Genomic DNA, 288,358 nt, shown 5'->3' with positions numbered 1-288,358 from the left:
AAAACGAAAGTCTCCAAACACCCCACATTTTATAAGACTCAGTTTTACACAATATCAATCCACTCCATTTTGTGTACATTTCTAACACATTTTGCTATAGCGATTTTTTGCTTTGTGATTGCCAGGGGGCAGGGGAAGAGGTGAAGAAGGGGTTGGGGGGATAAATGGCGATGGGTGGAGATGTGACTTGGGGTGTAATTGAACCTCCCGGTATTCTGTAACAGAGCAGAGCCGGTACCTGATTGCAGTGGAAAGATCATTAATTTTAGAGTCAGATTTATTCAAGTTAATTCAAGTAATAATCGAGGGCATACCATAGGTTAGGGGCTATGCTTTGTGTTGGGGATACAGAACTGAGGGAGAAATAGAGGCGCCTCTCCTCACAGAGCACAAGGTCTGTGGTGGCAAATGCCTGGGGTCCTGCCCTGGTTTTGTGTGTGTGTGTTTGAGAATTTTTATTGATTTATTGGAGTGATATTAGTTAATAAAATTATACAGGTTTTAAGTTTACAATTCTATAATGTGTCCTCTGTATATTGTATTGTGTGTTCAGCACCCAAAGTCACCATTTATTCCCCCTATACCCTCTTCTACCTCCCCCCATCCTCCATTCCCTCTAGTAATCACTGCACTGCTGTCTGTGTCTGTGAGATTTTTTCTTTTTCTTTTTTTAAAATCATGCTTATTCTATTACAATTGTCTCAGTTTTTCCCCTTTTGCCCTCTTCCATCCATCCCACCCCTCCCACCATCAATTCCCACTCTGTTGTCCATGTCCATGGGTCATTCGTACATGTTCTTTGTTTAGTCCCTTCCCTTTCCATCATTGTCCTCCTCCCCCATCCCATCCGGTAACTTTCAGTCTCCTCCATGTTTCCATGCCTGTGGTTTATTTTGTTTGTTAGTTTATTTTGTTTAATAGAGTCCACTTATAAGTAAGATCATATGGTATTTATTTTTCACTGACTGGCTTATTTCACTTAGCAGAATATTCCATCCATGTTGTTGCAAAAGGTAGAAGATCTTTCTCTCTTTTTTTCTTTCTTTTCAATGGAGATAGATTTTATTTATTTATTTATTTAATGTCAAAATCCATTATAAAATACTAAAAAATTTAAATCCATTATAAAATCTCAGCAATTAGAACAACATGACACCAGCACAGAAATAATCAAGTAGATCAATGAAATAAAATGGGATTCTAGAAACAAACATATATATCTGTCTAACAATGAAATATGTGATTAAATTGATATTTCAAATCAATGGGGAAAATAAGGTTTATTCAACAAATAAGGTGCATGGACCACCATTACTTGAAATAAAATGAATATAGAGCCCTATTTCACACATTATACAAAAAATATTCAGGTGAGTTAAAAATCAACATGTAAAATCTAAGGAATTTTAGGAGAAAATACAAACTATTATTTTTCTTACCCTGAAGTAAAATATTCAAACCCAGATGCTATAAAGTAAAATATTGACAATATGACTATATTAAACCGTTAAGACTCTACAGTAATATACATATAAAAAAGTTAAAGGACAAGTAATAGAAAAAGAAAGTATTTGCAACATATCTATAAAAGAGTTAATAGGGTTTTTTTAGAGAAAATATTCTACAAACATTTAATCAAAAATTGGATAAAGAATACCAAAAAGTCATTTAAAGTTTCTTAAAAATAATAAAGATAGGCAAGAAATATACAAAAACAGGTTTAGTTTCAACAAATAATAAAGTAACAATGAAAATAACACATCATTGTCACAATCAGATTAAGTATTAAAAATATTGGTAATATCAAGTATTGGTGACTGTGAAAGGAAGTGGGTATTCATAGACTCTTTTTCTTCATCTTCTTAAAGCAGTCCCTTTAGCATATTTTGCAATGCTGGTTTGGTGGAGGTATATTCTTTTAGCCTTCTTTTGTCTGGGAAACTCCTTATTTCACCTTCCCTTTTAATGGAGAATCTTGCTGGGTAAAGCAGTCTTGGTTGCAGGCCTTTGCTTTTCACTACTTGGAATATTTCTTGCCATTGTCTTCTGGCTTGTAGTGTTTCTGTTGACAAGTCAGCTTCTAGCTGTACCGGAGCTCCCATGTATGATACTACCTCTTTCTCCCTTGCTTCCTTTAGGATTCTCTGTTTGTCTTTGATATTTGCCAATTTAGTTATGATGTGTCTTGGAGTTGGCCTTATTGGGTCCCTCTGTGCTTCCTGGACTTGTGTGACTTTTTCTCTCCTCAAATTAGGGAAGCTTTCTGTCATTACTTTTTCAAACAGGTTCTCTATCCCTTGTTCCTCTTCTTTTCCTTCTGGTATCCCTATTTTATGGCTATTACTACGTTTCAGGTTGTCCTGCATTTCCCTCAATGCCTCTGCACTCTTTTTGAGTCTTTTTTCATTTCTTGCTCTTTCTGGGAACTTTTTTCTACCTTATCCTCCAGCTGGCTGATTTGATCCTCTGCTTCATCTAGCCTCCTTTGGTTCCTCCTACTGTGTTCTTCGATTCAGAAATTGTATTCTTCATTTCCTCTTGTCTCTTATTGATAGTTTCTATGTCCTTTTTCATGCTGATATAGTTTGCAGTAAGTTCCTCATAGTTTCCCTGTAGCTTTTGGTAATTCTCTCTGAGCTCACTGAGCTCATTGAGCTTCCTTAAAACCATAGTTTTGAACTCAATATCTGATAGTTTCCTTGCCTCTATTTCATGTAGTTCTCTTTCTGGGGATTCCTCCTTTCACTTTGATTGGGGGTGGAGGGTGTTTCTTTGTCTTCCCATTATTTGTCAGGCTCTTCTTTTTTTGTTTATGCTTCTTAAATTGATCTGTCTTGATTTCCTGACTTTGTGGTATGAACTTCTGTGGTAGGAGGCTGCTGCTTTTTCTTTCTGGATCTGCCTCTGTGATGTCAGATGTTGACCCTGTCTGAGCTTAGGCAGCCTGTTTAAGACTTCCAGGCATCTACTGTCTGTGGCTGTCTCCTTCAGCTGTTAATCTTGTCACTCTGCACTCAGCAGTCAGGCTTAGACACCATAGGGCAGGGCAGTGTCCCTCCTGGGGGTGGGGTTATTGTGTCTTCTCACGCTGCTGCTGCTCAGGGGAGTCATCTGCCTGAGCAAGATGGCTGTTGCTGTCTGGGGATGAGTCAGCACTGGGATCCCTGCCAGCTACTCTCTCAGTTCTCTCCCCAAAACCTCTTTCCCCAGTCTCCTCAGGTGTCTCTAGCCCACTCTGCCCCCACCCTTGCTGGAGACTAGGGTAAGTGGCTGCAAATAAAAATTTATGCATTGGCCCTTTAAACAGCTCTTTGTGTCTCCAGCTGCCTGTCTCTGGCAGAGAGCAACCTTGACACTTTTCACAGTTGGTTGTTATCTGTGTGCTTTTTGGGCTCTGGTGCTGTAGGTTGGAGATCCCCACTTAATGGTTTAGACCCCACTCTTCTCAGGGGGATCCAACTGGCCGTTTCAATGTCCTTCTGGCGCAGCTGCCTGTGGGTGCCAGGCCCACCTTCTCGAGTCTCTACCTCACTCCTTCCCAGTCAGGTTGTGCTAAAACTGATTGTTCTGCCTGTCCAAGGTTATAAAGCTCTTCTCACTATTGTTTAGTTGTTTGATCCAGGTGACTTCTCCACAATTTAGTTGTAATTCCAGATTGGTCCTGGGAGCAGGTTAGTATGACTTCCATTCACTCCTCCACCATCTTGATTTCTCTGCCCTGGCTTTTCCATGCTCTCCCAGATTAGCATTCTTGAGGTTTCAGTGGCCTCACTTGGGAAGCAGCAAAAGTAACTTCTGCATCACAGGAGAGTGAGTGAGAATGGAACAAGGGTAGCAGTGAGGTGCTTTATTAATTCAAAAACCTAACAACCTCATAGCTGTCATCATCTCTATTTGTAGGTGAAGAAATGCAATCCAAGAAAGATTTAAAGTCTTAAGCAAATTATTGATAAAACTGGCACCTGAATCCAGTTTTCCTGATTTCAAGTCTTGTTTTCCTATCATCAAGCAACACTTTCTTGGACTCTGATGGGTTTCCAAGAAAGAGACCTTATTTCCAAGACTGTTTGCTCTCTAATTATCAACAAATATTTATGTTTCCATGACAGGGGGAAGGGGGAGGAGGGGAATAGTGGAAAGAAAGGGAAGGGCTTAGTCAAGGAATATGTGTGACTGCCCCATGGACCTGGACAATGCTGTGGGGACTGACTGTGGGAGCAGGTGGTGGCTGGGAGGAGGAGGGCAAAGGGGGAAAAAATGGGGCAGCTATAATAGAATAAACAAGAATAAAAAATAGATATTATTCAGTGGTTTTCAATTCTTCAAGTCCCCATTCAGCTTACCCTGGGACATATGAAGTAATTTAACTGGGAGGGGGTGGTAAAGACTGTGGGGTCCCATGTTCTCAATATGATATGAATGTGCCAAAGCCTAAATTAAAATTTATTTTTATAACAAGAAAAACACAAAACAAATATTTATGAAGCACCTACTGTATACACATCTTTGTGGTTCGTAGGGATACAAAATGCATTTAGATGGCGTCCTGGCCTTGGTTCTGCAACACCACCTCATCTGCATTGTGGAAGAGGTGCTTCCTGTTTACTCTGCTTCTCCAGCATCTCTTCTCTGTGATCTTTTCTTCTTCTCACCTTCCAGAAAAATGCCTGCCCTTGAATGGGAGTCAGGGGTCGGGGCTGGTACAGTTCCTTCTTCCACATTTCAATCCTTTCTCTTAATCCTGCTTGAGACTCTAACTGGACAAGGAGGAGACTCCAGGAATTTGGAGACTGTTACTAAGTGTCCCCTTCCCAGCTGGCATGCTACTTAATGTGTCTTTGGGCTCTTTACTGCCTTCTCCAATAAAGGGATGAGTAAAGCTTAAATTCTCTAACAGCCATGGGAAGAAGCATTTAGGGAAGGTAGAAGGAGCCCCATACTCTTTTCCTGCCCCTGCTGTTTGTCCAGAGTATGGGCCCCCGGGGATGGAGAAGAAGCCCTTTCTGTTCCCAGCTAGACAACCCTCAGAGGAACTCATCCAAGGGAAAGACCATATCTCGAGAGACAAGGAAGCTAGATCTTTCCTAATTTAGGAGTGAGTTACATGAAGAGGACACAGGAAGGGGTTGGTGAGCGGGCTGGCTGCATACCCCACGGGGATGCCCCGGGCTGCCCTCACAGGGAAGACGCAGAGTGTCGGCCTAAGGCAACAGGAGGCTTAGTTCCTCATCCTCTAGACTTGCTGTGGGTAGTGGGCCTTGGTCCCAGGGTCATTCTCACCTTGGCGGTCTATGAGCTTACTGGGCCATTCAGGACAAGAACCTGAAGGTGGATTACCTGGATGCCCTGACCAGACTTTCAACAAGCATCCTGAGTAGCCAGCAGCTTATGGCCTTTGAATCCAAGTTTGCCCATAAACTAGCAGTTGTAACCTTCATGGTGGTAAGTGTCTCTCAGGAGGATGGAGGTGGGAATACAGAGAGGAGGGAGGATGGGTCCTTGTGGGAATCACTGGGAGCACTTCTAGGCTAGACCTGAAGGTAGGAGTCCATATTTTCCAGTGTCCTTTTCCTGCCTTAGTATTCCCTTTCCCATCCTAAAGGCAAGGGTGAATGCTGTGCAGAAGGTGTGGTTGGGAGTAGGAGAGGGTGCTGTCCTCAGGGTCTTTGGAAGTTTGTTAAAAAGTATCTCCTTCCCAGCTGGCATGCTATGTAATGTGTCTTTGGGATCTTCATTGCCTCTTCTGATGAAGGGATGAGTAAAGCTTAAATCCCCTAATAGTTATAGGAAGAAGCATTCAGGGAAGGTAGAAGGAGCCCATACTCTTTTCCTGCCTTTGTTTTTTGTCCATAGTGTGGGTCCCCAGGGATGGAGAAGAAGCCCTTTCTGTCCTTCAATTCTAAATGATAGCTTTGCTAGGTACAGTAATCCACTCCTTGTGCTCCTTTCTCCTTCCAGTGCCCCGTGATGTGAGTATTTCTATGCTTGAAGTTGTCCCAGAGTTCCCTTCAACTATCTTCAGTTTTTTGGATTCTGCTTTCTTTTTGCTGTTCTGATTGTGTGTTTTCTGCTATCTTATCTTCCAAATCAGTGATCCAATCCTCTGACAGAAACCATATCTTTAACAAGCTCTGCAGGCAGGGTTGGAGACAGAGAGACTGCTTCCAGCCCTGGATCACACAGATAGGGGAACCAGGGGAGCTGTGGTTTAGGTGCCAAATAGACAACAATGACATCATCCTTGAAGACAAAGTCTAAATCCTCAGGAGTTTAATGGAGATCCTGGAATCTTGAGGTCTGGACCTCTGGACTTGTGGGATTTGTCCCTACTTTTTCCTAGGAAGGACAGAACCGTGGACCTTTCCCAGACCAAGGTTCTCCCCCTTCCCAGCACTCCTGCTAATATTCATACCCCTGGTGGGAAAATAAGGTGTGGGCAAGCTAAGTGCTGGAGGTTTGCCAGGAGGGTGGTGGAAAGTGGTTGAGAAATTCATGGCAAAGTACAGAAGTGGTCAGGCTCAGTGCCTGGTGGTCTGTCATTACCCGGTGCCCACTGAAGAGTCACACTGGGCTGGGGTCAGGAGATCTGAACCCCTAACACTAACATCTAGAAAATGCTGGGTGATACTCAAGGAAAGGTCAAGTTAGGACCAAATTATTCCAAAGACATGAAATTGTGTTCTGTGAATTGTTTTCTAAGAGGAGGGTATACTTTTAAAGATCTCCATCAAAAGTATTCACGTAAAATGTTTCAGAACTTAAAGGCCATAAGAATATCCACTGCAGGAAGATGTAGGTACATAGGGCAACCCATGTCCAAACCAAGATGAAAAAATAATCTCAAGCCATCTCCCCTTTCTGTGCTGCACATGTGCTTAGCTATGTCCTGGCCACGCTCAATTCTCAGTTGTAAGCTCTGAGAGATCAGGGTCCTAGCTTCTATTTTGTTTCTCTCTCAGTGCCTAGCCCAGTGCTGAGCACATATGAGTTGAATGAATGAATGAGTGAATGAATGAACATATCTTAATTCTGAGGCCTTTCTCTAACTTTTGTTTCTAGGCTCATTGTTTTTCATTGGTCTGGAGAAAGATTAGGAAGCAGTTGTTGTTTTTTTTCCCCCTAACAAGGAACCCTTGTAAACAGGCACTGCAGCCCCACAGTCCTCAGTAACACTCATTCTTTAGCCTCCTTATCACTTCCGGCACTACCATAAGGAAAACTAGTTCTCCCCTACAGTCAATCACACTCCAGGCTCACCCTACAAATACAAGTTCCTGGAAAAAAATGCAGATGCTGATTCTCTCAACAGTGCTTCCTGATTCCTCCAAGACCTGGACCTTGTGGGCCCAGCTCCTGAGGGGTTCTCATTCCTCAGCCACTCACCAACTGGACTGATTCAAAGTCCAATCCCTACTTTAGCTCTGCTTCCTGGCTGCATGCTTAGATGCTTGTGTCCAGAACAGGCAAACAGCTGCAGACCCACGGGCAGGCAGAAAGAAGAAAGTGTCCTGCACTGACTATTTTAATCAGCTTAGCTGAGGAGAGCTCTGCCTGAGCAGGCTTCTGTGCAGGGATTCATCCAATCTGCCCCATCTCATGGCTTCCTTCAATAGCATTGATTCTTGTCCCAAGAGAGATGGGAGAGGGAGAGAGGACATGTGTACTAAGGATACAGGGATGAGGGTCTTGTTTAAAATCCTTGAACACCTGTGAGCCATCCATTCAAAATGCAAACTGACTCTCAGGCACTTCCCCTGTTCTCTGTTCATATTTCTGCCAATAGCACTGCTGAATTCAAGCAGAGAATTAGACGTGTAAGAAATGGTCTACCCGAGACCAGCCAGCTCAGTCCTCCATCACCCGACATGCCCACCTTGCTGTCACTCCACATGGATGAGAACTCGCCTTTTTTTAAAGACCTTTGCAGGAAGAGCTTCAGCCTCCCTTATTCCCAAACACCCTGACTCCTAGCAAGAAGTGCTGATGTGTGTCTAATCTAAACCATCCCCACCAAAGCTGAAACTCTCTTCAAATTCCTTGGCTCCCAATAAAGCAAGTAAACGTTGGGCCCTTAGCTCCAGGGGACCATAGAATAGGAGCAGCTTAGTCACCATAAGGGAACATGGGTGCACAGGCCTGTTGGGAAATACCTGCTTGACTCTGATTATAAAGAAGGGCATGAAGGGCAAGGCCCATACCCTAGCTGCTGGTCTCATCTTCACTTTCATCAGTTAGCAGAGCTGTCATGCTGGGACTAAAGTACCAGTTCTAACCAGGGCTAAGTTACAAGCCTGGCAAGCAGACGCTGTATCCCAGAAGCCCAGCCTTGGGGAAGAGCTGGGGAAGACCAGGACCCAATAAAAGAGCCATACCACCAGCAGGGCCAAAACCTACACAGGGTACATGAAGGCTTAGAGTCAGGGACCAAGTGCACGGGTCAGTTTGGAGGCAAAGGTCAAAAGCCAAAGCCAGCCAGATCTAAGGACAGGAAGCTCCAGGTGGGAGGAGGAGGACCCCGTGTTGCTGGAGGGTGACTTCTGACAGAATGGAGGCCTCTTTCTCCTGTCTACCCCTCTCCTGTCTTAAAGATGCACCTCTGGAGTCCAAGGTGTGCCAGCTGTTGCCGAGCAGCCTTTTATAGTCTGAGTCTGTGGTGCAGTGCAGAGGGGAGGTGTGAAAGGGAGGCTCTGGGTTCCCAGAGAGGGCCCAGCGGTGACACCTTGCTGAATGGACGGCTGTGTGTGTGGGCTTACGTGCTGGTGGAGAGAATGCTGCCACAGTTAAGAATCTCAATCACTTTGGCCAAAATCACCCTTTCTCTCTTCACTACCAAGCCCCACTCCCCCTCTTAAAGCTGACATGCTTGTCTCACTTCCATCCCAACATCTTGTCCTTGCAGTTCTTTGCCTTGTGTGACCTTGAGGCCTTATCCAATATCAAGAATTTAGCCTTTCCATTTCCTCCCAAGGCTCCCAATGAGTCCCCTCTTGTCATCATTCCCAGCACAGGCAGGGAGAGTGAAAGAAAAAGACTGTCAACACCGACAGCATCTCTCTCAAGTTTGTTCCCTGCCCCAAACCAGGCCCAGAAAGTTCAGATGGAGAAGAGCATCTACTCACACCAGGCCTGCTCTCAGCCATCATCTGCCCCTTCCATAGCCCTCTGGGATCTAATGCAGAGGGACCCAGATTCTTCCTGACCTTCTCTCCTCCCTCCCTGATTCTAACAAAGTCTTCCCCAGACCCTTCTTATGACATAACACCAACATGTTGTCCTCCTCTTGGGCCTTCCTCAGAAGGCACAGGATATATTTCCATATGCACCTGATGAAGAGAGTAGTACCTGGGAGGCAGAGTACAAGAAAAACATCCCTGTCCTAGGGAGAGGAGTTTCCCAGCCTTAGTGTAGAAAACCTTATTGATTAGGGGCCAGGAGGCCTGGGTTCAGATCCTAGCTTTGCCTCCAGAGAGTCTGGACAACCCAGAGAAAGTTACTGAGTTTATCTTCTTTTCAACTTCCTCAACTGCTAAGTAGGACTATAGTTCTTAATGTGACCACCTCACAAAGCTGCTGGGAAAATAAAGGTCAATAAGGGATGTTAGCACAGCACAACAAAGGCAAGGTAGTGACACATCTACATGGGCACACTCCCTTCCAAGGGCCTGTAAGGGAACAAGGAGCTGTGCTGTCTGAAGCTCTGCTCACTGTTCTGAAGTGAGAACATTTGCCCTGGTTAGATCAGCAGACACATATCCAACTTCTGTGTCTGTGTCCTCTAAGCTTGCTGTGTAGCCCAGCCCATAAGCCTTGTCATTTTTAACCTAATGCCCAGAAGGCCAGCTGACTTCTCCCAACCCCTCTCTGGATGCAATTCCAACTGGTAAAGAAAGGGCAGGTACTGTCATTTGCCTGGCGACGTAATTTTTTTTTTTACACTTTATGATTGGGAGAGGGGGTACAGGAGCCAACCAGGATGGAGACTGTATGGTAATCCTCTGCCTGATCCGACTACACTATTACCTCCCAAACCTCTAATCAAATTCAAAACCTAAGGATCCCCCAAGAAAAGCACTCTTCACTTCTCTTTTGCCCCTACCCACTGCTCTTGAATGGGGGCTTTCTATTTAGCCTTCTCTCTCCATCTTTGTTCTCAATAAAGATGCAGCAAGTAGCACATTCTGTCTAGTACTGTGGACCTTTTTTCATTTATCCACATTAGTTCACAAATGTGTTCCTTATTTTTTTTTTTATGGTTTCACACATTGTGTGCATGTATTGTAGTTTATTCAACCAGTCTCCTATAGATGGACACTGTACTGTTTTCAATCATTTTGTTGCTAGTTTTATTCTTTCAAATTTTAAAGGATTGCAGAGTCACAGGGAGTTGCAACAAAAGTATAATACATAGAGCCCCTTGAATAGTAGACTCTCAAAACCAGGGAATTGACATTGGCACACGATTGTCAGACTACAGCCTTTATTCAGTTTCCACCAATGTTACATGCACTCATTTGTGTGTGTCCTATGCAATTTGATCTTTTTTTAGAACTGTGTAAATGCCACCACCACCATTATAATTTGGATGTTCCCTCACCAAGAGAAATTCATTTGTGATGTCCCTTTATAGTCACTTCTCCTTCCCCACTTTGTCTCTATTCCCTGGAAGCCACCAACCTGTTCTCTGTCTCTATAATTGTGTCATTTTGAGGATGTTATATGCATGAAACCATCTAGCATGTAACCTTTTATGAGATTCACTTCTTTCACTAAGCTTAATGATCACAAGTCCTTTTACACCTTCTAAGATGGCAGAGGAGTGAAAGGAAGTCATACTGACCTCATCCCAGGACAAAGCTGGAATTACAAATAAACTGTAGAGAAATCACCTAGAACAAAAAACTGAACAATAGCGAGAAAGAAGCCTTATAACCTCAGACAGACAGAAGAATCAGCTTTAGCACAACCTGACTGTTCTGGCAGCACCTACACAAAAACACACAAGATATGATATACAGAATGACCCTCAGTCAACCAGCTGGAGGGAATGACCAACCAAACAACAAACAAAACCCAATTTACTTCCACAGAGCCAACATAAACAGCATAAAGGGCATCCAAGATCAGGGAGACAACACCACTGAATCTCACAGTTCTCTTACCATAGAAGTTCACACCACAAAGTCAGGAAGTCAAGACAGTTCGATTTAAGAAGCAGAAGCAGAAAGAAGACTCTCACAAGTAATGGGAAGACAAAGAAATAACTGCCAATTGAAAGCCAGAAAGAAAACTAAATGAAATCAAGGCAAGTAAACTATCAGACATTGAGTTCAAAACAATGGTTATAAGGAAGCTCAATGAGCTCTGTGAGTTCAGGGAGAAATCTTGGAGGACTTTGAGAAAGATATAGACAGCATCATACTGCTAGTAGGTGATTTTAACACCCCACTGTCAACAATGGATAGATATTCCAAATAAAACATCAACAAGGATTTTTTGGAACTGAACACTGCATTAGATCAAATGTACTTAACCGACATATATAGAACCTTTCATCCCAAAGAAGCAAAATACACATTGTTTTCAAATGCACATGGAACAGTTTCAAACATAGACCACATGATAGAACACAAAACAAGCCTCAACAAATTCAAGAAAATTGAAATCATAACAAGCATTTTCTCAGACCACAACAGCTTGAAACTAGGAACCAACCTCAAGGGACAAACTCAAAAACATTCAAACTCATAGAGACTGAATAGCATGCTATTAAACAATGAATGGGTCAATAAGGAGATCAAAGGAGAAATCAAAAAGTTTCTGGAAACAAATAAAATGAACACACAACAGTCTGAAACCTATGAGACACAGTGAAGGCAGTCCTGAGAGGGAAGTTCATAGCAATACAGGCCTACCTCAAAAAAATGGAAACATTTCAAATAAACAGCCTAACCCTCCAGCTTCAAGAACAGGAGAAACAACAACAAACAAAGCTCAGAGCAAGTAGAAGGAAGGAAATCATCAATATCCTTGCAGAACTGAATGACATAGAGACTAAAAGAACAATTCAAAGGATCAACCAATCCAGGAGCTGGTTCTTTTAAAAGATAAACAAAATCAACAAGCCTTTAAGCAGACACAAGAGAAAAAGGGAGAGGACTGAAAAAAATATCAAAAATGAAAGAGGAGAAATTACAACTGATGTCAAAGAAATACAAAGGATTGTAAGAAATTACTATGAACAATTATATGCCAAAAAATTTGAGAACCTCGATGAAATGGACAAATTTCTAGAAAAATATAACCTTCCAACACTGAATAAAGAAGCAGAAATCCTGAACAGACCCATAACAGCTGGGGAAATTGAAGCAGTAATCAAGAAACTTCCAACACACAAAAGCCCTGGACCAGAGAGTTTCACAGGAGAATTTTACAAAACATTTAAGGAAGAGCTAACCCTTGCCCCCTCAGACTATTCCAAAAAATTTAAGAATAGGGAAGACCCCCAAGCTCTTTTTATGAGGCCAGAATCATCCTAATCCCAAAACCAGATAAAAGACACAACAAAGAAAATTACAGGCTAACATTGCTGATGAACATAGACACTAAAATCCTGAACAAAATATTGTCAGGTATTGTGATCCCTCCTACTTTGTTCTCTTTATCAAAATTGCTGCAGCTATTTGGGGTCATTTCTCCAAAATATATAAAGAACTCAAACAACTCCACTCCAGGAAGACAAACAATCCAATAAAAAATGGGCAAAGGACCTGAACAGACACTTCTCCAAGGAGGACATACACAAGGCCCAGAAACGTATGAGAAGATATTTAGCATCACTAGCTATCAGAGAGATGCAAACTAAAACCACAATGAGATACCATGTCACACCGGTCACAATGGCCATCATAAACAAATCAACAACCAACAAGTGCTGGCAAGGTTGTGGAGAAAAGGGAACCCTAGGACATTGTTGGTGGGAATGCAGACTGTGGTGCAGCCACTGTGGAAAACAGTTTGGAATTTCCTCAAAAAGCTAAAGATGGAACTGCCTTTGACCCAGCAATTCCACTGAGTCCCAAAACACCAATACCCTGAGTCCCAAAACATCAATTCAAAAGAACCTATGCACCCCAATGTTCATAGCAGCACAACTTACAATAGCCGAGTATTGGAAGCAACCTAAGTGCCCATCAATAAATGAATGGATCAACAAACTATGTAGTCCATTTCACAATGGACTACTACTCAGCAGAAAGAAAGAAAGAATTACTACCCTTTGCAACAGCATGGATGGAACTGAAGAACATTATGCTAAGCAAAATAAGCCGGGCAGTGAAAGACAAATACCACATGATCTCACCTATAAATGGAACCTAATCAACAAAACAAACAAGCAAAAAAAATATAACCAGCAACATGGAAAGAGAAAACAACCCAACAGTAATCAGAGGGGGAGGGAGGAGGGTAATGGGGAGAAGAAGGGGAAGGGTCAAATCAAGAAACATGTATAAAGGACCCATGGACAAAGCCAAAGTGGAGAAGGATTGAGGGTGGGAGCTGGGGGTGGGTGGGGCAGGGGAAAGTGGTGATGGGAAAATGGAGACAACTGTATTGGAACAATAATATAATAAATTTTTTTTAAAAAGGAAGACACTGAGCAGATCTCCAGAATTCAGGAAAATAAAATAAAGATAATCAAAATTTAAGTAGGAGAATCACCAGCTTCCAGATGAACTTTAATAAGAAGAGGGGATACTGGTATAAACCAAAATTAAATTTTAAAACTTCTAAAAAATTCTAAAACAAAGTGAATCAAATGAACCTAAGTCAATGGCATAACCACACACAGAGGAACTATTTCAAGAGATTCTAAAACACATTAGTTGACTTTACATCCTAAACAGGATAAATCCTAAAGACAAAATAACTACAAAAATATTTTAAATTGTGTTTACCCAGTTACAATGTTTGCATTGTTGGTTTTATTATTCTTAGGCTGTTTTGTCTGTATAGTGGGAAAAATAAATGAATGTTTATGTTTAAAAAGAAGCAAGTCCTTTTACAGATCTATAATTTGCAAATGTTTTCATTCAGCCTGTAGTTTGTCTTTTTGTTCAAACTATAAAAGAAAGTTTACTTAGAAAATGACAGAGGTGGAAGTGAGCTGTGGAAGTATTAATTTTATTGGTCTTTTAAAAGAACCAAGCTTTTGTTTGCTTTCTATGTTTATTCTCTTAATATTTTTCTCTATGTTTTTGTTTTCAACTTCTATTAATTTTCTATTACTTGTAGTATTTTCTTCCTTCTGATTTCTTTGGACTTACTTTATTTTTTCTAGTTTTTCTTAAGTGGAAATTTAGATTATTGACTTGAGACCTTTCTCCTTTTCTAATATAAATATTTAGTGCTAGAAATTTCCCTTTAGGCATTACATTAGCTGATGCCATACATATTGATATGTTGCATTTTCATTATTCAGTTCAAAACATATTATAATTTCTCTTCAATTTTCTCTTTGGCCAATAAATTATTCAGAAGTGTGTAGTTTAATTTCTAGAAGTTTGAAGAATTTTCTTCCACTTATCTTTTAGTTTTTGGTTTCTAGTCTGATTCCACTATGGTCAGTTTTCCTTCACCTGAGAGTACCTTTATCTCACCTTTTTATGATTTCGATTTTTAAAATTTGGTAAGGTTTTATGAGGCAAGATAGGACACATTTGCTTTTGTTGGATGGATGGTACTAAAATACCAATTGATGGTGTTGTTCAGTTCTCTAGTCTCTGCTGATTTTCTACTTACTAATTATATTGATCACTGAAAGAGGAATGTTGAGATCTCCAACTGTACTGAGAAGTTACCTATTTTTCCTTTCAGTTCTGTCATCTTTGCTTCATATATTTTGAAGATTTGTTAAGTGCATACATGTCAGGATTTTTGTATCTTATGGTAAACTGTTCATTTTATCATTTTGAAATATCCTCTTTATCTCTAGTAATTTTCATTGCTATGAAGTCTTCCTTCTCTTCATAATCAGTTATTAATATACTCACCATAGCTTTTTAAAACTTAGTGTTTGTATGATATTTCTCTATTCATCCTTTTACTTTTAACATACCAATATTGGGATATTTGAAGTCACTTTCTTGCAGATAACATACAGATGGTCATTTTAGAAATCTATTTGGTAGGCTCATATTAAAAAATGCCTTCTGATGAGTTGTCTTTTAATTGGTGTGTTTAGGTCATTTACATTTTTAAAATAACCATTGATTTTATTTAGAAAGCATTAAAGCTTCAGCAAGAAGTACCCAAGGCTAAGTCTCATCGTGTACAGAGCTACAGAACATTAAAACAAAAAAAGGGGGATGACAAAAGGGAGAAAGAGAATTTGCTTATGTTGTACAAATTGAAAAAGTCAAACTGAAATGGACAGAGGCTTAATGAGCTGAAAAAAATTCCAAAAGCATAAATAATTATTAGGAGCTGCTGCCAGGAACCTTTGTATTAAGCAGTTTGCACAGTATTGCAGTTAGAGCACCGAGAGACATGGGATGGAAGTAATGTTTTGTTGGTCTTCTATGTAAAGTGTAGATTGGATGGATGTGTGTATTAGGTGTTTGAAATTCTCTGAAAATCCAGAGTAAAGAAACCAGGTGTGGGGAGGGCTCACTAGCTGTCTGAGGAGGGCTTTTAGCGGACCAAGAGCGCTTGACCTGGATCATCATTTCCACAGTGTTTTCAAAGGAGAGTTTAAGCACTGCTTATTGTGGAATCGTTATTAGCTGGTGGGTGCTCCTGTAACTAGCTGAACAAATGGATTATCTTTTGGATTTGGGGACAGGAATCAAAGTAGAACACATCAATGAATTCCTCTTTCTCCTGTTGCATCTTTTAGAACCAAAATACTCAGTAGTTGAACTCTTCCTGAGTCAGTTGCAACATGTCTATATTTTTGGATGCCTCTACTTTTTTCTCGAATGCTTGTTTTGTGGGTGTCACTCCATATTTCGTCTCACACCAGTGATTGAGATTAGTAGGTGGCTCACTAACATATTTTCATTAGATCATTGACATTTAATGCAATTATTGATATAGTTGAGGATTACCATTTTATTACTTGTATACTATCTGTTCACTCTAGTTTTTGTGTCTCAGTTTCCTTTTTTTTACCTCCTTTGGTTTATTTTCACATTTTAAAATTATGTTTTAGTTTATGTATTGTGGTTTTGAAAATACCTCTGTATAGTTTTTACAGCAATTCCTCTATGGATTACAATATACATACTCTTCACAACCCATTCTACTTACAAGCAATATTTTACCACTCTGGGTGGAATGTAGACACTTTATCATCACATGGACCTCTTTATTCTCCACCCATTTTATGTTATAGTTGTCTTCATATTATATTTACATATATTAAAAACCCCATGGGACAGTTTTATATTTGCTTTGAGACATCCAACATCTTTTTCAGATCTCAATAGAAGAATAGTCTGTTGCCCTGGCCAGTGTAGCTCACTTGGTCAGAGTGTCATCCCATAAACTGAAAGGTCACGGGTTCAATTCTGGTCATGGAACATGCCCAGGCTGGGGTTCGGTCCCTGGTCAGGGTGTGAACCAGAGATCTCCGGTGTGGGGTGCGTATGAAAGGCTATTGATTTATATTGCTCTCCCTCTCTCTCCCTCCTTGCCCCTGTCTCTAAAATCAATAAGCTTGTCCTTGGGTGATGATTAAAAAAAAAGAATAGTTTGCTATATTTACTGAGATATTTACCATTTATGTTCAATCCTTACATTCCAAGTTTCATTTTGTTATCATTTCTTTTCCCTTCATTCTTTCAAAGCAAATTTGTTGGCAATGGATTCTCTTAGTTTTGTTTCACTTGACAGTGTCTTTATCTCACCTTTATGGCTGAAGATATTTTTCCCCTCACTGGACACAAATCCTGGGTAATATTTTAATTTCATCACTTTAAAAATTTCATGTCACTACTTTCTTTCTGATAAGAAATATGCATATATTCAAATCATTGTTTTCCTATAGATATCACTTCATTTCTTCTGGTTTCTTTCAAGATTTTTGTTCTCTGTTTTTAGTTTTCAGAAATTTCAGTATGATGTGTCTGCATGTGGATTTCTTGGGATTTCTCTGTTTGGAATTCACGAAGCTTCTTGAATCTCTGAAGTTATATCTTTTAGCAAATTTAGGAAATTTTCAACCATCGTCTATTCAAATTTTTTTCAGTATAGCACTTTCTGATTTCCCTCTGGGGTGCCAATGACATGAATATTGGACATTCTGGTATTGTCCCACAGGTCCCTGAGGTTCTGTTCAATTATTGATTTCTATTGTATGTTTTTCCATTACCATTTAGTCCCTTTATACACCCCTCCCCTCTGCAACCATGACACTGTTGTCCATGCCCATGAGTCCTTTTTCCTTTTTGCTCAATCCCTCCACCCCCTACCCTCCCCACCTTTGCTTTCATCCTGCTTTCCATCTGTGAGTCTGTCTCTATTTTGCTTGTTAGTTCAGTTTGTTCATTAGATTCCACATATGAATGAAATCATATGGTATTTTCCTTTCTCTGCTTGGCTTATTTTACTTAGCATAATGTTCTCCAAGCCCATCTATACTGTCACAAAAGGTAAATGTGTGATATACATTAGCACATCAGATCTTATCCTTACCACCACCTGTTGGCAGAACACTAAGTTAACACTGTGGAAGGAATAAAAAGCGAATTCCTTCTGTCCTTGAGCAGTCCAGAGGGCTGAGGACCTACAGGACAGGCAAGTCATTAACCTTAAAAAAAGCAATGTGTCAGAAAGAAAAAAATCCTCAGCCTCAGGTTAGAAGGTCATAGAGATTAGGGATAAAATGGTGCCTGTCTTTGTACCCAGTGAGCACAAATGGGAAAGCCTGGGCCCTCCGCCTTATCCATCTTCCTTGGGTCATGGTGTTTTCCCTGGGCTGCTGGGCAGAGCAGGAAGTTAATTTTGGGAGCGTGATCCTGCCCTTGGGCTGAGGTGAGTAAGGACACAGCTGGGCCACTCCGCTTGACCTTTGCAGTCGTGGTTTGATTGCAGCCTCAGGTCTTTGCTTGCTCTAGGCCCACACATTTGATGTGCTCTCCCAGGTGGAGCACAGTTACTATTGCTAAACTCAGAACCTTAGTAATTCTAGTTCATTAACAGTAACACATCAGTTAAGTGTGTTTGAAGCAGTGCACCAGGCTCTGTGACTCGAGGATAGTAAGGGTTGGAAAATATATTTCATGCAAATAAAAAAGAAAAAAAGCTTGGGTAGAAGTACTTGTATTGGACAAAATAGACTTTATAACCAAGGCTATAGTAAGAGACAAACAGGGACACTACATAATGATAAAGGGAACAATCCAATGAGAGGATATAACCCTAGTAAACATTTACACACCCAACATAGGTGTACCTAGACATGTAAAGGAAATCTTGATGGACATAAAAGGAGAGATCTATAGAAACAGAGTCATAGTTGGGGATTTTAACACCCCATTGACTTCAATGGATAGATCTTCCAGGCAGAAAATCAAACAGGAGACAGCAGCCTTAAATGGCACACTAGACCAAATGGATTTAAGTGATATCTTTAGAGCATTTCACCCTAAAGCAACAGCATATTCATACTTTTCAAGTGCACATGGAACAATTTTCTAGGATAGACCACATGTTAGGACATAAAACAAGTCTCAATAAATTTTAGAAGATTGAAATCATATCAAGCATCTTCTCTGACCACAACGCTATAAAATTAGAAATCAATCACAAGAACACTGAAAAACACACAAAGACATGAAAGCTAAATAACATGTTATTAAACATTGAATGGGTCAACAGTGAGATCAAGGAAGAAATCAAAAAATACCTTGGAACAAATGAAAATGAGGACACAACAATCCAAAATCTGTGGGACACTGGGAAAGCAATTCTAAAAAATTCATAGCATTACAGGTCAGTCTCAAAAAAACAAGAAAAAGCTGAAATAAACAATCTAACCTCACATCCTCACACTTAAAGGAACTTTAAAAAGAACAACAAAGCCCAAAGTGAATAGAAGGAAGGAAAAGATAAAGGTCAGAGCAGAAATAAATGAAATAGAGTCTAAAAAAGTGATACAAAAGATCAATGAATCCAAGAGCTGGTTCTTTGAAAAGATAAACAAGATGGACAAACCTTTAACCACACTCATCAAGAAAAAAGAGAAAGGACCCGAATAAATAAAATCAGAAGTGAAAAAAAGAGAAATAACAACTGACACCAAAGAAATACAAAGGATGGTAAGGAAATATTATGACTAATTATAGGCCAACAAACTGGATAAGCTGGACAAAATGGATAAATTCCTAAATTTATTTCCAAAAATAAATCAGGAAGAATCAGAGAATCTGCATAGACAGATTACACTTAATCAAATCGAAGCAGTAATCAAAAAACTCCCAACAAACAAAAGCCCTGGACCAAATGGCTTCACAGGTGACATTTACCCAACATTCTGAGAACTTACACCTCTCCTTCTCAAACTATTTCATAAAACTGAAGAGCAGGAAAGGCTCCCAAACTCATTTTATGAGGCCAGCATTATTCCAATTCCAAAACCAGATAAAGACACTACAAAGAAAGAAGATTATAGGCCAATATCCCTGATGAACAAAGATGTTAAAATCCTCAACAAAATATTAACAAACAAAATACAGCAATGCATCAAAAAGATCGTACATCATGATCAATTGGGATTTATTCTGGGAATGCAAGGTTGGTACATTTGCAAATCAATAAATGTGATTCACCACATAAACAAAATGAAGGATAAGGACAACATGATCATATCAATAGATACAAAAAAGCTTTTGTTAAAATCCAGCACCAATTTATGATTAAAATTCTCAGCAAAAGGAAAATAGAAGGAACATACCTGAACAGAATAAAAGCTATACATGACAAACCCACCTCCAGCATCATACTCAATAGGCAAAATCTACAAGTGTTCTCCTTATGATTAGGAACAAGATAGGGATGTCTGCTTCCACCTCTCTTGTTCGACATAGTACTGGAAGTCCAAGGCACAGCAATCAGAAAAGAAGAAATAAAAGGCATCCAAATTGGAAAGGAGGAAGTAAAACTGTCTTTATTTGCAGATGACATGATACTATACATATAGACTCTTAAAGATTCCACCAAGAAACTACTAGAACTGATAAATGAATTCAGCAAAATAGCAGGATACAAAATCAATATCCAGAAATCAATTGCATTTTTATATGCTAATAATGAACTAACAGAAAGAGAAATTAAGAAAACAATCCCATTCACAACTGCTTCAAAAAGAAAAAAAAAATACCTAAGAATAAACCCAACCAAGGATGTAAAAGATCTGTACTTGGAAAATTATAAGACACTGAAGAAAGAAATTAAAGAAGTTACAAATAAGTGGAAGCACATACCATGTTCTTGGATAGAAAGAATTAACATCATTAAAATGTTCATACTACTCAAAGCAATCTATAGATTCAATGCAATTCCTATCAAGATTCCAGTGACGTATTTCACAGAACTAGAACAAATATTTCAAAAATTTCTATGGAGTCACAAAAGGCCCTGCATAGCAGCAGCAATCCTGAGAAAGAAGAACAAAGTTGGAGGAATCATGTTACCTGATCTCAAACTATACTACAAGGCCATAGTAATCAAAACAGCATAGTACTGGCATAAAAACAGACACAGATCAATGGGACAGAATAGAGAGCCCAGAAATTAACCCACACATTTATAGTCAATTATTTGACAGAGGAAGCAATCACAAACAATGGGCTTAAGATAGTTTGTTCAATAAATGGTGTTGGAAAAATGGGACAGATATGTGCAGAAAAATGAAACTAGACCACCTTCTTATACCATACACAATAAATTCAAAATGGATCAAATACTTGAATGTTAGAACTGAAACCATAAAAATCCTAGAAGAAAACATAGGTAGCAAAATCTTGGACATTGTCTGTAAAAATTTTTTATCAGATATATCTCCCCAGGCAAGGGAAACAAAAGAAAAAATAAACAAATGGGATTACATCAAACTAAAAAGGTTTTGCACAGCAAAGGAAATCATCAACAAAATAAAAAACTCACAGAATGGAAGAACATATTCACCAGAACATCTGATAAGGGGTTAATATCCAAAATATATAAAGTACTTACAAAACTCAACACCAAAAAAAACCCAATTAAAAAATGGGCAAAGGACTTGAACAGACATTTCTCTAAAGAGGACATATAGATGGCCAATAGTCATATGAAAAGATGCTCAATGTCACTAATCATCAGAGAAATGTAAATTAAAACCACAATGAGATATCATCTCACACCTGTCAGAACGGCTATCATCAGTAAGTCAACAAATAACAAGTGCTGGCCAGGATGTGGAGAAAGGGGAACACTTTTGCACTGTTGGTGGAAGTGCAGACTGGTGCAGCCACTGTGGAAAGCAGTGTGGAGATAGCTCAAAATATTAAAAATGGATTTGCCTTTTGACCCAGCAATCCCACTTCTGGGAATATATCCAAAGGAACCCAAAACACTGATCCAAAAGAACATAAGCACCTCAGTAGATGAGTGGATAAAACAACTATGGGACATTTACACAATGGAATTCTACTTGGCTGTAAAAAAGAACAAAATTTTACCTGTTGCAGCAGTATGGATGGATCTGGAGAACATTATGGTAAGTGAAGTAAATCAGAGAAAGACAAATATGATTTCACTCATACGGGGAATCTAATGAATAAACTGAACTAAGAGGCAAAACAGAGACAGACCCCTAGATAGAGAGCAGATGACAGCTAGTGGTGGGGGTGGAGGGACGGGTTAGTGGGTGAAGGGACTGAACAAAAAGGAAAAAGGATTCATGGACATGAACAACAGTGTGGTGATTGCTGGGGGAGGGGAGTGTTAGGGGACTAAATGGTAATGGAAAAAATACAGTAAAGATTAAATATTTAAAAAAATATATTTCTTCAGTTGTCATTAAAAAACAAAATCATTTGGAGAAGGTAGTGGGTTATGAAAGCATCTTTGGAAATCCAGCCATATCATTCTGTTAAACAATCTTCTTCTAACTGACATTTCTTATGAAGTTTATGATTTCACATGTCTTGCCCTGGTCCCACACAAAACTGTATATAAAGCCTGACCTCCTTTCCTTTCCTTTTCCACTTCCCACTCTTCCTGGTCGTAGGGAAAACAGTGCTGGACAGAAATTGGGTATGGTCCTGCTGATGCCATTGACTTTCTGACACCTGGCCTCTTTCTGGCTGCCTTATGAAAAAGAGTGGTATCTACTTCACAGGTGTGTGCTGAGGAGTACACAGATGAGGGAGCCCTGGGCCTACTACAGGGCAGCGTGTGGTCCTCCTTGGATCTAGGTTTCTTTCCCCTGCCTTCCCGACCCAGCAAGGCGGCCACTTGACTGAGTCAGGCCACCAACTTTTCTTGGGCACACAGATTTTTTTTTCTTTTTAAAAAACTTAGTTGTCAATATTTAAAAATAAATAGGTTTCACACTGTTTTGAAAATTAGATTTCAGCTTCATTTGAACAACTGGGGATCTGGCAACACTGTCTGGAAATAATCCTCTGAAGGAAGCAAGGAGGGTCCATCAGTCCCTTTTGTTACAGGATAATTTTGAAACGAAGGTAACAAATCACAATTCTCATATGGATACAAAGTGAACATGTGTTAAAGATTGTATTTAATTCATTAATGAGGAAAGTGGTGAGGTTCAAGAGAGCATCCAACCTTCATGAACATTGAAATAAATGTCACTGGAGGTAAAACTTGGGGAGGAAGTTCAGCTTCATGGACAGAATGTAGGTGTCTATGAACAAAATTATTTTGCATTACAGGGTTGTAAAATAGCTTGCATAAAATCAGAATCAGAGAGCCGAGAATTGTGTTCTGAGTCTAGGCTCTAGGCAACACAGAGTTTTCCACCGAAATATAAATTTCCCCTACACTTCTATTTCCTATTGTACAATTTATGGACTGCCTGGACTCAGAAGTGTTTGTCCACCCAGATCCTAGAGCTGTCATTTCTCTAGTTTTTATTCGGTTTCTTCAATGACAACATGCAGAGACTGGACTAAGTAATCTATAAATTCCCTTACAATTCCTTAATTAGAATTTCCTAGGGCTGCTTCCATCCAACATGCCCCTCCTTTCCATACACACACCACCTCCATAAACTATTTATGCCTTGCAGGCCCTTTTTAGTGAGGCTGGCTACTTTAATTTGTACTGAGGTGTTAATGGGTGATGTTTTATTAATATGATACTTTATCCTCTGCAACATCTACTTTAACAGCTTCAGTTATCATCCCAAATCATCCCTCACTTCCATGAAAGCACTCCACAAAACCCAGCTTTAAATATGTGGCCAAGAAGGGCCAAACACGTCAGGGAAGACCCTCACTCTCTCCTGAAGACTGTGCCCTTTTCCCCAATCCCGTCACATGTGGCTGAGTTCCAGAAACAAGACAACTTCTGCTGGTAAACTGGGGATGAAGACAAGTGGGGGCTGCGGAAAGCAACCAATCCCTCAGTTTTCCTGAATCCCTGCTGGAGTGCAGAGATTTATGTTACCAGTTAGGATTGTAATTAGTACACGAGACTGGATACCATAATGACCAAACTGAACCTATTATAACAAGTGTTTATTACAAAATTGAAACTGTTGTTACCTAAACAAGACCAAAACAGTTCGGACTCAATGGGAATTTTCACCTAAGAGTAAGAAATCTCCCCATCCCATCCATCCATCCATCCATCCATCCATCCATCCATCCATCCATCCATCCAATTATTTATCAAGTGCCAAGTAGGTACCTAGCCCTCTTTTAGGTGAATTATAGCAGTGAATATGACAAATAAACAATCCTCCTTTCATATGGCTTACATTCTAGTACAGAGATATTAAATAGAAGTTGAGAGACAAAAATTGAAGTTGCACTTTCAATACATAGCAAATAAGTTTTAATATATTAACAAATGTATATAATAATAGTAAATAATACATATAGTAATAGTAATATGTCATACTGATATCATATTACTATCAACCCACACTATCCTGGTGTTTGAGGCTCATCCTCCATCTGTGCTCTGAATTCTGTTCTTTCCGCCGTCCTTCCAGGCCTAGGCAGCACAAATTAGGCCAGTATCACTGCAGTGCACATCAAGTTTCTTAAACCTTTGCATCTGCTGACCAAGAGAGCCTGACGATTCCAACAGCCGAACTCAACTTTAGACAGGCTTCTTCCTGACTTTAGGCCCCTGACCTCCCTAAGAGCATTTTCTTTAGAAACCTGTAATTTTCTGCTGCTTACAGATGGATATAAATCTTTTATAAAGTCTCTTGCAAATTTTACAACCCAGGAATGTCTTTCTTAAGGACTTGAGAGCCATTCCTTTGAAATGTAATTATCAGGGAGGTGGCACTACCCCACCGCCTCCACCCTCCCACTGTCTTCCTCTTCTGCAGGAGGCAGGAACCTAATTTCAGCGGGCACCTGCTCCAATCTACAGAACTACTGCCTGTCATACAGGTAAGGGCAGTTCACTCTTCCTTTGGATAAAGCCAACTAGCAAATATAAATGGCCTGTAACCTCCCTGCATCTCAGCCCTACAGAATCCAGAGTGCTAAAGTCCTCCACCACTTTCCCAACAGCTCATTCCAGACCCTGAGAAGCCCCCACCATTGATCAGCAGTTGAGCTCAGACTTTGTTGAGGTCTGTCTTTGATTTAATATCCCTTTCCCTTCCTTACCATAATCTTTTCAGATAAAGGTCTCTCCTTACTAAGTCTGAGGGTGTTTTGTTTTGCTTTTGACATCCCTCAACCTTCAGTCTTGCCCTTGCCCTCATTCTCTCAGGTCTTCCCTTCACCAGAAAGGTTTCTTCAAATACGCCTTCCCTTCCCATTCACTCCATTGCCTTCTACAACGTAAATCTGATCATGTATATCTTTCTCCTGAGCACCCTGAAATCCCTGGAACGAGGCATGGTTTGGAGCCAGATAGACCCAGGTCCAAAAAGCAGCTCAGCAATGTACTACTGGGGCAGTTTACCTTCTAGAAGCTCATTTCCATCATTTAAAAAATAGGGATCAGCCCCACCTCAAAACACCCAGCTATTACTTAGTAAGTCAGGAAACAAATATATGGAATTGGACAGTTATGGTGTTTCCTACTTAAATGATAACATCTACTCAGTGCCTACTATATGCTGGGCTCAGCATTTCAGATGCATTATCTCATTTAATTCCTCACTGTAATCCTATGATGTAGGTACCTGTGGGTATTATCATCATCTCTATTTTACAGACAAGGAAATTGAAGCTGAGGAGAGGTTAGGTGATTCTGTCCAAATCTGAGTTAAGTGGTGGCGTTCATAACTGAACCCAAGTCTGTACAGAGCTTAGCAGCTAAACCACTCTGTATTACCCCCAAGATAAAGGTTAAACTCCTCAGTCTATCATCTAACACACTGCCTCCCACTGATCAACATCTACTCTCTCTCTCATGCTGTTCTCTTCACACCAACTGCTGCTTTCTCATTCACACACATGTGCGCGCCACACACACACACACACACACACACACACACACTCACAACATACTCATGCATTTTACCTGGCTATCCTCAAGACAGCTTTACAAATCCATTTTTTATGGAGTTTTCCCTAACCCTTCAGAGATAGCCTCTTCTTCACATGCTCAGTGCTCATGACAGATATCTCCCTATGAGCTTCCATTAGATAACTTAAGTTTATCATTAGGATAAAGCTGGAGGTGACTGTACAGCCAAGAAAAGCTGACAGATATACAAGGAGGGCCAGGGAAGAAAAGAACTTAGAAATTAGAGTAGGATCAGGAGGTAAATAGATTTGTTGAATTATAGAGTTGTAGTGATAAATGTAGATAAATTATAAATGACAATGTTATGATAAACAGGGAGGGTTTAGTCTTGCAGGCTGATACCAGCTTTGATGATCAGGCAAAGTGCAACTTGAATCCAGAGGGCAGGGCTACAAATGTGCCTCCTGCAGGGCAGGATTTGAAGTTCCTACAGGAAAAGACACTACAAATGGGCACTCAGCTCATCCCTTTTTACCATAACAAGGATCACCCAGGATATGGGTGCCCAGATCTTGTACCCAGGGTAAAGTTCCTGGTCACATGCAATCTCCACACACTAAGAAGAGAATTCAAAGAGTTTGGGATCATGCAATGTTTCCTTAGTTGTTGGTAAACGTCTTAAACCTCTGGAAGACTTAAAATTAAATAAACAAAATGAAGTCATTCAATCCTGAATATTTTATGTTAAATTTGTGCATAGTTGGTACTAAGTAATTCCTTAAAAGACATAACACATGAAGATCTGAAAGGAAGAAGATAATGAAGGAGAAAAAGGCAACTTGACTTCATTCAGAAGGATAAAGAAAAGTGCCACCTGATTCAGGATTTATTTGGTGGAGGCCCAGGGAACATTTCCTCCATGGTCAGTGGCATTTTGATTTGGAGCTTAAGCGTAATGTCAGATAACTCAGATTAAACAAAACAGGATTCCTCAGTAGCCAAAGAAAGCAAAAGAGAAACCTTTGGCACACGTCTACGGAAGAAGTAAGGAAGGACAAAGAAGGACAGCAGGGCATAGAGAGCTCAAGTAGCTCAGATCTGAGCAGAGGACTATGGAATTACTGCATGTAGTTTGAGAATCTGTCTACAATGTTTTTATGTATGTACTGTTTTAAAAATATATGTAGATGTCATTAAGATAAATTTTAAAAAATAAATTCAGCTTAGCTATGGAACATTATTATGTTTTCTCAATTAATGAATAGTAAAGACAATTACATATCACTTGTGATTGTCACACTATTTTGACATTAAAGAGGCCCTTGTTATAGAAGTAGTATGACACAGGGAAATTCAAATCCTTCAGCATTTCAGGGGATAAATGATATATATGTCATTATTAAATATATATTTTAAACAAAAATTATGATCAAATTCTAATTGGCTAAATTTATCACTTTATAAATCAAGAAAGAAAATGTTATTGCAGAATATAACTTCACATGTTTTAATAGAGAAATCTTATTCCCTATTTACAGGATTCTCTGATCAAAGTGGGCTGGTCACTAGCCAGGGGACCCAAATGACACCAAAACCAAGGGCAACACAGGGGCCACTAAATGTTCACAGTCTTGGCTGGCTTCACATCTTCAACTTCAGAAGCAAGCCAGCGGTAAGTGCGATGACGCCGTAGCACCTCGATGGCCTTCACTTCCAGTGGTGTGGCCTGAATGCCAAGGTCTTCTAAGCCAGGCAGGTGAGGCAATGTCATGTCGGTGATGTGAACCTATGATTAAACAAAGAACCACAGGGAGCGCTGAAAATTGACCAAGAACACCAAGGGCTATCCTAGCAAGCACTTAACACTCAAGCTGACCTGTGTCCCATAACTGAGACTTCACTGTTTTCAAAGGATATGGGGCAGTATTTGATTCCTGAAACTCACTAAAAGTAGACCACAGGAAAAGGGTTTAAGGGAAAAAAGGGAAGTTCGCCAAATATCAGCTCAAAGTCCCCAGCATATCCATAAGCAAAGCACACAGGCTCTCGGTGAGTCATTCTACAGATTTAAATAGAAATAAATCTAAATTGAGAGGCACAAGTCATCAAAATTTGTCAGGAGTGGCTTTACAGGAGGGATTAAGAATAAAACAGGAGTAAAGGCCCACATATCTTGTGTCTGTGCTCTGAGCACAGGCTTTCTGCCTCAGTTTTAACTGTTAAATTAAAGAAATAATTAGCATTTGTCCTTGCTATTAAGAGATAATCCATTAACCTTTGTGCTCCAGCTATACCTAACCTGGTTGACTAATGTTTAGTATAGATCTAAAAATCCAAACCCTCTTGTCTGTAGGAAAGGAGAATGAACTATAAGTCTTCCAAAGATGGTCATCCATCCTCCCACCTGACAAAGTCTGCAATTCTTTTACCAGTGCCGTAAAGCAACCTCCAAACCAAATCTAAAACCCATCTAGCCTACTGTAACACCACTTTTTCAATTACAAATGTAAGAGGTACATTAGTGTAAGGTACAATGAAGTGTTCTGACAATCAGTTCTCTTGCCCAATCTTTCATGAATATAGACATGAAAATGGTATTAGCTTTCTAGCCTGTCAGAAGGGAGGATAATGAGTGCCCATTCACATGTGTTCCTTAAGGACAATTTTTCACCTTTTCTACATTTTAGCTTTTAGGTTACATTCAGAGGACAATTTGGCTGTTTTCTTTTTGATAAGGTCAATAGGTCTTCAAAGGTAGACAGTGTACATGATTATTTTATTTTGAGTCCTCCCTCGAAACGCTTTTACAGCAGTGGGCAAACGATCAATGGGTCAGACTAGAATGGGAGACAGCAACATGGTCAGAGCCAGAGCTATTGAGTTCAACACACTGTGGAGAGGCAAGAGAAGCAGCAGGAGACTAGTCAAGAGAATAAGAAAGGAAGAAGTTACCCATTTGGATTAAAGTGGGTGGAGTAGAGACAATTATTTTCTTCATCTTTCTGTAGGTTGAAAAATTTCAATACTAGAGGAGAATCAAGATGGCAGAGGAGTGAGTGGGAGTCACGCTGACCTCCTCCCAGGACCAATCTGGAATTACAACTAAGTTGTATGGAAGTCATCTGGAACAAACAACTGAACAATAGTGAGAGAGGAGCCTTATAACCTCGAACAGACAGAACAATCAGCTTTAGCACAACCTGACTGGGAAGGAGTGCAGTTAGAGACTCCTTGAGGCAGGCAGGGCGCCCACGGGTGGCAGCTCAAGAAGGATATCAAAACAGCCTGTTGGATCCCCCTGAGAAGAGCAGCATCTAAATCATAAGCAGGGATCTCCAACCTGCAGCACCAGAGCCCAAAAAGTACACAGATAACAGCCAACTGTGAAAAGCAGCAGGGCTGCTCTCTGCCACACAGGCAGTCGGAGACACAAAGAGCCTTTTAAAGCACCAAGACATAAATTTTTATTTGCAGCCACTTATCCTGGACTCTGGCAAAGACGGGGCAGAGTGGGCTGAAGATGCCTGAGGAGAGGCTGGGGAAGGAAGCTTTGGGGAGAGAACTGAGAGAATAGCTGGTGGGATCCTGGTGCTCACTCATTCTCCATATGGCAGCAGCCATCTTGCTCTGGCAGACCACTCCTCTGAGCTGCAACAGCATGAGAGGACATAATAGCCCCGCCCCCAGAAGGGACTCTGCCCTGGCCTGGTGGTGCTAAAGCCTGCCAGCTGAGTGCAGAGTGATTGGATTAACAGCTGAAGGAGACAGCCACAAACAGTAGATTACTGGAAGTCTTGAACAGACTGCCTAAAGTCAGACAGGATCAACATCTGATATCATCAGAGGCAGATCCAGAAAGAAAAAAAAACAGCAGTATCCTACCACACAAGTTCACACCATAAAGTCAGGAAATCAAGACAGATCAATTTAAGAAGCAGAAGCAAAAGAAGTCTCACAAATAATGGGAAGACAAGGAAACACCCCCGCAATCGAAAGGAAAGGAGGAATCCCCAGAAAGAGAACTACATGAAATAGAGGCAAGGAAACTATCAGATACTGAGTTCAAAACAATGGTTCTAAGGAAGCTCAATGAGCTCAGTGAGCTCAGAGAGAATTACAAAAAACTACAGGGAAACTACGAGGAACTTACTCCAAACTATATCAGTATGAAAAAGAACATAGAAACTATCAATAAGAGACAAGAGGAAATGAAGAATACAATTTCTGAGTTGAAGAACACAGTAGAAGAAATCAAAAGCAGGCTAGATATTTTATAATGGATTCTGACATTTAAAATAAATAATAAGTAAGTAAATAAATAAATAAAATCTGCATTAAAAAAAAAAAAAAGAACTCCTACCTTTTGTGACAACATGGATGGAACTGGATAATACTGTACTAAGTGAAATAAGCCAGTAAGTGAAAGTCATATACCATATGATCTCACCTATAAGTGGAATCTATTCAACAAAATAAACTAACAAACAAAATAAATACATGCACGGAAACATGGAGCAGACTGAAAGTGACCAGAGGGGATGGGGATAGAGGCCAATGCTGGAAAGAAGGAGAAAGGACTAGACAAAGAACATGTAGGAATGACCCATGGACATGGATGTGGGAATTGACTGTGGGAGCGGGGGTTGAGGGTAGGATGGGTGGAAGAGGAAAACTTGAGACAACTGTAATAGAATAAACATGATTTAAAATAAAATAAAGTTTCAATACTATTACAAAAATTTTATAATAAAAAGCTGAATAAAAAGGTAGAAAGTGGTAGAAGTTGTAAGATCTGGCATATATTTTAAGAGTTGCCAGAACCATACTTGCTGATGGTTTAGAGCTGTGTGTCCGATACAGTATCCACTAGCCAGATTTAAGTTTAAATTAATTAAAATTATATATAATTCAAATCTTATTTGCAGTGCCACACAAGCCACATTTCAACTGTTCAAAAGTGACATGTTGCTAGTGGTTACATCTTAGACATTATACATTATAAAACATTTCCATCACTGAAGGAAGTACTATTGGAGAGCCCTCACTTAAATCTAGACTGGATAGGAAAGGAAGAAATCAAGGGGGATTCCTACCCTTTTGACAGAGGTAATAGTGACATTGTTAATTGTGATGAGAGAGGCAGTATTGCAATTCTATTTATGAGCATGTTATATTTCAGATATCTGTAATATCTAAATTGATAAGAGTCTCCAGTTGGGTTAGGGGACAATTCAGGGCTGGAGATAAAACTGTAGCTATAAGTTACAAACAGCAGCTGGAGCATGGGACTAGGTGAGGTTCATTTAGAGAATAAGATAGCAAAAGGCTGAGGAGAGAGCCTGTGGATCCCTCAACCTTTACAGATTGGGAAGAGGGTGAACCAGGAAGGCAGACTGAAAAGCATGGCCTAATGAGTAGTGAAAGCAAATGAAATAAATACCTCCCACCGCATCACAATTACAAGTGAACTACAGAACCACCATCATTCAGAAGCACCTGAAATCTGGCAGAATGGAAGTCCTACAACTAGGGAATTCAAGACAAAGCCACATTAAGACTGGTAGGAGAGGTGGAAATGAGGATCAGGTTGGTCCCACACTAACATGTGGCATATAAAAATCAGGAGAGAGATCTCTGCTGTCGAAGTCTCCCAGAAAGAGCAACAGATCCCAGCCTCCCACCAGTCCACCTACCCCTACTCAGGGTTCCAGTGCCAGGAAGAGTAGCCTCACAACTTCTGGCTGTGAAAACCAGCAGGGACCAAGGTTGAGGGAGATGAAGGGCTTCTGGAGTCCTAGGCAGTTTCTCTTAAAAGGCCTGTGCACAGGCTTAATCAGACTCATTCCCTCTGAGCTCCTGTACTGGGGCAGCAGCTTGAAAGGCACCAGACACATACAAGGAGGAATTGAATTGTCCAACATCAGGATGTGAGCTTGGAGAGGGCAGCTTTCTCCCAGACAGAAGTGCTGGCAGAGGCCATTGTTCCTTCTCTAAGCCCTCCCCAAACCGAGCTACAGAGCTGGTAGGTAGGCACCATATCTGAGACATCATCAACCTGGCTCACACTGTTTGCATCACCCTGGTGATTCCCTGAGGCCCTGTCCCACTCAACTTTCAGGCCTACCCAAGATATTTCCATTGGTCCTTACTGCAAATGCCCTGTCTTGGCTCATGTCTCACACTTTTCTAAAATCTCTCAAACAAGCAGCATCTGGCCTCACTGTGCTAAATGGCTCCAAGCCCAGGACTAGGAGCAGCAGTCAGCCTTGGTTTGCAGCTTGGCCTCACCTGGGCACCTCCAAGCCCAGAACAAGTAGAAGCCATCTGCAGATCAATTTTTTCCTCATGCCGGTAGCCCCAGACAGAATACAGGCAGTGGCTGACCTTGGCCTGCACTTCATGGGAGACCCCTGAGCCAGAACACCCAGTGGACAGCTTCAGACCACATCAAAGCATCACAACCCAAACATTTTCACAAGCGACACACTCAAGGGGTAGAGTCAGCAGGCACCAGAGCCCCACTGATGTAAATCCTGTTCTGTGGGGTGGGCCCCTGCACAGCTGATCCTCCACGGTGGTTAAAGGTCAGTGGTCACAGCCAGTCCTTGCAGTTGATTGGCCTGGGGTAAATGCCTCCCATTGATGTGCCAACAGTAATCAAAACTCACTTACAAACGGAGGATATACACAGCCCAAACAGAGGGTGCACCCTGAGTGCCCAGCTTGGGTGATCAGAGAGGCTGTGCCACCGAACCCTACAGAACGTTCACCTAATATATTAGGCCACTATAACAAGCCTGGGAGACATAGCAGACCTACCTGCTAGAAGCAAAACCAAGGACGCTGCAAAAATGAGGAGACAAAAAAACATGTCCCAAATGAAAGAACAGAACAAAACTTCAGAAAAAGAACTAAACAAAGTGGAGACAAGCAATCTACTAGATGCAGAGTTCAAAACAGTGGTTATAAGGATGCTCAATGACTTAGAAACTCAACAGTATAAAAAAGGACCAGTCAGAAATAAAGGATACACTAACTGAAATAAAGAATAATTTACAGAGAATCAACTGAAGAGTAGATGAGAAATCACTGATTTGGAATATAAGGAAGCAAAAAATGCCCAATCAGAACAGCAAAAAGAAAAAAAGAGTTGAAAAAATGAGGATAGTGTAAGGAGCCTCCACAAAAACTTAAAGAAGACCAACATTCACATAATGGGAGTGTTGGAAGGAAAAGAGAAAGAACAAGAAATTAAAAACCTATTTAAAAAAATGATGGAAAACTTACCCAGCCTCATGAAGGAAAAAGGCACACAAGTCCAGAGAGCACCGACAGTCTCAAACAAAATGAACCCAAAGAGGCCCACACAAAAACACATCACAATGAAAATGCAAAAGGTTAAAGACACAGAATCTTAAAAGCAGCAGAGAAAAGCAGTAAGTTACCTACAAGGGAGCTTCCATAAAACTGTCAGCTGATTTCTGAACAGAAACTTTGCAAAAGGACTGACAAGAAATACTCAACGTGATGAAAAGCAAGGACCTACACAATGAAGGTAACTATACCCAACAAAACTATCATTTAGAACCAAAGGATAAAGAACTTCCCACACAAGAAGCTAAAGGAGTTCATTATCACCAAGTATTGTATGAACTGTTAAACTTATTTAAGAAGAAAAAGGAAAAAAAAATCAGAGATATCAAAAATTAAATGGCAATAAATAAATATCTATCAACAACAGAATCTAAAAAACAAAAAAATGAACAAGAACAGAAGGAGATACAGAGAACATTCTGAAGGTTGCCATATGGGAGGGGGTTGGGGGGGTAGGTATAAAAGGTGAGGGGAAAAGAAGTATAAACTGAATGTTAAAGAATAATCATGGGGATGTAAAGTACAACACAGGAAATAGAGTTAATATTCTAGTTTCTATGCATGGCATCAGATCGGTGTGAGATTTATCAGAAAGATCAGTAAGTTAACGTAGTGTCTAATCATTGGGTGTACATCAGAAACTAATAATGTATATCAACTGTGATAGAAAAATAAAAATGATTTTTATTTTTTTATTTTTCAAAGATTTTATTTATTTATTTTTAGAGAGGGGAAGGGAGGAAGAAAGAGAGGGAAACATCAATGTATGGTCACTAATAGGGACCTGGCCCTCAACCCAGGCATGTGCCCTGACTGGGAATCAAACCGGCAACCCTTTGATTCGCAGGCCGGTGCTCAATCTACTGAGCCAAACCAGCCAGGGCCAAAAAATAAAAATAAAAATGATTTTTAAATTAAAAAAAAAGTGAAGCTCTTATGGCATGTTTGTGTGCTAATGGAAATAATCCAACAGAGAAAGAAAAATTTATAATGTCATCAAAAGTAATGGAGGAACCACACCATGGAGCAAGCCGAGAGTGGTTGAATTTGAGTGCACAAATAGAGGGGCTGACCTTACACAGAAGGATAAAAGACAGACAAGAGCATGACCATAACCCCAGCAAGCAAGCAAACAAAAATCAATTTTAACTTTAGGTGTCTCTATACTCTGGTTTTTCTTCAAATCATATAAATGTTTTGCCTTTTACTAACCTCCATTTCTGCAGCTCTCTGCCCAGCATCTGCCCATGCAGATGTTTACCATACTTATACTCACCCGTTCCACTTTATCCCTTGTTGTCCATGGCTCAAAGGGACTGATTTCAAAGAGTCGTGCTATCAATCTAGACAAATAAGTAAATACAGCACATTTAATAAGGGTCTCTATGCCCAATATTCAAGCCAGCCTGTAAGAACCACAGGAAGAGAGACTGGTGTAGAGGCAGGAATTCACTGATTTTTTTTTTTTTAAAAGAAAATAACCAACATCCTGTCACCACTATCTATGAGGTACCTTTTCTTTCAAGTTAATCCAGTCTGACCACTGCAACGGCTGACAATCCTTTTCTCTATCAAAGAGACACGAATCTTAAAAACTAAAATAAAGCTACCACCACCACCAAAACAAAGACCTAACATTCAGAAGTCTGAAATCATTCAAGTTTAAGCTTCAGATATGCAAATATGCTTCCATTAAGGATGCAGGGTAAGCCAAGGAGCATGCAAATATTAACAGTGCCTACTGTGTGTCAGGCATTTTTCTAGGTGCCAGAGATACAGATATGAACAAATAGCAATGCTCCCCTTCTGAAAATAGTCATTCCCACCTTAAAACACTCTTTCCAAAACCAATGCAAATATTGCATGTAAATTGTAATTGAAATTTTTTTTTAAAAAAGACAAAAACATAACACTACCTTTCCTTTGATACCTAGGCTTCCAAACTCTTCATTTTTCATTTAAACACTCAATTACTCTTTTTTAGCCTCCTTGATAAATTTCTCTTACTCTGCTGGTCCTTTAAATGTAGGTATTCCCCAGGCTCTGTCCTAGTCTCTTTCTTTCACTCACACTATACACTCACTCTTCCCTACCTACTTCAGAGTCACTATGAATATTAAATGAGGAGAAAGTAGAGACAGCCTGCAAACAGAGCATTCTCAATAAATGTTACCATCACGCTGCATTCTAACTATTTTTCTGATATGTCTGTTAGAGAGCTTACTGTAACATCTCGAGTCCCTAGTGCATTGCCTATGACACAGCAGACACAGAGTAAAATTTGTTGAATGAATGAATGAATGAATGAATGAACGAACGACCGAATGAAGGCGTGAACTGCCCTGTCGGTTTATAAATCAGTCTCTGGGAAACTGGATGTTAATGTAACCCTGATCAGGCAACTAGTGTGTGACATGATTCTGAGATTCTAAACCTACAAAGGAAGTGAAACAAGAAGTAGGGAAAGAAAATAAGGGAATCATAGGCCAAGACTGAATCCACCTGGCTCCTTCTTCCACCTGCATGATCTAACTGATTTAATAAAGAGCAGGCCTTTTGTCTCTTCCAGGTGAGATGAAACAGCGAAACCCAATTTTTCCTTTTTCCAGCCTGCCAAGTGAGATACTTCTCCAAATTAAAACTCAGTAATTTTTAACTGGAGAATATGAAGGGCTGCAGATTTAACTTCTCAACACCCAGTTTTTCTCATACAAACTGATCTATATTTCCCTTCCTTAGACATCTCTGTTTCTTTTCTAGACATACATCAAGGTATCAAGAGAACATTCTAGTTAGAGATTCCAAGGCTTCACTGTAAGGGACATACTCCCTTATAACCCTTAGAGAGAACATTACAAACAAATGTATCTAGTTAGCGCTATTTTAGAAGGCAAAAAAGAAGCACTTTACTTACTGATAGGCAAAATGTGGCAGAGGGTATGGGAGGAAGGGTCTGTGAGCCACACCAAAGACATACTGCACCAGGTCAAAAAGAAGGTATCGATTGGGCCTACAAAGAAAAAATTTATAGTTACTCAAATTATTTGCACCTACAAATTCACTTTTTTAATTTACAAAAATAACATTTTTCTTATAACAAAGGAATACATATGTACTGTAGTAAATACAGATTAGCACAAAGAAAAATTAGCATAATCCCACCAGAGACAAAGTTAATGTATTGGGTTGGCCAAAAAGCTCCTTTGTTTTTTTCCTGTAAAATGGCTCTACTAGCGCTTAGTTGTCTTTAACTTTGTTTGAAACAATTTTGTTAGATTGTATTGTGACAACTGTCACATCAGTGTGCACTTGAAAAAAACATCAAAATTGGTGAATTTCTTTGCAATCATTTAATACTGAAGATGGACTAAAATACACAACATTTTTGGGAAATTATGCTTTATATTCCAAGGAAGGCAAAAACACAACTAAAATGCAAAGATTTGTACAGTATATGGAGAAGGTGCTGTGACTGATGAAATGTGTCAAAAGTGGTTTGCAAAGTTTAACGCTGGAGATTGTCACTTGGATGATGCCCCACAGTCAGTGGACCAGTTGAAATGTACGGCAATCAAATTGAGACATTAACTGAGAAAAATCAACGTTATACAATGTGAGAGATAGCTGACATACTCAAAATATCCAAATCAATAAAGTCATTGGTGAAAATGAAAAATGTGTTTTTTATTTTTACAGAAAAAAAATATGGACTTTTTGGCCAACCCAACATTTAATATGATATCTTTCTCATCCCTTTACATACACATTTTTGTGTTGGTATTTACTTAAGATTATATATTTCATCCTATCCTGTGATGTCTTTTTCACTTAATATTAAACCACACTCATTTTTCAATGTAATTAAATATTCTAGTACATCGTCAATGCATGTAATCATAACCTATTTTTACCAATTCCCAGTTTTTGGATATTTAAACTATTAAAAATATTTTTTTATAAAATGCTTTAATAAACATTCTTATAGTAAATATGTGTACTTATTCATAATCATGTGTTTATAATACATTCTAGAATTGAAACTGGCTCAAAGTATACTTTGAGATTTTAAGGCTTTTATTGACTACTTCCAAACTACCTTCTGAAAAGGTTATATAAATTTACAAAGAATGTTAGTAGCCCACTCACCAAAAATGAGTTTAGGCATAAAAAATAAACAAGATTTTACCAATCTTTCAGGTAAAAAAGGTACCTCTGTATTAATTAGCATTATTTTAATACTAAAGATTAATTTTTTATTTATATATTTTTGGTCATTTACACTTCCTTTCTTTTCCTCCTGGAGTTCCTATCTATAAGAATGATTTGTAGAATTCTTTATATTATGATAACATAGTTGAAAATACCTTTTATTGTTTATAGTTTACTTTTCAATGTTTAGGTGTTTTGTGGCATATAAAAGTATACAATTTCACTTATTCATAACTACTGATTTTACTTTATACTTAGAAAATCCCTCTCCAGTCAGCAGTATCATAAGTTTCCACACATTTTTACTAATGCTTTTACGCTGTTTTTCTTAATCCATAAGTTCTTTCAGCAACATATTTTTGTGTTGTTATAAGGTAAAGGTACAATACCATTTACTGAATAATTACCCTTTTCCCATACTTTGAAACGTCACCTTTATCACATAGTATATTCTTACATAGATTTGAGACTGTTTCTTGACTTCATATTCTATTCCAAGGATCTGAGTAGTTTCGTATCAGTATAACCTAGCTTTAATAATTATTATTGCTTATAATACTACATTTTAATCTCTTCATACACTTTCCTAATCCCTTTTGCCTCAGAAAACTTGTGATAGCTGAGAGCTAAATGAAAGTAATTTAATGAGAACCTCATCATTCTGGTATTTTTCATCCAAAAACAAAAGAAAAGAAAAAAGAAAATGTCAACTAGGGGAAAGAGGAGACAAAGCCATCAAATAGCTTCCTTCAAGTTCCAGAAGGATGTATAAAGATCACTGCAGGGCATATAATATACGCTATGCCAAAGTACAACTTATAATCCTTATGAAACAAGCAATATTGGAATCATGGGCAAACTAATTACATGTAATATACTTGCTCTTCAGCTGCTCTCAAGCACCTTGTGTTCCATTAAAAGTGACTCAAAGACTGGTTGAAGTGCCCTGCCCTACTCAGACCACATGGTACAGTGAAGCCTGTGTCCTTCTTAGCTAAGATTTCATGGTTATTCCATTGCAAATATTCTCAGCAAAACCTTGTGCCCCAGCCTCCCCTCCACTATACTAGCAGAGCAAAACCTCTACTCTGGTTAACCCAACTATCTGCCTGCTCTGTCTCCTCCATGCCTGATCCCACCAGCAACACAGAGTTGCAGAGAAAAGTACAACTGGGCTAACTGGCTTCTCCTTTGATTTCTGAACACTGCCTTCAAATCCAAGACTCAACTCCACTTTGCAATTCTATTCCCTCCTAGGAGTGCCTTTTCCTGTACTCCCAGGGAATTCTACCTATCTTCTTCTCTGTCCTCAGACTTTCCATATACCACTCTGATCCACCCCATCCTGCCAGTTGGTGGATAATCTCCTTACTCTCTTTTTATTATTTTCTTAACGATGCCTTTGAAGTACAAAAGTTTTAATGAAGTGTAGTTTATCTTTTTTCTTTTATGGAGTATGCTTTTGTTGTATCTAAAAAAATCTTAGCCTAACTCAAGGTCTAAAAGATTTTTTATTTTTCTTCCAAAAGTTTTAGCCCTTACATTTATGTCTCTGATATATTTTGAATTAATTTTTTAAGTATATTTTATTGATTATGCTATTACAGTTGTCCCAATTTTCCCCCTTTGCCTTCCTCTCCCCAGTACCCTGCTCCTCTCCAGCAATATCCCTTTTAGCTCATATCCATGAGTTGTGCATGTTCTTTGGCTTCTCCATTTCCTATATTTTTCTTAACATCTCCCTGTCTATTTTGTACCTACCAATTATGCTTCTAATCTCTATACCTTTTCCCCGATTCTCCCCCTTCCCCCTCCCAGCAGCTAACCCTCCAAATGGAATCCATATCTATGATTCTGTTCTTGTTCTAGTCATTTACTTAGTTTGTTTTTGGTTTTGATTTTTAGATTCAGTTGTTGATAGCTGTGAATTTGTCATCATTTTAATATTCACAGATTTTATTGTTTTCTTAAACGAGTCCCTTTAACATTTCATATAATAAGGGCTTGGTGATGATGAACTCCTTTAGCTTTACCTTGTCTGGGAAGCGCTTTATCTGCCCCTCAATTCTAAATGATAGCTTTGCTAGATAGACTAATCTAAGTTGTAGGTCCTTGCTTTTCATCACTATGAATATTCCTTGTCAGTCCCTTCTTGCCTGCAAAGTTTCTTTTGAGAAATCAGCCGATACTCTTCCGCGAACTCCTTTGTAGGCAATTCTCTGCTGCTTTTGCTAAGATTCTCTCCTTATCTAACCTTTGTCATTTTAATGATGATGTCTTGGCATGGTCCTGTTTGGGTCCAATTTGTTGGGGTCTCTCTTCTTACTGGATTTGTATGTTTATTTCCTTTGCCAAATTAGGCAAGTTTTTTTTTTCCATTATTTGTTCAAATAAATTTTCAGTTTCTTACTCTTCCTCTTCTCCTTCTGTCATCCCTATGAATCGGAGGTTGGCGCTTTTGGATTTGTCCCAGAGTCTTCTTATTCCCTCCTCGTTTTTTTGAATTCTTGTTTTTTCATTCTGTTCTGATTATTTATTTCTTCCTTATGTTCCAAATCATTGATTTGAACTCTGGCTTTCTTCCCTTCACTGTTGATTCCCCGAGGATTTTTCTTTATTTCACTTAGCATTGCCTTCATTTTTTCCTTTATGCTTCTGTCATACTCAATGAGTTCTCTGAGCATCCTTCTCACCAGTGTTTTGAACTCTGCATAGGATCAGTTGGCTATCTTCATTTCGCTTAGTTCTTTGTCTGAGCTTTTGTTCTGTTCATTTGGGCCATATTTATTTGTCTCCTCGATTTGTCAGCCTCCCTGTTTGTTCCTGTGTATTAGGTAGAGTTGCTTTGACTCCCTGTCTTAGCACACCTGTTAAGTTTTATGGGGCAGAGCCTTATGAATTCGCCAGGGTGGGGCAACCCACTTCACCACTTTGTGGCTCTGTATGGGGGGGAAGGGTTGAGAGGGGACAATGCCACTGAAGCTTGCTTGGAACTCGCCCCATTTCCAGTCACTTCACCTCCTTCCCGTATGCAACTGGTGCCCCCAGCTGCTGCCCCAGTGGTGGTTCCCGGAGTGGGTGGGTCTGCATTCATTCTAGGACCACGAGGGCCTTTTCAACGACCCTTCCCAAGAGACCAGCAGTTTCTTCTGCCACCCCAACTCCCACTGGTTTTTACAGCCAGAAGTTATGAGGCTTTATTTTCCTGGGGCTGGAACCCTGGGCTGCACCCGGGGTCTGTCCTGGGGCTGAGATCGCTCACTCCCAAGGTATCCCTCCTGATTTTATCCACATGTGAATGTGGGACTGCCCATTCCTCCAGCTGCCTTGCTGCCACCACACTGTGTCTTCTCTGCCCCAGCTCCCTGTCTCCACCCCTCTTACCAGTCTGGATGACTATGGCTTCTTTAAATCCTTGGTTATCAGGCTTCCATACAGTTTGATTTTCTGGCAGTTCTATGTGTTTTTTGCTTTGAGGTTTGTTGTGATCTTTCTTATTCTCGTACAAAGAAGTGAAGCGTGTTGACCTATCCCTCCATCTTGACTAGGAAGTCCCCTAATTTCTTCATGTATGGTGTGAAGTAAGGGTTGGTGTTCATCTTTTTACATGTGGATACCCCAGTACCATTTGTCAAAAACACTATCTTTTCTTTTTTGAAGTGTTATGACACTTTAGCAAAAAATCAACTGTCCAAAAAGTTTCATTTCTGGACTATCAAGTCTCTTCATTGACCTATATGTCTACTTTTCTTTGACAGGACTACACTTGATAATTGTAGCTTTATAGTAAGTTTTGAAATTGGGAAACTTAAATGCTACAACCTTATTCTTCTCTGTCAAAATGGTTTCAGCTATTGTGCTTCTTTTGCATTTCCACAGAGATTTAGAATCAATTCATCAATTTCTGCAAAAAAAACAAAACAAAACAAAACAAAAAAAACACCCTGCGGGAATTTTAAAAGAATTTAGTTGAAAATATAGATCAATTTGGGGAAAATTGCTTTTTAACAATATTGACTCTTCCAATCCATGAACATGAGATGTCTTTCCATTTACTTAGGTGTCCCTTAATTTCACTTTGTAATGTTTTGTAATTTTCAGTGTACAAGTCTTTACTTCTCTTGTTAAATTTCTACCTAAGTATTTTATCTTCTGAGCTATTCTAAATAAAACTACTTTCTTAAATTTTATTTTAGGTTGTTCACTTGCTAATGTATGGAAATTGATTTTTACATGTTGATCTTGTACCTTATGATTTCACTGAACTTGTTCATTAGTTCTCATAGTTCTGTGTAGGGGTGTGTGTGTGTATGAATAGGTATTTAATAAATGAATGATAAAAAGAATGGACCCAAGTCACATAATTAGTAACTATGAAAAAACCAGAAGCAAATTTAAGGTCTTATGCCTCTGCCTCAGCCCCAAAGTGTCAAGGAAACAAGCAAAGTTTTCCCCTGGAGCTAAAGAGGCAAAAAGAGAAGTGTAGATGCATTTTTACAGTTTCACAAGGAAAACTGCCTACACTGCTATGTCTATCATTACTTGACCCATCACTGTACCAAACAAGTATGACTTACTTGGAGCCTAGTAAAAAGAGTGAAGCAACTGGAAAGGAAATCGCTAACTCATCCCATAGCCAATCTCACTGAGTAGTAAGCAAGCAAAATTTGTAAAGCCATTTCTGTTCATCTATTTCTTAGAATCCTGGTAAGTACCTCTTGATTAAAGCCTGATGTTATTTGAGTCTTGTGCTCTATGGAACCTGTTCTAAACACATTTTTTTTGGTGAATGATTTTCCTAGGGTATAACTGATTGTATGCTAATGTATCAAATTGGGAACTCAAAGAAAGATACACATCTTGCAGCAGTTAGTTGACATGGAAACTTAATAGCCTTTTTATACCAAAAAAAATCTTTTTTACTAAATTTATAATAATAGTGAAGCATAACAATGTATGAATTCATTATCCTGGAAAATACTATATATCTGGTTTAGAGAAAAACATGTCTTTTTTTGTAGAAGCAAATATTTCTTAGGAACTAAGTTATCGCTTAGTTATTGAAACAGATCCCCACATTTCCCAAAACATCAGGTATCACAAATTTCCTGTAGAGAATGATGGGGTTCTGAGCCAATTATTATGTAGATTTGGTACTCTTGTGCTTCGTAGGTTGAGTCTCAGTTTTTTAGTCTTAGTTAATTCAGTAAAAAGATGCTGTGACATAATTTAACAATTTCAGGTTAAGTCACATAGTTTAACTGTGTCCCATTTTTCCAGAGAGCAAATTTCAACAGACAGTATACAATAAAAGATCTGTCTTGCACAGCATGAGCAACTGCACCCTAAACTAGCCATTTCCTACTTTCCAGGCTTTCAGATACTTTACCAAAATTAATTTCATTTTGCAACTCTACTTACTCCCTAAAAGTGTTTGTGTTTTAGAATTTATAGTTATATTCTTTTACATGGTAAAAACTTCACTGGAGTAGTACAAAACCATCCGTGGGCGGTTACTGGCCTAAGTATATATAATTATTTAAGTATATATAATCGTCTTTGGTGACAAAAAAACAATTTATTAAAGCAGATTCCCAGGTTCCTTCAAATTCTGATTTAATGTAAGCATTCCAGAGATTCTGATAATGGTGGCCTTTGGACAGATCTTTAAAACACAATGGCCTAAAGGCTAAAGGAGTAATGTTTCTGGGATTAATACAGTTGAAGAAAGACACTATAAAAATCCAACAAATAAATCTGTTAGTGAGTGACATGTTTAGAAATTATTGTTATTAAGTTATTATGATCTTTCATTTTAAGAGGTAATACAATTTTTAAGCCAAGCCATAACCACCTACCCAACAAAGGCAAAAGTTTTCCCTCTGGCATCTGGCTCCTTAATTGCATTAACAATTCCTTTGGATACATCTACCACCTATAAGAAATTATTACATGTGTTTAAGTGATTGTTGAAAGAGAGAAGGGGGAAGGGAGGGAAAAAGGAAGAAAAGCAGACCACAGCAGTCAGTCTCTCTCTCTCTTTCTCTCTCTCACACACATACACACACACACAACCATGATAAAATTAAAACAATGACATTTCTGTTTTCAAAAAGCTTCTTAAAGAACACCCTTCTCAAGAACTCTAATAATCTCCATACTGGAAGTTTTTAAATATTTATCTAGTCAGAACATGTTTATCCTCATATGGCTATCAAGGTCTTTCTGATTCCCCATTGCCCATTTTTGCTCCAATTTCCTCTGCTACTAAGCTAACTAAAACTATTAGGCTGAGCCACATGGGCTTGCCTATATTCTACCACTTTTACATTCAAAAATAATAATTACATATGGTTACAGACCCCATGGTTTTCAACTGGGGGTGATTTTGGCACCCAGGGTACATTTGGCAAATACCCAGAGACATTTTTAGTTGTCACGACAGGGGGGCAGGGAGAATGCCACTGCCATCTTGTGGCTAGAAGGCAGAAATACTGCTAAACATTCTACAATAGCCCCTACAACAAAGGCTTATCCAACCTAAAATGTCAATACTGCCACATTTGTTAAATCCTAATTCAACATAATACGGAATCCAACATGCTCTCTCACCTCTGGGTTCCTGTACATACTGTTCCCCCTGCATAGCATACTCTTCCCCAACCTCTTCATTCGATTTACTGTTGGTCATTTTTAAAGTCTTACCTCAGATGCCATTTCCTCTGGGAGGCCTTCCCTTATCCTCAAGTCTGGATTAGGTGTCCCTCTGACATAATTCTGTAAACTCCTCTCCCCAGCACAGCATGTAACACATTGCATGGTAACTGCTTTGCTGACATGCCTCTGGCTGAGACCAACTTAAGGATACCAATTTGTGTCTATACAGTTAATATCTCTAAATCTCCAGGGACACATACAGTGTGACTGACACACTGAGGGTTCGACACATTTTCCTCAAATGAATGAGCAAGTGAAAACACAGAGAATGCACGTAACTCTTAGGTAAACTGAGAGATAACCAGATGAAGCAAATTGACAAAGAAGAAAAAGACAGTTACAGAATTAGGACAAAACAAGAAAACTGATCACTTGAATCTGAATTCAAAGCCCCTTCATCCACAGTACTTACATATACTGGTTGTTTCTCTGTCTTCTTGCCCAAGGATATAAGAGGTACACCTCCAAACCAGCGAATATCTGGCAGAAAAAAGAGAATTAGTCTTAGAAGGCTAAAGCTGCTATGAGGTCCACCAACTTCCAGGTACTCCAGGTTAGCATAATCACTTTGCATAACAGAAATAATGAAATAAATGTACCTGACTCTGAGGAAACTAATGAGCAGCGTTTTTTTTAGACAACAAATAAAAGGGCCAAATACAGAGTGGGGCAAAAGTAAGTTTACAGTTTTGAGTATGCAAACACAGAGTTTATGCTTGTATTATTATTTATTAATTACTGTATTGTTTTCCATATGAACAACTGTAAACTTACTTTTGCTCCACCTTGTATTTAAGTACACCAAGAGGAAGAGAAAGGTCAAATGGCTTGGCTACTTCTCTTCTACTCTATAATGCTAAAGGTATGGCCACTCCCAAGACTGGACTCAAAAAGAAATTACCCATCATTTTAAGAACAATAGCAATCAACAGATCAGTGATATAACATCACGACCCAGAAAAAGATGCCGTTAAGAATGGGAATTTAGTATATGATAAATGCAATACCACAAATATGTGGAAAATGAAAATGATATTTAATGTATAGGCCAAGACAATCATTCTACTATTTGGAAAAGAAAAAGAAATGGTTCACATCTCACCATAAACCAAGACAAATCAAATCCCATCTGGATTAAATGTAATGGTAAAAAAAGCTTCTCAAAAAATTTTTCTTTAATTTTTTTCAAAAAGATTGTATTTATTTTTAGAGGGGAAGGGAGGGAGAGAGGGAGAGAAACATCAATGTGTGGTTGCCTCTCATGCACCCCCTACTGGGAACCTGGCACGCAACTCAGGAAGTGCCCTGACTGGGAATCAAATCAGCGACCCCTTGCTTCACATGCCAGCGCTTAATCCATTGAGCAACAGCAGCCAGGGTCAAAAAATTTTTTAAAGTAGAAATTATTCATGAAAGCATTAAAAAAATATATATATTTAGGAACAAACTTAACCGTGTTGGCTAAAGACCTGCACACTGAAAACTATAAAACACTGCCAAAAGAAATTTGAAGACACAAATGAATGGACAGACATCCTGTATTCATGGATTGGAAGACAATACTGCTAAAATGTCAATAGTACCAAAAGCAACCTACAGATTTAATGCAATCGTTATCAAAATCTCAATGGTGTTTTTGCAAAAATATAGAAAATTCCATCCTAAAATTCATACGGAATCTTAAAGAATCGTGAATAGCCAAAACTATCTTGAAAAAGAAAAAACAAAGTTGGGGGTCTCACATTTCCGGATTTTAAAACTTACTACAAAGCTCCAGTAATCAAACAGTGTACAGTGATCAACACTGTGACATAAAGACATACATAAACAACCAATGGAACAGAGAGAAATAGCCCTTGTATATATCTGGTCAAATAATTTCTGACAGGGTGCCAAGACCATTCAAAGGGAAAGTGACAGTCTCTTCAACAAATGGTGCTGGGAAAACTGGATATCCACATACAAAATAATCTGAAAAAAACAGTAGTTGCCAGGGGCTGGAGGGAAGAGGAAATAAAAAGTTGTTTAATGCATACAGTCATAAGTATACATAACAGTACTGAACCATACACTTAGAAATCATTGAGATGGTGTCTTAGTCTGCCATGACAGAATACCACAGACTGAAAGTTAAACAAATTTATTTTCTCCCAGTTTAGAGGTTGGAAAGTCCAAGATCAAAATGTCAGCTGTTACGGTTTAAGGTGAGAGCTCTCCTAGCGTGCAGTCAACTGTGTTCTCATGTGGCCCTTCCTCAGTACAGACAGGCAGGCAAGTGAGAGAGATCTCCCTCTTCTTCTTCTTCTTAGAATGCCACCAATCCTGTCAAGTTAGGACCACACTCACATGAGCTCATTTAACCTTAATTACCTCCTAAAGGCTTTATCTCCAAATACAATCACATTGGGAGCCAAGGCCTCAGGAAAAGAATTGGTGGGGGACACAATTCAGTCCATAGCAGTTGATAAATTTAATATTATGTATTGTATTTTTAGGGTAGTTTTTTTAAAAAGTGGAATTCAAAAAGTAAAAGAACACAAGCAAAGTAGGGGGAGGAGACACATGATAAAAACACCTAAATTAGATAAATGACTGCGGTACATCCATACCATGAAGTATTATTCAGTTATAAAAAGAAATGAGCTATCAAGGTATGAAAAGACATGGAGTAAACATAAATGCATATTGCTCAGTGAAAGAAACCAATCTGAAAAGGTTGCAAACTGTATGATTCCCTACTATATGACATTCTAGAAAAGGCAAAATTATGAAGACAGTTAAAAGAACAGTGTTTGCCAGGTGTTAGGGTGGGGATAAAAGGTAGACAGGCATGGAGGGAGGGATAAATAGGTGGACCACAGGGGATTTTCAGGGCATTGAAATTACTCTGTAAGATATTCTAATGGTAAGTATGTATCATTGTACATTTGTCAAAATCCACAGAATATACAGTATAAAGAATGAGCCCTCTGATGATTGATGACATTGAACATTTTTCTTATGTCTATTAGCCATTTGTATTTGTATGTTCTTTTTGGAGAAATGTACTGTCAGGTCCCTGGCCCATTTTTTAATTGGATTGTTTGTCCTTCTGGTGTTGAGGTATGTAAATTCTTTACATATTTTGAAGTTAACCCCTTATGAAATATATCATTGGCAAGTATGTTCTCCCATACAGTGGGTTCCCTTTTCATTCTGTTGATAGTATCTTTTGTCGTGCAGAAACTGTTTAGTTTGATACAATAATATTTTTTTTTCCTTTGCTTCCCTTACCCTAGGAGATATACCGGCAAAAATATTGCTACTCAAGACATCCAAGATTTTACTGCCCGTGTTTTCTTTTAAGATTTTTTTGGTTTTGCAACTTACATTTAAGTCTTGTATGCATTTGAGTTCATTCTTGCGTGTGCTGTTAAGTTGGTGGTCTAGTTTCATCTTTTTGCATGTACCTATCCAATTTTCCAAACATCATTTATTAAAGAGACTGTTCTTACACCACTGTATGTTCTCGCCTCCTTTGAAAAAACGCTCAACATCACGAATCATCAGAGAGATGCAAATTAAAACTACAATGGAGGTACCACCTCACACCCGTCGGAATAGCTATCATCTATAATCAACAAACAACAAGTGCTGGTAAGGATGTGGAGAAAAGGGAACCCTCATGCACTGCTAGTGGGAATGTAGCCTGGTATAGCCACTGTGGAAAACAGTATGTAGGTTTCTCAAATATTTGAAAATGGAACTGCTACTTGACCCAGTGATCCTACTTCTGGGAATATATCCTATGAATCCCAAAACACCAATCAGAAAGATTATATGTACCCTTATATTCATAGCAACATTATTTACAATAGCTAAGGTCTGGAAACAGCCCTAGTGCCCATCAGTAAATGAGAAGAACCACAAAAGAAGTTGTGGTACATTTACACAATGGAATACTATGCAGTTGCATAAAAGAAGGAGCTCTTACCCTTTGTTGACAGCAGGGATAGATCTGGAGATCATTATGCTAAGTGAAGTAGGACAGTCAGAAAAAGACAATGTTCATAGCAGCACAATTTACAATAGCCAAGTGCTGGATACAACCGAAGTGCCCGTCAATAAATGAGTGGATCAAAAAACTATGGTATATTTACACAATGGAACACAAGACAACAGAAAGAGCTACTACCCTTCACGTCTGCATGGATGGAACTGGAGAGCATTAGCTAAGCAAAATAAACCAAGGGGTTAAAGACAAATACCATATGATCTTAACTATTAAGTGGAACCTAATAAAAAAAACAAAGAAGCAAGAAAAATATAACCAGCAACAATGAAAGGAAAAAAACAAACCAACAGTAATGACAGGGAAGGAGGGAGGGGGTAATGGGGAAAAGAAGAGGAAGGGTCAAATCAAGGAACATGTATAGAGGACCCATGGACAAAGCCAAAGTGGGGAAGGATTGAGGGTGGGAGGTGGGGGTGGGTGGGGTGGGGGGAAGTGGTGGCAGGAAAATGGAGATGTTAATAGGGGAAACTGTTATGGGGGGAGCATGAGGGGTTAAAGAATACACAGGAACTGTTTTCCATTCAATTTTTCTACAAACCTATAACTGCTCTAAATAATAAAGTCTAAAATACAAAAATTTAAGTATTAATAATAAGCCAATAAAAAGTTGCAGCAAATATAAGAAAATACACATATCCTTAACAGATAAAAAGCTTAAATAAATAAGAAAACATATTAAAAAAAAACCTACATGGGCAAAAGACATACACAGAAATAATACAAACATTCACAAGGAGAAACAGGAAGCTTCTGATTAAAAAAAAAAGAAAGAAAGAAAGAAAGGTAACTCACTAACCTGCTTACTTCCTATGGGGAAGGTCTGAATCCTCTCCCAATAGATAAGTGAATAAATGGAGAGATAACTGGTAATTCAGTAAAACCAGAAACTATAGGTAGGTTCTTATCACAGACTTAAAAATAAATATATTCTCCTCTTCCACTCCCAAAGAAGTACAGGGAAATAATTTTTTCACCCCTAATGTCTCAAAATCTCATCACTTAGTAAAGAATACTGATTTGCTCTGCCAAGACAAGTCTAATTAGCAAAGAAATAAATAAAATCACTCAGAGTAAACATAAAATATCTCCCAGCCTATGAAAGCAGTTTACATATCAACTATTTCTAGTTTATTAATGGCCAAATTAGTATTTATTGATCTAATCCTGTCCCACAGAAATTTCTATTAACAAGGAAGAACTATTAAATGTGGCTGACAAAGAATGATACTACCTCTTTGTTTTTGAAAATCAACACCCAAGAGACTTGGCAATCAGACTAAAAGAGAGAAAGCAGTAAGAAGCGGGCTTCATATGAAAAGTATAAATGGAAGCAGCATTTAAGCATTAACTATGTGCCAGCTGATGTAACGCAGGCTACTTCATCCAATTAACACACCCTCTTAAGGTAGACATTATTATCTCCACTTTAATAGATGAGGAAGCTGCCACTCAGAGACGTGCCAAAATCACAGAGCTAGTTAGTCCCACAGCCAAAATTTAAACTCAGTTCTCTGACTTCTAAATACATGCTCTTTCCATGAATCTAAGATATTTCTATTGATAACAGTAATGAAGATCCTGAGAAGGACCATGTTGACTAGGCAAACATGACCTTGGGGGAAAAATAGCAACTGGGAGAGAAAAAGTATAACCTCAGTCAGTCAAGTCAGAGAACACTGTTAGCTTGTGCTCAACTTTAACATGGTTAAGAAAGAATACGCACTTGCAAAATAATTGAGGAATCTATCCTCTCGTCCAAAGATGTCTGACGGCTTTATGATAATGGCTTCTGGAAATGCATCTCTCACTTCTTTCTCTCCAACAGCCTAAACAAACAACCAAATAAAAGAAAGTTCTGAGGTGAGGAAAAAAAATCATCCATTCTTTTCAGTATGGGGCACTACTTGTATTTTAAAGGTCATATGTTCCTCCAGATGAAGGTAACTGTACTATTCATAAATCTCAATTACACAGAATTTTTCTTTTAAATTACACATAAGTTTTACCCTGCCTCTTACAGCTCTTGTTGGGTTCTCATATTTGTTCCCAGGATGCTTACACCGGAAGATAAAAATCGGAGGAGAATCTTTCTAGCCTCCATTTTTCCTTCTAATTACAGGTTCCCTGGTTTGTGTCAACAACCTACCCGACTGCGAGAGAAAGGAGAGCGTGTAGTGGGCTCCCATGACGGGCACACCTGCCTGGAGGAGGCCCAGGCACGGCTCTTAATCTTGCCGTCCTCACTTGTTACCATCTACGCACGTCCTAGACAAGGCCTCTTGTTCAATGCAGATACCAACATTCCTTTCCACCCCAACTTCCCTTGCAGCTACACTACCACTGTGGGTGACATCAATTTCCAAATAGATTTGGATCTCTCAGTTTTTTGAGCTTCTCCACTCCAATAACCACCTCTCTTCAGTCCACTTCTGCACTCTGCCAGGACACAGACCTTATCAACAAGTGAAAGTGCCCTTCTTCTGAAACACTAAATGAAGACACCCTCCTCTCAGATAACAATCTCCTGTACTCCCAACCTGCCTGTTCTCTGCTTATCCGTTCCTAGGATAGCATTCCAACCTTCTCAGGAACCCTAGTCCACCGTTTCTGCTTTCCTCTCTCTATCAAGCCCTCCAAACTTCCATTGTCACAGATTAGATTCCGTGGTCCAACTTCTCAATCACTCTCTTACCAATAATGTAAATCACCCTGTCCTTTTGCCCTTTATTTCACCCACCAGGCAAAATCTCAATCCTGGAAGAACCCCATTACCCTCCTTCTTTGAGCCATGTACTCCTGCTGCCTTCAGAGATGGAGGAAATTTAGTAAATATCACAGATTGGTACCACTATGCAGTCATGCATACATAATATTTTGGTCAACAAAAAAATATATAGACCATATATACTACAGTGGGCCCATAAGATTATGATGGCGCTGAAAAATTCCTATAGCCTAGTGATGTGGCAGCCCTCCAAACATCATAGTGCAATGCATTACCCACGTTTGTGATGCTGGTGTAAACAAACCTGTGCTGCCAATTATATCAAAGAACAGTGCATACAATCATGTACAGTCCAGAATACTTGATGATAATCAACAACTATGTTACTTGTTTATACATTTACTATACTATACTTTCTATTGTTATTTTAGTGTGTACTCTTTCTACTTATATTTTTGTCTGTTCTTGATTAAATCTTGTGTTATACGGTAACATGCTGTACAGACTTGCAGCCAGGCTTGTACCATGCAGCCTAGGTGTGTAGAAGACTCTAACATCTAGGTTTGTGTAAGTGCCTCTATGATGTTCATATGACAAAATGGTATCATGATGCATTTCTTAGAATGTAACCCCTAAATGGCCCATAACTGTAAATTCATGTCACCATTTTAACTGGGCCCTTAACATTTCCCACAGATAGTGTTTTCTTGTAATTACTTTACTCTCCCATATGACAATTTCAAACATTTTCTATTCTATTCTATTCTATTCTATTCTAATTTCTCCCTTATTTTCCTCTTCCTTCCAGTAAATGACATCACCAGTTAATGCAAAAAGAAGATATGGCAGCAGAAAAAAAATAATCTCAAGTTCTCACCACTAAATCTACAAATGCAGGTGCATGAACCAACATTTTTTCCTCCTTTCTTACCACTACAGAGGAGCAATGCCACCTCCAGTGCTTTGGAGCTCACCTCCTTCAACTTTCTCTGGAACCTGCCCCATTTACTCCCTCCTGTATCTTCAGTCTCACTTTTTATGAACAACTTCTCACCAACATTTAAACAATGTCTTTTAAACAAAGACCTTCTACATTAAAAGCAAAATAATTCTCCAACTTCACCTGACTCTCCAGCTTCCTGCCCATCCATTCCCAACTCCATCCTCTTACCAAATCACCAAAAATTGCTGCCTCAGTTTCTGCTCACTTCTCACTCTCCTGAACTCTAGATGCTGCCCCAACACTTGCACTCAAATGATTCTAGGTTAAGATCACCAATGACCTCCATGTCAGTAGATCCAAGGTGATTGCAGAGTTCTCACTTACGTGGCCTCTCAATGGCATTCGTAACTACTCCTTCCTTGCAACACTGTCTTCCCTTGGCTTTCATAACCTCATACTCTCCAGGTTTCTCTTCTACCTGATCATGTTCACTCTCGGTCTTTTCATTTGGTTCGGTAGCCCTTGTCTACCAAACCACTGATCACTGGTATTCCTCTGGGCCCAGTCTAAAGCTCTCTTCTCAATCCATGCTTCCATACTAGGCCATCTTATCCCCTCTCATTGCTTCAACTAATAACAAATACTGGTGGCTCCCTAATTTACATTTCCAACCCAGACCTCTCTTCTAAGCTGCAGGATCATAAAGCCCATTCATTCCCATTAACTGGATGACTGACACACATCTAAAATGCAGCCCAAGTCCAAAACTGAATCATCTTCTTCCATTCTCCATAAATTGTATCTTTCAATATTTGTTGCACAATGAAATTACCTAGGAAGAGTTAGAAAATACTGATGCCCAAGTTCTATTCCTAGAGGGTCTGTGTGAATTGTATCTCACTGCAGCTTGGGCATCAGGATTTTTCAAAGCTCCCTCAGTGATTCTAATGTGCAGCTAAAGCCAAGAACCACTACTCTAAAGCATAGTCATTCTTAAGTGTTTCTCATTTTATTCAAAAGGACCACTGACCACCCAGTGGTTTAATTAAGTCAAAGGGCTAGACATCTTTGACTCTTCCCTCTTTCTCACCACTGACTCCCCCGCCCCATCCCTTCCACACCGTCATGAATTCAGATGATTCTGTAATGCTAGGGCAGGGACAGGGACAGGGACAAGGACAGCGACGGCATGTAATCTTTCTCTCCAATGTAGTATGAAAATGTGAGTGAGGACTACGTGTGCTATGAGGCAGTTTTGTGAATGTGAAAACAAAGCTTACGCAAAAAAAAAAAAAAAAAAAAAATCACAGAGAAACAAAGCTGAGGCCCTGATGAACCTGGGCACCAATGTGGCTAAGGTTCCCAACTGTGAGATTTTTCAGATACATGGGCCTATAAATTCCCTTTCATTTAAAGTCAGTTTACTCTGCATTTTCTGATGTTAGTAATTAAATGCTCCTAACTAATAAATGTCCTCTGTCCCCCATTACAGGCTCCTACAGCAGTTTGCTATTTTGTAATACCTGGTACCTCGGGAATTATTTTCCTTAATGGACTGCAAACTAGATATGGGCTAAGACCATGTCTGTTTTATTCTTTCCTATATCCCTAGCGCCTAATGCAACGTAGCACACAGTAGGTGCTTCACAAACAATTTGTTCAATAAAAAAAATGCAGTGGGTCAAAAAGTTGAAGCCACTGTCAAGGAACTCTGTGGTCACTCTCAGCCTTCACATCAGACCTTTAAAAGAGGCATGAGTCCATAATTATATAAGGGATTTGAGAAAAAAGACAGTCCTTTAACACTGGTAGGTAACAAAGGTATGACTCTTTTGGGCAGAAATCATACTCTACCATTTATGATGTTTACTATGTAATTCTATTATGCCCCAAGAAAATGCATTTGAAAGAAGGTAATAATATGGTCTATCCATCACTGAAGCCCCTTAGTACAGTTCCCTGCAAAGAGAAGGCATTCAACCAAAATGTCAGAACACAACGCACACACTCCTCTCACACACACAAATCTGTTAGGGAGAATTAAAAACCCCTTTTAATCCTGGATTTGTCGATGAAAAACCCTTCTCACTTAACTCATGCTTCCAAGGAGCCAGGAAACTCCAACTTTGTAAATTACTCTCCAAATCAACCTGTTACTTACCTTATTTCTCAGATACCTAGAAGAGCTTTTAATATCAGCATTCAGATGTGAAATGTGAATAAATCTTTCAACTCCAGCTTCCTTAGACACCTGAGCAATTGCTTGGGGAATCTTCACAAAAACATCTTCAAAATCAAAGTTTCTGGAAGGAAAAAAGGGGTAACAGTTAAGAACACCTGACTCAGGATTTCAATGCTTTCTGTGCTATGCTGATTTTCATACTACTGCCAGAATTCATAATAGCTAAACTGTAAAACAGCAATGATTTAACCCAAAATCAAAATTAGTTAGTTTTATTTTACTGCTCAGTGTTATTACTCTATATAATTCAAGGCTTACTAAAGTTATAAATCAGCATGTGCAATATTCTGTGTCCTCAAAGAATTCTAAGGCTGAGGCCCTTGAAAAATCTCTGGCTGCACTGCTTGGCTTGTGATGAGGAAAGTGTTGGGACCGGAAAGCACTTCTTATCCTAGGACTTTGTTTCTCTCAGAGGGTAAAAAGAATCTAAAAAGTCAGTCACTAGTTTAATCCAATAACATTAACTAAATGCTCACTCTGTATTACACTGTGTCAGTCACTGTGGTGGATATAAAATTGACTAAGACTCTCCAAGTCATCAAAGAACTTAAGAACATTGGATGAGACAGACATATACAAATAAATCTAAGTCAAACTTTAATAAATGCTACAAAAACAGGTGTGGACAAAGTGTTGTGGAACTATAGGTTTTAAACATTTGTTGATAAACAACTTGCACAATAACTAAAAAGAACTGTTCAAACCAGTACTCATGCTTTCTTCAATAAACAAATGTGAAGAACAGACCTAGAGCATTGTCACACTAAAAAAACCAATGTTCATCTTGTTGACAGTGGAACAGGCAAAATTCTACCTAACCCCATCCCAGTTGGACCGATCCAAGCATAGGACCAATACCAGTCATCCTGTCCAGTTGATGGCACCAACCACACTGTCACTACACATACAAGACTTTTTATGGGGAACATATCATACTGTTTGCTTATACCAAACTTATGCAACTAAATCCCCTAAGGGTGAGGGGGTTGCTGGGTACGCAAATGGTTGGTATGTAAATACTTATTGACAGCCTAATTTAAAATGTTATCACTATAATACCTAACATAGAGACAGTGCCCAATAAATGCCTACTGAATCTTAAGATAGTGTACGCAAAGAAGAAATGAGTCAAAGACTTACTTGGTTTCCCAGTCTCGCCCTACAAGATTGATGACCACATTGCTGTGCTCCACTGCTCTCCGGATAGAATCTTTGTTTCTCCCATTCCATTCCTATAACAGCAATAGTCAATCAGATGAAAGCCTAAAGCATGGACCCTAGCACTTAACATTTCTATAGGGCCCCACCCTTACTCCCACCTCACCCCCTAGCAAATTTCAAAATGGGCCATCTGTTGTAGTCACAATACAGTGCCATTTCATACAGGCTCCACTTATTAAAACAGAAATGACTCTGAGGTCTCAAATCCCCTGCTGATTCTGACTCTTGGAGACAAATAGTTGAAAGTCTACTTTCTTTATTCAGGTAATCAAGTGGTAGAACTAGTAAAAGAATAGTATTTATTTTTAATAGTGCACATCAATTTCTGTCACCCAACTGCCACAAGTCTCTAAAGAAATCCAGTAATCAAGTCCCCCTTCCTGAAATATACCCAAATAAACAAAGATCATCTGGGAGGTAAACTGATTTTTTCTTTTTAGCAGCAACCAGTTACAGAGTGAAGATAAGGAGGGTCTCTTAAAGGCTAACAATAAATTGGGAGCATTCATAACAATCAATATTTCTTTGAAACTCTTTTCTCTTTACAATCTCAGATCTAATCATTCTACTTTAAAGACACGAAAACAACACTCAAAGAGAAGTGACCTGCCTAAAACTCTGGAGTAAGACAATGGCAGATTTTGGTGTAGGACTATACTTCTGAGCATCATGGAGGACTTTAGTAAAACTGATGATTCTTATCCAAAATAGTGACTGGGAATTAAATAATCCCAGGCAAAGGTACAATGTTTTCAATGTTAAAATGAAATGATTTTTTAAGCATTTCGATGAAAGATAATAAAAATTTCATAGGGTCAAATATTATGTGTGTATGTATGAATGAATGGAGTGGGAGGGAGGGTGAGAGGGAAAGAAAAAAGAGAAAGTAAGAAGGGAAGGAGGGAGAGAGGAAGAGAGAGAGAGCACACAAACAAGTGAGCATATGAGCAGGCACACTCAAATGCCTGTGTAATTTAGAAAAGAATAAAAGGGCTATAGAAATCAGATTCAAAAAAAGATGAGGTCTTCCGCAGGAAAAACTACTTAGAAAAAATAGTTAGGGTGGAGAGCAGGGTGCAAGAGACAATATGGAATAACAGCTTTGGAGTCAGGAATGCAAACTCCAGTTTGTTATTTACTAACTGTGTACAAATGATCTCTTGTGCCTCCATATAAAATCTGAAAATACAGCCTAAGTCATGGGGTTGTCATGAAGATGACATAAAATATACATAAAATCTGCAGCACAGTGACATACTCATTAAAAAAAAAAGAGAGAGAGAAAGCAGCAGAGAGAAGGGAGAAGATGGAGGCGAAGTAGGTGGGAGCTAAGCCCATTTGCTCTTGCACCCAACTTAGACACTTAGCTGATCTTCCGAAAAACAAAGTGAACAGTCAACAGAATATTAACTGATAGGAAGTTTGGAAGCCAGGGAGTACAAAGGATGCCCTAAAGCAGACAGTAAGGAGGTTTTATAGGTGGACTGGGCAAGTCCCCGGGCGTGGCACCATCAACTGTGGTTGCCTCATTGCCAGCATCTGTGGGAAGCCTGGTCAGGGAGAGCAGCCTAGCGGCTCCCTCCCCTCCTAGGGCATGGAATCCCCAGACCCGGCTGGGAGCAACTTGGATACACAAAGTCATCAGGGAGAAGCAGGCTACACACACACACACACACACACGCACGCACGCATGCACACACAGAGCTAGTGGCACATTCTAGGCTGAGGCCAACTGGGATAGTGCCAGAGAGTGAAAAAGATACTGTCTGCACCTGGACCTGGGGGAAAAAGAGGGCCACGACTGGCCATGACTGAGACAGACTCTTGACTTACTGGAGAGGTAGAGTGTGTGGAAAGCTGGGCACTGAATTGGGAGCAACCAGAGAGACTTTTTTTAAAAGGAGGAGCTGAGGTGTGCTGAGCAGGGACCCCACATGCGCAGCTGTCCTGCAACAAGGAGGGAGGATTGAGGGAAGATCTGCAAAGCTGGCTGGGCAGGCTTAACAACCTGCAGAGGGCATTTCCACAGGAGTGAGAAGGCCCACTTTGAACTCCCCACAGGAGGACAAAGTACACTGGGTCCTGGGGCCCTATTTCATTTCACTGAGGCCATCAAAGCAGGAAGTTCAGAAAGTGTGCAGCAAGGCAGACTCAGGGTCCAACCCAGCCTTGGCTTCCACACAGAGCTGCAGACTACACCAAGCAGGAGAGAGCTGACACTCTTTTAAACAGATTGCCCCCACCACCGTGAAACAGACAGCTATTTAATCAGAAACTATACACTACTGGAAATAAACTGGGACAGAGTAAGAAGGGAGATGTAGGGGCAGGGGGAATGTACCCACAATTTTCCTGGAAGACTGAACCGTGCCTCCCAGGGGTGATGCAGAGGTCTCACCTTCTCCACTACAACAGAAACTCCCTCTAGAGGCAGGGGAAGGAAATACAGGCAGTACTGCCATTAATTGGATGATCTACCCCAGGACCTTGAGCTGATAAAAAAACCAGATGGATCCAGAAAGAAATCAGAAGGTGAACACCAACAGCTGAGATGAATTTCACCTCACTTTCCCTCAAAATTTGCATAGTTTTTCTTTCCTCTTTTTTTCTTTCATATAGCCTTCTAATATTTCTTCTCTCACTTCAATCATATTCCAACTAACTCACTATTCTTAGTCTTTTATTTTTTATTCAGATTATTTTTTTTATGTTGTTATTTCAAACCCTACACAGTACCCTTCTCTGATCTTAGTCCATTTTGCCATCTTCCTGGCCTTTCTCACTGTTGTTGTAAACTGTATTTTCTCTCATGCCACGCCATGTTCATATTCCTTACTCTTACTATTTCTCCTCCATGTATCCTCACAAAAGCATTCTTTCTTCCTTAAGTCAGCTCACATTCTTTTCCCCACTCTTATAATAGTCATCCTTTCCACCTTCATAAATTGTGGCTAGTTGGGTGAGGATAACACCATTACTGCTGTTCTATTCCAACAGAACTCCTTTGTTCACTATTTGTTTGTACTTTAAATCCCATAGGATACTCTCCCTGTCTTACTCCATTTTGCCTTCCCCTACCCTTGATCACTTAAACAAGGAATTTTATTTTAATTTTTTTCTCCCTTTCTTAGCTTGGGATCTACTCCTTACCCTTATTATGTTTTCCTCCCCGATCCTCTCAAAACCATTTTTCTTTACTGTAGACATCTCAGACTCATTTTTCTCTTTTGTCCAATATTCCTATTCCCTTTCCACCTTTTATTAATGTTTATTCAGCTGTCACTGATATTGACATTGCTGTAGTTTTTCTGCAATTTTGTTCCCATTGATTCAACACATTTTTACTTTTATTTCAAACCTCTTCCTTTTCCTTACTCCATTTTTGCCATCACCCTTCCACATTTTACGTATTTTTTAAATTTTGTTCTCTCCCTTTCTTTGCCTCATTTCTGTTCCTACTCTTATTATTTCTCCTCCCTCTTCCCACTCAAAATCATTTTTCCCTCTTTTAGTAATCGTATATTCCCGTTTTCCTATTTTATAATATTCTTACTCTCCAACTTTATTAATCTTTGCTCAATTGCCGTTGGTATTCCTGATGTGGAAGGTTTTTTTTATTTTCTGGCTAAGGTTTGGATTCCTGGTAATATTGCTTTATTAACCAACACCTGTAAAACAGCATACAAGGCATGGCAGGGGACTACCAATAAGCCAGATGAAGGGGAGAACACACTAACAAATGAGCCACCAACCAGCAAAACCGAAGTACAACAAGAGAGCTCACACACACTGAATAAAGGGCAACCCTAGGGCATCCAGATCAGGAGATCAAAGAGGCTGGACCCGAGTCCAACAGAACTCCTAACACAGAAGTCCACCCCATGAAGAGAGTCAGGTAAAGCAGAGCATCCTTAAACACAGAAACAAACAAAAAGAGTCACTTAAAATGGGGAGACAAAGAAAGAACCTCCAGTCGAAAAGAATGGAGGAATCCTGAGAAAAAGAGCTAAGTGAAGTTGAGGCAAGCAATCTGTCAGATGCAGAATTTAAAAAAATGGTTATAAGGATGCTCACGAAACTCAGTGATGTTGACAAGAAACAACGTGGGAACTACAACAGCATGAAAGGGGAAACAGAAACTATAAATAAGTACCAGGGAGAAATAAAGAATAAAATAACTGAAATAAAAAATACACTAAAAGGAATTACAAGCATCATGGATAAAGCAGAGGACCCAATAAGCAAGCAGGAAGACAAGGTAGAAAGAAATACCAAGGTAGAGCAACAAAACAAAAAAAGACTCAAAAAATATGAGAATAGTTTAAGGAAACTTCCAGACAACATGAAATGTAACAATATTTACATCATAGGAATACCAGGAGAAAAAAAGGAGCAAGGGATAGAAAACTTGTTTGAAAAAATAACAGAAAACTTCCCTAGCTTGGTGAGGGGAAAAAGTCATGCAAGTTCAGGAAGCACAGAGGATCCCAATCAATATGAACCCAGAGAGGCCCATTCCAAGACACATCATAATTACAATGCTAAATGTTAAAGACAAAGAGAGAACCTTCAAGACAGCAAGGGAGAAACAGATAGTAACGTAAAAGGGAGGTCCAGCTGACCTGTCAACAGAAACACTACAAGCCAGAAAGAAATTGCAAGATATATTCCAAGTAATTAAAAGCAAAGGCCTGTAGCCAAGACTACTCTACCAGCAAGGCTGTAATTTAAAATGGAGGGCGAACTAGGAATTTCCCAGACCAAAGAAGGCTAAAAGAATACACCTCCACCAAGCCAGCATTGCAAGATAAGCTAAAGGGACTGCTTTAAGAACATGAAGAATGAAAGAGAGAGGAAAGCAGCTACAAGGGGGAAAAAATGGCAATGAATAAGTATTTATCAATAATAATCTTAAATGTAAATGGATTAAATGCTCTGATCAAAAGGCACAGGGGTAGCTGAATAAATAAAAAAACATGACCCACATATATGCTGTCTACAAGACATCCACCTCAGGAAAAAAGACCTATACAGACTCAAAGTGAAGGGTTGGAAAAAAATATTCCAAGCAAACTGACAAGAATAAAATGCCAGGTTAGCAATACTAAGATCAGACAAAATAGAAATCAAAACAAAAGACAGAGAAGGACATTTCATAATACTTATGTAAAGAATCCATTAAGAAAATATAAACATTGTAAACAAATGCACCCAATATATGAGCACCTAAATATATAAAGAAAATCTTGGAGGACTTCAAGAAAGATATCGACAGCAACATAACCATCATAAGGATTTTAACACCTCACTGTCAACAATGGACCGCTCATCTACACAAAGAATCAACAAGGATATTGTGGCACTGAACATACTCTAAATCAAAAAGGTTTAATTGACGTTTACAGAACCTTTCACCCCAAAATAAGCAAAATATACATTCTCTTAAAATACAAATGGAACATTTTCAAAGATAGACCACATGACAGAACACAAAAAAAGCCTCAACAAATTCAAGAAAAATGAAATCATATCAAGCATTTTCTCAGCTCATAATGGCATGAAAATAGAAACCAACCTCAAGGAAAAAACCCCAAAACACTCAAATCCATGAAGACTGAAAAACATGTTATTAAACAATGAATGAATGAACAAGATCAAGGAATAAATCAAAAAATTTCTGGAAACAAATGAAAACAAGCACACAACAGCCCAGAACCTATGGGACAGAGCAAAGGCTGTCCTGAGAGGGAAGTGCTTCGCTGGCCTACCTAAAACAGATAGAAACATTTCAAATAAACAACCTAACCCTACATCTATAAGCACTGGAAGAACACCAGCAAACAAAGCCCAGAGTAAGTAGAAGGAAGGAAATAATCAAGATCAGAGCAGAATTAAATGATATAGAGACTAAAAGAACAATTCAAAGGATCAATAAATCCAGGAGCTGATTCTTTGAAAATATAAACAAAATCGACAAGCCTTTAAGCAGACTCATCAAAACAAAAAAGAGGACACAAATAAAATCAGAAACAAAAGAGAAATTAAAACCGATACCACAGAAATATAAAGGTCTGTAAGAAATTACTACGAACAATTACATGCCAAGAAATTTGAAAACGTGGGTAAAGTGGACAAATTTCTAGAAATATAAACCTCCAAAACTGATTCAAGAAGAAGCAAAAACTCTGGACATACCAATAACAGCTAATGAAAATGAAGCAGTAATCAAAAAACTCCTGGCACACAAAAGCCCTGGACTGGACAGCTCTACAGAACATTTTTACCAAACATTTAGCGAAGAGCTAACCAATTTACATCTCAAACTATTTCAAAAAAGCCAAGAAGAGGGAAGACTCCCAAACTCTTTTGATGAGGCCAGCATTATCCTAATTCCTAAAGGAGATAAAGACACAACAAAGAAAGAAAACTATAGGCCAATACACTGATAAACATAGATGCTAAAATCCTCAACGAAATATTGCCAAACCAGATCAAGCAATACATTAAAAAGATCATTCACCAGGATCAAATGGGATTCATCCCCAGCCTGCAAGGATGGTACAATATACGTAAATCTATAAAATACATTGTAGAAACAAAAGCAAAGACAAAAACCACATGATTATGTTAATAGTGGCGGAAAAAGCATTTGATAAAGTGCAGCCCCCATTACTGATAAAACACTCAAAACTTCCAGCCAAGATGGAGGCATAGGAAGATACACTTTCCTTCCTCACACAACCAAAGGACAACAAATTTTAAAACAAAACAAAAAACCTCAGAACTGCCAGAAAATCAAATTGTATGTAAGTGCAACAACCACGAAATTGAAGAAACATTCATCCAGACTGTTAGGAGGGGCAGAAATGAGCAGCCAGGACAGAGAGACACCAGCAAGGCAGTAGACCAGGTGTGCAAGGCTGGGGCTGGCAGACCAGGAAGTTCCACATTCCTGTGCGGATAAGCCAGAAGGAACAACCAGGGAACAAGACATACCATAGAGCCCAGGGCTCCAGCGCAGGAAACTACACCCTCAATGCCCCTGGCTATAAAAACCTGTGGGGTTGCAGTGACAGGAGAAACTCTCAGCCTCATAGGAGAATTCGTTGGAGAAACCCATAAGGTCCTAGAATGTACACAAACCTACCCACTCGGGAATCAGCACCAAAAAGGCCCAATTTGCTTGTGGGTAGCAGCAGACATGACTGAAAGCGCGGAAGAGATCCAAGCAAACAGCACTGTTCCCTCTCTGACCCCTCCTCCTTATACAGCACCACGATGCAGTGAAGTGGGTTGCCCAGCCAAGGCAAATACCTAAGGGTCTGCTTCTTAAAATTTAACAGATGCACCAAGACAAAGAAATATGGCCCAAATGAAAGAATAGAATCAAAACTCCAGAAAAAGAACAAAGTGACAAGGAGGTAACCAACCTCTCAGGTGCAGAGTTCAAAACACTGGTTGTCATGATGCTCACAGAAATGATCAGGTACAGATGCAAAATAGAGGAAAAAGTGAAGGCAATGCAAAGAGAAATAAAGCAAAATATACAGGGAACCAACAGTGAAGGAAAGGAAAGTGGGGCTCAAATCAACAATTTGGAACAAAAGGAAGAAATAAACGTCCAACCAGAACAGAATGAAGAAACAAATTCAAAGAATGAGGAGGGGCTTAGGAACCTCTGGGACAACATTAAATGTTCCAACATCCTAATCATAAGGGTGCCAGAAGAAGAGGAAGAGCAAGAAATTAAAAACTTACTTGAAAAAATAAGTTTTCCAATCTAGTGAAGGAACTAGACATGCAAGTTCAGAAAACACAGAGGTTCCCAAATGAAGTTGAACCCAAGGAGGAACACACCAAGACACACCACAATTAAGTTACCCAAGATTAAAGATAAAGAGAGACTCTTAAAAGCAGCAAGAGTAAAGGATACAGTTATCTACAAAGGAGTTCCCATAAGACTATCAGCTGATTTCTCAAAAGAAACCTTTCAGGCAAAAAGGGGCTGGAAATAACTTCAAAGTCATGAAAGGCAAAGACCTACACCCAAGATTACTCTATCCAGCAAAGTTATCATTGAGAACGGAAGGGCAGATAAAGAGCTTCCCAGAGAAGGCAAAGTTAAAGGAGTTCATCATCACCAAGCCCTTACTATAGGAAATGTTAAAGGGACTTATCTAAGAAAAAGAAGATCAAAACTATGAACAGTAAATTGACAAACTCACAAATATCAACAACTGAACCTAAAAAAACAAAAACTAAGCAAATTAGAACAGGAACAGAATCACAAAAACAGAGATCATATGGAGGGTTATCAGCAGGGACTGGGTTGGGGAAGAATGAGGGGAAGGGTACAGGGAACAAAAAGCATAAACGGTAGGCAGAAAATAGACTGGAGGAGGTGAATAACAGTATAGGAAATGAAGATGCCAAAGAACTTATATATACGACCCATGGACATGAACTCAGGGAGAGGGGGGATGCTGATAGGAAGGGGGTTGCAGGGTAGAGAGGGATAAAGGGGAGAAAAAAATGGGACAACTTTAATAGCATAATCAATTTTATGCTAGTAAAAAAATATATACTTAAAAAGAAGGAAAAAAAATAAAACACACAGCAAAGTTGGGACCTATAGCCAACATCATACTCAACAGGTAAAAACTAAAACTTTTCCATTATGATTAGGAACAACACAAAGGCATCTGCTTTCACCACTTTTATTCAACATAGTCTTGGAAGTTCTACCCAAAGTGATCAGACAAAAAAAATAAAAGGCATCCAAATTGGAAAGGAGGAAGTAAAACTGTCATTGTTTGCAAATGACATGATAGCCGACACAGAAAACTTTAGAGACTCCACCAAAAAACTACTCTATCTAATAAGAGAATTTGGCAAAATACCAGGACACGAAGTCAATATTCAGAAATCAAAGGCATTTTTGTACAACAACAATGAAATAGCAGACAAAGAAATTAGGGGAAAATTCCCATTTACTATAGCAAGAAGAACAATAAAATACCTAGGAATAAACCTAACCAAGGAGGTAAAAGGCCCGTACTCAGAAAACTACACAACACTGAAGGAAGGAAGGAAGGAAGGAAGGAGGGGAGGGGAGGGGAGGGGAGGAGAGGGAGGGAGGGAGGGAGGGAGGGAGGGAGGGAGGGAGGGAAGGAAGGACGGACAGATGGAGGGAAGGAAGGAAGGAAGAAATGGAAGCATATACATGTTCATGGATTGGGAGAAATAACATCATTAAAATGTCCACACTACCCAAAGCAATCTATAGATTCAACACAATCCCTATCAAAATACAAATGACATATTTCCTGAACATAGAACAAATATTTCAAAAATTTATATGGAATCATAAACAACCTCAAATAGCCTCAGCAATTTTGAGAAAGAAGAACAATGTAGGAGGGATCACAACATTTGATACAAACTGTATTACAAGGTCACTGTAATCAAAACAGCTTTATACTGGCATAAGAACAGACACATGGATCAATGGAACAGAATAAAGAGCCCAGAAATAAACTCATGTGTCTGCAGTCAATTAATATTTGACAAAGAGGACAGAAGCATAAAATGGAGTAAAAATAGCCTCTTCAATAAATGGTGTTGGGAGAGCTGGACAGCTACATGCAAAAAAATGAAATTAGACCACCAACTTACACCATATATCAAAATAAACTCAAAATAGGTAAAAGACTTAAATATAAGCTGTGATACCATAGAAGTCCTAGAGGACAACATAGAAAGGAAAATTTCAGATATCCCACGCAGCAATATTTTCACTGATATGTCCCCTAGAGCAAGGGATATAAAGGAAAGAATCAAAAAACAGGACTACATCAAATTAAAAAGCTTCTGCACAGCTAAAGAAAACATCAGCAAAATGAAAAGGGAACCAACCATACAGGAAAATACATTTGCCAATGATACCTCAGACAAAAGTTTGATCTCCAGAATATATAAAGAAGTCACACAACTCCATACCAGCCAGAAGGAAATTGCAAGATATATTGGAAGACAAACAATCCAATTAAAAAATAGGCAAAGGACCTGAACAGACACTTTTCCAAGGAGGACACAGGTGGCCCACAAACACATGAAAAAATGCTCAATATCACTAGTTATCAGAGAGATGCAATTTAAAACCATAATGAGATACCACTTCACACCAGTTAGAATGGCCATCGTTAACACATCAACAAAGAAGTGCTGGCAAGGTTGTGGAGAAAAGGGAACCCTAGTGCACTGTTGGTGGGAATGCAGACTGGTGCAGCTACTGTAGAAAACAGTATGGAATTTTCTCAAAAAACTAAAAAGGGAGCTGCCTTTTCAGCCAGTGGTCCCACTGTTTAGGATTATACCCTAAGAATCCTCAAACACCAATTCAAAACACCTCTACACCCCAATGTTCATAACAGCATTATTTACAATAACCAAGTGCTGGAAACAGCCTAAGTGTCCATCAGTCAATGAGCAGATCAAAAAACTGTGGTACATTTACACAGTGGCATACTATGCAGCAGAAAGAAAGAAGGAACTCCTACCCTTCACGACAGCATGGATGTAACTGGAGAGTATTATGCTACATCAAATAAGCCAGGCTGTGAAAGACAAATACTGTATGATCTCACCTATTAAGTGGAACCTAAAAGAAAAAACAAAGAAATGAGCAAAAAAGAACCAGAGACATGGAAATAAGGAACAGACTGACAGTGACCAGAGGAGAGGAGGGGGAGGGATAACGGGAAAAAGGGGGAGGGGCAAGTCAAGGAATATGTGTAGAGGACACATGGGCACAGACAATGGGGTGGTGACTGACTGGGAGCGGAGGCGGGGTTCAGGAGGGTAGAGGAGAGCAATGGGAAAAAGGTGGGACAACTATTATTGAACAACAATAAGGAAAAAAAACAATAACCATTTACCCTTGGAAAAATGAGTAAGTAATTAAGTAAATAAAAGTATAATTTTTTTTAAAAGCAGCTCTACACATAAAAAGCTAAAAAATGATTTTTCAGCAAAGATGGAAAGGGTGGGACAGAAAGAATCTTAAAAAAAAAAACACAAAAATAAACAACAACTCAAGAATGGAAGAGTTTGAGGCATTAATCGCATAAATGGCCCTAAAAGGAGGCCTGGAGAGAAGGAAGCGAAAGGAAACCAGATTCCCAAATCTAAGGCCCAAGAGCCTCAGTCAGATCAAGTGGCCATTCAGAGAGCAGTTTCAAATAGGGACTGAAGCATAGAAATCAGAACCCCATAGCCAATATGGTCCTTGCTTCTCAAAAATAAACAATAATATAGTGAAGTCCCCTCCCTCAATTTTACTCTCCCTGGACTTCCCCTTTCATAAACATCCTATTCAAAATCATGTGTTTATTGTCTGTACTCCCTTGGACTGTGAGGTCCCTCTGGACTGTCCATCAATATATTCTCAGAGCTGAACTTAATGCCAGGCACATGGCAGACACTCATTAAGTATCTGTGGAAAAGAGGTCAGATAGCTCAATTCTAATGAATCGACATTTGCAAGCCAGTAAGAGCCCATAACTTCTGGCTGCAAAAACCAGCAGAGACTGACTTGGTAGAAGAAATTACTAGAGTCCAAGCAACTCCTCTTGAAGAAACCACACACAGACTTACTCAGACTCACTCCCTCTAAGCTCCAGCACCAGGGTAGCAGTTTGAAAGGCACCAGCGGCATACAGGGAGAAACTGAAGTGTCTGGTATCAAGGCAAGAGCTGGGGACAAGCTTTTTCTCAGACAGAAAGGCAGGAAGAGACCACTTGTCCCTTTTCAGAGTCCTCCCCACATACAGCCAGAAGGCAGGTGTCATAGCTGACATTCCATCAACCTGGCTAACACTGTTTGCCCTGCCCTGGAGATGCCCTGAGGTTCTGTCCCACTCAACGGAGGGGCCCACTCAAGCTGTTACAGTGGCTTTTCTGTACAAATGGCTGGTCTTGGCTCATGCTGCCCAAATCCTATCAACCATGCAATACCAGGCCTCAGTGAGGTCCCAGACTTCATACCCCTAGCTAAGTCACCCCAGGCCCAGCATTAGCAGCAGCTAATGTACGTTCACAAACTGGCTTCGCTTAGGAACCTCCAAGCCCAGCACAAGTAGCAGCCATCACAGATTACTTTACAAATCAGGCAGTGTGGCCCCAGGCAGAACACAAATCAGGGCTGACCTTGACCTGCACCAGCCAGAAAACTCCAGAGCCTGAGCACCCAATGGCCAGGTACAGACCACATCAGAGAACCACCACCCTGCCCCTGAATAGCTGATTCTCCAGAGGGCAGAGGTTGGTAGTCAGTGGTCACAGCCAGTCCTTGCAGCTGACTGGCCCGGGTAATTCCCTCCCATTGATCTGCCCACGGCATACAAGGCTCAACTACAAGAGGAGGGTTTACTCAGTCCACATGAAGGGTGCACCTCAAGTACCGAACTTGGACAATAGGGGAAGCTGTGCCACTAGACCCTATAGGACCTACTACATTATGCCACACTACAAAGACCAGGAGTCACAGTAGTTCTACATAATACATAGAAACAAACACAGGGAGGCAGCCAAAATGAGGAGCTAAGGAAACAAGGCCAAAATGAAAGAACAGACCAAAATTCCAGAAAAAGAACTAAAGAAAATGGAGATAAGCAATCTATCAGATGCAGAGTTCAAAACACTGGTTATAAGAATGCTCAAAGAACTTAGTGAGGACTTCAACAGCATAAAAAAGATCCAATCAAAAACAAAGGATATGCTAATTGAAATAAAGAACAATTTACGGGGAAACAACAGTAGAGTGGATGAAGCTGAGAATCATATCTATAATTTGGAGCATAAGGAGAGGAAAAAACAATCAATCAGAACAAGAAGAAAAAGAAAGATTCCAAAAACACAAGAATAGTATAAGCAGCATCTGGGACAACTTTAAGAGGTCCAACATTTGCATCATAAGGGTACCAGAAAGAGAAGAGAAGGCACAAGAAATTGGAAACCAATTTGAAAATATAATGAAAGAAACTTCCGCAGGTTGGTGAAGGAAGTGGACATGCAAGTCCTGGAAGCACAGAAAGTCCCAAACAAAATGGGTGCAAAGAGGCTCACTCCAAGATACATGATTAAATGCCAAAGGTTAAAGATTTAAAAGCAGCAAGAGAAAAGATGTTAGTTAACTAGAGGGGAGTTCCCATAGGACTGTCAGCTGTTTTCTCAAAAGAAACTTTGCAAGCTAGAATGGATTGGCAAGGAACAGTCAAAGTCATGAAAAGCAGGAGCTACAGCAAAGACTGCTCTACCCAGTCACGCTAGCATTTAGAATCAAAGGGCAGATAAAGAGCTTCCCCAACAAGAAAAATCTAAAGGAGTTCATCATCACATAACCATTGTTATGTGAAATGTTAAAGTGACTTATTCAAGAAAAAGGTTGCCAGGTGTGAGGGAGCTGCAGGGGAATGGGTGAAGAGGTGTGCGGATTAAGAAGTACATATAAGTAGTTACACAGTAGCCATGGGGATGTGAAGTACAGTATATGAAATGGAAGAGCCAAAGAACTTATATGCATGACCCATGCATAACCCATGACACGAATAATGGTGTGGGGACTGCCTGAGGGAGTGGGGGTTGCTGTGTAGAGGGGGGCAAAGAGGGATCAATTCGGACAACTGTTAATAAAATAATCAAAAAAATATATTTTTAAAAAACAGAGTGTTTCTTAGTAGGAAACCTGCAGGCATTTGGGGCAGCATAATCCTTTGTGGAAACAGACTGTGCAGTAAACTCTAAGACATTTAGCATCTCTTCCCCCTATCTAATAAACCAGTAAGGTCTCCAGTCACTGTGATAACCAAAAGGGCCCACATATTCTTAATCACTCCCTTGGAGGATCAGCCCCACCCCATTCCCCCTGCCCTGCCCCTTTGGCAACTAGCCAATGGCATAAAGGGAGAACCTGCAGATTTAAGAATAACAACATAGAATGTTCAGGAAGAATTGTTGTAGTTTAAGTCTCCACCAGCAAACTGTTATAAAATACCTTATTTGTGAGTTTTCCATCTACAAAAGTACTTGTCTAATAGAAATATAACATGAGGCACATATGTAATTCTAAATTTTCTATTAGCCACATTTAAGAGAATTAAAAAAAAAGGTGAAATTCACTTAAATAATATACTCTATTTAACCCAATGCAGCCAAACTATAATTTCAATATGTCATTAATATTAACAAATATTAATGACATATTGAGTATTATTTTCTTCATACTAAGTCTTTGAAATCTGGTATGTATTTTACATTTAACAGTGCATCTCAATTCAGACTGGCCATATTTCAAGTGCTCAACAGTCACATGTGGCTAGTGATTAGCATATCGGACAGCAAAAGTCTACAGCAGGGGCTGGCAAACTATGACCCACAGACAAAGCTAGTCTACAGTCTAACTTTGTCAATAAAGTTTTATTAGAGCACAGCCACTCCCATTCCTTTACATATTGTCTATGGCTGCTTTTGAACTACAAGGGCAGAGCTGAGTAATCATGGCAAAGACCCTATAATATTACAACAAAGCCTAAAATATTTACTATCTGGACCTTTACAGAAAAAGTCTGCCAACTGCCAGATTAGTCTTCAAAAATGCCCTGTGAATAGAGGATGCCTTTGGTCCACTGTGGAATGAAACTGCTGCTTTATTATACTGCCTCTCTTTGCTAAAAATGATCTTAGTAATTTACATTTGTCAACTCCAATAATCAGTAATACAGGCTCTTACCAGAAAGATAATCTGGCCCAGGTCACCCATAGGACGAAGGTGCATAGTGTCATATGTATCACACCGATAGGGTATGATCACTTGCGACCCCATACGTCCTAAAAGAGAATGGATTGAGAAAAGGATCAATGTTAATATAATATGAATACGTTATATGACAGTGATTTGGTATTTTGCTGTGTCAGAGATGCCATAACTTTTCAGAGTCCCCTATTCCGTTTTAACATCCTACATAAGAAGTACGAGGAAGTATGGATGTTCTCACAATGCTTACAGTAGACCAGAATTACATAAATCTAAGACAGGAGTTATTTGGAACACTGTTAAAATGAAAAGAAACATGGCTTCTCAATAAATAACCCTAATAAATGGCACTGGAGTGTACTAAAGTCCAGGAACTTTACTTACCAAGATGGTTAACGACATATCGGCCCAGGAATCCTGTTGCTCCAAACACAGTGGCCACGACCCCACTGACTGAGGAACGCCCACCCTTCCCATGAGGCATGACGGCATGATGAAGTAGGCGCTGGGGTGGGCCAGGAAACACAGATGTGGCTAATGTAGCAATAGAAGAACCTTGAACAAAAGCCCAGAATATACAAAAATGGAAAATGTTAATATAAAAGTGACTATGAATACAAATAGCTTCTTTTCCTAGAAACCTATAATATTAATTATTAGCATTTTCATTTACTTATGTTAAAGTTTAAATTTAACTTTTAAATTAAAAGTTATAATTTAAGTGCCAACAACAGTAATAAACACAAACTATTACAATAAAGACTCTATAGAACATAAGGAAATACATAGGAAGTAAAAAGTAAACTCCCTGCCCTATAGGATATGAATTGCCTAGGAAGATGAATCACATTAAAACAAAACATTACAGTTACAAATTAAGACAGTATAAACCTCTATAGTGAAAGGAACTAAGAGAATTCAAAGTAATAAGTTAAAGAATCATGAGGAAGGATTCCAGGATAAAGTGTTTTGAGAAAGGTTTTAAAGAATAATAACAGAAAGAATAAATTTCCATGAGAAACAGCTAACACATATAACAATAGGAATGAATAAGCCCAGTACAGGGTATAGCAAAAGACCTGGAACAGACTTGGAAATTAATGATGAATGAAAAATAAAATTGATGATGTGGGCTGCAGGCAGAGGACTATTAGTAGAGAGCATTTCTTTTTTCAAAGAGTGCAATTCAGACTTAATGTAAAACTATTGAAAATCATCAAAAGTAGGTAAGTAAGTATGAAAGAAAGTGTGTGTTTTCTAGGAATGACGTTCGAATGACACTTTTGCCAGGAACCATTGTTTGTTTTTTTCCCTAATCAAAAGTATGGAAATGGAGAAAAAGCCTAGTTTACTAAAACCACAAAGATTAAAAACAGACATTGCAGATTAGGCACACCTTAACAACATAACTAATAGCCAAATTTACAAAGCTCTTACCAGGTGCATGGTATTGTTCTAAATGCTTAATGACTGTTATCTTGATGTTATCTTTACTGGCACTTCATAGATGAGAAACTAAGGCTCGGAATGGTTGAGTGAGTGACTAGCCCAAAGAGCCAACAAAGAAGACAGAAAAGCAGCCCCGTGAGGTAAAATTCAAAAGAAAATGGTATACTAGATGGTGTACTTTTTTTCATCTAGCTTACTAGACGAATAGAAGCCAGATGAAAAAAAGAGATCGATGGAGAGAATACAGTAGCCCCCCCTCACACTCAGGGGATATGTTTCAAGGCCTGCGGTGAATGCCTGAAAGCATAGATGGTACCAAACCCTAGATGTACTATGTTTTGTTTTTTCCTGTATACCCATACCTTTTCATTTCCTGGAGGCACTTTATGGCTGCTCTTTGGCATATCCTAATCACCAGCATTACTACTTTTGCTCTATGGGGCCAGTATTAAGTAAAATAAGGGTTACTTTGAACATAAGCACTGCACTACTTTGACATTCAATCTGATAACTGAGACAGCTACCAAGTGACTATTGAGTAGTTGGCTATACAAGCATGAATATGCTGAACAAAAGGATGATTCACATCATGGCAGGACAGAGTAGGGTGGCACAAGATCTCATCTGCTACTCAAAATCATGTGCAATTTAAAGCTTATGAATTGTTTACTTCTGGAATTTTCCACTTACTATTTTCAGACTTCAGTTAACCAGGGTAAGCAGCACTGTGGAAAGCAAAACCGTGGCTAAGGAGGGAGGTTCTACTGGAGTTAAGTATATCAAACGATGCTGAAGAGAGTGAAGTAGCATGAGGACAGAGGACCGTAGAGTCTGGAAAATATTGGTTGTAAATGACCTTAACAAGAGCAATTTCATTGAAATAGTGGGAATTAAGCCTGGATGGGGCAGGCAAAAGACAGATGTGAAGCAAGGAAGTGGTTGGAGAAGCACTGATAATCTCTTGAAGATATGCTATAAAGGGACAAAGATAAAGAGGATTAAGGTAATATGAAGACAAGCAAGAATTTTTTTAACAAATATGATATTATAACATTAATATGCTGAAGGAAATGACCCAGTAGAGGAGAAAAATTAATGATTCGGTAGAGGGAATGAATAGATGAGAGAGGAGGAGATCAGATGCAAAGCAAAGGAACTGGACTTAGATCACAGCAGAAGGAGCTCATCTGGAGGGAATTATCACAGGCGAGCTATTAGACTTTTATGGTGGGAAAAAGAGACTTTTCTCATCTGATTTCTTTGATTTCTCTGTAAAGTAGTGAATGAGACAGAAGACATGTTAAAAGTTTTAGGAGACTGGCAATGTTAAGTAATTGTTATGGAAAAAAGGATGGCAAGTTTCCTAAGGAAATGGCACTGTTGAAAATCTACTGTGTTTTCTATTGAAAATCTACTTTGATATTTGTATTCATGAATTTAAAATAAGGCTAGGAGGTTTGCTATTTTTCCCTAGCTCAGTTCTCCAATGCTCAGGGACAGGCGGGAAATACATGGAATGTTTGGTTTATCCAGTGTTGACTTTTTAATGGCAAAGGGAGATGGGCTTGAAAGTTGAAAATGTATGAAAAGGAATGATTAAAATGATAAGGAAGGAAATGAGGGCATAGGATAAAGGACACAGTCAATACGGTGGGAACAATTACTGGAGTCAAAGAATTAGTAACACAAAGGATTGTTATGAGGATTAGAGTAAATGTACATAAAAGCATTTAGCACATTACCTAGCACAATTTAGCACTGCATGGATAATAGTTGTTTTCATTTATTACTATGTACTTCAAAATTCCTCAGAGGGTAATGTTACATTAACCTCACATGGTTGTTTTTTTCAACAATTATGGGAAAAGAATTATTCTAGAAATTGTGTTTAGCACAATAAAAAAGACAAAGACCCTGGCCATATGGAGCTAACATTTTAGAGGGTTGATATGAGCATTAGCAATATATTGGTTAAGTGCCTTGCTCATAGTAGATGCTCAATAAATATGTTATTACCCTCTTTGGCTACAGCCTTTCCATTTTCTCCCATTTACTATGAACATCATTAGGAAAGTAACATTATTTATTCTTCGTATTTCTCTGCTCAAAAACATACATTGGTTTCCTACTGTAATACCTAAAGCAATTGTTTCCAAATATACTTGCTTGCATACTGTAGTATTTTTAAGCACTTATAAAAGTACAAACATGTTCTGTATACTACCAACGTTATACACAGTACAATTAAAACAATGTACATAGTTTGAATGACATAGTGTTAGCGATTGTTATTACTACAGAAAATGTTTTTTAAAGTTCTAATACTGTATTTTAATATTTCATTATTTCTTCTTGCAAAACTCACTTTGGAGACCACTGGTCTAAAACTCTGCTTAGCTTTCAAAGGCTCTATTATTTAAGCCCATGTAACCTATTCAACTTCCTATCCTACTATTCCAGATCTACAGGTAGTCATTTCTCCGCCTCCTAAGTACTTCATGATTCCATTCTCACCCCCTTGTCCCTTCAGTGACAGGAAAATGTGCAGCCTCTCTGACTTTCCAGATTGTAACAACCCTTACAAAATCAGTGAAAGAACTGCAATTCTTCACTGGTCTTCCAATCTTCCCCCACAGCTTCGAATGATACCAATCATTCCCTTTTCTGATTTCCTATGGTACGTAATAGTCTCTCCACATTTCACTATATATCCTTATTTTATACAATTCTGTTGTGTAGTGTTTTCATTATGTTACATACTAGACTTGCCTCTCCAGAGTGAAGCAGCATAATTAAGAGCATGAGATACGATGCCAGTTAATAAAAAACAGTAAGTTAAAGTAAAAACAATTATAAAAATATCTAGAACTATGATCAGCAGATAGCAGGTACTACGAAAAAAAAATACAACTTTTGGAGGTTGATGGGTGTTGGTGAAAAGCGGGAAGGTGAAATATGGACGATGAAGCGTGACGGGGTTCAATCTCCTTGCTTTTCTAGCCTCTCTTACTGAGTGGAAGAGCAAATGTATGTTTTCAACCTGAGGATCATTATAGCAGATCTAGCAAGAATAGAAGGTTAAATGAACAACGCTCAGACAAATCCTTTCATATCCTTTACTCCTCTCCCCCTTCCTTTCCATCAAGCTCCAGATCCTTCTCCCGCAAAGCATCCCTTGCTCCCCTAGACCACGACACCTCGACCTAATACACACTACATCTACGGAGATGCTTCTGATTTAGAGAGTGCTTTTATAAATACTACTTCATTTAACCTTTTCAGAAATTCCCTGACGTTATGGTATTATCATTTCCAATGTGACACGAAAAAATCTTAAATTGAGACCGATTAAGGGTTTGCACAAGGTCATGAAGTCAATCTATGACGAACCCTCTCCCCACTATCCTCTTTCATCTCTCTCAGATTCTTCTCCTCGACTCCCCGCTCCCCCCTGCAAACAAATATTTCTCAGAACCCCAAACCCTTACAACCCTATGGGAAAGCTAATCCTCTTGATCTTTTACAGGTCCCCCACTTTCTCCTCTTCTCTCCCCGCTGCTCACGTTCTCTCAGTGCAGCCCCTTCCCAAATGCACAATGCACAAATTAATATGTGAGCCAGGAAAGCGTTAAGAAAAGGAGAAAACTGCACCGAGGCAGGTCCAGCCCTAGTGAAACCAAGGTGTCCAGAGTGTCAGCATGACCGCTGCAGCACGACGCCACTCTTTCTGTCTCCGACTTGGAATCCCAACCTGGAACCAGTACACCCAGTGACACTTACGTGACATTGGCAGGGCCCAGAGAAGCCGCGGGTGAACGGCGGCCGCCATCTTCTCCCACAATCCCCCACCCCCGGCCTTCCAACCGACTACGGCTACAAGGCAGGGTCAAAAGTAATCCTCCATTTGGGTCTGCGCAGGCGCTAAGCAGGAAGAAAGGGGCGGGTGAGAGACTGCCGCGTGACTGAGAAGAGGGCTGAGAAAGAGTGCGAAACGGAGCTGCGGGGACGTGAAAGAAAGGGGGAGTAAAGATAAAAGAATTCTCAGATTACAGGAAAGACCGTAAAGATCATCTCGTTACCGAGAAAGCATAAGTTCAGAGGCAACCAGTAACTGACTCAAGGGTATACAAAATGGTAGAACCTGAGCTCACCTTTTCTGACTCTCAGTTTATAGTTTCGTGAAAATGTCAGAGAAGGAAGCCCTGGTAAGACTGGGATAAGGTGGAGGCGTGGCCCCTGAACTCCGGAAGTTCTTCAAGGACATAACCAGGGTCCAGAAAGGTTGCACAGGGAAGGAATGGGGCGGGAATGCGGAGACAAAGGAAGAGAAATAGAAATGAGGATATGCACGTAGAATTCACCAGAGCACATTCTCTATTCTCTCCTCGAAGCACCTGCTTCTTACTGTTCTCTTTCCTGGCGTGCCGACTCAGATATATACACCAGCTCAGGTCTGTTCTTTAGTGACCTCCTAAGAGATTTATCCAAAGTGATCATCATTCCAACTGTCCTTTATTATTACTTATTTGTCATAACACTTATCACCACCTCACATTTAAGCCCAGGAATTCTTAACCTGTAATGTGATTCATGAGTGGACTTAAGGAAGTCTATGAAATTCCTGAAATATGTAAAACTCAGTGGACATTATAGCATCCGCACATCTTTCTAGGAAGAAACTCAAGACGGCCGTCTCTAGGTTTTTTGGTTTGGTTGGTTTGTTTGAACTGTGGACTCCTTTAACAACCTGCGTTGTTGTAGAACCTGAGGAAATTCCAGAAAGATTAGACAAAACACTTGCAGTTTTAAATTGGTTATTCTGCTCAACTTTTTAAAAATAAGCAACCTGTCCTGAGACATCTACCTCAGGCTTATCAAAAGAACGAGTTTAAGAGATCTTTCAAGACTTGGTAATTCTTTCATGCTTGTTGTTTCAGGTAGAAAGGGGTGTGCATGCTGGGATGGACAAAAGTAGTGAGTAGATTGCCTATTAAGCTTGTAAAATTGATTGTCTCCATCCCACCCCGCCCCCACTATTTACTGAAGTGTCACCTTCCAAACTAAATTAAGAGAAAACTCTTGAAGAAATTTTATCAGAGAATTTAATGCTGTGCTGTCTCCTATTTCTTGGACTAATCCTATTTCTGTGAACACTTAAGATTTGATAATATTTGATTCTGGGGTCAATATAGATATGAACATACTTTCCTGGTTTTGATAAATTGACAGACCCCTATTGCCAGCAACCTCCTTACACCTGTGTAACATTACCAGTTATTTTATATCTCCAAGTCAAACACTGCCCTGTGTAATAAATACTAGTTTCAAGGTGACATGATATAGTTAAAAGAGCATTGACTTAAAATTTAGAATATTAGATCCCAGCTTTAGTTCTGCCAGTTATTAGTTGTGGCCTGAGCAAAATTCTACACATAACAGGGAAATTAATACATGCCCTGTTACCTCAAAATGTTAATAAGAGAATCAGATAACAATGGATATGTAAGTGCTTTGTCAACCGCAAAATGCTGTATGTGTATATTCAAGTTTTATTCAAGTACCTCTGAAGTATCAAAATCACAGAATGTTAGAGCTGAAAGAGATTGTAGGAGATCAAGATGCCCAACTTCTTTATCTTAAAGATGAAGAAAATGAGACTGAACATAAAAGATCATCAAATAATCTGTTAAAGAATGCCTGTAATAAATCAGTCAGTCACTTTTGAATTTGTTAACAATTTTAATCCTTATTTTGTGCCCTTGATCAGAGATTCTTTTTGCTTCATGGAACTATGGATCAGCCCTATATTTCATTACTAATTAAGAGTGCTGAAGGTAACATTTCCAAAGAGAATGTACTATCAATATAGTCCTCCTCAAGCCTAAAGATTGCCTACCCAATGCCTATTCATCTGATTTATCCCGCTACAGCTGGAGGTGGAGACATTGCAGAGGATGCATTAGTGATACTGTATTTCTGACTACCTAAGATGAATTATAAAGCAGAGATGGTCCCTTTAGGCAAAACATCTCAAAACTTATTTTTTATAAGGGGCAAGATGTTTATAATGTAGAAGAGTCCTCAAAATGAAATGATTCCATGGGTTGTGCAATAAAAAGTAGACCCCCTAATCCTTTTCATTCTTATGTTAATACATCATACTTCCTGAGTATTATTTTAAATGGAATCCTTTGGCAAAATTTTCCCCCCCACCCCATATTTCCTACATAAATTAGACACTTAAAGAAGAAAATCAATCAGGAGAAAGTTAACCCAGTTCTTCCAAACTAAGCATCAGAGTTGTATTATCCTTCTCCCTCCTCCTGTCCTTTGATGACACAATTTCTGGTAGCCTCACCACTGTTGCTGTAGAGACAGTGATCTCACCAGTTGTGATTCTGACGTCACTCACCAGTCCTAAGAAGGGGGAGGTACATGGAAGGCTGGAGGAGGAAACAAGATCTTGAGCTGAGCAAGAACATCCCAGCATCTTCGTTGACTTTAAAAGTATATTCTGGAGTCTTCTGTCGTCACTACTCCAGTACTACAACGGTAGGATATCCCAATGGACTGATAAAATAGCTCATTTTCTGATCCCCTATACTTACAAGGGAGAATTCAGAGACAAGTGATAGGTCTCTTTGCCCACCCCATTTTAATTTTACATGAATCTGCTGAAAATACATGAACCTCCCACTTGGCAACATTGCAGCTAAACCTCTATCTTTGCTGCTGAAGTTTGTATTTTGTTACAGACTGACCAGACCTCTTTACCCATCCTTTTGGGAATATGTCTGGTTCCTACTCCCTGTCTCTTAGTTTTACAGTGAGACTGGAAACTTGACTCCCTGCTGACTTTTCTTCGTGTGGCTGTTCCAAAGGTTCTTTTCTTTCCAGTGCCCTGATAGCAAAACCAAACTGGTATAGCTGTGAGGCCCAATTCTCACCCAGTTTCATCTTCTCACTATTATTTCTGAAGCCCTGACTAAATGGCAGAGAACTGGGAAAAGGCGATATGTATAAATAACCATGTTGAATGTGTGTCTCTTCTAATAGGGCACTAGAGGAAGAAGCTATTACTAAGGAAAGTGAAAATAGAGGAGATCCATAGACAAGCTTAACAGTGAATAGTATGAGAGAGAGACACACACACTTCCAATCTGTATTTAAACAAAATCAATTGAAACTGATTTCAACAACCAAATTTGTTGGGTGTCTAACCACATGCCAAACACTTATGGAATAAGAGAGAAAAAGAGAATTTATATAATAGAATGCATCCTTTCTTTGATAAAACCTGGTTAAACTCCAAAACTTGGTATGTTTCAACTTTGCAAAACCTTCATGTATATGCCACCTGTAATTTGAGCTTTTCTGTGAATTTAGGAATCTTGAGTAAACAAGAACCTCGTGCTTATGCTGAACACAGTAAAAAATGTCTTGAGATAGAGCTAAGGTCAAGGGCACTGCAACTATAACCACACCCCTGTGTTGTTTATGCCCTTCCTGGCTGACACTCAATCATTTGCATTCCTCCTCAATTATTTTTCAAGTAATAATCGCACTGGTGTTTTTAATGAACATTAAGGTCAGTAAGTAATTGGCTGGAGGATCCTCTATTGGCCATGGCTTCCAGGCCAATAGAAAAATTTCATGGCTTCCAGGATGTTAAGGTGCAGAACTGTAATATTAAAGGAATATATCCACTGGTTTTAATATTCCCTCTCTGGGTCTCTGTTTCCTAAATGAGGGAGTTAGAATAAATTGTTTCTAAGGTCAGTTTATCTTTACACTGTATATAGGTAGCTTCCTTTCCTCATCAAATTTAATAGATAACACAAAAGCAACCTTTTTTTATTTTCCACCCTAACTCAAGGGCATTATTCACCAACTTTGAAGTTAAGAAATATAGTTATCCATTCATTGGCTAAATGAAACTCTTCAGATTCCCCTTGCTTCCCCTCTTCTCCATTTCCTTATGGGAAATGTATACAACTTAGAAGTTTGAAAACCATTATCATCAAAATCTATTTAAATACCTCTTTAACACACACACACACACACACACACACACACGCACGCACTATTGTCCAGGATATTTAGGGAGCTTAAAGTTTAAAACAAGCTTTGTAGATGCAGGTAAATATGCAGAATACATAAGAAAATAGAATAAAAGTGTTTGGACATATGTAAGTGAAAGTGTTTGTTGGCTACATATGACTAGTAGATGTACTTTCTGTTTGTGAAAGAACTACAGGAGCACTTCTGCGATGTTGATTTACTAGTATTATTGGAATAGGAAGGTGTATTAATAAATCATTGGGTAAGTATTTACATCTTAGGTAAGTCTCCAGGGCGAAATTATCGCCAAAAGGAGTCAAGCTTCAAGAAAGCCTAATTGTATGGCTTACCACCATAGAAAACTCACAAACCATTTGTTTTGGTTCTCAGATTCTCCAATTTAAGAAAGAAAAACTGAGCTATCTGGAATTAGAAATAGGCAGTATTTGTATGCATTCTTTCAGCAGATAATTACTAAGTACCATCTTCAATCTGCTAGCTGCTATGAGTGATACCAAGATGGGTAAGAAAATGCATCTGGCCTTGTGGAGCCAGCCATGTAATAAAGGAGATGGAATATATATGAACAATTAAAATGCTAAAGAGAATACAAAAATTAAAACAATATATGATGGAAACTTGGTAATGGAACAGTCACATTCAATTAGGTATTTAGAAACTATTTCATGGATGGGTAAGATTTGACTTGGACTATGAAGCAAGGTGGGATTTAGAGGGGTTTTTTAGGGGGTTGGGTGCATATTCCAAGATGGAAGTACAATATTAATGCCTTCTATTTAAATGTCTTAGTAGAGGTAATATATGGAAGACAATTGATATGGAAGCTGATTTTGACTTTCACAGTTCATTCCCTTTTATAGCATGAGGATGTATATTTCTCTCACGTCCTTAAAGGAATACTTACAAAGTGTTTTGAGATCCATGGATTCAGAGCACTTATTCTCCATTCTAGCTACTTAACCTTCTGATTTCCTTTTCAAGCAAGTTTGAAATTAGGCTAAAAACTTTCAGATTCCTCATTGTTAAATAATCCTGTATATCAATGATTTGAAAGTGGAAAATAATCATTTCAGAAATATTGGCCAGAAAATGAAAGCCTTTTTTCATCTGGAAACCATCCAACTGCACCAGGAATAAGATCTGGACTTTAAATTTGAATGTCATCTTGTGCTTATTGCTTGTGTACTGCATGTGAAAAATAATAAGTCATTATTATTACCAAAAATCATTATTTGGTAATAACATCAATAGGGTTCATATGTAAAATTAGTCATTTTTGTGTTTTTCCATTGCAGATTCCTTATATTACATGGCAGGAGGAGTGGGTAAACTTAGAGATAGCAAAGACAACAACAAATTAATTAAGAGCTTTCTTCATATCTCAGAATCTATCCTCAGTAAGAGTAAGTGATCACATAACTTCCTTTTTGTTTTTAATTTTCATTCTTTTTCATGGCGATATATAACTCTGAAAAGTCAGTAAGGTCCTATTGATTTAGTCATTTTCTATTAGAAGTCACTCATTAAGATAAAATATAAATGTTAGTTAAGTGACTTACATGTTAACACTCCAGGACAGTCCATTTCCAAATCTCCTCATTCTTTGGCCCAGTTACTTTATGGTAGTGATTCAGGCATAAGAATATTTGTATATAATAATGAGCTTCTAAGAGATAGTATGGGGTTTAACTTTGTAGGCATTAATAGCTGCTTCTTTGGGATTAAAATGACATTAAAATAAGATAACAAAAAAGGTTATAAATCTCAGAAAAAAAAAGTTTTAAAGAAAAGAATGAATAATTATCTTTCAGGACCTAGCCATCTGTCTCAGAGAGGATCTCCTCCGTAAGCCCAAATCCAGGGATTCTCAATTCTAGAGGTGTGTTAGAATCACCCACTGAGCTTTTAAGAAATTCAATGCCTAAGTTTCCATACCCTAAAACAATCAAAATAAGATTCTCTATGGGGTGGTATCTCAGATTCAGTAATTTTAAAACAGCTTTCCTGGTGATTCTAATCTGGGTGGAAAAAGCATTGCTTACCCAAGGAATCATATTACAATGTCAGGAATAGTAAAGGAAACTGTTTCCCTAGCTCAGTGATCTGAGTCAGTGACTAAGGTGTTAAAATGGGTACAAATCCTGTGGGAATAATGAACAAAATTCAATTTCAGTATGAAAAATAGGATAAGCTCTTGGACTTTATTTTAACAGAATTTTAAATCAGTATATTTTATTAGAATCAAAATATGAATAAATTTGCATGTTTCACAAAGATGTTTGGGGATGTTGGGGAAGGAAATATTGGCCATTTTATTCTATCTTGCTTATTGAGAAATATAGATCTAAGCGACATTTATAATGAAGGGAGTTATATCAGTGTGGAAGCCTAGTGATGGAAGTTTGGCATGGAAAAGGGGAAAAGGAGAGGCTTCTCATACCTGTAGATTATCAGTGGGAAAATATGATAATTAGTCATGTTCCCAAGGACCAGCAAATAAGATGCTGTGAAAAGTGGATGAGAATAAGGCCAAGGAGTATTTGGAATAGGGGCTGTGATGCTCAGTTTTGAAGCAAGAGGATAAAAGCAGCAAGGATAAGCAATTATTTCAAGACAAATGGCTACAAATCAGAGAGATAAAGAGGGAGCAGCAAGGGGGAGGCTTGGGGTGGAAGAAGACAATAAAATGAACGTCAACCTTCTGGCTTAGAACACCAGGTTGTTGTTGGTGTCATTCCAGAAATTAGAGAATAGAGGAAAGTGTTGGGAGGGTTATGAAAGAATCAGCATCAGCAAGGGTATTGCTGCCTCCATGGACAAAGGCCCACTGGGTGGCACATATGACATCTCTCTTCTGCCATTCAGAAGTTTGGCTGAACCAGTGAGACAGAATTTCTTCAGGATCCTTGGCTAATTGGAGGAGAGATTGATCTAAGGAACAGCTACTAGACTTACTGCTAATAAAAGTAAGTGGTCTAGAAATAAATTAAAAACAAACTGTGTATTACTTTAGAAAATAGTTGATGGGGCAAGAACAGGCAGGGAGAAGTAAATTAATTCTATTTTGATCATGTATTTTGAGTGTCTGCTTAAAATCCAAGACGTGGAAGGGCCGTTAAGCAAGGACACAAGGAGAAGGACATGGCTGCCTAGGTTCTTTCATGAACAAATCTATAATTAAGCACCTCTTAATAGCCTTGGCACTGGCTTTAGCAAAAGAGATATACATGTTTAAGAAATCTTTCTGCAGTTGAGAGCTGAGGATGAAGATATCCAGAGTTAGATGAGTTTGAAGTAGCTCTTGGAACAGGTTTCTATTGAAAGCACAGCTCCTATTTTTCAAACCTCGACTATTCACCTTTTTCTCCTTACTTTTATAGAACTTTCCCTTCTGATGACCATTTATTATTTTTTTTCTACTTCCAGATGTCAGATAGGGTTAACTGGTTACAAAGCCAAAATGGGGTATGCAAAGTGGATGTCTATTCACCCGGAGACAGCCAACCTCAAGACTGGAAAATGGTAAGTTGTCAACTTCCTTGCAAATACTGGATCAGGAATATGTGGAGTGCCATAAATAGTAACCTCATTTTCTCCATCCCCACCAACCACCTATTTTTGAAGACCCACCTATTTTGCTTGGGGAAAATAAAATGAATTCCTTTAGGACAAAAAATTCCATCTGTAATATTTGGAGGACATTCCTATGATATGGTATTTAGGAGGAGAAATATGCTATAATTAATTGAAAAAACTATATATTACAGCTGTAAAAGTTTGCTCATAAAAAGCATTTCTGAAATGTAAGCTATCTCAAAACTGTCAGAAATACAAACTCTCATCCAAGTAATATTGTCATTCTGCCTCCATTGTTCAACATATATTTATTAAATACTAATATCAGGCACTATAAGTCAGCATCCAGTCAAGATGGAAACCACACCAGTACTTTAATGTTAAAAAATGTTTATTAAAAGTGGCTACCCAAGTTAACTATGAAAAGCTGTAAAGAGGACTCTCAGAGTTCTAGAAGTAGCAAATACAAAAGCAGTTACTACCCCTAGGCTGAGAGAGAGTTAATGAGGAAGAAACTGAGAATCTATAAAAGTCCTCTCTTTCTCAACCAAGGCTGCTTAAAATCTCTGTGGAGATAGTGTGGTTGCCAGAGGAACACACAGCCTGCTGGTCCCAAAGACACTTGCCTAGAGGGTATAGGTGGGCCAGAAGGGAAACCTTTTCCTCCTGCTGTAGCCAGAGAGTATCCCCCCCAATGCCTTCTATTAACAAAGTCAGCTGCCAAAAGAGAAATGTTTAATAGATCCAGTTCCAGTGTCACAAAGCAAGACAAAGAAGGATTAACTTGAAGTTGAGAGACAATAATGGATAAACTGGTACTGAATCTTAAAGTCAGATATATAAGACTAGATAGAATTCTCTTCCTTTAAGGATTTCATAATCTAGTCGAATCACTATGTAATTCTTATCCTTAGTATCAAACACTTATTTGCATGTAATGTTACATGACCCATCTCCTGCTTGTCCAAAATATATTTGGTCTATCTTTATATAGCCTAAGAGATAAAACATTTATATATCCAAGACATTAAGACATACACATAATAAATATCCAGTTACTATACAGTAAGTGCCAACCAAATATGCTTCTACTAGATCTTTTTTTCTTTTTTTCCGGCTGGGTACAGTGAACTTTATTGATGATGCATGGCAAGGCAAGGCTTCTTAATCCCCTCCTCTCTTCATGGGGTCTAGGATGGAAACTAGAGGTCAGGAGACTATCAGTGTGTTGGGGGATCGATTTGGGACAAGGACTCCCCAGGAGTTGAGGAGCTCTCTTCCTGTCGCTGGGCTGGTGGGCCAGGGGGCTCTTACTCCTTGGAGGCCATGTGGACCATAAGGTCCACCACCTTGTTGCTGTAGCCAAATTCATTGTCATACCAGTAAATGAGCTTGACAACGTAGTCATTGAGGGCTATGCCAGCCCCAGCATCAAAGGTGGAGGAGTGGGTGTCACTGTTAAAGTCGCAGGAGACAACCTGGTCCTCAGTATAATGCAGGATGCCCTTGAGAGCACCCTCTGATGCCTGCTTCACTACCTTCTTGATGTCATCGTATTTGGCAGCTTTCTCTAGGCAGCAAGTCAGATCCACAACTTACACATTGGTGGTGGGGACACGGAAGGCCATGCCAGTGAGCTTCCAATTCAGTTCAGGGATGACCTTGCCCACAGCCTTGGCAGCACCAGTAGAAGCAGGGATGATGTTCTGGGCAGCCCTTTGGCCATCACGCCACAGCTTCCCAGAGAGACTATCCACGGTCTTCTGGGTGGCAGTGATGGCAGGAACTGTGGTCATGAGTCCCTCCATGATGCCGAAGTTGTCATGGATGACATTGGCCAGGTAGGGAAAGCAGTTTGTGGTGCAAGGAGGCATTGCTGACAGTCTTCATGGAGTTGTCATGCTTGTCATGATTCACACCCATCACAAACATGGTGGGGCACCTCCAGAAGGGGCAGAGCTGATGACCCTCTTGGCTCCACCCTTCAAGTGAGCCCAGCTTCTCCATGGTAGTAGAGATACCAGTGACTCCACAACATATTCAACACCAGCATCACCCATTTGATGTTGGTGGGATCTCGCTCCTGGAAGATGGCAATGGACTTTCCAATGATGACAAGCTTCCTGTTCTCAGCCCTGACTGTGCCTTTGAACTTGCCATGAGTAGAATCATACTGGAACATGTAGACCATGTAATTGAGGTCAGTGAAAGGATCATTGATGGCGGCAGCATCCACTATGCAAGAGTAAAAAGCAGCCCTGGTGACCAGGTGCCCAATACAGCCAAATCCGTTCACTCAGACCTTCAGCATCATGTCTCAGGGTTGTGGCTGGCACTGCGCAGGAAGACACGGCTGTCTGTCGAATGGGAGGAGCAGAGAATGCTTCTACTAGATCTTTTATTCTGCTTTTATTTAGAAAAACAAAATACAGATGAGTTTCAATTAACAGAAATTTCTTTAGTTTTTACTAAGTGAGAAGCCCTCTGGGGAATGAAAAAAAAGAACAAAACAATTTCTGTGCTCATAGACTTTACCATTAATTTGAGAAAATAAAAGTATACATGAAAATGTAATTTAAAAGCTCTGAGAAACTGGCAGACACTAATTATAAGAAATCTATGATAATTCACCAAAAGTATTTCCTGGATAATAATTGTGATAGGTGTTTAAAGAACAGATCATTTCAAAGTGGGAGATAGGGAAAATTTTATAAGTATGTTTAATTGAGCTAGAAGTGAAAATTAGGATAGAATATATATGCAGGGGGGGCCAAAAGTAGATTTACAGTTGTGAGTATACAAAACACAGTTTATTATTGTATTATTATTTATTAATTATTGTATTATTTTCCATAAGAACAACTGTAAACCTACTTTTGCCCCATCCCGTATGTTGATTTGAATTAAGTTACCGAAACAAAAGATGACTGAGGAGAAAACATTAAACTCCTTAACCCTTTTCATATTCTTTGTCAAGACATGAAAATTTTCCCTGGCCTTAATTAAGAAAGACTCAGAAATAATTTGATATCCACTTTCCCAAGTTCTCAGGTTATTACTGCATAAGAAGAGAGGTAAAGACTGCAAGATGTGTAAGGGGTTGGAAGATATGGATGTTTGATTGTACACTACATTGATAGAAAAATGAATGTGGTTAATCTTTCCATCAGTCACTATAGCTTCATCAACCATCTTTGCAAAATTCTTCTGGATCAAGTGGAATAATGGACATAGGGTACATACCCTTTAAGTTTAAGAAACATAAACAATAAAAACCTACAAACACAGCAAGCTAACACAACTTTTTATAGCACATCAAAAAACTCTATGCTATAATGTGGGTTTGTAGTTTTTTTTAATATTCTGTGAAAGAATTGAAAAAATAAAAGAATAAATCCACATTTGCATTAATAAGATTTACCTGTACTGCTTAGTTCAACTATGGAAACATGCCTATTTGCAGATAGTGTGCTTTTCTGTAAATAAGTAGTTACTATTAAGGAATAATTTTAAAAAAAAAGGGTAAAACAAAGATTTCCAATCAAATATGAAAATGAATGCATGTTAAAGATTTTACTTAACTCATTGATGAGGAAATTGATGAGGTGTTAAAACCAGTTCAAAGGAGAATTAAATAGATATATTTATAGGCCAGGAATATTGAAATAAGTGCAAAAATAGAGGCAAAACTGGCCTCTTCACAGTAGGGAAAGGAAGTCAGCTGAACTTCCACTGGGTAGAATTTACATATTTATAAACATATATAATTGTTTTGCATTGCTATCATTATCTATAGCTTACAGAGATGTAAAATAGCTTCCACAGAATCAGAAATAGATTATGTAGAAAGCTGTAGCAGGGGTGTCCAACCTTTTGGCGTCTCTGGGCCACACTAAAAGAAGAGTTGTCTTGGGTCACACATTAAATACACAAACATTAACAAAATTGATGAGCAAAAAAAAGATTTTAAGTAAATTTACAATTTTGTGTTGGGCCACATTCATAGCCACTCTGGGCCACAGGCAGGCCATGGGCCACAGGTTGGACACCCTGCTCAGAATGCCAAGTCTATAAACTAGGGACTGTAGACAATTTCTACAGCCACACACATATCTCATAGTTACTTTCAGAATTTTTTCCTATATAGTTGCCTTCATTTTAATAAAAATTCTCAAAGACAGATTTTGATTACAAAAATAACAATATAATCAGATTTAGTGTGATTATTTAAATAAGTACAATCACTGGCTAGGCCTTCTTAAGTTTGCTTTGCTATAAGATTTCATAAGGAATCTCAGATTGGACTTTTAAAGCCCTTTATTATTTGCAATCCTGAGACTAGGAATTCAAGAGTAAAACCCTCTCTCCACCAGGTTTTACCTGCAGTTCCTAGAACAAGCATGTACGCCATTGTATTTCTCTGACATCATGCTCCTAACTATAGTCTCAATCACTTACATTAATCATAACTTTTTATCAAAGTATTTTCTATTTTTTCTATTTCAAAAAGAAAACTAAATAGGAAGGGGTATGTAATCGTGAACTACTACACACCAGTAAAGTACAGACTAGCAGAACTCATTAACACACATAAGATAATTTCTACAGCCACGTACATCTCTTATACAACCTAAGTGACAAAGATGAACACATTCATTAACAGACCCAAAGATATAGCCTTTTATATAATAATAAAAAATAAGAATCAAAAGCATATAAACTATGCTTATTTATCAGTGTTTCAGTATTCTATTTTACTTAGAAATGATCTAAGTATCCCATGTAATAGTCATTAATTAACTAATATAATACCAGTCCCCTGTTTTAAGTCATATAAAGATGCTGGAAATTTATCATCAAGCTGGCATATTTACTATAAAACATAACTTGAAATAACATTTGTCAGAATAATTATTCAATTTGATTAAACACAACTTATATTTTTCATGATCTTAAACATTAAGTAGAAGTAATACTAGCTTATTAGATCTGATAAAATGTATACATTTATGAAAAGCATGTCAGTGTAAAATAAAAATGTACACTTGTATTTTACTTAACATTGATAAATCAGGAAAGACACATCTAATTTTTATATTAGGTTGGATAAAAAGTCCATGTGGTTTTTTCAGTAGAAGACATATTATTCATTTTCACCAATAACTGTATTGATTTGGATATTTTGAGCATGTTGGTTATCTCCCACATGATATAACGTTGGTTGTTCTCAGCTAATGTCTCAATTTGATTGCTACTAGCTTCAACTGGGCTACTCAACCACAGACCTTTGTTCAGAGAGAAATATCTGTCATGAAACTTTGCAAACCACTTAACACATTCGATCAGTCATAGTACGTACCCTGTACATGGCACAAATCTTTTTGTGCATTTTTACCTCTCTTGAAATAACAAAGTATAATGCTGAAAGTGTTGCTTATTTTCTTCCATCTTCAGTATTAAAATGGCTGCACAAAAATTCACCAATCTTGATGTGTTTTTTTAAATAGATGCTGATATGACAGTTATCACCATACAATCTAACAAAATTGCTTCGATTGAAGTTAAGGACAACTAAGCATTACTAGAGCCATCTTATGGAAATAACCAAAGAAACTTTTTGGCCAACCCAATACAAATTAACTTTTATTTCACATTTGAAAAAGTTAAAACACTTCCTTTGAGCTAAGACTAAGGAAAATATATTTTTGATGATCTCTTATTTTTTAACTTTAAATGTTTTTTAAATCACAGTTGACATACAATATTATATTGTTTCAGGTGTACAACTCAGTGGGTAGACATTATATAACTTACTAAGTGGTCATCCTCATAAATTTACTATTCATTTGATGCCATACATAGTTATTAGAATACTATTTTGTTTGTAAAATTTATTCTTTTCTCTTTTTAAATTTGTTATTTTTAAATCATGTTTATTCTATTACAGTTGTCTCAATTTCCTCCTCCACCCATCCCACCCCGCCCCCCTTTCCTGCAGTCAATTCCCACACTGTTGTTGATGTCCATGAATCATTCATACATGTTCTTTGTCCAGTCCCTTCCCCTTCTTTCCACCGTTGTCCTCTTTCCCCATCCCCTCTGGTCACTTTCAATGTGCTCCATGTTTCCCTGCTTATGGTTTATTTTGTTCATTAGTTTATTTTGTTGAATAGATTCTACTTACAGGTGAGAGTGTATGGTATTTGTCTTTCACTGGCTGGCTTATGTCACTGAGCATAATATTCTCCAGTTCCATCCATGTTGTCGCAAAAAGTAAGAGCTCCTTCTTTCTTTTTCTTTTTTAATACAGATTTTATTTATTTATTTATTTATTTATTTTTAATGTCAAAATCCATTATATATATTAAAAAACTTAAATTCATTATAAAGTCTCAGTGTTTAAAACAACATGATACTAGCACATAAATAATCAAGTATCAATGAAATAAATTCAGCAGTTTAGAAACAAATGCATATATCTAACAATGTAATATATGATTAAATTGGTATTTCAAATCAATGGGGAAAATAAGGCTTACCCAACAAATAAAGTGCATGGACCACCCTTACTTGAAATAAAACAAACATAGAGCCCTATTTCACACATTATACAAAAAAATATTCAGGTGAGTTAAAAACCAATATGTAAAATCTAAGGAGTTTTAGGAGAAAATACAAACTAATATTTTTCTTACCCCGAAGTAAAATCTTCAAACCCAGAAGCTATAAAGTAAAATATTGACAATATGACTATATTAAACAATTAAGACTATATAATATACATATAAAGAAAGTTAAAGGACAAGTAATAGAATTGGAAGGTATTTTCCACACATCTAAAAAAAGGTTAATTTTTTTTAGGGAAAAATTATACAAATATTAAATCAAAAAATGGATAAACAATACCAAAAAGTCATTTAAAGCTTTTTAAAAATAATAGAAATAGGCAAGAAATATACAAAAGCAGGTTTAGTTTAAACAAATAATAAAGTAACAATGAAAATAACACATCGTTGTCACAATCAGATTAATAAGTATTAAAAATACTGGTAATATCAAGTATTGGTGACTGTGAAAGGAAATGGGTATTCATAGACTCTTTATCTTCTTAAAGCAGTCCCTTTAGCATATTTTGCAATGCTGGTTTGGTGGAGATGTATTCTTTTAGCCTTCTTTTGACTGGGAAATTCCTTATTTCGCCTTCCATTTTAATGGAGAACCTTGCTGGGTAGAGCAGTCTTGGTTGCAGGCCTTTGCTTTTCATTCCTTGGAATATTTCTTGCCATTGCCTTCTGGCATGTAACATTTTTGTTGAGAAGTCAGGTGCAAGCTGTACCAGGGCTCCCTTGTATGTTACTATCTCTCTTCCTTGCTGCCTTTAGGATTCTCTGTTTGTCTTTGATATTTGCCATTTTAATTGTGATGTGTCTTGGAGTGGGCCTCTTTGCATTCCTCTTGATTGGGACCATCTGTGCTTCCTGGACTTGTGTGACTTTTACTCTCTTCAAATTAGGGAAGTTTTCCATCATTACTTTTTCAAACAGGTTCTCTATCCCTTCCTCATCTTCTTCTCCTTCTGGTATTCCTATTAAATGAATACTATTACATTTCAGGTTATCCTGCCTTTCCCTCAATGCCTCTTCATTCTTTTGAGTCTTTTGTCATTTTCTTCCTCTTTCTGGGAGCTTTATTCTACCTTGTCCTCCAGCTTGCTTTTTCTTTCCTCTGCTTTAATCAGCCTGCTTTTGATTCCTTCTACTGTATTCTTCAATTCAGAAATTGTATTCTTCATTTCCTCTTGTCTCTTATTGATAGTTTCTATATCTTTTTTCATGCTGATATAGTTTGCAGTAAGATTCTTGTAGTTTCCCTGTAGATTTTTGTAATTCTCTCTGAGTTGACTGAGCTCATTGAGCCTCCTTAGAACCATTGTTTTGAACTCAATATCTGATAGTTTACTTGCCTCTATTTCATTTAGTTCTCTTTCTGGGGATTCCTCCTTTCCCTTTGACTGGGGGTGTTTCTTTGTCTTCCCATTATTTATGAGACTCTTCTTTTTTGCTTCTGCTTCTTAAATTTTTCTGTCTTGATTTCCTGACTTTGTGGTGTGTAGGAGACAGCTGGGGTTTTTTTTTTCTTTCTGGATCTGCCTCTGATGATGTCAGATGTTGACTCTGTCTGACCTTAGGAGTCTTTAAGAGACTTCCAGGCATCTACTGTCTGTGGCTGTCTCCATGCTGCCACAGCTGTTAATCTAGTCACTCTGCAGTCAGCAGGCTAGCTCAGAAACACCACAGGATGGGGCAGAGTCTCTCCTGAGGGCGAGGTTATGGTATCCTCTCCTACTGCTGCTGCTCAGGGGAGTGGTCTGCCTTAGCCAGATGGCTGCTGCCATGTGGAGGTGGAGTCAGCATCAGGATTCCACCAGCTACTCTCTCAGTTCTCTCCCCAAATCGCCCTTCCCCAGTCTCTCTGCAGGTGTCTCTTGTCCACTCTTCCCTCACCTTTGCCAGAGACCAGGGTAAGTGGCTGCAAATAAAAATTTTTGCATTGGCCCTTTAAAAAGACTCTTCGTGTTTCCAGCTGCCTGTCTCGGGCAGAGAGCAACCCTGCCACTTTTTGCTGCTGGCTGTTATTGTGTACTTTTTGGGCTCTGGTGCTGTAGGCTGGAGATCCCCGCTTATGGTTTAGACCCCATTCTTCTCAGGGAGATCAAACAGGCCATTTCAATATCCCTCTGGCACTGCTGCCCATGAGCACCCTGCCCGCCTTCTCGAGTCTCTACTGCACTCCTTACCAGTTAGGTTGTGCTAAAGCTGATTGTTCTGTCTGTCTGAGGTTATAAGGCTCCTCTCTTGCTATTAAGTTTTTTGTTCCAGGTGGTTTCTCCACAATTTAGTTGTAATTCCAGATTGGTCTTGGGAGGAAGTCAGTGTGACGTCCACTCACTCCTCTGCCATCTTGATTCTCAGAATATTATTTATCGACTGTATTCCCTATGCTGTACTTTACATCCCCATGACTATTGTGTAACTATGAATTTGTACTTTTTTAATTCCTTCATTTTTTTTACCCAGTCTCCCAACTCTCCCTCACATCTGGTATGTGTCAAAGTGTTTCTGTATCTAAGAGTCTGTTTCTGTTCTGCTTTTTCATTTATTTTATTAACTACTCTTGTTTGCTATGTTTAAGTTATGTTAAACTTAACATAACTCATCTAACTTAATAAAGATTTACCTAACTTATGTAAACTCAGATTCCTAAAATATTTCTGAATTAGGCTCTGTAAGAATACTTTTTCCAATCAGAATAGAGATTTTTTTTAGTTTAAGAGACTTTATATTCTAAGTTATTAATACCATGTGGAGGTATAAAAACATAATTATTTAATGCTTTTCTGAATGACAGACACATACTGATCTATAAACCTAGTAGCTTATAGCTTCAGTCAGCCATTAGATTCAAATATCCAGTTTTCAACAAAAAGTCACAAGATATACAAAGAAACAGGAAAGTATGGCCTATTTGAAGAAAAAAAATCAAAATATGTAAAGTTACTAACAAAACTAAAGGGAGAAATGACAAAAACACAGTCATAGTTGGGAATCTTAATATTTCTAGGACAGCTCTAGATTGATCATCCACACAGAAGGAAAAAAAAAAGAAATATCAGCATTAAATGACACATTATATCAAATGGATATAATTGATCTTTACAGAGCTTTTCATCCCAGAATATCAGATTATGCACTCCTTTCCAGTGCTCAAAGAACATTCTCAAGGATAGACCATATTTTGGATCACAAAACTAGCTTCAACAAATTCAGAAGATTGAAATTATACCAAGCACATTCTCTGGCCACAATGCTTTGAAATTAGAAATCAACTGCAGCCCTTGCCAATGTGGCCCAGTTGGTTGAGCGTTGTCCCACAAACCAACAGGTCATGAGTTTAATTCCCAGTCAGGGCACATACCTAGGTTATGGGTTCAGTCCCTGGCTGGGGCACATACAAAGGGCAACAGATTGATGTTTCTCTCTCACATCAATATTTCTCTCCTTCTTTTTATCTCTCCCTTTCCCTCTCTCTAAAAAAAGAAAGAAATCAACTTCAAAAAGGAAGTAAAGAAACCCACAAATACGTGGGTAATAAACATACACTACTAAAAAATGACTGGGTCAAAGAAAAAATAAAAATGTGAGATCAAAAGATATTTACAGACAAATGAGAATGACAATACAACATATCAAATTTTATTGGGATGCCCATAAAGCAGTAATAAGAGGGAAGTTTGTGTCATGACAGGCCTATTACAAAAAACAAGAAAAATCCCAGGGAAACAACCTAACACTACTTCCTAAAGAAGAACAAAAGCAACCCAAAGTCAATAGGATAAAGGAAAAAATAAAAATTAGAGCAAAACTGGAAGAAATAGAGAACAAAAAGACTACAAAAAATACAACAAAAAGCTGGTTCTTTGAACAGATTTAATAAAGTCGACAAATGTCTGGCTACACTCACTAAGGAAAAAAGAGAAAAGACTCATATAAACAAAATCAGAAATGAAAGAGAAGTTACCACAAACATCACAGATATACAAAAGATTGTACTAAAATACTATGAAAGACTCTATGCCACCAAATTCAATCCTGAAATAATGGATATGTTCCTAGAAATATATAACCTTCCTAGACTGAATCATGAAGAAATGGAAAAATCAAAGTAGACTCATAAACAGTGAGGAAACCTCCCCCAAAATAAAAACCCAGGAACAGATGACTTCACTAGTGAATTCTACCAAACATTCAAGGAAGATTTGATACCTATCTTTCTCAAACTCTTCCAAAACATTCAAGAAAAGAAAATACTTTGTAACACATTTTATGAGGCCAACATAACCCTGATACAAAAACTTGGCAAAGATAACATTAAGAAAGAAAACTACAGACCGTTATCTCTGATAAATAAGGATGCAAAAATCCTAAACAAAATAGTAGGAAATTGAATACAACAATACATTAAAAAAATAATAAATCATGATCAAGTGGGAGTCAATCCAGGGGCAAAAGCATGGTTCAACATATGCAAATCAATCAATGTAATACACAACATTAACAAAACAAAGGGTAAAAGTGCACAAACTTATTAATAGATTCAGAAAAAGTATTTGATAAGATACAACATCCATTTATGATCAAAACACTCCATAAAATGGATACAGAAGGAAAGTACCTCAACATAATAAAGGCCTTATATGACAAACCCTTGGCCAAAATAATACTCAATGGTGAAAAACTGAAAGCTTTCTTCCTAAAATCAGGAAGAAGACAAGGATGCCCACTCTCACCACTCTTACTCAACATAGTTCTGAAAGTCCTAGCCAGAGCAATCAGGCAAGAGGAAGAAATAAAAGGCATCCACACAGGGAATGAAGAAGTAAAAGTGTCAGTTTTTGCAGATGATGTGATTGTTTATATTGAAAACCCTAAGACTCCACCAAAAAAAATTAGAAACAATAAACAAATACAGTCAGGTTGAAGGATATAAAATTAATGTACAAAAATCCATTGCTTTCCTTTATACCGATAATGAAACTTTATTAAAAAATGAAAAAAAATTCCTTTTGCAACTGCAACCAAAAGAATAAAATATCTAGGAATAAACTTAACAAAGGATGTGAAGGACCTATATGCTGAAAACTACAAAGCATTATTAAAAGAAATTGGAAAGATACTCTGTGTTCATGGATTGGAAGAATCAACATAGTTAAAATGGCCACATTATCCAAAACAATATACAGATTTAATGTAATCCCCATCAAAATCCCAATGTCATTTTTAAGTACATTTTATTGATTATGCTATTACAGTTGTCCCATTTTTTCTCCCCTTTATCCCCCACTGCCCCGCAACCCCTTTGCATCAGCATCTTCTTCCCCTTAGTTCATGTCCATGGGTTGTACATGTAAGTTCTTCAGCTTTTCATTTCCTATACTATTCTTAACCACTACCACCCACCGCCCCCCACCACGTATTTTGTACCTACTATTTATGCTTCTTATTCCCTGTACCTTTTTCCCCCTACCTGCCCCCCCACACTGATAACCCTCCATGTGATCTCCATTTCTGTGATTCAGTTCCTGTTTTAGTTGTTTCCTTAGTTTTTATTTTTTAGGTTCAGTTGTTGATAGTTGTGAGATTCTTGTCATTTTACTGTTCATAATTTTGACCTTCTTGTTTTCTTAGATAAATCCCTTTAACATTTCCTATAATAAGGGCTTGGTGATGATGAACTCCTTTAACTTTACCTTCTCTGGGAAGCTCTTTATCTGCCCTTCCGTTCTCAATGATAACTTTGCTGGATAGAGTAATCTTGGGTGTAAGTCTTTGCCTTTCATGACTTTGAAGTTATTTCCAGCCCCTTTTTGCCTGAAAGGTTTCTTTTGAGAAATCAGCTGATAGTCTTATGGGAACTCCTTTGTAGGTAACTGTATCCTTTACTCTTGCTGCTTTTAAGATTCTCTCTTTATCTTTAATCTTGGGTAACTTAATTGTGGTGTGTCTTGGTGTGTTCCTCCTTGGGTTCAACTTCATTTGGGAACCTCTGTGTTTTCTGAACTTGCATGTCTAGTTCCTTCACTAGATTGGAAAAATTATTTTTTCAATTAAGTTTTCAATTTCTTACTCTTCCTCTTTTCCTTCTGGCACCCCTATGATTTGGATGTTAGAACATTTAATGTTATCCCAGAGGTTCCTCAGCTTCTCTTTATTTTTTAAAATTCTTGTTTCTTCATTCTGTCCTGGTTGAGTGTTTATTTCTTTCTTTTGTTCCAAATCATTGATTTGAGTCCCAGATTCCTCCCCTTTACTGTTGGTTCCCTGTATGTTTCCCTTTATTTCACGTTGAATAGCCTTCATTTATTCCTTTATTTTGCATCCATACTGGATAATTTCTGTGAGCATCCTGATTGCCAGTGTTTTGAACTCTGCATCTTAGAGAATGGCTATCACGTCATCGTTTAGATCTTTTTCTGGAGTTTTGACCTGTTCTTTCATTTGGGCTGTATTTCTTTGTCTCAGCACACCTATTATATTGTAAGGGAAAGAGCCTTAGGTATTCACCAGGGCAAGGCAACCCTCTTCACTGTGTTGTGGTGCTGTCTGTGGGGGAGGGGTCAGAGAGGGAGCAATGCATCTCACTCTGCTCTCACCCCACTTTCTGTCAATTCCCTTGCTTCCCACAAGTGGATTGTGCCTTTCAGGTGCTGATTCCTGAGGAGGAGGGCTTGTGTACATCCTAGGGCCCTGTGACTCTCCAACAGACTCTCCTTTGAGACTGGGAGTTTCTCCCTCTCCCGCAACCTCCACAGGTTTTTACAGCCAGAGATTTTAAGGCTTTATTTCCCCATGCTGGAACACTGGGCTGCATGGTTTCTCTTGCTCCCCAGTTGTTCCTCTCCACTTATCCACATGTGAATGTGGGACTTCCCAGTCCACCAGCTGCCACCTCAGCCACCTGCATCCACCAGCGGCCACCTTGTCACATGTCCTCTTCCCCTCAGCTGCTCATCTCCATCCCTCCTGCCAGTCTGGATGAATGTTTCTTCTTTAACACCTTGGTTGTTGGACTTCTATACAGTTTGATTTCCTGGCAGTTCTGATTGTTTTTTGTTTTTAAATTGGTGATTATCCTTCTTTTGGTTGTGCAAGGATGCAAAATGTATCTACCTATGCCTCCATCTTGGCTGGATCACCCAATGCCATTTTTTAAAGAAACAGAACAAAAAAATCATCACATTTATATGGAACCACAAAGACGCTGAATAGCCAAAACAATCCCGAGAAAAAAGAATGAAGCCAGAGGTATCTCACTACCTGACTTCAAATTATACTACAGAGATATGATACTGGGAGAAATACAGACACAGAGACCAATGGCCCAGAATAGAGAGCCCAGAAATAAAACCACAGGTACATGGGCAAATAATTTTTGACAAAGGAGCTAAAAACACACAACAGAGAAAAGAAATCTTCTTCAATAAATGGTGCTGCAACAATTGAGAGGCCACATGCAAAAGAATGAAACTAAGTTACAGCTTGTTCCTATGTAAAAAAAATAATTCAAAATAGATCAAAGACCTAAATATAAGATATGAGGCAATAAATTACATAGAATTTGACCCCAAAGATAAGGAAAGTAAAGGCAAACCTAAATAAATGAGACTATATCACACTAAAAAGTTTCTTCATGGCAAAAGAAACCAAAAACAAAACAAAAAGGCAACCAGCTGAATGGGAGATGATATTTGCAAATAACAGCTCCAACAAAGGGTTATTATCCAAAATATATAAAGCACTCATAAAACTCAATACCAAACAAACAATCCAATTTAAAAATAGGCCAACATTCCCTTTTCTCCATATCCTCACTTATACTTGTTTGTTGATTTATTATTGATGGTGGCCATTCTGACAGGTGTAAGATGGTATCTTATTGAGGTTTTTGTTTGCATTTCTCTGATGACTAGTGATGTTGAACATTTTTTTCATATGTCTGTAGGCCATGTGTATGTCCTCTTTGGAGAAGTGTCTATTCAGGTCTTTTTCCTATTTCTTAATTTGATTGTTTGTCTTCCTGGTGATGAGTCGTATTAGTTCTTTGTATATTTTAAGAGAGATTGAACCCTTATCAGATGTATCATTGGTGAAAATGTTCTCTCATATAGTGGGTTCCCTATTCGTCTTGCTGATGGTTTCTTTAGCTATGTAGAAGCTTTTTAATTTGATGGAGTCTCATTTGTTTATTTTCTCCTTTGCTTCCAGTGCCTTAAGAGATACATTGGCAAAAATATTGCTGTGTGGGATGTCTGAGATTTTACTGCCTATGTTAGATTGACTTAGGGAGGGGAGAGGAAGGGGCTAGGTGAATGTGGGGATGGGCGAAAAGTGGGAACTGTAGTAGCATAAACAATGAAAATAAATAAATTTTTAAGAAAAGAAAAAATGGGCAGAAGACTTGGACACCTCTCCCAAGAAGACATACAAATGACCATCACATATATGATGTTAAACTTATGTGATGATGATATAGTGAAGTTCAACTTCACTAGCTATTAGAGAAATGCACCCCAAAAGTATAATGAGATACCACCTCACACCTGTTAGAATGGCTGTTATCAACAAGACAGGTAATAACAAGTGTTGGAGAGGTTGTGGAGAAAAAGGGACCCTCATTCACTGACGGTGAGAATGTAAATCGGTACTGCCACTATTAAAAACAGTATGGAGGTTCCTCAAAAAAACTAAGAGTAGAGTTACCATATGACCCAGCAATCCCTCTTCTGGGTATCTACCAGAAAAACTCAAAAACATTTATTCACAAAGATATATGCATCCTTATGTTCATTGCAATATTATTCATGGTGGCCAAGAAATGGAGACAACCAAAGTGTTCATTGATAGAGGACTAGATGAAGAATATATGGTATATACACATACTATGGAATACTAGTAAGCCATAAGATGAAATACTGCCATTTGCAACAACATAGATGGACCTTAAGAATATTATGCTAGGAGAAATGTCAGTCATAAAAAGCTAGGAACCATATAATTTCACTCATATGCAAGATATAAAACTAAAACTCACAGACACAGACAACAGTATGGTGGAAAGGGAGTGAGAGGATAGTAAATGGTAAGTAGGGCCAAATATATGGTGATGGAAGGGGATTTGACTTTGGATGTGGGCACACAATGCAATATATGGATTATGCATCATAGAATTGTACACTTGAAACATATATGACCCTGTTACCCAATATTACCCACTAAAATTTAATAAAATAAATAAATAAGTGGTGTCTCTTGTAGACAACATATAAAAATAAAATGAAGACTAATGGCTCACAGAAAATGGTTTAGAATGTGAGATATATAGTATCTTTGCAGTCAGCTCTGCTTTGTTCTGATGTGTCTTTCCTGCTAAACCTCTGCTTTCCTATACATACTCAAGAAATGTAACCATGCAGAAACTTTATTTTCTGTAATCTGGCCTTTTATTTAGACTTTTTTCCTTTAGAAAATAAAAAGTAAAAAATAAATCAACAGACTCTGTATCTGAAAAAACCATGATAACCATTGTATTAAAGATGCTAAGAACTAAAGGAAAGATGTGGAAAAGTAAAGAAAACATGGTCTGAACAAAAAGAAAATATCAATAAAGAGACAAAACCTACAGATAATCAAAAAGAAATAATGGAAATGAAAAAATGCACTAGTGGGATTTAAAGGCAAATATGAGCAGGCAGAAGAAAGAGTCATCAAACTTTAAGATAGGAAAGTGGAAGTTATTAAGTCTGAGGAAGAGAAAGGAAAAATATTGAAGAAGAGTGAATATAGAGCCAAAGGGACCTATATTCCATCAAGCAAACAAATATATACACTGTGGGAGTCCCAGTTAGAGAAGAGAAAGAGAAAGGGGCACAGAGAATATTTGAAGAAATAATGGCTGATAATTTCCCAAAGCTGATGAAACATAAATATAAATATTCACAAAGTTTAATGAACTTAAATTAAGATGAACTCAAAGTGACTAACACTGAAACATGTTATAATTAAACTTTCAAAATACAAAGAAAAGTGGAATATGGGTAGAATTGATGTTTGTCACCTCCAGGCCTGGATCACAAAGCCTTCCTATCCAGTCCATCATAGTCTCTGTCATTCCCCATACACTGGCTTGAAAAAAAGATTCTGAGACTCAGAAGAGAGTGAAACCTTGCAAAAGCAGAGCCTGGGTCCCTGAGTCATTGCAGTGAAGGCTGCTCATTGAATGCACTCTCGAAACAAAGTGATCAAGTCTCTATTTTGTTACACTGATAGTTCAGGGGCTATCTGATTTAAAACTAGTATTACCTCAAATAATAGATTTTGCTTGTGCCATTTTGTTGCCAAGAATGCCCATCCTGTTAAAATGCTAAAAAGTCCATCTGAAATGTCACTTTCTCTAGTTATCAGTCAAAAAATGCCATCCCTCTTCTAACATTAAATATATCTATTTTTATTGTAGCATTGATCTCATAGCATTTAATAATATTTATGTTCATGTTTTGTCTCTGCAATAGATTGTATGCTTCCGGAAAGCAAAAATATTTCTTTTACCTTTATATATTTTGTATTGTGTGTTCTACTGTGCATTGTACTCTGTGTTGTACGCAGGCACTATTTATGTATTGCATTATACAGCATTTTGTTTTAAACATCATTTGTCTTCCCTAAATCACCTCTGCAGTGGCAGGCCATCAGGTTGGTCTTCCTGGTGGATAGCATTTACACTGGAGCCTAACTTTCCATCTCTTGAATGCTATCTTTGCTCTGACTCTACCACCTTTTTTGTCACTTTCTCAACCATGCATAAGGGCAGCTTTTTTTTCTCTCTCTCTCTCTCTCAAACTTCCTCTTAAAGCTAAATATTGTTCATTAGGAAGTTTTTGCTTGTTGATCTTTGGGTCCAAAGAACAACTTTTTAAAATATTCATTACAGAAACTCAGTAGTTTCCGCACACCTCCTACCCAGTCTGATAGAAGTGAATCACAGTACACGTCTCTAGCCATACACTTTTCTACAACTTCTCTTTTCACCTGGAGTACTACTTCCCCATACATATAGTAGATCAGGTTTTATTTTTTAGTACTTCTGTAGCTGGTTAATTATGTCTTACTGCATTACTCTAAAAATTAAGTTTTTTGGCTTTTCTTTTCTCCTGGCTCTTTTGAAGTCTAATCTTTATTTGAAAGTTTAAGTAGTATTATCTATCTTATATAACCATGTTAAGTATACAAGTTATTTTGTATATATTATCTTATTTAATCTTGTTTAATTTTAATCACAATCATATGAAGAAATTATTTAAAATAACAAATTACCATATGAACAGTAATTCCACTTGTGTTTCTGAAGGAAACAAAATTACTGTCTTGAAGCAATATCTGCATCCCTATGTTTGGTACAGCATTATTTACAGTAGCCAACATATGGAAGCAACTTAAGTGTTCATCTCTAGATGAAAAGATAAAGAAAATGTGCTATAATTGAATATTATTCAGCCATAAAAAAGAAGGAAATTTTGCCATTTGCAACAACATGGGTGAACTTTGAGGGTTTTATGATAAGTTAAATAACAGAGAGAGAAGAAAACAAATACCATATAATCTTGCTTATATGTAGAATCTTCAGGGGGGAAAAAAAAGAAGTCATAGATTCAGGAAACTGGTAGTTGCCAGAGGTGAAGGATGAGCAAAATGGGTGAAAAATGATTAAAAGGTACAAATTTCCAGTTTTAAAATAATTAAGTCCTGGGGATAGAATGTACAGCATGATGACTATAGTTAGTAACAATCTATTTTATGTTTGAAACTACTTAAAAGAGTAGATCTTAAAAGTTCTCATCACAAGAAAAAATAATTTGAACTATGTGTGTCAATATATGTTAACTAGATTTATTAGTGGTCATTTTGCAATATATACAAATATTGAATCATTATGTTGTACACCTGAATATATCAATTAAAAAATAATAAACTTTAGCCCATGCATCAAAAGTCAAAACAGAAACACAAAGCTCACCTGTCCCGAGGTTGAAAGGGTCTTCTCATTCCAAATGGGCATAAAATTCTTAGTTGAATTGAACTTAAGACAGGCAATAAATACTATCAAAACAGATTTTCTGTTGTGTCTCATCCAACAGGGAATAGAGCTCTATAAACCATGATTCTTTAAAGAATCACCAAATGGTGAGGAAATAAAACAAAATTCTCAGTCACTTCTGCCACTAACAGATTATTGGCTGTAAAGGAACCAAAGTGAAAATGAAAAGCAAAATTAGTTGAGAGCAAAACTGAAATTAGGAAAACAGAACACATGCATAGTTCCATTTCCACTTTGGGTTCACCTCTGGGGGCTAAGGCGCACCTGGAACACTACCGTCATGATGGCATTTACATCTGTTAGGTGAATCTGTTGGACATCTTGTGAAGACTTCCAAAACTATTTAAAATATCATTTTCAGAGAAGGGTGAAATGACTGTCATACATCTATAAAAATAAACTTATATTAAAGGTATTACTTACCTCAGTAACAAGTAACTGGTGTCATTCAATGGAGAATCTAAGAAAAATAAACATTCATATATAGATCAGGAATATTGAAGCAAATGTGCAAATGGAAGCACCTTTTCTATGGTGTATCTTTCCTGGGTCAGAATTAATGTGTACATAGATAAAAATTATATTGTATTGCTATCAGTTATCTATGCTTTACAGAATTGTAAAATAGCTCCAAGAGAATTATAATCAGAAAGTGTGAAAGCGTATGCTATAAATTATGTATAGTTTTCCACTGAAGCCCAAAATTTCCCATTGTTCATATTAGAATCAATTAGGAAGACTTTGAACCAAGCACTAGGGCCACCAAGCAGCTTAAACCAGCTCTCTAGAGGACTGGCACAACTGCTTTTCTCTTCTTTCCAAGTCTTCAAAACACAGCAGTGGAGAGAGAGCACCAATTTTAGAGTAAGAACTGGATTTGGATACTAACACCCATCATACAGTAGCTATGAAATGCTAGTGAATTTATTTAACTTCTCTATGCCTCAATTTTTCTATCTGTGAAACTGGAAGAGTAATACCTTCCTTACAGGGTATATATGAAGATTAAATTAAATAATGTGTGTAAAGCATTTAGCACAATGCCTGGCAAACATAAGTATTTAACAAATAGTAGCTAGTAACTATATGTCACTTGGTAATTAAAATATGAAATTAATCTCTAAAGATGGGCAATGCTTGGCATTTCCAGAAGACATAACTCCAATAATTACAATGATTCTTTACATTTGATAGTAAATAGAACAATTTTACAAAAATTATTATTTTTACCTGTGTTCAAGTGAAGATTATAGATAACAAAATGTAAACATATAAGTTTGTGCATGTGTTTATCACAACTAGTGTCCACCAAAGAATCTGTATTCACTTAACAAATAAGTTGTCCACAGATACTAACTCCTCAATCATAAATCAGATTGTTAAGTTATAGTAATTTGTCCATTGGAAGCCATTTAGCATGTCCAGATTGTGCTTGTGTAGTCTGGCAAAGTGATTAATTATGATTAATTATGCACAATTGTCCTTGAATTGAATAATTTTTTGAAAAATTTATTTTGTAATAAGAGACCTAAATAAAAACAGATCATAGAAAATATCAATTAATATTAATACAAGAAAATCTGATTTAGTTCAAATGCTAACTCAGCTGTGTAGCTGATGACTGTCAGATCTTAAGGATATATGTGTTAGATGCAATACAGTGCAGTGGTCAAGAACATGGGTTCTGGATCCAGACTGCCTGTGCTGGAATTCCTGCTCCATCAATGATTAGCTCTATAACCTTGGATAAGTAACTAAATCTCTCAGTTCTTCAATTTTCTCCTCTGTAAAGTGTGGATAATAAAAGAGTTAACATTTAGGTGTACTGTGAAATTAATATTAAATGAGATAATAGTTAAAATACTTGGAACAGTTCCTGATACATAGTAAACACTCAATAAATGTTGGTTATTTTTTTTGTGATGATGAAGTCGTTCAGGCTTGAGCAAGGTAACATTTTTGTAACTGATCTTTGAGTTGTCCTGAATATCCCATATATTTACTTTGTTATAGTCGGATGAATCCTTGTCTGTTTTTAAGGAAGCCTCAACGGATCCTGTCAGAGTGCTCAGCTGGCTCCGCAGAGACCTGGAAAAAAGTACAGCAGAATTCCAAGATGTTAGGTTCAAGCCCGAAGAATCATCATTTGGTGGAGAAATGACCAACTCAGGAGACCCAGGCAAGGGTTTCTTCGTGGACTACTACAACACCTCCAACAAGGGCAGTCCAGGGAGATTTCATTTTGAGGTGACTCACAGAGAGAACCCTCTCCAGGGCCCCAGTGCCCAAGCTGGTAATGAAAGAGCAGTAGATGAAGTTTCCTTTTATGCTAACCGCCTCACAAATTTAGTCATTGCCATGGCCCGGAAGGAGATCAATGAAAGAATTGATGGCTCTGAAAACAAATGTGTCCATCAGTCATTGTATATGGGGGATGAGCCCCCACTCAGCAAAAGCCTGAGTAAAGTGGCATCAGAGCTGGTGAATGAGACTGTTGCTGAATGTTCCAAGAATGCTACCTCAGATAAGGTTCCCGACCCTGGTGACAGAGTCTTTGGATCTTTACAGAGTCCCTCAAGTTTCAAATACAAGACCACTTTGAAGATCAAGGAAAGAAAGGATCCAGATGACAAGCCTGCTTCTAAGAAATCTTTCTTCTATAAAGAAGTATTTGAATCTCGTAATGCAGGTGATGCCAAAGGGTGTAGATGGTCCTTACCTGGGGAGAGGAAGTTATTCAGAGGGCAAGAAAGGCCTGATGACTTTACAGCTTCTATTAGTCAAAAGATCATGACCTATGCTAACAGTGTGGTATCTGATATGATGGTCTCCATCATGAAGACACTGAGAATCCAAGTGAAAGACACAACCATTGCCACCGTCCTGCTGAAGAGGGTACTGATCAAGCATGCAAAAGAGGTGGTCTCAGATCTCATTGACTCCTTCATGAAGAACCTCCACAATGTCACAGGGACACTCATGACTGATACAGACTTTGTCTCAGCTGTGAAAAGAAGCTGCTTCTCTCATGGAAGCCAAAAGGCCACAGATATCATGGATGCTATGCTGAATAAGCTATACACTGTAGTGTTTGCCAAGAAACCTGAGAATATCAGGAAAACCAAGGACATGTCAGAGAGTTATTCCCTTGTCTCCATGAAAGGGATGGGTGACCCTAAAAACCGAAATGTAAATTTTGCTTCAATGAAATCTGAAGGTAAATTGAGGGAAAAAATGTACTGTCCTCCATGTGAACTAGAGAAGACTTGTGCCGAAACTTTGGGTGAACACCTTATCAAAGAAGGACTGAACTTGTGGCATAAAAGTCAGAATAAAGAAGGAAAATCTCCAGGTTCCCAGCATGTAACATTTGCAACTCCCAATGACCAGTATAACCCTACACCAGAATATCCCCTGGGATATCCTCTGGATACTGGCAACCTCAGCCCCACTGTGAATCACCTAGAGAAACCTGAGAATTTTATGTGTGATTCAGACTCCTGGGTCAAGGACCTGCTTGTATCTGCCTTACTTCTAATTCAGTACCACCTGGCCCAGGGAGGAAGCATGGATGCACAGAGCTTCCTTGAAGCTGCTAGTAGCACCAACTTTCCCACCAATAAGTCCCCTGTAGTTTCTAATGAGACCAACCTTAAGTCTCCTCATGGGGGAGGCAACCAAGAAGAAGCAGAAAAGAAGGATCTTATGAGCGTTTTTTTCAACTTTATCCGGAATTTACTTAGTGAGACCATTTTCAAGAATGACAGTAGCTCTGAACCCAAGGTGCCAGAACAACCAATGAAGGAAGACTTCTTCAAAAGACCTGTATCCCCTTCTCCCAACAAACTAAGTGAAGGTGATGAGGCTGGTGGTACCTTTGTTGGGTTGAGCAAGATGGTTGCCAACCATCTAGATGGCCACATGAAAGGAAAGATGATGGAACATCTGATGGACTCAGTGATGAAGCTGTGTCTCATTATTGCCAAGTCCTGTGACTCTCCCTTTGCAAAACTGGATGATGATAAGTCTGGTGATGCTAGCAGGACAACTTCAGCCTTTGCTGATAGTTTATGTGAGTGTTTACCAGTCAAGAGCACAGGGACAGCAGAGGCTGTCTTGCAAAATACCTATCAAGCTATCCATAATGAATTGAGAGGTATATCAGGACAGCTCCCTGAAGGGTGTGCAGCACCCAAAGTGATTGTCAGCAATCATAATATAATTGATACCACTCAGAACAAGCAACTCCAAGCTGTACTTCAATGGGTAGCTGCCTCTGAGCTCAATGTCCCTATTTTGTATTTTGCTGGTGATGACGAAGGAATCCAAGAAAAGGTAAGGAAGATAATGATTCATTGGAGTTTTAAGTTGTCTTCTTTCTGAATGGGAAGATAGCTACAAGAATAATAGAATGGGGACACTAAGAATTTGAAGATCATGACTCTTGGCAGAAATAATGGAAAAAGTAAAATTATATTTTTCCAATAATAGTCACATCAAAGGGGGAAATGTGGGAGTATATGATAAATCAAAACTTTTTTTTCTGCACATATTTGTCGGATTGCATAGATGCGAAATCTCCAAGAGACTTGGTAAAAGAATCAGATTAAAGCATGGGCTTCAAGTCTGAATTTTGTGAAGGTGATGAGGCTGGTGGTACCTTTGTTGGGTACCTTCACTTAGTTTGATTAGTCTTAATTTTGGATAGAACAGCAGTGCCCAAAGAATGAGAAGGGGCTATGGGGAAGCATCCTGAGATGTGTTAAGAAGGGTTAGGGAGAGGGCATGAATGCTCTAGATGGACGAGCTTTTCAAAACTATCATTATTCTTTTATTTGGTTGTCTAGGAGGTATTGGGGATTTGAAAGGATTTGATAAATAACATGCCTTTTCCACCCGTACCCTAAGGTCTGAATCAATTGAAAAGACTAAAGGGTAAGGCAAATGAGAAATCAACTTATCATGGTTATTACTAATTAAGTGTGCCTTCCAACTCCATGCTCCTCCCAATGTAGGCCTTGGAACTGCTCACGGAAGGGAGATTTTGAGTCTGGAAAGCATGAACACGTATGTGAGTTGCTGCTTCATGCTACTGTAGAGGAATTAGGAAATAGAGACCATCCCTACCCCCCGCACACACACATACCACCCCCGCCTTTAGGACTTTTGATTATTGTCTCAACTAATAAAAAAAAACAATGGTAGTTACCAATTAAGTAGTAAGAGGTGGCATGGGAGGCAGGTGTTATTTATAAAAATGATAGATCATTATAGAAACCAGAGAATGTTGAGGAAGAGACTTTATCTGTTAAATAAGTGTCGTTAGTAAACCCTGCAACTGGGCTACTGATGACTGGGAAGACATGGAATTTTATAACATCCAGGTTAGGCTACACAAAACCTAAACAAGAAACTATATGATATGTGTACTGCTACTCAAAATGTGGTCTCTGAATGACATTGATTTCAGCCAGAAGCTTGTTAGAAGTTTAGGATCTTAGGTTCTACTTCTGGCCTACTGAATCAGAATTTTTTTAATTAATTAATTTATTTTTTCAAATACATTTATCTCTGCCTCCCCCCTACCACTTTCCCTTGTCCCATCCCTCTTTCCCTCCCTCCCTCAACTCTTCCCCTTTGGTTTTGTCCATGAGTCCTTGCTATATGTTCCTTGACTTTCCCCTTCCCTTCCTTTTCCCCTGCTCCCCCTCCCTCCTTCCCTCTTGTCTCTGTTGGTTTCTTTTCCTTTCAGTGTTGCTGGTCTTATTTTCCTTGTGTCTTTGTATTGTTGGTTAGGTTCCACTTATAGGTGAGATTATATAGTATTTGTCTTTCACCCCCTGGCTTATTTCGCTTAGCATAATGCTCTCGAGTTCCATCCATGCTGTGGCGAAGTTTAGTAGTTCTTTTTTTCTTTCTGCTGCATAGTATTCCATTGTGTAAATGTACCATAGTTTTTTGATCCAGTCATCTAATCTTCATTTTAGCAATTTAGCAAAATCACCAGGTGGTCTGTGTGTACATCCAAGTTTGGGCTAGAGAACAGAATGTGGAGTTCCAATCCTACAAATGTCCCTAAGAGTAAATTGCAAATTGTAAAGAGTCTCAGTCACTACCAGTCTGTAAAACGGATAACTATCTTGGTACATAGCAGTTTACAGAGGGGGCTATATGAAAGCTTTAGACTGATGAAAAAATCTTAAAAGAAGCATAGCTTTCCTGGGTACAATGTGTGAAAAAGGCTTTTGTTCCATAGCCATCTTTTAAGTCAAGCCCATCACATGTAAAATACATAATACATAATACATTCTAGTTTTAGATTATTTTGAATTAAAATTGCCTGCAATATATTTATCTAAAGTAGGGACAGTAGACTTGCAGTCCTTCTAAACACACAGACACACAACCATACATCTTTGCCCACTGTAAAGATAAAGATGATCATCTATTTTATTAAAGGAAAATAATGGAATGGATGGGCAGCAGAACATCCAAACTTCAACCAATGAGTCAATGCTCCTTGAATATCAGTTTATTTTTAAGAGCAGCTGGATGAAATATATACATCAAAGAAACTTCCCAAAAATGATTTTAGATTTTTTTGAAAGAGATTTAATTAATGTGTACAAATACTCTCACGCTGACACAAGTGATTGAACCCAATAACACTGGGATACCCATGAGCCCAGTTCCTTTAAATGAATTTGTATGCATTTTTGAATAGGTAATATGTGCATAGTTCAAAATCCAAAGGCACAAAAGGGTGTACGGTGAAAATTAAGGTTTGTTTCCATCTTTATCTCCTATCCTATTGCTCTCCCTGGAGAAAACCATGTGATCAATTTCTTGCTTATCCTTTTAGAAATACATTTGCATACCCAAGTAAGTACTTATATGTATATATCTCATTTTAAGTCTCAAATTATAGTATAATATATATATTCTGCTCTGTAACATATGGAGCTGACACGTTCTTTTTAATGGCTGTGTATTACTTTATTGTATGAAGGTGCTGTATTTAACCACTTTTCCATGTATGGACATCTCAGTTGCCTGTATTTTGCTACTAAGTGTAATGCTATGTGCATAGAGTCATAATGTATCTGTACATGCTAAATACTTAGAAAAGGAATTTCAAGATGACCGCTAATGTCTGTTTTTATATTTGATGTATATCCCCAAATTGCCTTCCATAGAGCTTGCACCCATTTGCACATCTACTAAAACAATATTAAAGTGCCTATTTCCCATACTTTAATCAACAACAAGTGACAAACATGATATGTGGCTTATTAGGAATGAGGGTGACTATCTTTTTGTAAGTTTAGGAGTCATTTGAATTTTCTTTTTCATGGATGAATTGTTTGTTTATACCCCCTACCCATTTTTCTATTGGGTTGTTATTCTTTTTCTTATTGATCTGTAAGAGTTGTATATACAAGGAAATTAGCCTTTGTGATATCAAATACATTTTTTAATCATTTGTCTTTTCGTATTTTGATTTTGCCATATAGAATTTTTTTAAATGTTTTGGTAGTCAAATCTTAAGACATTTTTTCTTTTATTTTTCCTGGATTTTGTGTCATATTTTGGAAGACATTCTTTACTCCAAGATATTAACAAAACCTTCCCATATTTTCTTTTCCTGCTTATGTTTTTTAAATATTTTACTGTTATTCTTTTACAGTTGTCCTAATTTTTCCCCCTTCACCCTCCTCTGCCCAGCCTACCCCAGCTCCCACAGTCATTCCCCACCTTGTCGTCCATGTCCATGGCTCATTCATAAATGTTCTTTGACTAGTCCCTTCCCCTTCTTTCTTTCCTTATCTCCCTCCCTCTCCCCTCTGGTTGCTGTCAGTTTGTTCCTTGTTTCTATGCCTCTGGTTCTATTTTGCTTGTTAGTTTATTTTGTTCATTAGGTTCCTCTTGTAAGTGAGATCATATGGTGTTTGTCTTTCACTGGATAGCTTATTTCACTTAACATAATATTCTCCAATTCCATCCATGCTGTTATGAAAGGTAAGAGTTGCTTCTTTCTTTCTGCTGCATAGTTTTCCATTGTGTAATTGTACCACAGTTTTTTGATCCACTCATTTGCTTATGGGCATTTGGACCCACCAACTTACACCATACACCAGAATAAACTCAAAATGGATAAAAGACTTAAATATAAGTCATGACACCATAAAAGTCCTAGAGGATAACATAGGCAGTAAAATTTCAGATATCCCATGCAGCAATATTTTTGCCAATATACATTCTAGGGCAAATTTAAAAGGTTCTGCATGACTAGAGAAGCTATCATCAAAATGAAAAGGGAACTGACTGTATGGGAGAACATATTTGCCAATGATACCTCAGACAAGGGTTTGATCTTCAAACTATATAAAGAACTCACATGACCCCACACCAGGAAGTCAAACAATCCAATTAAAAAATGGGCAAAAGACCTGAATAAACACCTCTCCAAGGAGGACATATGAGGGCCCGTAGACATACAAAAGGATGCTCAGCATCACTAGCCATCAGAGATGTAGATTAAAACCACAGTGAGATACCACCTCACACCAGTCAGAATGGCCATCATAAGCAAATGAACAAACAATAAGTGCTAGTGAGGATGTGGAAAAAAGGGAACCGTAATACACTGTTGGTGGGAATGCAGACTGGTGCAGCCACTGTGGAACACAGTATAGAATTTACTCAAAAAACTAAAAATGGAACTGCCTTTTGACCCAGTGATTCCACTGCTGGGAGTATACCCTAAGAATCCTGAAACTCTGGTTAAAAGAACTTATGCACCCCAATGTTCATAGCAGTGCTATATACAATAGCCAAGCGCTGGAAATAGCCTAAGTGCCCATGAATATGTATGCTTTCTAAAAAAAATTTAAGACTTTGGTCCATTTTTAATTCATTTTTATACAATATATGAGGTAGAGATGCAATATCTTTTTTTTTTCCCAGATGGCTAACAACCTTTGGTTCTTTTTGAAAACTTTCTGTTCTGTTTCACTGAATTGTTTGACTATATATACTATTTTCATACTATTTAAATTAGCATATCATTTTAATTACTGATAATCTATAATATGTTTTAATATCTGATATGACTAGAGACTGTATTTCTCTATCTCAGAATTTTCTAGGATATGTTTCTTAAGTTGCACTCCTAGCCTCAGACAACCATTTACCTGATTTCTATCACAGATTTACCTTGCCATCATTTTACAGAATGGAGCCATAAAATACATAGCCTTACATCTGGCCATTCACACTTAGCATAATTTTTTTGAGGTTTATCTATGATGGAGTATGTACCAGTAGTTCATTCCTTTTTATTGCTGAATAGTGTTTCATTATGTTGGATATACTACATTTTGTTTATTCATTCACCAATTAAAGGACATTTGGATTGTTTTTACTTTTTTGCTGTCATGAATAATGCTACTATGAACATTCACATACAAATCTTTGTGGGCACATACATTTTCATTTCTCTTGGACAACAAGGAGTTAAATTGGTGAACCTTATGGTAAGCATATCTTTAAAAACTGCCAAACTGTTTTCAAAAAATAGTTGTACCATTTTACATTCCCACCAACAGTTTATGTAGGCTTCAGTCTCTCCACATCCTCATCAACATTTATTATAGCTATTATGGTAGTATCTGGTGGTGGATTTAATTTGACATACACACATTAAAATTGTCTAAGGATTTGAACATCTTCTTATGTGCTAATTAGACATTGGTGTATGTTTTTTTGGTGAATTGTCTATGGAAATATTTTGACCGTGTTTTGACTAGGTTGTTTTCTTCTTGTTATAAAGTTACAAGTATTCTTTATATATATTCTGGATATAGGTTCTTTATCTTATATTATTTGCAAATATTTTGTCTCAGTATGTGGCTTCTTTTTTTACTTAATGAAATCTTTTGAAGAGCATCGCACTGCCCTGCCGGCTATAGGGGACTTGCCACCCTGGGGGAGCGCGGCAGAGAGTGCAGCGCTCCCTGAAACCTGAGGGAGGGAAACCGTCTGGGTCCAGCTGAGGTGGGAGCAGGGCTCTGAAACCCACAGAGCCTGTCCTGGGGTCGGCCGTGGCACATCCCCCTAATGGGAAAGGCCCCGTTGCCCCTTCTTCCAAGGCTTTTACTGAAAATCTTACCAGTGAGGTATAACAGGAAATCATGTGGATACTCATTACATTCTCAAGATAGGTTTCACAGAGAATAGATACCTTTAGGAAAACAAGTGACAGGAAATAAGTGATTTACATGGGTCTGAGAGGGAACAAGAATCAACAATAGAGACTATCGATAAGGGGGAAGTAGACTTAAAGGTGTCTTAAAGATATAGGGTAAAAGGTGTAAATAAAGCAAATGTCTTGACGAGGAAAGGGATGTAAATAATATGAATGCCCTTCGCAACATGAGCTGACCAGAGATTTGAGGGAGGAACAGAGCACACTCTATAGAATTTATTTTCAGGCCTGATTACCCGGGATCCGCCAGATCTGATTTAGGGCCGTTCCCCCGCCCCCCCCCCGCCCCCCGCATTGTTTCAAGCCTGAGCCAGGCGCAGGAAGGAACCACCAAGAGATAAGGAGACTGCTTCTCGGCTGCACTGAGGACTCTGGCCATGTCCAAGCCAAGCCGAGGGGTGTGGGGGCGTTTTCGTCCCTTCTCCATGTCCCCCAATTTCTCATCTGCTGCCAAAATCGGGCCAACGCCTGTCTTAGGTTGAAAATCTCAGCGCGAGGTCCCTCACCCATCATGGGCTAATTGACCAGCCATGGCAAAGCAGAGAGGCAGGGGCTATGCCCCTGCCAGGGGGGACAGGCCAAGTCTCCTCAGGAACCTCTTTCTCCAAGACCTCCTGATTATCTCCAGCCTTGGGTCCCTCCAGCGTGTCGGCAAGGTTACAGCTTCTGAAACCAGGCCGCGCATTTCCCAACGGAAGAGCAAAAGTTCTAATGATGAGATTTAATTTATTACTCTTTGCTTTTGTTGCTTGTGTTTTTGATGTTATATATTTGTATAACTCCATGGTTCTCAACAGTAGGCAGTTTTGCCCCCAAGAAGCATTTGGTACTGTCTGGAGATATATATTGCTGTCAAAACTAGGAGGAAGGGGGGTTGCTACTGGAGTGAACCGGGTAGAGGCCGAGGATGCTGCTGAACTCTACAATGGACAGGACAATCCCATAACAAAGAATAATCTGGTCCATAAGATCAGTATTGTCAGATTGAGAAACACTGACCTACCATGAAGTTATGAAAAAATTTTTTTATTTCAAAATATTTGATTCTTTCAGTTCTTATATTTAGGTCTGTGACTCATTTTGAGTTCATATTTATGTATGATATGAGGTAGGGGTCTCATTCTTTTGCAGCTGTCTCAACATATTTTGCTAGAAATATAAATAGATAACTGGCCCTTTTGAATTATTTTTTCTTTTATAAAATCCCTTTATAAAAAACTCAATTGACCGTGAATGTTGAGGTTCAAGCTTTCTTTTGACTGGTGTTTTTTCATGGTACATCTTTATAATTTTACTTTTAACCTACCCATATCATTTGAAGTGAGGTTTCTTTCTTTGTAGGCAAAGTATAATTGGGTCATATATTTTATTCATTCTGACAATTGGTGTGTTTAGACCATTTACATTTAGTAAAATCATTGATATGTTTGAATTTAGGTCTACTATTTTAACATTAGTGCTATTTATTCTCTCTTTTTTCTCCTTCCTATTTTTCTCTTTATTGCCTCCTTTCAGATTGTTGAAACATTTTTTTTAGTATTCCATTTTTATCTATTGTATTTTTTACTATATCTCTTTGTGTAGTTTTTTTAGTGGTTTTTCTAGGAGTTACAATATACATATTTAACTTTTCAGAGTCTATGTAGGATAAATAGTTAACACTTAAACTGGAATGTAGACATCATTCAGGCCCCTTTATGTTCCCTTCTATATTGTGGTTTTCATGTATTAATCTACATACATTAGAAAACTTTTAGACAATGTTATATTTGCTTTCAATCATAAAACACATTTGAAAGAACTGAGAATAGTTTATTTTTATACTGAGATTTTTACTATTTCTGTTTTTCCTCCATCCTTTTGTCTTAAGAACTAGAACACATTTTTTGACAATGAATTCTTAGTTTTCTTTAATCTGAAATTTTCTATATTTAGCCTTTATTTCTGCAGTATATTTTTGCTGAATATAGAATTCTTGTTTGACAGTTCTTTTCATTTAGTGCCATATCCTTCTGGCTTCTGTGATTTCTCATGCAAAATCTGTTGTCACTCAAATTATAATTTAATTCCCATATAATGTGCCATTTCTCTATGGTTGCTTTTCATTTTTTCAAGCAATTTGATTATAACAAGTCTTCAAGTGAATTTCTTTTGGTTTATCTTATTTTAGGTCCACTGAGCTTCTTGAGTTTGTTATGTCTTGTGGCAAATTAGGGAAGCTCTCATCCATTGTTTCTTCAAGCATTTTTTTCTGTAGCACCCTTTTCCCTGTCACCTTCTAAGGTTCTAATGGCATAAATGTAAAACATTTTAATATTGTCATACAGACTCCCAAAGTCTGTTTAATTTTTTAATCATTTTTTGAAATAAATTTAATCAATCCTATATTGTTCAATGTGGCTAATTTCTTTTGTTTCTATCCTCAAGTTTACTGACTCTCCTCTCTCTTTATATGCCCATCTAATAAGTTTTCATCTTGGATATTTTTTTTTTAGTTCTAAAATTTCCCTTTGGTTCTTCTGTATATCTTCTTTTTGCCAAGATTTTCTGCATTTCCATTTGTGTCAACAGTATTTGTATGTCCATCAGTTTCTCACATGGAAATTTTCTCTTCTGAAAGAACTCCTGATATTTGGCTCATGTATTTGTTCTTTGACTTTTTTTTAATCTTAGAATCAGGTGCATGATGCACAAAATAAAAGTTGGGTTACCTTCGTTTGTTGCTGCTGTGATTCCAGATGAATGGCAATCCACTATGTTCGTATTAGAATGGTTGCTTTGCATAAGTGGTCTCATTTTATATTTGGGAAGAAAAAACTAAACATCAGGTTCAGAGACATGGGTATGAATTTTACCTCTGCTAATTTCTAGCACTGTATTACAAGTCTCTTCACCTCTTCAGGGAACGTTTTCAAGGGGGTTGAATGGATCTTTGAACTGGATTGCTGCTCCCTGACCTGTGGAGCTTGGGACAGCATCCACCTTTGTCCTTTGACATATTTCTCTGCTGCCCTTGTTGATCTTGGCACAGTGATGGGGGCTGTCTGATGATATCACAGTGAATTTAAGAACACTAGAATTCTTAGAAAGCAAGAACACCATTGACCAAACAGCCACTGGAAACAGGAAGGTTTTACTTAGTGGGAAATCATATTTTCCATATCGTGGAAAGATGGATTTTAACAACTCTTCTTTAAATCAAGGGTGATATAACCAAATTTCTTCTACCAAACAGGCCAGCAGACTTTACAATTAAGGAAGTTTTTTCGACATTTAATTAGAGTCTGTTTTGCTGAAGTTTCTTAAGTTCTAGCCTTAGCAGGACCTTACAGGACCCTTCACTACTGCTTTCTTTCCTTCCCACAGCTACTTCAGCTCTCAGCTGCCGCTGTGGAAAAAGGACGCAGCGTAGGTGAGGTTCTGCAATCAGTGCTGCGCTATGAGAAGGAGCGACAGCTGGATGAGGCAGTGGGGAATGTTACACGGCTGCAGCTGCTGGACTGGTTGATGGTGAACTTGTGATCGGCACCTACACACTGCTTTCCCCTCTTCCAGCAGTGGGCCCAGCCCTTTTCCCTTCCCTCCTTTCTCACTTCCACAGCTCCTCTCTCTATATCCTCACAGAGCCCTAACATTATCTTCATCCCACTCACATCAAAGACATGTCATCTTATGCTAGTCACTGGATTTTGCAGATTTTCCTGTCCATGCGAGCAAGGACATACAATAAAAAAATTACAATTCAAGGGCTCCTGGTCTATGGTTTCCTTGGGATCTCAGGAATGCAAAATAATCAGATTGATAGCAGAAGAAAAATTATGCTGGACTGAGAGCTCCTGCCAAAGGTCATTCAACCTGTGTGTCACAACCTGTGGCTCCCCTGCTTTAAAGTGTTCCCTAAAAATAAGAAGCCATAATTCATCAACTCATTTCAGCCTTTTATAACCATGCAAATAGGGAAATATTTTCTAATATTCAACCTAAATCATTCTAATTATGGCATCAAGGATTTGGCTTCAAGGACAAAACAACTGTCCACCCCAACTTTATCCATGGTTGAAGACAGTTGATGTCAAGAGGTCCAGAAGACCTGAATTTTATTTCCAGCTCTGTACCTTTCTGGTTACAGGACATGGGACAAATTACCTGTTAAAATATTGCTCTGACTTAATGTCAGTATCACCCCATTTAAGAAGCATTTTCAGTTCTTATTCTGACCTTTCTGTAGAATTTTATATTCTTGATCCTTCCTTCTAGAAACTTTCTTTTCTGGTTTCTAATTTTCCTATTTTTCTCTTTCTCTTTGGGACTCTACTCAACTTTGTCAACAGGTACATAGGCCTTTCTCTTTACCCTCTACTATTCTGACTCTGTATTATCTTCCCTGGGTGATTTCATCCAAACTCATAGCTTCAGTTATCTGATGTTTTTCTTTATAGAATATTACAACATGTTTAAAATGATGTTATAATCTTAAGTTTCTTATAAAATTTTATTTGTACGGTAGTTACAACCACATAGAGATTATGTATTCATTAGATAAGGACTAGAAAGGCAAAATAAATGAACTTAATTAGACTTTGGGAGTGGTGGATGAACAAGCATCTCCTGCTATTTTGGCCCTAAAGAAGCATCAGACAGGGTGCTCCACCGCCACCACCTTCTCAGTGTGGCCTTGTGATGCAGCCTGGCCAATCAGAGGATCCCAATATCTCAGTCCAATCATTTCTAAGGCTTTCCTGCCTGCAAGGAAAACTTCATATTTTGATTGGACGATAGTGGTCATCTTAATTTCTGAGCACAGCTTGTCTTCAGAAAGAAGTTAACCATAAAAAGAAGCAAGGCTGAGATGGAGAGGGAGTCTGAGCCCTATGACCTCATTTGAATCCCTAGATCCTGCTGTGTCTGAAACTGCACTTACCCTTTCTGGTCCCTTAATTACATAAACCAATAAATGTCCCTTGTTGTTCAAACTATTTTGGATTTATTTTATGTCATTTTCGAAAAAGAATCCTGCCTTGGGCAAAAAAAAATAATTTAGAATTCTATTAGTGATGACACAACTGAGAATTTAACTCCCCCCCCCCCCACAATATATACACCCATTGTTTTATCTGGTTTAGGACATCAGGAGGGAATAGATGCAAGTATCTCCTCTCCCATCCATATCAGAAACTATGCCAACTGGGCACGTGAATAGAGTTGTAGGGTTTTTTTGTTGTTGTTTTTAAACAAACCATTATGCATTAAAAACAGCAATCTGAAGTGTTATTGTACAATATAAGAGTGGTCTCTAATACAAATCATTGGTGAAAAAGAACAGGACACACCCTCAGCAGAGGTCATACAATAGGTGGTAAGATGCTTGTGTTCTTGGGTGAGGAGTTTTTGCTTTGTTGTTCTGCGGAGGTCTTGGACTCCTCTGGCCTGGCAACTGCCTCTGGTTTACTGGACGCTCCTGCTATATGAGGCAGTTGAACAACCTCAGTTGCATGCTGGAGAGAGCCCTGCTGATCACCTGAATTCTGAGCCGGGTTAGTGGGCCCATCTTTTATTTTGTCTCTAGTCTCTTCTTTGATGATCACATCTGCTGAAGGAGAGAGAAAACAAAGGAACAAGTTTTAAAATGTGAATGATATTCTGTTCATTAACTATCCATTAGCAGGGAAATCCTGGTTGTAATGATATAAAAGCAATTCACTTATAAAGCACATTCTATATGCCAGGCATTATTCTATGCACTTCATATTTACTAATTCATTTGATCCTTTCTCCACAACCATAGAAAATAGGCATTATTCTCACTCTCATAAACAGAGAAACTGAGATACAAAGAGGTAAGTAAATTGCCCAAGGGCCTATACCTGGTAAATAATAAGGCCTGAATTTAATTCCAGGCAACCTGACTCTAGTGACCATGTACATAACGAGTAGGCTATTTGCATATAAAAGATATTTGACTAATGCCATAATATTATACAAATTCAAAAGGTGATTATAAGGCTGCAGAAAAGGACACAAAGAGAAGGAAAACAGGAGAAAGGGAATTGAAAATAAGACAAAAATGGAAAATCCTAATAATGAGGGGCAAAAAACAAAACAAGCTAGCACCAAGTTTTCTGAAAGGAAAATCCAAAAAGTAAGAAATGGTAGGCCAGTAGCAATGTAGCCAGAATAATTATCTATCCAAGTTTGAATTCAGAGAAAATGACATGCAATCCTCCACAGATGCCTGGCCCCAGGGCTATGGGAAGAGAGCTGGCTATTTAAGGGGCTGTACCTTTTTTATCCAAGTGGTGATGCCCTTGAACGTTGTCCTTTGTTGCCTCAGAGGGGAAATAGGGATTGAGCTTCCTCAGGGTCTGGGGCCGGGGCCGTGGTTTGAGGTTCTGAGCCTCATAAATCCAAGCGTGCTTGAGGGCCTGGTCAGGAGTCATGCGAAGAGAAGGTTCCCATCTACACAACAACAAAACTCAGCATGGATCATTGTTTCATTTTTTAATACTGAAACATTTTTAAAGACTCCAATAAAAAACCTAAGTAAGATATAATATAAACGGTTAATTTTTAAAGAATCCATTTAAGCTATGTTATAACTCAAAGATATTATAGAACAGAGATTATAGCATATAATTTTAAAGTACCTGGAAATGACTATTGGAAATAATTTTTTTAGTAAATTTTTATGACAAGGCAAGGAATATAATAGATCCCAAGTCTTCTAGAGTTCTAGAAATGTCCTTATAAAAAACATTATAGAAAATCTTAACCAACGGGATTTTGGATTTGTAAACTAAGAAGATCAAGACAAAGAGATGCTTAATTTCAATTCCCAAGCCTCAGAATTTGGGTCTATAAATATATCAGAAAGAATATTATAGAATGCTAGAATATTAAGTCTATAAGGGGACTTGGATATAATACAGCCAAACCTCTAATGTAGTAACAAAGTACATTTGACAGAAACCCTACTATAGAATCATCCTGTTGTTCTTGCATAATTTTAGTGGCAAGGCACTAACTCACAGACCCACACTTTTTAAAAATGCCAATTCTTTAAAAGTTTTTCATTTTAATTTAGCCAAAATTCACTTCCTAGGAACTTGAAACCTAGTAACTTTGATTCAGGTTTTATTAGCATTATATATTATGCTACCCAACAGCATGATACAGATTGAGACAGCTGATCCATCTTTTATGTTATAATCCTGGAAGTATCTAAAAACATTTGCACTACTGCTAACTATGATCATATGATGTGGTTGCCATCTTCCTAGATGGGAAATTTCAGCTTTTGTCTAGCTGGTAACATCATGTTTAGAATAGCTTCTAACTGCAGCTAGGTGGCATTATATGCTAGACTCACCAAGGTCTTAAACAACGCAAGTTCCCATTTCTTTGTCAAATGAACTGTTGTTAAGCTACATCTTGCCTTTTCCTGAATTTCTAGAATTAGTCTATAAAACCTAGGCTAGGACTTTACATTCACCCTTGTTAAATGTGACTTGAAACTTCTAGTCTCTCATTCTAAAATTTGCTAATTAGCAGACTGTGAAATGATAAAGCCAGAGGCCCCAGTATCTTGACTGCTTCCTGCAGGCTGTGAACATCCAGCCCTTTACACTTAAAAAGAAAATAATGTCTTTCTTGGTTCTGAGCTGTGTTCTGAATGGTTGGGATTTCTGGGATAACTCACCAGTCTCAGTAATGAGTTTCTGTCACCCGTTAAAACACATTCATTCAATAGCCTCAGCTAGAGGCTGAAGGGTGCGGTTAATGGGGGTCCAGGATCCATCCCTATCTCCATTTCTCAGATGAGTAGCTTGACCTCCCAGATAAGAAAACTTTCAGTAGTACCTGATGTTTATCTTTTGAGCTAGAACCTAAATTCCAGAAGAGTGTTTTGCTAAAACTACTACACCCCCGGAAGAATGGCAGAACATAAAGATACAGTCTTCTACTAATACTGAACAATGATAGGACTGACATCACTGGAAGGCACCTTAGGAATGCCCCATTTTATACAAAAGGAAACAGGCCCAGAGAGAGACACCGACTTGCCAAATATCACACAGCTCAAGTGTTCACCACTTGGTGCAGAGACTGGCGAAACCTCTTTTTAAAATGACAATAGCTTGCATTTTCCAAACTCCTCCTAATTAGACACTGTACATGGTGGGTGTTTTAAGTGCTGTTTTTTTCTTCTATGATTTGGCTGAAGTAGAGAACCTAATTTCTAAGATTCCAAATATGCATGTAGATTCTAAAAGGCTGTACACAACAAATGGTTTATAGCTCATCTATTCCCTTCCCTAAAGGATTTAGGCTTTAAACTCTAGCAGCATGGGGAGAGGCCCAGAAACTGTACACTTGATGTGTGTGCAGTTACAACTGGCATGTGGAAAAGTCTGGCTTTGGTTTGCCAAGTAGAAGACATTTAGGACTTGCCTAACAACCTTGCTGCCAGGCAGTTGGAGGCCAAGAAGGCGGCAAACTCTACACACACTGTAATCCAGGGTGGTCACTTAATCTCTTTGAGCCTCAGCCTTCATATCTCAAAACAGCAAGTCATCTGCTCTGACAATCACATAGGAGGCGAGGAGAGCACTCTGATCAGGCAACAGGTGGGGAAGCATTTTGTAGACTCTAAAGTTCTGTGGTCAGCGTTTATTATTGTTCTTATAACTCTTTCCCAGCCCCAGACATTCACCAGCAAACACATGGGAAAGTACAGTATTTAGAAAGAAAAGCAGAGCCTTGGCTGGTGTGGCTCAGACATTTGAGCATTGGCTTGTGAACCGAAAGGCCACCCGTTCAAAGACGAGTTGGTGCATGTTCTTGGGTTGCAGGACCTGTCTCCAGTAGGGGGCCTGCAAGAAGCAACTGATTGATTCGATGTTTCTCTCCTCCCACCCTTTCCCTCCCTCTAAAAATAAAGAAATAAAATATTTTTAAAGTACTTTAAAAAATAAAAAGAAAATCAGAGACAAAGACACCCCAACAAACTCACACCAAACACCTTCTGAGAAAGTCCAGGAAGCTGGAGTCGTAGGTTTTCAGCACCATCGTGAGATCCTTGGAATCCGGGTATCTCTTTTTCCCCCTGTTGTTGGTTATATTTTTAGGAGAACCTTTGGAATCTTTAGAGATACAACATTCTGTGTTTAGTTCCAGGTGTAAATATTCATTGGTCGCATTACAGCTGTTCACTCATCTGTGCTGCATCTTGGGGTGGTCCTCACAGCTCTCTTACTTGTGGTACTACACCGCCCCCTCCACACAAACACACCCACAGTCTCAGGCAGTTTGAAATAACCATGTGTAGATAGTCCAATGAATACAATTACCTTTAACAAACAATTTTCCCTACTATTCAGTATGTTCTGAGCCTCCTTCCTACCACTTCCTCCTCAAATCAGTCAAATGGTTTAAATGGTTTAACATTCAGGTAAAACAATAATGATAATGATTAGCAATAATAACTCTGAAACAGTAAAAGCATTCAACTCTGAACAAAAAGAATATTGTCCATTCTCGGAGTACTGATGCCCTTCTCTTTCCCCACTAATCCAATAAAGTGACAATTTGGGTCATCACGAGGCATAACAACTAAGTCATTGTAAGAGAATGATTTGCTTACCCAGTCCATTTACAGGCCACACAAGCAAATTATTCTCATTACTTCTTTATAGTCACATCAAAGTTTTGTCCATAATTGGAGATCAAACTTGATTGGCCCTGAAGACACAGCTTGAAATGACTTTCTTTAGCTATTTTCATCAGTTACAGCCCTCAACAATGTATGATTTGTCATGCTTGATAAGAAGCCCTAAAGACAGCTCCAAATGTTTCCCAAGGATGCTGTGCGCAGAGCTGTGAAGCTAAGACCACTCATTGGGACACCTGGATTCTAGTGTGTATATTCAGAAAAGTTGACCACTTATGCTCACACCTTAGATATCTGAAAGTAAATGGGTGGCTATGTAAACACACACAATTTACACATTAAACTGAATTCTCACAAAAACTCAGTGAGGTTCATGTAACAGACCTTCTGGGAGGTGCAGAAGTGCTTCCATTACTTTTGATATCAATGCCATTTTCAGAGCCTTCAAAAAAATACCTGCTCTTACTGAATTCCTGGCAGAGACTGTGAAGGTGCGTATGTGTATGTGTGTATATAGACATGTGTATCTATATCTGTGTGTTTATATGGATAAGAGTTAGAGGCATGGCATAGGGTATAGGTTCTGTGAGCTCATACAAATTCCCATTTCCCTTTTCGACTGTGGCATCAGTGGCCCTGTCCCGACCTTATGCTATATATTGATCTTTTTACAAATGACCAAATAAGAACCAGGCTTACAGGCTCATAAAGGACATAGCTCCTAAAATCATTGATTTGCTTTTAAATCTTCTCACCCCTCAGATGTTCCCCAACTATCCCCTCCATCTCCTTCTTGCTTCCTGGAGCACCTAAGTATCTTACTACTTACTACTTTTAGGGCGACAGCACTTTACTGCTAATTTCTCATAGTGGTATTTACGAGGAGTGGCTGGGAGTTGAGGAGCTATTGGCCACCCAAACCTGAGGGAGCCAATAACTGAAGTGGACACAGTGCGTCCCAAACTCACTTTATCATAAGAAGCACAGAGAGTTGTTAAAAACATAGATTGCTGAGTCCCATCACAAACCCACTGTATCATAGGTTATACAGGAGGATTGTGGGAATTAACATATTGCCAAGTACCCAAATGATTCTTAAAATCAGATAAAGTTTGGGAAACACTGAAGAGGATGCAGGTGCTAGTAGTATTCTTTCTTATGTAGGAAGCGAAGATATGTAGATGTTGCTACCAAAACAACATCACCATTCTAAAGCCTAATGCTGATGGTAAAAATCGGATACCATATCAAAGGGCCATGCTTATGTGTTGGTACCCTCTCATGAAGGTGCTCTATATTCCCTTCCTTTCTGTATCCACCCACATACTGTCTCCTGAGTTTAGTGTTATAAGCTCAAAATGTGGTTCTTCCCACAATGTCTTTGTCTAGCAGGAGGGAACACCAATATCTCTACTTTTCTTTCCCTAATTCTTTGAAACCTAAAAGACAAGTTTGGGGTCAAAAGACCAGTTCCATTGCTCTATGTGTAAGTTACAACAGCCAGTCAGCCAGATCCCCTGCTGCCATCAGAGTGCTCTGGAAGAAGAGTTAGTTAACGTGTGGGCACCATGTTAAGACTACCAGGACATTGACGCCACTCAGAGGCAAGGCCTTCAAAGCTCCAGTGATGACTACAAGGTGATATTCAAAAGATATAACCATGGGAATGGCATGGGGCTGACCGGTCAGGGTGCATGACAGCCTTGCCAGTGAAGCAGGAGCATGGAGGACCTCTACTTGCCAGGCCTTAAACTTTCAGTTTCTAAATCACGGGGAGTCCAAGAAGTCCTAGCAGTGGGGTCAGGCAGCCTATGGCTGTGGCAGGGGCTGGAGGCTGTGGCATTTTGTTAAAGGTACATAAATAGTCTACATTTTAACCCTCATGTGGCTGAACCGGTACATATTGAATGACCACAAACATGACTGAAACTCTTTGACCAGGAGGATCCCCAATGTTTTTGACTCTCCTATTAATGGGACAAGTTGTGGAGAGAAATTATGCAACTTGCCTTACATTTTGAGGCCACTCTGGGATTAAAAAAAAAATAGGAGGTGAGAGAGTCAGAAATTACTTGAATTCCACAGCCAGCAAGAGCCTGTGAACTAATCGAACAACAATGACTGGTCAGAAATGTCATTCAGATATCATGGAGTCCCTGTCGGTGGAGTCCCCATCTGTAGAGTCCCCTTTCCCTCATGTCTGGCTTTGTTTCACTTGCCTGACCTTTGGGCCACTATGAATTTTTTTCTATCTTAGCTTCTTGTGACTTTTCAAAGGAATTTTAGATATGGGACTGACTTCATCTTTCTGGTGCATAGTGCACTGGAAGTTCTGCCTAAGTTGGACCTCATTGATCCAGCTGTTCATCTTGTACAGCACCACTTACCTAGAGAAATAGAGCATCATAAAATCCAGAGCCTACAGACTGTGATGAGGGGCAGCATGGGACTGTGGATGAGGCTTATCCCCAGTAATTAGGCAGATGTCCCATGCATAATTGGCAAGCCACAACACACCCACAGCAACTCTTCTGCCAGCCCTTGCTTACCCATCTTATTCTAAAGTTTCAGTGAACCCAGGATAGTAAGATTCTGGAGGAATAAAAAAAATTCAACAGGAAAGAATGATGCTCCATTAATGGCAGGCTATAGCAACGAAACCTTCCACTGTTCTTGAAAAGAAGTTTCTGTTCTTTGATTTCCCAGCGCAATACATACTGTGAAGGGGCCGCCTGCTTGGAGAGGCAAGGAGATCTATAGGAGAGGGCATAGTTATAATACTTAAGGTTTCAAGACCTGCTGACTGATCTCGTAAGCAGAAACCTGGTCATTTTCATGTTCCTGCATATTTTCACTGCCGAGATCTCATGCCCAATGTGATGCCCCCAACCCATTTCTATCACGCCACCTGGTACCACGTCTCAGCATTGTTTTACTTTTCTAAAAGAAACCCTTAGTTATAGCTTATCCTTATGGATGGGGACAGGGGAAGAGTACTAAACAGGATTTGGGGAATGGGAGATGCCTTCAAAGCCTGCGACACCTCATCAGCCACAATGGGATAAAGAGAGTTAGACCTGGGGACTTACCAAAGAATGTCTGTCTCCTGGAGGCTGTCTGAATGAAGTGGGTCGGTGGCAGGCCCAGCACCTTCAACAAATAAAATGCAGCTGCTTCACTCTTGTGGAGTCCCATGTTCAAAGACCATTAGAGCTGACTGGGACTTTGGTCAGACTTTGCCTTCTGCAGATAAGGACCCAGGGATATTGTGATACCAAGTCAGTGGCAGAGCAGGCCCAGCACGAGGGCCTTTTGACTTCTAATCCAGGGTTGTTTCAGGATGCTGAGCATCAACACCAGTCATGTAACTGGCATTGGCACCAACTAGAGGTGGGCACTCTTAATGGTAGCCAGATCTCATTGCCAGAGTGAATAAAGCAGAATACATGCTGACAACATTGAACTGAAAAATACCATATTCTGGCTGGGGGCAATGGGAAGCAGAAGAAGGAAGAGGAGATGGAAATTACCAGATGGGCATCAGACCACTCTATGCCAAACACCTATTGAAAAGAAAAGTGTGGCACCTTCTTGTTTACCTGTCCCCCTGAAACCTACAGGCGGCACAGAGATAGATTAATTACAGGCATCAGTCACCCTGAGCTCTGGGACCCCTGCACTTGTAGTTGGGTTCCCAGCCACCATGCAGACCCTGCCCTTCTGTTCCTCAACTCCACTGACAGTGAGTTCAGAAAGAAGCTGAATCTGGAGCAGTAAGAACCTCCACCAGATCCCATACTCGTCATCCTCCTTGGTATTGGAAGCAGGAAGAGGTCAGGGTGCTTTATTAAATCATCCACCATCAACCTTGGAAGCCATCTATGCTGATTTCTTCATTTTCTAGAAGTCCAGAGCAGGACAGTAAGTTGCCAAAGAGAAAGATCTGGATGAGGCTCCAGATTTACTGATTCTCACACCAGTGTTCATTTCAATATAACTGTCTTTTATAGCTACCATCCTTACTTAACACTGTATTATTAGTTTCAACTATGAAATGAAACTACATTTAATAATTGTCAAGGGCATATGTGTGTTTCTCTGACCATCTGTAATGTTGAGACAATCTAGAAAATAGAGATTTTGGTATACTTAGGTAGAAAGATTGATAGATGATAGATGATTGATGAGGATAGATAGATAGATAGATAATAGATAGATAATGATTCAACTTTCTTCACAGTCAAAATATCTTTGTTTACTGGAAAATTTCTGAAATGTAAAATTTTCTATTTCTCAGGGTTATTTTTCTTCTGTTTTATCTAATTTAGCTCCATAACAAAAAGCCTTGCCCTGACCAGTGTGGCTCAGTTGGTTGAGCATCATCCTGCAAAACAAAAGGTCACTGGTTCAATTCCCAGTCAGGGCACATGCTTGGGTTGTGGTTTCAGTACCTAGTTAGGGTGCATATGAGAGGCAACTACTCGATGTTTCTCTCTCACATCAATGTTTCTCTCCCTCTCCTTCTCCCACCTTCCCCTCTCGCTACAAAATAAATTTTTAAAAATCTTTTTAAAAAGAGGCCTTTAAATGAAAGAATAATAAGTATAATAAATAATCATATGATATGTGCTTTTATTGGGAGATAGTCTTCCCAGCAAGCTAAGGTGATAAGTTACTAATGTCTGAACAACACATAAATTTTGATGGGTGTCATGTCACTCTGATTTTAGATTCTTTGAATATATTTGAAAGACTGGTAGAACAGTTTTATTTTTAAATGTCGCTTCATAATATACTGAAAATTATATATTTATAATAAATAAAAATGTTAGATTTCAACTTAAAAGTGTAAAAGGGGATATATAATTTCAAGAATACTTTTAGGGAACATTTTCAAAACAAAACATGTGTAGGTCACTGCCCTACAGCGAGTCCAATGGAACCCAACTTCTGAGAGCGGAAGCTAGCTGTCCTGGGCTCCAGAGCGGAGCAGCCAGGCCTTCCCTCACCTCCATGATGCAGGCCAGCTGCTCCATTTCATTTTCCCCAGGGAACAGAGGGTAGCCCGTGTACAGCTCTGCCAGGATGCAACCCAGACTCCACATGTCGATGGCCGTATTGTAGGGATGGCCCAGAATCACCTCTGGGGATCGGTAGAAGCGACTTTGGATGTATGTGTACACTGTGCAGAAAAGAAAGAGAAAACTCACAGAGGAAAACCTTCTCCCCAGAGCCTCCTCCTCTAGGATACCTTCTCAGGTGAGGGTGAACCATAATTACGACTTCCTATACCTTCTCATTCTATGAGCTTTGAAGGCAGCCAAAGTATAACTGAGCAGCACTCGGGAGTCACATCCCATGTCTAATTTCATCAAATCCTTACAGCAAACCAACTATTTAAAGAATTTTTTCTTGTATTTTTTCCATTACCATTTCACCCCCTTATATCCTCCTCCCTGCAATCACCACACTGTTGTCCATGTCCACGAGTTCTTTCTCCTTTGTGCTCAATCCCTCCACCCACTAACCTCTCCCCCAACCACTAGCTGTCATCCTGCTCCCTATCTATGAGTCTGTCTTTATTTACAGCAAATCAATTATTATAGAGGTGTTATTATTCTCACTTCAGCAATGAAGAACTCTAAAGTAGGCATTGTTCTAGGGAAATAAATTTTAGTGAGCTAAACTTTAAAAAAGGAAACATAAGACTAATATAAAGCTGATTTCTAAACTGTCAGATTAATTTGAGGTAGACATCTTCTGAAAATATTGTGATTTGGCAAGGGAGGAGGCATGTGAGAACTAGAAAAGAAGAATGCAAAAAACATAATTTAAAAATGAACACTCAAGATATTATGTGCGTGTGTTGTATAATGTAAATTGTGGAAAAGGAAATAAATCTCAATGGAATCTCAGCAGAGAGGCTGTGTAGAAAATGACAGTAGGGAGCCTAGACTTTACAGGTGAGGAGACTGGGGTCAGAGAAATGGGACAGTTTAGCTGTTTCCACATGCTGGATGGCCAGGGCGGGGATTCTGTAATCTCTGTTGTTTGACTTGGTTCTAGTAAGGATGTAATACATTTTTGATTAAAAACAAAATAAAGATCTAATAAAAATTACTTTTATGTCCTGCTTGCTTCCAAAATGGATTTGAAGCATTTTGCAATTAAGCTAAAGGTATGCAAGGTAGTTTTAAAAACTGAATTTAACAGATACTTACATAATGCTTAATATGTGCCAGCCACTACTCCAAGTGTTTTATACAGATGTACTCTTTAATCCTTACAACAACCCTATGAAGCAGGCACTATTATTGTCCCCATTTTAAAATCAGAGAACTGAGGCATACACAGATTAAATAAATTATCAAGGTCACTCAGCCATAAGCAGCAGAGCTGGGATTTGAACGCAGGCAGTTCATGTCTAGCATCTAACTCTATACTGTCTCACAGTTAAACAAAATGTGAAGAGAAACATATAAAGGGGGAAATGACTATCAGACACCAAGGAGAAAATAATTATAAATTTGGTTTTGAGCATCCTGCCAGCCACAATAAAAGGTAACTGAGAGGTTACACAGTTTTCCTATCTAAGAAGGGTAAGCATATGGGTTCTTTGTGAGAGGCATATTGTTTTCTAGCTAGAATTTCCCATGGGATCCACACATAAAAGATAAAGGGCATATATCTTCAAAAGTGGTGCTATATAATATTTGAAAAGATCCATCCAATAATCATGTTATGTTTTTATCTTTCTGTGTCTTCCATCAAACTGTTTGTAACCTGAGGACAGGGAATGTTAAATTTTTTCTTCCTGGTACCCAGGACAGTGACTGACACATACCTGACAGTCAATAAATGTTTGTGGAATGGTATATATTCTCAACAGCAAACTTGATATAAGAAAGTATAAAGCTTAGAGAGCTTAAGTCAGTGAATCCCAAACTTTAGAATGGCTACACATAGACTCTTGGGTACGCCCTCAGAAAATTAGATTTGGTGCATTGGGGGTGAGCCCCTGGAAGTTATAATTTTCCAGAGGCCATAAGTGATTTTGATGCACATCTCGTTAGTTTTGGGACCAAATCCTCTTGGGTAATTACAAATTCGCAGAATATGAGATCTGCAAAGGCCTTTGAGGTATTTGAGTCCAACCTTCTCATTTCATAGAGGAGGAAACTTAAACTCAGACAAGTGAAGCACCTTACGCAAAATCATACATGCAACTATTACAGCTGAGCCCAGACTTGAACTCAAGTGACCTCATGTATGAAGTACTTGTTTTAGTAAGGGAAAGAAATCTCAATAGGAAAATTCAGACAAAGAGACCAGTATGGGGCTTACTTTTCTCGTGTTCGTAACAGCTTGATCCAAAATCAATAACTTTAACAGAGACTTGGCCCTTCTGGTATAATACTATATTTTCCTAAAGAGAAGAAGAAGGACATATGTCACATTTTAATAATGTTTCCCTAGGCCCTCTATTGTTCTAAATGTCTGCCATCCTCTAGGACCCAGTCCCAAATTCCACTACCTCATGGTGGACTCTTCCCATACCTTCTTACAAATCTCATTTTTTAATCTTCCTTTGACTTCCCATTTGATTTGTGGCCTGTACCTCTTATTGGGATCCAGTATTTGCTGCTTTACAGTATTTCTTTTGCCTATATTTTGTCCCTTTCCCATATAGATTATGGGTTTATTTTTATCTCCTTGGCACCTGGTCCTATGCCTTGCTTACCTAAAACCTTAGAAACATCACTGACACAATTTGATACATCCACTAAGTGCCCAATCAACATCTAGCTATGACAGAAGAAGAGGGGGAAAAAAGGCAATGATTTGATTGGAATTTGTCATTCCTGTGCTGAATTTGCGGGGAGTGTGAGACCAGGAGTTCCAGTAGTATCATGGATAAAGAGGCAGAGCTGCTGGGCTCTCCTCCCTGAGCATGAGGGCTCGCCACGTAAGGCTGGAAGATTAAAGTGCAAATTGTGTTTTCAAGGACCTGAATATCAGGTGAGTTGGTTATTATGAATATCAGGTGAACTGATTGTTTACTGAGTCCCTTAACATCCTAAATATGGCATAGCAGACCTGGTCCAAAATCTCTGGCGCCATGAACTAAGAAAGCATAAATTTGGTCCCCGGTACCTTTACTAAAGAACATATCAGCAAGTCTTAGAAGACTGAATTTCTAGTGTGTCTCTAGCCTAATGGAAAGTCCTTCCAGGCTCATTGGCAGAATTCCCTCCAGAGTGGGCATGGATGCATCAGGCATCACAGCTCATCGATACTGACCATTAAGTTCATAAAAACAGCTCTGATCCTTGAGCCCACATTCATCAAACCCACTCCTGGCTATATGCCTACTTCCCTACTAGGGAAGCGTACATTCCAATCTACTTGACCTCTTTCTCAAGGAAATCTATTACCTCTCATTTTGGCTACCAGGTGTCTTGTGAATTTTCCTGATAAGAGTCAGTCCCCTAGGCCCAAAGACCATGGTTACTGTGACCCTTTGGAGCTGCAAAGCTAAGGATTTCCAGGAACTCAGATGTGGAGAATAAATCAATGTGCCACAAGCTACCATTTCCTTGTGAGGCTCCTCCTCAGCCCAGACAGAGCATCTCTACCTAGATAATCTTTAATTGTCAAAATATCCCGAATTTACCCAATGAGTTACACTTTTTTTAAAAAATTAACAAATTTTGGAGTGTGAGGGGAAAGGAATGAGGAAAAGTTAAGGGATATTTAAATATCCGTGAGAGGTTGATTTGGAATCAGCTCCTGTCCCTATTTGTTTATACTTCTATACCTTTTCTTTAGGTGTCTCTCTGTATTGCTCACATTTGTAAATATTAACTCATCTAACAAGCTTTTACCTACCCATTGCCTACAATTGCTATTATCAGGTACCATATTAGGTCCTGTAAATAAAATGGTGAGAAGGCATGGTTCCTGGCCTTGAGGGAGCTTGCAGTTCGGTGGGGGTCACAAATAAACAAGTAATCAGTGGAGTAACAGAACTAAGTATAGAATACTAGCAGGACATGAGGGAAGGGCACATCCATTTGGAGTAGAAGAAGTAGTCAGAAATTTGTTGTACCCTAGGACCAATTCAGAGCAGAGTGGATAGAGTGAGCATTTAACACAGAAGAGATCCAGCCTCCTGAGTGACACATCGCTGCACACCCTTACCCTTACACCTTCCACAGGGAAGCCCCAGACCTTCCTATTCTTTGCCTCAATGACCCCATATCTTTCTTCATTGTCCTCAAACCATCCCTTACTCTTCACTGCATTTTACTTGATTTACACAGCCTGACTGCTTGTTTCCAAGCTAGGGCCCTGGCCGTGACACTGTCTAGTTACCACAGGGGAATGGAATGCGGCAAACAGTTTATGAGGGTGGGAGCCAGCTCCCATGGCTAGACAGAGGTTGTACTCACAGGCTTGAGGTCACAGTGAATGATTTTCTCTACATAAAGCATTTGTAAACACTTCAAAACAGAGAGGGTGAAGCGCCGAACTACTGACAGACTGAAGCCTTGAAAGCTATTATTCTTCATTAACTCATACAAGTTGATTCTGGGAAAGAAAGAAGGTGATGTGTATCAGTGTAAAAAAAGTATAATGCTGAGTTTAAACCTGCAAACAACCCCAAGGATCACCTGGTTTCCTTCTGAGAGTAGGCAAGCATCATACAAGGAGGCAGGGCTATGGTGTCCTATAAACTCAATGTTCCCATTGATCCACAGTGGCTTTGGGGTAACTTTCACCTGGGCTGGCCTCTTAGATGTCCCCTCAATTGTTATGTGACTAGGTCATTTAATCACTTTGTTATGCTGTGGGTTTTAAGAGGTTGGACCGAACTACTAAAATATTCATAGTTCTTCAGGCCTTTGGGAGGGATCCAGGAAGTCCATCAGTTATTTAACCCAGCAGCCACTTCTGCCCAGGCCTAAACAGGCTGCCTAAAGATGTCAGGTTCCTGACAGGTAAGGGAACAAGCATGTGGACAGATGGGGCTGAGGGAAAACAGAGACACCTTACCCTCTCCATACAAGCCTGACGGCTTCATCCCATCCGTCGCCTTGCACAAATGGGCCTCACACTCTTGCCAGATTTTCCTAAATTTTCTATTTCAGGCAGAAGCTTGAAATATTATATAAAAACCTGCCATGTTATATGAAATCTGACTTATAAATATTAGAAATGAATGCAAAACATTTTAACAAGAAAAACCTATTTGTAGGCTACCAGCTTATGACCTCTGTATGCACTATAAGATGAGGAGAGGAGGGATAGGACACAGCCCAGAAATGACTCTGCATCGGCCTCTTTCTGGTTTCTCCTAATTCTTCTATCTCTAAACTTTATTTAACTCTGTTTGTATTTAGGAAGACATTCATTCTTGACAAGCACAGTGGAGATTTAAGACTTGGCTCTGGCTCCATCCTGGCCAGCTATGTGGCCCTGAGCAACTCTCCAACCTCCATGGGCTTTGGCTTTTCCCTCTGCACACCCACTCCTCCTGACTTCTCTGAGCACTAAGTACAATGACATGCTAGCTGTGCACTTGATTCATGGCCAAAAAAGGCAGCCTGGGTTGTCCATGTTGTCACAAGGAAGATAACTTTCCTCTGGAAAGTGGACATTTTGTGATCATCAGGGACGGTGAAGAGTGTCAACTACACTCCTTATTCAAATTTATCCAGCTCCTGGAATTTCACCATCAGCAACAGTGTCATAGGAACACCAAGTTATGAGCTCAATGAAGCCTGTAACACTGGGCTTCTGAGAACTCACTCTAATTATTCTCCTTTTCTAAATGCATTCTGGGTTTCTGGTTTTGTTTATATTTCATCAGAGAGAAAAGTAATCAAATTAGCATGCCCTTCCCATTAGCACACCTTCTCAGCTCCAATATTCAACCAGGTGATGCCAAGCTATTTTAGTCAGGTTCTGCTCTCTTACCAAAACATGTGGTCCTGTCCTTATTTGCACAGAATCAAAGCTTTTTCCCCATTCTGAGCAGCCAGCTGCCTGCTTCCCTGGATTCAAAACTCTGCACCACAGGGTGGTAAAGCCAGTGAATGGGGAAATAGTAGCCAAAAAAAAAAAAAAAAAAAAAATACTTTCCAACATATTTCAGTTTTGATCCTGAGGTCAGAGGCCTTAATTTGGTTATGTCATCCAGTCCAGCACTCAGCACCGGGTGACACATCCTGTGTGTGCTCACAAGTGACAGACATGAAGAAGGGACGGGGTGAGATGGGCAGCTTTTGGCCCAGTCTCCTTGTTCCGGTGCTTTCTCCATAACTGAGTGGCCATTGTGTCCATTCTAGTCACTAAATGTTTACATCCAGGAAAATCTAGTGTTCTGGCCTTAAAGTTTCTCTTCTATCACCTTAAGCCACTTTTCAAAGGAAAATGAGTTAAAAAGAAAAAGCAGCTGACCCCAGGAGTTCAAAGGTGATGCAGAGGTGATTGCGGAAGTAGAAAAAGTCCTTCATGTGTACCACATTGCAGCTGTTGCCTCTGTCTTTCCTTTTGAGAGCTTCCAGGATCTTCAGCTCCACCAGGGCCTGGCGGTGAAATCTGAAGTGATTGGGGAGTGGCAGGGAGGGTGAGGAATGGGGACACAAGACATGGTGTCATATCACGTAGCAGCAGTAGCTCATTTCCTCAGCCCCTCCCATTGACCCTAGCAAGGCAGAAAGCACTAAAGACTCCATACCGTTGCCCCTCCCTTCACCCCACTGTGGAATCCGATAGGTAGAGAAAGAGGAAAAGATCAGAGGAAGAGGTGGAGTTGGGAAGGGTTGGCATAATGAAAGGGCCAGTCATGCAGTCCCTCCTCTTTAACCTATGCTACTATCCACCACACCTCTTCTTGTTCCTGATGATTTTCAAGGCCACCAACTCATTGTTTTTGTGATCCAAGCACTTGGCCACCTGTCCAAAGGACCCTTTCCCAATCATCTCCAGAACCTCGTAGCGGTAGGCAATGTGGTCATGCAGGACCTGCAGGAGCCAGGCAGAAGCTAAGGGGCACAGCCATAGGCTCTGAGGCTCCCCTGATACTGGGGTCCCTGGATACCCATTCCCAGCTCATGGCTGACTCCTTGGGGGAACTTTCTGACCTGCATTAGGCACTAGTGCTATTCCCTTCTCTTCTTATTGCTCTGCCATGGTTAGGTTGTTGCTGGGGTCCCACGTTACCCATGTGGTATCAGGGAAAATCCCACAGGCTCTATCTGTGTCAGGCAATGCAAAGACCATTGGATGGTCTTTGGGAAGAACAATAGTTTCAGTGTGGGGTAAGTTCTGTTTCTGACCCCTTAGGTGTCTCCATCAGTCAGAGAAGTCTTTGTGTCCGCTCTGTCTCTTTCAAATCAATGTGGTTCTCCTCTTGACTTTTCCAGATTTAATTCGGTCTTGGAGTTAGCAATACAGAACTTGGACCTTTCTCAACTAAAAAGAGAAATATTTTCCAAGAGCCAGAATTATGCATGTCCCTCCATGTACTGGAAACTAGGGAGCAACTCTTTAGTCAAAGCAACAGGAAATTACCAATTAGAAATGCTTTTCTGGGTGGCTTCTGACAAGCCACTTACACACTCTGAGCTGTGGTGCCTTCATCTGAAACTTAAGGTTCTAGGTAAGATGATCTCTAAGGTCTTCCAGCTATGAGAATCTGTGATTCCTAGTGTCACACTCATAAATTTTGGAGAGTTGAAGGAGAAATATTTGTGTACCAGTCCTCAGAATGTACTTGTGATTCTGTGGTGGGGATCTGTCCTTATAGAAGGACTCAAGCCATCAACGTGCACAACTTTACATGTATGGGGAAAAGGCAAGGTCTATGTCCTGCACATGTTGGGTAAAGGTACATGTGCTTCCCTGGCATTTGTACATATCTTCTACATGCTACCAGTTTAGAGGTATCATAATTATTCACTCACACCTCAACTTGGACATTGATTGAGGCCAAGGATCAGGTCGTACTCATTTTTGATAGTTTCCTTAATATTTCCAGAGTCTAACAGATGCCCAAGCATATGATAGGTTCTCAATAAACAGCTATTCATTTGCTGGCAGAATAAATGTGAGAATGCAGTTGTGTTGCTTGTTTGGGAATTTGCTATGTGCATTGTATATTTGTATGCATTGGAATGCAATAAGGAAAGAAATTCCAAGCATGCAGAAAGCACATGTATCTCTCTCCTCCCTACCAAAACATAGCTCTCTCAGACTTGAGATTGAGTAACTGAGTACCAGTGAATTCTTAAAGGTAGTGCTGACATCCCTGGGGAATTTCTCAGAGCCTCTAGGCCAAGGTAAGGGGGAGAGGGGGAAAAGGGGGAGGGAAAATTTGAGGATGTCTGCCTGAACAGGGGTAAAATTTTTAATAAAAATTCTGTGCTAAGGACCCATTGAAAATTCCCCCACCCTATTGAAATTTGTGTCTGTGCAGGGTGCCTTTTCTAAGATGAGGATTTATAGCTTTTATCAGATTCCCCAAGGGATCCTTGACCTAAAAATGTTGAGAACTAGGGCTCTAGATAAAGGATGTGTGCCAGAAACTCTAAATCCTTGCTTCTCAAAGTGTGGCCTGAAGACCAGAAGCATGGTCACAACCTGGAAGCTTTTTAGAAAGGCAAAAATCTCAGGACACACCCCAGACCTGCTGGATAAGGATTCAAATTCATAATAAGATCCCCAGATGATTTGGGTGCATAGTGAAGCTCAAGAAACACAGCTGTAAATGCTATTAAGACAATCTACCTCTTCTGTGAAGGCATCAAAGGCCAATCCTGTCTCCCAAACCTAACCAAATTATGAGGAAATCTCCTGAGGAGGACAGTCCCACTAGCCCACAACCTAGTAGGCCAAGCATCACTTATCTGGACACCCTCAGGGGTGGAAATTGCTTCCTGAAGCAAAAGGGATGCTTCCACTGCCCAGATTTCACCTTCAGGCTGGGAAGAGGCCCTGTCCTGGGAAGCCCCAGAGACATAGACTGAAGAAGGGAAGAAATAGTCACTGGGATCAATCTTTGGAAAACTGAAGGAAGTTAAGCACAAGGTACTCTAGTGGCAAAAGCATTTTTTGTTGTTATTTTTTTATTTTTGTCTGTGTGGGAAATGACATTTATTATAAAATAGAAAAAATGTCCATGTGTGGGCTTGTGTGGAAGAGACCAAAAAGAGGAATGTTGTGGGGACTGCATTTTACTCCATAGTCTCTTTTTCCAATAGGTCCAGGACTGTGCAGAAGAGCCTGTAGGAGTTCTCCCAAGATACTTGTTACCCCAAATACTCTTGGAGAAAATCATATTCTGTTAGCAGAATAGTTTGTATATTAATTGCATGTTTTCTCATTTATAAACATGGCATTTTTTTGGTTTAGCACCTACTAGAATCCTTCAGGGTGCCTAGTCCCAGATTCATTAGCATCAAATGCTATAAAATACCCCACATTTTTTTCCTTTCCAGACCTTCTTGTTCCCAAGCCCCCAAATCCTACAATTTCCATGACCTACTCTCCCATCACCTTCATATAGGAGCCATGCTCATCATCAAAATTTGTCTTGCTGAGTTTCTCAGGAGCCATGTGGAGCTTCTTGGCTTCAAGCCCCAGGAACCACAGCTGTGCATAGCCCAGGATTTCACTTTGCTCATAAGAAGACAGCTGGTTCCTAAAACACTTTAGGGCCTCTGTGTGAAAAATACTGGTTGTTAGTTAAGTTGAGGCAGCACAGGATCTGCCCAGGGTGGAGATGATGGCAGCCCTTCCAGTTCATGAGCCAGTCAACCCTGTCCTCAACTAGGGAGCTTACTAAGAACTATGCATCCTGAGTCTCACAGGGTGGAACCATAACAAAGATAAATGTCAAGGTGTTGTATTGATTTGAACAACAGGAAGTGAGAGGGAGAATTCAGTCCCCAAAGAGCTGGCATTGCAGCAACATGGGTGAAAAATTCAGGGGTAAACTTATTGTCAACAATAGTATATAGTTAAAGCAGCAGTTGCCCAAATTAATGTGGGATTGGGCTACACAAATAGCTAATCCTGAGAGGTCCTGAAAACTATAATATCTTCAGGGGCCAAGCAGGTAACATAAGTGTGACTTTCAAGGCCCAGGAGGTATTTCCAGCTGAACCACTGAGTCCCTCAGACAACAAAGAAGGAAGTATGTTAGCTCTTCTCTACTCCACCCTGGCCTGATCACATCACATGTCTGGTGTTTGCTCTGGGAGTGGGTGGGGTGGGACTCAAACTTTAAGACAGATTTAGATAAACTAGAGAGTGCTGAGAAGAGGAAAACCAGGATTGGGGAGAACCAGGGGAACCATGTTATTTGACAAACTGCTAAAGAGTTGGAGGAGGAATTGCCAGAGGGAAATAAAAAGACTTATGGGGGACAAGACCTGTGTGTGTCTCCATATATACAAAGGGCAGTCATGTGTAAGTTGAATAAAGCATGTTCTTTGCTCAGAAGAACCAAGGCCTAAAAGAGCAGTGAGACAGATATCAGCCAGATCTTTAAAGGCAGAACTAGCTGAGAACTAAAGTATCTTCTAGTGGCCAGTTCCTGTGACTAAGAGAGGAAAGACAACCAATTTAAAAAATACGGGAGAACAGCTCTGAGCATCAGATAGTGTTGGGACATGGTAGATGCTCAGTGGATTTGAGTTTTCTTCTTGTGGACCCTAATAGGTTATGAATCTCTAAACCTTGTGAGGAGTCATCTTCTGGCCAAAAGCCTACATGTGACCTTCCAGGTCTGACCATAGGCCATTACAAAGGCTTTACCTGGCAGGCATCACAGGGGAAGCTGCCATCCCCACACCAGCCTTGGTGCACAGCCAATGCACTGAAGTCTGAAGACTTGCGGTCAAGGACTCAGCTTCCCTAGGCTGGCCATGCTCCTATACATAACTACCCCAGGAGCCTCCATTCAGAGGCCTCCACCAAGATCTCTTAATCAAGAGGAGGGGGGAAACTTCAAGATGTTTCTCCCACTCTGACTCTGTGCTGTTTTTCCACTCCTAGCCCTTCCCCTGTCACCGCCCCTCCCTCCCGCCCCCATAAAAGGACAGGAACATGGTCAGGCTTTCTAGGCAGTGAGCTAGTCCCTCTGATGGCGCTGATACCTTTGACCCTGGCCTGGTGCCAGTTCATGTCAGGGGCAGGAGGGTGGGAAAGGAACAGTGGGGTGTCAGTGTTTTCTTCTATTTAGCCCTCTGCTTACACTGTCACAGGAAGTAATGAAAGAATTGACTATTGCTTTCATTTTAGCTTGTTGCCTTGATTTACTCCAATGCCTGGCAGCTTAGCTCTCTCCAGCTCAGCTCAGCTCTTAACACCTGACCATCTATAACTACCCTCACCATATCCTGCTGCTGCATCAAAGGCATACCTGCCGCTGTCAGAGGCACCTTGTGCTTCCTCTGTGGTTTCTCCTTGGACTTGGGATCTTGGGTGTTAACACTCGAAAGGAAAGGCATTCCAGAAGCTTTGTCCTCAGAGGCCAACTTCTGACTGTGAATTTGATTTTCCTGTCCGGGGAAAGAATTTGCAATAAAGGACTCCTTAGGCTTCTCCTGGGTGTCCTAAACCATTTACCTAATCAAGAACACCCACATCCAGCCAGACTCTACTCCTTCCTCTACAGGAAGAAATGATAATAATGAGAGTGTAGTTTTCAGCCTTTTTCCCAAAGAACATATTTAATTCATTCTCTGTGAGACGCATATACTTTACAGGATGCAGTATTTTGAGGAAAAGTACTTTATTGCTGCTCTTGAGAAGGCCAATTCCTAACTAGATAAGATGACTTGTTCAAAGTTAAACACTTGAACTTAGGTGTGTTTAACACCTCTATAACTTGGCACTTTCTCACATTATCTCATTCGGTCCTTACTCAGAAAAAAAGTAGGGAACATTGGAGGAAAAAAAAAAAAACCCAAAAAACCCATTTTGTATGCTTCCACTATTTACACCAGATACTTCATTTTTCTTTTCTTCAATGAATCCTCATGACAAGTCTATAGAGAGCCAATTTTTGTAGATAAAAGAAAGTCAGTGACTTATTGCTGAAGTTTACATTCATTGTGAAGAGTGAGAACAGGACTAAAACTGAAGGTGTCCAATATCAACTGTCTTCAGGAGACATTGTGCTTTTCCCACCATCTTGAGCTGAAATCAGACCTTTCATCTGCCTGCTCAGGGTCATGTCCACTACCCAGCACTCACCTTACACAGCAGAGGTGGCTTTAGCAGGATTTTGTGGCTGATGCACGAGAAGTTAAGCATGTTTTTCTTCCCCTTGGTATCCACAAAAGGGAGTGAAGTAATGTTGGTGTTGGCATTCTATAGAAGGAGGAGGTGGAAAAGTTACAGGAGCCTCTGGCAAGAAAATGTCTCAGGGAGTCATTTCTCCCAGCATCTTCTCCACAGCAAAGATGGGCCTGAACCAAATCCAGACCTGAATTTATTTTTAAAGCTCTTGGAGAGAAAAGCAGAGTGGTCAAGCAGATGGCCTCTGGGGTTGAATCCCTGCTGCACTTACTAGCTGCAGGCTTTACACAGATTACATTCGTTATCTAAGCTTCAGTATCTCATCACCGCCCTGGGGACAACTGTGAACCTACCTCATACATTTTGTGAGGCAAATGAGGCAATCTATGTAGAATATTCCATAAGCATTAATCATTATTATCACCATTCCAACCAATATCTTACAACCGTAACACGGCAAAATTCTTCCTGCAAATTTGCCTTTATGCAACATAAACTCCAACTTTCCTTACATTATTCACCTGACCCAGTCGCTTGGATTCCTCGCTGACCCTGCACTGATTAATTGATTGATTGATTGATTGATTGATTAGGAAAGAGGTAGTCTGACTATCAATAGGCAGCAACGGTTAATATCGTGTAGAGACAGGGCATGGTGGTATGGATAGAATGTGCTCCTCATGTTATGCTGAGTTGACCAAAAATGCCTGTCACAAGCTACCCTAGCCACCTACCTTCCCTCATCCTCTCCTAGAGAAGACACTAAGCATCACTTGCCATCTTATGCAATAATTGGGTCATTCTGAGGTTCTTGGTCTTAGAAGGTGGCTCCTCAGCTTGAACCTCAGGTTTCCCAACCTGGATCAGGTGGGAGAGAATTGGAATAGTGTTTGGTATGATTTCACCTCAAGCCACCCAGATATTTATTTTGCTTCATTACAATAAACAAGATACACTTGAAGCCAGCTATCCTGGTCTCAAAGCTAGGACATGCTAAGAGAGACTCAAAGAAGTTCTGGATGAACATGTGAATGACTGGCTGAGTGAATACCCAAACAAATGACCTTTCTGGTCATGTTTATTCTAGATTAACTTATCCTATGGTTTTCAAACTTATTTTAAAAATCCATATAAGTAAGCCTTTCTTCAAATAAAATCTTAGCTAGAAGCCCTGAACTTAGGAAAAGATCAAAGCTGAGCTGCCCCTGCTAAAGAGAAGAAAATGCTCATAGTCTTGCAAGGGAATGCTTTTACCCTCTTAGGGGCTTTGAAGGTCCCTTTGTGGAACCCACTAGAATATAGGCACCCAGCCTGAACACCAGTGACCTGATAAGAAGAGACTTCACATCTGGAAAGAGGTAAAGAGGAGAGTTGAAAACAGCAGAGCAGTGTGTCTTAAAGGTGGTATGCACTCAATGAAGGTATGTGGCATAATTGTGTATAGCACACAGATAACAGTTATCTAAATAGTTATGCATTTATTTTAATGTCCATTTGAAAAACTATAACTAGCACACTAAACCTGTAATTTTGTGGTTGTTATTACATAGAATGAAAATTTAAGTTAAAAAAAACAATGTGAGTACAATGTTGATATGGCAAAAATCATGAAGGTAGCTCTGAAATGACTAATGTTTAGCAAAAACAGGTTGCAGCTTGAATCTAGGTTCTGCTCTTTGAAGCCGAACCCAGGGCCCTCTTTGTTCCAGCCCTCCCTTGGGGAACTGAATGACATTTATCCAAAGCAAGACACAGCTGGTGCCAGACCAACCCCTGTAACACTTGGTACACTGACCGCATTGATATAGGGACAAGGTACAATACTTCAACATAATAATCACCTAGTACAGATAAGCCCTCCACAGAGCTGTGATGATGTGGACTATTTACAACAGTCCAACCCAACCTTCTAGAATAGAGATATGATCTGACGGAGAGGGGACTGCATAGAACATGGGCCGTGGCCTCAGACCAAATCAATTAGATTCGCTAATGTGTACTGTATACAGGATTTGGTTGTCCGTTAGATGGACAATGATGATATCTGAGCAAAGACTGCAATGGCAAATCTCAGTGATCCTACTTTCTCATCAAATAAATTAGTGGGGATTAAAATTTAGAAGCGTCAACAATGACAAGCTGGCTCTGAGGATGATTTGGGGATACTGGACAAAAAAATGAAAAGTGCATTAACAAAACACAACCCAGAATAAATACCATGGAGAATGAGTGTCAACAAAAAAGGAGGTCACTGTGAATGCAGTCTGCCCAAGAGAATATGGGGAGGCTTTTTGGAATGGGTGTGGCTTGGTCTGGGCTGTATTTGGGAGGAAGGGTAGAAAGCATGTTTATTAGGTGAAACAACAGTATCTGCCATACTCCAGGAGTCTTCACTGCTCATCCTGGTTAAACTGGAGGACAGTGTACACTGGGCTGTGGAAGGCACTCAATGCTAAGTTAAGATACATGGTCTTTATCTTATGGGCAATAATGAACCGCTGCCAGTTTACAAGGTTGGGAGTTACATACACAAAGCAGTATTTCATAAAGATCCCTCTAGCAGCAATGTGGCATAAAATAACGCTCATCGATATGGACTCTGAAGTAGACTTGGGTTTTGAATCCCAGCTCATTTTCCTTATATGTAAAAGGGAGAGAGAGAGATCTTTGCTCCTTTCTTGTGAAATAGGAAAACTGTGGATTCAATTGAATCCACACAAGATGATGCACAAGATGTTGTGGAGCCTAAAAATTATTAAAGGAACTGAGAATGTTTAATCTGAGAAAGAATAAAACAACATTTCTGAGAAGTTAACAATTCTGATATTGTCAGACATGCATACTGGAATCAAACAATTAATAAATGGATGGCAGATAGTAGAAACCAGGTTTCTCACCATTAGTGTGAAAATTTATAGATAATCAAGGTCACTATCAACATTACCATGAAATAATGAATTAGTGTTGGAGACCTCAGCAAGAACTTGTGTTTAACTTAATGTAGATGGCTACATACAGAAATAGTTATAGATAAATAAAGTTGAGCGCTCAAGCGCGGGTGAGCATACATACACACTTCTTTGCTTTGTCCACTGAAAGGTCATAATGGAAGTAATGCCCTAGTAGGAAGCAGCATACCTTGCACTCAGATCTTGGTTTCTAATTCCATTCTCCATTGACAGGAATGAAGGCTCCTTGGAAAAACCATTGAACCTAGGACTAGGGCAGGGAATGTACCAAATGAGTCTGGAGCATCTTTTAGTGAGAGTAAGTAAAGAAGTGCTCAAAAAAACCTCCCACAAAATGCCAAATCCGACATTGATGAGAGTGTATCAAAAAAGCACATGAGCCAACTGAAAGAGCTCCCAATGGCCAAAGCTGGAACAATTTTAGCAATAAAATAAGGTAATATTGGACTATAACTCAAAGTATAAAATAAATGTTCATGAGTCCATACTTATGTAAATAAATGACTTAATAAAGACATACACAGGCGAGAAAAGACACATCTCCCATGCAGAAGACATTCTAATACATTGCGTAGGTACTCTTCCCTGGAGGAGGAGGAGCACATCTCCCTGTCCCTAAGCACCCGGTGTGCATAGCAACTGGTTTCCAACAAGCACCGCCCAGAAAGGGAGGAACCACACAAACACGGCCTCGTCCAAGTGATCCAGGTCAACATCAATAGTCATAAATCATGTTCACAATATGTACCATTGATAAAATTTGATGAAAACAGTATTTTACCTCAGTGGTCTTCTTCCCAAAACCTAGAATCCTAATCTTATCAAGAGAAAAACATTCCCCACTCCTTCAAAAAAAGCATCCTACAATATACCGGACCAGGGTTCCTCAAAACTGTCAAGGTCATCAAAAAAAGGGAGAGAGTCTGAGACACTATCAGAGCCAAGAGAAAGGAACTTAAGGAGCCATAGAACAAAATGTAATATGGTATCTTGGATGAAACCCTGAAACAGACAGAGGATGGTAGGGTAAAAGTAAGAAAATTTGCCTAAAGTATGGAGTCTCTTGATATTAATGTGTCAATATTTGCTCATTAATTATAACTAACGCACCAGATAAATGTAAGATATTAAGAATAGGGGAAACTGATGCGGGCATCAAGTGGTATATTGGGATTCTGTACTATGTGATTATGACACATGACAAACTTGTTCTATGTGGTCCTAAGAACAGAATCAGGTCAAAGTGTGGAATTTATAAAAAGGTGGCTTCTGGTTCGATTAAAAAAAAAAAATTCTTAACTTGAGAGCTGTCCAAGGATGAAATGCAAGTCCTTGTGTGGTAGTGAGCTCTCCATCACTGGAAGAGTCAGAGTCTGCCTAATAAGCACCTGTGAGAAACGTGCACAGAATCGAGGACTGAGCAAGATGTAATCTCCAAAATCAATCTGTCTATAAGAGTCATTCAAGTGACCCTGGGAGTGCGTCTTGAACGCAATCTTCACCCTCTTGCGGAACCAAGGTTGAGAACCATTGTAAGGAACAGTGCTCCCCAACCTTTGTCACATCATGTCACACATATTATAAAAAATTATAGTTGCATGACAAGCTGGGGTGAAGAGAGAAAGCTCACAGCCAGGTGCTACCAGCCCAGGGTTCCAGCTGCCGGGATTGACCAGGCCATCTCGAGAGCTGGTAGTCTCTACATCTCTGCACTTCCACACCCCATGCACAGATTATTTAGTCCATGCAACTGTTTAGTTGTTTATTTTCTTAAGTATCTTCCTCAAGAAACACACAATGCCCCCTAACAAGGCTTCATTCTATGGTAGCATCCCCAGGAGGCGGAAAGCTCCTGCGTTCACGGCGGCAAACAGAATTTTTCATTTAAGACAGTGCGTTTCACGATATTGTCCTGTGATTCCCTCACTGACCTCTGAGCCAATAGAGTAGGAATCTCTTTCATAGTCTTGAGCTCTGTATCCGAGTTTAGACTCCTCAGTGTAAAAAGGAGTCTATTCCTGGGGTACCTGGCACAGGAGGTGACTCCTGAGTTGCCTAAGACCTGAGGCTGAACAGTGGCCAGAGGGAGCATCTGGAGGGAGTGGGAACTGAAAAGGCAGCGCACCAGAGGGGTCACCGGAGCCTTTAGGATGCCTTTTGTGTTCATCACAGTTCACAGAGGCCCCCTCAACAGCCAGGAGTCAACTGAGAAGCTCCTTTATTTTCCACACTTTCTATAAGAACATGTACTGCTTATAATTTTAAAATACCATTATTTAAAAACAAAAAATATTGCATCGGAGAACTCCAAACGGTTGCCTGCTGTGGGTGTGGTGGGGGCGGGGTGGGGCGCGAGTTGTCGGGGAGACAGCAATAACAGCAGGGAGCACACTGCCCCTGAGAGCCTGGATTAGATTTGAGAAGAGGCTGTCAAGGGACCTGGACTCAGAGCCTCAGATCAGGACACCACACTTGGGGGATCAAAAGAGGCAGACCCCTGAGTTCACAAGCAAGCTCTGGTTGCTCATATTCTCCCACACTTAGGCCCACATTCAAATATTGGGATTCTCCTGGGGTCTCTGGCTCTGCTTCTCATGCAGAGGCTCTGGGCACTGCATCAAAGTGCACCAGGTGGGCTGATCAGAGGCCTCTGGCTCCATGTCTGGATCCTGGGCCCCTCCTCCTCCTATCTTGTGCTTCTCACATTTCTTTTGTTTTAGGTGGGGTGGGGGAAGAGTGAGAGAGACAAATTCCATCTCACTGTGTGCAAAAGCCAGCTCACCCTTCTCAAGTGGAAGCTGAGTTCAGCTTAAAAGCTGATTCAGAGGAATATGAGAAAGCTGAAGCCCAGCTCCTCCCCACCCCCGCACCCCCCGCCACACACACATACCTGCATCCCTAGCATTCATGCAAAACAGCTGCAAAGTTGCCAAACTATTTCAGCTACTGGTTCGTATGACTGAAGGATTCTTTCAGGAACACCTCCTTCCTGCCCCTCAGCCAGGAGTGTACATGGAGCTGGGACGGACGTTGGAGCTGCATTCCTTCTTACCCACATTTACTGAGCACATCGACGTGCCAGCAGGCAGTGTGCTAAGCATGGGCACATGGTCCAGCGGTTTTCATATTTGCCTGGAGAGCTTTTATAATACAAAATCTCAGACCTGACACTAGACTCTTTAGTGGTGGAGTGCAGAAACCTCTATTTTTTAAAAAAGTTCCCCAAGTGAGCTCTGTGCAGCCAAATTTGGGTGCCACAATCTAATGCAGTTCCCTTTTGGAATTAATCTCTCCCACCCCTGAACTTGCTTTTCGTTGATGCCATTGACGTTGATGTGTTCATTCTAATTTTTTATGAATTCTTATCTCCCCACAATGAGATTCTATGGCAACAATTATCAGGCCCTCCACAGCATGCCAGCCCTCCAGAGCGGTCCCTCTGGCTGGTTCATCTAGGGGTCCCCACAGGGCCTAGCCTGTGTCAGTGTTCTTGCCTTCATCACAAGAGCCTAGACTGAGCTGGAGCCATCTCTAGATCCACTCCTGGATTTGCCGATATCTCAGGATGGGGATGCATCTTCATACAGTATTGTGTTTTTTGCTGGGTAGCAGGAGAAGCTGCAGGCTGCTTCTAAAGAAGGCTGCCTCTTTGTATGATGTCACAGGGAAGTGTCTTTACTGCTGACCTAGGTTAATCCACACCTGCTGACTGCAGGACCTCTCACTTGCAGTGGTGGGAGTGAGAGGGTTTTTACAAACTTGCAAATTGTCCATTATCATTAGTATAATTGCATGACAAAGAAGCTATCCCTTCAAGACTCTGCCCTCAGTATCCCTAGTTCAGGCACCTATTGCAATGGTCTTCTAAGTAATTTCCTTGCCCTTCTCCCATTCCCTCTTCTAGTGCCTAAACTGACCTCAGAAACCAACACGAACACCTGATCTTGTTGCTTGACTCTCCTCAGTAATGTCCCTGGGCCATAGAAGTCCTGGCCTAAAAAAAACCCTCCCAGCGTCACCCTCTGTCATGGCCCTGGCCCTGCCCTTTTAGTCCCAGCAGTTACGAGTGACTTGCAGTTTTCAAACACCTTACTATTTCACATCTCAACACGTCTGCTCCTGCTCTGTTTCTTGGAATGTCCTTCTATCATCCACCCCATCCCTATTTCCTCCACTCCAAGCCCCTGTCATCCACCCGGTGAAGTTGCCCACAGTCCAGCCCCAGCCTCTGGCACCATCTCTCTTACATTTGTAATCCTCTGTTACACCATGGCTTGTATTAGCTCTAATCACTCCACCTGCAAATGTTGGTTGAGCAAGGTGTTTTACATCTGCCTTTCTCTTCCTGACTATAAGACTCTAATAAAAGACCCGAGTCTCATCTCAGAATCCCAAAGCTTAACGTGGTATCTCACACGTAGTAGGCACTTAAATATTTGCCAAAGGAAGGAAGGTAAGAAGAGAGAGGCTGAGGGAGCAGGAAGCCCTAGTACTTGTCCTCAGAGATTTGAGATGAGCTTTGATGTCAGCATCCGCTCGGTTGGTAGCCCACCCTTTGTCAGTGTGGCCACATTCCCACTCCATGTGGCTTCCACTCCCACCAGGGACCAATGCTCTCCTGCTCCTCAGCACTTCCTTTTGGAAGGAAAGCTTTCTACTCACCCAATTCACACAGGAGAATCCTCATCCATACCCTGCTGACAAAGACAACTGCATTTTCAAAGAGAATTCTCAGAAAAGGAAGTGCTTTGCTCCAAATAAATAAATCTTTACTCAAATAAGACTTTCCAGCACTGGGGAGCTAGATGAAAGAGGTGGTTCATTTTAGGAAAGGATATCTCCACAAACCCTATTGCGCAGGGGTCCATTCCCATGAGTCTCACTGACATGTCACGTCTATGTCAGAATGGAGGCACATAGAAAAGTGAAATCTCCAGTCCCATGTCCTACCTCACTGTCCTCTCCCTGGCGCCACTCTACCTCCCCTGCCCTATTTTTCACTCTCATCATGCCAAACCCCCACCCCCAACACATGCAGTTTATCCACAGGTCAAGGGGAGTATATTTCCTGCTAGGAGCTAAAGAATAACATGCCTGGTCCCTATGCAGAGCTAGCTAGAGACACACAGCCTCATCTTAATACCCTGGATGGAACCCTGGATGTTGTCATTTATAAGGTTCAGGGGACAAAGCAACTGGGCTCTCAGCAGGCATCAGAGCCACTTGGTCCCCTGCACCTGGCCACCCAGCCTTTTCAGAAAGGCACACCTCCATCAGACTACCCTGCCTCAATCTTACTTTATAGGCTATTTTTTAATTTTTCTCAGCTGGCTCCTCCTTATCGCTTCCTCTTTCCCGTTTAAAAAAAGAAAATCCCCAAGTGCCTGGGTCAAGGTTGGATGGGCAGATAAAGCTCAACTTCTGTGATAATCAAAACACAGTTTTTTTGTTTTTTGTTTTTTTGCTTGCTCCATAATCCCTTCTCAGAGGCCAGAACAACAGAGGTTTAGAAAAATGCATTAATGCAGGGAGAGGCTGTGAAAAAGAGAAATCCTTGGGGATTCTCTAAAGAACACAACACACCCACAACTGGGTCAAGCAGCACACCACAGAGAGCTAGGATAAAGAGAGGTTGCCCAGGCTCCACACATCCCTAAGCTACTATGGCTGCTCAAAACTTAGGCAAATCACAGCTTCCCTCCCACTGCCTCTTCTAGCTAAGATTCTGCCCTTAAAGCCCCTTTACTGCATGTGAGAGAGCCCAGGATGCCTAGCCAGAGGGGAGTGTCCTCCTGATTACACCCAAAGCCGAGGCTGGCCCCGGGAACCCAGTAGTAAAGTGAATGAGACCAGCCACTTTGGACGACCAAGTTTTCATCTTGCTGATGCATGTCCTCCCTGGGGGCCTGCCCACCAGGCTAGGCCTCTGGTGGTGGTGGAGGAAGAAGACTCTGGCCATGCTTGGGCTTGAGGGAAGGGCAAGAGCATAAACCTGTAAGCCCAGCCGCTTGGAGTTGCTTTCTAATGGATTCAGTGAGAGGCCTTGGGGGAGATACTGCCCCTTCTGGACCTCTGGGCATGAAAATCATGGTCCTGGAAGCCACCTTAGGGAATCTGCAGTCAAATGCCCACATTTTGCAAGATGGAGAAAGAAAAGCTAAGAGGATATCCAAGTGACTTGTCCAAGAGAATGCAACAGTAGTGAACCTGAGACTAGAATCTATGCCCCTTAGTGCCATTCTACTGCACCATGCTGCCATCAGATGACTTCCTGTGACCTCTTTTACTGCCCTAAAAAACTAGTTGTGAAGGGATTATAAAGTGCTTCCCCTCTAAAAGTCTCTAATTAAAAATAAGATAATGCTTTTATTTGATATTGACAATAGATAAAACACTCAGAAAGCAAGTGTTTATTCTAAGTTGTTTACATAAGTTAGACACTAAATTCCCTACAATATTAAGTGGATTCATGCATCATGTAGGAGGATTAGAGTAGATGATCTCTAAAGCTGTATTCCCATTGATTTAGGTTTATTCTATGCATTTGTTTATGTTGTCCTGTCTGCCTGAAATGCCCTTTGCCCAGCTTACCATGCAGCATCCTGCTTAACTCCAGCAGGTATTGTTCACTTTGAGAAAATGTGAATTATGAGCCCTATAATTAATTATGCCACTTGATGGGACAATAGCCAAGCATCACATCACTGAAACATGAAGGTCTTAGGAATTAGCCTATGGCTTAAGAAATTTTCCCTAGGCTCCCAGAGAACTTTTCCTCTATTTCAGGAAGCCCACTTGCATTATTGTCACATGTATATTTGCATGTTTCTATTCCCCACCAGACTGTATACTAAACAAGGAGATGTATATTGCTTATTTCTGCATCCCAGCACCAAAGACAATGCTCCGTTCAAAGTTGGCTCTCAATAAGCACTTGTAATTTATGAAAGGAATCATCAGTCAAGGGTCTTCAAGGTTTCAAAGAATAGAAAAAAGTATGTGGAGTTCAGAGTCAGACAGATGTTGACTAGAATTCTTGCTCTGCTATTTGCTAGTAGTGTGACCCTGTCAAGCTATTTATCCTCTCTCAGGCTGAGGTTTCTTTTCTGAAAAAAAAGCTAGTGACCTTTTTTCAGTAAAACAAAAAGTTACAAAATACACAAGGAAACAAGGTAAGAATTAGCAGAAACTATAAACACCAGAATTAGGTTCCTTCCCCTCAAAAAATCCAAATATTGGAATTATCAAGTAAAAATTGCAAAATCATGATGTATAATATGCTTAAAGAAATGGAACTAAAAATATAAGTAAAGCATAAGATACTATGCAAATGACCAGATTTTAAAATAAATTAAAACTTTGAACAAAATAAAAAATATATAAAAATTGATACTTATAAGTCAATGAATGGGCTTAACAAAAAAAAAAATTACACACAGTCAGCCCTAGCTGGTGTGACTCAGTGGTTTGAGTGCTGGCCTATGAACCAAAGGGTCATTGGTTTGAGTCCCAGTGTAGAGTATATGCCTGGGTTGTAGGCCAGGTCCCCAAGCAGGAGGCGCATGAAATACAACCACACATTAATGTTTCTCTCCCTCTCTTCCTCTCTCTAAAAATAAACAAATTTTAAAAAAGTTTTTTAAAATTATGTATAGTCAAAGAAAGAATTAGTGAACTGGAGAGAGAGGCTTGAAGAAATTATCCAGCAAGCAGCAAAGAGAGGTAAAGATAAAGAGATAAAAAAATATGTTCAAATATTAGAAACATGAACCAGAGTGAGGTCTAACAGATATCTAATTAGTTTCAGAAGGAGAGAAAGAATATGGCAGACATAAAGGCAAAATGGCTCAGAGAATTTTTCAAAACTGATGAGAGAAAAAATTACACCACTTTTAGAAGACATATCAGTCAACTCATGCACCGCTTAATGACAGGGATATGCTTGAGAAATGTGTTGTTAGGCAATCTCTTTGTGTGAACATCATGGAGTGCCCTTATACAAACCTAGATGTTATAGCCTCCTACACACCTAGGCTATAAGGTATAGCCTATTGCTCCCAGGCTGCAAGCCTGTACAGTATGTTACTGTACAAAACATCACTACATTCAATCGAGCATAAGAGAGAATGATGCAATTCAAGAGATATGCTAAATACAAGATGTACAAGGCTATTCTGGTGTAACATGGCATACTGTTGTACAGCAAATTTTTTTATAAGTAGAAACAGTACACTCTAAAATAAAAATAAAAAGTATAGTAAACTTATAAACCTGTAGTCATTTATTATCATTATCAAGTATTATGTGTTGTACATAATTGTATATGGTATACTTTTATGCAACTGTCAGCAGAGTATAGTTGTTTACACCAGCATCATCACAAACATGTGAGTAATGTGTACTGCTATAATATTTTGATGGCTATGACATCACTAAATAATAGGAATTATTTGGCTTCATTATGACCTTATGGCACCACCATTATATATGAAGTCTATGGTTGACCAAAATGTTGTTTTGTGGTCAATGACTGTATCTTTAAGGTTTTGTAATAGGGAATGATTTCTTAAGCAAGGCAAAAATGTCCATATCATAAATTTACCTACTTTAATTGAGTAATTCTGTTAGCCTAAAGTCATTATACAGCCACGATTATAAAAGGTTGCCTGATACAAGATTAATATACAGTCAATTGCTTTCCTGTATACCAGCTATGAACAACTGAAATATGAAATTAAAGAGACACCATTTACAGTAGCATCCCCAAGAAATCTGAGCAATCTTGAGTTTGGTGAGGAAAAGCGCAATCCTGAGAGAAAAAATTGATAAGTTGATTTTCACTAAACTTAAAACTTCTCTGAAAAAGACACTGTTAAGAGAATTAAAAAACAAGCCACAGACTGGGAGAAACATACAAAACACATATTTAATAAAAGAATTATATCAAAAATATACAAAGAATTCTTAAAATTCATCAACTAAAAAAAGAATCCAACCTAACAAAATATATAAAAGATCCATGTGAAGAAAACTCTAAAGTTCTAATAAATTAAATCAAGACTAAATTATTGGAGAGATATTCAATGTTGATGGAAACCTCAATATTGTCAAGATGTCTGTCCTTCCCATCTTGATCTATAGATTCAATGCAATCTCTATCAAATTCCTAGCAAGATAATTTGTAGATATTGCTAGACTGATTCTAAAGTTCACAGGGAGAGACAAGCTCCCAGAATAGCTGGCACAATATTAAATGAGAACAAAGTTGGAGAACTGGCAGTATCTTGCTTTAAGACTTACCATAAAGGGGAGTGGGCGGGGCAGGGGAGAGCTACAGGGGAAAATTGGGACAACTGTTATAGAACAGCAATAAAAAAGAAAGAAAAGGAAAAAGACCATAAAACTACAGTAATCAAGACAGTGTGGTATTTGTGAAAGAATAGACAGATTAATAAAACAGAAGAGAGTCCACAAATAGACCCACATAAATGTAGTTTCCTGCTCTTTAATAAAGGTGCAAAGGCAATATAATGAACCAAAGATAATCTCTTCAACAAATGGGGCTAGAACAACTGGACATCCATATGCAAACAATGAATCTAGACACAGGCCTTACATACTTCAGAAAAACTCAAAATAGATATAAATATAAAATAGATCTAAATATAAACTAGATCTAAATATAAAATGCAAAACTATAAAATCCTAGAAGATAACATAGGAGAAAGACTAGATGACCTTGAGTATGGTGATGACTTTTTAGATGGAACACCAAAGCACGATCCATGAAAGAAATGTTGATAAACTGGACTTCATTGAAATGAAAATTTTCTTCTCTGTGAAAGACAGTCTTAAGAGAATAAAGCAAGCCACAGATTGGGAGGAAATATTTGCAAAAGACAAATCTGATAAAAGACTGTTATCCAAAGTATACAAAGAACTCTTAAAACTCATCAATAAAAAAACCAAACAAGCTGATTAAAAAATGGGCCAAAGACCTTAACAGACACCTCCCCAAAGAAGGTATACAGATGCAAGTAAGCATATGAATAGATGCTCCATGTCCTATGTCATCAGGGAAATGAAAATTAAAACAACAATGAGATACCACTACACACCTAGTAGAATGACCACAATCTGGAACACTGACAACACCAAATGCTGGTGAGGACTTGGAGCAACAGGAACTCTCATTCACTGCTGGTAGGAATGCAAAATTGTACAGCCACTTTGGGAGACCGATCGACAGTTTCTTACAAAACGAAATATACTTTTCCCACACAATCTAGCAATCAGGCTTCTTGGTATTTACCCAAAGAAGTTGATAACCCATGTCCACAAAACTTTGCATATGAATATATATGTGTGTGTGTGTGTGTGTGTGTGTGTGTGTATATATATATATATAGCATTTTTATTCATAACTGTCAAACTTGGAAGCAACCAAGATGTCTTTGAGGTGGTAAATGGATATATAAACTGGCATACCCAGAAAATGGAATATTATTCAGCACTATGAAGAAATGAGCTATCAAGCCATGAAAACAAATGGAGGAAGCTTAAGTGAATATTCCTAAGTGAAAGTGGTCAGTCTGAAAAAGCTACATACTATATGATTCCAACTATGATATTCTGGAAAACTTAAAGAGACAGTAAAAAGAATAGGGATTCAGAGAATGGGGATTCAGGAAGAGGGATGACTAGGTGACGCACAAGGCATTTTTAGGTCAGTAAAACTATTCTGTATGATACTGTAATGGTGAATATACTACGCATTTGTCAAAACCAAAGAACTGTTCAACATAAAGCATGAACACTAATATAAACTATGGACCTTAGTTGCTAAAGTATCTCTAATGATTTACCAATTATAACAGCTATAAGCTAATATAGGATTCCACTAATAGGAAAAACTGTGGAGGGTGAAGGAGTACAAGTAGAAGGTATTTGCGGCACATACAACTTGCAAAGGGTTGGTAAATTCTTTGAAAAGTTTGTATTTATTTATAAATAAATGTATGCATATAGTTATATTTATTTACGTTATTTGTTTATATATTGTTTATATTTATTTCCTATATTTTTTCTATATATTTCTTTGTAGAATTATTTTGTAGAATCATTCTTTGTAGAATATATTAGTAAGAAAAAGACAACACAACAAAAAATAATTTAAGCAAAAGAAGGCATAATCAGGCACTGCATAGAAGAGGAAACACAAATGACCAACTAACATATGAAAAGAGCTTCAGTTTCATTAACAGCCATTTCAAATGCATATTAAAATACATTACGATATTGTCACCCATCTACTAAACTGGTAAAATGAAAAGAGCCACACTGTATCAAGTGATAAAAAAGATGTGGAGCAACTGGAACTCATACATACCACTGGTGGGTAAGTACACTGAGACCAATGATTCAGAAAACTGTTTGGCATTATCTGGTAAAGTTAAGCATTGACATATCCTAGTACTCAGCAATTGCCCCCCTAAGTGTATACTTTAGAAACCCCAGATATATGCAGTAGGAGATACCCACAACATTCACAGCAGCACCACTTTTAATAGCAAAAACACAAGAAATAAGCCACATGCCCATCAACTGTTAAACTGATAAGAAGTGTGATATACTCATACAATTCAGTATGACAGTGAAATTGATTTATAAACAGGTCCCCAAGAACACAGATGATAGTCATAGTATCTAAAGTGTACAGGCACTGATCAGACAGAAGAGGGGCCTGGCCAAACCAAGGGAAAGCTGTGCCCTATATGCTAAGTACTAAGCATGAATGAAAAGCAAGTTGCAGCAGAAAAGTGAGCAGTAAAATTCCATACGTAATAAAACAAAAACATGCAAAATTAAATAATACATACTTTAGGAGATTTAGAAACATATAAAGAAAAGCAATGGAATAATGGATGTAAAACTTGGACTTGCCATCAAGATGGCAGTGTAGGCAGACATGGCTCACCTCTTCGCACAACCACATCAGAATTAGATGTAAAGCTCAAGACAGCCATTATCTCAGAGGGGTGAGTGAACAGGGTGAAATAGAATAGAATGGACACCCAGAGCACTTCTTTCATAAACTCTGTTTTGGATACACACTAGGATGTTATTATTCTTTATACCTTACATATATACTTAATATCCTTTAATATATACTCAATATTTAATAATGGCAAACAATTTTTAAAAAGCATTAATGAATTACAGAATAAAATCAGAACCCTGATTTCAGCTTTTATCAGCAGAATGAGGTAACTTGCCCAGTCTCTAAGGGTCTCAATGTCCTCCTCTGTAAAACAGGGGTGATGACCACCTTAAAATTGTTGAACGAAGCAAATGTAAAAAGCTGAACACATATGGGGGTAGGGATTGTATTTCTAACAACTCCTCATCCCCACTTCCAATGTCAAACGACAGATTCTATTTGTACCGCATGAGGAAGCTTTCAAGAGAAGTTATCTCTTCTCTTTGATTAGTTCTGGGACTCAGAGTTGCTCCTCAGTGCCAGCTTCCTTCACACCCCAGCCACAGCAATTGAAGGTAAACTCAAGTCTTTGTTCTCCTCTCTCTCCAAACTGAGAGCACCAATGGAAAAGCAAAACAAATGAACCACTATTTACTATGTAGATCTCAGAGGGAAGAGTGGGGTCCTAGGAGAAAATGGGGAAAAGTATCTAAGTGGTCTCTCTCAGAACCCCAACTGCACCCCAAAAATAGATATATTGCATATTATACAGGGTGCAGCAAAAGTAGATTTATAGTTTTAAGTAGGCAGAACAGTTTATTCTAGTATTATTAATTATTGTATTATTTTCAGTATGAACAACTGTAAACCTACTTTGCCCCACCCCATTGCCCATTTTGCACTGAGCCACCAATTCTAGATTGACTGCTTGTGGTTAGAGTTTAAATGTTTTAATTCTTAGTTCTGTGACCATTGTAAGTTCTTTTAGACTGAGCCTTCGATTTGCATTTAAAAGATGAATTCATTATTATAACTAACAGCGTACCACACTAAAAACCTAGAAAAAACTAGCAATTGGATTCTCTGTTTTTGTTTTCTCTTCAGTTATAATTGACTATGAATTCGGTTCCTTTGCCATACCAAATGGACAGACTGCTCTGTGTGTGTGTGTGTGTGTGTGTGTGTGTGTGTGTGTGTGTGTGTGTGTGTGTGTGTATGCGTGCGCACGCGCGTTTCCCATGGAGTAATGATGAGATACAAAAATAAGAGTGAATGAATGGCTCTCAGATACTCTTGTCTACTGTGGGAGGCTTATTAATAAGCCTGTCATCTATAGGAAACCCCTTTCTGTTAAAGCGGGAGAAGCTGGGAAGGTAAAAGCAGCCGCTCTGTATTGGGCGTTCTCGTATCTGCCAGGCAGCAAGCCCATGTTCTCTTATTTCATTTAATCAGAAGATGTAGGAATCACTATTCCAGGTTCACAACCAGCAAATAGAAAGACTTAAAACCTAACCAGGATCTCATAGCTGATGTTTAAGTAGACATCTGTCCCCATGTGATAGAACCTTTTTTCAAAAAGTCCATGATCCCCTAGAAAGTCTGATTTCAGTGGCCTTTAAAACCTCCCCCAGGTGACTGTAAATATATAATATACGACCAAGGCTGGGGCCACTGGTTAAATTAAATCTCAACTCTTGACCACTGAGGAATATGAGGACTGGTCATTACTATTCTTGGCATGTGAATGCACCAGATGGTCTTCCTAAAAGAATCCCAATTTTAAGCTGTATGAAAGGTTTTGATTTGGGTTTTTCGTGGGGTTTTCTTAGTTCTGTTTGCCTCTTCCCTCTATCCTCAGCACCCAGAACAATGCCTGAAATGAGTGGACACTCAATATCCGTGCTGTTATGGAGTTTCCATTTGAGAGCAACTGTCTATAAAAATATACTGTGAGCTACACGTGTAATATAAATTTTTCTAGTAGCCACATTAATAAACTAAAAAAGAACACAGATGAAATTAATTTTAGTATTATATTATATTTAACACACTATATTCAGAATACTATATTAACATGTAACCAATATAAATGATTTTTAAAATACTGGGGTATTAACATTCTATGAATTTCACCAAGTTATAAAAAATTAACAATAAAATATTTTACATTCATTTTTTTCATGCCAAATCTTTGAAATGTGTTTTTTTTTAATTTTGTTTTTATTTCTTGATTTGAGAGAGAGAGGAAGGGAGAGAGAAGAACATCAACCCCCTGTTATACTCTGCTGTGCATCCACTGGTCAGCTCCTACATGTGCCTGGACCAAGGAGCAAACCCACAACCTTGGCGTAGCAATAGGATACTCTAACCAATCAAGCTACCCAGGCAGGGCAAGATGTGGTGCATATTTTTCACTTACAGCACACCTTTGTCCCTCCATTTGAGCTAGCCTTACGTCAGCAGCTTCACAGCCTCATGTGGCCAGTAGCTGCAATATTGAATGAACAGTTCAGTTCTTGAGGGTGAAGACGATAAACACGTAAACAAACAAATAATATAATTAGAAAGTATGGCAAGAGAAGGCCTACCTAAGGAGATGATATTCAGCAACTGAATGACTTAAAGGATAGAAGAGAAATAACACAAGTACCTAATCTTTCAGTGCTGAAAATAGAAGATGTCTTATTTATTTATATTTTTTAGAAAATGTGTCTTAAGCACAGTTTCAGATCTACTGTGTAGCACTTACTCATTGATTGTCAGGGAAATTGTAAAGTACCATCTCAAGTTAACAGAGCTTTCTCCCCCAGGCCTCTCCCAGGTTCTTCTCCTGGGATGGCCACACCTGAGACCCTGCAGTTCTGCTAGCTCCTCCGGTCCCAGAGACTGGCTGACTCTGAGGCGACAGCTTTCTTTGAGTAGCGTTGCAAAAAAGCCAAAAATCCTCCCATTTATTAGCTGAGATAACTGAGCTTCAGAAGACGAGAAGAGGGTGTATTCCTTAAACTATAACATGAGAGCACTTTCCTGAAGGGCAGAGAGGTCCTGCGTAATTGAGGGTCTCTGTGAGGGCCTTGCGATCCTTGACAGCTAGGCAGGGATGGGGACTCTCCATGGACATGAAACACAAAGGACTCTGTGGTCAGTGGGTCTTTAATATTTTACAATAGCAAGTAGATGGGACCTTTTTTAAAAGAATAGTATATTATTATATGCTATATATTATTATATTAATATAGTTGTGTTACTATTACAAATATTAGTAATCATATTATTACTTAATATATTACAACCTGGTATAGTTTAATACTATATTAAAGCCAGGTGAAATCAATTAATAAACATCACATTTTCAAAAGTCCCTTAGCTGAACTACCAAGAATCATATAGAAAATACTTAAATATTTAATTATTACTACAAATATATTTATAACATATTAAATATCATGAAATAAATTATTATTAAGTTATTTAAATATCTAAAATAATATTTTCAACACCTGCATGGGGCAGCTGATATGCCAAGATCCATAGATCTCTCATCTTCAATGTTTTTTAGGTCAAGGAATTAAAATTCATTATTTTCATCCTCCAGTTACTATAACTACCCACTGAAACTCAAGCTGTTATGTTGTGAGGACAGTTACTGACTTGTTCGCATTTCCTCACTTAAAAGCCTCGTCATTTCATTGGATGAGAAGTCCATCGGGGAAAACAAACGGATGGTGAAAAGACATTTATTTAGGGCCCATCAGAATAATTACCAATGCAAAGACAATAGTTATAAGTTTAAATGGTATTTTTAATGATATTGTCAATTTGCCAGCAGTTATAAAATACAACATAAATGTATTTATCTTCAGTGTAACTTTGAAGTTTATTTTTGACAATTCCTGTCACTGTAACTGCAGCAGAATTTGCTTTTCTCAATATTAATATAAATATACTAAGGAATTGTATATGACAACATTTAACAGAATTGACATTACTCAGCAAAGATGCATGGAATAGAGTGGTTAAGAATACCGGTTTGCCTCGTACACTGTTAGTGGGAATGTGAATGGTGCAGCCACTATGGAAAACAGTATGGAAGCTCCTCAAAAAATTAGAAATAGAGCTACCACATGATCTAGCAATACCTCCTCTGAGTATTTACCTGAAAAATGTGAAAACACTTATTTGTAAAAATACATACACCCCTATGTTCATTGCAGCATTATTTACAATTGCCAAGAGATGGAAAACATTCTAAGTGTCCATGGACTAATGATTGGATAAACGTGTGGTACACATATACAATGGAATATTACTCAGCCATAAAAAGATGAGATATTGCCATTTGCAACAGCATACATAAATCTTGAGATTATCATGCTAAGTGAAATAAGTTAGACAGTAACAGACAAGAACAATATGATTTTGCTCATATATGGAATATAAAACAAAATGTAACAAATGAACTAGCAGAACAAACAAGAATAAACTCATAGATACAGACAACAGAATAGGGATTACCAGAGGACAAAGCGGGTAGAGGAAGAGCAAAGTGGGTAAAGGGGGTCAAACATATAATAACGGAAGGAAAATAGACTTCAGATCATGAGCACGCTATAGAGTACACAGATATCAAATTATAACACCTGAAAATTATATAATGTTATTAACCAATGTTACTCCAAAATAATTTAATATACAGCTAACAAAACATAACTAAAGAAAAAAGATGGTGCATTGGATTCTGTCCTCCATTCACTGGTTTATGGTCATAACTAAATATCATGAAATAAATTTATGATTAATAACTTATTAGTATCAATTGAATCTCAGTTCCCCCATCTGTAAAATGCTTGGGGTACAACAATCACCACTGGGTCCTGGGTCTCCAAGTCTTCATGATGATACCATTATCTGTCCAAATGAAATTCCAGGACCCTTACCTTCATAAAAGTGAGATTTTGTTTCTTTTTTGTTTTCAGAATCGGGAAGGACGTGACGCTGCATTTCTTTGGCTTTTTAGCATCCATTTTAGTCCTACAGGAGGTAGAGTATGAAATAAATTGGAAATAGGAGCAAAATATAAGTAATGGCCCCACACCCAGGGATGCAGAGAACACAGGGCAGCTTGGAGGGAAAAGGTGGTTGGCCTAAAAGCAGTGGCCAAATCTCTGCCGTTCCTCTTATTTCCCTTCTGAGGGCATCTTGGCATTAGTCCTCAGGTGCTCAGGGAACAAAGAGACAGGAGCCAAGGAAGGAAGATGACCTAATGAGGTGGTGAGCAATTTAGGACACCAAACAAAAAGGCCCGTTTCCCCTAGCTAACTGCAAAGAAAACCATTCTCTTGCCACAGACACTTTTGCCCTAAAATATAGATATATTGGTTATTACTTGGTAGCTTAATGCCTATAGAAAAAGAACAGGGAAACAATTGGTAGAAACACTGTCCTTGATCTCATTTGGCCATTTTTGCACCTTCTTAATTCAGAGCACAGCTCTACAAATAAATAGCTCACTGTAAGACAAAAAAATAACTCGCCTACGTGTGTGGGATCTAGATAAAATGATGACTTACATATGAGGAAGGCAGAGTCTTAGAGGGCTCTCACACCACTGGTGTACTCCTGCTACACTAGCAGGTCACTGCTGAAACTCCACTCCCGTGGAAGTCTCTTTTCAGCCCAGGACACTAGAAAGAACCAAGGGAATTAAGAACACACGAAATAGGGACAGAACAGGAACCAGTGCAAACGCTATCACAGCTTCTGCAAATCATCCCATTGGTAGGTTCTTGCAGACACTATAATAAACAATCACAGCATCACAATTTTGCAGCTGTTCGGAGGACAGAAGGCAAGTCACAACAACATTGCAGCAGAACTATGAAAAATCAAAAATCACTTGTCTATATAGGAGAAATTTTAAAATATGGCATGTATGTATTATGGAATATGATGCAGTCATTTTTTAAAAATGAGGTAAAACTTTACGTATGTCCATAATATATTAAGCACAAAGAGGAAAATATGTATAATATGATTCAATATTTACTTAAGAAAAAACAAGATGTTTGCATGTCTTTATCAGGCATATTGAAGGATCTAAAACAAAATAAACTGTAAAAAGTTAAGTGAGGAGTAGGGAACATTAATTTTAACACAGACACACACACAATAATATGAAAAATTCTACCCAAAGGCAAGCAAAAGTAATAGCTGCTTCTCTGCAAATCATCTGTTTTCACTGCTGCCCTCCCTGCCTTTCTACAAACACTTGCTGAGAAATTCCTCCAATAAACCTGACATGGCCTCTGCCCTTAAGGAGAGCTCATTATCTAGGAGGGGAGACGCATGGAGACAGGTCACCAGAGGGCGCGTGATCAATGCAGTAGCAGAGGTCTGGGCAAAGAGCTAACAGAGTGCACCTCAGAGTGGTGACTAGCTCTGCTGGGAGAACTGAGGAAGCCTTCACACTTGAGCAGAGTAGAGCTGTCCTCGAAGAATAAACAAGACAGGCATGGAGTCAAGGGCAGACAGATGAGACTGTACAAAGCACCAAAGTATAAAAGAACACTGCCTTCTCCAGGAATTTTGAGTATAGTCGGACATTGCTGATGGAGGGCCAGAGACAGGGTTGCATTGTAAAGAGTCACATAGTCCATATATGGAATTGGGGCCTATGTGGCTATTCTAAGGGTGACAAGATCAAATTTGTAGCAAAAAAAAAATTTTTTTATCCTCACCCGAGGACATTTTTTCATTGCTTCTGGGGGAGAAAGGAGAGAGAGAGAGAGAGAGAGAGAGAGAAACACATTGATTCCTTGCCCTTTTGTAGGTGCCCAAATGGGGGACTGAACCTGCAACCTGGACACATGTCCTGACCAGGAACCAAGCCTGCATTTGTTCTATGAGACAATGTTCCAGCCAATTGAGCCACAGTGGCCGGGGCCCAGATTTTTATTTTAGGACCATGTCTTTGGCAATACCATGAACGTGGTTTCGAGGAGCTCAGGTAGGAAGCTCAGGCAGGAGATGATGAGGGCCTCCAGCAGGGCAATGGCGTGAGGACAGAGCGGAACAATGAACCTGGGAGTCATTCTGTAGACAGAAATGGGTAGAGTTTTGGCTATCAATTCAGCGTGAGATGTGTAAAGTCTAAACACTGGGAAAGGATAGATATAATTTTTCCTGCCAAGGCTCTGTGTCAAATGCTTCCTCCATGGCCTTCACAGGAAACTAGGAGAAAATAAATGCCAATGTGCATTTTTCCAAGCCAGTGGAGCTCTTTCTTCTGTTGCGTTTTGGTTGCTCTGTAGGTGAAGAGAGCCTGACACTGGAAGGAAGTGCTGAGGAATCTTGGAGTCTGTCTCAGTGCTGCCCCAGACAGATTTTGAGCCAAGCCCTTTATCTTCTCCATACTCAGTGTCCCCATCTGTAAAACGATGAGGCTGGACTATATGACCTCTAATTTTCTGTCCAGTTCTAAGTGTCTTTGATTCTAACTCTATTAAATACAGCCAGGCGGGGCAGAGTTCTGTTGTGATTTATTCCTTGGGTTCCCTCCTTTGACTAACCCTGAGGTTATCAAAGAGTTTTGTGCCTTTCTTACTGCATTGAATATGGCTTCCACTTAAATTCAGCTCAGAGGCTTTGGGAACCGAAACTAAAAATGTAAAAATTCCTCCTATTATTTTGCATCAAGATCAGTTTCCCTACCAATCTGTACTGGTCTATACCAATCTCCTTCCTCTGGATTTCAACACTTTTATCTGTGGGGACCATTTTGGCACTTGGTCAACAGCTTTAGTATTAATTATCTTAGGTGTATGTATTTTCATCTCATCTTGTGCATATCTTGGGAGCAGGGATAATGAGCTTGTATTTTATTTTTTATATTTCTCAAAAGTTGAAGACAATGTCTTATTTATTGAAAGCTCTTGGTACAAATTTGATGAAAGGAGAGAAATCTAAGATAGTTTAGATCAATTCGTCAAAAAGTTTCAGACCACCAAATATATGCCAGATGCTGTGCTAAGCATGGGAGATTCAAAGACAAATAAAACAGAATGCTTGGTCTCAGGAGTCCAAAGCCTAGTGGGCTAAGCACACCCATAAACAGTGGTGCCAGTGTTACAATGGGTGCAGTATTTTATACATAATAAGTTATCTATGTTCACCAAATGTCAATGCCCAGAAAGGAAGTATCTTTTTCGAGATTTACCTACTATGATTTCAGGATTTCTACTGCAGTTGTCAGTAGCTTGAGTTTTATGTTCAGAGTGGACGACCTTTGGGGTAGAATTTGTGGCAGCTAAAAGGTGCAGGGATTCCCCTTGCCTTTCTGTGAACAGATTATGTACTTAATGTATTTAAGTTATTTTCTCTTGCACCAAAGAGAACTCTTTGCCCCTCTGCAATTCTCCTGAAAACTCTTCATGGTCCACAGACTCACAGACTTATGAGCCAGAAAGGTTTTAGAGGCCATCTCATCCATTTTCCCACACGTGGCAGGAATCCTCTTTAGAGGACCCATGGCAAGCAGTCAATCTCTCTTTGAATATTTCTGGGACAGGCACAGCTCACTGTCTTTCCAGGCATCCCATTTCACATGCAGTTGTTAATTTATATTATGGCTGGTGCTCAATAAATGTTGGTTGGAAGAAGTGACATTGAGCATTTCTGTCCCCTACTTGTTATACTCTGCAGAGCAACAAAGAACACATCTATGCACTCTCTTACTCAAGAGTTCTTGAATATTCAAAATTGGCTCTTTGTCTCCCCACGTACTTACTCATCTCCAGGTTTTATTTCAAACCCCTCCTCATATGATCAAGTATCCAAGCATAACAGAGAGAACCTGAACTGTGATTGTCCCTCTCTGTTTTCTAACTTTTTAGCACCTGCCTCTCTTAAAGTGGCCAGTTTTCTAGTTTAGATTGTGTTCTAATCAATGCTAAGTCAGGCAATGAGACTTCTACATCTCTCATCTGGTTACTCTATTTCCATTAATGTATCCTAGACCAGTATTTGCTCTCTTTAGTGGTCACAACACAATCACGTTGGGTTGGTGGTCAGCTAAAACCACTGACTTCCAGCACCTGGGCCTCCCAAGTTTGAGAAGCACATATTCTAGCCAAGTTGCAGACAATATGGAGGTGAGAGGGGAATGTCAGGGAAGAGTGGCTGGCACATTGCTAGAGACTCCCTTCAGGTTGTCATTACTCTTTTGACAAGGACTAAAAGAAAGAGAAGCAGGACTTCTGGCCAAGATGGAGGCATAGGTAGATACACTTTGTTTCCTTGCATAACCAAAATAAGGACAACAACGAATTTAAAAACAAAAAATAACCAGAACTCCAAGAAAATCCAACTGTATGGAAGTCCAACAACCAAGGCGCTAATAACGACACATTCATCCAGGCTGGTAGGAGGGGCAGAGATGGACAGCCAGGGTGGAGAGGACACAGAGCAAGGCAGCGGCTGGAGGACTGGGTGGGCAGGAAAGGCAGCAGCTGGCAGACCTGGCAGTCCCACATTTGTGAGCAGATAAACTGGAAGAACAGCTGGGGAGTGAGACAGACTGGGCAACCCAGGGTTCCAGCGTGGGAAAAGAAAGCCTCAAAACCTTTGACTGTAAAAAACTGTGGGGGTTGCAGCAGCAGGAGAAACTCCCAGGCTCACAGAAGAGTTCATTGGAGAGAACCACAGGATCCTAGAATGTACACAAACCCACCCACCTGGGGATCAGCACCAGAAGGGCCCATTTTGCTTGTGGGTAGCGGGGGAAGTGACTTAAAGCAGGGGAGAGCCAAGCAAGCAGCACTGTTTCCTCTCTGACCTCTCCTCCAAATACAGCATCACAACACAGCTACCAGGGTTGCCTCGCCCTGGCGTATACCTAAGACTCCGCCCCCTTCTAATGATTTCCAAGGCACCTGAGACAAAGAAATATGGCCCAAATGAAAGAACAGATCAAAGGTCCAAAAATAGAACTAAACCATGAACAGATAGCCAACTTATCAGATGCACAGTTCAAAACACTGGTAATCAGGATGCTCACAGAAATGGTTGAGTATGGTTGCAAAATGGAAGGAAAAGTGAAGGCTATGCAAAGTGAAATAAAAAAAAAAGTTACAGGGAACCAAGAGTAAAAGGAAGGAAACTGGGACTCAAATCAATGATCTGGAGCAGAAGGAAGAGATAAACATTCAACTGGACAGAATGAAGAAAGAAGACTTCAAAAAAATGAGGAGAGGCTTAGGAACCTCTGGGACAACTTTAAACGATCCAACATCCAAATCATAGGGGTGCCAGAAAGAGAAGAGAAAGAGCAAGAAATTGAAAACTTATTTGAAAAAATAGTGAAGTAGAACTTCCCCAATGTGGCCAAGAAAATAGACTTCCAGGAGATCCAGGAAGCCCTTAAAGTACCAAAGAGGTTGAACCCAAGGAAGCACACACCAAGGCACATCATAATTAAGTTACCCAAGATTAAAGATAAGGAGAGGATCTTAAAAGCAGCAAGAGAAAAGGAGACAAAGGAGTTCCCATAAGACTATCAGCTGATTTCTCAAAAGAAATCTTGTAGGCAAGAAGGGGCTGGAAAGAAGTGTTCAAAGTCATGAAAGGCAAGGACCTACATCCAAGATTACTCTATCCAGCAAAGCTATTATGTAGAATAGAAGGGCAGATAAAGTGCTTCCCGGATAAGGTAAAGTTAAAGGAGTTAAAGGAGTTCATCATCACCAAGCCCTTATTATATAAAATGTTAAAGGGACTTATCTAAGAAAAAGAAGATCAGAAACTATGAACAGTAAAACAGAGGGGAGGAGGAGGGGGAAGAATGGGGAAAAGGTACAGGCAATAAGCAGCATAAATAGTAGGTACAAAATAGGTGGTGGTGGGGTGTGTGGCGGGTGGTGGTGGTTAAGAAGAGCATAGGAAATGGAGAAGCCAAAGAACTTATATGTATAACCCATGGACATGAACTAAGAGAGGGGGGAATGCTGGGGTGGTATAGGGTGGAGGGGAATAAAGGGAAGAAAAAATGGGACAACTGTAACAGCATAATCAATACATTAAAAAATAAAAATAAATAAAAATTTAAAAAGAGGACTAAAACAAGGAAGAGAAATAACAGTCTCAAGTCACAGGACCAATGTATCTACCACATGTAGGTGATTAAATCCCTCAAGCAAGGTTGATCACAAGGGACACTTCTGAACTTTTCATTTAAATGGCCTCACACTTTTGCCAATCTCCATTTAGGTCTGAACAGTGAAGTGTGAATTAAGATTGTTGACAGCCAGTCATTTAAAATATGTCTGAGGGGTGACAAGTTACTTAAGCCCTGAACTGGCTGATGGACATTTCAAACATAGCAAATACCACAAATTAACTACACTTTTTTTAAAAAACCCAAATTTTATATCATCCGTCCCCTTTTTAAGGAAAAAAAATTGCTAATATTGGGAATTACCCCAGAGCGGCAGGTAGCACCTGAGAGGAAGGTGTTGCTCTGGATGAATACACCTTAAAGGGCTCTTGTGTCAAGGATGGGGCTCTGCTTGGAGGCACAAGGCTATGGGATGGGTGGGAACAGTTTAGTATCAACCAGGCCATCCGCGAAAGGTCAGGGACTCACTTGGGACCAAAAGGACGGGACAGGCAGTGAACATAAACAAAGGAGGTAAGAAAGTCTTGGGCCCCAGGTTGTTGGGGTCAGGGCTGTTAGTTTCAGGATAGGCCTTAGGAGTTCCCTAAAATCCCTCCCTCCCCACCCAAACTCAGCGGATATCAGTGATGCAACGTTCCATGAACAGAAAGGTTACCAAGGTGGGGTTGTGAGTATGCAGCTGCTCAAACAAGATCTAAAATTGTATTTGCCTTTCCGCACTTAACATCCGCCCCGCTCTCCTCCGACCCTCACGCCCCCTTCTACTTTTTTGCATTCAGTACGCCTTTCATTCTCTCCGCTTACCCCACCTCCTTTCCCCATTGCCTCAAATGCTTCTTCCCCTTGAAGGGCAGGGTCGCTGGGAGCTAGCTGGCTGGCCCCCGGCGTGATCACGAGCCCCCCCCCCACCGAAGCCTCTCGCCCTTACTTTGTTAGGAGGGGGCCCGAGGTGGGAAGAGCTGCACGAAGCTGCAGCAGAACCGCAACGTGGAGGGCCTCTGGGAGGCCACACCCTCCTCCCGTCGCTATAGAAATTGCGTCCGCCCTTTTTATGACTTCGGAGCTGAAAGAACTTAAGGGCCTGGTCCAGTCCCTACCACCTTTCACATCAACCTGAAAAACACATTTCTCTATCTGCTCCCATTTTCTTGCCCCAGTTTTTTCAATTCGGAACAAGAATTGAAGGATTTCCCCAGAAAGAAAGATTAGAGTTGTCAGGACAGACCAGACTCATGAAATTATCCTCATCCTCTTCCCCTTCAATGTGTGGTTACCAGAAGCTCATAGCTAAAGTTTTGGATAGAAAGTGTTCATCAGATGTACACTTTCTGAGCACTTGCTCCGCACCAAGTTTTAAAAGAAGAAAACTAAGGAAAGTTATAGTTGAATGACAGTAGCATGGCCTGAAGGAATACCCAGTTTCTTCCACAGAAGAACCAAGACATCCAAATAATTTTTGAAAAGCTGACTTGAATTTGAGTCTTCAAGGACAAGCGGGAATTAGCATGCAGAGAAAGCAAATAAGAGCCAGTCTGAAGGCCCAGGGAAGGCCACAGGACCACACCGTACCCATGAGTATCAGTGGGAGTCGGACTGATTCGAAGTTTCTTGTGAGCTAAACAGGTTAAGGTGTATGTGTGTGGATTTTAAGCAGAATGGTGTTCATGCTCAGATGCTCAGCCTTTATTTTAGAAAACTCTCTCTGGCAAATATGGCACAGAGGGTAGGCCAGAGTAGGGTAAGAATCAACCCAAGGGTGCCTGTTAAAAGCATTTAAGTGATGCTGTTTGGAGTAAGGGACAAGTAGGAGAGAACGGTTTTGAGCAGCTGAGGAAATGAAATAAAGCTTGGTGATTGACTATGAAGGGTGACAGTATCTTAGGCACCTGAGTTTGTGGTGGTGCCACTTACTAACAGAAAATGCAGGAGAGAAGACTTTGGAGCAGGGGGAGATGTTATGTAGTGATGACTTAATACATGAAATTTTCAATGGGCCAGCCAACAGGTCTGTGCAGAGCAAGATAGGGACTAAAGATTCTGACTTGGCAGTCACTGTCACATAGGCAATCACTGGAGCTTAAAATCACCTAAGTTTTTTTGTATTTCCTTTTTTTAAAGGGGCAGAAGACAAAGAATAAAATCACAGAATATGACACTTATGGTGGGAGGAATGGGTGATGACATAAAAGATTAGAAGCTGCAAAATAATGAAGAGTGAGCAGGGAGGTGGGGTGAAAATTATGGAAGAATATCGTTATGTGAGCCCAGGAAATAAAATGTATTATGCAGAGCATGATGAATAGGGTGTACAAGATTAGATGAGAAAAAATGTGCACTGTATTTGTCAATAGGAAGCTTGTTAATTTTTGGAAATTTTGAATAGAAACTATGAATAACATGGACAAAACAGGTTCATCAAGCTGGTTCCAGATGATTAATCAATGAGTTCAGTGCCGAATACAGGGTGAACTCTTAATACTTGTTTACTGTTGAACTGTATCTCAATACTGTATAACTGGAAAATATGTTTTTAAAAAGGAGTGAAGGGATAGGTGAGGTGATACGTGACAGTATAAAAATTTACATTAAATAAAATATTGACAATAGCAATAAGAAAATGCTCACTTTAATCATAATTCTAAATTATTTTCATATTAACATAGATGTTTCCATAATCCAAGAACTGAGCTATGTATTTATTATATTTTTAATGGTTAATGTGACTTCAAGAATTTTTATTAAAAAGTGATCAGAAGTTGGTTGAAATTCTCACCATAAATATAAAATATCTATTACTACTTTTATTCAGAACAAATTCAGATCTAAGTTTCCTGAGAAGCTAAATGATCTAATATCATAACAGGGATGACTAGGTAGGACCTTGACAGCCACTCTCTAATACACTGACTTAACAAAAAGTGATTACCGGCCCCCACCCCTTATATATACAAAATGCTAATGTTTTTTGCTAAGCATTCAATTTCTTATGAAATGCAGACAGAGACGGATGGATACAATGGTATAAAGGAAAAGAGCATATCAAAACTTTTTCATGTTTATTAAAGGCTTTGAAAATGAGGGCTTCATAAAATGTCATGAATTCTATCTGCTATACAATAACCATCTATATCTAAGTAGGAGACATATGCCATATTGTTTTGGCATATGTTTTAGTGTGTAAAATCATTCTGAATTCTTACTATAAAAATATTTGGCTCAAATAGTAAACATCTTGGCAATAAAACTGACAATAGAGTTTAACATATTTTAGAAATGTCTCCTAGAAAAAATGGGAATGTTTTCTTTTGCCGGATAAACTCTGAACAAAGTTAAGGAGCCATAACTAGTCAAAGCTAGAAAGAAACCTCATGTTATCAGAAAAAAACAGCATGTAATGTGGACTTCCTCCATTTCAAAGAGACAACCACTTAATGACAATGACTTACTACACATAAGAATACAGAATATGCTCTTCAGAAGGAAATGACCTTACAAGATAATTCTTATAAATAAACTTCTTATTGAAGTATTGAATAGCTTGTCAGAGAACATAATAAAAAAATGGGTAGAGAATTTATGTTAAAGGATTTAACACTCTTTATATTACAATACCCTCTTCAAATATAAATACAAATCAAATATATACACACTTGTCAAACTGTGATTCTTTTAATCAAACATTTCACCACCACACTCAGCTACTAGTGACATTTGGGTGCAGAGGTTTAACTCGTGCTAATCTGGACAAGCCAAGGCGAAGACTCTGATTTGGAGACTTAACAGCCACCGCTGCCAGTGGACTCCTGCTGGTGCTGCTACTTCCGGTTACCGCTGAAAGAAAACATACCGCCGATGCTGATAATGTTAGAAATCTCTTAATAAAAATGAATCTATAAAATAAAGGAAGCAATAAATGTAGTCAAGCATTATTCTGCTATATAGGTTTTATCAAGTTATAAACAAGATCAAAGTAATGGGAAGTATTAAAGAGCAAAAAGAATATAGTATCACCTATTTTCAAACATCCCCAGAAGGCAAGGTCATGATACCAAAATTTTAAGCATGAGGGCTGAAACAGAAAAACTGGGAGAAATAACATGGGTTGTAATGGGGAAAAAGTGAATGCAGTCATCATTTCGAAAATAGTAGAAAAATCTATTGCATTTTTTTTTTAATCCTGCAATTTTTACAATTACTCCTTTGAAAGAATCTATTTTTTCAAATACTCTATTACTTTAAACAGGACAAATACTACTTTTTTTTTATTTACACTGGCTTCATTTATGCTATCACTCTAACATAGCAATTATTTCCATCAAGTATTAAATATCAAAATTTATCCACAAAAATGTTCATAGTTGACGATGACTGTAGTCATAAGAAGTAAAACTGTGTGTACTTCATTCAAGTAAAGATTTATAAACACTTTCATGTTTCCAATCACCTGATTTATCATTCTTAATTGCATGTATATGCCATATTTCAAATTTCTTTGAAAAACTTTCGGACTGTTGCATTTGTCACCATTTTTATATAAACTTAGACAAATCTGACCACTTATTACTTTTCTCTTCTTTTGAATTCTTTTTAAGGAATAAATTCCTTAAAGGACAGGTTTATTTTTATGACTCCTGTCAAGCTGTCCTATAAAGGAATGATAAATTTATAGTAAATAATTATATCTGCTACCCTAAGACCCAGGGTGCCCTTGATTATACTGCTTTATTATTTTCTATTTTGAAAGATATAAAATAGTATTTTATTATTTTAACTTATATTTCTTTAATTACTAGTGAGACTAAAATTCTTTTCATATTTATTTCTAGTTGTATTTCTTAGGAGCATCAGTATATTCATGTCCTTGGTTGGTTTTCCCACTGGGATCTTGGTGGTCTTCTCATATATAAGTAAAACAGTAACTAACTGGCAACTTGAGGTTAAAATCTAGCTCTCAGGTATATTGTTTGGTCCACACGATGTTAAAAAAACAGTCAAATTTTAAAAACTAGGAGATTTCACATTAAAAAAATTCTAGACTCCTAGCTTCTCTTGAAGAAAAAATCAGACCTGGAAATAACAAGCCAATAATCCTGCATGTAAACAATTACGTGGAACTGAGCAACAGCTGATTCCTTTCAAAGGGCATGAGATCGCAAGTCAAACAACCCCCAGTTACTCAAGTTTATGACCTGGGCCCAATTCCCTCCCATTACTGACCCTACTCTTCCATACAATGACTCTGTGAATACTTTGTGTTTTATGATATTAACTCTTTATCCATCCATTCCATATCATTCCTTTATTTCCTTTTTATCTTTTTGATTATGCTACCTTTAAGTTTTCAGTCATTATATCATTTCTTTTAAATTCTTTTTGTTGGGGAATCACTAATTATTCTCAGAAATACACTAAGGACTTAAATGACGTGGCATCATTAATTCAGTAACAACCTCCTTTCCTTCTCCAAAATACTTTTAAGTCCCCATTAAAATCTTAGACTTTTTAAACCAGAAAAGACTTTAAAGACTATACAGTACCTAATATTTCAGCTGAAATAAAGGCACAGAAATTAAATAATCATGTCTCGGGCCTAAATCTGTCTATTACTACTAGTGACGCCTACAGGAGTGACCTCTGTGGACCAATCAAGAAATGTGACTGAAAAGAAGTAAAGTAAACCTGAGCAGACTTGGCAACTCAGAGGAGAGGGGACACATGAAGAAAGGCATACTAGAAAAACGGAACTGTATGCAGAGAGGCTCTGTGTTTAAGGAGCAATTAATGACTGGACAAGGCAAAGTGGACACAGAATTAGTTAGGAAGCAAGTCACCAATAGTTTGAGTATAAAATGAACAGGGCTGGATTAGGGTTTTCGTAACGTCAAGTAGTGTGAAGATCCAAGAATTTTTGAAGCATCAGTGAGAACTGGCTGTGGAACAAAAGGGAAAAAAGAAGAGTTTGTATGAGCTGGAGGCTGAGTTTGCTAGGGCATTTGTCAAATGCTGGCATTTCCATGCGTAGGCCCTGATGCTCCAGGTGGACTATGGAGGTAAGAAGGTTTTGAGCAAACAGATTTGTTGCCAAAAACATTTATCAGGAATCTTAAATGCTGATACTCTTTGACTCTGTAATTCTCCTACCAGGAATTTATCTTAAGAAAATAATCAGGATGTGACCATAGACTTCTAAAATAAGGTTGTTTGTGCTTATTGCAACCTCATTTATAACATTAAAAAACTAATAATCTGAATGCTCAATATGAGGGAGTGATTAAAAAAATGCAAAACCTTGGTTTTGAAGAAAATGTAATAATATGTATAACATTTACAACTAGGAAAACAATCTACCAGCAATAATTTTCCAAGCCCCTGCCCTTGATCAATAAATATACCATACCTGGTGGGACCCACTTAGGTCTCTTGATTTCAGCTGAAGGACTGCATATTTGCAATGGTTTCCTAGAAGCCTCTGAAGAACGAGAAACCTTTTTTGGTGAAGACTGAGGTTTTGATATGACAGCAGCTGGAGCAGAGTCTACTGAAGTCACTTATTTGAAAAATACACATAAAAGAGTTTGTCTTAGATGAAGATTAAACCTAGCATGTATGTGTAAAAGTTATAGTTACATAATCTTATAAATATTAAAGAGGCAATATCATTTTGAAAAACTCTTATTAAAATCAATAAACATTTATTGAGAGCCTAAGCACAGCCATCTTTTATGAGCATTTATATGATAGGCAGTGTAGTAAGAATATTGTATCTTTAGCCCTTAGAGCAACTCTGATAAAGATATTACAATCTTCACTGTCAGAGAAGGAAACAGAGAGGTTAAGCAAACTGCCTGTAGTTTGATCTCTAGTAAATGTTGTAACCAGGATTAGGAACCATGTCTAACTCCAAAGTTTATCCTTCTAAACATTATACAATGGTGTCTCATCAGTATATGTCCGTGGACAACATATTAGGTTCTAGGGTTACAAAGAGCATAACTCATGGATCCTGCTCCCACAGAATTTCTATGTTCCAGTCACTGGACTACAGTGAAAGGGCGTCAAATAAAGAGATGTGTTTAATGCAGAGTGATGAGAGAGATATGACTCTCATGATGAGAATCATGATGAGAGAGAGAGACTCTGGAGGTACGCACAGTCGGAAGGAACCCTCTACTCTGTGTATATATCTGCAAAGGTTTAGAAGTCACGGGGAGGCGGGTGAGATTAATTTGAAACAAATCAAGGCTGGAAGCTAAAGGTGAGCTAGAGGAAGTTTTCCAGGCAGAGGGAGTAAGAGCAAAGCTAGAGGATGCAGCAAGTTCCAGGACCAGCTACTGGTTCAGTATGGCTGTAGCCAGAATGGCAAGGATTGGAAAGGTGAGAGATATAGACACAATGCAAATCATTGATGGAGAGCTTGCATGCCAATGAAGGAGTCATGCAATAATTTCTCTCAGGAATACTTGCATTTTGAAAACATCTTTCTGATGGTAGTGTATGGCAACTAGACCTCTCTGAGAAAGCTCTTATGGTAGTCCAGGTGAGAGAGGTGATAAGGGCCTGAACTAAGGGGGAGAAGGAGGGAAAAAACAGCAGATTAGACATGTTTTAGTAATTAGATGGGGGGAGGTGGTGATGGAGATGAAATAATCATGACTTGAAAGTTCCTGTCAGGGGTACACTGCTTGATGGTGCATGAACCCAGAGAACAAACACAAGAATGGGAATCAGCTTGGGTTTTTTGTTGTTCTTTTTTATCGGGGGGGGGGGGGGAGGGGGGTGGAAAATAAAGGGAGGAAGAGAGGTGGAATATAAATTTACTTTCATATTATGCTTGTTTTGAGTTACCTAAGGGATATCTAAATGCATATGAATGTGAAAATTTTAACTATACAGTCTTCTTAATGTTAACACATATTCCCTAGATCAGCACTGTTCAACAGAAGCTTTTCTGCAATGATGGAAATGTATATTTTGTGCTGTCCAATGTGATAGGCACTAGCCACATATTGTTATTGAGCACTTGAAATGTGGCTAGCAAAACCAAAGAATTGACCTTTAAATTTACTTAACTTTAATTAACTTAAATGTAATATAGCTACAAGTGACTAGTGGCTACCACATTAAACAGCACAAGTCTTAAACATTTTCTCCACCAAGGAAAAAATTATAACATGTGCCAGATGGGAAACTCTCAAAGGCTACTCAGTACATTATTAGTAGAACTAGAAATATAATCCATCTTTTCTATTTCTTTATCCCATTACTTAGGAGTTAAATTATACTTCTAATATTATATATTAAAATTCCTTGTGAAGCAGCTTATTCCAAAGTATATCGAAGACTTTATAGAGTAAATTACAACTTGGGAACTAACATTTTATTTTTAATGTCTTGGGGGACATTAGTGTCTTTAGTGTCTTGGGGAGGAAGCACAAACATCTAAAAAAACATAAAATGCAGTCATACTGTTAATGACTTTCTCATGTTAGCTGGTTGTGGTAGGCAGAAAAATGGCCTTCAAAAATGTCTATATCCTAATTCCCAGAACATGTGCATGTGTTACCTTACACAGCCAAGGGACTTAGCAGGTGCCTTTAAGTTAAGCATCTGGAGGTGGGGAGATGTCCTTGGATTATCTGTGTGGGGCCAATGTTCTCACAAGGGTCCGTATAAGTGAAAGTGAGAAGCAGGGCATGAGAGTGAGAGCAGTGGGATGTGAACAAGTCCCTGCCATTGCCAGCTCCGGCTGGAAGTGGGCATCTAGTCAAGGCGCGCAGGCAGCCTCTAGAAGCTGGAAAAGGCAGGAAAATGGATTTCCCCTAAAGCCTCCACGAAGGAACACAGCCTACTGATAAGCTGATTTTACCCCAGGGAGAACCAATTTTAACTTGTGATCTGCAGAACTGTAAAACAATACATTGTGGTGTTTTAAGCCACTAAGTCTGTGGTAATTTTTTACAGCAGCAATTGGAAACTAATACACAACTTTATCTCTAAAAACTCCTACATTTGAAATGTATTTTCTGGAAAACAAACCAATCTATCAATTGAAAAAACAATAATTAAAACCTCATCAATTCAGAATACAGTGGAGAGAAGACTATGACTTAATCAGTACACAATTCTTATTTCTTAGCAAGTACTCAACATCATGCTATTTAAGATAAGAGCAATTTCCACCATTAATAAATGGAGTCTGAATAATGGAAATTTTAGTTTTAAAAAGCATGTATATTAAGCAAATAAGACATAAATATATATATATTTATCAGTAAATGAAACTATTCAAGTTAATGAAAGTTACATGGTATAATGATCTATCATATATTATGAGTTAAAAATATCCTAACTTCTTTTACAGAATAAACAGGTATTCTATGTTCAAACTGTCACAAATTGCTAAAGTTTTATTATAAAAATGGTTTTTAATGGACTTTGTTTTGAAAAAAACAAAAAGGTTCTAAACATGTGGCAAAACGGTTCTCAAATCAAAGATTAATCAAGCATGAAAACAAGAAATGAGAATCATGCCAAGTTGCCTGTTTAACTGTCTGGAGAAAATGTGGTCCAGTGGGTAGAGTTTGGCCCTGAATGGACAAACCTGGGTGCAAATCCCAGTCTCTCTCTTATTAGTTTGAAGAATTCCAACAAATTATTTAACCTCCCCGAGTCTCAGTTTTTTCACTGTGAAATGCAGGTGATAACAGCTATCTCAGAGGGCGGCTGTCAGTGCTAAAGGGAGGTATATATAGAAAGTGCTAGATTTGTAGTGGAGCTTAGTAGTCTTGTTTGCTGTTCTCCCTTCCCCACCCCCGCCCTGTTTACTTTTATGTATTTTAACTAGAAATGAACACAGGCAAACTTTTAAGGAGAACAAAGGCAAAGATAAGAAAAACCCATTAAATAAACCAAATACATTTTCTTTACAAAGTTAAGTGTTTTTGAAATAAGCTTACCTAATGCATTACATTTGGATTTTGGTTTCTTCACTTTCTTTGCAACTGGGGATTTAACCTTCACCTCTTTCTTTTTTATTTCTTTACTTTTTTTTACAGTGAAGTCTTCATCATTATCTTCCCCCTCACTAAAATCGGAATCATCCTCAGAGTCTTCACCTAAAACAAAAGATTATACACTTTATCTTTGCAATAAAAAGTTAGGCTTTTATGGCCTTGACTTTATCTACAGGTCTTGCACCAGCTTCTCTTTATTCTTGTATTTTTATTAATTATTGTATTCTTTTTTGAAATTATATTTTATTGATTATGCTATTAGTTGTCCTGACTTTTCCCCCTTTTCCCCCTCCATCCAGCACCCCACACTCTTGCAGGCAACCCCCCACCATTGTTCATGTCCATGGGTTATACATGTAGTTCTTGGGCTACTCCATTTCCTATACTGTACTTTTTATCCCCATGGCTATTCTGTAACTACCTATTTGTACTTCTTAATCCTCTCACCTCTTCACACATTCCCCCACACCCCCACTTCAAGCTGGCAACCATCGAAACCCTCTCCGTATCCATGAACCGTCTCTGTTCTTGTTTGCTTAGTTTGTTTTTTAGATTCTATCATTGATAGGTATGTATTTTTGCCACTTTATTGTTCATAGTTTTGACATTCTTTTTTTTCTTAAATAAGTCCCTTTAACATTTCATATAATAATGGTTTGGTGATGATGTACTCCTTTAGTTTTTTCTTGTCTAGGGAGCTCTTTATCTGCCCTTCGATTCTAAATGATAGCTTTGCTGGGTAGAGCAATCTTGGCTGTAGGTCCCTGTTTTTCATGACTTTGAATATTTCTTGCCAACCCCTCCCAGCCTGCAAAGTTTCTTCTGGGAAATCAGCTGACAGTCTTTTGGGAATGCCCCTGTAGGAACTGACTTCTTTTCCTTTCTCTTGCCACTTTTAAGATTCCCTCTTTATTTTTAACTTTTGGCATTTTAATTATGATGTGTGTTGGAGTGGGCTTCTTTGCATCCACCTTATTTGGGACTCTCTGTGCTTCCTCGACTTGCATGTTTATCTCCTTTACCCAATTAGGGAAGTTTTCTTTCATTATTTTTCCAAATAGGTTTCCAATTTCTTACTCCTGCTCTTCTCCTTTTGGAATCCGTATGATGCGAATGTTGAAATGCTTGAAGTTGTTCCAAAGGCTGCTTATGTTATCCTCATTTGGGGGGATTCTTTTTCCTTCTTGTTGTTCTGATTGGTTTTTTGCTTCCTTATGTTCTAAATCATTGATTTGATTCTTGGCTTCATCCACTCTACTGCTTTTTCCCTGTAAATTGTTCTTTATTTCACTCAGTTTATCTTTTGTTTCTGAGTGTTTTGCACTCTGCATGTGATAGATTGCTTATCTGCATTTTGTTTAGTTCTTTTTCTGGAGTTTGAGTCTGTTCTTTCATTTGGGCCATGTTTCTTTGCCTCTTTGTTTTGGGAGCCTCCCTGTGTTTGTTTCTAGGTATTATGTAGAGCTGTTTTGACTCTGTGTCTTGGTAGCATGACCTAATGTAGGAGGTGTCCCATAGGGTCCAGTGGCACAGCCTCCCCTATTATCAAAGCTGGGTACTCGAGGTACACCCTCCTCCTGTAGTTGAGCCTTGTATGCTGTTGGCAGGACAATGGGCAGGATTTACCCAAGCCAGTCAGCTGCAAGAACTGGCTGTAACCACTGACCACCAACCTTTGCCCTCCTTGGAGGATCAGATGTTCAGGGGCAGGGTGGTGGTGTTCCAGTGTGGTTTGTAGCTGTCTACTGGGTTTGCAGGCCCCGGAGTTTCCCTGGGTGGTACAGGCCACCCAAGTCAACCCCCAACTGTGTTTTGCCTGGGACCACCCTGCCTAACCTATAAAGCAATCTGAGATGGCTGCTACTTTGCTGGGCTTGGAGATTCCTAGGCAAAGCCAAACTCTGAATCTAGGCTGGCCGCTGTAGTGCCATGCCTAGGGCTCACTGAGGCCAGCTGTTGCTTGTTTGAGAGGATTTAGGAAGTTGTGAACCATAAGCCAAGACCAGCCATTCATATGGAAAAGCAGCTTGGGTGGGGTAAGTCTCTGGGCCTCTCCAAGGCAGGTCAAACAGTGTTAGCCAGGTTGATGGAGTCTCCATTGTGGTACCAGCTTGCTGGCTTGGTGGCTCTGTGCAGGGGAGGATTTAGAAAAGGGACAATGTCCTCTATTCACCTTGAGCCAGGCACTTCAGTTTCGTCCAGTATGCCACTGGTGCCTTTCAAGCTGCTGACCTGATGCTGGAGCTCTGAAAGTCTGAAGGAGTGAGTTTGAGTAGTTGGTCTGTGTGTTGATTCTTTAAGAGGAACTGCTTGGGGCTCCAGAAGTTTCTTCCACCAACTCAATATCCACTGTATTTTTCAGCCAAAAGTTGTGGGGAATTATCTTCCTGGCACTGGAACCCTGGGCTGGGGGGCCTGTTGTCAGGTTGAGACTCCTCTCTCCCAAGATATACCTCCTGAATTTTTATCCACCACACTTGAGTGTGGGACAAGCCCTTTCTATGTCTGTGCCCCTACCACCAGTCTGGATAGATGTGGTTTATTTAATTCCATAGTTGTCAGACTTCCGTTCAACTCCATTTCTGACAGTTCTGAGTGATGGTTGTTCAAAATTACAATTTTAGCTGTAATTTTGATGTGGTTGTATGAAGAGGCGAGCCATTTCTGCCTACACTGCCATCTTGACCAAAAGTCTCACACCAACCAAGATTCTTGTTTATCATTGTGCTTAGCCATTTCCCATTTGAAACAATGCAGTTATGGAGAGCATGGTGCCTGAGTTTGAATCCTAGCCCCTCCATCTACATATTGTGCGACCTCTGACAGGTTGCTTGCTCACTGTACTGTGTCTCAGTTTCCTATGTATAAAGTGGGGATAATCGTAAAACCTACATCACAGGGCTGTTGTGTGGATTAAATGAGTTAATATAGGTAAAGCATGTGGAATAACACCTGTCATACAGCAAGCAAAATAGAATTCTTTTCTCTTACTATTATCGTTATGATTTCCCACTAGTAATCTTTACTTCTGATTTTACCAGTTTAACTCAGTAACTTTTAAGAAGAATGTTAGGATATAACATTAGCTACCTTTTTACAATGACAACCTTGATGGTATTAATAACAGTACATCTTCCCTTAATCACATAAACTTCAACATTCTAGAACAGAAATACATTGGGAATTGAGTAGAGATTAACCATACCACAACAATCTTAACAGATAATGCTTTATGATTTCATTTGCGACACACTTCTGATTCCCCACAAACTTTTCTCTGCTGCATGGGATGATTTAAGCCAGAGATATAAGGTTAAGTAGGCACAGCTGTTCTGGAAAAAGTATGGAGAACACTTGATAGTTAAGCAAAAAGAAGGTCCATGCCCTGATCTCACCACTCAGAGATAACCACTGTTATGCCCATCGTATATAACATCTGCCTACCTATCTGTGTGAAATATATTTTACAGAAGAAGACAAAAATATATGAAAAATCTCAAACATACATAACAGTAGGTAATAAACTATCCAACAATCCTCAATATTTTGATGTATTTATCTACCTCCCTTTTCTTCTTTTCTCCTCCCTTCCCTTCTCGGAGTACATTAAACCTGAGGCATCACGTTACTACATTCCTATATACTTCAGAATGCATCTCTAAAAATCATGGACTTTTAAAGAAAGCAAAACAATGGCCCTGGCTGGTGTGGCTCAGTGGATTGAGCGCCAGCCTGCCAACCAAAGAGTAGTGTGTTCAATTCCCAGTCAGGGCACATGCCTGGGTTGCAGGCCAGATCCCTCATAGGGGACGTGTGAGAGGGGACCACACATTGATATTTCTCTCCCTCCTTCTCCGTCCTTTCCCCTTTGTCTGAAAATAAATAAAAATCTTTAAAAAAAAAAAATGAGTGTGATAAAAAATTACTTAAAAAAGAAAAAGCAAAACAATGTCATTATCATATCTAACAATGTTAATAATAGTTTCTTGGCATCATCTTCTATCCAGTTCATATTAATCACTTTTACTATAAAACAAAAATCCTCTCCCTGTCACCCCATGTTTTTGACTTGTTGAAATAATTAAGTCAGTTGTCCTATAAAATGTCCCACATTCTGTATTTGTCTATTTTCTTCCTCATGGTGTCATTTAATTTATTCCTGCATTTTCTATGAGCTGGAATATTCTCAGGACTCAATAAGAATCAGGCTCACCTTATTTTTATTATTTTTTTGTAAGAATACACTTCATAGGTGCTACTCTGTATATCGTATTATATTATATCAGAAAGCATACTGTATGTGGTTGTCCCGCTCTTTGTTGGTTCAGTTTAGGCCAGCCTGAATTCTCCACTGTAAAGATCCTCATCAGCCTTCCATTGATGATCTTTGCCTAAATTAACAATGGTCATTATGATCTTCAAAGTACAATTTCCTTATTCTATCATTCTTTCCACAAAACATAATTTTTTAAAAATATAAGAGTAATCAACTCACATATTCGCACAACGGTTACTGAGTTATATAGAATTAACCATATAAGGTCAGCAGATGGCTTAAAGGCCATTATAAATAGTACCTTGCAAAATCAAGCAATTATTGCTGGAGTCCCTAGAGTATCTAGGTTCAGGGGGATGGCAAGTAGGGGAGAAGTTTCTCCAAAAGTTTAGAATGTAAAATATAGGAGGACAAAACTTTCTGGGTATCCAACAGTTCTGGTACTGCATGTGTTCTTTTCTTGGCTGGAGAGAATAAAGAGTAGGAGCTGGGTATAACTCTACTGAGCAAGCTTATCTAAAGATGGGATCCAACTGATCTTCATCAGTCAACTGAGAAAGCAGTTAAATAATTTGGAGGTGGGAAGATGTAGATCCCAGAATCCCAAGTAATAAGCATATCAGATTAGAAAATATGGAAGGCCCAGCACTTTGGTTATAGATTCTGGAAATCATTAGATGTCGTCAAGAAAAGTCTTATGTTCGCTCCAATTTTCACTTTCATCTAGGGTGAGCCAATGCAAGAGGAAATAATCTGACCTGTCACCTAAAGAAAAGAATGCTCCTTCAAAAAAGAACCCAAAAAACAAAAGAAAAAAACCCTTCTGGTTATCTGAATGATACCAGTTGCACATTCAAGTATAATAAAAATCAATTCTGAGGAGTTTGGAGAGTTGTTGGTCATTCTAGACTTAGGGTGAATGAAAATAAACTGATTGTATTGCAACTTAAAGTACACTAAATAAACAAGGAGGACTATGTATTTCAACTTAAGGTAAAACAGGCTTGGCTAGAGTAGATTAAGGTCTACAAGATAGTGTAAGGCTCCTGTATTCTTGAGCTGGGGGACAAAAAAGGAGTCAGAAAGTTAAGAGAGGCAATGAAAAAAACTTGCTTAAAGCTTAGGTTGTATATCCACAACACAGCTTAGATGGCAGTTATCACCCCCTCAGCTAGTAAGCTAGCTTCCTGTGAGGGTTGAAGGCCTGCTTGTCAGGGCTGGATCACAGGTGTTTTAAAAAGGAAAAAGAGCTGCAATTGTAGTTTGGTGGAAGCCATAAAATGAAATAGGGAACCCCCCCCAAAATCAGCTTATAAAGCTCTTGAGAAGAAGCAGTCATTTTAGTCTACAAGTGATGCAAGAAGATCAGAATTTTTGCATCTGGCAAAACAGAACCCAAGAATTTTTAAGTGTCTATTACTACAAAAACCACTAGCATCATTTTCTCCCAAAGTCTTAACCAGTCTAACATCCAATAACTCAAACATTCCATTAACTGACAAATAATTTTTATCATATTGGCTTCCCATTGTGAGTATTGTCCTAGTTATAGTTATAACAACACTTACTATCAGTGTTCGCAGTAAAATCACCATTTGACAACCACATTTTCCCCAAACAACTACAGGTCTTGAATTTAAGGAAGAATAATTTTCAGTTATAAATATTATTTGCAGTCCTCATATCCAGCATAACTTCAGAAGCACTCATATTTCAACAAATATTTTCTTTTCTATTTTGCGTGTTTTCTACGTCCTAACTCACTGTTCAACAGTACAGAACTCAAAACTATGATTCTTATTTCATTGAAAAAATATTTGCTTATGCAGATTTGAGAAAGAAAACAACCTGGAACCAGGCTTTTTACTTTTTTAAGTGATTATTTCCTTTAAAAATTTTTTAAAATTGTGGTAAAAAACTGGAACATAAAATGTACTATCTTAACCATTTTTAAGTGTACAGATCAGTAGTGCTAACTATGTATATTCACATCTTGTGCAACAGTCCTCCAGCACTTTTATATCTTGCAAAACAGAGATTCAGTACCTAGTAAACAACTCCCCATTTCTTCTCCCCAGTCACTGCTAGTCACCATTCTACTTCCTGTTTCTATGAATTGGACATTTAGATACCTCATGTAAGTGGAATCACAGTATTTGTCTTTAGTGACTGGCTTATTTCATTTACATAAAGTCTTCAGGGTTCATCCAAGGTGTAGCATGTAACAGGATTTCCTTCCTTTTTAAGGCTGAATAATATTCCATTGTGCGTACATACATTTTGTTGGTGCGTTCATCATCAATGGTTATTTGGGTTGCTTGCACATCTAGGCTACTGTTAATAAGCCTGCTATGGGTGTGCAAATATTTGAGACCCTGCTTTCAATTCTTTTAGATATATACCCAGATGTGGAAATGCTAGATTATACAAAAGTTCTATTTATTTTTTGAGTAACCCCATACTGTTTTGCATAGCAGTTGTGTCACTTTACATCCCCACCAACAGCGCACAAGGATTCTAATTTCTCCACATCCTCACCAACACTTGCTATTTTCTGTTTTTTAACATCCTAATGACTGTGAAGTGAAAGCTCACTGTGGTTTTGATTTGTATTTCTCTACTGATTAGTGATATTGAGCGTATTTTCATATGCTTTTTGGTCATTTGTGTATTGCCGTTGCAGAAATGTCAATTGAAGTCCTTAACTATTTACTTTTAAGAGCAGAGGGATGCCCTGGCCGGGTGGCTCAGTTGATTGGAGAATCATCCCATATACCAAGTTCGCAGGTTTGATTCCCAGTCAGGGCACATACCAGGTTGCAGGTTCAATCTCCGGATGGATGTTTTCTCTCCCACATTAATGTTTCTCTCTCTCTCTCTCTCAAATCAATAAATATATCCTCAGGTGAAGATGAAAAATATATATATTAAAATATATAGATTTTAACATGCTATTGACAAATAATAACAGACTGGTTCATTAACATTTATTCCACAAATATTTGAGTACCTATTATATGCACTATATTTTAGACAGTAGGGATACAGTCGTGAATAAAACAGAGATCCCTTAAGGAGCTTAAATTTGAGGGGACATGGACAATAATCAAATATGGTAAGTTCTCCCTTAAAGCAAAATGATGTACAAAAAAATGTACAATTTTATCATAGACTAACTGATACAAGTAAGAGTTAAGTTTATATATATATATTTAAGAGTAGAGGGACAAATTTAAAGTCGCTATCCAAATCATGATTTTCATAACTGAAGTTGGAATGCAAATAACATAATGGTACTCTTTTTAAATATCTTCCTCTGGAAACATAACCCACAAATTCCATAAATCCAACAAGCAAAGCAAGTGATTTCACTTCCATATACATAGCAAACATTTTGATCCTTTATTAATTTCATTAGTGTGCTAAGTAGTCTTGTAATTTATGTCAGAATTGTTTACTGATTTTCCTGACAGGCATTCATCAAATAATGATAATAACATTCTAGTGTGTTATAATTATTACCCTTGAAAAAGACACTGAAACTGCCAAGGAGTTATTTTGATTAAATTGGGTTTTTGGGTTTTTTTTTCGGTATTAAGTAACCTTAAGTCGGCAAGCATTTAGCCCACGCTCTGCTATGCTTCTTGAGGGTATTATCTTTCACTGGCTTCTACTTTTTGGTGAGCCACTTATATTAGTGCTTCTCAAAGTAAGATCCATGGACGATAGGTACGCCCCTCTTCCTTTTATGCCTTGGGATCACCTGTCATGTGGAGGGGCAGGAATTGGTTAAAAAGGAAGACTTCTGGGCTCTTCTCGGCTTTCCTCTTCCTCATAGCTCTTCCATGATGACACTTGACATATTTTATACAGCAGGTCCTCAAATAACAGAATTTTACTTGTGTGCAACGTCATTTTGTTATAATGTGAGATGCTGTAGAAACTTAACTCTCATTTGTATCAGTTAGTCTATGGTAAAATTGGGTTTTTTTTGTACATCATCTTGCTTTAAGGGAGAACTTACCATATTTGATTCTTGTCCAAGTCCCCTCACTCAAATTTAAGCTCCTTAGGGGATCTCTGTTTTATTCACTGCTGTATCCCTAATGTTTAGAATATAGTACACATAATTGGTTCTCAAATATTTGTGGAATAAATGTTGATGAACAAATCTGTTATTGTTTGTCAATAGCACATTAATATCTATCAAAACATAGCATCTGATTTGGGATAAATTTACGGAATTATTCATTTTAATTTTTAATTAATAGGTCATAATATACTGTCAAGGTCACTATGCCTCCCATTTACCCTAATTTCTGAATGAGTCTGAAAACAACTATCATAATAAAATACAGATTTCATATCACTTCTATCCAAATTATTTCATGAATTTCTATTACTCACAGAAAAAAGTGTACACTTCTTAGAATGGGTCTGAGACACTCCATGATCCAGTGCCTGCCTGCCTGCCTCTCAAGCCTTTTCTACAACGTTCTTCCCTGCAGGCCTCACTGTTTATGCCTATCAGACAGAAATGCGATTTTACCCCTATAGTTTGCTTAAATGTTACTCATTTTTCAACGCATGGCTTACAGGTCACCTCCAGATAAAGCTTTTCCCCCAAATGCTATAGTTGAATTTAACTGTCCTGTGTATTCCTCAAGTAGCATTTAACACAGCGCTTTGCATATATTAATGGTCTCCAAGAACTTTTTACTGAATTTCCATAAAATTAATTTTGAGGTAGGATAAAACTTACCAGTTTCAAAGTCTGGTTCGGAGCCATGAGCACTGTCACCATCACTGCCCTCCAGAAGAATCCTTCTCTGCTGTACCAGCGCTTTAGATGCTGCTTTTCTTTTCCCTTGAGCACCACGGGAATCATCTTCCTCAGTAATCTTGTCCAGATCTTCAGGGGAGGCATAAAATTCAATGGAACACTTTTTGTGATGGTAATATTTAAAGAACTGAGAGTAGACTCCTATTACATTTGTTGTTTTTATTTGCCCAGCTTCATCTTCCCCCTGCTTCTAGTGATACGCCACAGAGCCCAATCTGGGCCAATTATAATACATCTGTCTCCTGGCAACACTGTCTGGTTTAAGAATAAGTCTATGTCCCAAAATGAGAGAATCTTTCTCCAAGAATTTTCATACTAGAGCTGGGGAGATACAGCCCCTTTCTTCAGGGGTCAGCTGCTACTGATTAGAGGCCATGGGTACTTCTGACCTTCACCAGGAAACAAATTGGGTCTACAGTAAAAAAGAAAGCCAAAACAGAGAGAAACAAAGAAGAGAGGTTAAGAGAACCTTGACAAAATTAAGAATCCTGATTCTAGCTACAGTTGCTGGAATTTAAATACAAGTTAGAAAAATAGCACTGTTGTAATAAATAGATATTATTATTACTATAAAAAACTTACCTAAATAATCACTGGCTACACTGCAATTGGAGATATGGGGAGGCTTATCCATCATTTCTGTTTCACTATTGCCACGTTTTTCATTGCCTAAATATAATGAAGATGTACGAAAAAAAAAAGATACCTTAATCAACCAATGTCTAGAAATAGGAAGAGTAGTGCTAAGTGTAATAGCGTGCAGATATATATAGAAATGATCCAAGCTCAAACTAGCACTTTACTTGGAGAGGCTATTATAGTGTTAGGCATTTGGGGTCTGAAACCAGAGTTAATTAAATTAAAGTTCAAATTTAGGCTCTAACACTTAAATTGGCTATGTGACCAAAGGAAAGTTGCTTATCTTCTCCTCACCTATAATATGGAGATAAAAATAATGTGGAGTTTAAATGAGGTTATTGTGGGGGACTAAACATCAGTCATAAGTGGAAATTGCATATTGTAGTGCCTAGTACAAAGGAAACAGTCAATAACTATTAACTGTTGTCTCTATGTAGGAAAGAAATTTATAATAACCCTATTATAACCCTATTATAATAACCCATTATAATAACCCTAAAATGATCTAAAGTACTTTAAGACAACTTAGGTTATGATAACTTGTGCTGTTAAATCCCAGCTATAGCTTCCTTCCTTCCCTTCTTCCCCCCTCCTTTCTTTTACAAAAAGAAAGGGAAACAAAAATCCCAGCTATAAAGTATATTATTCTATGACAAGTTGTACTTCCAAGAAAATCCTGCTATACAGTCTACAATCTCTTATAGGAGAAAAGCTGAATTTCACTTTTTTAATTTTGATATATAACAATTCACTTTTTTAAGTTTCTTTGATTCCTGATTACTAAAAGGCACCCTAAACAACACTGTCTCATTTATTTTCATATAGTAGGCAATACTGATTTAAAAAAATCTATACCCATACATAAACTAATGAGCTAAAAATATCCTCCAACATAAGGGAAGTTAAATCAAAACAATTTAATCCACAAAGCATTTTAAGATGGAGGTGTAGGTAAACACAGCTCACTTCCTTGCACAACCACATCAAAAATTACAAGCAGTTCCACCTTTGTGCCTCAGGTGGGCTGCAAGCAATTGAGATGGTATGTGAGCCATTGTGCTGCAGGGAGAGATGCCCACTGCCCAGGGAACAGGTAAAGACCACCGTCCAGGACAATTGGTCAAGACCATGGCCCAGGATACAACTGAGAGAATGCAGTCCAGGACACAGGTGAGAGAATGCTGCAGGTTTTTATCTCATCAACTTTTTCCCTGAATTCCAATTCCCTTACCTACAATTTTCTTCTCCTTAAAAAAAGGGTCAGCTTAAAATGGAATTTAAGATGGTCTGTTAGGGTACAAACCCACCATCTTCTCAGATCCCGGCCACCTGAATAAAGCGCCCATAAAGATTCAATCCCTGCCTCTGCTTATTGAGTCTGGTAGGTGACAGGCAGCACAAACACTGACTTTTCCGGTTTCGTATTCTGGTGACTCCTCGCTATAACAGACTTTGGAACTCTCCGGTAAGTCTGGGTATTTGGCAGGGAGTCCCATTGACTGACTGCCTGGACGCGGGGGCCCTGGGGGCAGATGTGGAGACTCCCTAGCAGCTGCCAAGTGATTTTACTTGGGGACTCTCCTTATCCTACTCTCAGCACCTCCTGTTGTATTCACTTTTTGATTGAATCACTGCACTTTCTGGTTCAGATTACAATCCGGGGTCACAGCTTAGATCATCAGGAATTCAGATGCCTTCTGGTTTAATTAAGGTGCCTTCTGGTTTTTGTAACATTACAGAGCTTTGTCTGGTAAAATGCGGGAAAAGCCTCCATTTCAGGAAATATGCTTATAAACCTATGACTAAAAAGAAAGTGGTTTTTATTGTAATACTGTTTGGCTTATGTATGTATAATCTAGACTCAGGGGAGTGCTAGCTGCTGAATGCGTCTTTAAATTACTGTATTAAACTGTAACTAGAGTTGTTCTGTCAAAGATTGTCGAAGTGGGGCAAAATGCCTTACCTAGAAACTTTTGTGAGTTTACACAATGAGGATGCAGGATTAAAGGGAAATAGATTAATTGTCCAGAGAAAAAGGAAATTTGCCTGGGAAAGACAGCAGAAGCTCAGAAGAGAGGGCCCAGGAAGATCTAGAAATTACGGCTGCTGTGAGCACAGTCAGGGTTCCCAGGGCCCCTCCAGCCCTGGGGGACCTTCCTCCTTGCTTGGCTGAGGGAACTGGGGAAAGAGAGCCTGAACTGTTTCCGTTGTGCTGAGCCCATCAGGGAACCAAATTTGGTGAAGAAAAAGCCCCTGCCAGGACAGGGCAATACCCTTGCAAAAACTTCCAGTAGGAGCAGGGCCAGAGGGCCAGCCTGCTGGATATTATGGGCACATACTCCATTCTCTACATCAGATCTGTTAAACGGGAAAAACTCTGAAAAGACCAGAATATATCCCTTTAGAATGCACAAAGGAGTGCACTCAGGCTTTTGAGTCCCTGAAGGCGCACCTGGCTTCTGCACCAGCCTTGGGGCTTCCAAACCTACCACAGCCCTCTCAATTGCATGTTCTGAAAGACAGGGCATTGCCCTAGGAGTCCTAACCCAAATGCTTAGTGACATTTCGCAACCCTTCACATGCTTGTCAAGGAAACTAGATCATACTGTCTAGGGGTGGCCAGCCTGCTTGAGAGCTATAGCAGCCACCTGTGAGCTCTTAAAGGAAGCTGAAAGTTTTCATTGGGACAGCCTATCACTATTTATGCACCCCTGCAAGTGTTGAGCCTGCAGGAGCAAAAGGGAAATTTGTGGCCCACCGCTGAAAGAAGGGGCAGTTGCCAAGCCATTCTTCCTGACAATCCCAACGTCTCCCTCAGAACTGTAAGTAAGTTAAATCCTGCCTCCCTTCTCCTGGAGCCTAACTCCGCTGCGCTAATAGATGACTGCACTGAGATAACTGAAGAAGCTTATTCTAGCAGAATTGATTTACAGGGCCATCTTCTAAAAGAGGGAGACTGGACTCTACATGCAGATGGAAGGAGTTATATGGACATAGGAAACAGAAAGGCTGGGTATGCAGCTGTGATTCTTGAAGGAATAGTAGAGGTCAAGGCCGTGCTTGCAGGGACCTCTGCTCAGAAAGCTGAACTGATTACATTGACAAGGGCACTGGAATTGTCACACGAAAAGAGAGTGAATGTGTACACTGACTCAAAGTAAGCTTTCCTAATTTTGCAATTACATGATTCCATCTGGAATGAAAAAGAACTGTTAGCCTCCAATAAAAAGGAGATTAAGCATGTAGCAGAAATTTTATAATTATTAGAGGCCGTCCAGGTACCTTTACAGGTGGCAGTTATACATTGCCCAGGGCATCAGAAAGAGAACACTGAAGTAGCTAGAGGAAACAATCTGGCTGATCAAGCAGGAAAAGAGGCTGCTAAGGGAAAGTTTATAATGCCTTTGATACCTGTTCTAGACTCATCACAATTTGACACTGAATACTTGACCGCAGACGTAAGAGAAAGCTGAGAGCTGGGGTTTTTAAGAAGCTGACAGTGGATAGAGAAAGAGTAAGAAAGGAGTCAACACTGCTTTCTGAACATTAAGTAGAGTCAGTCATGTAGCATTTGCATGAGGCCGCTCACTATGTAAGGGACTCATTAACCGTGCATATTAAACTGTGGATCACAGGTCCTAGAATTTCCAAAGCAATACAAAAATAATTGCTAGATGTGGTATGTGCCAGAAGGACAACCCCAAGACAGATCCCCACCAAAAGAAAGAAGGGAAAATATACCAAGGACAGAACCCATTTGAGGACTGGCAAATAGACTTTACCCAGATGCCAAGGATCCATGGGTGGAAATATTTGCTGGTCTTTGTCAAAACTTTTTCAGGATGGGTAAAAGCCTATCTACTAGAATGGATAAATCCTTGAGATAGCTGAAAGACTTAATGAAGAAAATAATTCCTTACTTTGGCCTACCCAGCAGCATCCAGAGCGATAATGGACCTGCTTTTGTTTCAGAAATTACACAGGTTAGTAAATTTTTAGGAATCAAGTAGAGACTCCACATGGCACAGAGACCTCAGGCTTCTAGGAAGGTAGAAAAAATGAATCACATCTTGAAGAAAAATAAAGCCAAACTGTGCCAAGAAACTCGTGTCCACTGGGATTAAGTTTTACCTATTGCTCTGCTCTGGATAAGGGTGGCTCCTTGAAGTGGGATATATGTATACAGATCAAGAAGTAAAGGTAAAGAAAATGTACATTTAAGTCAGACCTTGGCTGTAATTAATGATCTTGCTTATATTAGAGACCTCTCCCTTACAGGTTCACTACACTCCTTTGAGCCTGGAGATAAGGTGCTACTCAAGACTTGGACAACAGCATCTCCAGTAAGCCAACTAGAAGAAAGGTGGACTTAACCTTGGGACGTACTCCTCACCACACCCACCATGGTGAAGTTGGCAGAACTAAAACCTTGGATTCATCACACCAGAGTAAAGAAATCACTGGACAAACAATGGACTGCCGAACCTCAGGACCTGAAAGTCATCTTTCGAAAACAATGACTTATGTTTTTGTTTAATCCTATGTTATAGAGAACCTGTTCCTTTCAAATGAGATAAAAATATTTGGATATATTTAGCAAAAATGTTTTAAACATCTCTGAATTTTGTCTTGCAGGAGGAACTTATGTTAAACAAACTTTCAATACATGTTTTATAGGAGTTCGTACTTCTCTGGAAAGCCTTGGAAATTATACTGTGTTTAAGCATATCAATAAGGAAATGACCTACTCTGATATTTATAATTGGGAGCCTGTGGTAATTCTAAAGGACAAGGAAATCTTCTCCTTAAAAGTCACTAATGTTGCCCAAGCTGGAGAGTGTGCAACTTCTTAACAATTGTGCTTAAAATTGTTCTGTGCTTCATCATAGCTTGTTGTTGCATACAATGAGCTCCCTTATGTGGATCTGCAATTAAATGTATTCCTAAGCCCCCTACCAGACAGTCTAATGCTAAGATAAGTGCTCAACAACAAAATGAGTACTTCCATATGAAACTGATCTCATAGAAATAAGATAGTTTAAACTAGCAGTGGGGGCATGATGAGGGACTCAAATGTTGGAAAAATTTTAGTTTCAGGTAATAGTTAATAAGCTTAGTAACCAATGTATATAAAAAGCTATTGTTTTAGGAACTGGAGGTATGATCCACCTTGACTCCAGGAGACCACAGCAGTTCTACCTTTGTGCCTCAGGAGGGCTGCAAGCAATGGAGATGGCATCTGAGCCATTGTGCTCCAGGGTAAGACGCCCACTTCCCAGGACACAGATCAAGATCATGGCCCAGAACACAGGTGAGGGAATGCAGCCAAGGACACAGATGAAAGAATGCTGCAGATTTTATCTGATTAACTTTTCCCCTGAATTCCAAACCCCTTACCTATACTTTTCCTTTAAAAAAGGGTCAGCTTAAAATGGAATTTAAGATGGTCTGTTAGTATATTAATTACAAACCTACCGTCTTCTCAGATCCTGGCCATCTGAATAAAGGGCCCATAAACATTCAATCCCTGTGTCTGCTTATTAGGTCTGGTAAGTGACAGGCAGCACGAACACTGGCTTTTCCGATTTCAAAAGTAGCAGCCATCTGCAAATCACTTCGTAGCTTATGCTGTGTGAACCCAGACAGAACAGAGGTGGTGGCTGACCTTGGATGTGCCAACAGCAATCAAGGCTCAACTATAATAGGAGGGTGTACATAGCCCATTCAGTGGGCACACTTCAAATACCCAGCTTGGGTAATAGCGGAAGCTGTGCCACTGAACCCCATGGGACCCCTTCTACATTGTTAGGCCAGTCTGCCAAGCCTGGGATACATAGCAGCTCTATCTAATACATAGAAAGAAACACAGAGAGGCTTCCAAAATGAGAAGACAAAGAAATATGGCCCAAATGAAAGAACAGAACAAAACTCCAAGAAATAGAAGACAAGCTACTATACGCATTGTTCAAAACAGTGGTTATAAGACTGTTCAGTGAACTTAGTAAGAACTTCAACAGCATAAAAAAGGGCATGGAATTCATAAAAGAAACAGCCACGAACGAAGGATACACTAATTAAAATAAAGAATAGTTTACAGGGAATCAACCGTAGAGCACATGAAACTGAGAATAAAATCAACAATTTGGAATATAAGAAAACAGAAAACACCCAACCAGAACAGGAAGAAAAAATGATCTGGCTTTGCACAGTGGCTGTATCATATGCAATGAGTTTTATCTGAGGTGCAATTATTGCTAACTGGAAAAAGAATGCAGAAAAATGAGGATAGTGTAAGGAGCCTCTGGGACAACTTCAAGCCTTCCAACATTCGCATAATAGGGTGCCAGAAGAAGAAGGGAAAGAGCAAGAAATTGGAAGTCTATTTGAAAAAATAATGAAAGAAAACTTCCCTAACTTGGTGAAGGAAACAGACATGCAAATCTAGGAAGCACAGAGACTCCCAAACAAGGTGGATGCAAAGAGGCCCACTGCAAGACACATCATAATTAAAATACCAAAGGTCAAATACAAAGAGAAATTCTTAAAAACAGCAAGAGAAAAGAAGTTAGTTACCTACAAGAGAGTCCCATAAGACTGTCAGCAGATGTCTCAAAAGAAACTTTACAGGCTAGAAGAGGCTGGAAAGGAATATTCAAAAAATCATGAAAGACAAGGACCTACAACCAAGATTACTCTACCCAGCAGACCTATCATTTAGAATCAAAGAACAGATAAAAAGCTTCCCAGACAAGAAAACGCTAAAGGAGTACTTCACCAACAAACCAGCATTACATGAACTATTAAAGGGTTTTCCTTAAGAATATAAAAACTATGAAGAATAAAATGGCAACAAATATATATCTAACAACAATTGAATCTGAAAACCAAAATAAACAAGCTGAACAGAAACAGGATCATAGATTCAGAGAAAATTTTGATGTTAGCCAGAAGGGAGAGGGTGGCAGGATAGGCAATAAAGGTGAAGGGATTAAGAAGTACAAATTGGTAGTTACAGAATAGTCATGGGGAGGTAAAAGTACAGCACAGGAAACAAAGTAGCCAAAGAGCAAATATGAATGACCCATGGACATGGACTACGGCGTGTGGATTGTCTGAGGGAATGGGGTTGTGCGGGGGAGCAGAGAGGCTACAGGGAGGGAAAGGGAACAACTGGGATAACTGTAATAGCAGAATTAATAAAATATAACGTTTTAAAAGAAGCATTTTAGAATTCAAAGTGTTTTCCAGCAGTAATGACTTCTTCCTCCCCAGAATATCAATATTGGCATCTGTGACAGCTGCCAGAAAAATCAAAGGAGAAAAATACAGAGATATCCAGAAACTATAGATTCCTTAAGTCTACTGAGCTTGCTAGCTACATTAATACCTTTGACCTTTGTAAATAATAAAAATTACCATTAGGTCATATTTAACTAATTTGAATTTTGAGAGAAAGAGGTAGATTGTTAGGATTGTATAGATCAATTCATTTGATCAAAAAAAATGAAATTTTCATTGTATATAAGGATGTAATTTGAACATCTAAGCTCATAGTCCACCTCAAGTTTACTTTGGGTGTTAAACAGAGTTGTATGTATATATGTATATATGTATGTTTGAGATTTGGGCAACAGCATAAACAACTAAATCTAATTATACTCTCTGCAAATTGCACTCTTTATAGTCCAAAGTATTAAAATATTATTTTTTCCTCTGTGAAGACTCATCCAAAGAAATGATTACAAAATCAATGAGAAGGTTATAGAGATAAATACATAGAAAATAGTTACTTTTACCTTGAGACTCCTCCAAATCAATGGTTACTGTTGGAAGTTCCTTCACTGATAATGCCAGCGCAACCTCTAAGTCTCTCTGGTAGAGCTTGTCATCTAAAGCGATCCTAGTGTAGACATACAAATAATAATGAGTTTTTTAAATGTTCAATCTAATTAAACAGAAAAATTTGAGAATTTCCCGAATTACCATTTAAGAGTTGCTAACCTCATGAAAATGTTAAACAATCATCATAATCAGTTTTGACCTTTGAGTATGACTTCTATAATGTCACAATGTCATGTTACATCTAGTGTAAGAGATTTGAAACAGGAGCAGCATGTGTTGATGCACTTACTATTCCCTTCACTGTAATGTTTGTCCCTACCACCAGTTCCACCCAGGTGGGAAGCACCTGCTCAACCTAGAATAAAGACTTGGCTCAAAGATGACCTCCACTTAGAAACCATCCTTGATTTCACCCACACCTCCTCAGACAGCTATCATAGGTCTTATATTTAATTTAAAAAACTTTTACATTTGCTCCTCCCAATCTAGACTTTAACAAACATTTCACTAGGTACTTACTGTGTATGAGATGCTGCATTAGATAGGATACAAAAATACTATCGAGTCTTCAACTACTGAGGAGGGTAGGACATACTCATCCCACAAAAAGAAATTAAGACTCCTATTCAAGGTGGTGAAAAGAGCTATGGTATGTAAGAGGGAATCAAAAACAGATAAGGAAAGGTTGCAAAAAGGAGGAAATTCTAAAATGTACCTTGAATGATTTAGTTTCTTACTTTTACTGTCATAAAAACAGACATACAGATCAATGGAACAGAACAGACAGCATAGAAACACATGATTTTATGGTCAATTAATATTTGACAGGACAGCAAAAACATACAATGAAGTAAAAACAGTCTATTCAATAAATGGTGTTGGAAACATAGGACAGATAACATGCAAAAAAATAAAACTAGACCACTTTCTTATATCAAACACAAAAATGAACTCAAAAAGTATTAAAGACGTAAATGTTAGACTTGAAACCATAAAAAATCCTAGAAGAAAACACAGGCAGTAAAGTCTCAGACATATCTCATAGCAATATTTTTTTTCCTGATATATCTCCTTGGGCAAGGAAAACAAAAGAAAAAATAAACAAATGGGACTACATCAAACTAAAATATTTTTGCACAGCAAAGGAAATCAAGAAAATGAAAAAACAACCCACTGAATGGGAGAACATATTCATCAATATACATCTGATAAGAAGTTAATATCCAAAATTTATAAAGAACTTATACAACTCAGAAAACAAATAATCCAATTAAAAGATGGGCTAAAGACCTGAATAGACACTTCTACAAAGAGGACATACAGATGGCCAATAGAGACATGAAAAGATATTCAATGTCACTATCATCAGAGAAATGCAAATTAAAACCACGTTAAGATATCAGCTCACACCTGTAAGAATGACAATCATCAATAAATCAACAAACAACAAGTGTCGGTGAAGATGTGGAGAAAAGGGAACATTTGTGCACTGGTGCGGGAATGCAGATTGGTACAGCCACTATGGGAAGCAGTATGGAGTTATCTCAAAAAATTGAAATAGGAACTGCCTTGTGACTCAAGATACCACTTCTAGGAATTTATTAATAGTTCCAAAATGCTATTTCGAAAAGAATATATGCGCCTCTTTGTTCATTGCAGTGTTATTTAAAGTAGCCGAGATTCGGAAGCAGCCCAAGTGTCCATTTGTAGATGAGTGGATAAAAAGCTGTGCTACATGTACACAATGGAACACTAGTTGACTATAAAGGAGGAGGAAATCTTATCCTTCACAACAGCATATATGTTACCTGAGAATATTATGCTAAGGGAAATAAGCCAGTCATAGAAAGACCAATATCATACGATTTCACTCATATGTGGAATCTAATGAACTGTACTAAAGCAAAATAGATGGTCTTATAGAGAGCATGCTGACAGCTGTCAGGGAAGGGGGGACTGTGTTTGGGGGTGGAGGGATTGAGCAAAAAAGAAAAGAAAAAAACTCATGGACAAGGTGAGCAGTATGGTGATTGCTGAAGTAGAGTGCAGGAAGGGGCAATGATGAAGGAGGGTATGGGGGGGATAAATGGTGATGGATGAAAAGTTGACTTGGGGTGGTGAACATACAATACATTGAACAGATGACGTGTTGTAGAATTATGCATCTGAAATCTGTATAATTTTGTTAGCCAGTGTCACCCCAATAAATTCAATGAAAATGAAAAAAATAAAGGAGACTGGGTGTGGTAATATACAGGAAAAAAATAGCAACTTTATTGATATAATTCACATAGTATAAAATTTATCCTTTTAAAGTGCACAATTCAGCAGTTTTTAGAATATTCAGAGCTTTGAAATCATCACAACTTTTTTATCACCCCAAAAGAGAAGATCTGGATCCATTACTATTTACTCCTCATTTACCACTACCCAGCATCTGGCAACCACTAATCTACTTTCTCTTCCTATGGACTTGATTATTGTGGACACTTTGCATTAATGCAATCATAAAATATGTGGCCTTTTGTACCTAGATTCTTCCTATCAGCATATTTTCAAGGTTCATCCATGCTGTAGTATATATCAGAACTTCATGTATTTTTGTTGCTAAATAATATTCCACTGTATGGATATGCCATGTTGCCTTTTCATCAGTTGACAGCCGTTTGGATTGCTTCCATTTTGTAGCTATTCTGAATAATGCTGCTATATTCACATACAGGTTTTTGTGTGGACATGGGTTTTCATTTTTCTTGGGTATACAAGGAGGGACAAAACCAGAACTTATTTATAAAAAATTGTGTATTTATTCTTACATGTTTAAACGTCAGTCACCTTCAAAGTACTCCCAATTTGATGTAATACACTATAGAGATGTTTTTTTCATTGCTCAGAACAGTTTTTGAACTCTTCAATTTTCATGCCTTTTAATGCTTCTGCCATTTTTTGTTTTACCTCTTCCACATTGGCAAACGTTTCTCTTTGAGGACTTTCTTCATCCAGGGAAACAAACAAACAAAAAAAATCGCTTGGGACAAGATCAGGTGAATAGGAAGGGCAGGGCATGGGGGTCATGTTGTTCTGGGTCAAAAACTGCTGAACACTCAGCATGACACGGGCAAGTGAGCTCATAAATCATCCATCTTGAAATGGGCAAACACATCAAGAGTCTTCACAAAAAAAAATTCACTGAAGCCAAATGCACAACAACACCAGCTGGTACACCGATATAGATGGGTTTCTAGAACACTCACCTAGCAGGGGAAGCCTATACTACAAGTGGCCTGCCCTTCAGAAGATAATTCCAGGTTTTTTGGGGTCCCCCCTCATATATCTAGGCTGGGTCATACAACTCTGTGTTTAACATTTTGAAGAACTACTACTTTGTCTTCCAATGTAGTTGTACCATTTTACATTCCCAGCAACAATGTATGAAGGTTCTAATTCCTCCCTATCCTTCTTAACACTTGTTACTGTCTTTTCTTATTATGGCTGTCCTAATGGATATGACATATTATCTCACTGTGGTATTGATTTGCATTTCCCTGATGGCTAAGGATTTGGGCATCTTTTCATGTGCTTATTGGCCATTTGCGTATCTTTTTCTGGAGAAATGTCTACTCAAATCTTTTGCCCTATTTTTAAATTGGGTTATTAATCTTTTTTGTTGTTGAGTTGTAAGAGTTCTTTAAATATTCTAAATATAAGCCCCTCATCAATTACAAGATTTGCAAATATTTTCTCCCATTTGTGGGTTGTTTTTTTTCACTATACTTAAAAAGTTGTCCAAGAAGCTCAAAAACAGAAATAAAACAGAGAAAAAATAGAGAATGACATGAGCTAAGTGTCTTTGTTTTTTTTTAAAAAAAATATTTATTTATTTTTAGAGAAGAGGAAGGAAGAAAGAGAGGGAGAGAAACATCAATGCGCAAGAGATACAGTGATCGGTTGCCTCTCGCACGCCCCCAGCTGAGGACCAGGGCCACAACCCAGGCCTGTGCCCTGACCAGGAATCAAACCGCCAACCTTTCAGTCTGCAGGCGGACTCTCAGTCCACTGAGGCACACCAGCCAGGGCAGTGTCTTATTGCTAATTAACTTTTCTCAAACTTGTAGCAGTAAAACCATCACGTGCTCCATGTTCCATTTGTTAATACTCCCCTCCTGCCCATCTCCTCTGCATACTGCAACTTTTGGGCCTCTCAGGACCTCTCTCACCCTGTCTTCTCTCTTGCTGCTAACTGATGGAATTCCAGGGTCAGTCTAGAAACTGCAGAATTTTCTCACTGCTGGACATGTCTTAACAATATAAAGAGAAAATATCTTATTTGCAGAAAACACACATTTTTAAATGTTATTAAACTGTTCTTACAAATGTAATTTTTAAGAAAACTGTACTTTTATAAGACTTGAGGGGTTCAGAGAGACAGGTACAGAGGCCTGTAAAAGTAAGCTATAGTTTTAAAACTCTGTAAGTATAATTGTCTTAATATTTAAATGGATATTTCCTTACATGTTTGTGAATTTCTTTTTGAAGCCAAAAGGGGATTAATGGTACAACCCCGTTCTCTTATAAGCACTAAATAAAATCACACCCATGACTCTACTCAAGCTCACATTTAAACCAAAAGTCCAAATCTGTTTCTTTTTTAATTAGTTAATTAATTAATTTTTAATACTCACCAGAGGATATGTTTATTGATTTTTTTTTTTAAGAGAGAAAGGAAGGGGGAGATGGAGGGAAAGGAGGGAGAATGAGAGAGAAAGAGAGAGCAACATCCATTGGTTGCCTCCTGTTCATACCCTGACCAGGGGTCAAACCCACAACCTAGGTATGTGTCTTGGCCAGGAATCAAACCAGCAAACTAGCTGGTGTAAGTAAGGGATGATGCTCCAATCGACTGAGCCATCCAGCCAGTGCTGTTTGTCTTTTAAATTAACATACAATGTCATATATTTACTGTATGTCTTACCTCTCACCTTTTTTTAGGAGTTTTCTCTTGTAATAGGGTGTCTTCTTTTTGGAGATTTTTTAATTTAGGTTTTGGTTTTTCTAGTTTTAACTCCTTTGGTGTTGTTCTGGATTTCTTATTTAAAGGTCCAGTTGCAGAAACAAAATCATCTATTTATGTGTGAATTAAAAACAAAAGAATATATAAAATTGCTTTTTCTAAGTAAGAAATAAGTAAAATTATTCTCTTAGCAGTTAAAATTCATTACAGTGTGCAAGTTATAAGGTCAAGCAAATTACTTAAATTTTCACAATTTAAAAAACATTGTTGCTATATTGTCTTTATTCTTAATTTTGTTTTAATGACCTTCGTTTATTAAAATCCCAATCTATCCAAAAAACCAATTCACTAATATGCTGCTATATCTCTGTTGACACTCAACATAAAATTGCTGCTGTAGCTTTTAAACTCACATATGACACATGTAAAAATACTTTTAGGGTACATGTAGTCTTGACCACATATGTTAGCATTTATTAATACATGTTATATGTATTATGCTTCCCCATATAGGAATATAATACCTGTGACAGGTCTCCACCTATATCCCATAATGTCTAGAACATGACTGGTACTTTATAAATATTTGTTGTGAGATTGATGACAATGATAAAAAGCTACAAATTATATTCCGTATTATTTTCTCCTAAGTCTTATACCCACTTAAGGCTGTGCCCAAGACAAAACAGCATTCCTTCAAACCTCAGGGGTACTAAGTATTTGACTCAAAAAAACCTTTTGGCGGTCTGAGAAATACAAAACCTATTTCAAAGACAATGTAATCTAACTCCTTATTTCTCAAACTTTTTGACCAAAGTTCCCTTAATAGCAGAGACCAGTAAACATGTAACTAAATACGTATAACTTAAGCCTAACCTTTTTTTAAGGTCTTGTTTTATTGTACAATTAATGGGGGTTTCACATTATATTCTGTAACGCATTTGTGCCTCAAAAAAAAAAAAAAAACAGAAAAAGAAAAAAAGAAAAAGAAAAAAAAAGCAGTCTCCTGCAAAAGAGTCAAATCTCACTTTGAGGTACAGGGACCTAAAGACTTACTTTACCTGTCCCTCCCATCTCACCTACATAATTCTTGTCAGTGTAATTATCAGCATAATTATCCCAAATGCTTAAAATTAATTCTCTTGACCTACGTCATATGCAATTTGGTAGCATGTTCAACATTTGAGATGTGTACACACACACACACACACACACACACACACACACACACACAATATATCATTTACATTTCTGAGGAAACAATTTCGAAATCTTTAAAACAAAAATAAGAATCTCTACGTACCATCACTATTGGAGTCCTCGAACTGTGAGTAATTGACTGGTTTCTTATTCCTATAACCAAGACAAAAAATTTTCATTTATACAAATGTGAAAAAAATAATGTCCTTCCTTCTTCCTCTAGGCACTAAATGAAATGATATTCTAGTTTTCATTTTTGTCTTCTGCCAAATTCCCAAATGTGAATAACCTAATATGCCAGTTGTTCTTTCAATAAAAAAAAGTTTTTCTATGAAAGAGGCTAGTTCAGCTCACAACTCAATCTCACAAGTGTATTTCCTTAAGACAACAATTGTAGAAGTGCTTTGTGCATACTTCTCATTTTCTCATAGAGAATATTAAAATGAAGCATACTCTTGTTGCTGTCCTACTCTTTGGAATGAAAGAATTTGAGGGCTGAATATAGAAATCCCTTTGGAAATCCTGACATTGAATAATAATAAAATAAACCAACACAAAAAAAAATATGCTCAATGGTTAAACTATGACAATATAATTCTTACTTCTTACTGCTTCATCAATCACATTCTTTACTGAAACTCTCTTTTTCTTTTTTTTTTTAACTCTGAATGTGTAGCAGTAAGAATACAATGGCTAGTCCTACAGTTTGGTGCCACTGCCTTGCTTTGTGCTAAGGTGTCAGCCATTTGATCACGATTGCAATGAAAACAGCAGAAAATGAAAAATAGCAAGTAATGACTTAGTATTATTATGAAAATAGTTTTGACCTCATGGACCTCCTGAGAGGGTCTCAGGGACCTGAAAGGGTCTGCAAATCATACGTTGACAACTGCTATTCCAGGCAAAGCGATTATGTCTCCACCACTTTTATATTCAAACTTAGCACGTTCAAAACAGAACTCTTAATCTCCCCACCTCCCAAACCTGTTCCTTTTCCTAACCTTCCTAAGCTCAATTAGTGCAAAGATCAACCCTTCAGTAACTCAGGCTGAAAATATTGTAAAGTTATCTGTGATTCTTCTTTCTCCTTACTTTCACATCTACTTCGTCAGCAAATACTGTGAGCAGTAATTACAAAATGCAATATCCCAAATTCATCTGTCCCATTCCATGTCCACAGATAACACCCTAACTTAAACCAGTATGCAGTGATACAACAGCCTCCTAACTGATTTTTCTGCTCCCCTTCTTGTTATCTGGTCTCCCATTCATTCTCCACCAGTAGCCAGTCATCTTTATAAAACCAAAGTTAGATTTCTCTCCTCTACTTAAAACACTCTATTGACTCCTCATTGCACTTAGAATAAAATACAAATTCCTTTCTGCATCCTGCAAGACCCTACCTATTTCTCCAACCTAATCCCCTACAGTGCTCCCCACTGCTAGCTAATGCTACAGCTTTAATGGCCTTCTTGCTGTCCCTCAAAGATGGTCAAGCTCAGGGCTTTGGCTCTTGTTCCGTCTACCTGGATTGCCCCAGATTTTCATTGGCTATCTCCTTCATGCATCAGCTCATGCATTATCTGCTCAAAGAGACATACTCTAAATGGTCTATTTAAACTAAGGCTTTCCTCCTCACTCCCTCCCACAGTGCAATGTTTATTTTTGGCGCCCCAAACTCACCCTTTGATTAGAATGTAACCTTCTGCACCTAATGTATACAAGTAAATATATTTCATAACTTTACTAAATGAATGGCAGACCGTAGGCCTCAACTGTAGTTAAGAAGAGGAATAGTTTCAAATAGTATAATGGAAAGCACAGAGGATCTGGAGCCAGATGACTTAAGTTTGAGTATTATTCTGCCACTCACTAGCTTTGTGACCCAGGTAAACTGGTCTTTAAGCTTAGAAGCTTAACTCGATAGAATAAGGATACCTAAACTGCCATATCAAAGAACTATAGTGATGAACAAACGAAATAACACATAACTAGGAGCTCAGTGAAATGCAAAGCGCTGTTGGAATGCTACCATAACAAAGTCTTATTTGTGTTGGGTGGGTAAAAGAAACGACAACTGCTGCGAAGGGAGGCAAGGAGATGGAAAAAGAGGGGGTATTGCTGATGAGTGGGTAGCCCTCAGTGGAGGCCTGGAGAGTTTCCCAGTAACCGTCCACCTCACCCCACCCCACTATCGTTACCCTCTGTTCTACTCGGCCCTTTCCCCTAGTCGTGTGTAGGTGAAGACGCCTACAACGTCTTCCTGCTCTTTCTGCCCAGCCCCGCCAGAGATCCTGAACTACTCACCTCACTGGCCGCACCATGGCTCCCTTCAACGCTGGATAGTTGGGGCAATCAAGTTCTTGTGGGCAGCAGAGGCGGTTTCAATTCCCGCCCAAACCCAGACATTAGAGCTCTCCGCCCCCTGCCAACAGTCCTCCAATGATTACCAGCCATCCTTACGAATGCGCATGCGTTCTCAGAAGACCTCCTCTGTTCACGCCCTCCCCAAGACATTGCCCTTCCGCTTCCGTTCTATCAGAGCCGAGTTTGTACTTTTCCGCTACACTTTCGTCACAACTGTGGCTTTTGTACCTACGACGAAATACACAATAACAGTAGAAACAGCCCTTATTACACTTTAAATGATTAAATTGAGACAGGGTGGAACAAGGGGGCACTTAGATCTAAGAATTTTCTACGGGGTGCCTGGAAAGGAAAATGTGTGGGCGAATCGGCCAAAGCGGATTTGATAGCTGTAAAAACCGTTCGGTTAGTCAGCTGATGTTCCCTGTGTCGCGGCTTCTTGACAGCTCCGAGTGTGCAACCTCTCGGGCTTCGGAACGTAGGGAGGTGAGTTCAGAACCGAGAGTGAGGATGCCCGTTCAGAATGAAATCCCGTAATAGAGCGGCCCCAGTCTGCCTCTCAGAATCTTCACTCTGTTAACGGTGTGAGTTCTGTCATGTCCTCGTTCTCCCACCCCATTTTTGCATGGGAATCCTTTGATTTTCACCCTTGATTTAAAAAAAAAAGTGGGGAGAGAGAACTAAAGAACTAATTTGTTAAAACATAAGTCTAAATGTTGAACCTATTGAAACAAAAGCTAATGGTTATTATTTACCAAAAATACTTAGCCAAGAAAAGAAGAGCAGTAAGTGTTCTAGGCAAAAGAAAAGCATTCAGAAAGGTTGGGAGTGAGGAAAAAAGGTTTGGTGTTGAAAGAAGTTCAGTATGGCTGGAAAATAAAATTTGCAAATTTGTGTCTTGAGCAGGAGAGGTGCAGGTATTGAAAAACAAAAAACTTGGCGATTTAAGCAAAAGCATGGTAAACCGGGTTAAGGAGTTTGAATTTTATCTTGAAACCAATGGAATGTTATAAAAGTGTTTTAAGCAGATGAATAACATGATCAGGTATCTACTTTGGAAAGATTATTATGAGTTCACTGTCCTATTCTATTCTGACTCAGAATAGTGTAAGAACTACTTTGATGAGGAAAAAGCCCAAACATTGAGTCTAGGAAGGAGGCTGATAAATAAACCTTTACTTGATGTTGATTCTTACTCTTTTTGACTAGATTTTCTTCTTTCTGAACAGGATCCTTGTGGGAGGTTTTGTACTTTATATTTTCTGAATATCTTTTTCCTACGTGGAAATCTTTCCAACACCCGTCTTCCTTCCCTCTCCCCCAAGCCCGATCTCATACAACATAAGGTCTCCAAGATCACTTCTTGGTTCCTGATATGTTACTTGGACTTTGTATTCACCAACTGTTTCACAAATTCTATTGCCTGCCCACCCGTGCATCTCTTCCTAAGAATCCTCTCTGCTCTTTTCTTCATGTTCTTTTCATGTTTTTGAGAACCCTTCCTAGGAATGCAGAGTACTCTATGGACACATTTTTTCTTAAATAAGCCTTAAAAGAACCTTTTCACTTTAAAAAGAAGCACTTCATTTCATCATGAAGATGAAAACACAGGGATAAAAGTAGGAAAATCTAGAATAATTGACTCATAGTCACTCAAATAAAATCCTGAATGGTGGAACATTTTCTTAGAAGTGGTATGTCATGTTTTTTATGGACTTTTAGCCTGCTGCTCTTTTTTTTTTGTTACTTCTATAGAGATCCTGCCAAAGAAGATGAAGAAAAACAGAGAAAGATTCTACAACAGAGAAAGGGAATTTGTGTATAAATTCAAAATAGGAAGTCAGTGCTTAGAGCTGAGGGTGCCCCTTAAATTTCCTGTTCAAGAGAATGCCAGCGATTTACATGGACGTCTGATGCTGCTGCATAGTTTACCATGCTTTATAGAAAAAGGTGAGAACTGATATTTTTTAATACTACTTTTTTATTTTCCTAGAGTCTCTGTCATTAAAAGTTTCATATTAGAAAGTGTAGACCTAAGAAGCATTGGAAAGAGCTGTAAATATAGTGTTTAACTGCTTTTAAGAACAAAATGTTCCCCAGAACTTTGTTTTATTTAGTGCTTTGTCCTATATCCATTGTAGTTATTTATAAGGCAGGTTTGTATAAAAACTAAGTTATATAATGTAAAATCAGTTACAAAGTCTGGAATAAAACTTTTAACCCCTAAATTTAGTTGGGTGGATTTATAAGGCATTTCAGCCATCAATTATTATATTATAGAATTATATTGCTAAGTGCATTGCCCCTTTAATTGATCTGGTTCTCAATTCCTGCGATGTCATGGAAGAGAAAGAATATAAATCTTTGAATAATTTTTGCTTACCTAAATTAATTCTATGGTTTCATCTGTATTAAACAATTTTTAAAAGTTCATACTCCATCTCACAGATGAGGAAAAAAATGTTAAATTGAGAATGCGTTGGATTATAGAAAGTTTGAGTTCAAGGAAACCTAGAATCTTTCTAATACAATATCATTGTACAAATAAGGAAGTCTGTACATAAAAAGGCTAAATTATTTGCCTAAGGCAGTGGTTCTCAATATTTGTTCTCTGATCAGAAGCAATAGCATCACCTGGAAACTTGTTAGAATTGCACATTCTTGAGTCTCACCCAATTCTTGCTGAATCAGAAACTCTGGAGGTAGCATGCAATAAGCTATTTCAATAAGCCCTCTAGGGAATTCTGATGCATGCTGAAGACTGAGAACCACTGATCTAATTAGACATTGTGGACAGAGCCAACACAGGAAAACAAGTATCCTGACTTCTGTCTCAGTGCTTTTTCCTTTATATCGGTCTCTAAGTATTGTTTCTAAAAGTGGAATTATAGAGAATCTGAATTAAATCAGTTTTAATGTACTAATTCAGTTTCTTCAAAATCAAAGTATAGCAATACATACCTAGAGTATAACAATACATAAATATGTATATTTAAATGAAAACTGTTCCATTTAAATACAGTCATCCTCAAAGCCTCAAAATCTGTAGAAGTGTTCTATATGTGATTTTACTGACAATTTCAAACCGAAACATCAGGCTTAAGAAATGAACATTATAAATTATATCAAAGTTATGCATGAGTTAAGATTTTTGACTGTTCTCCATGCAGTAACCTGTAATAGTAAAGAAAAGTGGTTGTGAGTTAGTTAAATGATCCCTGAAGCTTATTTTATTGAAACATTTTATTAAGGATATAAGCTTGATATAATAAATCCAAATTTCAATTTGGATTTCAAATTGAACTGAATTTCAAACCGAAACATCAGACTTAAGAAATTAACATTATAAATTATATCAAAGTTACACATGAGTTAAGGTTTTTGACTGTTCTCCATGCAGTGACCTGTAATAGTAAAGAAAAATGGTTGTGAGTTAGTTAAATGATCCCTGAAGCTTATTTTATTGAAACATTTTATTAAGTATATAAGCTTGATATAATAAAATTTCATGTTGAAATGCTTAATCAGGTAAAATATACCCTGTTTATGTCTGAATTTTTTTGATGGTATTTCTTGACCCTATTACAGACTTAAAAGAAGCTTTGAGCCAGTTTATAGAGGAAGAATCCCTCCGAGATTATGATAGAGAGGCTGAAGCATCTCTGGAAGCTGTGAAATCAGGTGAAGTAGACTTACATCAGCTGGCAAGTACATGGGCCAAAGCTTATGCTGAGGTAAGAAAATAGATCACATTGTAAATTTCAAGGATATTTTGCACTTTGGTGAGGATTTTTAAATTGCTAAGGTAATATTGAAACAGCTGACGACTCCTTTTTTCTCTAATTACAAAAATTCATTCCATAGTTTACAATATATATAGATATTTGAACACTTCCTTTCTATATTGGTGAGTACCTAAGACTCAGTACTTTACATAATGCCTTTATAAAACAAGAGGCTACTTTTGTATCTCTAACCAGCATAGGGTTGCCAGTTTTAACAGGACACCAGTTAAATTACAATTTCAGGAATTTATAGTATGCTTATACTATAAGTATACTATACTATACTATTCCATGGAATATACTTAGAGTAAAAATTTATTTGTTGTTTGTCTGAAACTCACTCTAATTTAACATGTATTTAACTCTAATTAACATGTATTTAACTCTAATTTAACATGTATTCCATGGAATACTTGGAATATACTTATAGTAAAAATTTATTTGTTGTTTATCTGCAACTCTAATTTAACTGGGTGACCTGTATTTTATCTAGCAAACCTACACTAGCAGTAGTAGCTTATTTTAATCTGGTTTACTTTTGTTCTCTCACTTACCTTTACTGATGTTAGATAGTTATATAACATCATCATTTTTCTATTTAAATAGCATACCTTATTTCATAAAGTCAAAGATGCCATTGATCATAACACACCATTATTTTATTTACTACTAAGAACACCTTCACCTTTAAACTATGATATAATGTCAAGATGCCATCAAATATAAAATATATTCTGATTTTTGAGAGTTGTAATATGAAAAAATAAGTATCTTAGAATTGATGAAATACAGTACGTTGAGAACCTGTTATTTGCCAGGTACTGTATTAGGTGTTGGGTATAAAACAGTGAGCAAGACAGACAAAAAATGAAATTTACATTGTTAGGCAGATATAGAACTATGTAAACAGACAAATAAATTTAATATTTGCAAGCTACAATGAGTGAATTACATTCTACTTAAGCAACTCAGTCTGTGAGAATAAAAAAGAAATCAATGTTATGGAATCTTCTTTTTCATTCTAAGCAGTTTGCTCTCTGCCAGAAGGTTTCCTAGTTTATATAATATAAAGGATAATACTACTTATATGTATTATTTTAAATTCTAAAAAGAAAATTATTTTACTTTAAAAAGATATGTCTGTGATAATTGCAATGTAAAGAAACCTAATCTTTCTGCTGATGAAAAGAGAGAAAGCTGTAAGATATATTAAAAGAATAACTTCACTGAATTTATTCAACCAATATTTTTTGGTTACCACTAAAATGGATGGGATATATTGCTGAGGCTAAGTCTTTGCCCTCTGGAAGCATATAATCTAGTAGGAAAACACAAAGAAATCCACAGACTGTTGTAACACTGTGCAATTGGTGTTAGGATCAGGGTAATTACTGTGGGGTCATTTAGAGAAGTTCGGGGAAGAAGGAGTGGTCAAGAAAGCAGTTTCTTGAAGAAAGCAGTTTCTCCTCTAGGACTGCTTTTGTTTTGATATAAGATCTGGAAGCAGAGTCTCTCCCATCCCTGATTTTATGTAACCAAAGAAAGAACTTCCTGAATACTAGATCAATAAATACTCTTTTTTTTTTTACTATAAAAAATAATCAACGTATATACTAAATTTATGATTTTACTTTTGTGCTTTAGCCATTCTAAAAATAGGAATTTGACTATCTTTCAGAATAATGACCCTAACAATAATAACAATAACAGTAACATAATATAACAAAGTAATAACAGTGTATACTTATTAATTCAATCACAAGAGTACAGAAATACTGTGAATTAAAAACCATCATATCAAATGAGCAAGTACTCTATTCTACCCTATACACATTTAGTAGGTATATAGCACTTTCTGTAGAGTTCCGATTTCTAGCAATGCGAGGATTCTAGAACTATAGTAGCTTGCCCATCTTTAAAGAATTAAGGAAAGAAAGGTCAAATAAATGATTTCTAACAGTAAAAAAAAAAATATTGACAGGAAAATAAATGACAAGACCCAAGTATTGCTATACCCACTGGATATGTTTGAGCACTCACTGGCTGTGAATATTATAATATAAAAGCCAAGCAGCTCAATATAAACTTAAGAAATGTGCGCAGTAGTGACCAAAAAGAAGGAATTAAAAAAGAAAAGGGTACTCTTTAGTAGATAGCAAAAGGACTTGCAGAGGTTAGAAGTCCCAGCATTGTGGACATTAGAAGAATCAAAGTATAACTAGCAGCAGACTGATAGTAGAAGCAGAACTGAGCAGTAGATGAGACAGAAGAGTGATAAAGCATCTCTGCAACATGTGGGTAAACAGTATTTCAGTAACCTTGAGACAAACACTAGGAGCATTAATAAAGAGGTGAAATAACAGGCTGTGTATAGTAATACCAGTTACCTAGGGTTATAAGGGAATGAGCTCCATTTTCTATGAATGGATTTACTAGATATTTCAGATGTAGCATACTTAAATCATGAAACTTTTTACTTTAACCACCGTTTGATAATGATCTTTTAAAAATGTAGAGATTTCTTCGCTTTCTTAAGCATGGTATATCAAGTTCAATTCTAACTTCTTGTTGACCCCGGGTCACCATTGTAAACATAAGTGATTATACCTCTCTGCAATGATACGGTGAGGCACTGTTACAGAGGGAGACCTGTCTGTCCCACCACTGCAGAGATGTGCTGAATATGCTGCTGTTATATAAGGATTTTTTTATGAAAGAGGACCATTGTCCCTCATAAACAGCTGGGCTTTAATGGATGCACTTGTATGGTATAAGGAGGTTTTGATGGTTTACTAGACGTATATGATTGTTAATTCCTGCCTTGTAGAGTAGTGCTACTTTCTTCTGCATTTCCTTTTCTTGTCTACTGTCTGAGGATCTATTGTTTGCCTTCTTTTTCTGCTTCTAGTCCCTAAAAATCTAATTACATTGTTTCTTCTAACCACTCCTGTGTCATTTGCTATTACATTAGATTTTTTTCTTTTTTAAACAAAAGTAAAGTTGAATAGGTAAAGAAAGGGAAACAGAGTAATCATTGACAAAATTGTGAAGTTTGCTGTTTATTTTTGGTGGTGCCCTGTCTTCCATTTCAGTACTGTTCCCCTCTTAGCTCTTTGCATTCATTCATTCATTCAGCAAATGGGTACTGAGCATCAGTTATATATCAAATATTGTATTAGGCACTTGGGATATAACAAAAACAAAATAGACACAGTTGTCACCTTCACAGAGTTTACAGCCTAACAGGGAGACATTATTCAAATTCAATTCAGTGGAGTGTGGTAAGTGCTATGAGAGGGGTAAGTGCAGTGTGTTGTGAGAGCACAAAGCTGGTACACCTATGCTGGTGTGGAGAACTTTGGGAAAGCTTCCCAGAGGAAAGAGAAATTTAGCTGAGACCTGAAAGATGAGTTGGAAATAAGTGGGTGAAAGGTGTATGGTGGGGGAATGGAAAGAGATATCCTAGGAAGAGGGTGTAACATATAGAAGGCCTGGAAATGAGAGAGCCCATGGCATGTTAGAATAACTGAAAGAAGTTCAGAATGGCTAGAAAAGAGTTTTGCAAGCCATCTTGAATTTTGTCTTTCTGTTGAAGGTAATGAGCAGCTTTGAAGGAGTTTAGCAGAGGAGTGAGAAGAATCATGTTTACATTTTGGAAGGATCAGTTCAGCATATTAGTGTGAAGAATACCTTGGAAGGGAGAAATTTAGAGTAGGTTAGAAGACTTACAGTTATATGGAAGAAATGATGAAGTCTTAGGCTAGATAGTGGTAGTGGGGTTAAAAAGAAAATAAATTTTTTTATTTATATATTTACTTATTCAACAAATACTGTATGTGTGTCCTGTGCTATGCATTAGGGATATATCAACAACAAATTTTGTTCTTATTTTCATGTCCCGATAGTGAAGAAGAAAGTTATTAACAAGTACATGACTAATTTATAATTGTACACGTGTTATAAGGAAATAAATATGGTGCCAACAGAGAGAACTATGAAGGGAGAGGAGTGGGGAATGAGAGCCTAATTGATATGGGTGTAGAGAACTCTTCTCTAAGGAGGTAACATTTAAACTGAACCTTAAAAGATTGCTTGGCCCAGAAAAGTTCTGGTCTGGACTACTGGATAAATGGTGGAGTGGTGTCTCTGCTCACTTGAGGAGAGGCAAGTTTTGGCATAAAAGTTATTTCAGTTTTACACCTATTGAATGTGCCTATAAGTCACCCAAGTAAAGATATCTAATAAGGTCTTAACTATATAGATCTGGCACTCAGGAAAGATAATTGGACTGGAGACATAGGTGTGGAAGTCATTCATATACAGATGAATTTTGAAGTCATGGAATGAATGAAATTGTGCAAGGTTATTATATAAAATGAGATTAGATGCCTAGACAGAATCCTAAGAAAACCCTGTATTATAATGTATATTGACTTATTTGTATCCCCTGCTTGTGGATATCCACCTGGGATTGTCTACTTTATTGTCTGTTATAGCTCTGGTATCCAGCACAGAGCCTGCAAATAGTAGGGCTTTGGTATGTGTTGGATAGATAGATGGGCTAGATGGACGGCAAAAAAAAAAGGGGGGGGGGTGGGTGTTAATGAATATATGAACAAATGAACAGACACTAGCACTTAAGGGATAAGCAGAGGAAGAAGGACCTGCAAAGGAAAGAGTGGAATTGGATAAAGATGTAGAGAGAAGGCAAAAGATTATGGTTTCATGAAAGTTAAGAAAAAGGCATCAAGAAGGAGGGAATTATCAACAGTTTCAAATGCTGCAGAGAAGATCAAGCAAGGAAAAGACTCAATAATATCTATGAGGTTTAACAAGTAATCTTATCTGTGGAAAGATCAGTTCTGGTGGATTGGTGGAGGCAGAAATTAGATTTCAGTGACTTTAAAAATATGTGGGAGTATAGAAACAGAATGAGTGTAGGTAACTCAAGGGCTATAGAGAGAAGAAGGATGAGGCAGTTTCAAAATGGGAACACAGAGTCAGAGGTTTGTTTTTTATTTAAGGTGGTAGAGATGAAGACTAGGAATAGAATCCAGAACTCAAGTACAGAATTAGTTTTTACTGGGAGGAGGGGCACTTCTTTGATTATAGCACAAAGGATGAAGAAAAGGGTGGATGTAAGTTAAAATGTTACTACTTGGATAGCAGAAGTTGAAGATATTTTCTTCTACCTGCTTCTACTTTATGGAGAACTAATAAACACAGGTGATGTTTTTGGATGAGGTGGGGGCCTAATGATATAACTGGATGTTTGAGTAGAGAACTAACCAGAGAAAGATAGCATTGCCAGTCATCATTGAAGGGAAACTTAGAGTCACACCAATCTGTTACCATAAACGTTAGAGTTTTTGTAATTTTTCTGCTGTAGCTCTCTACAGCCTGACCGTAAGATTTAGACTTTTATTAGGTGAGCAAGAGAAGGAGAATTAGTCAAGGGAGTTGAGGATTTTGGCAAGACAGTGGTTGAATGTTGGACCGTGGAAAGTAAGCTGCAGAGGAGAGAAAGTGAAGTTAGGTGGGAGCCAATGGTTGATTTTTTAAAAAAAGAAAGTAGAAGGGTCTATGGAGTGGAGGTCCTGATGAGGCTGGAGAACCAATAGCCTGGGGGTAATTGAATGAGATCTTGTTTGGAGGTTAGAGCCAGAGTCTGACTGTTTGAATTTTCAAGGTTGAATTGTCCTTAGAAATGATATAGAATGGGTGACTGCGGTGGAGTGGGAGACTTATTAAAGATAATGAGTTCAGGGAAGTAAGAAGGCAAGGCATGGGGCGGGTTATCCATGAGGACATCCAACAGATCAGGGCTCGAGATAGGATGTGAGTCAGAGAAGTATGTGAATGAGGGTGTGACAGGTAACCGTGGCAGCTAAAGATAAGGGATGCCCAACGGTTTGAGCCCCAAAGAAGCTGACCTTTATGGTGGAATGTGGAGGTGGAGAAATAATAGCCTGGACATTGAATACTTTCCTCTCAGCAGGCCTCTACTCAGTGCCCCATCCCTCTCAGGTTTATAATATCATCTCTCCTGAGACAATGTGAGGGTTAGGTCAAGGGAAAACTATTTAAATAGTTCTTCTCATGTAAGATAGCTTCTGCCTATTCTAAAAATTGCTATAGGCTGAGTTTTCAGTTCATGCAGCAAATTGTTAACTGACATGGCTAGTGGAGTTACTACATGTCTGGTGTTATGTACAGCCAAGCAGATCCCCTATGATCTTGCACTCATTCCTTCCTACAAAATTTTAGCATGAACCTGACATGAATTTTGAACTAAGTTTAAGTCACATGGGCTGGTTATAATTCCTAGAGCAGTGCTAGATCTAAAGAAAGGGAGCAGCTATCAGAATGTGGTTTCAGGTTTTCAGGGGCATAGAGGAGATGAAATCCATGTTCGAGATTTCAGCTAGTCATCTTAAACACTGCCCTCCTGATCTTCCAAATTGACTGAAGTGTAAGTGAAAGAAAACCAGGGGGGAAAAGTTCACCTACTGATGGACCAAGTTCAAAATACCTGTTGCTGTGATTTATTCATTTGTTTTCTTTTGAAAGTAAATTATCATTGTAGTTATGCTATAGATCATGGGTACCAGTCCTTGGCCTGTTAGGAACCGGGCAGCAGGGGGTGAGTAGCAGGCGAGTGAGTGAACTGGTCCCTGGTGCCAAAAAGGTTGAGGACTGCTGTTACAGATTATGGTATTTACTTTTTTCGAGGGAAGAATTCAGATTTTTCTTTTTTTACAATTATGTGCTATGAAGATCAATAATGGAAAACATATGGAAATATTTTTGTTATTTCCACTTTTGCCATTAAATTACGTGATTCTTCATGAGGGACTTCTCAGCGTATTAGTTTCCTCACTTTTATAAGCACTGTGTCTGTCTGATGTATTGATACATGACATGTCTGTGGGGCAGGCTTCTGTACTTCCCTGAGCGGGTTTGTGTGTGTGCTGACAGTACTATATTTTGCCTCTCTCCATGTTTCTGTTTTTGTTGTTTATTAGTGTTTACTCAATTGCTTTATCATTTGATAGCTGCTGTTTTCATATATCTAAGAGCATGCTTACATTTTAAGAAGAAAGCAGAGTACTAGAAAAGATCAAAATAAGAAAATTACATGTTTATCTTGATATGAAATCCTATGCATGAATTGGGTTTTCAAAGTCATTGCATCACCACACTTTGGACTACATAGGTAACCTCGTTTTCTAAATGTATAGCCTACAAAACATTTTTTAACAATGTATTTATTAATAATGAAAAGTTTTCTCTGATTATGTAATTAATACATGCAAATTATTGTATTATACAGTACCTTGTAGTATAACGAAAGCAAAGGCCATCAGCAATCCCACCACCCTGAAATAGCCATCATTAGCATTTTGCTGATCTTTCCCTTGTGTATGTGTTATTTAATAGAAATTGGATTATAGCATAGGTAGCTCCCCACCCCCTCCATGGACACTTTCTGTCTCTTCCTCCACATGAGCCCCTCCCCATCCCTGCCTCCAGGTAACCCATATTATTAACAACTTAGTTTGCGTCATTTTATTTTTTTATGTGTACTCAGATAATTCTAGGTAACCAATATATGCACATATATAAATAGAGGGTCTTTCTGTCCTTGTCTGAGGTACAAAAATAAACACATAATGTACATATTTTTCTAGTATTGTGTTAAATAAAAATCCTACATCATAATTTGAAAATGTCTGTCTATCATTTGTAGACCACATTAGAGCATGCAAGGCCTGAAGAGCCAAGCTGGGATGAAGATTTTGCAGACGTGTACCATGACCTAATCCATTCTCCTGCCTCTGAAACACTCCTAAATTTGGAACATAATTACTTTGTTAGTATCTCAGAACTGATTGGTGAAAGAGATGTGGAGCTGAAAAAATTACGAGAGAGGTATTTCGAATGTCTTGCATTATCATAATTAATGTTACATTGTCAAGTAGGTGGCCTGCAGAACTTGTTTATATTTTGTTATGAATAAAATAGAAAAATTCTTTAGTATTAGAAATTAGTTTTTTGTGTGTTTAAATCTGTAATTTCACTGGGAAATCCTCATACGTTTATAAAACTTCTCAAGGGATTTACCTAAATAAATTATGGCATTTTACATATTCATAGTTTTCATAAGGGGAATAGCTTACTTCTGTTGAAGATTTGCTTTGTTTCAGGCACTGTACAAAGTGCTTTGAATGCTGTCTTAGTTCAGGCTGCTATAGCAAAATACCAGAGACTGGGCTGTATAAACAACAGAAATTTATTTCTCTCTTCTGGCTTATAAACAGTGTGCCTTCTCGATGTGTGCTCATGTGGCCTTTCCTCAGTGTGTGTTCCTAATATATCTCTTCTAGAAAGAGAGCTCTGGCACCTCTTCCTCTAGGCACTAATTCCATTATGAGGACTCCAACTTTGTAAACCTGATCACCTCCCAAAAGCCCTACTTTCAGATACCATCACACTGGGGTCTTAGAGTTTCAACATGTATTTGGAGGGGAATGCAGTCATGCAGTTCATAAAGGATGCCCTATTTCATTTGATCCTTACCACAACCCTACTATTGTACCCATTGTGCAAATGAGGAAACTGTGCTTAAATAAGTATAGTCTAAGGATTTGCTAGAATCTGAAACCAAGAAGCCTGACTCTAAACCCCTTAAGGACTATACCATACTGCCTCCCTGTTCAGAACCTATTTAAAACCTTGCTATGATTAAATCCATAGTCTCTTTCAGTTCATTTTGTAAGCTTATTTACATTAGGGAATAAAAACACTAATATTATTGAAAGAAGTTTTCATTAGATTTGAATATATTTTGTATGGATTACCTACTACAGTATGCAAACAGTGTTTTTATGGTCCTTTTTTTTTCTTCAGAGTAAGTTAAAAAATTGCTAACATTACTTATCTTAAAGCATGACTTTCCAGACTGCATTTTAGTAATTCCATAATTGTAGTAATAATTCAGGACAAACTTCTACATAATCCATTTTAATATAGCTGATTCTAATAACATTTATTACCTTAAAAACATTTACTTAAGACTTTAGGTATATATGGCATTAAGATAATCTTTTTTTTTTTAGTGTTGCTGATATAAAATTTCTTTGATTGCGAAATTATGTTAGGAACAAATTACATATTATGAAATTAGTCCCAAATAAGTAAATTTAAAATGATGTACTGGTTTGCTTCTGGCCTTCATTAGCTTCACATTAGAAAATTTTGGGACTAGCAAAATGAGAATAATGTGTTATTTTCAGGGTTGTTGTAGTTAAGAAAACTTAAAAACAAAAATCATAAGCAAATGGATTTAGTCATAATTCTTGTGGGCTACTGTATTTTGTATACCAGATTCTTATTATATTGCATAGATCTCTAAACTTTCATAATAATTCTACTCCTCTGGACCTTTTATTTTTATATCCAATAAGATATTAGAACTACCTCTGTGTCAAAAAGAACACGATGTTTGAGAATTTGTCACTTTTTATGGATTTGGGTTTGCTGATTAGCCGTTTTGAGGCAGTTTATTTATTTTTTTTAGATGGGATACTTATGGTATGGGTAGTTGCCACCAGGTAAATAGTTGAAGCTTTGTCTGTGGGAAAGACAAAAATTTGATTTTTTTTCTAATTATTATGTATCTTGTAAAATTGTGAGTATATTTTTAAAATAACAATGAAGATTGGATTTTTAAGAATATATAAAAATAGAATTACCTTATACTAGTTAATTACCTTCAGTCGAACTTCATTCATTTGATTTTTTTTCCCCACCAGGGCTTCACATAATATAACTCATTCTGAATCTGTTCTTGGATCTCAGATTTTCTGGGACTACAGTCCTTCTGGCTATTTAGGTATATTAAAAAAAAAAATCCCAGTGTGGCCAACTATAGTTCATATTGATAGCCTTTACTAGTCCTTTTATTCAGCTGGAGACCTGCTCTAAATTGTGGCCCACTTCACTGCTTACTCATTATAACTCCAAAAAATTACATATGTGGCCATGAATATTCTGTGACTGTTCACCTCTTGGGAAGCCAAATTAACTTACTAATTTTCTGCATTTACTGGAACTTTACACACTTTTTTTTCTGTCATGGAATAGTTTTCAGTAAGGGTTTGTTTTCATTTATGTCTTTTTGAAATATCCTTTGGCCATACCTCTTGATGTGGCTTTGCTTTTTTTTTCTTTTTAAAATATAAACAATATGCGAATATATTTATTTTAAAAACAGTTTTATATTTATCTTTCATATATCCACACTCTTTGTTTGAAAAAGAAAAACAAGCTATATTCCTCTTAAAGTATATGATACTTATTGCAAAGGTAAACAGTATATTTAAGGTAAGTTGGAATTCACTGGTATCTGTGGAATTTCACCCAAAATTTTGGTGCCTAATTCATTTATCCAATTCATGAGCAGAAGTGACACATTTTCATATTTCTCCTTTTATTTTCATTTAATTCTCCATCTTTAAAAGACAGTTTCTAAACACAGCATCAATACAGTTACAATGATCTTTTTTCCAAAGTGCATTCAAGATAATATACAGGTTGTCACAATTATCATGCCTGAAATACAGAGCCACTACACAGTAGTTCATCTGAAATGTAGTAAAATTTCTTTGATCTTAATCATAAAAAATATATACTGTATTATTAATACAGGGTGGGGCAAAAGTAGGTTACAGTTGTGATACAGTGAGTATGCAAAACAGATTATTCTTGTATTATTTATTATTTATTGTATTATTTTCCATATGAAAAACTGTAAACCTACTTTTGCCCCACCCTGTATATCATTAGCTACTTGTGTTTCTGACACTTTTAGGGTAAAATAAATGTTCATGAAATTGTATTTGTTGAGTTCTTATTTATTAGTCTTTCTTTTTCTTCACTGGAAATTAGCTTTTATTGGTAAACCAGATTCAAGTTATTTTTTATAACTGGAAAATGGCAGTGATATTTTTTTATCCACTAGAGGGAACATGTGTAATGTAAAATATTAATATATTCATATGGAAGTTTGTATTTATAAATATTTAGCAGTTATTTCTATTTTAAATAAAAAGCTTACTTGCTAGCATAATCTTCTGCTGACCTCTAGTAGTTAGTAAAAAAAATGTGGTCTCCACTACGTTAGAATTAAGTGGGGACTAAATGGTATTGAATGTTTAATACTAGAAGGTATATATAGAAATGTGTAAATGTATAATATATGAATGAGTTTCATTTATCATATACATTTAATTAGTTGTTATAAAGAAGTATAAACCTGCTTCTAAGAGCAATTTACTTAAATTAACTAGAATGATGTAAAATTCTTTAAGGTGGTGTCTGTTTCACTCTTTCCAAGTTTGTTTGAAAAGTTTTAGAACTTACTAACACATTTGTATTATAAGATAATTTTTTAATTTGAAAATTTTAATGAACTTATTTATTAGAATATAACATTACAGAATAGGCAAGAAACTGTAAGTGTACAACTCGCTAAACTTTCATAAAGTAATTACACCCATGTAATCATCACTCAGCTCAAGAAATAAAATATTTTAAGCACCGCCAAAGGCTCCCTGATGCCCATCTAATCACTATCCATATCTCTCCTGTAAATAGCCATTATATGAACTTATAATACCATTGATTAGTTTCTTTTGTAGGGAAAACCATTTTTAATTTCTGTATATTATTTATCTGGATAAATGAGACGGTAAGACTAAAACATATCTTCAGAAGTATTTTAGCCCTGGCTGGTGTGGCTCAGTGGATTGAGCTCTGACCTGTAAACAAAAGTGTTGCTGGTTTGATTCCCAGTCAGGGCACATACCTGGGTTGTGGGCCAGGTCCCCAGTAGGAGGTGCTTGAGAGGCAACCACACATTGATGTTTCTCTTCCTCCCTCCTCCTCTCTAAAAATAAATAAATAAAATCTTTTTTTTTTAAAGAAGTATTCTATATTCCTCCATAAAGGGAACTTGTAATTTAATATCAGTTTCAATACTTAGAACCTATGGCAGCTTTTGGTTATGACATAAACTAACTTTCAAAGGTTGAAGTTACTTTAACTCATGTACAAAAAAGTAGAAAATATATTTAAGCTGGATTGCAGGGTATCTTCTTTGAGGAAACGTGCAGATGAAAAGGGGTCTGGACTTTTAAATATTAGCCATGGAAATTGAAAGATGACCTAGATTTTGACTGCTTTCATTTATGCATTAAATTTAGATTAAAATTTAGCTGTACAAATGATTTTGTTAATATTATATGAAATGATCATTATTGTTTCCACATTTCCACTTCTAATGTTTCAAAATGCTTTCCATAGTTGCCATTCTTGGACATATTCCTATAAGATAAAATTTTATTTTCACTTTGCAGAGATAGTTCAATGAATCTGGAGTGATTGTATACCTTCAAATTCTGATGAATATCTCTGATCTGCTTATTTATGTTTTAGACAGGGCATTGAAATGGAAAAAGTGATGCAGGAATTGGGAAAATCACTGACAGATCAAGATGTAAATTCACTGGCTGCTCAGCATTTTGAATCCCAGCAAGTAAGTGAAATACAATGGCTTTTAGATATACAGTTATTTTTTTAATTATTTTTGTAAAAAAATTATTTAGTTTATATACTCTTTTTAGGATTTAGAAAATAAATGGTCAAATGAATTAAAACAATCAACTGCCATCCAAAAACAAGAGTATCAGGAATGGGTGATAAAACTTCATCAAGACCTAAAAAATCCAAACAACAGCTCTCTCAGGTATTAATCATGTATTATTCTTATTAGATAGAAGTTTATTGTTATTAATAATTTGTGTTTATTATAAAATTGAATGTTTTTAGTTACAGATATTTTTAAGTTAACAATGAAAATTTAAGATGATTTATACTTTGAAAATATCTTTCACAGATTTTATGGGGATTATTTGAGAGGGGGATTAATTGGATGGTTTAAAATAGTGATTTCTCCCCTAGAACTTAGCTTTATAAGTCTCCTAGGTATGTATGCTTAAATACCCCAAGTACTATCTCCTGTTTCTTTAAATTGGTTTCATTTTGTTCAGTAAGCATCAATTGAAAACATCTTAAATGCAAAGCATTCTCTAAGCAGAAAATAAAGCAGTAACTGCCCATGTGGAGCTTATATTCTAGAGAGACTGATCTGTAAATAAAACAATACTGTATAGAGTGATATGTGCCATAGTAGAAGCATGTACAATATATAATAATAGTATAGAAGACTTTTCATAATTCATAATATGTATGGTACCTTATGGCCTAAGTACATTGTATTTCATAGATGACCCTAGAGCATGACAGTGCCTAAGTTATTTCCTGGGCATATATTCATATATTTGAGAATGTCTTTCTTCTTTCAAATCCTAAAGTATATTCAGTTGGAAATATAGTTAGTACAATATAGTAATCCTGTTTCTAGCATTAGCTCATATATTCTGTAAACATTTAGAGACAGCATTTTATTTGTATAATGTCAGTTTCCCCCATTAGTCTTGCCTTGAAAACAAAAACCACGTTTATTTTTTCTACTGTATATCAGATCCTTGTCAAATGTCTAGCTCTTGACACTGGCACATAAGACATAGTTAATAAATATTTATGGGTTGGGGACAAACAGGCAGGCAGACAGATAAATTTTTTACCTGATATTTATATCTCCTCTTATCTAAGTATCATAATCTTTGATTTGCCTTATTGTGTTCCCCAACACAACACCCTAGAAATGTTTAAACAATTGTTATGATTAGAAATGGGGTAACATTCTTGACGCTAACATATTTGACTATACTCATTTCAAATGAAAATAGTGACGAATACAATAAAAAGGGAAAGGAGTGGGGAAGCTGGACTGGGAACATCTGTGTGCCATAATATGCAATGATGTTTCGTGGACTGCTGGTTGCACTCTGCCAGGGACCGTTCTAGGTCTTTTACTTTCCAATCAGACTTTGAAAATAACAATAAAATAAAATGGAACAGAACAAAGTGAAGTAGAATAGGGGGAAAGATATCAGCGTGCATCATGCATGAAACTTTCTATAAATGAATATATGTATTGAGCCAAAGTGTAAAATATATACTGTATATTGTCAAAAATGTGTAACATCACTAATTTAGTTATGCAAGCTGTGAAAATGCTGTTCTGCAAAAATTATCTCTGCTGCTGTAGTTACAGAAATTCAATGTGTAGAATCAATTCTATTGTGTAAATAATTGTCCTCTAGCTGCTGCTCCTTTTAAAAACCAAATATTCCCAGGAAAGAGTATTTTTACTATGACTTTGTTAGTTTGCTTTCCTGTTTTGATAGAGGTTTTCTGTGCAACAGAAATATGTTTTCAACACAACTATGTACAGGGTGGAGCAAAAGTAGGTTAACAGTTGTGAGTACACTAAACACAGTTTATTTGTGCATTATGATTTATTATTGTATTATTATTTGTACAAAAGAAAACCCTCTAAACCAACTTCAGCCCCACCCTGTATATAACTCCTATATGAGCTTGATAAAAATTGTATTTTATTTTTGTTCATTTACTGTTGCTTTTTTCCCTTTTTATTGAATTTATTGGGGTGACACTGGTTAACAAAACTATACAGGTTTCAGATACACAGTTCTACAACACATTATCCGTATATTGTATTGTGTATTCACCACCCCAAGTCAAGGCTCCATCCATCATCATTTATCCCCGCTATACCCTCCTAAACCTCCTTCCACCCCCTTCCACCAGCAATCACCAGTCACCACACTGTTATCTCTTTCTTGAGTTTTTTCTTTTTTTTTCTTTTTGGCTCAATCCCTCCACCTCCCCCGTCCCAGCCCTGAGTCCCATCTCGACAGCTGTCAGCTTGCTCTCTAAAATTCTGTCGCTATCCTGTTCGTTAGTTCATTTTGTTCATTAGATTTCACAATAGAGTGAAATCATACAGTATTTGTCTTTCTCTGACTGGCTTATCCACTTACATAATACTCTCCAGGTCCATCCATGCTGTTGCAAAGGTTAAGATTTTCTTTTTTTACAGCCAAATAGTATTCCATTATGTAAATGTACCACAGCTTTTTTATCCACTCATCTACTGATGGGCACTTGGACTGCTTCCAAATCTTGACTATTGTAAATAATGCTGCAATGAACATAGGGGTGTATATATTCTTTCGACGTAGTGTTTCTAGTTTCTTCAGATAAATTCCCAGAAGTGGAATCACTGGGACATAAGGCAGTACCATTTTATTTTTCTCCTCACCCAAGGACATTTTTTCAATGCTTTTTAGAAAGAGATGAACAGAAAGAGGGTTTAGAGAGGGGGGAAGGAGGGAGAAAGAGAGGGAGAGAAACACTGAGGTGAGAGAGAAACATCAACTAGTTGCCTTTTTGTATGCCCCCAAAAAGAACCCCAACCGGGGAACAAACCTGCAACCCAGTCATGTGCCCTGATGGTGAAGCGAACCCGCAACTTTTTAGTTTGCAGGACAACATCCAACAAACTGAGCTACATGACCCAAGGTCATTATTTATCTTTTTGAAGTAACTCCCTACTGCTTTCCTCTGCGGCTGCACCAATCTGTATTTCCACCAACAGTATGTGGGGGTTCCCTTTTCTCCACATCTTCACCAACACTTGTTGTTTGTTGATTTATTGATGACACAATTCTGACAGGTATGAGGTGATATCTCGTTGTTTTAATTTGCACTTCTCTGATGATTAATGAAATTGAGCATCTTTTCATATGTGTATTGGCCATCTGTATGTCCTCTTTGACGAAGTGTATTCAGGTACTTCGCCCATTTTTTAGTGAGATTGCTTTTTGTTGTTGAGTTGTATAAGTTCTTTATAAATTTTGGATTATAACCCTTTATTAGATGTATCATTGGCAAATATATTTTCACATTCAGTGAGTTGAGTTTTCATTTTGCTAATGATTTACTTTGGTTTGCAAACACTTTTTAATTTGATGTAGTCCCATTTGTTTTGTTGTTGTTTCCCTTGCCTGAAGAGAGATATCAGAAAAATATTTGTACGAGAATTGTCTGAGATTTTACTGCCTATGTTTTCTTTGAGGATTTTTATGGTTTCAAGACTAACTTTTAAGTCTTCAACACATTCTGAGTTTATTCTTGTGAATGGTATAAGAAGGTAGTCTTGTTTTATTTGTTTATTTTTTTGCATGTATCTGTCCAATTTTCTCAGTATCATTTACTGAATAAACTATCTTTATCCCATTGTATGTTTTTGCCTCCTTTGTCAAATATTAATTGACTGTAAAGGTGTTGGTTTATTTCTGGGCTCTCATCAGTTCCATTGATCTATATGTCTGTTTTTATGCCAGCACCATGCTCTTTTTATTACTATGGCTTTGTAGTATAGTTTGATATCAGGTGTGTGATTCTTCCAACTTTGTTCTTCTTTCTCAAGATAACTGTTGCTATTTGGGACCTTTTGTGGTACCATATAAGTTTTTGTAATATTCATTCTAGTTCTGTGCAGTACACCATTGGTATTTTTTTTGTGCGGAATCTATAAATTGCTTTGGGTAGGATGGATATTTTAATGATGTTAATTCTTCCTATTAATGAACACAATATATGCTCCCATTTATTTGTATCTTTTTCAATTTTTTTCTTCAGTGTCTTACAATTTTCCAAGTATAGGTCTTTTACATCCTTGGTTAAATTTATTCTTAGGTATTTTATTCTTTTTGAAGCAATTGTGAATAGGATTGGTTTTTTTTTCAGTTTACCTGCTGAGAGTTTATTATTGGCATATAAAAACGCAACCAATTTCTGGATATTTATTTTGTATCTTGCTACTTTATTGAATTAATTTATCAGTTCTAGTAGTTTTTTGATGGAACCTTTAGTGTTTTCTATATACAGTATCATATCATCTACAAATAATGACAGTTTTAACTTCCTTTCCAATTTGGATGCCTTTATTCCTTCTTCTTGTCTGAAGCCATGACTAGGGCTTCTAGTACTATTTTGAATAAGAGAATCCCTGTCTTGTTCCCAATCTCAAGGAAAACACTTGTAGTTTTTGTGCATTGAATATGACGCTGGCAGTGGGGTTGTAATATATGGTCTTTATTATGTTGAGGTATGTTCCATCTATTCCGAATTTGATCAGAGTTTTTATCATAAATGGGTGCTGGATTTTATCAATTGCTTTTTCTGCATGTATTGATATGATCATGTGTTTTTTATCCTTCATTTTGTTTACATGGTGAATCACATTTATTGATATACAAATGTTGCACCAACCTTGCATTCCCAGAATCAATCCCCCTTGATCATGGTGTATGATCTTTTTGATGTTTTGCTGTATTCAGTTTGCTAATATTTTGTTGAGGATTTTAGCATCTATTTTCATCATAGATACTGGCCTATAATTTTTTTTTTAGTGTCTTTATTATCTGGTTTTGGAATTAGTATAATGTTGGCCTCGTAAAATAAGCTGGAAGCCTTCCCTCTTGAAGATTTTGGAATATTTTGAGAAGGAGAGGTATTAGTTCTTCTGGGAGTGTTTGGTAAAATTCACCTGTAAAGCCATCCAGCCCAGGGCTTTTGTTTGTTTGAAGTTTTTGATTACTGCTTAATCTGTCTATACAGATTCTCTGATTCTTCCTGATTCAGTTTTTGATAATTGTATGTTCCTAGGAATTTATCCATTTTGTTCAGGTTGTCCAATTTGTAGGCATATCGTTGTTCATAATATTTTCTTATTATTCTTTGTATTTCTTATTCTTCTTACTATTATTATTTCTTTGTATTTCAGTTGTTACTTTTTTTCTTTCATTTCTGATTTTATTTATATGGGTCCTCTTTTTTTCTTGGTGAGTTTGGTTGAAAGTTTATCAGTCTTCTTTATCTTTCAAAAAACTGGCTCTTGGTTTCACCGATCTTTTTTACTTTTTTTTTTTTACTCTTATTTATTTCTGCTACGATTTTTATTTCCTTTCTACTCACTTTATACTTTGCTGTTCTTTTTCAAGCTCCTTTAAGTTTAAAGTTAGGTTGTTTATTTGAGATTTTTCTTATTTCTTGAGACAGGCCTGTACTGCTATGAATTTTCCAGTTAGGATTGCTTTTCCTGTGTTCCATAAACTTTACATTGTTGTGTACTCATTTTCATTTGTTTCAGGGTATCTTTTGATTTCTTCCTTCATCTCTTAGTTGTGCCATTCGTTTTGTAGCATGTTATTTAGCCTTCATGTCTTTATGTGTTTTTCATTTTTTTTCTTGTGATCGATTTCTAGTGTCAACCATTATGGTCAGAGAAGATTTGATATGATTTCAATCTTCTCAAATTTATTGAGACTTGCTTTGTATCCTAACATGTGGTCTAGCTCAGGAAATATTTCATGTGCGTTTGAAAAGAATGTATATTCTGCTGTTTTGGGTAGAATGCCCTGAGATAGCAGTTAAATCCATCTGCTCTAGTGTGTCATTTAAGGCCACCACTTACTTGCTGATTTTCTGTCTGGAAGATCTGTCCATTCATGTCAATGAAGTATTAAAATCCCCTACTATGACTGGAATACTGTCCATCTCTCTCTTTTTGTCCATCATGATTTGCTTTACATATTTAGGTGCTCCTATCTTAGGAGCATAAGTGTTTACAATGGTTATATCCTCTTGTTGGATTACTCCCTTTATCATTCTGTTGTGTCCTTCTTTGTCTTTTACTATAGCCTTTGTTTTAAAATCTTTTTTGTCAGATACAAGTACTGCTACTTCAGCGGGTTTTTTTTTCCCATTTCCACTTGCATGAAATATCTTTTTCTATCCCTTTACTTTTAGTCTATGTGTATCTTTTAGTTCTGTGGTGCGTCTCTTGTAAACAGCATATATGTGGGTCTTGTTTTCTGTCCATTCAGCTACCCTGAGTCTTTTGATTGGAGCTCTAAGCCATTTAAATTTAAAGTGATTAGTGATAGGTACATATTTATTGCCATTTTTATTCTTTTAACTATGTTCCTCTGTTCCACCACCACTTCCTTCTCCTGAATAAAGCAGGCTCTTTAACATTTCTTATAATGTTGGGTTTGTGGTAACAAACTCGTTTCACTCTTTCGTGCCTGGGAAGCTCTTAATTTCTCTTTCTATTTTAAATGATAGCCTTGCTGGGTAAAGTAGTCTTTGTCATAGGTCTCTGCTTTTCATCACTTTGAATATGTCATGCCAATCCCTCTGGCCTGAAATGTTTCTGTTGAGAAATCACCTGACAGTCTTACAGGAGCTCCCTTATAGGTAACTGTCTTTTCCTTGCAGTTTTTAGAAATCTCTCTTTGTCTTTAACCTTTGTCATTTTAACTGCGATGTGTCTTGGTGTGGGCCTATTTGGTTCCATGTTGTTTGGGACTCTGAACTTCCTGGACTTTTGTGTCTTTTTCCTTCACCTGCTTAGGGAAGTTTGCTTTCATTATTTCTTCAAATAGTTTCTCAGTCCCTTGCTCTTTCTTCTCCTTCTGGTACTGCTATGGTGCAGATACTGTTACACTTTATGTTGTCCAATATTCCCTAACCTCATTTTTTTAAATTCTTTTTTCTTTTTGTCGCTTTGATTGGGTGTTTTTCTTTTACCCTACGTTGTTTTCCAAATCGCTTCATCCAAATTCCTGTTTATTCTTTCCAGTGTATTCTTTATTTCAGATATTGTATTGTTCATTTCTGATTGGTCCTTTCTTATAGTTTCCATGTCCTTTTTCATGCTGTTGAGCATCCTTATAACCATTACTTTGAACTCTATATCTGATTAATTGCTTTCCTCTATTTCATTTAGCTCTTTTTCTGGAGACTTCTGTCCTTTCATTTGGGACCTGTTTCTTTGTCTCCCTATTTTGGCTGCCTTTTTGTGTTTGTTTCTCTGTAATGTATAGATCTACCATGACTCCCAGCCTTTGAGGGGTGACCTCACACAGTAGTTTTCCATGGCTGTTGGGTCCAATGGTGCAGTCTCCTTTATCATCTAAGCTGGGTGCTCCAGGAATGTCTCTTGTGCGGTATGTGAACCCTCCTTATGTGAACAGGGCAATAGCAGTCTTGATTGCTATTGACCTGTTCATGCATGGGATCAACCCTCAGGCTGGCTGTGAGGCTCAACCCCAACCATAGCATGTGACCTGCTAGGCAGGTACTGACCACACAAAGTGGAGTTTGCCTCAGCAGGGCCTGGTGCCTGCCAAGGTCTCCCTTTGGATATGTTGCTTGTGAAGCTTATTGGACTCTGCTCTGATGTTGTCTCAAGCTGGCCACTTGTGTGTGTTAGTTCTGGGCCTTTTGGGAGGTCAGTGTAAGACACTGCCTGTGACTGGTCCTCTGCAACCTGTTTGAAGCTACAAGCGATCCATAGTTCTGGCTGCCTCTGCTGGGCTTAGGTGCATGTGGGAAGGACCAAGCTGTGTGCCAAGGCCAGCTTTTACCAGCATTGGGCCTGGGGATAGGTGAGCAAAAGCACCTTGATAAGTTCGGCTTTCTCCTGCCTCTGCCTGCTGGCTCCCTGTTAGGCTCAGTCACTGAAAGAGTCTCTGGCTGTGCTCCTCAGCTGGGCATAAGTTCCACACAGTGCTGGAAGAGGGAGTCCAGAGGGTGGAACTAATCCTTTTCCCCAGGCTGATGCCACACACAGGGAGGGGAGTGCTCCACCTGAGAAAGATGCATCTATGGTATGGGAAAATGGCTGAGCACAGGGATCCCAGGAGCTGTCCCCTCAGCTCCCGCCCCATAGCCACAAATTCCAGAGTATCCTCATGTGACTCTAATTGATTCCACCTTCCTTCCACCAAAGCCCAGGGTGAGTGGCTGCAAATGAAATTTTGTGCATTGGCGCTTTGAGAGACTTCCGATGTCTCTAGTGGACTCCCGTCTCTCCCTGGCAGACGGATGTTATGTGGACACCTCTTCCTAACTTGGGGCTCTGCGATAGGGAGCCCGGCTTGGGGTTTAGACCCCACGCTTCTCAGAGTGAACCCCTGCAGCTGAAGGGATCTCCAGAACCTCAGCCACCTCCTGCAGGAGCAGGGCTAGCCTTTTTTGCATCTCCACCCTTCCCATCAGTCTTAAGGTGGATTTTTCTGTAATTTTCTGGTTATAAGACTCCTCTTTAGCTAGTCTTCCATTAGTAATTCAGCCTGCTTTTTTTAAAAGTAAGGTCTATTGGAGGAGAAACTACATAAAGTAAAATTCACCTGTTTTAGGTTTACATTTTGACAAGTTTTGACACACTTAAATCAGTCATGAAACGATCACTGCAATCAAGATGTAGCGTTTCCCTTTTTCACCTTTCTTTTTCCTTTTGTACTTTTGTAAATAATATTTCTCCTTGCCCAGCTCCCAGTAATCTGGTCTGACTTCTGTCGCTGTAGTTTTGATTTTTTCCAGATGTCATATAAATGGAATCAAACTGTGTGTAGCAGTTTGTGTCTTGCTTCTTTCACTTAGCATAATGCTTTTGAGACTCATTTATGTTCCATCTATGAGTGGTTCTTTCCTTTTCTTTTTCTTTGTTTTCCATGAGCCAGTTTGTGCTTTACTGACCCTGCAATGCTCAGGCCTTGACCACGTACCGCTGCAGTGGATATAGCCACTCCTTCCGCAGCTACTTCTTGGACATCAAGTTCTCCTAATGCTTGTTGAGCCAGCATCACATTGCCCGTGTTTTCTTGGACTGCAGACCCAGGGGCTTGTATTTCTTGCCCTTGTAGAATTTCCTAAGGTTATCTTTCTGAGTCTGGTTAATAGCAGGGAGAACGGGGCAATGGATTTGCAAACAACTAGGACCTTAGAAAGCTTGGAAGCCACACCTCCAGTCACTTTGACCAAGCACAGTTGTGATAGCCCCACCTTCTGGTCGCCCAGCTGTTTGAGCAGCTCCTCCTTCTTGCTGCAAAGATCTCAAGCTTTAATTTTGGCAATGTCTGAACAAGCCACCACTGCCGCCTGTTCAGAGAGAAACAGTTCTTTCCTTTTTATTGCTCAGTAGTATTATGTTAGTCTTTGTTTATTCATTCACTCCATAATGGACATTTGCCATATTTCTAGAGTTTGACAATGCTGTATAAATTCATATATAGGTCTTTGCATATACATATGTTTTTACTTCTCTGATATAAATATCTAGTAGTAGGATTGCTGGATCACATAATAATGTGTGTTTAACTTTATAAGTAACTGCCAGACTATTTTCTTATATTTTCCATTCCCACCACCAATGTATGAGGGTTCCAGATGTCCCACCTTCTTGTGAACACCTGATATATATAATTAGCAATTCTAGCAGATTTTGAAGTGGTGTCTTGTGGTTTTACTTTGCATTTCCCTGATGGCTAATAATGTTGAACATTTTTTTTTTCATATACTGATCTTTCATCCATATCTCTTTTTTGCTTTTTTATTATTGACTTGTGAGAGTTCTTTATATATTCTGGATACAAGTTCATCAGATAAGTGTTTTATGAATATTTTCTCACCCTGTAGCTTGTCTTTTTATTTTCTTAATAGTATCTTTCTGAGGAGCAAAGTTTTTCATTTTAATAACAATTTATAACTTATTAAATGGTTTGTATCGTAGCTAAGATATCTTTGCCTAATCCAGGATTACAAAGATTTTCTCCTGTTTTCTTCTAGAAGTTTTATAGTTAAAGTTATACATATAAGTCATGATGTATGTCATTATAAATGAATACAAATAAGTAAATTATTTGTTATAAAATAATGAGTAACTATATCTATATATGTTGGTCTGTAGTTTTTTTCTTACAATATCTTCATTTGGTTTTAATATTGAGGTAATAGTGGCATCATAATATGAGTTGTTGGTCTACTGATGAGCCTGTCAAAAGAATTTATATCTGTTACCATTGATCTGATACTGTGTTTTATTTCTAGTACTTTCATTTGCTTTGTCTTTTTGCTTAAATTCCTTATCTGCCTGTGTGTATTGCTTTACACTAGATCTTTTTGCACTTTGTTTATAGTTATTTGAAAAATCTCTTTCTTTTAGTCCCCAAATCTGGGTCATGTCTAAGTCTTTTTTTATTGATTGCTTTATCTGTTCACAGTGCTTTTTTGTTTGCTTGCTTTTTTGTTTGCTTGCTTGTTTGTTTGTCTGCCTTTTTGGGTCTCTCCCAATGTTGGATTTTGTATGTATTAGAAAAGAGACTGAGGTAAATAATATTTATATCCAGAATGAACAGGCCATTAATGTGAAGGTCATGCAAATCTAGTCAGCAATTGAACCAAGCTTGGTTTTTGTTCCTTCGGTACATTATAAGCTTCATTTTCTATAGTAGTAAGCTGCCACCACTTTGTGCTCAGAGTGGGGCCTTGGGTTTTAGAGGGTTTTTCTCTGTTGTTCTGCTCCCTCCTTAGCTTAGGGTAGTTTTTGCAGGCCTTGCCACAGCATGAGGTCTCTCTCTACGCTGTTGCTTGATCCCCCAGCAATGGACTGTTGTTGTTTGGTATTGGTGCTGGGCTTATACTTAGGGGTGGGAGACAGGTCTCTGTTGTCTTTGTCCACCTTCAGTCTTAGACAAGCCTTGTACACCTGGGCCTTGGACTTCGGGCATCCTCAGCGTTTTCACCAGTGCCACCGAGGTAGTGCTCTTTTCTCCTGACCTGCCCCCATTGTTTTCTTGGAAGCACCTAGTGGACTTCAATGGAAGAGTTTGTAAGTGCATGCAAACTGCCCTTGTGCTTGGGATACGTAGCTATTATAAATTTAAATGCTAGCCTATACTTGACTTTTAAGAATTTGTTAAACGTTTAGCTGATTTCCTCTTACCCACATACATTACAGCAACACATTTCTACTGTGCTCTGCCAAAAATGAAGTGTGCCCCATTTCTCCTTGGAGGGTATGTCACACTTTAGAATTTAGTTTACTTGGTTGCCTTGTTATCTCAAACATCTAATGGGCTCCAGAACATTTATGATTTTATATACAGTGTTCAGTAGAAATAATGCCATTGAGCATAGTTGGTAGGGTATGTGAATGTCTCTCATGAGGTGGACAGCAATTTAAACATGTCACCTAAAATGTCATATGGTGTGCTTGAGTGTGCTATTGTTATGTTACAGAATCATATGCTTATAATTTTGTAATAAAAGATTTTTATGTACTAAAAGAGGAGCATTTTTTATGCTATACCTTGTATTATTTGTCTTTTTCTTATTAAAGTGAGAACAACATTCCTTTGTGACTTTTTGTATCTTAAGATGATATTTTATTAATTTAAATTTATTAGGATTATATTTACCATATACTAATGAAGTTAGACTAATGAGACTGCTTGGATTAACTCCAAAAAAGTAGTCAGGGGAATGGATGACTGTCATAGGCTTGTATTATTTTCAGCGTACTATGAAATTTGAATTGAACAGTTGTGCTTTTATAGTGCCTCCATGGAAACCTTTTCAGGAAATCCAAGAGCAGAGCAGAGCAAAGCGAGTATTTTAATGGAAGGAGAATGTTGGTGGGGGGATAAAAGAACAAAACAGCAAATGGTAAAAAAATTTAAAAAAAGAGAGAGAGAGAGGATGTGAATACACCTAAATGAGCTTCATCTTTTTCTGTTATTGCTTATTTGATGTTTCAAGTTTTAATTTTCATTTCCGTCACTTTGCCTATTTTCTAGTTTTGCCTACAGCCACCCCTAATAAGTGATTTGTATATTTTTAAATATGCCATTTTAAAGTAATGTTAGTCACTTCTTTTAATCATTCTCTTAGGCTATTGAGAAATTTTAAATGATAATATATGAACTGATATTATAGTGACTGAAGGTGAATAATATTCATTAATGTGAGGAAATGAAAGAACAAGTGCAAATTTTAGAACCTCTTAGTACTTACTATCTTGTCATCATGGATTAAGTTTAGGAATAAAGTAAGTGCTACTTTCAGCTGTTAGTCTTGTGTCATTGCATTAGAAAGCTTTCTTTTCTTTAAAGTTCTTGACAAACATGCCTAAAAAAATCAATAATTTTATTAATTTCAGTGAAGAAATTAAAGTTCAACCAAGTCAGTTCAGAGAATCGGTAGAAGCAAATGGAAGGATTTATGAGGAACAGAGAAAGTTAGAAGAAAGTTTTACCATTCACTTAGGTAAGTGTATTAATTTTTTGCAGTCATAATTAATTGTAGCTTGTGAAACTTTTTATGGTGTAAGAAAAATTCCTAGCATAGGAGTAAAACATACCTGTGTTATTTATAATTATGAAGCATATCCTGTTCCAAGAAAGCCTGTAGATTGTTGGCTATAAGTTTTCTGTTTTAGCTTATATGTTATTTTTTGCAAATAGAAAGATTAAATATTAATAGTCATTAAAATGGGAAATTGCACAGCCCATTTATAATTACTTGTAGAACAGATTTATATGAATTCTTGTCAATAGAGAGTTGTATCGTTTATAGTGGGGTTTGCAGATAAGTATCTTTCTGAGATTGTTGCCTATATCCCCCAGGAGCTCAGTTGAAGACCATGCATAATTTGAGATTGCTGAGAGCAGATATGCTGGATTTCTGTAAGCACAAAAGACATCATCGAAGTGGTGTGAAGCTCCATCGACTCCAGACAGCCCTGTCTCTTTATTCTACATCTCTCTGTGGTCTGGTTTTACTAGTAGATAATCGAATCAATTCATACAGTGGTATTAAAAGAGGTAAGATAACATTATACATATATATTGCATTAAATACCATTCATACAAAGAAAGAAATTAAAGTATGGAAAACTTGAGAAAAAATTTTTAGTTACCCCAGTGTTCAAGTAGACCAAACAATAACATACCCAGCCTCAGCTATTTTAGATTTGTTTCATACTTTGACATGGGTAGGGTGCTTCAGAATATCTAATTTTTCTTAAAATTTTATTATATTGTAAATAATACTCTCATGGTGTCTTTATTTCAAGGTATTAAAAAAGAACAATCAGGATAAATATGTAGTTTTCAATTTAGAAACAGATGCTGGCTCAATGAATTTTAATTCATTCATTTGTCCTTTGTTTTGTTTTTTAAATAACCTAATTCTTAAATGTGCTAGGTAAAATTCATACCTTTCCTCATAATGCAACTCACTTTTTTAAAAAAGAAGCTTGAATAGAGTTTATTTGGTATCATAAATATAAGGACCTTCCTATATTTTGTGGTTTTTCTGGGGTTTTTTCTTTATTTTTATTGTTGACACATTTTTTAGCACTCTTTGGAATGGATTAGGATAAAAGTATCTATTATTTAAAGAAGGCTTGGAATTACAGTAAAATTTCCTTATCTATTAACTGTTTACTCTTTTGAGTGATTGAGAGACTTTTTCTGATCAAAACAAAATTGCTATACCCTAACTTCGTAAGATATAATTATTGAAAAGACAATGATAAGAAATACTTGTAAATTTTATATTGTTTTACCAGATCTCCTTGTCTGTAAGTAAATACTAAATATCTGATAGTTCACCTTTAAAGTTTGTAAATGTTTTGCGTTCCTTAGATTTTGCCACAGTTTGCCAAGAATGCACTGACTTTCATTTTCCCCGAATTGAAGAGCAATTGGAAGTTGTCCAGCAGGTGGTCCTTTATGCTAGAACCCAGCGCAGGAGTAAGCTGAAAGAATCACATGGTCAGTAAAACTCAAATTTTTTAAAAATTTCACTTTCAGTTATGTTCTGTCCCTACACACTCTGATAGCATATGGGCCATCACTGAAATACAGAAAATGGTATTGGTGTAGAGGTAGAAGAAAGAAAATAAGAACAAAATTCAAGATCTTTAGGAGCTTATATTCTGTTCTTAATCCCTTTTTTTGCATGATGTTGTTCAATATCCTTAGCAAAAACTATCTTTAAATTTTGGTTCTATAACTACATTTGAAATAGGCATTTAGTGGAAAGTTGCTAGTCTTTCAACCTAAATTCTATATCTAAAATGAACATAATTATCACTGCAGATGGCATTGAAGTCACAGAATAAATAGTAGCACAAAATATGTACTTTTTATATCTTCACCCACTTAGGTAGCATGATGTCAACTACAAGGATTGTTTTCGGTTATTCTATTAAAAAATTGCTATGTCCAGAAACTACGTAGATCCAAATCCTAGTGTCTTAACCACATTAGACTTGCCATTGCCCTAATTTCCATCTAAGACATTCAATGCACTAAGCTAACAACACATAAAATAACTTCGTTAGATAGTTGTCATGTGACCATCTTTATTTTTAGGATCTGAGTCACTCTTTGTGATATAACTTGTTCAGAACTACAAACAAATGGTTAGTACCACCAGGGATCATTTTGTTACTTCTTATCTGATGTTATATACAATTTATTTCAAATAGATATGTAAGGCTGTTTCAAATGGAGCATTGTTTTTTCAAGTAGTAGTTGTTCTTTGTAAAAGGCATGATATTACTTAAAAGGATAAATTTTTGTAAAATAATGTATATCACAATTGACCACACATTATTACTGTTGAACACTAATTATTTTATATACATATATGTATATAATTTTAATAGAAGATACATATGAATTTTATAAGAGCTCTATCAGAACTCAGAAGAATGCAGAATTAATATTAGCATTCAAAGTATCTGTCTTTAAGAAACTGTATATTTATTCCAATACAAAACTATTTGGAATGGCCTTCAACATCAGAAAATCACTTGAAAAGAGTCAGAACTTCAAACGGGTAAACTGAAAATACTAAGGGAATATTATGGTATCAAGAAAGTTCTGAATAAAAGTAACTTAATATTTTTTATTTAAGGACTACTTTGATAAATTGATTTATAACATTGCATCTTGTAAACGTATATATTTTATAAACAGAAGGAGAGAGTGGCACAAAGAGAAGCTTCTGTTACTAGAATCCATATTTAATGTAATAGTTTCTCACACAGAGCCATGTAATTGATTGGCTTTGAATAAATGCCTGATCATAGTACAGAAAACAAAAAACAATACGTAAGGACTGTAATCTTCACCTGGGTTATGAACAAGCAGGATCCCTATTACATAAACAAGAGACAATTCACAGTCCATTTCCCTTTCCATGTATTAATGGTAATACCTTGTAATACCAAGAAAATGGCTATTTTTCATTTTTTAAAAATGTTAATATACACAAAAAACATTGTTTCTGTAGGAATATAAAGATGCTAATATAAACATGGTAAAGAAAACAATGGCATGTCTTAGAATAAACAGGTGCTTGTGTATCAGGATATAAACGTGTAGAACAAATATGTGGGCATGCACAGAAAAGGAAAAGATGGAGGAAGTATTTTCACAAAACTGGTTCCTTTAAGAAAGTTGTCTTTTACAAACCTACTTGTTTCACTGACTCACTTAAACCACAAAATAGCTGCTTGAACAAGAACAAAATAATACCATGATGTACACACATTGCCTTAACTGTATGTGGTTTAAAAACTTCCTGTCATTTATCGGACGCTTTCTATCATTCACAAATATACTTAGAATCCTCCTCCCACGCTTGTCATGATCTCAACCTTCGCGTTTTAGTTGCCACTAAGAATAATATTAAAATGTTACTGATCACATCACTGCTCGTCTGAATGAGATGGAGGAAGAAGATGGTAGATGAGTAAGAGGACATACTGAAATTTTCTGAATAATCCTCCGTTAGAGTATGATTGCACATTGATCTCCTAGTACTCAGCCTGGCTCTGTCACATATAACACCTGCTGCCGCGGCAAAGCCACAGTTACCTAGAGTGAGAATATAAACCAGTAGCGCCACTACGGACAGCTATTGCCAGCACTGTCAAAATTATAAATGTATGTTTCCTTTAATACAGGTATTTCTCTTTAGCCACCTATTCTATAGATATAGTCATACATGCAAGGTTATTCATGCATTATTACTTATAATAGCAAAAACTTTGGAGCAGATTCAATGTCTATCAATATGGAAATGATTAATAATGAGATATCCTGCAATGGACTACGTGTGCACCAGTAAAAAGGTGTAAGGATGCTCTTTATGTACTGATATGAAATGATGTCCAAGATAAATTATTCAGTGGAAAGCAGAATTACTCTTTAATTTAAGCCAGAGTTTTTTCTGGCTCAGTTCTACCACTTACCTCTGCATTGTTAAGTTAACCTATGTAAAAGCCTCTGTTTCTTAATATGTAAATGAAGAGGTAAAAGTACCTCCTAATGTTGTGGTTATAGGCGTTTTGTAAGAATTAAATGAGGCCACCCATGTACAGCATCCATCAGAATGTCTGGCATCTAGAGATTCTTAGTTAATGTTTGCTGTTATGATTACTTGAGGAATAATAACAGTGATGTGTTGTCCTATGTTGTGATGTTCTTTTATGCTGCATTATCTTATGCATAGATTCTGGGAACCGAAATGGTGAAAGTGATGATAAGACCAAAAATGCTGATAGAAACTATTTAAATATTTTACCTGGTAAGTATTATTTTATTTTTTTAAGTATATTTGATTGATTATGCTATCACAGTTGTCCCATTTTTTTTCTCTCCTTTATTCCCCACTGCCTTATACCCCTCTTCCCATCAGCATCCCCCACCCCTTGGTTCATGTCCATGGGTCATACATACAAGGTCTTTGGCTTCTCCATTTCCTATACTAATTCTTAATTTCCCTCTGTCTATTTTGTACCTACATTTATGCTTCTTATTCCCTGTACCTTTACCCCCATTCTCACCCCCGCAACCTCCCCACTGATAACCCTTCATGTGATCTCCGTCTTTGTGATTCTCTTCCTGTTCTCGTTGTTTGCTTAGTTTGATTTTGCTTTTGTTTTTGTTTTTAAGTTCAGTTTTTGATAGTTGTGAGTTTGTTGTCATTTTGCTATTCGTATTTTTTTATCTTCTTCTTTTTCTTAGATAAGTCCCTTTAACATTTCATATAAGGTCTTGGTGATGATGAACTCCTTTAACTTGACCTTATCTGGGAAGCTCTTTATCTGCCCTTCCATTCTAAATGATAGCCTTGATGGATAGAGTAATTTTGGATGGAGGTCCTTGCCTTTCATGACTTTGAATACTTCTTTCCAGCCCTTTCTTGCCTGTAAGGTTTCTTTTGAGAAATCAACTGAAAGTCTTATGGGAATTCCTTTGTAGGTAACTATCTCCTTTTCTCTTGCTGCTTTTAAGATTCTCTTTATCTTTATTTATTATCTTTAATCTTGGGTAACGTAATTATGATGTGCTTTGGTGTATGCTTCCTTGGGTCCAACTTCTTTGGGACTCTCTGAGTTTCCTGGACTTCCTGGAAGTCTGTTTCCTTTGCCAGATTGAGGAGGTTCTCCTTCATTATTTTTTCAAATAAGTTTTCAATTCCTTGCTCTTTTTCTTCTCCTCCTGGCACCCTTATGATTTGGCTGTTGGAACATTTAAGGTTGTCCCAGAGGTTCCTAAGCCTCACCTCATTTTTCTGAAGTCTTGTTTCTTCATTTTGTTCTGGTTGAATGTTTACCCCTTCCTTCTGCTCCCAGTCATTGATGTGAGTCCCGGTTTCCTTCCCTTCACTGTTGGTTCCTGTATATTTTTCTTTATTTCACTTTGCATAGCCTTCACTTTTTTCTCTGTTTTGCGATCATGCTTCACCATTTCTCTGAGCATTCTGGTTACCAGTATTTTAAACTCTGCACATAACAGGTTAGCTATCTCTTCATGCTTAGTTTTTTTTTTTTGGAGTTTTGATCTGTTCTTTCATTTGGGCCACGTTCTTTGTCTTTGGGCACTTGTTACATTGTAAGGAGCAGAGCCTCAGATATTCTCCAGGGCGGGGCAATGCACCTCTCTGTGTTGTGATGCTGTGTGTGGGGGAGGGGTCAGAGAGGGAACAATGCCGCTTGCTCGGCTCTTGCCCCCCAACTGTTAGTCACTTCCCCCACTACCCACGAACAAATTGGGCCCTTCTCATGCTGATCCCCGGGTGGGTGTGTTTGTGTACATTCTAGGACCCTGGAGGTCTCTCAAATGACCTCTCCTGTGAGGCTGGGAATTTCTCTCACTGCCGCAGCCCCCACCGGTTTTTACGGTCAGAAGTTTTGAGGCTTTCTTTTCCCACGCTGGAACCCTGGGTTGCCCAACCTGTCTTGTTCCCCTACTGTTTCTCCCAGTTTATCCACACACAAATGTGGGACCGTCAACTGCCCTTTTGCGCCCGGGCCTCCAGCTGTTGCCTTGCCACGTGTCCTCTCTGCCCAGGCTGCCTGTCTCTGCCCCTCGTACCGGTCTGGATGAATGTTTCTTCTTTAAATCTTTGATGGTTGGACTTCCATACAGTTTGATTTTGTGGAAGCTCTGGTTGTTTTTTGTTTTTAAATTTTTTGTTGTCTTTCTTTTGGTTGTGTGAGGAGGCAAAGCATATCTACCTATGCCTCCATCTTAGCCAGAAGTCCACCTACTTGGTAAGTATTATTTTAAATTGCAATTTTCTTATAACCATATGCATTGAAATCAGATTTGAAACATAAGTTCTTATGGTGTGATTTATAAGAAGTTTGTCAGTGTATCACTTTGAAACAACATTGTACCTATATGATAAACTTTCACAGAAGTTCTGCAATTTATTTTTTATACTAATACTGACTTTTCTAGATCCATACAAGACAACTTGGGCAAACGGTTACATATGTTTTATTGTTATTTGCTATTTTAGATTTCCTCTTTTATACATTGTTTCTTTTTTTCTTAAAAAGAACCAAGAAGTAATTTTTACTCTGAAATATAAACAATGGTATTTGGAGATGTAAACAGCTGAACTTGTAGAAATAACATGAGTCACCTGATTTAGAATCTTTCTTATTTCCATTTCCCCATCAATTTTTTTTACTATTTCTTTGATTTCCTTATTATTCTTGAATAGATAATAGCTGAGCTTGAAATTCAGTCTTTTCATCCTCTCCCAGATTGAATTCACTCTGATGATCCCTAATAGTGTTTGTGTGCCAGGGCAGACGTGACACAGAAGGTGTCTTGGTTTTACTATGTAAGTGTGAAGCCTTTTCAACTAAATGCTAAATTTTGCAGCTTCATAAATAACCAAGATTTTTTTCTTCACATTTCCTTGCCTGTATTTTCTACAAGTAGGTCACATTGCATTTCATCTAAGCCAATAGCATAACTATTTCTAGTATTATCTTGTCAGTCCCAGTCAGTTAGCTTGTGGTCATCAGCTTCCAAATTTCCTTCCACCTTCAGATATCCTACCTTAGCGGATAATGTTAGAGGCAGGATTGCATCACTACATGCTGTTTCCTTCACTTTGTGGAACAGGAAACTGTCCTCCTCTCCATCTAAAAATACCTTCATTGAGGCAGGGTTCATTGTATTTGTTTTCGTAGATCCATAATTTAAATCATCCATATTTTGTGGCTTTCTTAAAATGTGCCAATCTTATCTTTTCCAGAAATACCAATGTCTTCTTTTTTAAATTTAACTCCTTGTTTCTATATTTATTTTCTTCCTTGTTCCTTTTTGGAAAAAGCCTTTAGTTTAGTATCTTGTTATCACAGCCAAATTAGGAAGATATGTCATAAGCCTGCATTAAACAAAGGAGTATTAAACTATTCAGTTATATATGTTGATAACATCTGAATTTCCATTTAGTTAAAGGATGCCTACACAGCTAGGAAGTAAACAGGAGAAAGAAAGGATCCAAATCACAAATGCTTAAAAAGTATAAGTTGCAAAGGAAAACAATTATATTTCTATAATTTTTAACCAGTAGTTTTGCTTTATCGTTATTTAAGTATTTATAGTTTATATCATCTACTTTTCACAACTACTTTGGAAGGAAAGCAGTCAGGCATTATTTTTTCTATTTCATACACAAAGTACAAAGGATCTATAGGTTGAGGTGATTTAACCAAGGTCACTCAGCCAATAAGTGCTAGAGACCAGATCTTCTTAACTCCCAATATAGTCCTTTTTCTACTGTATTCTATTACTTTGATGACTACTGCCAGCTCCATGACCCCCATTTTACTAATTGGTAAAACGAGGCCAAAGAGGCAAGTCATCTAAGGTCAGATGAAGCTGTGCCAGTTTGGGGATTAGGAGCACCTGACTTGTCCACTAAGTCATCTGCCTCACTGTTGGAACATAGCCCATATTTAATGCTACAACTTCCTTCACCTAAATTATCAGTAAGAGTTTAGGAGGTAACATACTTCGTTGGGAACAGAAGGAAGATATTATCTCAGAGGGAGTTTACTAGGTTTCTGATAAGCTGTCTGTGTCTTTTGTTGCCTTCCAAGAAACTGTAACCAAACTATCAATATACTTGATCAACTTTTTATTTAACTAGTTTATTTTGATACTTATGTCATTGTCCTTTCTTTAATTTATTTTTCTACCTAATTCTTTTATCTTAGGAAAAAAAGATCTTTTCCTGGGGCCTATCAGCAGCATCCATGGGTATAGCTTAGGTACACTGGTCACTAAAAATGGTTAAACATTGTGCTAAAGTGCATTAAGTACTTTTAATGAGTTACATGTTTATAAGTAAATATAAGTAAAATCCTAAGATAATGACTGTGAAGCCACGGTGGGAATATTTTGAAAGGGCAGGCATTAGTGATAGAAAAGTATTTCTTAGAAGAGTATAGAAGGACATATCAGAATATCCAGGGAACAACGTGTATTTTTAAAAACATTCTTTATATGTTCTCTATTTTATTTATTTATATTGACAGAAACTGCAGAATATAAAAGCTGATGCAGCTATTGTGGCTACATAGAAAATGGAATGATTGTAGGAAGCATGGATTTTAAGGTTTGATAACTATTACTCCAGTCTAGACCGGAATATTCAGTCTAAAACATTTTTCCATTCATTTATTCAACAAATATTTATTGACCATGTTCTATGACCAAGGTACTGTTCTATGAGCTAGAGATAGAACGGTAAACAAGATAAAATTCCTATAGTTATAGAGTGTAAACAATGGTCTCTTTAAAATAATCTCACAAATAGTAAAAAAAATATTAGTGCTGAGAATAAAACAGACTAATGTGTAATAGAGTTAGTGAGGGATAAAGGAGTCATCCAGCAGCTGGGGCAGTCAGGAAGACCTCTCTGAGGAGGTGACCTTTGATTTGAGACGTGATTAATGCAAAGTCAGCCATACAAGAATCTTGGGTCAGCCTTTCATGAGGCAGCCTTGAATTGGGAACAAGCTCTGCATGTTTGCAAAACTGAAAAAAAGCCAATGTGGCTCAGCAGGAAGAGAGAGGTTGAGAAGAGGATGTCAGATAGGCTATTTCCAGATCGTACAGGCCTTGCAGACCACCGTAGAGTTTGGACTTTTTTTCTGAATGTGGTGTGTGCATGTTGGATGATTTTAAGTAAGGGAGTGATATTATTTGATTTATATATAAATCATTTTGCTTGAGTGTGGAAATGGTTTGTAGGTGGGCAAGAGTGAGAGCAGAGAGATTCATTAAGAGGCTACTGCAAGAAGCTATGTGAGAGATGAGGGTAGCACGAACGAGGGTGAAAGCAATGAAAATGGAGCTCTCAGATTTGAGATATTTGTTGGAGATTAACTGAAAATAGCTGGTGGTGAGTTGGTTGGACTGGGGGTTGGGAAGAGGCATTGAGAGAAAAAAGTGCTCTGGGTAACTACTACCTGTCTTCCTGTCCTGAGCAAACAACTGGACAGAAACTGGACCCATAAATTAAGATGAAGAACAGATTTAGGGTGTGGGGATGACAGGTAATCAAGTACCCTGTTTTTACACAGTAAGTTTGATTTGAGTAGGACATTTTGAGCATTTACATCAATAAAGAGATGATGAAGACTAATTTGATTTACTTACTAGTTGGTGGTCACTTCATACCAATTTTTGAACCTAATGCAAAATTACCTGTTGCCTCTTTTTTCATCACCTTTCCAAGAATTTAGAAGCAGTACGCGTATTTGCTTTCTGAGTCCAACATAGGTTGCTGCTACACCTCTACTAGTGTAATATGTTGATCACCCATTACAGTCGTTTATACAGTCCATGGAGGATGGTGATCTGTGTATTTGAAAATGACTGTTTGTTGTTCACAGGAGAATTTTACATTACACGGCATTCTAATCTCTCAGAAATCCATGTTGCTTTCCATCTTTGTGTGGATGACAATGTGAAATCTGGAAACATCACTGCTCGTGATCCTGCTATTATGGGACTCCGGAACATACTCAAGGTTTGCTGTACCCATGACATCACAACAATAAGTATTCCTCTCTTGCTAGTGCACGATATGTCAGAGGTGAGCATAAAGGAAAATGCCATAATTTTATATGTTAATCCTCCATGCTATTTACTAATAATAATCATTTTTACTTTTTAAAAGCACTTTTTTTTTTTAACTGATGGACCTTTGTATTCCTTTCTGGTTAATAGAATTGAGTGGCATAGAATACCAAACAATGAATAATTCTTAACCATATATTTTCAGAGAATTATAGCATTATTCTATACAAGATTAACAATAAAAATTATTCTTAGCTTTGAATGAGGCATATGTTCCTACTCCTCCCCCTTTTTCCCTCCTCCTTCTATTTCTTTTCTGTTTTTTTCTTAAGTAGCATTAGATTTGCCTCCACATTTATACTTGGCTTTGGTTAACATTAAAATTAGTTCGCTTTCTCTGAGTCTGCGTTAATATGCAAGGGAAAGAGATGCTAACTGACAGGGAAAAGCCAGCTTCATTTCAACATTTTGTCAAGGATGCTCTTTGGATAATACAAATATTGACTTCTAAAATTAAAATGTGACATAATTGTTTTATTAAGTACTCTACTTTACTTTTATTTTTTTAAAAATCTCTTTCCATGACTATTTGCTTTCTCTTCTGCTTTCTTCCCTCGCCCACAAAATAACTCTCTAGAAGGGCTAAGTTGTGAAAATAATACAAGGACTAAACTTTCAACTTCAAATAGCCTGGAGGAACAAAGCAGTCTCAAAACAAATGGATGCAGGCAAGTCCTTGTAGGGGAGCCAGGGGTCAACCTGGTGATGCAGGAAGGGCCCATATCAATAGCTTGGCACCTGCCTGTCTTGAGGTGATATTTTTTAATTGAGTTTATTGGGTTGACACTGGTTAATAAAATTATACATGTGTTAGGTGCACAACCCTACACCACACTGTCTGTACATTGTATTGTGTTTTCACCATCCCAAGTCAAGCCAAGTCACCTTCCATCACCATTTATCAGCCTTGTACACTCCCCCATCCCACCTCCCCTGGGCAGTCACCACACTGTTGTCCATGTACATGAATTCTTTTTTTTTCTTTTTCTTTTATTCTCAATCCCTCTACTGCCATACCCAGATCCCACCTCTGACAGCTATCAGCCTGCCCTCTCTCTGAGTCTGTCTGTTTTGCTTGTTAGTTTTGTTCGTTATATTCCACATATGAGTAAAATCATGTCATACTTACCTTTCTCTCATGGGTTTATTTCACTTAGCAGAGTTCTTTACAGTTCCATCCATGCTGTTGCAAAGGGTAAAACTTTATTCTTTTTTATGGCCAAGTAATATTCTATTATGTAAATGTACAACAGCTTTTTTATCCACTCATCTACTGATGGATACTTGGTCTGATTCCAAATCTTGTCTTTTGTAAATAATGCTGCAATTAATATAATAGTGCATGTATTCTTTCAAATAGTGTTTCATATTTCTTTGGATAAATTCCCAGAAGTGGAATTGCTAGGTCATAAGGCAGTTGCATTTTTAATTTTTTGAGGAAATTCCTTTCTTTCCACAGTGGTTGCACCAGTCTGCATTCCCACCAACAATGCACAAGGGTTCCCTTTTTTCCACAACCTTGCCAACACTTGTCATTTGTTGATTTATTGAAGATAGCCATTCTGACAGGTGTCAGGTGATATCTTACTGTGGTTTTAATTTGCATTTTTCTGATGATTAGTGACATTGAGCATCTTTTCATATATTTGTTGGCCCTCTGTATGTCCTCTTTGGAGAAATGTCTTCTCAGGTCCTTTGCCCATTTTTTAATTTGATTGTTTTGTTTTTGGTGTTTCTTTCTAAATTTTATCAACTTCATATCAGATGTATAGGTGAATATCTTCTGCCATTCAATGGGCTCTTTTCATTTTGTTGATGATTTCCTTTGCCGTGAAAAAACATCTTAATTTGATGTAGTCCCATTTGTTTATTTTTTTCTTTTGTTTCCCTTGCCCCAGGAGATATATCAGAAAAAAATATGGCTACAAGAAATGTCTGAGATTTTACCGCCTGTGTTCTCTTCTAGGTTTTGAGTCTAACACTTAGGTCTTCAATCCATTTTGAGTTTATTCTTATGTATGGTGTAAGAAGGCAATCTAGTTTCCTCTCTCTTTTTTTTTTTTTTTTTTTTGTGCATACCTGTCCCATATTCTTAATGTGAATAGAATATCTTTACCACATTGTGTGTTTTTCCCTCCTTTGTCAAATATTGACTATAAAGGAATTGGTTTATTTCTGGGTTTTCTATTCAGTTCCATTGATCTGTATGTTTGTTTTTATACCAGTACCATGCTGTTTTGATTATTATGGCCTTCAAGTATATATAGTTTGATACGAGGTAGTGTGATTTCTCCAATTTTGTTCTTCTTTCTCAAGACAACTGTTGCTATTTGGGGTCTTTTGTGGTTCCATATATATTTGTGTAATATTTTGTCTGTCATTGGTATCTCGATAGGAATTGCATTGAATCTATAGATTGCTTTGGGTAGAATGGCCATTTTAATGTTGGTAATTCTTCCTATCCATGGACACAGCATATGCTTCTACTTATTTGTATCTTCTTCAGTTTCTTTCTTTAGAGTCTTATCATTTTTCAAGTATAGGTCTTTTTACATCCTTGGTTAAATTTATCCCTAGGTATTTTATTCTCTTTGAAGCAATTGTGAATGAGATTGTTTTCTTAGTTTCCCTTTGGATAGTTCATTATCGGTGTATAAAAATGAAACTGATTTCTTGATATTTATTTTGTATCTTGCTACCTTACTGAATTAATTTATCAGTTCTAGTAGTTTTTTGGTGGAATCTTTAAGGCTCTTTTTACGAGGGGAGGGCAGAACCCTCGCAAAAAATGAAATTATCTTCTGGAGAGTTGGCCCCTTGTAGTACAGTATTCCCCAGCTAGGTGAGTGTCCTAGGAACCCATCTGTACCAGTGTACCAGCTGGTGGTGTTGTGAGAGGCCGCGTTTGGCTTCAGTGAATTTTTTTAAAAACATTCTTTCAACGCGTCTGCCCATTTCATGATGGGAGATTTACCAGCGCACCTGCCCACACCATGCTGAGTATTCAGCAGTTTTTGACCAAAAATGGCATGACACCTATGCCCCATCCATCCTTCCTATTTACCTGGTCTGGCCCCAAGCAATTTTTTTTTGTTTGTTTCCCTGGATGAAACAAAGTCCTCAAAGGGAAACATTTTGCTGATGTAGAAAAAGTGAAATAAAAAATGGCCGAAGTACAAAAAGGCATCAAAATCAACAAGTTCAAAAACTTTTTTGAGCAATGGAAAAAAGTCTCAATAGGTGTATTGCATCACATGGAGAGTACCTTGAAAGTGACTGAAGTTTAAACATGTAAAAATAAATACACAATTTTTTATAGATAAATTCTGTTTCTTTTGGGTCCCCCCTCATATACAGTATAATGTCATCTGCAAGTAATGAGTTTTACTTCCTTTCCAGTTTTGTTTGCATTTATTTATTCTTGTTGATTGCTATGGCTAGGACTTCTAGTACTATCTTGAGTAAAAGTGGTGAGAGTGGACATCCCTATCTTTTTCCTGATCCTAAGGGAAACGCTTATAGTTTTTGCCCATTGATATTGGCTGTGGGTTTGTAATATATGACCTTTATTATGGTGAAATAAGTTCTTTCTATTCCCCCTTTGCTGAGACCTTTTATCATAAATGGGTGCTAGATTTTATCAGTTTCTTCTTCTGCATCTGTTGATATGATCATGTGTTTTTATCCTTCATTTTGTTTATCTGGTGTATCACGTTTATTGATTTGTAGTTGTGCCAACCTTGCATCCCTGGAATAAATCCCACTTGATCATGGTGTATGATTTTTTAAATATATTGCTGCATCCGTTTGATAATATTTTGTTGAGGATTTTAGCATCTGTGTTCATCAGGGAGATTGGCCTATAATACTCTTTTTGTAGTGTCTTTATCTGGTTTTGGGATTAGGAAAGTGCTGGCCTTGTAAAAATAGCTTGGGAATGTTCCCTCCTTGAATTTTTTGAAATAGTTTGAGAATAGGTGTTAGTTCTTTGAACACTTGGTAAAATTCACCTGTGAAGCCATCTGGTCCAAGACTTTTGTTCGTTGGGAGTTTTTTGATTACTGCTTCAATTTCATTAGTTGTAAAGGTAGCATGTAAAAAGGAAAATGGCCATCTGGTAAATGCATAGTGTGAATGTCAGGAAGGAAATTTGATCATTGATTATTAAAAGTTATTTACCAAAAAAAAAAAAAGTGTGTTAATGCTATATGGTAGAGTACAGTGTAAAAAATTTTGATTTTGCTTTTTAGAGTGACTGAGTCTCCACTTAGTCTGATTATAAGAGGCCTCATTTTTAAATGCAATCCCTATGTAAACACACACACAAATCAATGCCATGTAATACAAGATGATTTTAAATGGTTTTCCACTTATAATCCATTTGTATTTTCATCAGACACATCATTCTGATTTAGAGAATTCTGGCTCCATCCTGAAAGTTGCCTCATACTTCATAATCTCTCCTTCCATTCACTTCTGTCAGCTCAGTCATACCTAATATGGTATCAGGGAAAGATTGACATAAACATGTTCTTTTCCTCCCCACTGTAGCTTTATAAAATCTTAGTTCCATCATGAATTTTTAGCCATTGTTAAGTTGTTATCACTTACTAGACCATCTATAAAAGTGTCTTTGGGGAGTAACAAAGAAAGTTTATGATGAATTCCAGCCACAAGGAAACATCCAAACATTCTTGCAGCTGGACTCCTGGTTAACCAGTTTATAAAAATGGTCATATGTAGGTGGGAAACAACCTCAAAAACAGTGTTTCCAAAAGTCACTAAGTTTGGATTTACTTCCAGACATCTGATACTACCAGCATGCCCTTTCCCACAAGGTTACAAAAGTTACATGTTTTAAATTGGGACAGCCAGCTGCAGAACATTAAGTTTGTTTCAAAGTGTCCATTTTAATTCACAAAAGTATATTGAGCCCTGATCTTACCATTTGTTGTATTTAAACATCTGTTCAGGTCAAGAAGTTTGTTCTATAAACTCAGACAACACTACACAGGATATAGCAGTAATACTTGTCTCAGATTTCCTCAAGGATCCCAAAGCATTTTCAGGTGTTTTCTTCCTCTAACAAACCCATTGCTAGACACTAGTTACCACATTTTAGCTTGTGTGTGATGATAATGTCTAGAACAGTCAATACCCAATTGTAAATAAAAAGAGCTATAGAAATTAATTGCAGTTTCTTTTTAACAAAGGAAAGGAAATAATCTTATCGTCAAGAAGAAAGATAATCTGATATTACTAGCTTTATCTGAGTAGGTCTTTGTGATTTGAAGATGCTGTTACACTGAAGCCAATCTAACCTCATAGATGTGGAATGAACCTGCACATTAATAACCTTGCATTCTTGGCTTTTTCTTTCTTTCTTTTTTATTTTTTACTATTGTTGAATAATTTGAGTCTTAGGGAATTTTAGTTGTTGTAATTGTTGTGGTTGGTCATATCATTTGTTTTAACTTTTTATTACAGTATAACACATCTGTAGAAAATACATATATCATAAGTGTGTATCTCACATTTTCACAAACTGAACACCAGGGCAGCCAGTACCCAGGTCATTTAACAGAACATTACGAGCACCCCAGAGGCCACCCCCGTGCTCCCTTCCAGTCACGCGCGTGCTCCCTAACAGTCACATAAACCACAGTCCCTCCAAAAGGGCAACTGCAATTTTCACTTTGAAAAGCATAGATTAGTTATGTGTATCTTTGTAGTTTTTAGAAGTAGAATGAATTACATAATACTCCTGTGTCTGGCTTCTTTCATTTCATATTTTGTTTGTGAAATTTACATTCATATTTTGTTTGTGAAATTTACTTCTTGTGGTTGTAGACTTTGTTCTCATTGTTATATATCATTCCATTTGACTAGGCCACATTTAGCCATTTTACTATTTATGGATATTTGCGTAGTCTCCAGGTTTTGATTATTATGATGAATGTTGCTATGAATACTCTAATACATACATGTTGTCATTTCTGTTGGGTATATACTTAGGGATAGAATTGCTAGGTGTCAGGGTGTGCATATGTTTCACTTTGGTAGATACAGCCAAATACTTTCCCAAAGTAGTTGTACTTACACCATTATTTTTGAATGTGAAAAATGAGAAAGCCAGACTAGTTCTCACCTGATAATGGCTGGGAAACAAATTAATACAAGTACGTCAGGTACCTCAGCAGCACATACTTGGGAGTAAAAAGTAGTCTTGCAATTTCCTTCATGGAAAATAAACTCAGAAAATAATTCTGATATCTAACTTCCAAGACATACAGTAAAGACCTGAAAATATATACCATCTAAATCTTAATTACCTCTGCAGTTTAGCTTCTTACCCTAATTTGTGATTTGAAGACACTGTTATACTGGAGTCAGTCTAACCTGATAGATGTGGAATGAACCTGCACATCAAGAACCTTGCATTCTTGACTTTCTTTTATTTTTTACTATTGTTGAATAATTATAGTTGTTGTAATTGTTGTGGTTGGTGATGGTGGAGAAGATCCAAGTTAAGTAGTCAAAGTATGGCCATTAACTGTAGATAGAGGGTACCACCTGCAATTATAATCAAATTGGCATGTTAATTTTAATTTCACAAGTTTAGAATTTATTTTGTGTATTCGGTCCCCACATACCATCTACAGTATAGCCATAGGGTTATCTAACAAAAACCAAAGTTCAGCTGCCTTATGCACAAAAAGCCAAATTTGTGAGGCAGGTGTGGTACAAAAAGGAAACAGATTTATTCAGCTGCCACACAACCTGGGAGAATGGTGGGCTCCCATCTAAAAGACCGTCTCCCTGCCCAAGTCTGCAGTTCTTATAGGAATGGGGGGGGGGGCTTTTTTCCTGTCCAATTATCTTTCTAACTTTCCATGTGCTCAGCATAAGAACCTCCCCTTGCCACCATCTTGGCCAGTGGGCAGAGACTTCCCTGATGCTTGATTGACTGTTTTACAGTAACAGTAGGCCCAATTTTCTGCCTTGTTCCAAAGTCTGAAGTGTGTCACATGATCTGTTCAGCATTTTCAATGGCTTTTTTTCACAATGTGTTCTCACAGGTGTGACAGTATGATTGTTACTTTGCCATTACTTAGAACTCATGATCTAAAACTTTCTATACTGTTACGTGACCCACTATGTTGTATACTCCATCTCCTATGTAATATTTATACTAAGATTTGTTTCTAGAAAAAAGCTTCTTATGAGACTGCAGGCCACATCCCATGATGACATCAATAAATGATGTCTTTTCATGACCTAATAGATTTCTAAAGCCTACAGTTTACCTTTTGCAAGTACTCAAAGCCATTCTTTCCAATGCTGGTTTTAATCAGAGAAAAACTGCAAAGATGTTTGGGTTGGAGTCTCTGTGTAGACAAATGGGAGATTTAAAAACAGGGTGATATATGTGCAGATTTATGTCCATGTAACTGTTTAACATTTCCTTTCAGATTCATGTACTGCTAAGCAGAATTAAAGTAAATGAATATGACCGTTTATATCATCTAAAAATTAAAATGTCTATTACTTCAAAGATAGCCTGGGATCCTATCATGAACTGGTATTTTGCTGTGTTCTCTATATAACACTGATGAAACTTTACATTAGTTCACATCATTCTGAAGAGTGTAAAGTTCTCCATTTCTTCTCAAAGATATTTGCTCTATCACATGCTATTAACCACACATATGCAAATAGCAAGAAAGCATGGTATTAATGAATAAAAGATGATGATCTTTGGAGGATGGACGCATTGAAAGGACTTCATTATTTTTTCCCATCTACTTTTGGTCAAACCTTTAGAATCATCCCTGATCTAACTGGTGCTTCAATCTTTCATCATTATTATCCTTATTTTAAAACATTGGAATAATATGTTCTGCATGTTTGTGTTTAAAGTCAGCCCTACTGAAGCTCTGTGCTTACAATTCATGTTAGTTATTCTCATACCTTTCTCTTTTTTTTTTTAATTGATAAAGATTTCAGGCTTGACCTTAGCTTGAAATAATTCAGAGGCTAATCATAAATGTCAGTAAGTTATAGATTATAAGACAAGCTACTGTTAAATAATGCTTTGTTATATATATAAATATGAGTACCTTATTTATAATAGTATAAATAATAATTCCTTGATTATGATTATTTTCATGGTATTTTGAAAAATGGTGTGTTTTTACAGTAATATTTTAAGGTGATACAAATATTCAGTTATAGTTTAGTATTTGTTCCTGTATAAGATCCTTCAATAAAATGTTTAACATAAGTGAAAGATAAGTAAGCTCTTAAGGAAATAAAACAACATGATTGAAAACCAGCAGAAACAACCAAACATATAAATAGATAAACAAGGTTTGAGGCACTGGATTTGTGAGACACAAACCATAAAAAGTTGACAACTGCCTTTAAAGAACTTGATGACAACTTAAAATGTCTTCAAGTGAAAACATGTTATGAAAAGTGATCTAGCAACTAGGGAACTGAGCTGTTGGTTGCTGAAAGAATTTTAAAAGACCTAAATAATTGGAGAGATACACCGTGTTCTTGGGTTGGAAGGCTCAATACTGATAAGATACCAGTTCTCCTCAAAGTGATCTATATAGACTTATGTGTTCATCAAAATCTGTATAAGGCAATTTGGAAGATAGTAACAAGGTCATTATAAAATTTAGATGAAAAGCATAAGACCTAAAAGAGCCAAAACAATTTTGAAAAATAAGTTGGAGAGCTTACACCTTTGATTTCAAAATTTACTGTAAAGCTACAGTAACCAATACAGTGTGACATTAACAGAAGAATTGGCTATGGATCAAAGGAACAGACTATAAAGTCCAAAAATAAATCCATGTGTATATGGTCCTTTGATTTCCAGCAAAGATGCCAAGGCAGTTCAATGGGAGAAAGATAGTGTTTTCAACTAGTGTTGAAAGAATTGGATATTGATACAGACAAAAATAAATTTGACTTTTACCTCACATCATACATAAACATCAACTACAATTGGATCATAGACTTAAACCATAAAAGCTAGTAGTATAAAACTTCTAGAGGAAAAGATAAAAGAAAACCTTGATGACATCAGGTTAAGCAAAGATTTGTTAGGACACAAAAAACATGAGCTGTAAAAGAAACACAAGAAATCATACTTCATTAAAATTTAAAACCTTTGTTCATCAGAAGATGCTGTTAAGAAAATGAAAATGCAGGCCTCACACTGTCCCATGACCTTGGGTGATTCACTGTACCTTTCTCTTTTCTTTTTTAAATTTATAAAGATTTCTTGTGAAATGCAAATTATATACATTGTAAAATTCCATGAAAAATAAAATATTACTACTGTAGTTTTAAGAGCTATCAGCATTTCTCCTTAGCTGTATGTAGGTGGATATTTCTTAATCACCTTGCTCTCTCTGGTTTTTATTATTTTTACTATGATTATGATTATTATTATTATTATTATTATTATTACTACTTTAACTGGGGAGGAGCAAGCCAAAGATAAAACCTTGTCACTCTGTGCATATGTGTACTCCCGTAAGGCACTGTTCCTCTTTGTGAACTTTGAAGCTTTAAATATCAGAAAATTCTACTAGTCATTTTTATAAGATTCTGGAACTTTGGAAAAGAGGATTCTTTACTTTTTAGCCCTCTCAGTGACTAGACCTCTTTTATTTATCGATCTTAAAATATCTTGGACACAAAAAGTAGTTTCCTATCAAAGTTTTTTTCTACAGAGAAAGTCACTATCTTTTTAAATTTCTATAAATAAAACAATGATTCACTTGACCTTAATTTTTGAGCATCTACATGCTCAGTATTATAGCAGCATTGTAAATAAAGGTAATAAAGGTGAATAAAAAGTGGTTTGTACCTTTAGAGGGCACACAACTTAAGAAAATGTAAATCCCATCTCCTTACCTATCCCTTCTCCACACACACACACACACACCCCCCTCCCCCCCCCCGCCGCTGGAAAAAACAGGGTAAAATGTGATTGTTGAGATAAAAGAACAAGTACTTTTGGAGTTCAGAGGGCAGCAACACCATTTGTAGCTGGGGGAACACTTTATGAGGGAGAAGGAAGTTAAACTGGACATTGGAGAATGAAGATCAGATTTCAACAGATGGAAATAACAGGAAGGGCACCCTAGGCAGAAGAAGTGGCTTAAGGCAGAGTGGGAGGAGGTGACAGGGGTGACCGTCGTTGCAGATCATGTTCAGGCAAAGGTGGATACATGCTTGAGTGAAACCATTTTTTAATGTAAAAGTCTAGAAGCTGTGGTAGTTTTGGTCCCAATGTAAATAGCCTTGAATACTAAAAGAAAGCCTTAGATATTATTCAGGAAACAATAGGAAGCAATTATAAGTTATTAAACAGGGATATAATATCATAAATGTACTTAGGATAAATCAGCCAAATCAGTGGTTTGAGGGTGGGAAATAATTGGAGTTCAGGAAACTAGATAGGAAGCCATAGCAATAAGTAGACATGAGGTCCAAAGATCTTCAAAGTTTGGTGAAGAACTAGAATAATTCAGTGACACACCAGCCCCCAAGATGGGTCAGCAAGTTTCATGAATAAAGGGAATGGTCACTAATATGAATTATGTCAGAAAGGTCAATTAGAATAAGATGGAGAAATGGTTTGGTAATTAATAATCATTGAATTATAACCCAACATCTAAAGAAAAGATCCTAGAGTCCATATTGATTAAACAGATGATTGAATGAATGAATAAATGAGAATAAACAAATCTCTCATGTAGAAGAATTTCAAATAATTTATGTACACACTCCGTTCTTAAGAACGGGAGCAAAAAAATCTTCCTCTCTTAAGTGTGTGCTGCTCACAGTGGGTGACTTCTTTCCAAAGAGTACAGTGTGAAAACTTCAGGGGGTAGAGGAAATATATTTATAGGAGAGGAATGCGAAAAACACTACCCTCAACCGTGTGATCCAGGTCAATATCAGTGATCTTAAATCATGTTGATAGTATGTACCCTTGGTATGATGTATTGAAAAAGACATTTTACCCCTGTAGTCTTCCTACCACAATCCATACCTCAAGTCTAATCATCAGAAAAACAACAAATTCCAAAGAAGGCATCCTACAAAATACATGATAGATAGCTAGATGGCCTCACTTTGAATAACATACTAATGTATATAATGCGGAAAACTGAGTATGGGAGTATATAATTCTTTTGTAAGCCTAAAACTTTCAAAACATAAAGTCTCTTTTTTAAAACTATCACAGTAATGTCAGTTTAGATATATTAAATTAGTAATAGTGTTGAGTCATATTTTAATGTCCAGATGCTGGTGAACATATGGTTAGATTTAATGGTGCATACATTGCTAATGGCTAATGTAAATTTATATAACCTTTTAGGGAAGAACCTAAATTTTATTTCACTAATCTACAGAAATAAGTATCCCAAGAAATTATTCAAAAACAAGATAAAGATAAATAGATATAAATAGATATACATATGCACATGCATATGCATTAGTATGTTTACTGCAATATTATTAACAAAAATGGAAATCTAGCTATAATCGGCTGTTTAAATAAATTTTGATCTATTAATTCAATAAAACAAATTTTTAAATTGTGTTCTGAAGATTCCCCAGAATCCTAGCCCCTTCTGGGTGTCAGCAAGATTTTTTCAGTTTTAGTTTCTAATGCAATAAATATCAGGAGATAGTCCACATAAACAAAAACACATTGGAGTCCTCAGTGATTTTTAAGAGTAAAACAATTAAAAGGTCCCAAAAGATTGAGAATCATAATAATGAAGTAATAAACATTTTATTGTTATAATTATGAAGACATGGAACATGAGGAAATAATTCAGATGATAGTGAAAAGAAATAGAATTAACAATGGCATAATCACTGATGGCAACTATGGGAAGTTATAAATGTATTGGTTAGAGTCTGACACCAGTATTTTTGTGCTTACTTAGCCAAAGATTATTAGACAGGAACATAGAAAAATGAATACATTTGGTTTGTTAGGCGGCTGGGATGGGGTGTTTGTTTATTTCTATTACATCTGTTATAATAAAAAATTTTAATGCATTACTTATTCAAATATTATATAATTTAATAGACTTACTCATGCTAATATATTGAGAGTATTTGGTGGAGTTTCTACATCATTTATATTTAGAATTATCTAGAAAGGTTTTTTGATAATTTTTTATTGTTATTCTATTACAGTCATCCCAGTTTTTCCCCCTCTGCCCTCCTCTGCCCTCCTCTGCCCATCCCACCCACCTCGTTCCCACAGTCAATTCCCATGCTGCTGTTTTAAAACTTATACCTACTAGGCTAATTAAATTAGCATTTTACAAGTATAGTATAACAGATGGAAGAAGTCATATACCTAAAAAATCAAAAGAGGCCCGCCCAGCTGAAATGTGTTACCTGAATCTGTTCATTAACTGGATGACCAACATTATGGATTAAGATCTGACTATATGATTTTTTACAGAATTCTGTTAGAAACAAGATTTGTTTTGTTTCTGTTCTTAGGAAATGACAATACCATGGTGCTTAAGGAGAGCAGAACTTGTGTTTAAGTGTGTCAAAGGTAAGCACAACCTTATATTTAACAACAGCCTATATTTCTTCTTCTCAAATACTGAAAGTAGAGCAACCCAGGAGAAAGAATATGAAAGTTTCCTGCCACCTGGCACCTCAGCTAAACAGTTTAACAAGCAAATATTTCATAATGGGCTTTTTTTTACTTATCTTTTTATGGTCACAAAATAAATATTTAGTCCTCTTGAAATACAGGACATTTGTATGTTAATTATATTTTGCTCTGATTATAGCTTGTTCTTTATTGCCTTTTATTTTCTTTAAAAGAAAATTAGAGCCACATGTTTAACTATGCTTCAATACCTGTTTTGGCTTTATTGTGTGGATTCTGAATAGGCCTGGAGAAATCATAAGTAAGAGTATGTTGACAAAGTGATGTTAAATATCTCTGGCATGGAAAAATCAAATTGTGGAAGTTTATCTGTCCTTTAGGCTTAACCTCTGTTACAGTAAGTGGCTACCTAAAAAATCAAGTCATGAAGCCCTACAGTGAAAATTCAGTTTATTTCAGTAAAGGACTGGTAGGTTTGACGACCAGGACTCATAATTCAGCAAAGTCTTTTGTTCTCTTTTAGGTTTCATGATGGAAATGGCTTCATGGGATGGAGGAATTTCTAGGACAGTACAATTTCTGGTACCACAGGTGTGTTATCTTAATATACCTCACCTCAATTTAATCTCTGTTACAGTACTTTTCACAGATATTTGAGCACTCTGCCCTAAACTCAATACAACAAAATGCTAACAGCCTCCTCTTTCTTAAGGGGAAAGTGTTTGGATGCCATAAAGGCACTTAGTTTATTGTCAATGATGTTAGCACCTACCACTTAGGGGATTTTTTTATTTACCCCCAAAACCAAACTTGACTCATCTTTCCTTTTTTTTGACATTTGTGTTATATAGATTTTGAAGAGTTCATAAATAAGGGCATTAACAGAGAATGGTTCTGTATTCTATGTAGACCATAGCAAATTAGTGGTATTTTTATTATTGATTATACTGGTGTTATCTAGGTGTCTTTCTGGTCATCAGACCTATTATTTGATAGAAGCAATGTAGGTTCTTCAAAGATAAAGCCAGGAAAACACCCCTTGTCCATAGCTATGCAGTATAATATCAGTCATGAAAGATAATTTTTTACATATTGCACTCCATGTCTAGAACTAGTTTAATTTAAAATACTTTAAATTTTTAAAAAAACAGTGATGATTTAACAAACTTTTTTTTTAACCTCTTACAGAGTATTTCTGAAGAAATGTTTTATCAACTTAGTAACATGCTTCCTCAGATCTTCCGAGTATCATCAACACTTACTCTGACATCCAAGCACTGAAGCCCTATAGAGCAACATGCTGGCGGAAGAGGACTGTCACAGTCTCCAGCACCTTCAGCTATGCCGGGACTCTGTCAAGCAAAAGAGGCCCAAAAAGAGAACTTGCGACCCAAGCTACAAATCAAATCATTATAGATGTCTGTTACATTCCACAGATTCATCTACCATACAGGCTAGTGATCGGCCCCTTACAGATATGTTTATTGTTAAAGTCTCTTTGTGATAAAAATGTCTTTTTTTCTGTTGTCATGTTCTATCTGCAAATATTAGTAGGATAAAACTTTGTATATATCACTCATGAACACTTGCTGTAGGAGAGTGTTCACTGCATTTTATGAAGACATTTGTCTTTTCCCAAAGGTATGAATCATATCAGGTACAACACTTAATTAAGCATACAAATAAAACCTTTCCTCTATCATTTTTGCCAAATAAAAATTAAAAACCACTGGAATATATATTGCAAGTATGGATGTCTTATGAAAATCATTTTGTAGAAACACAAATATATGAGGTATACTTTTTAAAATTCTATTTCAAAATTTGCTTTTAATGTATTCTTTTTAAGGTTTTATAAGTTTGTAATCAGGAAAAGACATTGGATTCTTTACCCCTGTCTCATCTTTCCTGTGTGACTTGCCCTTGTCTGTTAATAACATTTCATGGTCTGGGAAAATAATGTGCTAATTTGCAAGCCCAATGAAAATTTAGTCTAAACCAGCATCTGGCAGTATTTAAGTGTCCATCAACATTGTGATGGTCAGACAGGATCATTTCTATTTCTCCATCCTGCTTTCTGCATTTTCAGCTTCCTTAATCATTCTTCTACTTGCATTTTTTTTTTTTTTTTTTTTGCTGATAACTATGTCCCTATTTCTGTCGCTGCTCTGATTCCTCTTCTTATCTATTGTCTTTCCTTGTAGAAATACTTCTTCAAATGCAGCATATCACTTATGTATCCCATCTATAACATTTGCAATGAGGAGTGACTGCACTGACCAAAGGCATTTACAAAAGCAATCGTTTCATCAAATTCTAATTGTATGGATGTTGTAACTGGCCAATGGAATGGTATGGAGGACCTTTGGCATAATAAAATGGTGTATCTTGATTCCAAGAAACAAAGAGCACTCTCTTAGTATGCCTAAATTTAGTAACTTAGAGAAATTCTTGGCATGCGAAATGCTTCCCCATAACATAGAAAGTGCCTTGACTTTTTACTCAAGGAAATGATTGTCCAAGTAACAACACTATGGAGTATACCCACTCCAGACTATATTCATTACATGCTAACAGTTTCCAAATTCTTTTCCAAGGAAGCTGGTGATCTCACCAGGGAAAGAGTAAGTATTCTGCCATTAGAGCGAGAAACCAATCTAGGCACTACTGTTACCATGAAGACTGATTCTAATGCGAAGGAGAGTAGACAGAGGTAGAAATTAGGGGTGCACTAGAGCAGCGTCCGAGACTATGAGTTTATAATGTGACGGGTCAACTTGGAAGTGACTGTAGTGGGATCAATTAATAAAAGGCATTGAAAAAGAGGTATTGAGAATTTTTCCACAGAATTTCTGTGACTAAGTGTATAATCAGCAGCTTGAAGGGTGCATCCAGGGTCACAGTGTAGGATTTAGGGTTCATTCACAGAAGCTTGGTGAGTGCTGCTCCCCAGCCCTTCCTTTGTTTTTTTGAGGATGTTTTATTAAATTATTTATAAAGTGATGGCTTTCACTCAGGGGAATTTAAAGTTTCTATTTGGCCTTTGAATGAAGATGTAGTTTATGTATCCATTATTCACATGGTACTATATTATGAGGTTTACAGAAATTGTAAGATGAGGATAATGCTTATGATGTTATCAGTGACATGAAGGCACACCAACCACTAAGCTAATAACAAATATATAATTTAAGGTAATAATTATATATATTTTTTAGTAAATATTTTATTGTTTCTATTACAGTTGTGACATTTTTTCCCCTTTGCTCTCTACCCAGCACACCCCCCGCTCCCACAATCAATGCCCACCCGATTGTCCACGCGTCATTCATGGGCGTTCCTTAACTATTCCTTTCCCCTTCTTCCCACCCTTGTATATTATGCTTCTTTGGGGTGAAAGATTCTGTTTATATCAATTAAGTCTATTTAATCTAGAGTGTTATTCAGTGCCACAATATCCTTGTTGATTCTTTGCTTGGAAGATCTGTCCATGGTTGACAATAGGGCATAAAATCCCTTTGATGGCTGTGTTGCTGTAGATATCTTTCTTGAAGTCCTCCAAGATTTTCATTATATATTCAGGTGCTCCTATGTTGGGTGCATATATGTTTACAAGAGTTCTATCTTCCTGATGGAGTATTCCCTTAAGTATTATGTACTGACCTTCTTTGTCTCCTTTCATAGCTTCTCTTTTGAAGTCTACTTTGTTTGATGTAAGAATTGCTACCATGGTGGGGTTTTTCTTCATGTCCATTTGCTTGGAATACTTTTTTCCATCCCTTCACTTCAGTCTGTGTGGATCTTTTGTTCTGAGGTGGGGCTCTTGTAGATAGCGTATATTCAGATGATGGGTGTTTTTTTAATCCATTCAACTATCCTATGCCTTTTGATCAGAGCATTTAATCCATTTACTTTTAAAGTTGTTATTGATTGCTACTTACTGCCTTTCCTTTTGTACCTGTGTTCCCCACCCCCTCTGTGTCTTCATCTTCATAAAGCAGCCCCTTTAGCATCTCTTGCAATGCCAGTTTCAAGATGTACTCTTAGCCTTTTTTTCCTGGGAAACTCCTTATTTAACCTTCCTTTTTAAGTGAGAGCCTTACTAGATAGAGGTCTTGGTTGCAGGCCTTTACTTCTCATTACTTGCAATACTTCTTGTCATTCCCTTCTAGCTTATAGCATTTCTGTCGAGAAGTCAGCTGCCAGCCATATTGGATCTCCCTTGTATGTTACCATCTGTTTCTCCTTTTTTGCCTTTAAGATCCTCTGTTTGTCTTTAAATTTTGCCATTTTAATTATGATATGTCTTGGAGTGGACCTCTTTGGCTTCATCTTGATTGGGACACTGTGCTTTCTGAATTTCTGTGACTTTTTCACACAAGTCAAAGGATCAGCTGTGCAAGGGCAGGATGGTGGCACTCCAAAATGGTCTGTAACCTTCCACTGGGCATGCAGACCCTGGGGTTTCCCCAGGTAGTGCAAGCCAAGGTCAACCCCCACCTGTGTTTTGCCTGGGGCCACCCTGTCTGAGCTATAAAGCAACCTGAGATGGCTGCTAGTTGTGTTGGGCTTGGAGATTCCCAGGCAAAACCAAGCTCCAAATTTATGCTGGCTGCTGCTATTGCCAGGCCTGGGGCTCACTGAGGCTAGTTATTGCTTGTTTGAGAGGATTTAGGAAGTTGTTCAGCACAAGCCAAGATCAGCAATTCACACGGAAAACAGCTTGGGTGAGCCCATAAGTTGGGTGGGGCAGAGTCTCTGGGATTCTCCAAGGCAGGTCAAACAGTGTTAGCCAGATGGAGGGAGTCTCAGATATGACTCCAGCTTGCCAGCTCTGTGGGAACATGGGAACATTGTCCTTTTAGAAAAGGGACAATGGCCTCTCCTCATCTTGATGCCAGACACTTCAGTTTTTCCCTGTATACCACTCCTGCTTTTCAAGCTACTACCCCTACCCCTATGCTGGAGCTTAGAGAGAGTAAGTCTAAGTAGGTAAGTCCATGTGTGGGCTCTTTAAGAGGAACTGCTCCGGGATCCAGAAGTTACTTCCACCAACTCAATCCCCACTGGGTTTTGCAGCAAGAAGTTTTGGGGACTTATATTTGTGGCACTGGAACCCTGGGCTGGTGGGCCTGGGTGTGGGGATGAGACTCCTCGCTCCTGAGATACCCCTTCCAAATTTTTATCCACCACATATGGGTGAGGGAATAGTCCATTCTGTGTCTTCGCCCCTCCTACCAATCTATATAGATGTGGTTTCTTTAATTCCGTAGTTGTCAGACTTCCATTTAACTCGATTTCTGATGGTTCTGAGTGATGGTGGTTCTACATTTTAATTGTCATTTTGAGTGGTTGTGTGAAGAGGTGAGCCATGTCTGCTTGTGCCACCATCTTGACCAGAAGGCCAGGCCATTACTTTTTCAAACAGATTTTCTATCCCTTGCTCCTCCTCTCCTCTTTCTGGTATCCCTATGATACAAATATTACTACATTTCATGTTGTCCTGCAAGTCCCTTAAACCCTTTTTGTTCTTTTTGTGTCTTTTTTCTTTTTTTGCTCTGGGAGTTTTTTTTCTACCTTGTCCTCCAGCTCACTGATTCAACCCTTTGCTTTATCTAGCGTGCTTTTAATTCCTTCTAGTGTATTCTTCCTTTCAGATATTGTATTCTTCATTTCCTCCTGGATCTTAATGATAGTGTCTAGTGTAGTTTGCTATAAGTTTTTTGTAGCTCCCATAGAGTCCTTTGTACTTCTCACTGAGCCATTGAGCATCCTTATCTTTATTTTGAACTCAATATCTGATAGACTGCTTGCCACCATTTCATTTAGCACTCATTCTGGGGAGTCCTCTTTTCCTTTTGATTGGGGGATTTTTTTTGTCTCCCCATTTTAGACGACTCTTCTAGTTTGTTTCTGCATGTAAGATTGCACTGCTTTGACTCCCTGTCTTCTGGTGTGACCTCTGGTAGGAGGCCTGTGGGACTCAGTGGTTCAGTCTCCTTGATCTCCTAAGCTGGATGCTCTCGGGATGCTCTCTATACCTTTTATGTGGGCTCTCTTGTTATTATTGGGTTTTGGGTGGTTGTTGGGTCATCCTTTGGTGGGTTCTTTCTTCTGGTGGCTGAGAGTCACACTGTGCACCACATCTTGTATGCTGTTGTACAGGTGCTGCCAGAAAACAACCTAGGAAACAAAACCCACACCCGCCATAATAACCCCCACCCACAGCCACACTATCAACAGCAAATGAACCAGTATTAATACAAGTGTAAAGAGACTAAACTATTATAAGAAAGAAAAAAATGAGTATGAGATGACTTACTAAAAGAAAAATGATTTTGAGAGGATGGAGGGGAAATAAGAGTGGGAAATAGAAAATGAAGAAAGAAAAGGGGAGAGTATAGTATAAGGTTTACATTTAAAAAAAAAAAACAATAGTGACAATAATTGGAACCAAATTGGAAAGGAAGACCCACCACAGCAATATCGACAACAAATGAGCAAGAATTAATACCAGTGGAATGGGAATGAGAAGGAAAACGGGGGGGGGGGGGGGAAGCTGAAGAGATATCTAGAGGAAATAAAAATGATTTTGAGAGGATAGAGAGGGAAGAAATCGTAATGGAAATGAAAACCACGCTAAGACAGAGAAAAAGTAAAATTTAAAAGGAAGGGCAGGAAGAAGGCAAAATGGAGTAGGTGAAGGGAATGGTAAAATTTGAGATTTGAAATACAAAAATAATGAGGATCTAGGAATAAAATTGGTGTCAGATGGTGTCCTAGTCTCGCCCTAGGCAGGCTGTTTGGGACTATAAACGATCCACAGTTTGTGGCTGTCTCCTTCAGATTTGGCTAGTCCCCACTGTTCTGCCCTGCCAGCTTTCACTCAGCCTGGGGCCCAGGAGTGACGGTTCATTTAGTGACCCGAGAGGACTGCCAGTACCTTCACCTGCCTCCAGAGGGGGCTTCTGGTGCAATCGGTAGGGTAGGAACAAGCCCCGTGTCATGGACCCCCACGGGGAGGCGGGGCCGGGGTGATGGGGTGGCGGGCACTGTTTTTCAGTCTTCAGGAAAGATGAGAGTTGCACTGCGCCCTTATCACATATCTTGGTGACTCCAATAATGTATGGTTTCTAGTGAATTAGCTGTGTGTTTCCTGTGAGGAGCGAATCTGTATAAAAGGGGCAGCTCTTTCCTGCTTGAAGCAGAAAGCAGCTCTGTCTAGGCCCCGAGGCTGGGCGGGGCCCTGAACACCTACTGCTGTGCCTGTCTCCAATCTGCTCTGCTGATTTCAGTTGATGAGGGTTCGAGGATCAGTGTAACTCTCAGAGTCGTAAAAAGGGCCCTTTCAGAGTTTTCCTTTCCCCTGCGGAGACATGCCCAGCAAGGGACTCCTGAGCCTGGCCTCACTGATCCACAGAGCCTGTAATCCCACAGGTGGGGGCTGGGCACACCTGCCTGGCTGCAGGGAACCTCAGGTATTCAGCTCCTAGTCATCCAGGCCCCCAGCTTGTTGCCCTCACAGAAGACTTGGGCCCAAACTCTACTCTGCACAGTCCCCTGCTCACCAGCTGTGCTGGGTTGGTTTCCCACAGTCCCTTCAACATGATCCTATCACTGAGTTCTTTTTTGGCAGAGTCGCTGCAGCGCATACACACGTGAGCACAGGTTCTGCCGAGTCTCTGGTCTTTGCCTCAGCTCCTCTTTTTTATTAAAGAGTTTCTGTGTGGCCCTCACACACTGCAGCACCGAGCCCTGGAGGTTGCGTTCTTCATGCACTCCCTTCCCCGAAAAGCACAGTCTCGGTCAGGGATGGCCACAACCTGCCAGAGCCTCCTACAGTTTTAGGTAAAGCTTCCCTTTGGATCTCTCCTGGATGGCACTAGGAAGAGTCCTGCAGCGATCCTGTAACACAGGGTGGTGGCCGAGTGCTTTCACTGCTGCTCCCTCCAGTAATTCTCAGCCTTGGGCAGGCCTGCTCCCCCCTTGCCGTTTCTGCAGCTAGCACCTCCCCAGCCATCTCTCTCAGCCTGTGAAGCTCACAGCTGCAGAGGCGGTCCACAGCCTCCCTAGTCAGAGTCTGTCCAGTTTGCAGTTCCTGTGGTTCCTGGGGTCAGGGAGGTGACAGCCCCTTTCCCTGTAAGTACTGCAGTCCCTGGCTTCTGGACCCTGGCGGTGGCAGGATGTACAGCCCTGCCCAGGGCACAGGGCACAGAGGCATGTTTGGGCACAGAGGTCCCGGCACTCCGGAGGCTCTTCCTGAGGAGGATATGTTAAATTCCTCCAGATGTCTCCCGCCCCAAATCACAGCCAGAGTGCCAGGTCGAGCAGCGGTGGCAGCAGTTGCTCTGCTAAGAGAGCCTGGGCCTCAGCTCCCGATTGCCCTGCAGCCAATTATATACACTTAAATAGTGGGGATTTTAGTGAAGCAATAGATGAGGACATCTGCAGTTCTGTATCTGCACCAGGAAGGATGAGACTATGATCTTTTTCTGAGTGTTCTGGAGGACTTCTTTGAGGGAAGTGTCCAGACCCTTCATGAATGATGGGAAGAAGGAACCTGAGTAGGCTGAGACTAGAAGGGACACTCTAGGTATAAGGAGCAGAAATAGCATGAAGGGCCTTTTGGGGGTGAGGATGAAGGGCCCTGGACCTTAACACAAATAATGGCAAGAGTCTGTTAGAAGCATGAATTTTTCTATTTGTATAAACACATATTCCCAAAACAAATGACAATCCGGTCCTCAAGGCCTTAAAATATGCTTTGGAAATCAAGTTGGGGCTTGGAGCTTGAGATCTCCATTCTGGACTGCTCTTTCTTCCCCCTCCCCGATTTCTGTTCTCAAAGTATTGTACAAAACCAAGCAAGGCTATAACCTTGCCATTGATTAAGAAGTCTGGCACCAGCTGTTCTCAGCTTCACACTGTGACTGGAATGGAAGAAATGCATGAAAAACGATTTCAACAGAAACAGCTTGCCTGGGAGTTGGCAGATCTCTTACTGGCACAGGACATACTATCTTTTGTGTCACTTCAGTAGGGTCCTGGCTAATTCCTGCAAGAAGAAAAAATGTTCCACAAAAGAAAGATGAATTTACAGCAACATTCCTTTTCTAGGGCCCTAAGGAGAATCAGCAGAGCTGTGTTGAAAGAATGGATGAAAATTAAAGAGTGAATCCTCAGGGGCAATTTTTCAGTTTCTAGGTGAAAATGGTTGCTTTTCTCTTACTTTTTTTCCCCATTTAGATGAAATCAGACTGCTTGGCTCAAAAGAAGTTATAGCAGTGTAAAAATCATAATTTTGAAATAATAAAAAATTTTACAATACCTATTTAAATGAAGTACCATGTATTTAAAACCACTTAGATCAATGTTTTTTCTATCCTTTAATTATCAAATAACATTTCCATTATCTTCCCCATATTTCCCTGAAATGTTTTGAAAACTTACTTAATAAACAACCAAAATCATTTGAGCAATGATCTGTTTTTTGTTAATCAAAGGCATGTCTGTGGAGCTGAGTGATAGTATTAGCAGCACTAATTAGTAGTATCACATAAAATTATTGTATGATCCAGGCAAATTTACAAAAAAAAACCAAACCTTGCCATTTTATTTAAACTGTGATGTCTCATCCTACCGAAATGTATTTCTGGAAAGATTTTTAAATGAGCTCAACCACATATTTAAGACACCTTTAAGGACCACTAATTCCAGGAACCCCAAGCTAAGGACCACAATTTTAGACAGAAATATTTATGTGAGAGTACATTACAAAGGGAGCACCCAGAAAAGGACAACATCAGCATCAGATGGACGTTGGGGGATCCCAATTCCATTCCATAAACAGCAAGCGTTTGCCAAGTTTCTTCCATACACAAAAGCACAGTGCTAAGCAAGATTGAGCCTCTGGAAGGCTACACAAAGGTGATGGGACTTGAGGAACTCTTTGATTAAGGTAAGAAGGCTTGGTAAGCTTTTCTGTTGTCTGTGATATTGACAATCTCTAATGAACATGTTAAGATTCCAACTAACGCAGGGGAATGGGTGAGCAGCCTCCTGAGGTTTCCCCAGCACTAGGAGGTGTTTGTATTGTCCTACTCAGTATACAAAGTTTAAATTATTCTGATATACTGCATATCCCTCTTGCTGTTTTTTTCCCCATTTTCCCACAGGAAAACAGGGTTCCTGATATATTAAAATATAAGGTACATCACACTTTCTAGTAGATCCATATCTGAGACTTGCAAAACTTGTGCTCTATGTAGTCCATCCTCATTAATCATGGACTCCATATTTGCAAACTCCCCTGACGGCTAAAATTTAAAATCCAGGCTTTGTGGCTGTTGTAACTGGCCCACAGAATGAATTGCAGGACTTTTGGCAGCACTTTCAGCATCATCTGTGGACATGCTCAAAGCATGAAAAATTTGGTCCAACCCACACATTCCTAGCTGAGAGGAGCAAGGTGACCGCCAGCTCCCAACATAAACAGGTGTTATTTTCACAATATTTACTGCCACATTTTTTGCATTTTTGTGCTTTTTGTGGTGATTTTGTTATTTTAAATGGTCGCCAGGTTGTAATACTGAAGTGCTGTCTAGTGTGCCAAGTACAAGAAGGCTGGGATGTGCCTTATGGAGAAAATACGTGCGTTGGGCAAGTTTTATCCAGGCCTGAGTCATATGGCTGCTGGTCCTGAGTTCTATGCTAATGAATCAACAACCTGTTAAATAAGGTGCCTTTAAACAGGAACACGCATTAAAAGAAAAAAGTTAGACATTGATTGGCTAGTGAAATGTGCTGAGAGGCTTGCAGGAACCAAACCCTGTATTCCTCCTAGGAGTAATATTTTAGTATTTGCTAATTCACTGTTCGCAGTCCAAGAATCAGTTGTATGTGTGTCTTTTCTCACAGGAAAGAGAATGTAGAGAGCTGACTAGACATCTTTGGCACATGGAGAATGAAACCTGAAACACATTAGCAGAGAGGCAAACAACTCCTCCTCGGAGATATTTAGAGGTTAAGCAAGAACTGTGCTGTCACAGATTAGGTATGGCACCTGCAGGACGATGTGTTGGTGGGTCTCTCCCTCTCTCTTTTATTCTCCTGTTTTCTGTCCTTCTCTCCTTTTTCTTTCTCCATAATGAACTCTGGCTTCTGGTTATCACCAAATCTGTGCTCAAAACTCTCTACTCAGAGTGACAGTATAGCATCAGAGGGGAGCAGTCTCTAGAGTTAAACAAACCTGGTTCAAGTACACGGCCTCCCTGATTTTCTCACTGTGGCTTGTCACACTGGGCATATTACCTAAGCCTCCTAATGTTCCCTCCACTGTAAGCTGGGGAAAATTAGTAATAGTATCTACCTCACTGAGTAGTTGGAAGGATTTAAATAAGAAAGTGTACACTACCTGGCACATAGTCGTTCTATAAATAATTGCCACTATTATCCTTCCTTCCCTCATTGCTTCCTGTCTCTCCTTCCTTCCTTCCTTCCTTCCTGCCTGACCTTTTTCCTTCTTTCCTTCCTTTCACTAGGTAGTGGGGATACTAAGTCACTTAATATGTTATATCCTCAAGCAGTTTACAGCCTGCTTGAGTTGGGGAAAAGAACACATTGTATATGTAACTGACAGTACTAGCCAGCATACAGTAAGGGTGTACGGTCAGTGCAGAACAAGGTGTACCTGGAGTGCTGTGCAAGTCAAAATAGAAACATGAGCAGTGCAGTGGGCCGAGAGGTATGGGAACCCCTTGAAGCAGACTGCTTAGCTCTGCCTTTCTCTGGCATGGTGTGGGTACCCTCTGGGAGCCCCTGTCACTCTCGATAGGTCAAGCACAAATCATCCTGGCAGACAGACAATGTCACCTGTGCCAGTGGCAGCAACAACTTCAGATACAAAGGACAGGGTAGGTTAGAATGTCAGGAGGAAGTCACAAGGTAGGTGACTAACCTGGTATTTAAGTAGAGCAGGAAGGACAATCACAATTTTATCAGGCAAATCTAGGGTTTAGAAATAACAATAGTATGAAGTGGTTACAGAATTTAAAGTCTCCTACCCCACATGGCAACTGTATAGAATTTACCCTTATAATGCTTCATGTCTTGTGGCTATCTTGTCAGTGAACTGATCAGATGTTTGCTGTCTTCCAAATGACTAGCTGGGGCCAGAGAATTTAAATTCTGGCAGAAAGGATTAAATGCTAGGAAGGTACAGGGAAGATATCCTGCAGATGAGAGAAGAGGATTACAACTCAGAAATCACTAGTCTACTTAGTCGACTTAGTGCGTGTGGCAGTGAGGAGGGAAGAGGCAATAGGAAAAGTACATCTTTTTGTTCTGTTCTTTTTTACAATCATCTTGGCAGCTTGTGTAGTGCATCACATTGATGCATTTACTCTTCTATCTAAATGTTCTCTTATTGTGAAATCCTTTAAACATACAGGATTACATATTTCTGTATCTACTACCACCTATATTTGTTAAATTTTAACATTTTGCTACATTTGCTTCAAGTCTTTCCTTTTTCAAGACATAAAACATTGAAGATACAGTTGAACCCTATCTCTTTTGCCCTTCCCTGATTCTCTTCTCCCTCTTTGTATCAGCTATTTCTGAGTAACAAACCACTTTAAAACTAGCTGAAACATTAAGCATTTATTATTTTTCATGGCTCTGTGGGTTGCCTCAACAGTTCTGGTCTTTCCTATGCTCATTCATTAGTCTTCAGACTGGCTTCTGTAGTAGGTCAAATGGCAGCTCTGATAATCTTGGCTTTCATGGTTGGAATAGGATGACCTCAGCTTGGGCACCTGAACTTTCCTTCCCTGGGTCTCATCCTCCAGGAAGCTTGTTCACATGGTGGTAGCAGGGTTGGAAAAGTGAGAGTGGAATCATCAGTGACTCTTGAAGCCTGGACTCAGAAATGACACACTCTCAGTTCCACCACATTCTGCTAGTTAAAGCAAGTCACAAAGCTATCCTATAATCAACAAGTGTATGAATAGATTCCAAATTTTGATGAGAAGTACTACAAGTGTCACATTGCAAAAAGCATGAACACAGTATGGGGAAAAGACTGGGAATATTTTTGTGATTATTGTATCATATTCTATCCCATCAGCAGTAACCACTACTTTAATTTTGTTGCTCTTCATTCCCATTGGTTTATTTATAGCTTCAATGCATGTCTATATAGTGTATATCCATAGCTACATAGCATCATCATAAAATGTGTCATACTGAACAGTGCCAAAAGTGTCATATTGAAAGCATCATTTTCTATAGGTCATTCAACAACTTGCTTTTTAAAAATTTAATATCATGCTTTTAAGATTTAACCATGTTGCTATAGATAAAGCTAGTTCAATAATTTTAACTGCTGTATATTATTTTTGAATACTCTGAATTATATGCTTGTAGACCACTTTATTTATTCTAATCATGAACAATGAAGTTACATTTTTGTGCCATTTTATACTATGCTATGACAATATGCATATGTGTTAGAGTTTCTCTCTAGGGTATATATCTATAATGGAATTTGATAGTTCCAAATTTAACTACAAAGTGGTTGTACCAAATAACCCTTCTACTGGCAGTAAATGAACAGAGATTTTTCTCCATATCCTCACTAGTAAAGAACTTGCAAAATCTTTATTTTTACCATTCTGATAAGTATGAAATAGTATTTCATTGCTGTCTTGTTTCACATTTCTGTTGTTACTTGTGATGTTGAGAAGCACAGAATATATTTGTTGTCCATTTTAATATCCCTTTTAATGAATTGCCTGAGTCCTTTGTCCATTTTTTCAACTGAGTCATTTGTCTTTTTTATATTGATTTGTAGACATCTTTCTATATTCTAACGTTAAACCTTTATAAATTATTATTGTACATCTCTTTTCCCAGTTTATTGTTTTTCTCTCACTTTTTGATTTTTTAACAGAAGTATTACATTTTAATGTAGTATACTTATCATTCTGAGATCTAAGAAGGTAAGCAAAAATAAATCTACATTAAGCCATCACTGGGTAGCTCAGTTCACTAGACCGTCATCCCTATATGCCAAGGTTTCAAGTTCGATCGCCCATCAGGGCATATACAAGAATCAATCAATGAATGTATAAATAAGTGGTACAATAAATCAATGTTTCTCTTCTCTCTCTCCCCCCTTCATCTTTCTGTCTCTAAAATCAATAAATTAAAAAATAAATAATTAATTAAAAATAAATCTACATTAAGATCCTTTATGGTAAAACTGCAGGACACCAAAAACAAAGATGAAAATCCAGAAGTCTTTTAAAAATGTATTTCAGTCCAGAAAAGAGACATTTGAATGACAATTTTTAAAGATATCAGAATTCTCAACAGCAACAACATACATCAAAAATTATCAAAGTGTAACGTAACTGCTGACCTAAATTTTATACCCAAAGTATCGTTTGAGCCATATACCTACACACACACACACACACACACACACACACACACATTAATTAATTTTTAACTATCAGAGCTCACGGATCATCCCAAAGATTTTCTTTACTTCAGGAAGGACGCCTAACCTCAAAGGAAGGATATCTCAAATACGAGAGGTCATGTGGTTTATTCATGTAATAATGAATGCAAATGGCCAAAAGAAAGTTGATGAGGTTATCAACAACAATACCGTGGTGTATGGATTTTCTGAAATACCTGAAGAATTTAGTCACAGAGCACAGATAGCACACTGTCTCCATGTAATTATTAGTGTCCTCCTGTTGACATACCCATGAGTTAGTTAAATCAAATTGTATCATTTCCTTCATCAGAATTCCTCACTCTCTAAACCTTTATTTCATATTTTCCATCTATGCTACATTCTAAGTCAATGATTTTTATCTTCCCTCAGTTCACTGTTTCTCTTAACTTGTGTCTAATTTGCTATTTAATTATTACAATTCCATTTAACTTCAATGTCGAGGACCAAAATATTTTTTTTATCTAGAAATTCTATTACAGAAATTCTACACTATTTTCACTTCTAGAAATTCTTTGTAAGTCTGTCTGGTCTTCTTCCAGGGTGTTTTTTTCCTTATGTTTTATATTCCTTTGACTTCAATAATTTAAGATATATTTATTATAGATCTCTATTAGACCACTACATTATCTTTTTTATTTTTTGGTGATAACATTTTCATTCTACTCTCTTAGCAAATGTAAATTACATAGTGCAGTATCATCAACTATATAGTCACCATGTATTATATTATACCCTCATTCCTTATTCATTTTATAGCTGAATGTTTGTACCCTTTTAACAACCTATTCCTACTTCTCCCAACCCCTAACCCCTGGCAATTACTTTTCTACTCTCTGTTTCTATGAGTTTTACTTTTTTTCCAAAAAGATTTCATAATAAGTGATACCATGCAGTACTTTTGTTTCTCTCTCTGCCTTATTTTACTTAGCATAATGCCTTCAAGATCCATTCATGTCGTCACAAATAGCAGGATTTCCTCTTTCTCGTGGCTTAAAGATATTTCATTGTGTGTGCATGTATATATACATGATATACATTATATATACATGAGATTGCAGATATCTTTTCAATATTCTGTTTTCATTTCCTTTGGATATATACCCAAAAGTGAGATTCTTGGATTATACAGTAGTGCTATTTTTAATTTTTTGAGGAATCTTTATACTGTTTTCCATAGTGGATGCACTAATTTACAATCCCACTAACAGTAAACAAATTTTCCTTTTTCCACATTCTCACCAACACCTAGCTCTTGTCTTTTTGATGACAGTCATTCTAAGAGTGTGAGGTGTTATCTTACTGTGAGCTTAATTTGCATCTTCCTAATGATTAATGATGTTGAGAACCTTTTCATGTACTTGTTGGCCAGCTGTATGTCTTCTTTGGAAAGACGTCTGTTCAGGTCCTCATTCATTTTTTTTAATCAATTGTTTTGTTGTTGTTGCTGTTGTTGTTATTGAGTTGTATGTGTTCTTCAGGTATTTTGGATATTAATTCCTTATAAGATATATGATTAACAAATATTTTCTCCCATTTGGTAGGTATCCTTTTCATTTTGTCTATGGCTTCCTTTGCTTTAAAGAAGATTTTTAGTTTGATTTAGTCCCACTTGTTTATTTTTGTTGTTGTTGTTAACTTTGCTTCCTGTGTCAAATCTAGAAACTTCATAGCCCAGACCAATGTCAAGGAGCTTATATCCTGTGCTTCCTTTTAGGAGAGTTACATTCAAGTCTTTAATCCATTTTGAGTTTTTGTGACTGGTATAAGACAGGAGTCCAGTTTCATTCTTTTGCATATAGTGGTCCAGTTTTCCCAACACCATTTATTGAAGACTATTCATTCCCCCATTGTATACTCTTGGCGACTTGGTCATAAATTAATTGACCGCTTATACATTGCTCTATTCTGGGCTCTCTCTTTTGTTCCATTGGTCTATGTGTTTGTTTTATGCCAATGCCATCATGTTTTGATTACTGTTGCTTTGAAATATAGTTTGAGGAGAATCAAGATGGTGGAGGAGTAAGTGGAAGTCACACTGACCTCCTCCCAGGACCAACCTGGAATTACAACTAAATTGTGGAGAAATCACCTGGAACAAACAACTGAACAATGGCGAGAGAGGAGTCTTGTAACCTCGGAGACAGAAAAATCAGCTTTAGCGCAATCTAACTGGTAAGGAGTGGAGTAGAGACCTGAGAAGGCAAGCGAGGTGTCTACTGGTGGCAGTACCAGAAGGATATTGGAACGGCCAGTTGGATCCCCCCCAAGAAGAACAGGGTCTAAACCAAAAGTGGAGATCTCTAGCCCACAGCACCAGAGCCCAAAAGGTACACAGAAAACAGCCAGCTGCAAAAAGCGGCAGTGTTGCTCTCTGCCAGAGAAAGGCAGCTGGAGACGCAAAGAACTGCTTAAGTGCCAACGCATAAATTTTTATTTGCAGCCACTTACCCTGGTCTCTGGCAAAGGTTGGGGAGAGTGGGCTAGATGCCTGAGGAGAGACTGGGGAAGGATGCTTTGAGGAGAGAACTGAGAGTGTAGCTGGTGGGATCTCGATGCTGACTTGTCCCCCATGTGGCAGCGGCCATCTTGCTCAGACAGAGACCGCTCCCCCTGAGCGGCACAAGCGACAAAGGACCCAATAGCCCCGGACCCCTGTGGGATTCCACCCCACCTTCTGCTGTCTAAGCTGCCTGCTGAGTGCAGAGTGGCAGTCTCAGACAGTAGATTCCTGCCTAAAGGGGGCACAGAGATGTCTGGCAACACTTGAGGAGAGACTGGGGATGAACGCTTTGGGGACAGAATGGAGAGAATAGCCAGCAGGATCCCAGTGAGGACTCCTCCCCCATACAGCAGCAGTGAGAGTGGACCCAATAACCCCGCCCCGAGGAGGGACTCCACCCTGCCCTGAGCTATCTAAAGTGGCCTGTTGAGTACAAAGTGAATAGATTAACAGCTGAAGGAGAAACCCACAGACAGTATATTGCTAGAAGTTTCAAACAGACTGCCTAAAGTCAGACAGGGACAACATCTGACATCATCAGAGGCAGATCCAGAAAGTAAAAACAGTGGTCTCCAACCATAGAAGTTCACACCACAAAGTCAGGAGATCAAGACAGATCAACTTAAGAAGCAGAAGCAAAAGAGAAGAGTCTCATAAATAATGAGAAGACAAAGAAATATGCCCAACTAGAAGGGAAAGGAGCAATCCCCAGAAAGAGAACTAAATGAAATAGAGGCAAGCAAACTATCAGATATTGAGTTCCAAAAATGGTTCTAAGGAAGCTCAATGAACCCAGTGAACTCATAGAGAATTACAAAAATCTACAGGGAAACTACGAGGAACTTCCTACAAACTATATCAGCATGAAAAAGGACATAGAAACTATCAATCAATAAGAGACAAGAGGAAATGAAGAATACAATTTCTGAGTTGAAGAACCCAGTAGAAGGAAGCAAAAGCAGGCTAGATGAAGCTGAGGATTGAATCAGCGAGCTGGAGGACAAGGGAGAAAAAAGCTCCCAGAAAGAGCAAGAAAATGAAAAAAGACTCAGAAAGAATGAAGTGGCATTGAGGGAAATGCAGGACTACCTGAAACATAATAATATCCGTCTAATAGGGATACCAGAAAAAGAAGAGGATGAGGAAGGGATAAAGAACCTGTTTGAAAAAGTAATGATGGAAAACTTCCCTAATTGGAGGAGAGAAAAAGTCACACAAGTCCAGGAAGCACAGAGGGTCCCATTCAAGAGGAACCCAATGAGGCCCACTCCAAGACACATTAAAATGGCAAATATCAAAGACAAACAGAATCCTAAAGCAAGCAAGGGGGAAAGAGGAGAAGGAGGTAGTAAAATACAAGGGAGCCCCAATACGGCTAGCAGCTGACTTCTCAACAGAAACTCTGCAAGCCAGAAGGAAGTAGCAAGAAATAATCCAAGTCATGAAAAGCAAAGGTCTGCAACCAAGACTGCTTTTCCCAGCAAGGCTCTCAATTAAAATGGAAGGTGAAATAAGGAGTTTCCCAGACAAAAGAAGTCTAAAAGACTACACCTCCACCAAACCAGCACTGCAAAATATGCTAAAGGGACTGCTTTAAGATGAAGAAAGAGTGTCTATGAATACCCAGTTCCTTTCAGAGTTGCCAATACTTGATATTACCAATATTTTTAATACTCATTAATGTGATTATGACAATGATGTTATTTTAATTGTTCCTTTACTATTTGTTGAAACTAAACCTGTTTTAATATATTTCTTGCCTATTTCTATTATTTAAAAAGAAGCTTTAGATGACTTTTTGGTATTCTTTATCCATTTATTGATTAAAGGTTTGCAGAACTTTTTTCCCTAAAAAAAAAAAACAAACCCTAGTAACCATGTTTTAGATGTGTTGCAAATACTTTTCTATTCTATTCCCTGTCCTTTAACTTTTTTTATATGTATATTACTATATAGTTAAATGTTTAATAGAGTCATATTGTCAGTATTTACTTTATAACTTCTGAGTTTGAAAATTTTACTTCAAGTCATGAAAAATATTAGTTCTATTTTCTTCTAAAACTTCTTCAATGCTATATATTGATTTTTAACTCACCTGAATATTTCTTGTATAATGTGTGAAATACAAAAAACAAATAAGGCTCTATATTTGTTTTATTTCAAGTAATAGTGGCTCATGCACCTTATTTGTTGAATAAGCCTTATTTTACTCATTGATTTGAAATATCAACTTAATCATATGTTACATAATTAGATAGATATATGCGTTTGTCTCTAGAATGATCATTATATTTCATTGATCTACTTGATTATTTCTGTGCTGGTGTCATGTTGTTTTAATTGCTGAGAATTTATAATGGTTTTAAAATTTTTTAAATATTTTATAATTAACTTTGACATCAAAAAAAATAAATAAAATCAACCTGAATTTAAGAAAGAAAGAAAGAGAGAGAGATGGAACTCCTACCTTTTGCAACAACATGGATGGAACTGGAGAATATTATGCTAAGTGAAATAAGCCAGCTGATGAAAGACAAATACCATATGATCTCACCTATAAGTGGACTCTCTTCAAAAAAATAAACTAACGAACAAAATAAACCAGAGGCACAGAAACATGGAGCAGACTGAAAGTGACCAGAGGGGATGGGGAAAGAGGACAAGGGTGGAAAGAGGGGGAAGGGACTAGACAAAGAACATGTATGAATGACCCATGGACATGGACAACAGAGTGGGAATTGACTGTGGGAGCAGGGGGTGGGGGTGGGATGGGTGGAGGAGGGTAAAGGGATAAAAATTGAGACAACTGTAATAGATTAAACATGATTTATAAATAAAATAATTTAAATAAAAAATATATAGTTTGAAATTAGGAAGTGTGGTGCCTCAAGATTTGTTCTTTCTCAAGACAGCTTTTGCTATTTAAGGACTTTTGTGGTTTCACACAAATTTTAGGATTATGTTTTCTATATCTGTGAAAAAGGCTATTGGAATTTTGATTGGTATTTTACTGAGTCTGTAGATTACTTTCAGCAGTAAAAACATTTTGACAATATTAATTCTTCCAGTGTATGAGCATGAAATATCTTTTTATTTATTTGTTTTTCTTCAAATTTTTTCATCAGTGTCTTATAATTTTCAATGTAAAGGTCTTTTACCTCATTTAAATTTATTCTTTGGTATTTTGATTTTTTGATGAAATTATAAATGGTTTTCTTAATTTCTCTTTCTGATAGTCAATGTTGTATAGAGATGTAACTGTGTAGAGAGATGCAATTGGTTTTGTTTGTTTGTTTGTTTGTTTGTTTATTTTTTAAAATCCTCACCCAAGGGTACGTCCATTGATTTCAGAGAGAGAGAGAGAGAGAGATCAATGCGAGAGAGAAATGTCTATTGACTGGTTCCCATATGAACCTTGAGCAGGTATTGAACCTGCAGCCTACGTATATTCCCTGACTGGGAATCAAACACATATTATTTTGGTGCATGGGATGATACTCCAATAAACTTGAGCCAACTGGCCAGAGCCTGCAATTGATTTTTATATTTGATTTTATATCCTACAACTTTACCAAATTAGTTAGTTCTAACAGTTTTTTTGATGGACTCTTTATGGTTTTCTATGTATAATACCATGTCTTCTGGAAATGAAGACAATTTTAACTCCTCCTTTCTGATTTAGATATGTTTTATTTCTTTTTCTTGCCTAATTGTTCTGATTAGGACTTCCAGAACGACTTTGTATAAAAATGGCAAGAGTGGATGTCTTTGTCTTGTTTTGATCTTAGAGGAAAGCTTTCATCTTTTCACCATTGAGTATGGTGTTAGCTATGCACTTGTCATGTGTGACCTTTATTATACATGTGTATAGAGACAGTATGATGGATATTGTCTCTATACCCAAAATGCTGTATTGTTTTTTGTCTCTATTTTATTTCTATTCACTCTAATATGTATTTCTTTTCTTCTCCTAACTTTGGGCTTAGTTTATCCTTATTGTTCTAGTTTCTTGAGGAGTAAATTTCAGTTGTTTATTTGAGCTCTTTCCTTGTTCTTAATGTAAACGTTTAAGACAATTCAATGATCTTAAGTTCTGGGGACTCTCCCCTATTTCTGGAATCTGCACATTCTCACACACAGTGGATTATGTACTTGTTTAGTTTGTAATTTTTTATTATGAGGCTACCTTCACTGAAACTTTGCAATAAGTTGATATAGCCTAAGTTGAAGGCATATTCCTCCAGAAAGGTTTCACATGTTTCTTTTACGCTACCCAAGGGCTTAGGGCCAAATTTTATGTTAATGTATCAAAATTGGTCATTTCCAAAGCACAAGTATAATATAAATTTGAACTGTAAACTTACTCATGGTATGAACTCCCCTCAACCCACACACACACATTGAGCTCCAGTTGTATCTATGCTAATGAATGAGGTTTTGATAGGAACATCCAGATGGATACTTACCAATACATTACCAATTATTAAATACTTCCTCCTAAGTCCTATGCTGCTTTACATACTGCATAAATTTAAGATATAAGTTCAACTTTTGTGACCAAGTCTTAAAATTACATTGGTAAAGGCAAAATAAAAATTTAAAATTCAAGTCCAACTTAAAATACTGGCTCTGCTCTGGATAGGTATTAGGGTTTTCAGATTCCCCTTTCTATTCAGTCACCACTAGGGTGTTATTATCATTTCATGATCCAAGGTGTCCTGCTACTATGTCTGAATTCCAGCCAATAAGGAGGGGAAAATGAGAACATGACACAACTAAAAATTTGCACACATCAGGACCACTCACATCCCATTGGTTAGAACACAATTATATGCTCACACCTACCTGCAAAGGAGGATAAGAAATGGAGTCCCCTTTTAGGGGTACCACATTCCAGCAAAAAAATGATGTTCCTATGTCTGTAGAAAAAGAGATGAACAAACATTAAGGGCAACCAGCAGATTTCCATACCAACATTATATCATTTTAATCTTCTCAGCAAGCCTATGAAATACACACTGTCTCTAAAGAAAAATAATTTGCCCTCGACAATACAGTTAATACAGAGTAGTTGTAACTTAAAGTCAGATATTTGTGACTTCAAAATTTATCATAACACTGTTGAAGGTGATATTTAAATGTATGGGTGGTTACATTTTTTTTAGCATTCTCTGTCAAAATATCAAAGTAGACTTTGGAGTCAGATCTTAATTGACCCAACAGCAGGGCCAAGCCTCATTTGAGGCAAATGAGATGCCAAGAATATGACATTTAAAAAGGAACTCACAGCCCTGGCCAGTAGCCAGTTGGTTGGAGCATCATTCTGTACACCAAAAGGTCACAGGTTTGATTCCTGGTTAAGGCACATGCCTACTTTGTAGGTTTGGTCCCTAGTCAGGGCACATATCAGAGGCAACAAACTGATGTTTCTCTCACATCCATATCTCTCTCTCCTTCTCACTCTTTCTCCCCACCCCCTCCTGTCCTCTCTGGAATAAAAAAATGGAGAATTTTTCTTTAAAAAAATATAAATAAATAAAAAGGTACTCACTCTCAGGGTTGTGCAAACATTCACAATCCTGAAGGTAAATATCTCCTTACATTTTGCTCCCTAGGAAATTCACTTGTCTCACCCTACTATCAGCCCTACTCATCACTTCCATAGTGAACTAGCTGTGATTTTGGACAAATTATTTTATTTCTCTGACTCTCAGCTTACTTGTCTATACAGTATGATCAATACCACTTTTCTCTTGACTTTATAGAGTCAGACAAGAAAAAAAATGAGCAATGAGAATGCTTTACAAATTATAAAGTTACAAAAGCTAAGACTGAATTAGATCCTTAGAGCCAGGGCCATATTTGGATATGAAGATGCTCATATATTTTGAGAGATGGGACAGGACATGGATGGGTGGGTGGATAGATGGAAGGTAGAATTATCCATTAAAAAATTTTATTGAGTATCTGTTGTGCATCATACACTGTTTTAGATACTAGGAATTTGCATAATAGTAAAGAAGACAGATATGATCCCATTTTCTGCTTAGTAGGAGAGATATATTAAATCAATAAGAAATTACATATGTAATTATAAACTATGGTGGCTCCTATGGAGAAATAACATGGGGAATATAACTGATATGAGCATAAGGAGAGAGTTTTATGAGTAAATGACATTTGAGGTAAGACCAGAAAAATTAATTGTAATTAGGTAGAAAAGGAGTTGAGGAAGATGTTTTTCCAGGCTGAGGAAATAAAACAAAACAAACAAAATGTTTAAAAATAGCAGTTTCAGAAACTATACAACCCAGAGGAGAAACTAAAGCCCCAGATTTCTGGCTAGAAGACCAAAAATTTCTTGATATGAATGAAAAGAATTCTTGGCAAATGAATATATATAAAGAAGAACCACACAGGAATTTTACAGATAAAAAATGCAACTACGAAAATAAAAAAGAAATACTAGGTAGGATCAGAAGCAGAATGGAGATGACAAAGAGAAGAGTCAGTGAATGTAAAGATATATCAGTAGATATTCTCCATGCTAAACAACAGAGGAAAAAAAGCTCAGAAAATATTAATGTGGCACTGACAACTGTGGCTTAGTTGGTTGGGCATCATCCCACAAAGTGAAGGGTCACCAGTTCAATTCCTGGTTAGGGCACATGACCAGGCATTGTGGGCTGAGTCCCCAGTCAGAGCATGTATGAGAAGCAACTGATCAATGCTTCTTTCTTACATCGGTGTTTCTCTTCCTCTCTTTCTCCTTCCCTTCCCCTCTCTCCCTAAAGAAAAATTATTGGGAAAATCAACATGGTGGAGGAGTGAGTGGAAGTCACACTGACCTCCTCCCAGGACCAACCTGGAATTACAACTAAATTGTGGAGAAATCACCTGGAACAAACAACTGAACAATAGCGAGGGAGGAGCCTTATAACCTTGGACAGACAGAAGAATCAGCTTTAGCACAACCTAACTGGTAAGGAGTGTGGTAGAGACTCAAGAAGTTGTGTGGGGCACCCACAGGTGGCAGCACCAGAAGAATGTTGAAAGGGCCAGTTGGATCCCCCTGAGAAGAGCGGGGTCTAAACCATAAGCGGGGATCTCCAGGCTACAGCACCAGAGCCCAAAAAGTACACAGGAGACAGCCAGCCGCAAAAAGCGGCAAGGTTGCTCTCTGCCAGAGACAGGAAGCTGGAGATTCAAAGAGTCTTCTAAAGGGCCAATGCAAAATTTTTATTTGCAGCCACTTACCCTGGTCTCTGGCAAAGGCGGGGACAGAGTGGGCTGGTGATGCCTGAGGAGAGGCTGGGGAAGGAGGCTTTCGGAAGAGAACTGAGAGAGTAGCTGGCGGGATCTCAGTGCTGACTCATCCCCCATGCGGTAGCAGCCATCCTGCTTAGGCAGACCACTCCCCTGAGTGACAGCAGCGTGAGAAGACCAAATAGCCCTTCCCCCAGGTGGGATTCCACCCCACACTTTGCTATCTAAGTTGCCTGCTAGGATAGTGTGGCAGCCACAGATAGTAGATTCCTGGCTAAAGGGGGTGCAAAGTGGTCTGGAGACACTTGAGGAGACACTGGAGATGGAGGCTTTGGGGAGAGAACATAGAGTAACCAGGGAGATCCTCCCCAGGATGGCAGCAGCCATCTTGCTCAGGCAGAGACCGATCCACTGAGTGGCAGCAGCATGAGAGGGCCCAATAACCCCGCCCCCAGGAGGGACTCTGCCCTGCCCTGAGCTCTCTTAGGTGGCCTGCTGTGTGCAGAGTGAATAGATTAACAGCTGAAGGAAACAGCCATAGACAGTAGATTACTGGAAGTCTCAAACAGACTGCCTCAGGTAAGACAGGGACAGCATCTGACATCATCAGAGGCAGATCCAAAAAGTAAAAACAGTGGTCTCCAACCATAGAAGTTCACACCACAAAGTCAGGAGATCAAGACAGATCAACTTAAGAAGCAGAAGCAAAAGAGAAGAGTCTCATAAATAATGAGAAGACAAAGAAATACCCCCCTCTCAAAGAGAAAGGAGGAATCCCCAGAAAGAGAACTAAATGAAATAGAGGCAAGCAAACTATCAGATATTGAGTTCCAAAAATGGTTCTAAGGAAGCTCAATGAACCCAGTGAACTCATAGAGAATTACAAAAATCTACAGGGAAACTACGAGGAACTTCCTACAAACTATATCAGCATGAAAAAGGACATAGAAACTATCAATCAATAAGAGACAAGAGGAAATGAAGAATACAATTTCTGAGTTGAAGAACCCAGTAGAAGGAAGCAAAAGCAGGCTAGATGAAGCTGAGGATTGAATCAGCGAGCTGGAGGACAAGGGAGAAAAAAGCTCCCAGAAAGAGCAAGAAAATGAAAAAAGACTCAGAAAGAATGAAGTGGCATTGAGGGAAATGCAGGACTACCTGAAACATAATAATATCCGTCTAATAGGGATACCAGAAAAAGAAGAGGATGAGGAAGGGATAAAGAACCTGTTTGAAAAAGTAATGATGGAAAACTTCCCTAATTGGAGGAGAGAAAAAGTCACACAAGTCCAGGAAGCACAGAGGGTCCCATTCAAGAGGAACCCAATGAGGCCCATTCCAAGACACATCATCATTAAAATGGCAAATATCAAAGACAAACAGAGAATCCTAAAGGAAGCAAGGGAGACATGGAAACATGGAGCAGACTGAAAGTGACCAGAGGTGATGGGGAAAGAGGACAATGGTGGAAAGAAGGGGAAGGGGTAGACAATGAACATGTATGAATAACCCATGGACATGGACAACAGAGTTGGAATTGACTGTGGGAGTGAGGGTGGAGGTGGAGTGGGTGGAGGAAGGTAAAAAGGGGAAAAATTGAGACAACTATAATAGAATAAACATGATTTAAAAATTTAAAAAGAAAAATTATTGATCTGAGCTTTAGGGGCCTGTGGGAAAATACCAATACCATTCATGTCATTGGATTTCTAATAGGAGTAATAATAGGGTGAGGAAGAAAATTTAGTGAGTGATATAAACTACTAAATTCAAGAAGCTCAAAAAATCCCAAAGAGGATAAGTCAGTGAAATCTACACGCAGACACAGTATAATCCAACTGCTGAAAACTAAAGACAAAGGGAAGAAAGAAGAAACCTCGAAAGCAGGTAGAGAAAACCAATTCATTACCTATAGGAGAACACCAATTTGAATGACAGCAGATTTCTCTTCAGGACTCATGGAAATCAAAAGGAAATGGAACAATGTGTTTAAAAGTGCTAAAAAAACAAAAACAACAACAACAACAAAAAACTGTCAACCCAGATTTGTATATCAAATTTGTGAAAATATATTCAGGAATGAAGGTGAAATCAAGACATCCTCTGATGAAGGCAGACTAAGAGAATTTGTTTCCAGTAGCCATGCTTTAAAAGTATGCTAAAGGAAGTTATTCAGACACTAGGAAAATGTTTTTTAGGAGGAAACTTGGAATATCAGGAACAAAGGAAGAGCAGCAGAAATGATAACTGTATGAGTAAATATAATAGACTATTCTTATCTTGAGTTCCTTAAAGCATATTTGACAGTTGAAAGCCAAAATTATAACAGTGTAAGGAGGTTTTCAATGTGTGTAGATGGAATGCACAAAACAACCACAACATAAAGGAGGTAGGGTAAAGAGGGTATCTGCGGATATGGCATTTTCTCACATCTCTTGAGTTTTGCGTAATCCACTGTCTGTTTGGAAATCCTCTCTCTTTTGTCTGGTTGCCTTCAGTTTATCACCTGGCCTCTCTTGATCTGGATGCAACAACTTCAGAGACACTTTCCTTTGATTCCTTATTCCTCTACCTCTATTGTTATACTTACCACACCAATGTATTTACCTACTTATGTATTTACCTGTTTTCTTCTTGAGGGTGAAAACTATTTCATGCCCACACTTTGATCCCTAGTGCCTAGCACAGTACTTGGTACATATAAGCACTCGATAAACGTTTTTTTAAATGAGTGAATGGAAGGCCAGTAGCCCTCTGGCTAGCCCAACCCTAGTCTTAAAAGTTTAGGACTGAGAAAACAATGCCTGACGAGGTGTTTGTATCTCCATGGAAGCTGTGATCTTCTTGAGGCAAGCCATCCCTTCCTTTTGGCCTGGCTTCTTCTTCCAGGGAAGTAGAGGTCCAAAATTAAGGACCAACCACTCACTGTATCTTTTCTCAGGCAGCACCCATCCCATCTACTAGGCAGCTCAGAGCTGTCTGACCCCACTTCCGACAGGCATTCTGAGCCACTCATTTTAAAAATAAGCCCTGAGGGGGAAATTGCTATATCTCTTTCCAAAAGCTGTGGTAGATGCCAAAGGCGGTGGACAATGAAACATTTGTGGTTAAGGGTGGAGCAACCACCATTCAGCCAGGCATCCTGGGGACTCTCCCTGCCTATTCAGTGTCCTCCCTTTTAGCCCATCACCAAAAAAGTGGGAAAAGGGCAACTCCTCTGCCAAGCCATCAAGTAATTATGTAGCTGAAGGGTCAACTATGTGTCCTTTTCTGAACCAGTGCTAAATCTCAGGTAAAGACCTTGGCCTTTCCTTCAAGACCTTACAATCTGGTTGGAAAAAACACTTATACGTGCCCTTCAGAGATTGGCAAAATGATTTATTTATCCACTCATTTACTTTTTAAACTGCCTACCCAATGCTGGCCCCGTGTGAGATGCTGAGTCACAGAGATGGAAAGTTTTCTCAAGGCACTGTCACCCTACAAAAATTTATGCCCAAGTAAGAATTTATAATACAAGGGGAACTTAGAATTGAAGACATCAGTAAAAGCTAAAGTTGTCAGAGAAAGTTCAACCAAGAAGGTGGGACTTGAACTTGAACTGGTCTTGAGAAATGTATGGGAGAGAGATTAGTGAATGCAAAGAGAAAAGGATTTCAGTCAAAGGAAATGACATGATCAGAGGTGCGGAGAACTGAGTTTGAAGAGTGGAGAAGTGAATAGTGAGAAATAAGGCTGGAGAGAAAAGAAGGATCATATGTGGAAGACCTTGAAGACTGGGCGTTTAATCTCAAGAGAGAGATGAAAATACCTTCCTCGTTTTTAAACTGAGCTCTGTAATTCACATACTATAAAACCTGCCCTTTTAAATTCAAAATGTAGTGATTTTTAGTATTTCAAAATGTAGCGATTTTTAGTGATTCAAAGTTATGCAATCATCACCGAGATCTAACTCCAGGACAGACAGTATGTGTTTGAATATTTCTGAACAGAGATTTCATGGAATAAAAGAGTATTTCAAGCAGAGTACCCCGGCTGCAAAAGCAAGAGTGATTATGTGGGAAGAAACTGGATGTGGTGGCAAGCACAGAGGCTCAGAGGCTTGAAGACCTGGACAGGAATAGGGTTTCATAACACCTCCTGTCTGTGTCTTCTCACTTCATGCATGATAATGGGATTTGTGGCAGGGTGATTTGTAATTGTGTCTTTTTCTCCTTGTATTTTTCCTCCCTCATTCCAAGAAGGTGGCAGACATTTGTGTTCCTAGCATAAGCAGATTTGGGAGCTAGGTTAAAAGCAAGTTGCCTGTGGACAACCACACTTTCTGACTTCTGCTTTAGGAATTCTGAGCTTCATGCTGAGCTAATGTGGGAGGGGAGAAAAGAGATGCTTTGGGGCCAATGGGAGCTGATGCTGAGAGAACAGAACAAGGAGGAAGATTCCCTAAAACTTTGAAGAACCAGTGATCTCTGATCCTGAGAGTAGTAGAGACTTAAAGTGAGGTAAGAGCTTGACTCCAGGCCACAGAACTCCAGGGCCCCAATCCCCCAAAAGGACTCCTGCACCCAAGTGTGGCACAGAGAGCATATCAGCTCTAAAAGGCCCAAAGACCAGAAGAGCCTCTTCTCCCCTAAGCATTCTATTCTGCATAAAACTCCTAGGATTTGGCCCCATCCTAGTGGCAGCCTCTGGAATATGGAGACTGCATTAACCACCAGCTTGGCATTCTCAGACTTACATTTAAAGACGCTGAAATACTATGGACCTTCTGGAGAGGTTAAAGTATAAATACCAGAGACTGACTGTTTTGGATTGAGCCCTGGCTCCGCTATTAGCTGTAGGACCTTGGGCATGTTACTTAACTTCTCTATACCTAGGTTTCCTCAAAATGGGGTAATAAGAATCAACTATCTCATAGTGTTGTTGAGAGGGCTAAATGAACATGTATAAAACAGTTATAATACTGCCTGGCACATAAGAGGTGCTTATATAAGTGTTTGCTTTTGCTTGTTATCATTAATTAATGATAGGGAAAAAAATAGTTGGTGGAGGAAGAAGTGCTGCCCTGAAAAGGAAGAGACCTATTGGGTGGAAATAAGGGTGGGGAAAAGAGTAGAGGGAATGAAGAAGAGGGGATATTAAGAGTGAGAGAAAAGGTAAATAACCATTTAGACATAAAGGAGAAAGGAGAGTAAAATAAAATCAACTAGATAAAGATATATAGGGATAGAGGAATAGGTAACTGAGTAATAATAGATAGAGGATAGATGGATAGATAGATATGAAATAAAAAAGATTGAGAAATAAATGGATTACGTAATGAAAACTTCATAAAGGTAGAAAAATGGTAGCAGAGAGTAATTGATAAAATGATATGTGAAAAAGATCAACTGATAAAGATGGATGGTAAACTCAGAATGAAATGCAGAAAATAGTGTCAAATGCTAAATAAAAACATAAAGCACAAAGGGAAGAGGAAAGGAAGGCTGGTGGAGAGTATTAGGTCAGGATGGACTGAATGGCTGTTGGTCCATAGGATGGAGGGCACCACTGCCCAGCCGCCCAGCCCCTCCCCTCCTGCCTGCCCACACCATTCTGACATGGCTTAGCTCCATCTTCCCTGACTTTCAAACATGTTCCTCCACTTGGGAACTCTCTTCTCTGTTCTCTACAGTCCAGAAATGTATTTCCTTCTGTCTGGTTTTCTAATTGCTCTGTATATGCAATCCTTGTCTCTATTTCAGAACACCGTGTTCCCAGTGAGAGTGGGTATACCACTCTCTTCACTTTCTTGGTATCCCACACTGTGTATGGCTGAGAGAAAAATGTGTTGAAGGACAGTCTCGGTATAGATGTGCAAATAGTTAGGGACACTCCAGTCTCCAACTACCGCTGTCGCCACCTGGGCAACATCACCAATCATTCCTGGAAGGTTCATTGCTAAAAGTAACCTAGAAGGAACAGAAACAAATGTATGTAGTATCTGATGAGTCCTGTCCCTTGTGCTTCTAAACAACCCAGATCTTTGTAGCTCAGCATTTTCCTAAAGTAATTGGTCTCACCTACAAAACCATGAGCTTCCAGAGGGCAGAGGCTATGTGGATAGGGTTGCACAAATGTTACAAGATAACCAAGAATTTATGTTCTGTATCCATCCCTTTCAAGCATCTGAAAATTCCCACTCCCTTATGGTTGGTGTGCTTGGTTCTAAGGACAGAAACTGTATGATAGGAAGAAAGGAAATTTGATATAAAAAAAGAGACCTAAGAATCTCTGTTTACACAAGTCCTGAATATAGGACCAGGACCCTCTTAGGTCCAGAGAGAGTTCTGGTCATCTCCGCCAAAAGAAACTCCCCCAGGCTGATCTAAACCTGTTAGTTTCCTCCTAGACAAGAGGAAGGAAGAGTACCATTCATAACCACGGAGAAATAAAAGTCTTCCTCACTGATTATATACAATTTACAGCAGTGTTTCATTTGGTGCCCAGGAGACTGTAATAGCTGGAATTACCCTTGTTCCTCTTCCTCTGTGAAGGGCCAGAGCTGAGAAGTGCTCTGTGATTATGGGCCAGGGTATGACATCTCCATGCCAAACTCACTTGGCCTGGTCAGTGGTGTGTGTGTGTGTGTGTGTGTGTGTGTGTGTGTGTGTGTGTTTCCAAGACAAAATTTTCCCACCTTCTTGAGTGTTTTTTTTCAATGAATTAAAATGCTTTGCTATTTTAGACATCATTACCAGAGAGAAAGAAAGGGACGAGAAGAGGAGGAAAGGAAAATGAATGGAAAAATAGAAAGAAACACTTTCTCCCACCCTACAACTTCACATGTGGATGGAGAACTTCAGCACCAACAAAGCAGAGAAACTGAAATGGGCTTGGCTGGGATGTACTGCTCTTTACAGTACAGGGGGTGAAGGAAATGACATGAGAATAACAGACTCCCTAGATTGTGAAGGGGAGAGCTGCCTCCTGAAGATGTGTTGTGACTGGTTCTTCCCCGAAGTTTTGCAACACAGAAGCACTTGAAAGAGTGGCAAACAAAATAGATATTAGGAACCTTAAGTCTGGGGTTGCAAACTCTTTCTGTAAAGTTTTAGGCTTTGTGAGCCATACAATTTCTGATACAACTACTCAATTCTGTAGTGCAAAAGTAGACACAGACTATATGTAAAAAAATGGACAAAGCTGTGTTTCAATAAAACTTTATTTACAAAGACAGGCAGAAGGTCAGATTTGACCAGTGGGATGTAGTTTGCTGACTCTTGCTCTGAGTGATTTTATGCTATGAGGATCTGATTTTGTAAATCTTGATGCTTTTAGAGTAAAGACTAAAAGACAGACTTAGAAAGAATAGCAAAGGAAAAAAAAAGAGGTGAAGAATGAATAATAGTTGTTTTTAGAGCAGGGACAACTTGGAGCATCTGAACTTATGGGCTGAGTACAAAGAGAAGAAAAACCTCAATTTGAGTCATTTGTGGGTGAAATTTATCAAATCATTAAGTGGGACTTTGAGTACTTGCAAGGAAAGCAATTGTGAGCAAATACTCAGGAGTAGTATTTGGGCCCTAATATAAAAGGACTTTCTTTCTCTATTAGTTATCTGTTTCTGTATATCAAATCAGCCCAAAACTTACTGACTTGAAACAAAAAAAAATTATTATCTTTCATAGTTTCTGTGGGTCAAAAATCAAGAATGGCTTGGTCAGGTATTCTGGCTCAAGGTTGAGATCAGCCTGGGGGAGTTTCTTTTGGCGGAGGTGGCCAGATCTCGTAAGATAAATCAGAGGTCAGGCAGAGCTACCAGGGACTGGTGGACCTGCCTACTCATATGTCTGCCAAACTGGTGCTGGATAATGGGGAGAAGCCTCAATTCTTCTCCATATGGGCTCTGTGAGGCTGCTTGAGTGTCCTCACAACATGCTGCTAGCTTACTCCAGGGTAAGGAAACCAAAAGGCCAAGATAGAAGCTTTAATCTTTCTCTGACCAAGCATTGAAAGTCATACACCATAACATCTACCATAGTCTGCTGGTCACAGTGACCAGCCCTGATTCAATACAGGAAGAGGCTAGCCAGAAATCTAAATACCAGAAGGCAAGGACTAATGGGACCAATCCCAGAGGTTAGCTACCTACCACCTAAAAAGTAAGAGAGGTAAAAGTTGTACCTTTAGTCTCAGTCTAGGATCTGCATGTTAGGATGGGTGAAGAATTTGTATTAGTTACAATACATCTGTCTAGAAAAAGAGACCAAAACACAACACCCAACTTAAAGTTGCTTTAGGATTTATTTCAATTATGAAAGAGTCTCTAGAGGTGGGAGATTTCAGGGTTTGTTAACTCAGCAGCACAACAATATCATGTTCTTCAACCTTCTGCAGTTTTCTTGACTCTTCCTTAATGATCATAAGATTGTTGACGCAGCCCATGTTACATTCTTGCACCGGTGCATGTCAAAGCAGATAAAAAGGCATATCTGTTGGGTCAACAGCTAATAGTACTTGCCACAGATACTTCATCTATATGGACGTGTGTGACACTGTGAATTTAATAGTATGAATGGTGTCCTCACAACTTTCATAGTACTACAGGATCTTATGGATTACTAAGACCCACTCCCATCTGATGTTTACATTCCTGCTATAAAATGCAGGAAACATAGCTGTACACCAAGATTTTCTCCTACTCTATGTAGTAAATTAGCTTAGATTTACTACATAGGCACCATACAAAGCACCACACTACATTTACTACATACTACATTTGCATTTACTACAAGGCACCATAAATAAACAACAGAGCCTTTTGCTCAAAGTGCAAAATTGTAAGAAATGTGAAAAGTTGAGATCATGGTATTTGAGAGGAAATCCCTGCACCCTGGATGAGTAGAATGAATTATACAAGCACCAGCGTAGTCTTTTATTAGGGACTTTCTGTAGCACTCTCTGACCACCATGTATGTGGGTATCTCTTCTGCCCTTAAAATGACTTCCAGGAGAGGTACATTCTCCCAAATGACTTTTGCTCATAAAAGTAAATCCAAAATTGTGACCCCAAAATAAAAGGTACCAGGAGAGAAATGTCCAATTCAATGCTAACGAGAATGTTTTCAAGGAATGGAATAGTCCAAAAATGGATTTGCTTTGCAGGGTGGTGTCTGCAAGCAGAGTCTCTGTGATAAACCATAGAAGGTTCTATAATGGGGATTCCTACAGAGTGTAAAAGTTGCCTAAGATGACCACTAATTTCCCTTCTAACTCCAAAATCAATTATTCTTCCATTTACAGCTTAGAATTCCTTCTTGAGATCAAACTTAAACCTCCTTAGTTGACCTTTCAACCTATTTCATAAAGTCATAGAATAAGGGACATACTGTGACCTCAGGCACAGTCTAACCTGTATTTCTCCAATATCCCTTGGTCAGTACTCTTATTCAGTAAGAATCAATAGTTGATGGCTTTTCTTTTGTTATTTGAAATTTCAAAGTCATATTTTAATCAACTTTCTTGAAACATAATTCTCATGGAATAAAAGGTAATATTTTAATTATATTGGTCCCTAAGTTTTGAAAAACGTGCAGCCTCTACTACCACAGTCAGGACAAAGAATATTTGTATCATCTCAGAATGTCCCCTCATGGTCCATTGCAGTCAGTCTCTATCACTCCTGGCTCAGGGCACTATTAATCTGCTTTCTGATCTTATAATTATTATTTTTGTCTATTCTAGCATTATCTTTAAAACATGGAATCATAAGGTATGTGTAAGTTGTCTGCCTACCACACCCATGGATTATTCCAGCACCATTTGTTGGATTGCCGTGGCATCTTTGCTGAAATCCATTTTTTATATACGTGTGAATCTTTTCTTGTCTCTATTCAGCTCCATTAATCTGTATATCTGTTTTATACCAATACCACATCTTTTTGATTTCTGCAGCTTTATACAAGTCTTAAAATTAAATACTGTAAGTTTCCAGTTTCATTCTTTTCTTTCAAAAAAATTTGGCTATGCTAGGAACTTTAAATTTTCTATAAATTTTAGAGGCAAATCATTAATTTCTATGAAAAGTACTCCTGTTTTTTAACAGTTGCTCTGACATAATTGCATACCATAAAATTTACTCATAAGTTTAAAATTCAAAGAATGTTAGTAACTTATGGAATTGTGCAACCATCACAATTCAATTTTAGAAATTTCTATCATCTCCCCAAATTTCTCATATACATTTGCCGTAACTTCCCTTTCCCACCCCACAACCAAAACAAAAACTAATAAAGTTTCTATCTCTACAGATTTGCCTTTTAGAGACACTTCAGGAAAATAGAATTGTATAATATGTGATCTTCTCTGTCTGGTTTCTTTTATTAAGCATGTTTCAGAGATTCTATCTTGAAGCCTGTATCAGTGTTTTGTTACCTCTTTGTAATACTAGTGACAAATAGCATTCCATTGTAAGAATAGACAAAATTTTGTTTATGCATTCACCATGGATATTTGATGGATATTTGATTATTCCTACTTTGGGGTTACTATGAATGACACTGCTACGAACATTCATTTATATACAGGTGTTTGTATGGACATATGTTTTCATTTTTCTTTATGTTTAACTTGTTGAGGATCTGCCAAACTTTTTTTTTAAGGTTGCATTATTTTACGTTCCACCAGCAGTGTATGAGTCTAACTTCTGTTTACCAATTCCAATGTATGGAAAGGCCTAGTTTCCCCACACCACCAAGCAATTCTCAGGCACCAGCTGGCTGTCCTACAATTCAACTCAACTCTGACACTATCTAATTAAAGGTAAGGTCAGATCCCACAGGTTACATCCTGCAAGACTGTCCACCCAACTTCCCCAAGACCACACACACTTCAGTCACAAATAA

The 288,358-nt window shown here is 38.3% G+C and overlaps 5 protein-coding genes and 1 pseudogene across 6 annotated transcripts; 2 read left to right on the top strand and 4 right to left on the bottom strand.

Moving 5' to 3' along the window:
- Positions 1-27,148: 27,148 nt before the first annotated feature.
- On the bottom strand, positions 27,149-75,289 carry NDUFA9 (NADH:ubiquinone oxidoreductase subunit A9). Its single transcript, XM_054577956.1, has 11 exons — positions 75,195-75,289; positions 70,350-70,520; positions 69,942-70,039; positions 55,073-55,164; positions 53,852-53,993; positions 49,746-49,848; positions 44,381-44,448; positions 43,110-43,186; positions 35,957-36,052; positions 34,319-34,385; positions 27,149-27,454 (listed from the first exon to the last, which is right to left on the bottom strand). Exons 1-11 carry the CDS (start codon positions 75,241-75,243, stop codon positions 27,284-27,286), a joined length of 1,134 nt encoding a protein of 377 aa, XP_054433931.1. The 5' UTR covers positions 75,244-75,289; the 3' UTR covers positions 27,149-27,283.
- A 7,633-nt stretch (positions 75,290-82,922) lies between these two features.
- Positions 82,923-115,569, top strand: AKAP3 (A-kinase anchoring protein 3). Its single transcript, XM_054577945.1, has 3 exons — positions 82,923-83,018; positions 103,821-106,115; positions 115,414-115,569. The coding sequence occupies exons 1-3, from the start codon at positions 82,923-82,925 to the stop codon at positions 115,567-115,569; spliced, it is 2,547 nt and encodes an 848-aa protein (XP_054433920.1).
- A 1,820-nt stretch (positions 115,570-117,389) lies between these two features.
- DYRK4 (dual specificity tyrosine phosphorylation regulated kinase 4) lies at positions 117,390-161,067 on the bottom strand. Its single transcript, XM_054577957.1, has 14 exons — positions 160,957-161,067; positions 139,805-139,885; positions 138,983-139,099; positions 138,147-138,285; positions 136,277-136,440; positions 133,608-133,744; positions 133,178-133,318; positions 131,167-131,305; positions 129,059-129,140; positions 126,724-126,896; positions 124,804-124,864; positions 121,058-121,187; positions 118,328-118,503; positions 117,390-117,634 (listed from the first exon to the last, which is right to left on the bottom strand). The coding sequence occupies exons 1-14, from the start codon at positions 161,065-161,067 to the stop codon at positions 117,390-117,392; spliced, it is 1,896 nt and encodes a 631-aa protein (XP_054433932.1).
- Positions 161,068-168,840: 7,773 nt separating this feature from the next.
- Positions 168,841-201,415, bottom strand: RAD51AP1 (RAD51 associated protein 1). Of its 2 annotated transcripts, XM_054577944.1 has the most exons (9): positions 201,278-201,415; positions 199,074-199,123; positions 197,739-197,880; positions 192,714-192,817; positions 184,861-184,947; positions 184,198-184,347; positions 175,103-175,261; positions 171,544-171,693; positions 168,841-168,977 (listed from the first exon to the last, which is right to left on the bottom strand). In XM_054577944.1, exons 1-9 carry the CDS (start codon positions 201,292-201,294, stop codon positions 168,841-168,843), a joined length of 996 nt encoding a protein of 331 aa, XP_054433919.1. In that variant the 5' UTR covers positions 201,295-201,415. The 2 variants fall into 2 exon arrangements, with proteins under 2 accessions (XP_054433919.1, XP_054433918.1); XM_054577943.1 differs by lacking the exon at positions 201,278-201,415 and having other exon boundaries at positions 199,074-199,149.
- Positions 201,416-201,712: 297 nt separating this feature from the next.
- FERRY3 (FERRY endosomal RAB5 effector complex subunit 3) lies at positions 201,713-255,152 on the top strand. The gene is made up of 14 exons (XM_054577955.1): positions 201,713-201,823; positions 203,093-203,287; positions 204,926-205,071; positions 212,873-213,054; positions 217,621-217,720; positions 217,809-217,930; positions 230,186-230,292; positions 230,652-230,849; positions 231,675-231,803; positions 234,556-234,630; positions 240,254-240,456; positions 253,059-253,116; positions 253,703-253,770; positions 254,368-255,152. Exons 2-14 carry the CDS (start codon positions 203,110-203,112, stop codon positions 254,458-254,460), a joined length of 1,659 nt encoding a protein of 552 aa, XP_054433930.1. The 5' UTR covers positions 201,713-201,823; positions 203,093-203,109; the 3' UTR covers positions 254,461-255,152.
- LOC129074227 (60S ribosomal protein L35-like) lies at positions 226,736-228,208 on the bottom strand (annotated as a pseudogene).
- Positions 255,153-288,358: the final 33,206 nt, after the last annotated feature.

Source organism: Pteronotus mesoamericanus, unplaced genomic scaffold (assembly GCF_021234165.1).
Source record: "Pteronotus mesoamericanus isolate MK-2021 breed Mesoamerican mustached bat unplaced genomic scaffold, CSHL_Meso_final contig_468, whole genome shotgun sequence".
NCBI lineage: Eukaryota > Metazoa > Chordata > Mammalia > Chiroptera > Mormoopidae > Pteronotus > Pteronotus mesoamericanus.
This window is presented reverse-complemented; position numbering and strand designations above follow the sequence as displayed.

Bases quoted from the DNA above. Each gene is read 5' to 3' on its own strand.
- NDUFA9 (XM_054577956.1), bottom strand. From the start codon at position 75,243: ATGGCGGCCGCCGTTCACCCGCGGCTTCTCTGGGCCCTGCCAATGTCA. The intron at 70,521-75,194 runs GTAAGTGTCACT...CTTTTGTTCAAG, and splicing joins CTGGGCCCTGCCAATGTCAC to GTTCTTCTATTGCTACATTA. The intron at 27,455-34,318 runs GTGAGTATAAGT...GTTTAATCATAG, and splicing joins CAAGGGATAAAGTGGAACGG to GTTCACATCACCGACATGAC.
- AKAP3 (XM_054577945.1), top strand. From the start codon at position 82,923: ATGTCAGATAGGGTTAACTGGTTACAAAGCCAAAATGGGGTATGCAAA. The intron at 83,019-103,820 runs GTAAGTTGTCAA...TCTGTTTTTAAG, and splicing joins AACCTCAAGACTGGAAAATG to GAAGCCTCAACGGATCCTGT. The intron at 106,116-115,413 runs GTAAGGAAGATA...TCCTTCCCACAG, and splicing joins ACGAAGGAATCCAAGAAAAG to CTACTTCAGCTCTCAGCTGC.
- DYRK4 (XM_054577957.1), bottom strand. From the start codon at position 161,067: ATGACTCCCAGGTTCATTGTTCCGCTCTGTCCTCACGCCATTGCCCTG. The intron at 133,745-136,276 runs GTGATGGGAGAG...TGGCTCCTGCAG, and splicing joins AGCATGGCTCCTATATGAAG to GTCCTGCATGACCACATTGC. The intron at 118,504-121,057 runs GTGAGTTTGTTG...GTTGTTGTGTAG, and splicing joins TTTCTCAGAAGGTGTTTGGT to ATGGGAACCTTCTCTTCGCA.
- RAD51AP1 (XM_054577943.1), bottom strand. From the start codon at position 199,149: ATGAAAATTTTTTGTCTTGGTTATAGGAATAAGAAACCAGTCAATTAC. The intron at 175,262-184,197 runs GTAAGTTTTATC...CTTTTGTTTTAG, and splicing joins CGAACCAGACTTTGAAACTG to GTGAAGACTCTGAGGATGAT. The intron at 171,694-175,102 runs GTAAGCTTATTT...TTTTCAAATAAG, and splicing joins ATCCAAATGTAATGCATTAG to TGACTTCAGTAGACTCTGCT.
- FERRY3 (XM_054577955.1), top strand. From the start codon at position 203,110: ATGAAGAAAAACAGAGAAAGATTCTACAACAGAGAAAGGGAATTTGTG. The intron at 205,072-212,872 runs GTAAGAAAATAG...TATCATTTGTAG, and splicing joins GGGCCAAAGCTTATGCTGAG to ACCACATTAGAGCATGCAAG. The intron at 213,055-217,620 runs GTATTTCGAATG...TTTATGTTTTAG, and splicing joins CTGAAAAAATTACGAGAGAG to ACAGGGCATTGAAATGGAAA.